This window comes from Leopardus geoffroyi, chromosome B1 (genome assembly GCF_018350155.1).
Source record: "Leopardus geoffroyi isolate Oge1 chromosome B1, O.geoffroyi_Oge1_pat1.0, whole genome shotgun sequence".
In the NCBI taxonomy this organism is placed as follows: Eukaryota; Metazoa; Chordata; class Mammalia; order Carnivora; family Felidae; genus Leopardus; species Leopardus geoffroyi.
In genome coordinates, this window is record NC_059327.1 from 20973415 (window position 1) to 21244152 (window position 270738).

The following is a 270738-nucleotide window of genomic DNA, read 5'->3' on the forward strand; positions in this document are numbered from 1 at the left end:
AGTAAATTTTTTAAAGAATTTTAAAACACATATGCATGTTACACTAAGATGAGTGTGTAATTAAATTTGATTTTTACTAATAATCGCCTTTCACAATAAATGTTTGGTTAAGTCATTTAAGATGCTTTTAATACGAGACCTTAGGGGGCTCTCCTTACTGACAGAAAAAGACAGGAACTCTACCTGTGACAACAGCCTCGCTTTCATAGTTGAATAAAAAACAGAAGAACTGAAACTTTCTGTGACAACAGTTTTAATTCAGCATCAACAGAATTCTTTGTAGCATTATTTTTTTTCTCATTTTAATGAAGCACCTTTATCTGTCAAACAAGAACTATTAAGTATTAACAAATTCAGGTCAGGAGAGCTCCTTACACTGGAAAACCTTCCCTGGAAGATGCAACATAAATGATAGTTTTTAATCATAAAATAGTCCCGTCCTTTCCGAGTACCGAGGAGCTCCTTCACACAGCACAAGCCAGAGCTTAAAATCACTTATCAAGAGGCCCCCTTATTTTCCCTGGTACTCAGAAATAAGTCCACTCAAAAGATGAATCATCTTAACAGACAGTTTCCCCCCACCTGTAAGCTGACAAATACGAAATACTGGTTGCAAACAAGAACATCAAAGATCTCTCTGGGCATGGTCCCCGGTTTTGTTTTCGCTGTCACGTTCCTGCCATGAGAAAAAGCTGCAAGCGATCTGCAGTTGTCTTTTGCCCAAATGGTCACATTTGAATTTTTTGTTGGTGTAAGAACAATCAAAGGATGAGCTCTTAGTGACCTGGAGTGTATTATGGTAAGACATCCTTGTATGTACATCATCTTTTTTTTGAGGATGGAAATACACTGAACATTACACCGGGGGACAGATGTATTTCAAAAGAGGGGAAATCTGCTGGTTTATAATAGAAGGGAGTAACAATTTTTTCACAGGTTGTTTCCTTGAAGCATGAATCACACGATGACTACCTTCATTTTTTAAGAACATGTTTTATAAATCCTGTGATTTCTCTAGAGAGGGTAGTTTTTGTCAAACATATGTCGTGTTTCCCGTACTTAACTGTTGAACGCACCGTACTCAAGTTTTACAGTCTGTTTCTAATTGTCCTCAGAATCATTTTACTAAGAGATCATGATCTCATCCTGTCATCCACCTCTCCTCAAAAAAAGAGCTTTGTTATGGCCAGGTTGTAGACCAATTTTGTCTGTAATAGCTCTGGTAGACCATTAGGAAAAGTGTATCTTGAAAGCAATTTCGATTGTCAATGCAAAGGCAATTTCATATAGACCGCTAATAATGGTGACCAACCAGACTTTATTATGGTAGAACAGGAGGGAATTCATGGATAAGCACTGCCTTGAATGGCTCATCGTTGTATTTAGATGCAACAAAGTTTTGTCTTTAAAAAACAAACCCTCTTCACTGCACAAAGGCAAATAGTTAACTAAAGTATATGAAGTATTTGCACAATATTTAAAAAAATTCTTAAAAATTTTCTCTCTATGGTAGAATTTCTAAAAACAGGAAAAAATCAAAATTATCAGTTAAGTGGACTATCAGGACAGTGGAAGTATAAGTGTCTTCAAGTTTCAGTTGAGCAATTAAATTTTTTAAAGCAAAATGTTTAAAATGTTTTTAAGATACATTTTATAAATATGTACAAAAATGCAGGTCTATCTGATGCTTTATTCACTCAGGTAAACTTTATACTGCATATCTAATGAGATATGCCATCATCTCTAAAAATTCTAACCACCTAGATTAAAAACAAAACCCTTGAAAGATTATTCACTGTATGAAAACAAAAAGGGAACCACTGCAACTTAATGGAAAAAAATTTATTCGTAAAAGTTTTTTTCGAATGATTCTACTGTGTATCAACTCATCATGTATATCAATAATTACACAAAAGACCTAAAGGGGGAAAATTTAACAGTACTCTCGCAAGGGAAAGAATAAAAACCCCACTTTTTTTCTTAGCTTCTATTTTGACAAGAAGGGACACCTCACAAAATCCTGTCCACAAAAATGGCTATAGTACTGTGCTTTGAAAAAACCTGGCTGCATATTTTTCGCAATACATCACATGATGCTGTTGCCCTTAAGACTCGTAGCAGTAGCTATAGGTTCCAACCTGGCACTTCAGGTAATAAAAGATGATGACCAAAAAATGCTTTAAAAGTAACAAGTGAAAATGCATTATATCTTTTGAGATTTCCTGAAACGGATTGTCAGATCAAAGCCTTCAGGTTTAAAAAAAAAAAAATCAGAAAGAGTATCCCTGTTGTTCAAAGAATTGCACTCAAATGATCTTTAAATGGACTTGGCTGACATTGGTTCTTTCATAAACTCATTAAAATGTAAGCTTTATATTTTTAGAAAGAACAAGTAATTGCAAGGATCTTTCTACTCCATTATCCTCCAGTCTCCTGGTCTCTTCAGTGTTGCATTTTTGTCTAACTCAGATTTTGAAAAGTGTAATACCATTGTCTCTTTGATTAAATACTGGTTCCTTAACTGTGCACGTTTTAAAAGATAATCTGCTTTAAATTCTCAAAATCAGTACCAAAAACTGTTTAAGCTTATTCTAATCTCTAACATTTACAAAACTTACACTCCACTCAAAAAAAGAATAAAACTTTTTCAAATAGTGCGTACAAGGCACAAGAGCTTCCTAGTATATTTACCGAAGCCGAACGTTTTGGCATTAACAAACACACCACATTAGTTTACCTTAAACTCAATTTCCAAACAGCACGCCATTTAGTTCAGGTTGAACTAAATTTCTGAAAGTATAGGATTTGTTTTAATGATTTGCATAATTTAGTCTTAAGTATTTGAAGAACTATAAAGTTAAGTGTCATACTTTTGATGAGAGGGGACACAGAAAAAATATAGATACCAATGGAGGATTAATCTATTGGCCCATTGGCGATGCTTAACAAATTCAATACGTTTGCTCTGTTCAGTAGAACAAATAACCTAAAAAACAGATTTTCAAAAAAGCCATACTGGCAAAAGAACATCATAAACCAATCATAATTGTTTTTATATAGATTTTCCCCCGGTTTAAGAAGATTGGGAGAGATGAAAAATATATCTTGGATGTAATAGAAATGTATTAGTTGTGACAAAAAATTTGCTAGCTAGTTGCTTATCAGTGAGCTCAGTCTTCAATCAATGATCACACTTCTTTTCCAGCAGGGAACAAAGGCTAGAATTAAAGTCTGGCAAAAAATGATGGCAGTTTTCAAGTGTGGGCCAATTAAAATCTGCAATGAATTCATAGTCATTGGAGTTCACTCAGTCTGGGGCCAGATTTACAGCAGAGGGAGGAAACAAGTCTGACAGGCTCCCTCCACCTCACAGGTAACTAACAGGTTTTATGAATAAAGCTCTCATTATACTGTAATTTGAAAGCTTGTAAACTTCAGTATCTTAATAGTCTCAATTTTCTGAATCAGAAAAATCAGATGATTAATGGGCTTTTTATGTGTATACATTGTACAACCCAAATATTTGGGTGAAAATAAGCCCATGAATTTATTCCAAGTTTTTATGATAGAAGATATTTTTGTCCTTGATTCATAAACCATAATTACTTTTAATATTTAACAGGAATTTGTGTTAGTTGAAACAATCTCTATACTGGTTTTTTTTAAAAATGTGTTATATTTTAAGCAACGGCTTGGAGAGAACTAACCAATTCATATTCTGCATATCCAGCCAAGAAGAAATGGGAACCACGGGCCCGTGGTGCCTTCCTGTGGGAAGCCTCTGCCATCCACCTGCAGCACTGATACCTTGAAATGAAACAGAAATCATGAAATTATTGTGTTAACTATAAAAAAAAAAGCAAAAACAAAAACAATTCATTCAATGTTTGTTGAGTAACATTCCTTGCTCAGAATTCCATGTTTTCTGTGCTGGAAAGCTCAGATGTGTTCTTGAATTCAGACCTCTACATCTGTCCTTCTCAAGCTATAACATGCATATACAAGGCCAGAGGATTTTGTTAAAATGCAGAAAATGCAGATTCTGATTCAGTAGGTCCAGGGTAAGGTTTGGGGCCCCAATGCCAGCGGCAGGACTGCTAGTTCTGCATTTGTCTGAAGCCAGGAGGAGTTTAGAAGTGCCAGCTAAGCTGGATGGGGATGTAGGAAAATCATTTTGAAACTTCATGTGCATCGAAGCACAGCATTTATTTTTTTAAGTTTATTTATATTTGAGGTAGAGAGCGAGCAAGCGAGTGGGGGAGGGGCAGAGAGAGAGAGGGAGAGAGAAAGGATCTCAAGCAGGCTCCACCCTGTCAGCAGGGTGCCCAATGCAGGGCTGGAAACCACAACATGTGAGATCATAACCTGAGCTGAGATCAAGAGTCAGATGCTTCACTGACTGAGACACCCAGGCACCCTGAAGCACAGCATTTTTTCTTTGTATAAGAGGGAAGGTTGAAAAGGCTAAATTTTACTTACACATCAGTGCTACTATGGGTCTAGGGACATAACGATCTGCAAAGTATGAACTAATAAATATTTTATAAAAAGCCCACAAATAATTTATTAATGTACTTCAAAAAGAGAAGAGATGAAAATATCATTCAGAATATAATTAAATTAAGCCTATCAATATCATGTGCGCTGAACAAATTGCAAGTCTGAGATGTAAAGCGGGAAAAACTATTTTTAAATATTTTAAAAACAATTTGGAATATTAGCTACTTTGGGAAAATGCAATTTCTAAAGACACATTTAAATGTCCCTGGTTATGTCAATATATAGAACATTTAACACATATGACCTCACAAATGGTAATTAGAACTAATGGTTCAAAATACTGAAAAAACATCCTGTGAAACTTTATATGCTGTACATAACTAGTATAATATTTTATTTGTAGTATTACTTAGTAATTCAATTCTTGTGTATTCAGTTACATTTTAAGAATTCCCTCTAGAGAGGCACCTGGGTGGCTCAGTTGGTTAAGCGTCTGACTTTGGCTCAGATCATGATCTCACAGCTCATGAGTTTAAGCCCTGTGTCGGGCTCTGTGCTGACAACTCAAAGCCTGGAGCCTGCTTTGGATGATGTGTCTCCCTCTTTCTGTGCCCGTTCCCCATTCACGCTCTGTCTCTATCTCTCTCAAAAATAAACATTAAAAAAATTCAAAAAGAATTACTTCTAGAAATTTAATATTGTCTTTTTGCCATTTAGCCAAGTTAAGATGAAATTTTCACTATCCTAATCATAGTTATGATGAATCTGATCTACTATAAGATCATCCACAGTCATCCAAAACCAAAACATTAGTCAACTGGCAAATTCCCAGATCAGTTTTTTGCTGTTAGTACATAGCTACTTATCAAAACCAAAACCAAAGAAAGAAAGAAACAGATTTTAAAAAAAAAGAAAGAAAGAAAACAGATTTAGAGGATTAAAATGGGTTAAAAACCAAAGAAAACCTAGATATCCATGAAATACTTTGACACAAATGATTTTGTGTTTTAGATTCCATTCTCTTGATTGTTTTTAGACTTCAGGATTCTAGATTGCAGTTTTTTAAATAGAGATTTGTCTTGATAACTTTACTGTTCAACTCTATACTGTGTTTATTATAACAGCACATACAATTTTTTATTTTGTTTAGATGATTATAGCTTTGTTCCAAAGCTGCTCTTTATTGTATTAATTGCAGGCTGGCTTATAAAGAAATTACCTTTTAAAGAAACTGATTTAGAACAACAGGTTTAAAAAAAATTATGGTTTAAAGAAAATGATTTGGAACACTTATTACTTTAAGGGTAACACATGCCATGGCGTGCTACTGTAACCCAAAATTAGGATGCTAGAGGTTTGCACTAACAAGATATAATTGTCTTGTACTAAGACCCAGTGGGATTCTACTGACAGATGGTCAAGGATATAACTGCTGTAATCTGGAAGGATAGAAGAAAATAAAAACTCCAGGATCCTATCATCTGACAAAATAAGTGTCAAGTAAAGTTCAATATTTTAGGAGTAATCCTTGCCATTTAGTGCATTGCTATAATAATCCTTGCCATTTAGTGCATTGCTATAAAAATGAATTTCATTCATCAACTTATTCCAATTATTTGTCAAGTTACCCTACATACAGGCTAATACCAAAGCTAGGTCCACCTGCACAGGTCTCCAACATGATACACGATGGGATCCTAAGGGTTAATTAAAACATCTTCAAATTTCAATCACTCAAAAATAAATAATAACATTTATGGGAACTATTTGCCCTAAGAGAACTGGAAAATTGTTAAAAATACAAAGCATAACAATTAAGAAAAAAACATATCTTACTTTCATAAAGTATGAATTTATTTTGTTTGAAGAGTTAAGTCTCATTCTCCATGGTTAATGCAGGATTGCTCATACCTTCAAGAAAGAACATAAATTAGCATTTTGTTTTGGGGGGGGGTTACTTTTGAATAAATAGAGACTAGTTTTTTCATCCCTGATTCCCTCCATATGCTTCCAAAGGTGCCTCGCATGCAGTACAGGTTTGTAAGACGATCATAGAGAAACACACACACACACACACACACACGATACAGTGTTGACCGCCCAGAGTGTCACAAAAATAGCACTTTAATGTTTATTTATTTTTGAGACAGAGACAGAGCATGAATGGGGGAGGGACAGAGAGAGAGGGAGACACAGAATCGGAAGCAGGCTCCAGGGTCCGAGCTGTCAGCACAGAGCCGATGCGGGGCTCGAACTCACAGACAGTGAGATCATGACCTGAGCCAAAGTCAGATGCTTAACTGACTGAGCCACTCAGAGGCCCCACAAAAATAGCAGTTTAAAAAGAGACATACACCTGAGGAAGTGGGCGGGGGGGTGGGGGTGGGCAGGAACAAAAACATCAAAGATAACATTGGATTGGGCACTTCTCACGTCATCTTAAAGCACTCTTCCTAATTCTACATATACCTGCTACATCCTGCTGAAACTCATCTTGGAGCCCTCCCTCACCTCATCCTTCTCACATTTCTTTTCCTTCTTTTACATCATCCTTTAGACTTTAAATATTCATCCATCCAAGTTACAGAAAATTAATCTAACATGCCAAATAAGTAACAGCATATAAAAAGGAAGAAATCCTTCTATGTTAATGCAGAACTGTATGAGGAAACATGAATTCCTTCTGAAAGAAAGGGAGCTCTTTGTCTTTCCACCCCCCAAAAATTGACCCCCGACTATACATCACTTCTTTGCCTCCAAGAAAACTGAGGGATTCACAGGGTTAACAGGTGTCATCAATTTTTGTTTAGGCAATATCTAGCCCTTCCCACAGACTGGAAAATGGAATGGCCGGTTTGAAGGTGGGAGAAAGGCAAAACCAGGAATACTCAAAGGATGGGGATCTTTATCTATTCCTTAAGCACAAAACTCTTTAAAGAAAGCCTATATTTTAGCAGAATATGACTGATTGTATATTAAATAATGACCTTAGAATTTTTAGTTAGAACTGTCATGTTTTACGATCACTAAATCCCAAAGAGATTTCAAATAAAACAACAAACACTTTAAAGTGAAGTGAGCCAGGGTGCCTGGATGGCTCAGTTGGTTAAGCATCCGACTTCAGGTCATGCATGATCTCACGGTTTGTGGGTTCGAGCCCCACGTCGGGCTGTGTTCTGACAGCTCAGAGCCTGGAGTCTGCTTTGGATTCTAGGTCTCCCTCTCTCTCTGCCCCTCCCCCACTTGTGCTCTGTCTCTGTCTCTCGAAAATGAATAAACGTTAAAAAAAAGTAAAAAATAAAATAAAGTGAAGTGAGCCAAAGTCTGGCAGCACTAGGAGAGAGTTTGAAGAAAGGACTAGAAATGAAGGAGAAGATTTTCTGGCTAATGGTCTTTTCATCATGCATGTATGATTTTATACTCAATTATAAGGGACACCACACACATCCATATATGCTGGCATGCATGATCACATGCTTTGATTAATCCTCACTAACCCTGAGAAATAAGTAGCATTTTAAGAAGAGAAAGCTAAGTCTAAAAGAGATTAGGTAACTACAAATCTCACACACCAATTAGGTGTCAAAATTGAGATCTGAAATCAGGTCTAACTTCAAACCCTTTGCTGATAAACTATACTAACTGATGCAGTCACAGATTAAAATCAACAGCAATACAAGAGAAATGTGAGTGGGATTTGAAGAAATAACAGCTGACGTTACGGCAATCACGCAATCACTTTACTCTGACATTCTGAAACTGGATAGAAATCTTAGAGTAAAAGAATCCCATTAAGATCTTTTTCACTGGATGTTTTTCAATCTGTTGCCTGAGTCAATTACTTTTTCCATTAAACATTTACATTTTGAGTATACTTACATCATTTTATTTAATAGGCAATAGTTAATATTTGGTTCTTACACTGGGATAAAAGCAATGTAGATCTTTCACAAAATGATCTTCTTCAGCTAACATTAGACATTAACCAAAGGCCTTTACAAAAAAAAGTTCCTGAAAATTAATTCTAAATTTACAATGGGAATCCAACTCCAAAATTTTGTAGGTTATATGGGATTGTTTTCACTACCTTCACCTTTTGTTAAAGGTGAATAAGCACCTTAATTAAATAAAACAGTCAAATCAGGACACCCTTACCAGCTTTGCCTTTTCCTGGGTTTGCGCTGTTCTCAGTCCAAGACTGGGAATCCGTGAGAAGGTGACTCTGGGACTCTCTCAAGGGCTTTGCAGGGAACTGATGGTTTTCAGGACTGAATAAGAATAATCATCATCATAATCATCATGTTAATTCTTGATCGCGTTATGTTCAGTGTTTCTCAAAGTACAGAATTCAAACAACTTCCCAAGGGAATTTGGGGAACAGGGAATAGGCATTAAATGGCACTGACTCCCAATGAGAAAACCGTTCTCCCTTCCATTGTCTCGTCATTCTTCCGAATATAACAAGATGACAATCCTTGACTTTGGCGTCTCCATCTTTGACAGAACAGGCCTCTGCCTCTGACTTTAGCAGGTGAGGGATTCTAGTTAGAATTTAATAGTGTTTAATTATCAATTTTATTTTTTAAAGTTGTATTCTATTTATGGCAATTTATCGCAGTTTTCATTTATGACAGTGAGGCACTGTTTGATTTAAAAATAAGCTTCAGTGCCAATTTAAATAAATATGTTAAATAAAAATATTAGTTTTATGTGGTATGTGATATGGAAAACATAGATATGAAGGTGATGGCAGAAATAAAAGTTTGAGAAAAATTGGCCTAGTGTTTCTAAAGTGGCCTAACTAGTCTTAAACAAAGAATTCTCTATCTTCCTCTCTTAAACTGAAACAACAAATTTAAGTGCTATCTTGCAAAAATGTTGGAAACATCTGACAACATCAGGTTTTACAAACGTTGTTTAATTTGGAGAATGAAGAGTCTTCAAAGAAGAATTTAAGTTTTAAGATTTAAGTACACATGCTACATATCAATCTATTGGGTGGCATGAAAAAATAAAAATTAAAAAATAACATTTCACTCAGAAAAAAATATTGGCATAGAAACTATATAAGTGTAGTTTTAGAACACCCTGAAATAGTAATTATAATCATGTTCAGAAAAAAAAGTTCAATTTCTTCCAAGAATAATTTCACATATGTGAGTTGACTATACTATATTTTTTAAAGGATATGCTTTTGCTCCTTAATAATTACCTCATATCTAAAATTGGAGAATATTTTAATTTTGTGCAGCTTTAACATCCCTTTATAAAATTCTGGAAATAAATCTTTAAAAATAAAGAGCATGTCTCCTATTTATATGAAAAAACCCCAAATAACTCTTGTATTCTAATTTTTATTATTCTTCAGGAAAGGGACCATACACCTGGTTTAGCATAGTAACCAGCTCCTGGTTTAGGGAATCCCTGCAGATTCATTACTGCCAACAAGACTAACAAATGGCAGGGAAGGATCCATTTATTCAACTGTATTCATTGAGTACCTATTACACCAAGGAATAAAGTCTTTGATCGCGCAGAAATTTCACTGTAACTGAGGAAGAATAATAATAAATAAGCAAATACGTAATAAGTCAGGTGACAGGAAGAGCTGACAACAGAAAAAGAGAGAGTAAGGGGAAGCGAGGGAGCAGGTCCCTATCTTACAAAGGGTTTTCAAAGATAGCCTGTATTGTGAAGTTACACCTGAGCTGGAAGTGAATTAAGAAAAGGTCGAAGAGCATTCAGATAGCTGGAAAAAAAAATGGGTAGGAAGAGGAATTGGCAAGTACAAAGACAATAAATAAGGGACTTGCCAGGTACATTTGGGGACCAGCAAGATCTGTGTGTCTGAGGACCGTGAGGGATGAGAAGGTGGTAAGGGATGACATTAGAGAGCTACCGGGGCCAGATTAGACAGGACAAGGTAAGGACACTAATTGGATTTATGCTGATTAAGATGGGAAGCCAAGGGAGGGTTTTGAGCACAGGAGTGACACAATCTGATTCTTAATGGAGAGTAGACTGAAGTAGGGCAAAAATGGAACCAGAAAGACCAGCAGGGAAGATGTGGAAGTAATCCATGTGAGAAATGATGCCTTGGACCGGAAAGCAGTCTGAGGGTGACAAAAAGTACTTGGATTATTGGCATATTTTGAAGGGGCATCTGACAGGATGTGCAAATGGAGTAAATACAAGGTAACGAAAGAGGAGTCTAGAATGGTGCATGGTTTCTGGCCTGAGCATCTGGGAGAATGGGGTCACGTATACTGACATCCAGAAGGATGGAGGAGAATCAGATTTAAGCCGAAGGGTGTTGATGGTTGGAAATCAAGATATCCGCTTTGCACCTGTTCAGTGGGAGATGACTTTTAGACATTTAAGTGGGAATGTTCAGTAGACAGTCAGACATAAAACTCTGCAGTAGAGAGGAGAGGCAGCCACTTGCCATAACAATTTTATATGGGCTCATCAAGGAGGAATTACAGAATTACGTAAAAGACAATTTAGCTGTCAAAATCCAATCCCAAAATTTAAAGGAAAAGGAAGTCGAGAGTGGTTACTTGACCCCTTCAAGATCACCTAGCAGGGCAAAAGTGCCAGAATTAGGATTTCTCCGAGGGCCTTTGGTACACTTAGTAGAAGGAGAGATACCATCTCTGAAAACCAAATCTTCTTGAACTACAAAAACCACTTAAAGGGTAAAAAACGTTACTGAAAACTACTAAACTTTATAAAAGCTTGAAAACATTCTAAATAATCTATTAAAGTGATATTTTTCTGCATGAAGATACAAGGAAAATCATTAAGATATAACTTTGTTAAATTTTCAAGCCCAAACTCAAAGGGGACATCCCACTAAGACTCCGGTGCCTTTGAATGTCCCTGGGAAACACATCAGAATGGCCTCCTCATTAACTTGTTCATTCTACTGTGTCCAAGGTCACGCTGGGGATGGGGTGGCAAACAGGTTTCATCTCGTGACAATTTAAAATGGCTTTGGAACGGCTACCAGGGTCACTGCCTCAAGAAGAATTGTGGGGTCATGACAGGCTCCACCAGAGGACGTGCTGTGATCAATAAGAAATGGAGACAGCAGGAGCGGAGGTACAGGTGTTATGTACGTGGCATTCCAGCAAAGAAGAAACTCTCTAAAATTTAAGAATATTACAGTTATGCTCTTGCTATTGGCTTCCCCTTAAAAATTAGAGGTATGGCCATATTCAAATAAATCTGTCTTAAAGATGTGAAAGTTAGTGTTTTAAACTTAAAAATTCATACATAGCATTTAAAAGGTTTAAGTAGTTTTGCCTTTTGCCAGTTAATTGCAAAGTTAGAATCAAATTGTAAGGTCTTCCTCAAATTCTTGACAAAGCAAGGGAAAAAGTCTCCAAACACTCAATTTCTAGGGCCCCTTGCCTTTCCCTTCCACTGAAATGGCCCAGATAATGTTTACTGGTCTTTAATAAGCATTAGGAAATGTGGTGCACTAGCAAGCAGGTGTCTGGGATTCCATTTGACCTCCAAAAACCTAATCCAAGGAAGTGCTTCTTATCTCTTTATAATGTTATAGGTACCACAGAAAGGACCTGGGGGGTCCGAGGGCACATCTCCTGTCTGCTCACCTGATCACTAGGGGAGCTAATTTGGACTTATATGCTCCTCTTTAAAGCACTACGTTTTAAAAATCGTAATATACTTCAGTCAAGCAGCATGTATGGAGAATTAACACCTGTTTATCCAGAGTAATAACAGAGTTTGACAAGTATAATTAAAGCTCCCTATGTACCCCTCCCCAGTCATACTTTCCTATCTCCCTCATTCCAAGCAGGAACCATTGTGGTCAAGTATCCTAGGTTTTTAATTTTTTTTCCCCAAGAAATATGTAGCCCAAGGACACAGGAGGAGAACATATATTATTTGAAAGTAAAATAGAAAAAAAATACGGGATTACGTTTTCGATGTTGAGTTCATTCCTGCAGGAGTAGATGGTTGTTCAGGATCCTGATTAACAAGGCAAGTTGGAAAGGAGCAGCCATCACCTAGACTAGAATCAAAACGAAAACTTACAACTGAGCGGTAAAAAAGGTCATAGTGTGAAACCATTACAATGTGATGTTTGCCAGTGGAACACAGTTATGCTACGGACAAAACGGGTCTATCAGATACTGGCTTCAATACAGCTTGTTAAGGGAGAGGCCGAGTTAACTGACTTCCACACTGATATAAGGGTGAACCACGAAATAATTCTTTTCACAAAAACAGGAATTCCCATGCAGAATTATAGTTCTTCTGTTGGGTTGCTTTCATTGGTTTAAAACCCGAATATTTTCACAACAAACTACCTTGAAAAAACGGGTAGCAACCAGTACTTCTTCTCATCACCAAAAACTTGTCGCATGTTTTTACTGAAACCCAAGCTGAATCCATTCTTATCTGTTCCGTGTCGAAATACAGGACTTCTAAACGCCTCTGCCAAAAAATGGGAGAACAATCACATGAGTAACACATCTAGCAACCCCCACATTTAGAAACCACTGGACTAAATGAGGGAACTCTAAAAATCAATGGCTAGCCCCCTGTGAATGCACAACTCGCGTACCTATCAAAAGCTCTGCCACATAGATTGCCTATTCTGTTTCAGAGGATGTGATTGCATTTATTTTCATTTTTAAAGAATCCTTCTATTATTATTAGCAGCACATGTGCATTGCAAAAGAAAATCAGAAAACACAAATAAGCAAATTAAAACTTTATAAATTCTGGATCTTTTTTAGATAGATGTGTGGATGGATAGATTTGAGGATCAGCTTTGCCATTTCTGCAAGAAAGGCCATTGAAATTGTAATAGGGATTACACTGACTCTGTAAGTCACTTTGGGTCATACTTAAAAATATTAAGTCTTCCAATATATGAACACGGGAAATCTTACCATCTATCTGAGTCTTTAATTTCTTTCAGGCAAGCTTGGTAGTTTTCAGTGTACCACTGCTGTACCTCCTTGGTTACACTTATTTCTAGTTATTTTATTATTCTCATGCTTCTGTAAATGGAATTGTTTAATTTCTTTTTGGATGGTTCTTTGCTCGTGTATAGAAATACAACCAATTTTTCTGCATCGTGATTTTGTGTCATGCAACTATTAGCTCTAATAGTTTTTATCATGGATTCTTTAAGTTTTTTTTTTTTTTTTTTTTTTTTTTTTTTTAATATAGAAGATCATGTCATCCACGAAGAAAGATGGTTTTACTTCTTCCTTTCCTATCTGGATGGCTTTATTTCTTTTTCTTGACTAATTTTTCTGGCTAGATTAAACACCACTAGGGAAAGTGGCCAATCTTGTTTTGTTTCTAGTCTTAGGGGAAAGGTTTTTATATTCGCCATTGAGTATATTAGCTACAGATTTCTCATTAATGCACTTTATCATTTGGGGCTTGAGGAAGCCCCTTGTGCTGAAGAAATTCTCATTTGCCTCTAATTTGTTAAGTGTTTTTACCTTGAAAGGGTGTTGGATTTTGCCAAATACTTTCTCTGCATTAGCTGAGTTGATCATGTGGTTTTTTTTTCCCTTCATTGTATTATTGTGGTATATTACCATTGATTGATTTTTGCATATTGAAACACCTTTGCATTCTTAGGATAAATCTTTCTTGGCCACCATACATAATCCTTTTAATAAGCTGCTGGATTTGGTTTATTTTATTGAGGATTTTTGTATCTATATTCATAAGGGATACTGGGCTGCAGTTTTCTTGGATGTCTTTGTCTGGCTTTGGTATTAGGATAATCCTGGCCTCACAGAATGAGTTACAAAGTGCTATACTGTCTTCTAATTTCTGGCAGAGTTTGAGAAAAATTGATGTTATTTTTATTTATTTATTTATTTTAATGTTTGGGAGAATTCACCAGTGAAGTGCATATGGTCCTGGGCTTTTCTTTGTTGGGAGGTTTTTGATTATCGATTCAATCCCTTTACTTGTTACAGGTCTGCTCAGGTTTTATATTTCTTCTTGAGTCAAATTAGTAGTTTGTATGTTTCTAGAAATTTGTCCATTTCATCTGGGCTACCTAATTTTTTGGTGTTCAGGGTATTCACTTATAACCCTTTTTATTTCCGTAAATTCAGTAGTAATATCCCCACTTTCATTACCGATTTTCATTAAGTCTTCTCTATTTTCTCTTTCTCGCTAATAACTTGTAAAATTTGTTCATATTTTCAAAGACCCAATTATTGATTTCACTGGACTTCTATGTTTTAAATTCTCGATTTCTGTTGTCTCCTTTCTAATCTTTATTATTTCCTACCATTTGCTGGCTTTGGGTTTCCTCTGCTCTTCTTTTTGTACTTCCTTAAGATTTAAAGTAACTGATTTGCGATATTTCTTCTTTTTTAATGGAATCATTTATAGCTAACTGTGGATTTCCCATTAAGTACTGTTTTAGCTGCATCCCACCTCTGTAGGGCTTTTGAACATACTGTTTCCTCTGCCTGAGATGTTACGGCTCTTACCATGACGGATTTCATAGGTTATATACTTGTTGCTTTGATAAGCCCTTCCCTGGCCATCTAAGTAGGTTCCCTTCCATCATCCCAGTCCTCGATTCATACCTCAGCATCCTGTTTGTTTCCTATATAACACTTGACATTTTGTAATCACTTTTATGTTTGGTTACAGATTTTCTGTGCCCCCCATAGACTATTTTGCCCTTGCTCACCACTGTATATACACAATGCTTTACACACAATGGACAGTCAATAAATATACAGAACAAGTGCATTTGTAGGTGGCTAAGTGACCCTCTCATACAACAGGGTAGGAAATAAAAATGATTTTTACCACGTCAGGACAGGTTGGCATTTAATCATATGGCAACTTTTGATGCGTTTAAAGTTCTGTTAACTACAATTGAATACTCACCTAATGTAGATTTATTTTTGCTGACTAGCCAACAATGATAGCCAAACAGAGAGGACAAGCTGACAGAAAACATAGCTGCGGCAAAGAATAAAAACATAATATGGAACTTGGCTTGAGTATCGGGTAGGCCATTCTATAAAGAAAGGAAGAAAATAAAATGTTTTGTCAAAGGGATATGTATTCCCCTACGTTTGTAAGTAAGATTTTTTTTCTGCTCTGTTTTTTTAAAATTTAGATATGGAGAAAGATACATGGCTTTCTGTTAAAATGTTGAGGAAAAATATGTCATAAGATTAAAAAATGTTTGCTATTAATTTATATAGATATTAAAAGATATTAAACTTGGGATATTTGTTTTTCATAACTGAATCATAGAAAAGTTGTGATACCATATGTGTAGACTATAACACTAGGAAGCACGATAAAAGGAACTATAAAATATAGTTTTTAATTTACTTCTCAAAAATGTTTTGTTAATATACTACAGCTTTACAAATGTTTAAATAGTTTTATTATAAAGCCTGAAAATGAAGGTTAACTGGCACAATTACTATTCTTATCGATGTTTTACATTACTACAAACAACAGCATCCACTACAAGAACACATACATTGACACGTCCACAGTAAGGCTTCGAGCTATTTTGAGGAACAGCATCACAGAAAAGATCAACACCAGTGCATAACACTGACCTAAAACAAGCCTTACGATATGCATGTGATTGAACATGCCATCTCAAAGCAAAACCAGTTTGTATCTCATTATATGTATCGTCCACTCTAGAAGGCCAGGCTTGGGCTATGGAAACTGAGTGAAACACCAGATCTGCTAGGAGATGTCCCCTTCTGATGGAAGGTCATACTGTCTCAATATCATATATTAGCACAGGTCACCGGATCTCACTGACAGCTTTGACAGCAGAGTCCTCAGAGTAAAAACTGTTCATTCCATACATATATATATATACGTATATGTATATATATGGAATGATATATATATATCCACATACACATATATATATATATATGGAATGACCAGTATACAGATGTATATATGTATATATATGTATGTATGTATATATGTGTGTGTATATATGTATACATATGTATATATACATATATGTGTATATATGTATGTATGTATGTATATGTGTGTGTGTGTGTGTGTGTGTGTGTATATATATATATATATATAGAATATGGTTTGCAACTAAAATCATCCATAGGAATGAGAAGCAGTGAGGTATTATCTCTCAGACATTCATTCGAGGCTATTCTTCAAGCTGGACATTGGAGTATTCTTGCATGCTAGGAGCATGTCCATATATATGCCTGTGCATTCCTAGTGCTTAGGGATGCAGCTGGCACATAGAGGCATTCAATAAATCTTTAGAAACAAATGAGCTACTTAAAGCCTAATCAAGCAATATCTAATAAAATTTCAGGATATTCTAGACAGAATACTTTTAAAAAATAATCTTTACATATGTAAAGAAAACATTTCAATTTTTTTAAATACCAAAAAAAAAAAAATCTTCTAACAGAGTCAATTCTCATTATTCACTGTGGTTATGTTCTATAATGGTGCCATGAACACTAAATTTGTGGCTATGGATCCAATGCCAAAGGCAAAATAAAGGGTTAGGTTCCTGCGAGCCTCTGGTCACCATATTCTCAGCAAGTGATCAATACACAACCTCGTTTGATGTGTGTTTCTGCTTAAAGACACCTTGCTGACATCTTATTTAGTACATATTGTTGATTCATAGCCAACAACAGCGTAAGTCATGCCTGAAGGAAACTTCTCTAACACATGTATTTTCTCCATAAGGCACATTCTAGTCTTCTTTTGCTTAGAAACACCAGACAGCAAGCACTTCGGCACTACATTTGAAATAGCAAAATCACCAACAAAAAGTACAAAGTGCAAAAAATGTGACACTAATCAGAATGAAAAGCATACTTGTTTACAGTAAGGGGGAACAAGAAGGCCAAACAAGAAGGCAGCATGTTGCCTTGTTTGATCTCAACTGGGAATGTGCACACGGGACGAGTCAAATTTTTCCCACTCTCAGCATGTCTGCAAATGACCACAAAAGCTCTGCGAGTACTGACTTTGGGATTACAGATAAATTTTAGCAAGCAGGAGAATTCACAAATACAGAATCTGTGAGCAATGAGGATTGACTATACAGAAATGAACTCTGTTTTATGAAATCTGTGTCTGAAATAACTTGATTACTGAAAATCTATTATGTACTTTTATATACCACAAAAAGACACCAAGGTATTGACTTACTGTCCAAAATTTGATAAAATACTGTAAATCTGTAGCAGCAATAAAAAGGCAGTACAGCAGAGAATAAGCCAAGAAAAGGAGGAAAAATTTATAATTTGAAAATCCAACACAATTGTTCACCCTGTTAAGAAAACAAAAACAACAGTTTCAATGAGTTGTGCACGTTCAACCTAGGTATACATATGCTCATCCTGAACACAGTATTTGGTTTCCTGTCATTTAAAATTCATTGGCATTTCTTTAAGCATGACTCGTAAGATTTCTTTCCACATACAACCATTAAAAAATCCATTTCACAAAAGAATTTGTTTAGATTTTTTGCTTTAATCAATCATGGACCGATAGCTGTGTATCGTGTCCATTTATGCAAATAAGCACATGCCTAAAAACACAGAGCTGGGGAGAAACCGAATGAAGTCAGGCAGATAAGAGGAACATGCTATGTTCTTTTTCTTTCTTACCTTTGGATTTAATTTCTAACTATGATTAAGTAACTTCAAATCTTTCAGGTTTTCCCGAATTAGATGAAATATCTTCACAAACTGCTTGCATGCCATCAGCACACCACTGAAGTAAACAGATTATCAAGGGGAGGTTTAAGAAAAGAAATAGGATTGAGAACCAAACTGCGGGGATCATAACATAAAACTGCCACTTGACAATTACGTGGCCCTGGCCAAGTGGAATAGTCTGAGAGACTTTCATTTTCCTTATCTGCAAAATAAACATTCCGGAGGTGGGCTTTATAGCCTTTGATTCCAAACATGGAGATTGATAATTCTCAGTTCTCACACTAAAGTATATTTGGGAGGAGGGGTAAGAATTCAAACTATTATATATCAATAAACATAAATACAAATACAACTCATACTTCATAGCCACACTCTTCTATCAATTTTTCTTATTTTTTTATTTTTTTTAATTTTCAGGCGCCTGGGTGGCTCAGTCAGTTAAGCGTCTGATTCTTGGTTTCGGCTCAGGCCGTGATCTCACAGTTTCTTGACTTGAAGCCCTGCGTCAGGCTCTGTGCTGATAGGGCAGGGCCAGTTTAGGATGCTCTCTCTCCCTCCCTCTCTCTCTGCCCCTCCCCTACTGGTGCTGTCTCTGTTTCTCTCAAAATAAACAAATAAACTTAAAAAATTTGTTTAATTTTCTTTTTGATAAAGACAGGGAACTACAGGATGATCTCATTGTAAATGTGACACAACACCTAAGTGGAAATGGCTGGCATCTTCAATGGGTGAGTTAACTTTGTTAACTGGTACAATAAACCCAGTGCAAAGAACATATTGTTTCCTGGCCTCAAATGTCTTTTGCTTACTCTAATGTTAGCAAAGTGACCTCATTCTCTATTGACTTTGCTAACAAACTAAGGCATTTTTCTTTCTAGATTTTTAAAGTAGAAGTGTACATATGAAAAATGTTTACCCAATTATACAAGATAAATAAGCCCCAGAGGTCTGTGAACACTGTACCTATAGCTAACAACACTGTAGTGTGAACTTAAGAATTTGTTAAAAGAGGGGCGCCTGGGTGGCTCGGTCGGTTGGGCGTCCGACTTCAGCTCAGGTCATGATCTCACAGTTCGTGAGTTTGAGCCCCGCGTCGGGCTCTGTGCTGACAGCTCAGAGCCTGGAGCCTGTTTCAGATTCTGTGTCTCCCTCTCTCTCTGCCCCTCCCCTGTTCATGCTCTGTCTCTCTCTGTCTCAAAAATAAATAAACATTAAAAAAAAATTAAAAAAAAAAAGGATTTGTTAAAAGGGTAAGTGTTGTGTAAGTGTTCTTACAATTAAAAAAAACTTTAATTAAAAAAAAGTAAAAAGGTAAGCCTTTATCTGGTTTATGAATAAATGGAAAATTTGGGGGGGGGGGAAGAAAAATGTTTATATCGTCTACCTCAAAAACCATAAGGTAAAGGGAAAGGCATTAGATTTAGTAATTCTGGAACATAAAGGTATTGTATATTGCAAATAAGTAATAAAGAAGGCAAAACTTGTGGGTGCACATTGTATGAAAACAGTTATGATTCTAGTGTGGGTGTAAACCCATTGCTGAGATTGCCTTTTGTGACATCTGAATGACACAATGGCAAGAAATAATATTGCAGAGAGTTCCAAACAAGCCTCCTGTAATTGCATTCTGTCTCCAAAGGATGCAGGATAATCCCTTAGCTTCCTTGTGTTGGTTTCTAGAGGAGAGAATGGTTACATGGAAGCTGGGGTGCCTTAATACTCTGGACAATGGGGGCAAAGACAATGGCTCTTTTGTGGACCAGGGGAAGATAAGAAGGGATAGGAAAGATTGTTTCTCTTCCTAGGGAATGTAAGAAGCAGGTTTGGTATTAAATGATACATAGCATTTTTATGAAAAGTAGAAGATTTTATAACATCGAATTTAACTTACTTTGACTTCTACTTAGGAGCATGATGTAATGTAACCTTAACTGTCACTTAGGAAACAGAAGAGAAAGTCAGTAAATAAAGACCAAGTATTTTAGAGTTTGATATGTACTTTACACTTGAAGAAATATAGTAATAAAATGTCTCTTCATAACAGACAGCTTTGATGAAATGTTTTAACTCTCTACTCCTTTGTAGACTCAATTTGAAAAGGAAGAGAATATAACTGGACAGCAACATGCAGAAGAGTGAAACTAAACCACTTTCTCACACCATTCACAAAAATAAACTCAAAATGGATGAAGGACCTGAATGTGAGAAGGAAACTATCAAAACCCTAGAGGAAAAAGCAGGAAAAAACCTCTCTGACCTCAGCCGTAGCAATTTCTTACTCGACACATCTCCAAAGGCAAGGGAATTAAAAGCAAAAATGAACTATTGGGCCCTCATCAAGATAAAAAGCTTCTGCACAGCAAAGCAAACAATCAAGAAAACTAAAAGGCAACCGACTGAATGGGAAAAGATATTTGCAAATGACATAGTGTGTAAAGGGCTAGTATCCAAAATCTACAAAGAACTCACCAAACTCTACACCCGAAAAACAAACAATCCAGTGAGGAAATGGGCAGAAGACATGAATAGACACTTCCCTAAAGAAGACATCCAGGTGGCCAACAGACACATGAAAAGATGCTCAACATCACTTCTCATCAGGGAAATACAAATCACAACCACACTGAGATACGACCTCACACCGGTCAGAGTGGCCAAAATGAACAAATCAGGAGACTATAGATGCTGGAGAGGATGTGGAAAAACGGGAAGCCTCTTGCACTGTTGGTGGGAATGTAAACTGGTGCAGTTGCTCTGGAAAACGGTGTGGAGGTTCCTCAAAAAATTAAACATAGATCTACCCTATGAGCCAGCAGTACCACTGCTAGGAATTTACCCAAGGGATACAGGAGTGCTGATGCATAGGGGCATTTGTGCCCCAATGTTTATAACAGCTCTTTCAACAATAGCCAAATTATGGAAACAGCCTAAGTGTCCAACAACTGGTGAATGGATAAAGAAATTGTGGGCTATATACACAATGGAATACTACTTGGCAATGAGAAAGAATGAAATATGGCCTTTTGTAGCAATGTGGAGGGAAATGGAGGGTATTATGCTAAGTGAAATAAGTCAGGCAGAGAAAGACAGATACCATATGTTTTCACTCATACGTGGATCCTGAGAAACTTAACGGAAGACCATGGGGGAGGGGAAGGGGGAAAAAAGTTACAGAGAGGGAGGGAGCCAAACCATAAGAGACTCTTGGATACTGAGAACAAACTGAGGGTTGATGGGCGGTGGGAGGGAGGGGAGGGTGGGTGATGGGCATTGAGGAGGGCACCTGTTGGGATGAGCACTGGGTTTGTAAGGAAGCCAATTTGACAATAAATTATATTTAATAAAAAAAATTAAAAGGAAGAGAATGTATTCTGTGTCTGAATGATTTTATATAAAGAAATAAAACATGATTGTGGTAAATATCCCTTGTGTGTTGTTTAAAATTCAGTGCAAACAGCTGTTGGCTCTGATTCAGAAAAAAGGCCTTCTGATTCTAAATTGGAAAAAGAACATAATATAGAAAAAAGAAAAAGGAAAGAAGGTGGCCTTTGGAGTCCAACAATCTTGCCATGGGACTTTAAGCCCACTCTTTAACTTTTCTGAGCCCCACTTACCTCTCCTCTTTAAAATGGGATAAATGATTTCTTTACAAAAAATTTTTTTAAAGAAAGAGAGAGAGCAAGCAACTGGGGGAGACGAGTGGCAGCGGGGGGGCAGGGTGGGAGGGAGAATCTTAAGCAGGCTCCACACTCAGCACAAAGCCTGATATGGGGCTTGATCCCATGACCCTGGGATTAAGACCTGAACTGAAATTAAGAGTTGGACACTCAGCCAACTAAGCCACCCAGGTGCCCAGGGACAAATAATTTCTGTAATTTCTGTCATTGTTACAAGAATTACAGATTATGTGTGTGTGTGTGTGTGTGTGTGTGTGTGTGTATACAGTCTCTAGCACATTATAGGTGCTCAACAAAATGAAGCTAAAATTACCGAATTTAATTAGCGTTACCTAATCTTTGGCAAGCATGTCAAAACAGATCATTAAGAAAATTAACACTAATGAAAATTTTATATTAAAAGAAAAAACAGTTCTGGGGTGCCTGGGTGGCTCATTCGGTTGGGCATCCGACTTTGGCCCAGGTCATGATTTCGCAGTTTGTGGGTTCGAGCCCCGTGTCAGGCTCTGTGCTAACAGCTCAGAGCCTGGAGCCTGCTTCTGATTCTGCGTCTCCCTCTCTCTGTGTCCCCTCCCACACTCATGCTCTGTCTCTCTCTCAAAAATAAGTAAACATTGGGGCGCCTGGGTGGCTCAGTCGGTTAAGCGTCCGACTTCAGCCAGGTCACGATCTCGCGGTCCGTGAGTTCGAGCCCCGCGTCGGGCTCTGGGCTGATGGCTCGGAGCCTGGAGCCTGTTTCCGATTCTGTGTCTCCCTCTCTCTCTGCCCCTCCCCCGTTCATGCTCTGTCTCTCTCTGTCCCAAAAATAAATAAACGTTGAAAAAAAAATTTTTTTTTAAAAAAATTAGTAAACATTAAAAAAAAAAATTTATTTATTTATTTTTTTTTTTAATTTTTTTTTTCAACGTTTATTTATTTTTGGGACAGAGAGAGACAGAGCATGAACGGGGGAGGGGCAGAGAGAGAGGGAGACACAGAATCGGAAACAGGCTCCAGGCTCCGAGCCATCAGCCCAGAGCCCGACGCGGGGCTCGAACTCACGGACCGCGAGATCGTGACCTGGCTGAAGTCGGACGCTTAACCGACTGAGCCACCCAGGCGCCCCTAAAAAAATTTTTTTAAAGAAAAAACACTTCTGACTACAAGATCCATCACTGTTTTAGTTAAAACAGAAGTGTGATGTTGAACTCCAGCACCCTTATGGGTAATCTCAACTGGCCACAGCAGAGAAGCTGAAATCATTGACGACAAACAAGCATAGTTTTCTGATTTTTCAGATGCTCAAAGTTGACAGTTACTGCACTTCAAAATTATATACAAGACCCGCCTAATAAGAGTTTGGAACATCCTGAAGATCTTTTAATGAATGACTGTTGTATTCCCAAAATGACTACAAAAAAAGGTTATTTATATACGGATAGGGAAAATTTTCCAGGATATATTAAGTGGAGAGAGAAAAAAAAAAAAGGCACAAACCCAGTCCTTAATGGAACCACCTGTGTGAAAACAATGTGTTTTTGCGTGTGTACAAAAACACGTAACACACCCACATCCACATTTATGTCAGAAATGTGCACGCGACGTTTAGCAACACGTTCTTGTAAGCAGGAGCAGAAAGGGGGAGAGGGCACTGAGAAGAACACTTGTACTTTTTTTAAATTTTTAAATTGAGTACCATGAGTATGTATGTATCACCTATAAATTTTTTAATTTAATCTTTTTAAACGTTTTTCTTTATTTTTGAGACAGAGAGAGACAGACCATGAGCAGGATAGAGGCAGAGAGAGACAGGGAGACACAGACTTGGAAGCAGGCTCCAGGCTCTGAGCTGTCAGCACAGAGCCTGACACAGGGCTCGAACTCACAGACCGTGAGATCATGACCTGAGCCCAAGTAGGATGCTCAACTGACTGAGCCACCCAAGCCCACCCCCCCCATTCTCCACCGCCCACCCCCCCCCTGCCCGAGGGAATCTTAAGCAGCTGCAGGGTCCCTCCTCAATGTGGAAGCCTGACATGGGGCTCGATTCCACAACCCTGGGATCATAACCTAAGCCTAAATCTCAACTCAAATGGTTGTTTAAGCTTGGTTAAATAAAAACAGCTTACATAATGGAATATCATACAACCAGTAAAAAAAAGAACCAGACAGCTCCATATATATCAGTAGGTCTAGAGAATATTTTTTTTGTTTATTTATTTTTGAGAGAGAGAGAGAGAGAGAGAGAGAGAGAGAGAGAGAGAATGAGTAGGGGAGGGACAGAGAGAGAGGGAGACACAGAATCGGAAGCAGGCTCCAGGCTCTGAGCTGTCAGCACAGAGCCTGACGCGGGGCTCAAACTCACAAACTGGGAGATCCTGACCTGAGCCCAAGTAGGACGCTCAACCGACTGAGCCACCCGGGCACCCCTAAATTTTTTAATTTAAAATTTTAATTTGAAATTTAAAATACGTAAATGAAATGACTGCTCCATGCAGCTGGCACCAGACAAATATTAGGCCGCTGGCACTCATCCCTTCACAAACCGACCTGGCTACTGCTTGCTGCAAGGGTGGGCCCAGAGCTGAGGCAGTGGCTGTGACAACGGTGGCTATGACAGGAGACACAACAGCCCAGAGAAGCAACGACACAGAAGTTGACGGGTACTGCGGCCGGTTCATTCAACAGCTTCCACGTGGCCATGAAGAGTGAGCATGATAACGCGGAGGTATAGCTACACAATCCGAGCCCGCTTTTAAACCCTCCAGAGTCCTTTGCACTGACGGCTCAGAGCCTGCTTGTGATTCTCTCTCTCTCTCTCTCTCTCTCTCTCTCTCTCTCTCTCTCTCTCGCCCCTCCACTGCTCGTTCTCTCTCTCTCTCTCAAAATAAATAAACATTTTAAAAAAGATAGTTTAAAACCTCCAGAGCTTTAGATCTGTTCCCCTTCACTTATTTAACAAGATCTGTCAAAATGTGGAAGATTGTCAGATTGTGCTAGAAGCCTCTTACAAAGCCAAATTAATTGCAGGTTTAGAAAAAGTTGCTATCGTTGCAAATTATTATTTCCTATTTTTGTGCTGTAGTGAGGATAGCAAGAGCGCAGTAAGATTTATAGGTGTGCAAAGCTTGGGATTAATACAGATTGTTTCCACCTTTCCATCCCTTATCATCACGATCTCCTATTACTTTAGGTCAGAAAAATCAAAGTCAATTCTAGGTCCCTAAGTTCTTGCCCACCCTGCTAAGTTTTCCCTAGAACACATAGCTATTCAGAAAAGAGGGGTGTTTCAGTACGGGCTCCCCCGAGAGCAGCCCCTGGTCAAGAACCTGGATACAGTGTATTTGAAACAAGGAAGGGAGAAAAGCCAAGACAGCATGTGTTGATGGCCAGGCCCGTGCTGGTTGAGGGTGGCCTCTGGGTGCATGAAAGGCCTGGCGCTTGGGGACTGTCCAGCTTAGCAGCCAAATCAACCCCCTCAGGTGGAAAAGAGCCCTCAGGCGGAGAAGAAAAGAAATTGTGGTGCTTGAGGCAGGGAGCTGCCACGGGCAGGGGAACTATTCAGGTGCAGTGAACCCACAGACAGGTTGTGAGGATGTGGTGAGGAACTACTAGAGGGATCAACAGAGGAATGTAAGGAAGATTAAGAAAACTTACAATTGAAGATATGCGGGGGGCGGGGGGGGGGGCTACTTGCTGAGAAAGAGAATACAATGAATGAAAGAATAAGGAAAGCAAAAGAATGGCTACAAATGAACATTAATATCAGGGGAGGCTATTTATTGAGATCTTTCCTTGAGAAGAACATTATTCTCACAGGCATTAACTTGCCTTAACATTTGAAAGAAGAAACCCTAGGTGGAGAAAAGGAAGAGGTATCTAGAGAGAGAAAGTACCGTGAACCTGACATTTCCCTGTGATTTCCCGCAGCTGAGAGAATCATTCCTGGTATGTTTCTACCAACACCTGACAAACACTGGTGAGCATGTCTACCCTTCTCTGGGGGTCACCCCTGAAAGAAGACAAGGCTTGTACAGTAATCATGCCTCGTGTCCAAATCCAAGCCACTGGTAACCTCAGTGTAGCTGTCACAGGTATGTGTACCTTGAGAAGAAAAATTACAGAGAGGAGTAGAAAAAAATCAACCCTCATTACTTAATTAGACCTTTCAAATAACCCTTTGTTCAGCTGCCTGATCTAAAATTATTTTTTAAAATATTAATGCATTCTAAGTAGAAACACTTGTTTATTTAAAAAAATTTTTAACGTTTATTTCTGAGAAGGGGAGAGAGAGAGAGAGAGAGAACGAGAGAAAGCAACTGGGGGACAGAGGATCTGAAGTGAGCTGTGCCCTGACAGCAGAATCCGATGTCAGGCTCAAACGCATGGACCGTGGGCTGAAGACCTGAGCCGAAGTCAGACATTTAACCGACTGAGCCACACAGGTGTCCCTGGAAACCCATATGTGTATATTTGTGTATTTGCTATTCTACTCCTCAATGTCAAGTTCTATTTAAAATAAATTGTTAAAGTTTTAGATGAATTAATTTATTATTCAAAACTTCCAGTGAAGTATTGTGTATAATTTATGAATACATTTTGGTGTAATTTCTGGGAAGTGTTTCAGGATCTCTGTATTTAGGCATGTGCATACAAAGAAAACCATTTGTTCTAAGCAAATATGACTAACTTTTATACTGTTTACCTACTAGTTTTGAAGTTATTTCATGGAAATTCTTCCAAATAAAAAAAGCTCCCTTGAGCTAATTTAACAAATACTAGAAACTAAATCTGAAAGTACCTCCTGGGTCAGCTAAGGCAAGATTTATAAGAAGATTTAAACAGATAAATGATTCAATTTATTAAGTTGTAAGGGACAGAAACCTGTTTGAATACAGATCTATACTCACCAAGGGCAATGATGATCCATCTTCAAAATACATCTAAAAAAACACACACACAAAACTTAACACCATAAAATTTTAGCCCCATTAAAGTATAAAAAGCAAATATAAAAGTCATAGAAAAAAGAGTTGTGGCAAGTAAAATATCGCAAAATTGCTTACTTATCTAAAAGTTGAATAATAGAGAAAGTCTTCAGCTCAAATAAACATGACAGCCAATTTTAATTATGATATAATTATAGAACTTTAAAAATATACACGCTTTAAAATACAAATAAAATACCTCATTTTTTGCAAACAATGCAATATGTTAACACACAAGTATCTTAGGTTAAAGAAAGTGCAAAATGTCAACAGGTTTACAGAAAGTCTGGATGAACCTTTTCCTTTAATATCAATCTTTAAGATAAGGAGCACTGTCCCTGTGGTGTAATAAGAATCTGACAATATCTAATTGTCATGAAGTCAAATGAGCTATCTCTATAAAGATGAAAAAGAGTCACAGAAGCATTTGTTAAACAGAACTAACCAAGTCTGAGCTGTCAAAACTCGTGTACTTGACTCCCATCCATGTGAATCTGGGGGGGTGGGGGGGGTGGGACAATTAAGTGAGTGTGGCCCTCGCCACACTCACATTAATGCAAGTGATTATACTGGTTCTATTTCCTAAATAAAGCTCTCAGAAGCACAATTAAAGAAATGATCTGGAAAACAGTGAGGAAAGAAACAGTATTAATTAAGAGGAACACCACATGTAGACATTTCAGAAGTAAAAGGTTTTCTTACTTGTCACAGACAGAACAGTGATGGCAGCGGTCTGGTTTTATGAGTTGGCATCTATCACAATATCGGATTGCTAGGGACAAAAAGTTCCACTTAGTCTTAGATTTAACACTGAATTGAATATACAATTAAACAGCTCTTATCATCTATCCAAATTTAACTTCTAAAAAGCATAGTGAATTTGAATTTGGTAAAAATGAGATGTTCTCTTGTGTAAATACAAAAATAGGATGACTTGCTTATAGCCCCAGTTTTCTTTCTTTCTTTTATTCTTTCCTTATTCCTTGCTCCTTCCCTTCCTTCCTCCCTGCCTCTCTTCCTACCTTTCTTTTAAAAGTAATTTCTACACCCAATGTGGGGCATGAACTCACGACCCCGAGATCAAGAATTGCACTGTCCACCAGTGACTAAGCCAGTCAGCTGCCCCGGCCTCAGTTTTCAAAAGAGATTTCTCAAGAATACAGAATCTTTGGGGGGAATTTTTCTAAGACTTTCACAAGTGCTAGTAATGATAGGAAAGCTCACAAAGGGTGCAAAAATATGTCCATTTCTATCAAAGTAAACAGAGTGCATACCACAGGTAAATCAACTTATTTCCTGTTCCCCACCAGGATAAGTACGAGAAGATACAACCACATTTTAGTTTTATGAGAAACACATTTTAGAAGTATGTGAATAAACTCTATTAGTTGTTCAAATTGTTCACTGTTGTGAGATACAAGATTAGAAGTGAGTACTAGAAGAAGTACTTCCAGTTCAGAATTTTAATTCTTGTAATAGAAGTCCTGATCCTTTCTTCTCTAATATACACATATCAAAGACAATGATGGATGTCTGATCTGGATATGCTATTTCAGTACACAGACATCTTACAAGATGCAAGCAGTCTACCTAAATTACAGGAAGACAGTTATTAAGTGGGCCACAGGATCAGTAAAGCCAAATTAATGCATTTAAAATTTGGAAAAAGTCCTTGCAACAAATAATTACCACTGTTATATTAGTTAATGTGATCTCTGAAACAGGAAACAGTTGCTATAAACTAAGATTAAGATGAGGTTTTTTTTCTTCTTTATTATTATTATTTTTCAATGTTTATTTATTTTTTGAGAGAGAGAGAGAGAGAGAGAGAGAGAGAGAGCGCTCAAGCGGGGAGGGGAAGAGAGAGAGGGAGACACAGAATCTGAAGAAGGCTCCAGGCTCCGAGCTGTCAGCACAGAGCCTGATGCGGGGCTCGAACCCACCATCTGTGAGATCATGACCTGAGCTGAAGTTGAATGCTTAACTGACTAAGCCACCCAGGCGCCCCAGATGAGGTTTTTTCAACAAGGCCTATTTGGAATTGTTTTCTATACTGAAATAAGTTCTCAGTCATCCCCTTACAACTCTCTTTTTTTCAGACACCACAGAGATTAATGGCATGGCAGCCTCATCTCCTAAATGAAGAAGTCTCACAGCAACATACTAGGGAAAGCTACACAGTATCACTGGCTCATGCAAAGCATTACAGTGGAAGGCAGTATTATCCAGCAGAAATATAATGTGAGCCACATGTATATTTTTAGATTCTCTGGGAGCTATGTTAAAAGACATAAAAATATGGGGCTCCTGGGTGGCTCAGCTGGGTGAGCGTCCAACTCTTGATTTCAGCTCAGGTCATGATCCCAGTGTTGTGGGATCAAGCCCCGCATTGGGCTCCATGCTGAGTATGGAGCCTGCTTGAGATTCTCTCTTTCTCTCTCTATGCGCCTCTGCCTGGCTCTCACTATCTCTCTAATCTCTCTAAAATTTTACAAAGACATAAAAAGAAACAGGGAAATTAATTCTAATAAAATATATTATTTTACCTAACATATCAAAAATATTATTTCAACATATAATTAATACACAAATTTAACCACATATTTTACATTTTTTAATGCCAAGTTTATATTTTTTACACTTATAGTTGAATTTTAAGTGGTAAGTTTGGGGGACAATGCTAGGTTCTCTCCAGATGGTGATTATCTCTATTTTAAAGTATGCTGGGCAGGGGTGGGGGGGGGGCTCTCAAGTCAAAGTGGGTAAATAATTCATAGGAAATCAAAACAATATAGAAATAAGATTTTTGTTTATAGTCTTTCATAAACATAAATTTAGTCTTTAAATTAAAAAAAAAACCCACAATCCCATTTAAAATTGCACCAAAAATAATAAGATACCTAGGAACAAACCTAACCAAAGAGGTGAAAGACCAATATTCTGAAAACTATGAAACACTGATTAAAGAAACTGAAGATGACACAAAGAAATGGAAAGACATTCCAGGCTCATGGATTAGAACAAATACTACAAATACTATTAAAATACCTATACTACCCCATGCAATCTACACACTCAATGCAATCCCTATCAAAATACCAAGAGCATTTTTCACAGAACTAGAACAAACAATCCTAAAATGTGTATGGAACCACAAATAGCCAAAACAAAGCTGGAGGCACCACAATTTCGGACTTCACATTACATTACAAAGATGTGGTGATCAAAACAGTATGGTATCAGCACAAAAATACACACACAGATCAATAGAATAGAATGGAAAACCCACAATTATTTGGTCAATTAATTTATGACAAAGGATGCAAAAAATATGCAAGGGGAAAAAGACAGTCTCTTTAACAAATGGTGTTGGGAAAAGTGGACAGCTACGTGCAAAAGAATGCAAATGGACCACTTTCTTACACCATACACAAAAATAAATTCAAAATGTATTAAAGATCTAAATGTGAGAACTGAAACCATTAAAATCCTAGAAGAGAGCATAGGCAGTGATTTCTCTGACATCAGCCATGGCATTTTTTTTCTAGATAGGTCCTCTGAGGCAAGAGAAACAAAGGCAAAAATAAACTATTGGGATGACATCAAAATAAAAAGTTTCTGCACAGCAAAGGAAACAATCAGCAAAACTAAGAAGCAATCTATGGAATGGGAGAAGATATTTGCAAATGACATATCTGGTAAAGGGTTAGTATTCAAATTATACAAATCAACACCCAAAAAACAAATAATCCAAATTAAAAATGGGCAAAAGACATGAACAGACATTTTTCCAAAGAAGACATCCTGACGGTCAACAGACACATAAAAAGATGCTCATCATCACTTACCATCAGGGAAATGCAAATCAAATTACAATGAGATATCACCTCACACCTGTCAGAATGACTAAAATCAACAACACAAGAAACAAGAGGAGTTGGTGAGGATGTGGAGAAAAAGGAACCCTCTTGCACTGCTGGTGGGAATGCAAACTGGTGCAGCTACTGTGGAAAACAGTATGGAGGTTCCTCAAAAAGTCAAAAATAGAACTACCCCTACCATCCAGCAATCGCACTACTATTTACCCAAAGAATACAAAAACACTAATTCAAAGGGATACATGCACCCCTATGTTTACAGCAGCGTTATTTACAATAGCCAAGATCTGCAAGCAGCCCAAGTGTCCGTCACTGATGAATGGAGAAAGAAGATGTGGTACATATATGCAATGGGATATTATTCAGCCATAAAAAAGAATGAAATATTGCCCTTTGCAATGACATGGATGGAGCTAGAGAGTATAATGCTAAGTGAAATAAATCAGTCAGAGAAAGACAAATACCATACAATTTCACTCACATGCGGAATTCAAGAAACAAAACAAATGAGCAAAGGGGAAAAAAGAGACAAAGACAAACCAAGAAACAGACTCTACTATAGGAAACAAACTAATGTTTACCAGAGTGGGGGGGGGGGGGAAAGGGGGGTGTTAACCGGCAATGGGGATTAAGGAAGGCACTTGCCATGATGAGCACCAGGTGATTCTTAAAATAAAAACTTAAAAAAAAAATTCCATGTGCTACATTACATTCAACTAAAATTATCCTGCTATAATTTAAAATGAACTATCTGATTATCATTTAAAAACTGTTAACAGTCAGGAAGAATTTTAACTGTCTTGTTTGAATTTTTTGAGTTTATTCTTATATTACTTTACTTATGTAATTTAAAACCTTTTTGGGTAATGTTGAAAAACAATGTTATCAACATCTGTGTGCAAAAAGATAAACTCCATCACCTCTGGGTGTTACCTTCTTACGTCAAAATCTACAAAAAAAAATGTTTGTAGGAAAAGATCAAGGGCAAGAGAGAGCTGAAAAAGCAAAGAGTCCTCACTTAATAAGCATAGAAAAATATCTACAACAAAGTTTGGTGATCCCTGTAAGAAAACAGAAGATGGTGGGATCAGAAGAAAGCACAGAACAAACAGGTGACATGAACAGTCCTGTTAATACCCTGCTTTACTACGCCCCACAAAATTTCTGTATGTAGGTGAATTTTTCTCTGTGTAGGGCAGCTTAATCTAGGCAGCTGGCCTTTTTCTCTCTGGGGTTTGGAGGAAGTACTATGGATTTAGAAGGGATACTAAAATCCTTAATTATATTACTATCACTTTCTTCAATTCTCTCTGAAAGACAAAGTGCATGAACACTGCACCTTTCAGGTGCTTTAGTCAATTTCTCAGGGGGAAGACGGAAGTTATCCAAAGAAACCAAGGGTCTTTGCTGGGGTGAGGAAGGAAGGACCCCCCCCCCCCCCCCCACATCCTGCCTTGGTGGTAGTGTGGTGGCTCCTCTGAACATCCATTCCACATTGTGTTTTCCTTTACATTCTGTACATTCCAGAGGGGGATCAATCACACTGACATAATCTATTTATTATACTTAGCATAATTTAACTTAGTCAGTGACTCTAGTCAGTTAATATTGATTTTAGCAGGCATCCCAAATTTTTGCACTGAAAATATAAACAAAGATTACATGAGGAGATCCAGATTGTATTCTGCACTGTCACAAATATTAAGAACCGTAAGTTCATCTCAGGATAAAGGTATCTAATACTTCAGAGGGATAAGAGCCTTAACATTATATAAACAACACAAGGAGATAACTTATAAATCCAAAGTGTAGTTATTACTAATGGAAATTAATACTTTGTTAAAGTAGGACCTACGCTTCCTCCCTTTCTCTTGACCCAGTGTTTCAAGGGGTACCGTAGAAAGCGCTGACCTAGGAATGTGGAGACTAGATTTTTGCACCCTAAACTGTCACTGTCATTAACCAGTTTTGGAAACTGGTGCAGTAATCTATTTTTAGAGTGCTTAAATTGAGTATTTGCTTAGGCTTATGTCGTGTCAATATACATAAACATACATAAGCACATCTCTGTGGAACAGAACCAGTGGCATTAATATTAAACCAAAGAATTACCACTTGCCCAGGGAAAACAAACAGAAAAAAATTGCAAGACTTTGACTTAGTTATGATTCTCAGGTGAGTTAGAAACAAACATAAATAATATAAAAATATTGATGAGATGGTTTACATTCTCGTTTTCATACTAAGCCTCTGAAACCAGTTGTGTATTTTATACCTAAAGGACAACTCAGTTTGGAGGGGTCACATTTTTTGTAAAGTTTATTTATTTATTTTGAGAAGGAGAGAGAGCATAAGTGGGGGAGGAACAGAGAGAGAGAGGGAGAGAGAGAATCCCAAGCTGCTCCGTGCTCTCAGTGCAGAGCCTGACTTGGGGCTCCATCTCATGACCCTGAGATCATGACCTGACCTGAAATTAAGAGTCAGAAGCTTACCCGATTGAGCCACCCAGATGCCCCAGGAGTTGCCACATTTTAAGTGCTCAACAGCCATATGGGGCTAGTGGCTACCAAAGTGGGTGGCACAGGCCTAAAGTCACAAAATTTCTAGGTGAGTCTTGGTGGGCAAGTATCAATAGTCATGTATGTCCATTTTTAAGACAATTCTTTAATCAGATTGCTACTAAACTACCTAAAAGATCTGACCCAGGTAAATGAGATTTATTAAGTGAAACGCATTTGTTATAGCAGCACTATCAACAATCACCAAAGTATGGAAAGAGCCCAAATGTCCATCGATGGATGAATGGATAAAGATGTGGTATATATAAATGGAGTTATTACTCGGCAATCAAAAAGAATGAAATCTTGCAACTACGAAAGAAATTTGCAACTACGTGGATGGAACTGGAGGGTATTATGCTAAGTGAAATTAGAGAAAGGCAAAAATCATATGACTGCACTCATATGAGGACTTTAAGAGAAAAAACAGATGAATACAAGGGAAGGGAAACAAAAATAATATAAAAACAGGGAGGGGGACAAAACAGAAGAGACTCCTAAGTATGGAAAACAAACTGAGGGTTACTAGAGGGGTTGTGGGAGGGGGGATGGAGGGGCACCAAGGAATCTACTCCTGAAATCATTGTTGCACTATATGCTAACTAATTTGGATGCAAATTTAAAAAAATAAAAAAGAAAATTTTAAAAAAGGAAAGAAAATTACCATACATTTTAAATATAAAGAAATTGCATCAATCCCTTAAGTTTTATACACTTTGTACAATTACTTCTTTACATTTATGTAAAATTGTCAATGTTATGTTCATTATAGATATTGCTCCCTTAAATTAAATAATAGGAAAAGTCTATAATTAAAACTTTAAAAAAATTAGGGGTGCCTGGGTGGCTCAGTTAAGTATCCGACACTTTACAGCAGCTCAGGTCATGATCTCGTGGTTTGTGAGTTCAAACTCTGGGTCAGGCTCTGAGCTAACAACACAGAGCCTGCTTGGGATTCTCTCCCTCCCTCTCTCTCTGCACCTTTCCCACTCATGTGCATCAAAATTAAAAAACATTAAAAAAAATCTTTAGTCCATTAAGCGTCTGACTTCAGCTCAGGTCATGACCTTGGGCTCTGTGCTGACAGCTCGGAGCCTGGAGCCTGCTTCAGATTCTGTGTCTCCCTCTCTCTCTGCCTCCCTCCCACTCACACTCTCTCTTTCTCTCTCTCAAAAATAAGCATTAAAATTTTTTTTTAATTTAAAAAATAAATCCAACTACAAATTAATACTTCAGCAGTTCTAACATCTCCACTGAGTCCCAACTAAGTGACTAGAGAAGTCACAAGGGAAGTGAGGTCTGTGCCAATGTGTTTGAGATCTTTGTGCCACACACCGTTACTCAAGTGTCTGTTTTATAGAATCATATAGGAAAGACTGAATAACCACCCAAGACATAACACAATCTATTTCAATGAGTGTTTGACAGTTTCAAGTATATAAATATGCTGAGGGTCACCACAAGAATCGTGCCAAAGCACTCATTATCGTGTACCTCCAGACATGGTCCTGGTATAGATGGGGAGATCTTTGGCTGCTCGCCGAAGAACTTCCTGATGGGCTTCTCCTCTTGGCTCTCTCTCCAACAATTCTTTCTCCGCATAAGAGAGATGGAACTGTGGAAACAATTTACATTTCAGTCAATGTTCTCAAGAAATTCCATATTGGTCCGAAAAGTTATTTATAAAATATTAATCAGATCTATTATATATACTGAGAGTGATAACAGAGTTTGAATCTGGGCATGTCTGTTAATCTAGTGGATCATTAGTTGACGCATCTAGAAAAAGGGAATAATAATACCTACTTCCTCAGATGTTCATGAAACTCAAGAGGAATAAAGTATGTAAAATTGTCTTATAGAGTTCCACTCCACCATTAGTTATACTAATAAATGAAGTGACAAAATAAACAAATTTGGCTCATTGGGTAAGTTTTTCAAGCGGATATTATTAGGAATAAAAATAGAAACAAAACTATCAAGCATTTTTTCTTATCTAAGTGAATTTTAACTTGAGGATAATCATGACATGAATTTCCTAGCACTCAAAAGAACTAATCATTAATTTTACTTCTTACCCTGCCAATTTGGTCCACCCAATTAAAAAAATCCTTATTTGAGAAAAATCAAATTTGTTTGGGCTATACACACACAAAGAAAACCCCAATCACACACACACACGCACACAAAACCAGTTGTAGAAGTCTATAAAGGTTTAAATGTGTTCCAGGAGACATGTACAAGGATATTCATAGCATCGTGGTATGAAATGTAAAAAATTAAACCCAACCCAAATGTCCATCAAAAGGATAATGGATAAATAAGTTGGAGTATGATATATCCACATAACTGAATCCTATGATGCACTGCATAATTAATGAACTTGAGCTGTGTTCAGCTCTGTGTTCAGCTCAACAAAGAATCTCAACATACTGTTGGACAACAAATCATTTTATAGCACGTAGTATGATTCCATTCATACAAAGTTTTTAAAACCAGAAAGCTATACACTATCCACATATACATACACATATATATGAATTATAAAGAAAAACAAGAGAATAACTAACACAAAACTTCAAGATAGTAGCTACTTCTTGAGGAATGCAGGGAAATACAATGCGGAAGAGTACACAAGACATGCTGAAAATATAAATGTTTTCTCTGATACTTGGGTGACTGTTTAGGTCTTTTCATTTTTCTATGCTTTATTTTGTTATTATTATTATTATTATTATTATTATTAGAGAGAATGTGCAAGTGTGAGCAGGGAAGGGGAAGAGGGAGGGAGAGAATCTTCAGCAGGCTCCACGCTCAGTGCACAACCTGATGTGGGGTTCAGTCCCATTAGCCTGGGATCATGACCTGAGCTGAAATCAAGAGTCAGATGCTCAACCAAATGAGCCACCCAGGCGCCCCTTATTATTCTTTAAACTATGCATTACAAATGCTTTTTCTGTATGGGGGCCATGTTTTTCAATTTTTTTTCTAAGTTTTAAAAGTAATCTAAGTAGGTCAATGAAGGAAAGAAAAACAATTTGTTGAAAATGAGGTGATGATATTTGAGCCTAATTCTTTGTCTTTGGAGAAGTAAAAGTATTTGTTTAGAGGTTGACAATTCTAACGAGGTTATTTTAAAAAGAAAAATAAATCTCCAGCTTCCAAATGTAAATAAGTTTTGGGGCACCTGGATGGCTCATTCGGTTCAGTGCCAGACTTCAGCTCAGGTCATGATCTCATGGTTTGTGAGTTTGAACCCCGCATCAGGCTCTGTGCTGATGGCTCAGAGCCTGGAGCCTGCTTTAGATTCTCTGCCCCTCTCCTGCTCGTTCTCTGTCTTCCTCTCTCTCAAAAAATGAATACACATTAAAAGAAAAAATGTAAATAAGTTTTAAGGTACCATAAGATTCCCATATGCATGACACATAGTTAAATATAACTGTAAACTTTCAGACCCATTAAGGTAAAGAAATTAAAAAGTTTTCCATAAGTAGAAATTTACATAATACAAATTATTCTAAATTAGCATATTAAATTTACTGGCATTAAATTAGTAGATAGGTTATAGTTAGGTCTTTAAGAGTTTCTAAGGTAATTTAAAAAAGTATTCTCTACGTTACATATTCCTCCTGTTATAAATTCACAGCATTTACTTACCTCTCAATTCATTTCATAGTTTTTCAAATTACACTTCAACCAGTCCTTTCTCAAATGAATACAAATAACAAATAAATGAAGGTCACATTTGTGAAGGCATAGTGTGTTCTTTCTATCAGTTGCTCTCCACTTGCTTGCTACCTTAAATCTTAGTTTAAAAATCTGAAACATATTCACACCAAGTATTCTGATTGGTTGAATATATAAATGAGGGTGGTGAGTGGCCATGAGGAGTGTCATTTCCAGCCTGGCAAAGAGGGATGCTGCAGACTGATCCCAGAGGCTGGGGCAGGAGAAACAGCAGATTAAATATCTTGGAATCAAAAAAAGTCCGGGAACCACATTTCCAGGAGGTAGACGACTATCTCCCAATTGGATAATAGATTCCTAGAATTCATTCCATTGTTTCAAAGTTACTCTAAAAAAGAACTTTGATGGAAGGCTGATACAATGAGAATACTGTAACTCTTCAGGTCGTATTTAAATCTAAGAGCTGACAAAGAAAAATTCAAATTGTTTACTGATCCATCATATGCGGTTGTATTGGTTTATCAGGGGATTTGCCAGATTTTCTGACTTATTTAATAATTCCAATATTTTTATTTAATGGTTCAACAGTGTGCATCATGCACCCGTTGATATTCTCTTAACATTTAAAATGTTCTGTTCATTGTTTTGAAAGAAAAGAAAAATGGTCTCAATAGAACTACGTATCTTGTTTGGAAACATTTAATTGGTATAAAGGGTATAACATCCAATGAGGTCATAATGCTGTAACAGTCAAGAAAAAGAAAGGGTCATTGTAAAAGTGTCTATTAACTTTGCACATGCAGATTCCTCTCTCTAGAATGCTAGTCCTCGCACTGTATAGATGGCTCCTTCTCACTTTGCAGATTTTTAGCTTAAATGCCATCTTCTCAAAGAACTTCCAAGATTCCTTTACTAGGGTAGGTACCCTGAAAATTCTGTCCCTTCCCCCTGTCATACTCTTCCCTAGGTCCATACAGTCCTTCTTTGTATTATGCACCACAATTTAAAATTATTTTGTTTGTTCATTGGTCCTTTGTCTAACTCTCCCACAAACATGTAATCCCACACGGGCAGGGATCAAGTCCTAGCACACATTCAGCATTCTCTTAGGATTGTGAAATGGACAAAGGAACACATATCAGTAGGCCTGGGTCAGATCACTGACTATCAAGGAAAAACTTGTTTTATTTGTTTTTAATTTTTAAAAATTGTTTTTATTTATTTTTGAGAGAGAAAGGGACAGAGCATGAGTGGGGGAGGGGCAGGGAGAGAGAGAGAGGGAGACACCGAATCTGAAACAGGCTCCAGGTTCTGAGCTGTCAGCACAGAGCCCAACACAGGGCTTGAACTCAGGAATGGCGAGATCATGACCTGAGCCGAAGTCGGATGCTTAACTGACTGAGCCACCCAGGTGCTCCAGGAAAAACTTATTTTATATCTCAGTCCCCAACATTCCATTCTCAGAATCCCACCATTTAGGCAGATAAATCTCTCCTCTGTGTTTCTAAAATTAATTTAAAACCTAGCACTGAAAATCAGTTTAGTAAAGACTTAATAATAGTCAAAAGGATTAAACCATCAACATTTTATGTTCTGGATCCTTTTTACCTTAGAGGAAAATTCCAGTCAGTGACAGAACTGAAAGACTCTTTAGTATGTTTAATGCTTTTATTTTTTTATTTATTTTTTTTTTTTTAATTTTTTTTTTTTTCAACGTTTATTTATTTTTGGGACAGAGAGAGACAGAGCGTGAACGGGGGAGGGGCAGCGAGAGAGGGAGACACAGAATCGGAAACAGGCTCCAGGCTCTGAGCCAGCAGCCCAGAGCCCGATGCGGGGCTCGAACTCACGGACCGCGAGATCGTGACCTGGCTGAAGTCGGACGCTCAACCGACTGCGCCACCCAGGCGCCCCATGTTTAATGCTTTTATTAATAAGTAAACAACACATTGCATCAGGTCCAGAGAACCAAATGCAGGTTGGCAGAATTCTTACCCGTGTCACATGGAGTCAAAATATCTAATTCTACTTTGGAATGCACCAAATACACAGTCCTTTCCCCTAGAACACTTTTTATTTTTTAGATTTTATTTTTAAGTAATCTCTATACCCAACGTGGGGCTCAAACTCACAACCCAGGGATCAAGAGTCACATGCTGTTCCCACTGAGCCAGCCAGGTGCCCCTCCCCCAGAACACTTGTATGTGCACCAGTATGTCACAGATTTGAAGAAAGATGACGTTTGGTGAGAGCTGGTGGAATGAAGATCTCCCGAGGTGGAACAGATAACATCGCTGACCTGCCACCAGCCTGAAGGGTATGGCAGTCCTCTGACCAGTTAATGCATGCTGTTTTGTTTGGTTTAAATAGTTTTATCCATTTTAAAACATTTTAGATTTATAGAAAATTTGAGAAAAATATGATACAGTTTCCATAATAGCTTCTCACCCAATTGTCCACGTCATTAACATCATATATTAGTACATCAATGAATCGATACTGATACATTATTAACTTAAGCCTATAGTTTATTCAGATTTCCTTAGGTTTTACTGAATATCTTTTTCTGTTTCAGGATCCCATCCAGAATACCACAGTCCAGGTTAAAGAAGAGTATGATTTTTAAAGGATATACAAATTAAGAAAAAACGTGAAATCTAATAACCAACAGAAAACTCATGGAATGCATTTCCTTTCTTGCTAGCTATTTTTCACTTAGGACAAAAATGAACATGTAATCTCACCAGTATCTAAAATGTACAAATTGAAACATAGAATTTAATTGACGACCAATAGCTTTCTCAATGACAACAGGCAATGCTAAAGGTCTGATTGAACTGGTGGCACTTTATGTTGCTACGATTCTTTTTTCAAACAATGTGGCAAGTAACTTAAATTTCCTTGGTCTAGGCATGTGACTTTTGAGAATTTATATTAAGGAAATAATCCAAAATATAGGTAAAACGTGTATACACAATATGGACAACCATATTAACAAAATTATTTATAATATGAAAAGTTGGGATCAGCCTAAAATTCCAAGCTGGGACGTGACAGAGTAAACTTTTACGCATTTCAGTGAGAATATTACGCCATGATTAAAAATCACAATAAACCAATGATGGACAATTATGTGGGGGGAAAAAACTGGAATCTGTGCACGCTGAATGCAAGTAGGAAAAATAACTCGAAGGAAATTCAGCCTGTAAATTGGGTAGATTAGCATGATTTTTTTCCCTTCTCTTTTTGTCCAGTCTCCATTTTCACAATGTATGGTTTTCTTACTTTTATGGGAGAAAATCTTATAAATTGAAAAATGATTGGCAATTTAACAATCCTGTTATATAAAAAGGTAAATTTTAGTTCCAGGTTTCTCCTGATTCTCTCAAAAGTAACAAGAAAATATTAACATGATTTTCTTATTATCTCTTCCCCTGCTATTTTAGTTCCATTTTTTCAAAGATTTTTAGCAGCTGAGAGCACTCTATTGTCAATTTAAGCCGAGGACCCCTCATTTTACAAGTGGGAGGGTCTCTGGCTGCTGATCAATTAAAAGATTAGGGCGAGATCTTCCACCTTATTAATGGAATAACTCAATATTCTTTGCCAGCAAGCGAGGGCTCTTTCTTTCATAAAACAGTGGTCTCCAAACCCTTCTGATCATGGACCCATCAGTAAAACAATAATTTGTGACTGACATGCATTTTTATTTGTATTAGCTAATAAATATATTATATATGAAACCTTATATGTGAAACTTTATATGCATTTATATATATTTTATACTTTATATATATTTCTATGCCTTCTATTGTAACTTTAAAAAAAGGAAACATTAAAAGAATAATATGTAAATGGAAGTGCTGTTATTTTTTCTCCATGTGCCAAGCGATACCCTGGCTACACCCACCCACTATGGTGTCCACTCTCCATGCTAGAGCGTGGTATACTGCCAAGAGTGTGGGCTTGATGGTCAGAAGAACTTGGCTTTAGGGGCGCCTGGGTGGCTCAGTGGGTTGAGCAGTTGAGCCTCCGACTTCAGCTCAGGTCCTGATCTCAAGCCGCCCTGTGTCAGGCTCTCTGATGGCAGCTCAGAGCCTGGAGCCTGCTTCGGATTCTGGGTCTCCCTCTCTCTCTGCCCCTCCCTTGCTCACACTCTGTCTCTGTCACTCTCTCTCAAAAATAAACAGACGTTAAAAATATTTTAAAAAAAAGAAAGAAAGAAAGAAAAAGGGGAACTTTGCTTTGAATGTTAGCTCTGTCTCATGCTAGTTCTTGATGCCCTGGAGTAATTAGCTAATGTTCAGAACCTACTGCTCCATTTGTAAAATGGTAATAAATAGTATCTATGTCACACAGTTGTAGGACTCGAATAAAGTGTATGTTTTTTTTGTGGAAAAATCATCCAACAAATCGTGGGACAGCTGTAAATTCACTGTCCTCAATCTCGACTGCTCCCTCAATACTGTGACATTTCTTTTCTTTTTTTTATAAATTTTTTTACCTTTATTTATTTTTGACAGACAGAGAAAGAGCACTAGTCAGGGAGGGATAGAGAGAGAGAGAGACAGAATCCGAAGCAGGCTCCAGGCTCTGAGCTGTCAGCGCAGAGCCCGACGTGGGGCTCGAACTCACAAACCGTGAGATCATGACCTGAGCTGAAATCAGATGCTTAAGTGACTGAGCCACTCAGCCACCCCTTATTTTATTTTATTTTATTTTATTTTATTTTATTTTATTTTATTTTTTTATTTTTTTTTAACGTTTTTATTTATTTTTGAGGTAGAGAGAGACAGGGCATGAACGGAGGAGGGTCAGAGAGAGAGGGAGACACAGAATCCGAAGCAGGCTCCAGGCTCTGAGCCATCAGCCCAGAGCCCGACGCGGGGCTCGAACTCACGGACCGCGAGATCGTGACTTGGCTGAAGTCGGACGCTTAACCGACTGCGCCACCCAGGCGCCCCTTTATTTATTTTTTTTAATACTGTGACATTTCTTCCGTGTTTCATCATTTTATTTTCCTCACTCTCTCCAACCACTATTTCAAACCTCTGCTTTCCCACACCTCAATTAACCTACCTCCCTCTCATTCTTAGCTGATGATCTCACATATAATTTTTTTTACTGTTTATTCCTTTTTGAGACAGAGCATGAGGGGCAGAGCATGAGACAGGGGAGGGGCAGAGAGAGAGGGAGACACAGAATCTGAAACAGGCTCCAGGCTCTGAGCTGTCAGCAGAGAGCCCGACACGGAGCTCGAACCCACAAACTGTGAGATCATGACCTGAGCTGAAGTCAGATGCTTAACTGACTAAGCCACCCAGGTGCCCCAATCTCACATATAATTTTAGGGAGAATTTAGAAGGTACTTCAACTTCCACCAAGGCTATAAACACAACCTGCATCTCTACACACAACTACTTGTCTATATCAAATCATTTAGCAAATATTTATTGAATACCTTTAATGGGTCAGACAGTGCTCTAGGTATTGGTGATGGGTCAATGAACAAAACAGATAAAGTTCATGCCGTTGCAGAGCTTACATTCTAGGAATGATATAAAATGAATATGGAACGAGTTACAGAATGATATGCTATGGAGAAAAATATAGCAAGGTTAAGGGTTATAGGGCACTCCAGGAATAGTTTACCCATTTTATACAGAGTGATCATGGAAAGCCTCAAAGATAAGGTATCACTGGAGCAGAGACGAACTAAGTAAGGGACTTGGTCACACAGTTATCTGTGGGAAGAATGTTCCAGGTCAAGAGAAAATAATCAGGTTTTGAGACCCCTGAGGGAAAAAACATGCTTAGCATATTGATGGAACAATATGCAAGGAAACTAATGTGACTAAGGCAGCACTGAAGAAGGTCAGAGAGGTGGTGTGGGGCCAGACCTTGCGCAGCCTTTTAAACTACAGTAGAGAATTATGTTTTTACTGTGAGTGAGCTCGGGTATCAAAGGGATGTGCTAAGCAGAAGAACGATATGATCTGCTTTCTATTTTGAAAGGATCACTGTGGATACTTGATGAAAATATACAGAAAAAGGAAACTGGTTGAAGGGTTACTGCAACATACAGGCATGGGATATTGGTGGTGGGGACCAGGGGTGAAAGTAGCAGTTGGGGGGGGGGCCGGGAATGAGCTCCGCGGTGCGTGCTTTGAGGGTATGCTTACAGACTGACTCTGCTCAACGGGACGGGATGTGGGGTCTGAGAGCAGAGGAGTTGCCACGGATGCCTCCCAGGGGTTTAAATGGAATTGCCATTACTGAGCTGGGAAAACTTTAAGAACAGGAAGATTCAGAGAGTGGGTGGGAAATCAGAAGTTTGATTCCAGGTACTTTGAATTTAAAATTTCTATTAGATGTCAAATACATAGCTGGAAATGAGTCTGGAATCCAGAAGAAAGGACCAGGCTAAGGATATTGTTTTTTTTTTTTTTTTCTTTTTTAGTATTTATTTATTCTTGAGAGAGAGAGGGAGAGACAGAAAATATTAATTTGAAAGCTGTTGCAATGAGATGATACATAAAGTCATAATGTAGATAAATAAGAGAAGTCCAGGGATTGATCTCTGGAACAATTCAATGCTTTAAAGTTCAGGAGATAATGAGAAATCAGCAATGGAGACCAAGATGGAAATGCCACCATGAATAAAAATGGAATGATTTGGATGAGAAAGTAAGTAAAAATATTCTGGAAAGAAAATAATGGCATGATATATACAGGAAAATACATGTAATTAAAAACCACTAGAATATAAAGTGGGAAGCCAGAAATTTAGACAAGACTCATGTGTTGCCAAACGAGGGAGACTGGCCTCTGGCCTGTGGGACACGTAGAATAACTGAATACATAGAAGACATAGAATCGAAGAGTTAAAGTTGATTTTAGACCTCCAGCTTCAGGGTGAAGGATGGATTTTTACAGCGCTCTGGGAAGGGAGTGTAGGCAAGAATGTAAACAGTAAAACCTATAGAAGACTGCAATGTCTCAAACAAAAGAGATGATTGAGATCCTGAATTAGGGTAATGATAGAAAGAAAGAAAGAAAGAAAGAAAGAAAGAAAGAAAGAAGGAAGGAAGGAAGGAAGGAAGGAAGGAAGGAAGGAAGGAAGGAAAGAAAGAAAGAAAGAAAGAAAGAACATAAGAGAAACAAAGAAAAGAAAAAGGGGTTGGAACCAAAAAAGAAAAATTAGGAAGTAAAAACATCAGCAGGATTTAGATATTGAGGGAGGGCCAAGGAAGCCAGAGAACTCTGGCAAGGCTGCCAAGCTTCCAGAAAGGTGGAGAGTTGGAAGGCTGAGCTGGACGGCAGTGGCATTAACCAGTAAAAGAAACAGATGAGTCATGGTCTGGGAAGGGAGAAGGGGGTGACTTCAGCTTTTGATGTGCTGCATTTGAAGTGTCAGTGGATTAAGGAGCCATGTTTGGCAGGGAGATATGTAAGTTTGCAACAGGAGAGGTCAGAGCTGGAAAGAGATTTGGGAATTGTCAATACAGAGGTTATAGATAAAGAACCAGAAAGGATAAGATCATCCAGGACAGGAGTCAGCATTCTCCTTCAAACCTACAACTAAGGCCAGGATGGCAGTAAGAGAGATAATAGGAAAGAAGCAAATATGGCAGGGGGAAGGAAAAAGGGGTAGGAAACAAAAATAGGTAGAGAGTAGAAGAAAAAAAAGGCTGTATGTACAGCATTTTAGGCCAACCATACCATGAATTCTGTGCAAATACCTGTGGTTTTATTTTTAATATCCTTTCCCAGGTCATACAGCATTTTTACCAGCCTTCTGACCACAGTTGCATTTCAAACAGATTACTTCCGGGAACAATTTGCAACAATGCCTAGACCTATCTTTTTTTTTTTTTAAACTGGCCAACTAAAACCACAACATTATTGCCGGAACAAAGTTTATTTCAGTTCAACAAACATGTACTGACTAAGTGCCAACGGTATAGAAATAAGTAAGGCATAGTCCTCTGCGCCCAACTTTTAACCAGGGTGAAAGACTTAGACACAAATAGTCAGAATGACCTTTTCACAATATAAATTTGACCCTATCACTCTACTTAAAATCTTCTGTAGCTGAGACTGCTATTTTTCCCCCAATGTCCACAATTTCCTTCTTCTGACATGGTTAATATGGTTAACATGGCCACTGAGAATAAAGACTAGATTCCTAACCTTCTGTGCAAGTAAATGTGGCCATATAAGTTCTAAACTAAGTGGAAATGGCATCGCAACTTCCAGAAAACATCCTTAAAGGGAAGGACACTTACTTCTACCCCTCTATCCTACTTTCTTTGACCTGCTGTCTGGAAGGTAGACATGATGGCTGGAACTGGAGCACCCATCTTAGGCCAAGAGGTGATGTTGGAAACGGAGGATACACAATAAGCTGTGGACTGGCTACAGACTTTGAATATAGAGAGGATTAGTTACATTGTTATTTTGTTATTATTGTTTCTGGCGGCGAACAGCCAATTAATATACTGTTAGTATGATAATTATAATATAGCTATGTCCACCTTCAGCTCTAGCCATCCATTCATCCACCCTGCTGTCTGACTCTTAAGTAGAAATGGAACACACCACAGAATTAGGATCAGAAATATAATACTAACCCAGTACAAAAATAATATTTACAAAGTGAAAATTCAAGTATTTACCAACAGACACATTAATGTGAACAAAGCAATATGCTCACTAAATGCAACATTAACAAAAAGACGTAAAGTTCATTCTTCAGACATCAGTATTATTGATTTCCAACTTCAAGATAACTTTACTAATATTTTAACTTACTTCTTTTGAAGGATTCATTGGTAATGTAAAGATAGTTTTCCAATATGACCAGACGAACATTGCAAAAAGTAGATGATAAGCAATCAGGCACACAACTAAAATGAGAAAAACATAATTATCATTATAATATGCAAATACACATTAAAATCATAGTATTCACAAAAGATCTGCTTGTTCTAAATGAACCAAATTCTTCAATAACTTAATTATTTCATATCCCATGATTAGAAAGCTCTCATCTGTAGACACCCCCAATCTATTAGCCAAATGGCTAGAGAGACCTTTCTTATATTATAAAAAAGTCAGGCAGCTGTGCCTTCAACTTTAAATAATAAACACAGCATTAAAAAAATGTTAAAACTTCAGGCTTAAAGAACTTCACTGACGAAGAATAGCAAAACCAGTTCCTATTTGAGGAAGTATTTGCTAATTTGGCTTAGATGTAGTCAAATCTGTTGGCACTGATTGTTTTAATAACTATATATTTAAACAGAGACATTCTGGACAAAGAGAGATTTCCTCCAACAGCGGTTCAAGTGTCTTGTTTATCACATGGGACAACTTTTAAGAAAAGTACACTTTGTTCAAGCAATGTATATAAACACACTTTGTATGGTGTTTTAGTTGTGAAATACTGTATTAGGCAAGCACAAAATATTCTGTATGTGGTGATAATGAACAATTCTGGAAAATACACTAATATATAAATAAATTCTATAAGATACAGCTGAATAAAATGTTAGTTTAAAATACAGCATGCTTGGTATTTTAAACTGTATGACAATTTCTTAAAGCATGATGATACGCATAGAATCATTTAAAAATTCAGTAATCCAATGAGGCACTTAAATCAGTGTGAAATGGCTGCAGCTAATGATATTTTCCATGAACTATATGGATGACTCAGGAATGGGGTAATACTCTGAGTTGAAACAGGAGATTGTTGATATTCCTGTATTTTGAAGCCACCAAGAATCTTTGGCACAATGGCTACCATTTCAAGGGAGAGGTCTTTGCCAAATGTCTAACAGAGTTCAGTCTGGGGACTGAGAGAAGTCTTTAACCCCACCATGACTCCACATTCTCAAAGTATAATTTATTAATTCCAACCAACTCTACAGGAATACTATTTTTAAAAAACTACTTTTACAATTTCACATCTAAAACAATAACAAAACGTATCTTACCTTGTTCTCCAACGTTTTCCATGGACACTATAGAAATAAGCAGAAAACAGAGATTAGTAGTAGATTATGACATTTACGGCAAACAACAGAGCCTGACGGAGACATAGGTCACTTGAGTAGGTTGATAATTTGGCTCCCCTTCAAACCAACATCGTTAAATATTTGTTCAATTTTACTTAGAGGAGAGGTGACTACTGCTAGGGGACAGGGTGGAGAAGGAAGGCTGGTATTGTTGGTATTTCAGCCCTGACGCCACACAGAAAACAACCCATCAGGCGTCTCCTTGCGGGTCTTATTCCTGTATCAATTACTTTCTTAGCCTTCCTCCCGAATCAGGGTTCAGATAAAAGCAGTGTTCTCCATGTGAGGACATTTTCAGAGGCATGTATTGTTCTTTACAAGTTGGCAACTGCCTTCAGATAACTCTCCAGGAAGACTAAAATGTTGGATCCATGGCACACGCTCTGGTCATATTTCTAGAAGTGTAAATTCTTATGCCCAATGGCTAATAGCTCCCTAGTGTACAATGAGAGATGCAGGTAATGTGCCTGAGAGACTGTCATCTTTGAGGGGCTTATAAATACCCCAAGGTAGATGAGGTCACTAGATTAGGGACCGTTCAGCTGAAATGAGCTGGGACAAGAAACAGTATCTAGAAATAACCCGGGCACTTGTCCTACCTCCTATATTGTGTGCTTGTTTTGTTTCCCATTTGGTCTTCCTCCATTTGTACTAAAGTCCATTTTGGAGGTTTTGGCCTATCTCAAAGTTGGAAGTTGTAGCCAGCAAAGATTTGATATTTCCTGGAATTTAATTTCGTTGCCTTAAGCACTGGAACCAGAGTGTAATGTTGTGAAAGATTTTTAAGATTATCTGATCCAACAAACATCCTTCCCAAGAGAGCTACTGAATGTTAGTATAGGGTTTCTAGAGGCAACAGGAGCCCATGGTTTTGGAGTAAGTCCATTCCATTATTGGACTGCTCTAAAGAATGATTACAGCATTATAGTGTGCTGAAATTAGTCTCTTTGTGGCTTCTTCCTATGGTATCCAGGCTTCTAACATGTAGCATGAAACAGAAAATCTAAATGACAGACCTTCACGTATTTAAAGTTATTGAGTCTCCATGAAATTTTCTCTTTTAGTCCAAATATTACATGACTTCCAGATCTCTCTCCAACCTTGATGTGGCTCCTTTAAATACAGTACTTCTTTGATTCTCAATTTCCTTTAACATTTTTTTAATGTTTTTTTAAATTTATTTTGAGAGACAGAGAGAAAGAACACACACATGTGAGCAGGGGAGGGGCAGAGAGACAGGGAGAGAGAGAATCCCAAGCAGGATGTGTGGTGACAGCACAGAGCCAATGCAAGGCTTGATCTCACCAAGTGTGAGATCATGACTTGGGCCGAAATCAAGAGTCAGATGCTTAATCACTTGAGCCACTGAGGTGCCCCTCCTTTAACATTTCTAATGCCCAGAATGGGACAGGCAGACAAGATGGTGACCATGTGAACACCTTCAATATTATCACTATGGGTCACAATTTTAATTTTCACTTCAAAAGTTTATTTGCCTAATTTCATCTTGCATTAGCCTAATTACTTTCTGGTCTGTACCCTACAGTGGTAATATTTTGCTTTAGAGATTTCTAACTTTCCAATATCCCTGGGAATTTAAACCTCTTCGCCAACTAACTGCGGTACAACTAGGCAACGAGGACTCTGACTTGTTGAAAAAGCCTAAGGAATCCCCACACTTTCTTGGCACTGATGGTGTACAGGAAGAGAGCAAGTGAGGATGGTAAATCATCATCCGAGTTATCAAAGATGTTCCTGTTTGCCGCGAGCACAATGGTGGCCTTCAAGGATTCCATCTTGGAGTCTGGAACCAGCCTAGACACCGCAAGGCTGGCGGACTGGGGCACCAGTTCTGGTTTCCAGATGCCCTGTCCTCCTAGCGCTCCCCTCCCTCATTACTCATTCCTCTAAGAAATGGAATGAGGCATCCGAGAAAAGGCTGAGTGGTCAGTTATCAGTTCAGAATTACTAAGAGTGAGACTTTCTGTTGCAGTATTATCTTTAAAAAAAAACTCTTGGGTAAAAATAAAACGTAAAATCCAGGTTGAAGATTGAGACTATGGGCCAAAGCAATAACCCCTAATACACAAAAGGGTAACAAACTGCTTCTTGATTCAAACCTGGCTTGACTAAACATTCTTAAAAATGTATGCTAAAAAAAAAAATGCATACCCTCCCTTACCTCTTTTGCATGCATTATCAAGCAATCATTTAATACAGGGGTGAGTAAACTACAGTCCTGTTCCAAATACAGCCAGCCCCCTATTTCTGCAGACGAGTTTTTACTGGAACACAGACATACCCATTTGCTTACGCGGCTATTTTTGTGTTATAATGGCAGAGTTGGGTAGGTGTGACAGGGACAGTATGGCTGTATTTCCTAAAATATTTACTGTCCAATCCTCTATAGAAAGAGTTTTCCAACCCCTGTATATTAGAATTCTTCAGAGAAACAGAACCAACCCCCCCCCCCCCCACCACCACCACCACACACACACAGTGAGAGGAAGAAAAGGGACTGACTGAATTTAAGGAACTGGCTCACATGATTATAGGTACTGACAAGTCTGAAATCTGAAGAGCAGGACGGCAAGCAGAAAACCCAGGAAAAAGTTAATGCTGCAGTCTTGGGTCCAAGGCAACCTCAAGGCAGAATCTTTCTTCGGGGAACCTCAATCTTTTCTTTTAAGGTCTTCAACTGATTAGATAAAGTCCACCCACATTATGGAGGGTAATGTGCTTTACTTAAAGTCTATTGATTTAAATGTTAATCACATCTAAAAAATACCTTCATAGAAACATCTAGACTGCTGTTGAACTAAACAACTGGCCATCATAGCCTACCCAGGTTGACACAAAATTCATCATCACACCCCGATGTTATAATTGAGTCTTATTCCAGAAATCTACTAAGAATATATGTGTTGATCTTTTATATCATTTCTCAAGTGGTTACTATTTATTATATGATTATTATTTATTATAAAGCAATAAGTCAGAACTACATATAGCAACATAACTATGTACCTCCTAGAGAGAAACTAATAATAAAATCCCTTTTCATACTCTAAAAACCCAACTACAAATAATCTCATCCAAATTAAATTTACTTATACATCCTTATGATTGTTTAGGATGCTATCAAATCCTATTCTCTAAACAGCTCTAAAAATATTAGAGCAGATTTAGTCTCAATTGATTTAAATTCAATCTTGATTTAAGCAGGGAATCATGTCAAAGATCATTCTAGTCCTATATTGTCACCAAGTAATTTTTTTTTAAATTGGCTTTGGTGATTATACATTAAGAGTTGGTTATTGGGGTGCCTGGGTGGCGCAGTCGGTTAAGCATCCGACTTCAGCCAGGTCACGATCTCGCGGTCCGTGAGTTCGAGCCCCGCGTCAGGCTCTGGGCTGATGGCTCAGAGCCTGGAGCCTGTTTCCGATTCTGTGTCTCCCTCTCTCTCTGCCCCTCCCCCGTTCATGCTCTGTCTCTCTCTGTCCCAAAAATAAATAAACGTTGAAGAAAAAAAAATTAAAAAAAAAAAAAAAAAGAGTTGGTTATCAAGAAGTATATCTATTGATAAGAAGCAGCCCAGTAAGCTGCTGTTAACTTAAATCTAGTTCGACTTTCAGTCATAAGTTCCTCCAAAATCCAAAACTTCAGATACTAAAATACGCCTTCATAGTAGGAAAAAAAAAGTACTTTCCCCCTTAAATTAGCAAAGAACAGTTATGTAATTGTTGCTAGAACAATTTGGTTTTTAGGTACTTTCACTGCAGATGTATGCTGCTGTGATCTTTCTATTTCTTAGTCTGAAGTTTATTTGTCTTGCCTTCAAATTCAAACTCTCTTTTATGGAGGAATAACTTACCTACACTGCATATACACAGTAACTTTTCTATGTAAATCCACAGCACTATTTCCAAATTCAGTTCGACACAGATACATCTCAGACCCATATATGCAGTCTAATAATGAAGGATGCCAACCAAAACTAAAAATTTGGTTCTAATGAATGAAGTGTAAGAACAACTTTATAGCCAAGCTCTATTTTTTTTTTTTTTTTTTTTTTTTGGCGGGGGGCAGGGGCGGAGGGAGCTTATCTTTAACTCATTTATTGAAAAACATCCACTAACTACTCTATGCTTATACTATTGGGGATAAAATAGAAAATGTGATTCCATCCCTGTGCTCAAAGAACTTAAAGTTTATGAGATCATTTTAATTGAAAGTTAAAACTAACTGAAAAAACAAGGAAAGTTTTTAAGGCATTGTGAATTAAGTCATCGAAGCAGTTGAAATCAAAAATAGTAGTAGCAATACAAATATGCTTTACTATCTCCTGTCTGAACCAAGTCTCTCCTTTGACCTCATATCTCGGGCTGCTATCCCATTTTTCTGGACTTTTCACAAGAAAACTTATTAAAAAATTTTTTTTTTAATGTTATTTATTTTTGAGAGAGAGAGAGAGAGAGAGAATGGGAGAGGGGCAGAGAGAGACGGACACACAATCAGAAGCAGGCCCAGGCTTTGCACTGACAGCAGAGAGATCGACGCGGGGCTTGAACTCACAGACCACAAGATCAGAACCTGAGCTAAAGTCGGACGCTTAACTGACTGAGCCACCCAGGTGCCCCACAAGAAAACTTATGTTAGCGATCATCCCAATGCACTGTCTCTACCCCCTCTAACTTCCTGTTAGTTCCTGAACCAACTCCAGCTGGCTTTTCAGCCCCGTATTCTACTGCTATCACTCCTGTTCAGGTCACCATAGCCCTCCCTTGCTGCTAATTCTCAATACTCAAGTTACTCTAACAGAACTAATTATGCTCTTTTTGTTTGCCAAATTGACAGTGAATTCTCCGACTAAACTGGCCGGTGGGAACCCCTTGACGTGGGATCCTTTGTTCCTTCAGCTACTTTCCAAGAAGATCTAGCTCATTGTTCAGGTTATTACAGATCAGAATGTGGGTGGTAGGAGGTACATGACAGATCATTCCTGTGAATACTAGCGACACTGCTACCAGACCAGCTTAATGACAGACCTAAGAAAATACAGTATTCCGATCAATACTTCCAGCTGAATTCCAACTGCATTCCTTTCTTCCTAACAAATGTGTTCTAATTAATTTCTTTACACCACATCTACTTACATTTTACGTCTTTATTAAACTGTGTCTTTCCTTTGTTATCCTCAGATGTCACTGAGATTTTATTGACAGCCGCAGTCCATGCCTTCCTCGCTGACCTCATCTCATGCCCCCTCCCCTTCATGGGCAGAAGGCTTCAGCCACTCCAGGCTGTCTTGCTTCTTTTTTTTTTTTTTTTTTTTTTCAACATTTATTTATTTTTGAGACAGAGAGAGACAGAGCATGAACGGGGCAGGGGCAGAGAGAGACGGAGACACAGAATCGGAAGCAGGCTCCAGGCTCTGAGCCATCAGCCCAGAGCCCGACGCGGGGCTCGAACTCACGGACCGCGAGATCGTGACCTGGCTGAAGTCGGACGCTCAACCAACTGCGCCACCCAGGCGCCCCAAGGCTGTCTTGCTTCTTGAAAGTGCTAACATCGTCCCCTCTCTAGATCCTCTGCACTTGCATTTAACTGGTTGGTAGGAGACCCGGACTCCGGTCCAATCTTCCTAATATGTGTGACTTTGATCACGATATTCAGCTGATCTGTGCTTTGATTTTGTTGTTTAAACAAAAACTTGTACTTTACCTGGACAGTTCCTCTGGCTCTAAAATTATCCTCAGTCCTACACTGTCTGATGTATTCTGACTTTTAAAAGACAAGGAGAAAAGTCACTCTTCAAATAAATTTATCAGTGGGTTTATAGGAACTGTTTTGTCAAGGACAGAGTGGTAGCTTCAGAACAGAAACGAAGAGAAAGGATAAGGCCTCATAAGGCAGAACTTCCCAACACATGGCTTCCAACTGGGCTCCAGACTAACATCCTAACAGCCCTAACCACAAACATCATGCCAGGCAGTCTACAGTCCTCCCTGGATCCCCACACAATTCCTTAAAAACTCATTTTATAATAGGAAAGCCATCATCTCTTTTAAAATGGAAACTGATAACGTCATCTCACTAAAAACCCTCCCATGGCTTTGCATTGAATTTACAATAAAGTCCAATCTCCTTTACATAGGCCTCCATGGTCGACCATGATCTATCTGGCTCCTACTTACGTCCCCAAGACCACTTCTCATCACTCATCCTGCTGCGCACTAAGCTGCAAACAGGCTGGCCTTCTCTTCCTAGAACATACTAAACCTTAGTGTCTTTACCCTGTCTGCAAAGCTCTTCCCCAGCTCCATTGTTGGCTAGCTCTTTATCATCCTTCAAATTACGATTTCCGTGTCAGTTTCTCACAGAGGCCCTCCTGTCCAGTTCACCCCTGCGATCATCACAATATACTGTTTCTTCCTTAGCACTTAGTGCAATCTGCTAGAGGTTTCTTTCCCATGTCTCTCACTGAGGTTTGAGTCCTGGCTCTGCCCCCTGTTTGAGGTTTTATCTTGGCCAAGTTACTTAGCCACTCTGAGCTTTATCTCAATATTTATCCCACTGGGCTGTTTTATGAATTAAACTACATGAGGTACATAAAAGCACCCAGAATAGAACCTGGCGTTAAATAGCAGGGCTCGATAAATGTTAGCTGAATATGGAGCATAAGTATCACAAAAGAGGGAAGTGTCAGGAGTATGCGTTCCCCAAAGTTTGGTGTTAACTGCCTTATAAACAACCTGGAGTAACAAGTATACACTGCATTCTTAGCTGCAGGAATGCCACAGATTTCTGGAGGATGCAATGAGAAGTTGAGGGAAAGAAGTTGCTGGAAGAGCTTTTCAGTGCGAACAAGCAGAAGAATGCAGGTGAATTACAGTGGGGGCAAATTAATATGAGAAAAACTAAATCGACTGTTTGTTAATTTTTGCGTGTGAGAGAGAAAGAGTGCAAGTGGGGGGTGGGAGAAGGGGCGGAGAGAGAGAGAGGGAGACATGGGATCTGAAGCAGGCTCCAGGCTCTGAGCTGTCAGCACAGAGCCCGACAAGGGGCTCGAACCCAAGAACCATGAGATCATGACCTGAGCAGAAGTCAGACGCCCAACTGACTGAGCCACCCAGTGGCCCCTAAACAAGTGATTCTTTAAACTATATTTTCTTTTCCTGCCCCTTCCAGAGCTCCTTTCTTGCCAATCTCTCCCCACCTGCACCCCGCCCCCACGCCCACCATGCCCTGACCAGGTTCTGAGAGAGCCTGACACACATCAGAATCTCTGTATCAGGACCGGAGCTGCATCACTGTGGGGAAAGTCAGCCTTCCCAGGTGGTTTAATGCATTCCTCCTGCCTCTAACCCAGAATTTATTTCTAACAAACTATACTGAGCTAAACCATGTGCTAGAAATTACCAAAACAACCACGCAAGACTGGAAAACCTTTCCCAGAAAATGGCACAATGCAACCTCAAAGACAAAAGATGAACCAGAGTCAGCCAGACAATATAAACCACGAGACAGGAAGTCTCTACTTTAAAAATAGGATACAGTCCAAAAGGTTATGCAAGGCATTTGTCATCTGGGTGGTTAGGCTTCCATATTAGCCATCAAAAGCTTTTCTAATGCATAACCCACCTGCAACTATATTGCAAAATTATAAATGAACAATGTTACAAAAAATTAGAAATTCTGTGGAGAGAAGCCTTTTGAACTGCAACAATCACACTCACTTCCTTTCCACAACTAGAGACAACAGCCAGGAGTCCTGGATTAGCTGGTTTGGGAAAGTACCACACACTGAGAGGCTTCAACACCAGAGAACTGTTTTCTCAGTTCTGGAGACTAAAAGTCCAAGATCAAGGTGTTAGAAGGATTGGTTTCTTCATAGGCCTCTTTCCTTGGCTTGTAGATGACCATCTTCTCTCTGTATTTCACATCATGTTACCTCTGTACATCTCTATAACCAAATTTCCTCCTCCTAGGACACCAGTCGGATTAGGACCCACCCCAGTTAACTTAATTATTTTAACCTAATTATTTCTTTAAAGGCTCCATCTCCAAATACTGTCATATTCTGAAATCTTGCAGGTTAGAATGTTAAGCTATGGGTTGTGGGGAGACACAATACAGCCCCTAACACTCTCCAAATAAGACTGAAGTTCAAGTAGGGCGAGGTCTGGTGAGAGTGAGAGGGCATCGGTGGGCTGGTGAGGGGCAGGAGTCCAATGTCAAGGGGTGAGAAGAAACTAAAGGAAGGGATAGTATGCTGAATGCTTACTATATGCTGGGGATTGTACTAATATTTTTTAAATGTTTCTCTCATTTAAGCCTTATAGCATCTGTCAGGGAGGTATTATTATAATTTTAAAAGTCAGGAAGATAGTCTTACAGAGGTAAAATAACTTTTCTAATGTTATTCAAGTCATAACATACGGAGCTAGGATCTAAATATAAGTCTGCCTGACTCCAAAATTCTTTCAAGGATTCCACGTGGCCTCCTGGGCTCTGATTACAAACCCCCTTGGCTTCTCTGTCCAGGACAGCCGTTCCTCCTTCGTTGCTCTCACATCCTACTGGCCTGCTTAATACCATGTGGCTCCCTATCACTTCTGATTCGGGACACACTGGAGAGCAAGGTTTAAAATGTCCTCTTTGTCACCCTTCTTCCAGCAACTAACTTAAACACAACCTAGAACCAGATCGTTTTACAAACTTTGGACACAAATAACTTAAATATTTGGTCATATTTCAGGGTAGTAGTTGGACCTTGGCTTTCCTGAGTTCTCATTTCAGGAACTGGGGAGGACACTGAACCTCGGGCCCCTAGGACAGGAGTGAGACAGCAATGCAGGAAAGATTAGGAGATGGGACGGGGGTTTGCTGATCCCTCATCAGCAGTAGCGGGAAAGAAAGATCATTTTTGAGGTCAGCACTCCCCAGCGCACACACCCCTATGGTACGTCTCCCACTTGTAGAAACTGGCCATGAAGACAGACACAACTTTCATCTCTCCTGAAATGGTAATTTGTATTTCTTATACATCAAAATCCTCCCAGTTAGAAGTATTTTTCTCTCTCTCAAGAATCTATTTTAGCAACTTGACCATATCACTGCTCCAGATAGCTAAGAAGCTCTAATCTACAGAAACAGTATAAAATGCAACTTACCCAACTGAAAGCTGGGAACACGCACTTGCATCATTAAGAATGTATAGGTCTTTCAGTACATCAATTTTTAAAGGGAAGTCCCATGATTTTAACTTTGTCCCATGATTATGGCCCTGAAAAACTTACTGCAACTTTCCCCTTGGCGAAGAGGAGGGCAACTCCTAAATCACGGACTGTACTAAGCAGTGCAGTTAAATAAGGAAATCTGATCTCAGGGTTGGTCCCTTGATCTTTGTGTCCTCCTTTCAAGGCTTACTCAATGGAATCCTATAATCCCCAGTCTCAAATTAAAATAGAAGAGATTCCCCGTGCCAGCAAGTTGTGCAGATCTCAGTGCACACAGAGTTACTCATCCTGTTAGAGAGAATCGTATGGGCTCTTCCTCCTCCACACATGGCCATAATCACCTCAAATACCTACACTGCCTGGGTCTTTTCAAGACCAACTGCCTCTCTTTCCAATTCCAGATGGCCTTGTTTGGGTTGGGCCTGGCAGGCATGGCTGATTCCTGTGAACCATGCAAGGCTCTAGGAGACACCACACCCCTGCAAAGTCCCACCTGGTTCCCGCATAATGGTCCACTATGAGGAAGACAGTCAAATAGGGATTTCAGATCCTGAAAACGTTTCCTACACTGGTCAGAAACAAGGTTGCCAAGTTGGAGGGGCGTTCATGATTACACTGTCCAACGTAAACTATCATCTTTCCTACACGTTTATATACATATTTATTTATGGGTAGCAAGCAAAAATGCCACTTGCGGTGTGGTTATTTCAGCACTTAAAAATGTGTATGATAATACAGAAATAATTTTTGTAGTATATCTTTAATGTCATTAGATCAATCTCATGATCTGGTAGAATCATCACAGAGGACAATACTGAGAGTGTTTTGTCTTCACTACCAAACATTAGCTGTCTTGATTAAGTAGAAAAATTAATGCTTATTTGCTTCTACAAGGAAACGGGCAACCTTCTAAATACTCCTACAGTTAGCAACTACATGTCGAGTACTAAATGACCAGGGTAACTATTACACAGTGCATTAATACGTTTAAAAATTAAACAAATATTTCTACGCTTGTGTAAATTCTTCGGCATTTATGCAGAACTCCAGAGGAAGGAACTGTAGAAAGCTGTGATTCCAACCTTTGTGTCTACGAGGCTCATCAGAATAGAATTCACAGCAGCACCCCTGAAGGGAGAAATCAAAAGATCTAAAACAACATCAGCACCAGCAATAATTCCTGCAGTATTGCACTGGGTCACAATGTCTATTCGCACACGCAAGGGTATCAAAGGGGGACTCATCCTTCAGTACTGAGTCACTGGGAAGCACTATTTTCTCTTGTAACTTCACGGCTACATATTCACATAGTAAACCCACACACACAATCTTTCTTTGATCTCAGCTTGAATTAGTACTTCCCTTCTTACTTGCAAGCAGCCATCCCCTTGCCCTAGACTGCAATTACTAACATGGCACCAGCAGTCTACACCTGACAGTAACTGCAGCAATGTATATTCAGTTGCAGCAAACTTGATACAATTTGACATAATCATAAACTGGCAGTCCGCAGATGAAAAATCTTCACTGCCTCTGCTGTATGATCCATTATATTACAATAGTGCAATAGTATACAAATACCGCCAATCATATGGCAGACATATTCATTCATTCATGTACGTAGGAAGTTCTAAAATTTGTGTACAGAATTGAGTAAGACAGTCATCAATATTTGGAATGAGTCTCTTCCTTGCTCATTGTGTGAGCTGCCTCCTGTTTCCTGCCTGGATCTCTCCCCAGTTGTACGTACTGATTTTTGCTTCTGTTTGTAAACCATTTTCACTTACCCTAGACCTGCAGGCAATACAGATTCGTGAATTGTGTAGTCCCTGTATGGTGGGTAAGGATCTAGTTCATGATTAATACCGTAGGTTACTGAAGCATCCATAGAAACAGGTATGTTTCCCCCACTTCTCCCCGCCAACTCATGTTACCAAGTGTATATACCATTTACACTTGTGAACGTGTTGCTTTTTAAAAAGATAAAATTTCTACCAGTTAGCATTAATGCTCTGGCTACTCAAAAACTGTTGGCGAATTTTAGACTATGTACAGTGGGCCAGCAGCTCTCAACATCTCTGCCTTGGGCGGACCTGATGGCCAGCATTTCATGAGGGACACACTCTCCAGGAATGAAGGCTGCCTCATGGGCCAAACGGGATTATTCACAATTCCCAGACCACCAACTTTCCTGCTGGCCATAAAAGGACAAGGCAGTTAAAAACTGTTACAGTGACATTGGTATGGACCTCACAGATACCTCTGGAGACTTTCAAATCTGGATGTTTACAAGGGCATACATATACAGGCTTCTCTGGAATCACACTTTCATAAGAAATCACCTGCTAGGAAAACTGTATGCTGATCCTCAAAAAACAAACAAACAAACAAAAATTAAACTACCATATAATCCAACATTACGTTTCTGGGTGTATACCCAGAAGAATTGATCTCAGGGATTTGAACAGGTATTCATTTGCACACCCATGTTCAAAGCAGCATTGTTCAGAATAGCCGCAAGGTGGAAACAACCTAAATATTCATCAACCAATGAATGGATAAATAAAACGTGGTCTATACATACAATGCAATATTACTGATCCTTAAAGAAGAATGAAATCCTGACACACTCTGCGACACGGATGAACCTTGAAGACATTATGCTTAAGTGAAATAAACAGACACGAAAGAACAACTACACGATCCCATTTATGTAAGTTACCTAGGAGAGTCAAATTCATAGAGACAAAAAGTAGAATGATGGTTGCCAGGAGCCAAGGGGAGAATGGGGACTTATTGCTTCATGGAGACAGAGTTTCAGTTGGAGAAGATGAAAAAAATGCTGGAGATGGATGGTGATGGCGGCCCAGCCATGTACACGCACTTAATGCCACTGAACAGCACACTTAAAACTGTTAAAATGGCAGATGGCGGGGCACCTGGGTGGCTCAGTCGGTTAAGCATCCGACTTCGGCTCAGGTCATGATCTCACGGCTCGTGAGTTCAAGCCCCACGTCGGGCTCTGTGCTGACAGCTCAGAGCCTGTAGTCTGCTTCGGATTCTGTGTCTCGTTCTCTCTCTGCCCCTCTCCTGCTCATGCTCTCTCTCTTTCAAAAATAAACAAACATTTAAAAAACAAATAAAATAAAATGGCAGATGGCTACAATAGTACATTTATTATGTTATAAATATTTAGTTAACATATATATATTTAAAAAAAAATTTTAAGCTTATTTATTTGTAAGAACAGGGGAGGGGCTGAGAGAGAGAGAGAGAGAGAGAGAGAGAGAGAGAGAGAGAATCCCAAGCAGACGAGGGGTTCAATCTCACAAATTGTGAGATCATGACCTGAGCCAAGATCAAACTGGACTCAACCTACTAGCCACCCAGGAGCTCCTGAGTTATATATATTTTACCACAATAAAAACTTTCAAAGAATCACTTGCTCTAGAGCCTATACTCAAACTGAGAAATTAAGGTAATATCCAACTCAAGCTAAAGTTTTCTTTCTCACATCTGGCTGTTTCCACAGTTAAGGGTTTTTGTTCTTTAATCTTTTCAGAAAAAGGAACCTCAGAAGTGGTAAATAGAGAACAAACTCTGCTGAGACGTAGATGTCTGGCTAGGCATTTCCAGTGAAATGCTTCATTCATGAGCCTTCCCAGATTCTCAGTGCTTGGGATTCAAAAGAATGTCTGGGCAAAATTACAAATTCCACTCCTTCTTGACCTTCTCAGTCAATAGGAAGTGGATGAAACTGTGAATGAAAATCCAAGGACCTCAAGGGTCTCGGACATCCACTTCATACACATATCGGTCTTAGACTGTTAGCCTTAACTCAAAGTTAAATTACGTGCAGCATACTCTGTTCAACAAGGGCGAGCGCAGGGGAAGGGGGAGTTGAAACATTTAGAAGATCTTCCTTTTTTTAATCTAAAAGGGATAAAAAAAAATGTCAGCACGTCACGGGGAGATTTCAGTCATCTGAAAACTATTAAAACAGAGTCTGAGCGCTTCGAGCAAAATGCATTTCACTTTTCAGTGATTATTTTAACTAGTGCTAATATTTTATATGTTTGAAATTATTTCTAATTGCTCCTTTAAATTTTCAAATGGATTCTACAATTAGTTTTATCAAAATCCTTATTACAGATGATTATACTTCAATATCCAGAAAGGGGGGAAAAAAAAGGCATTTGATTGTTGAATTTGTGTCTTAGTTTGCTAGGGATGCTGTAGCAAAGTGCTGCTGACTGGGTGGCTTAAACAATAAAACATTTATTTTCTCACAGTGCTGGAAGCCAGAAATCTGAGATCAAGACGTCAGCAGGCTGGGTCTCCTCCGAAGCCTGGCTCCTTGGCTTGTAGACAGCCACCTTCCCCCTGCATCTTCACATGGTCTTTCCTGTGTACCTGTGTCCAAACTTCCTCCAAGGAGTATTAGAACTCATCCTAATGACCTAATTTTAACTTAACTACGTCTTTAAAGGCTCTCTCTCCAAACAAAGTCAGATTCTGAGTTACAGAGGGTTAGGGTTTCAACATGAATTTGAGGGGAGTGAGGGCAGGAATTCAGCCCATAACTTGAAACTATAAAAATATTACAAAGTTGTTTATGAACATCTGAGTGGTCAAATAATAAAAAGGTAAAAGAGATAATACTCTCATAAAGGATTCACGTTCTTTGATGCCTAAAATGTCTACTGGGCTCACAAAAGGCTCAAATAAACACGTTTAATTTGTCTCCTTTCATTTGAGCAAAAGTAAGTGTCGAATACTACTGTCTACAATCCTCTGTGTCAGGGAGACATTGTTAGGGCACTCATTAAATTTTCTGTGGATTATCTACATATAATAAGAAAGTTAAGCTTGCCTAATAGAGTAAAGCCTTCTTAAAATTTGGATTGAATAATTTCAGATTTCCCAGCAATCCACACCCTGGTATGTAGGTTTCTTTTTGATAAACTTTTAAAATTGGGGGTGTTCAGAGTAGAGACAGTAATACATTCAAAATAAAAATTCAACATCCACATTATTAAATTCTCAGTTCTTATTTTATGTGACATGTATTTGTTGATTCCTACCTCCTCTCTAAGACCCCTTTCCCCCTCCCTCTCCTCCCTTCTCCCCTCCCCCAAGCTTCTCCTTCTCAGTCAGTCTTCTTTGCTGGGTCCTACTCATCTCCTGAACTCTCAATGTTTTGTCTCTACTCACTTTCCATTTATTACCCCGGGTGGGACAAATGTATCCAGTGTTAACTCTTCAAATCCATTTATATGCTGAAGATTCCCAAATGTATTCCTCCAGTCCAGACTTTCTCCTAAATGCCGAAGTCACAAATCCAAATGCCCACTCCACATCTCTATTTCAATGTCAACATACCCACCACTGGTCTAAGATCACCTCCTTCTACCTGCAACTTTTCCATCTCAGCTGACTGCCATCCTTGAGGGTGTTTAGCCCCAAAACACTGGAATCCTATTTACTCTTTTTTTTTTCCACAACTCAGGTAAATAGGTCTGGAAATTCTGTGGTTACTACTTTGAAAATACATCCACTACCCCCATCATGGTCTGATATACTATTTTTTCTCACCTGGACTGATGAAGTAGTCTACTTGTTACACAGCAGTAGGAACGATCTTTAAACATAAGTCAGAGTACGTCACTGGAGTACTCAACATCCTGCAATGGATCACCTCTCTCACCCCAAAATCTTCCCAGTGGTCTACGGGGCCCTATATAATCTCTGCCTTTTCCACACCCCTTCGACCTTGTCACCTACGTCCCTTGCCCCGTTCCCTCCACTCCAGCCAAAATGATCTCCTTATTCCTCCTCTAACTGCTTGCAGACCGCTGTCTTAGGGCTTTCAGCTGGACTGTTCCATCTCCCTGAGATGCATTTCTTCTTCACACCAGCATGGTTCAATCCCTCAGCATCTCTAGGTTATTGCTCAAATTTCATGAGCACCCTTTCCCCCACTGCTACCATATTTAAAACGTGAATCTTCCACTGGCATTCCTAATCCTCTTTGCCTTGCTTTTTCTCGTGACACTTAGGTCATAGAAGCTACTTACTTAGGTTTCTTATTTGTTCTCCCTACCCCTGCAACTAGAATGTTAACTTTAAGAGCAGCAAATATTTTTGAATGAATGAATAAATTAAAAGGGCATTCTTTAAATCATGGATGGTTGAAATGTACTCAATTCTTGGATTTGGTAATTATTTGCTAAATGCACGTTTGGGGGGGGGGGCTGTAATGAATCCCTACTCCCTACCCCCTTCCGACTGACATCCTGCTCTCAGTTCTTAGCTCTTAGTATGTCCTAGTCCTGGAATCGGCGACATTTCATTAAAAATATGCTATGATCCAAGCCTGATTAAGGCAAACCGGTCTCTCTCCTTCACCCCCTCACATTCACTGACCTCCCTAGAGATGCCCTCGATAATCACTGGTCATAGTTAAGTACATAAATCTCTTACTGTCTTTCTTCCTAAAACATGTCATATGGACTTGCCTACTTAGAAATAAATTTGATCACAGATTGGCCCCTGAAGTTTGGAGCAGGCTTATGACTTCCAGTTTGCAGCTCATAATAGAAATCTCTTACCTTGTCTGTAAGTGGTATCAGGTGTCTCTCATGACACCTTGACATCAGCTGTTTTGCGGCAGGCTGCTTTTCCCATTTGTACCCCCAAAGTGAATAACATGTGCAGTAGAGAGACTACATTTTAAGGCACACCATCTTTCATATCCCTACAAATTTGGTGAGAAGCCACACTTCAGATTCATCTACCTACAACTTTGAGATGACTCTTGGGCCCCCAAAAAGATCAGGGACAGACTCCTGTCTGAATTTTAAGACACCTCATTTGAAACACACCCTTCAAATACGGTGAAAATCCAATGTTTCCATAATGCAACTAACACAGAGGCAGAAACTTGATTTTTTTCTCTCTATAAGAAAATACATAACCATGACAAAGCATTTCAGTTTTCCAAATTTCACTGAATTATAATCCAATAAGCCTATAAAGTTCTTGGAAATACATGAACTGCTTTTTACAAGGATTATATCTATCATAAGATGATCATGAAGACAAAGTGCCTTAAAACTGCTGCATTCTTTGGATATTGGTTTTAAAGGACATTTAAAGAACAAGTTTTTTTTTTTTTTTTTTTGTTTACTGGTGTTTATTTTGCTGATGCACTCCTCTGGAGCACTCCTCTGCTCCTGTAGGGTGGCAATGCTCATGGATAAATCCAGAGAGGTCAAATTAAGTATAACAGGAATGCTTAATTTACACTTCACAGGAGGGGAAATTTCGGGATGCCGCGGAGAAATACTGACAAAGAAATAAAACTCAATCATCTATAAAAGCCCTTCTCTGTCATTTGCATTTTTAAAATGTAATCACCAACATGTCTAAAATGAACTGCCATCAAATACGCATTTCAGAGTGCAGAGAAGCGCTAAATGATAAATGCAGCATGTAGTTTTCGCTGAAGAGGGCCTCCAAATAAAAATGGATTTTGTAACATTTCTGGCACTAATATTGATAATTGAATTTAAAAGTCGCAGCCAGATGAAAAGTCAAGCGAGGGAAAATGCTACACAAACGTTTCACAATGTGACATAATTCTGAAAGGAAAAATTTCAAGCAATCGTGGTTTGTTACTTTACTGCTGCCATATGCTTCTTAAGAAATCAGGTCACCTACCTCCTCCCTGCTGCCCTCGCCCCACCCCCTGCCCTGCCAATTCCACCTTTTTGCACTCTCAGCTTTGACTGAGATAAAAATTAAGATCTTACGATAAATTACCCTTAAGGGAATTGAAAGATATTTCAACGATTTTCTAACGAACTATGAAAGAAATTAATTCAATTATGTCCTACTTTTATTATTAGTTCTCTGTGGTACCTCTAAGTGGTAATATAAAATCATCGGGTTCCACATCACATTGAGACTGTCTTTCCAAACGATCTTTCTTTGGAAAACTGTTTTCCCAACAGAGAACATTAAGGATCTCTGCCATGTTCTAATATATCATTCTGCAAGTTAGTATTTCTACAGTCATGACAAACAGTGCTGGGGTCTCAGGGGACTCATGAACTCACCACTTCCTAGAGAAAAGGAGGCTGAGGGATGTGATACAGCCATCAAAATACATGAAAGCAGCACTATAAATTATAAAATGTAAGTCCTGCTTCCATCACGAAAAAGCACAAATTTCCCATCAAGACAAAAAGTAAAAGCAAACAAAAACATTCATGAGAATTTTCTCACTGAGAACTCATCCACGTTCATTTCTGGGATATGTGACTTTTTTTTTTTTTTTTTTTTTTGGTCTTCCTGGCACGTCTTCCTACCATGGAAGCCAGAAAGATCAAACACCTGCTCTTGCTGAACCCTGCTGCCCGGGACACGGGCACAACGACCTCAGCTCGGCCAGCCGATGCTCCTGGAATCATCTTTTACAGAGTCCTAGGGAGCGGTGGTGGTAGTTCCTGCACTCCTTGAGGGCCGGCCACCAGGACGGCGGCTCCCACAAAAGGCCATTCCTCTGGTACGATGTCAGCTTCGCTTCACCCACCTGTTCTTGGGTTTTGCCTATTTTCTAAGCTAGTTTCCACAGTCTTTCCATCAATGGAAAGGAGTTGTTTTCAGGAAGTTCTCTGCTTCCTCAGGTTCATCCACCACATCACAGGCCCTGAGCTGGGAGCACAGTAAAAGCTGCCCAGGCATCAGGTAGGAAAGGACGGAGCTGAAATAGCCACATAGTTCATAGCAGGAGCAGGAACTGCAGGTCCTAATTCTACTCTGAGATATTTACATGTGGTCAGATTCATAATGTAATTAGAAATTCATTACTACCGAATGCTCTCCATCAGCTCTTTTTTGTACCTACTTTATTGATTATTCGTTCATGCTGGCCCAGCAACCAATTCGTAGGCTCATAGGAGCAGGGAATTTTGTTTTCCATTTCTGCTTTCCTACCTCTTGGCTAGGGGGGTGGCATTCTGAAAGGGAATAACCCTTCTCCTTCTGCCCAAGCCAGACAGAAGGGTTCAGGGTTCCCCACCCCTGCCACGAGGTACTTTTTTTCCTAGCTATTAGGAAAAGATCTCCATTAAGTTTTCCTCTAAATCACCTCCGTAGGGGAAAGGGCCTGGCACATAACACGATTCAATAATGCTTTTGAATGAACCCTACTCAAACCCCTCTGACGCTGACTTCTTTCTAATGTTGCGGAAATGTTCCATCTCTAGAGACGATTAATTGCCGTGATTTAAGAAAGCATCCCTTTAGCTTTTGTTTAATTACTGGAAACACTGGAGCACGTATTTAATTTAACGGCATGGGTGACATTCTCAGTAAGCACTCAACAGTAAACTTTCTATAACAAGCCTTAGTTTAAATTGACTTTTTACTGCTGAATCCTATTCTTTGACTCATTTACATTATGCAATTGTGTGTTTATACGTTAAAAATGGATAGAATAAGACTTATTAAAAATCACAAAGAGATCAATTCATCCAACAATTATGGAGCACCTCTACATGCTAATCACCGCGATGACTGTTGTCTCTATCATACGAAACATGTTCTCTCTAACAAGATTTAATAGCAAGCAGTAATGCTGCATCACTGAATACATCAAAAGAAAAAGAATTTTCTGACACACTAAGTGGAACCAAGAAGGCATTAAGCAGTCTTCTTTTCTCCTACCTTCCCAGGGACCATTTATATGAAAGTCAAATGGTAGCACCGATCAAGAATTTGGAACATACATATTTGATTTTAGATTTGAAGAAATGTTGAGTTTTTAATCCCTCTTTCCTATAATTTAAAATCTTCAAATGATTTGAGACGCCCAAGAAGTCACACACCTGATATTACTGCGTCATTATTGTCAATGAGAAATAGTTTCTGAGTGATTTATGCATTAAATATTTACATCAGTTTTCTACAGATGTACCCTCTGTGTCCTTTAAAGCTATTTTAGTAATTATAGATGGTAACACTTGTATTCACAAGATCATCTACCTGTAGTTTTTAAAAAAAAAAAAAAAAAGCTTTAGTGTCCTGTAATTTTTTTTAAAATGATAGTTTACCAAAAACAAGACCACACTTCTATCTCTGTGTGGCTCAAATTCAACTCATGATGGAAGGTAATTTAGAGCCCCGTTCAGTCTCCATCCTTGAGCTTGCAATGACCTTGAATTAATGGTCGACCATAGCTTAAGAGTATCCAAGTATTAGATTTTATATATTCTCTCCTTAAGGATGTTTGTTTAAAAGAAGGAAAACATGATTGTGTATCTCTCACACTGATCTCTAAGTATGCAGACTATTTCGTCTGATTCTTGTACATCTTCAATAATCACTGTGGAATATAAGAGAAGGCAATCATTTCTGAGGATTGCTTATTAATCAAGACTTGCAAAACAGTGAGTAAGCCCCCAATATTCTAATGGGCTCACTTCTTAACAAACTCCAGACTAAGCAATCTCCTGCCTAAGGGCCAAGTCTAGCCAGCCAACTATTTTTGTAAACAAACTTTCATTGGAACAGTCATACCCACTTGTGAAGGTATTGTCTGAGGCTGCCTTTTTGCTGCAACAGCAGAGTTGAGCAGTTGTAACTATCTGGCCCAAACTATACATCATTCTAAAAATCTGAAACCATTTTGTAAAGGCTGTTGGCTCACTTTCAGCTGTGTTAACTCTTACGAAACGACAACAAAGTTTAACAGAGTTGCTAAATAACTCTAGAGAGATCTGGTGGGGGGTTTGAAGGGAAAGCGAGACATTTTAACATTTGTACCAGGGCGGCTGAAGTCACGGCTGACACCTTCATTGGTTAATTCGGAGAAAGGACACAGAGCTCAAACATTTACCTTCACCTACAGATGCCGGAGGGAGGGGGTTGGCCTAGATAATCTCTAAGCTATTCAAGCTTCATGATTGCTTCAAATGACTTAAGTAAAGCCATAAGCAAACTCAGAACCATGAGTACACAACTGAATAATAAATGTTTCATGGCACCTGCCTGAAGTGACAGCAGGGAAGTAATACATTGTAGAAAAATGGAAACCAGGATGGCTAAAAGAGGGTATGTGGAAGTTTCTCGTAAACTTCCTGAAGCTTTTCTGTAAGTTTGCAATTGTAACAAAAAGGTATAAAGATAGTTAAAACCAATTTTGCATGTTTGCACTTAAAAGGGAAAATTTCTGTTACCCTCCTCAACAAGCGAAGTTAACACAATAACTGCCATAATGGTTTTGTAAAACATACAAAGCATGTCCGGTACGTCCATGGAACCACGCAGGACTGAGGCTGAGGACCACCCTTATTCCAATTCTGCATCCTACATTTTACCCTTGGTACCTGTCTTACTTTATGGAAGATGAGCTAACTAAAACCAAAGGGATCAAAATACAGAATAGACACAAAAGAAGCCGAGGTGGAGAGAACAGCAGGAAAGAGAGCGAAGGAAAGGGGAAGCAATACTGTGAATAAAAGATCCTAGTTAATCAACAAACTATATCAACACGTTCCGACTGTTCACAAGTATTAGCAGACCTCTTTGATGTTTTCTTTGCCAGAATAGGAAGGAAACTTACTGAGAACCCTTGACTCATACAATATAAATACATCCTACGTACTTTATATGTGCATATTCCAAGAAGAGATAGGACTTTAATTTTATAAAATACAAACATCACGCTAACTGAACAAGTGCCTAGAGAGCCACACACATTCACATTGTTAAATATAGAAACTAACTGTAATGAGAATCATTATCTCCGGTTTCCAAGGATACCAAGATAAGCACTACTCCTAAATTGCAGTTCATTCAGCAAAGGGCACAGAGTAATTTATATTCAGGGTCATCCTCAGCTGACAGCAGATGTAAAAGGGGGACTAGGGTAAATCACCCGGTTTATATTATTCTATTCTGTTGCCTACTCCGGTTTCCAGTTACCACCACCCTCTGGTCCCAACCCTGGCCAATGTTTTCTAGGTGAAATTTGGAAAATCTGATTGTAAATATCAACTTCCCACAGGAGAAGAACCCACAAAGGGCAGGGCAGTCTGAGATGTGATTAATGCCGGGGGGTGGGGGTGAGGAGGGCTGGAATTCCCACTTGCTTTGTTTATGGAAAGGAGAGGAGGCTGGTTTTGTGTGTCTGTCTCACCAGTCGCCACCCCTCCCAGTGCCTATAAAGGAACTGTACAGTTAATTTCAACTTCCCACTCAACCAAGGCTGTCTATCCAAGCTATTAGAGCTTACCACTCCTAAGCTGCCATAGTTTCTAGAAGGAAATTCACCTTCAATTTGGTCTGCCTTCTAGACTCCACAATGTAGACTTTCCTATGATTACTATTTTTGTTTCTATAGTAACAAAAATATAAAAACTACTTTCTGACAACCTCAGAGATATGGCCTCGGCATCATTTCCTTGTTTATTCAAGACCATTTATTGATTGCTTTCAACATGACAGGCATCGTACTCGGGAAGACAGGCAGTGATGAGAGATGATAGGAAACTTCACTTTGGATCACCTGGGAAATAATCACAGGCCATGTCATGTAGGCAGTTTAAAAAGAGGGATTCTCCCTCTTAGTCAAATTTTCACTTACTACCATGGTGATATAGATTTCATGGACATTTTAGATTTATCTTCAACTATCAGAAAGTACATATAAAAATCTGATCCCAATGTAACTATGATTTTTTCATCTATTCTTCCCCTATTACCTATCTATCCAATACGGTAAGACTTCCCATGTAGCACTTGAGCCAGGACGGAGGTGGCTGCGAGGGGAGAAAAGGTCTGCCTGCCTTCATAGGCTTCCTGCTGATGGATAGGACACAGTGGATCAGGCTAAGCTTCTTAGCTTAATGTGATGATGGAGGGAAATAAGCCCTGTTTTTTGTTGCTGTTGTTTCTTACATGTTTATTTATTTTTGAAGGGGAGGGAGACAGAGCATGAGCAGGGGAGGGGCAGAGAGAGAGGGAGACACAGAATTCGAAGCAGGCTCCAGGCTCTGAGCTGTCAGCACAGAGCCCGACGCGGGGCTCCAACCCACAAACTGGGAGATCATGATCTGAGTCAAAGTTAGACACTAAACCAACTGAGCCACCCTGGACCCTCCTTTAAAAAAAAAAACAAAACAACTTTTTTTTTACTACTCAGCCCTTTTAAAAAATAGATTCACTGCTTTTGTACTGAAATCGTTTTCACACTCAATACATAATAGTACCACATTTAAAAACTATACGAAATGGGCAGTTAGTCTCAATTCTCTTAAAAGTTGTGTCAGTCAGTATTTTGGTATACTATCGTGACACCTATTTCTTACAAGGAGCAACATTTTGAGGTAAGATGGCTTCAGACAAGATTCTATGAGTCTTGAAAGTTCTGAAATGCTTTAAGTTGATAAGGTCGAATTAAACAGGCCACTGTTTAACCTTTCTCCTTGTCCCACCAGAAGCTAGAGCTCTGTATGACAAAAACGTAGGCACTTTCTCTGGTGAAACGACAAACACAAAAAAGCATTCACAAGTCCCGGGCAGAAAGGTCATCCTCTTTCAATACCTTTTCTGATAGCACAGACCAGCTTTCACAAACCTCTGAAGGCAGCAGCCCGCTCACGGCTATGACTGTAACGTCTAAACTACGGTCTTGCGTATTGCACACGTCTTGGAGAATACTTTCTGATGGCTCGCCCGCCTTCAGCTTCCTGAGGACTAGAAAGTGTACAACTGGCAATCCCCAAATCATAAAAGCAAAAACAAACGACAAAAACAAACACCCAAAAGCCCCTGAGAGCTGTCACAAATTTTTTTTTTTTTTAAGTGGATTAAGGACAACCAGGAAAGGACAGCTCCGACACCCGAGGCCGAGGCCACCATCCCCCGCGCGGGTCTGGCGCAGCCCGAATCCTGGGCCCAGCCTGGAGCCCTCCAGCCTCCAGCGCAGCCTCCGCGGGCCTCACCTCTCGGCGGAGGCTGCTGGCAGCGGGCACCGCGGTGCTCCCCGGTGCGGTCCCGCCGAGGTAGGGGGGTGTGGCTGGGGTGGCCGCGGCTAGCGGAAGGCGGAGGGGCGGCTCGGCTGCGGAGTAGAGGTGACACCGTAACCGGAGTTGTAAGGGGGAGGCGAGGGGAGCGGGAGCGGAGCGAGGCTGCCCGGAGGCTGGCTTCGGCCGCCGTGGCAGCGCCGGGGTGGGGGGCGCGGGGGCGCACGGGGGTCTCGGGGTGCGGAGAGTGTCAGCGCCGCTGGGTGCGTCGGGGTCCCGGCGTCCCGGGACGGTCGAGGTGGCCGCGTTGCGGGCGGAGGGCGCGCGGGGAGGCCGCCCACAGGTCGGCGCCCTCCCTCCGGGGACGCGCGGGGTGGGCCGGGGGCGGCGGGGGTCCGTGCCGGCGCGGCGCGCACTCACCTATGCACAGCTGGATGGCGTAGGCGTAGTAGGACCAGCCGAGCAGCAGGCTGATGAACACCACCGGGATCCAGTAGAGCACCCGCCGGCACCGCCGCCTGACGCTGCCCGGGCCCGAGGGCGCCATCTTCCAGCCGCATCCACCTGCCCAGCTCCGCCGCCGCCGCCGCCCGCGGGCCTGGCTCCGGGGCGGGCTGGCCGCGCCCCGCGCTCCCGGCGGGACGGGCCCGGGGGCGGCGGCCGGTTGCGCTGCGGCCACTGCCGCCGCCGTGGCGCTAAGTCCCCATCCCGCAGCCCCGAGCCAGCGCCGCGGACTCCCGGCTCCTCAGCCCGGGTGGAGGCGGAGGCAGCGAGAGGAGGGCGAGGAGGAGGAGGCGGAGGTGGAGGAGGAGGAGGAGGGGCGGGGGGAGGGCGAGGAAGGGGAGGATCGGAAGGAGGCGGCGGGAGTCTCCGCCCCGCCCCCGCCCGTCCCCGCCCCTCCGTCCCCCGGCTGCCTTCTCCCGCCGGGCCCGCTGCGCCCTCGGGCGGCCACCCATGCGCCCCGGGGCCCCTCGCGGCCCCGCGCCCCCTCGCCGCTGCCCCAGCCCCCCCCCCACCAGGGGCGCCCGCGGAGGGAGTGAAGGAGCCCATCTCGGCCCTCCCGCCTCCCCCTTGGAGCCTGGCTTCGGGGTAGAGAGGAGGAGGCGGGCGCCACGGCTCGGGTCGGCGGCACTGGCTGCGGGCGTCGGGCGAGGGGCGAGGGAGCCCCCCCCCAGCCCCCGCTGGCGCCCGCAACTCGGGGCCCCGTCCGGGAGCTGCAGCGGCCACACTTCGCGCAGACACGCGCGCGGGGGAGGGGAGGGTGACAGAACCGACCCGGGAAGCTGGCCTTGGGCGCACGGGACCCCTCACCTGCCGAGGCAGGTAGGGAGCCAGTGGCCCACCCGGATAGACGCGCCACTAGAAAGCCTTCAGGCGCTGAGGCAAGGGTCCCTCCCGGGCGTGGAAAATTCTCGCTTCAACTTGTGGGTCCAGGTAAACAGGCAGAGGGCAGCAAGGGCGGGGCCGATTGTCCAGACCTGCTGAATTGTCGTTTTGGGGGGCGACGAAGCGTACTTTGCCACACGGTTTTGGGGGGACGAAGGGGGACCGCGGTGCACCCCTCGGAAGGGTTGCGGGGCTGTCTGCTGGCGTGCAAGGGGACCGTGGAATGAGGAAGAAGCCCTGTGGTTGTGCATCCAGAGATCACCGGAGTTAGAATCACAGATGACTTGCTCTGGGAATCTGAACTCTTTTGTCACGTTACTTAGTGATTATGCATCACCATGCCCACCGCCGCCTGACACCGGAGTCCCGGGGTTCTTCCGTGGACTCTTTTCACCCCCAGCCCATTCTTCACTAGCATGCCTTCTTTTGTGGCGGCAATTCTAAATTTAGCATGTAGCTGGGTCTGGAGTGGTTGCTGAAAATCGTGGAGGGAATTCTAAAGGCAGTGAGACCAAAGCCCTAAAACACGAATGCTTTTGAGATTGTTTGCTTTTTAGCCTTCCTCTGATTCTGAACGCACCGATTCCAAAGGGAGACACCTCAATAAATGTACTGTATCTGAATTATATACATAATGACCATGCCTAGTATGCACAATTTTACTTAACATTAAAGAATGTATGTATTTAGGCCACACAGCAACCATATGGAATGAAAAAAAAAAAAAGGTTCTGAATGGCATAAATTCAGTCAAAGAAATTTAAGCTGTTCTGCCTTTGCGATTATTTTTCTGTTGATTAAAAAAGCAAGCTACTCTCTCCTGAAATAGCTACTATATCACACACACACACACACACACACACACACACACACACACACATCTCTTCACACTTCTATTCAAAAATGCAGAGAAAACGCCAGTCAAGTTTCTGTGGGATTTTAAATAATTGAAATGAGAACATTTCTGTTCCAGTGAATCATTTTATTTTGGTGCAACACCTAATACCCTTTATTCGGTACCCTGTAGGGTAGATTAGTATGAAAACATAACTTCCATGGAATCTTTAACTTTTCCCATGAATAGCAACCCTATGCTGCCACCAGAAGAATCTAAAGACAAAAAATAAAAGTCCCTACCAGTGAAGTGAGTGAGTAGCCGCATTTGGGCAGCAAGACGGTAAAAACGGACTCAACAGCCGCCGCCCCCGCCTGCCGTCCTCCCTGATTGCCTGCGTGTGTGGCATTAGCAGCAGTGTGCTGAGGGCGAATTTTAATGCCGTTTGCCTCATTATTAATGTCAAAGGCTCCTTCGTGGACTCCACCCCACCAAGACTAGCAAATCTGTGATGGAAGAAGGTCACCGATGATTCCTAAGGAATGAAATGCAAAGTCACACTTCCCATATGGGAGCAGTAGAATAAAGTACAAATTGAACCTGATTAGGTAGCAGATGCTGTTCCTCTCCTAATCGTTTTACCAGGGTCTGGAGGTCCAAAATGGAATAGGATCACACAGTTGACATATCTTTTATCCCTTTGGAGGAATGTGTAGGTGTAACATCTTTGAAGGAGTCTACGTTGTTATTACGTATCTAAAATGTTAAGTGTTCTCATTTGTAATAAATATTTGCGGAATAATCTCAACCTACTTTTAGCCATTTTAAGAATACTACTATTACTGGGTTCTTCAAGGATATCATTCTTATCTTAAAAAAAAAAAAAAAAAAAAAAAGAATGTAGCCCAGGAATAATCATCTCCAAAGTCACACAATGACAAGACTTATCTCTGCCTAGGCTCTAATTAGGCAGGCATAAGCATGCATTCACAAACGTAAGCTTTTGGGTTGAGTACCCAATCTCTAGATGTTAGGATCTAGTAAGAGTGGAGGTAAAGCTTTAATTTCAGAATAGAGAGGCTTTGATTTTTTTTTTTTTTTGCCTTATTTAAGGCTGTGCATCAACAGGAAGACAATTTGAAGGTCATAGACAATTAAGAAACTTCACTAGAGACTCTTTCACTAGAAGTACAGAAGGTTCAACTCACAAATTTTAGATATTCAATCATTACATCAAATTGTGAATTTCATGTGATAATTTTGATAAAACTGCTATGGCCATTTATGAAAAAGAGAGTCAGCTACAGCTAAAGAAGGAGAGGGCAACACTAACGGAAAGGGAATGGCCAGGCAAGCAGGGAGCCAAAGGGGGCCTACAAGAAGAGGAGAAAGGCTTCCTTACCAGGCCCAGCCAGACCCTAAGAAGATAATTCCATCCTTACCAGGCCTCTGCCTAGATGCTCTACCCACTCAGTAGTTTATCAAAGTCATTCACCTCCAAAATTTCAAAATCTCTATTATCAGACCCTGTTCCCACAGAGGAAACTTGATTTTCCTCTTCTGTCTCCAGTCAGGTACTTTGAACCACTCCCCCCTGATTCTGTGGTCCCCAGTCTCAAATCTATTTTACTATCATTGTTAAGACTCCAGATCTTCCTCCTTCTTCCAGAGCCAGATTAAAATGTTCACTTACTTCCTTTCAGAGTGTGAATCAAGAATAACATGGCAACCAAGCCTGGGGAGCCATGGACCCATCCTGAGTCTTGGACCACCATTCATGCTGTCTATCCCCTACCATCCTTAGGTCATGGTTTGAGCAAAACCACGCACCAGCAACGTTATTAGGTCACTGGCTCGATAGTTTCTCTTTGCTTCCAGAAGTGTTCTCGGAGGGAAACATTGCGTCTTTGAAGTGTAAAGTCGATTTGATTACTCTCAGGTATGTGAGAAGTGGATTGTATTGACATTGCTATTAGGATATGGTACGTGATAAATACCGCCTCCGAAATTTACAAGGACAGAAAGGAATGAAGTTGAGATCTGGATGCATTCCTTTACTTAGGATTCTCCCATCCTTCTTAGAGCGGTCAGCAAAAATATTGATGATCCTCTTTCATTACTTTCTTAAACTAAACTTAAATCCTTTTGTAAGTTATCAGTCCGTGACATCAGTGACGCTAGTGTTCATTAGCACTTTTATAACAGTGGCCAAGATACTCCCTGTGGGAGAATGGTAGCCTGCCCAAACCACATGTTGTTTCCGGACACAGGTAAAATAAAAGCCATTTCAGAGAGGGAATCTGGCTCAGGAAATGCGGTTACAAAGTAGTGCCAAGAGACACTTTGGCTCCCAGAGATCGACAGTTTGCAGTTAGCACAAAATGGAATGGAATATGATGAAAGATAACTGCAAAGGCTTAAGAAATAGGTGGTTGATTGGGTCAACACATTGGGGAAACTGTGAAGCGGGAAAAACTGGCAAACTTGGCCTTTCAAGCGCTCTAGGATCTCTATGGTGGTATTCACCTGTCTCACCACTAGATGGCAGGTGCATACCAAGGTGGTATTCACCTGTCTCACCACTAGATGGCAGGCGCACACCAAGCCGTGCGGCTCGGAATTTTTCAGAGATTTCAATAGCAGCGACCCTTAGCTTCACCGAGGCAAGTATCAATTACGAATTTAACTTCAATGCACAATTGTAACTAATTATAATTATATTTTAATTCCACAATGTATGTGATACTTTGGTGGCTAATGATTAATTACTAAAAAAGCAATATTTGGAAAATTGAAAAGAAATAAGAGAACATTTTTCTGTATAGCGAAGTCATTTTGATCATGCTTACTTACACTTCTTTACAGTTTGTGCTAGGGTTAATTTTTTTTTAGAAATAAATCAAAAGTTTTCACTTAAGTGAATGCTGTAGCCTACACTAACCTCCCTCCCTTGCCCCCAAATGGGAAGAAGGCAGTGTCTGTGAATCTAAAAGGTAGGCAGACTTTTACACCTCATGGGCTGGCAGCATCTTTAAGGAGTGACACAAAGACAAAGCTTCAATTAGACATTACTTGATGTGGCCATTGTGGAGTTGAAAGGTCAGTGGCTAGCAGACCAAGGGCCACAGAGTCCCGCATTGTGCTGGCAAGTGTCCAGTGCCATCAGGGCAAGTAATGGCATCCTCCGCAGACTGTTCTTGATGGCAGGATCTTGGCCACGCATCAGATTCTTCTCTGCTAACTCAAGCTTCATTCTTCTGGCTTCCTGTTGATTCTGTGGGGGGTGGGGGGTGGGGTCCGTAGACACGCAAAAACATTTTCGTGTGTGTGAGTCAACTGGCACTGACTTGTGTTTGCAACCAGGAGTGTTGACGGGATCATAGTTTTAATTTTATTCTGTATCCTGTTTCTTAAAGGATCAGTTTCAGTTCACGGACACTGAGGCACTATGAGAAATTAGGGATACAGGAAGTGGGGACAGAGGAACCTCCTTGGTGCCTTTCAAGTCATAGTGGCTAGACCTGCACTGTCCAATAAGTAGCTGCTAGCCATATGTAGCTCTTCAAACTTAAATTAATTTAAATAAAGTAAAAATTAAAAATTCTATTTTCTCAGTCATAGTAGCCACGTTTCAAGTGCCCGTAGTCATATGTATCTAGCAGCAACTGTACTGGACAGTGAAGGTCTAGAACATTTCCTTCATCAAAGGAAGTTCCACTGGATAGAACTGACTAGACATTTTATCTTGTCTGAATATTCATGAGTCGGGCTTTAGATTTATAAATGCAGCAAACAAAAAAGTTCCTTCTCTAATTAAAGAAACAAAAAAATGAAGGGTAGCAAAAAATTGAAAACATTTTTAGGCTCACAATATTAGGAGCTTTCTTTCTTTTTTTAAAAAAATTCTTTTAGTATTTATTTTTAGAGAGAGAGAGAGAGAGACCATGCACAAGTGGGGGAAGGGCAGAGAGAGAGGGAGACACAGAATCCGAAGCAGGCTCCAGGCTCTGAGCTGTCAACACAGAGCCCGAGGTGGGGCTGGAACCCAGGAGCTGGGAGATCATGACCTGAGCTGAAGTCGGATGCTTAATTAACCAACTGAGCCATCCAGGCACCCCTAGGAGCTTTCTTTCTTTGAAGATGTAAATTTAAAGACAAGGAGCCAGAAGGATCATAGCAGAGGGGGAAGAGGTAACACTAGATATTCTTCAATCTGAAGCTTGTATACAAATGATTGCTTTCAAAAGATATGCAGGGAGAAACTTATCAGAATACTGTACTCAAATTCCTATACAAAAAACTGAATCTTGGATTTAGCTTTTCAGCCAAGGGTGCTTGAAGATATAGCTTCCACACTAAGGAAAACTCCAACCTGTCTGTCTTCATCCACTGGGCATCAGGACCCTTTGTCTTTTGTTGGTTGAGCAGGTAATCATTGGGTTGCTCAAAGAATTGCCTATATTCAGCTCTGTCTTTGTCAAGCTGTAGGGTAGATTTAATGTGTCTTGCCCAGTGGTCTGTACAAACCCACATTAGCTCTGGTTCAAGACACCCTCTTCTCCATAAATAAATAAGTAAATAAATAAATATTAATTTTAAAAATATTTAATGTTTACTATTGAGAAGCATTTTTAGGTGTTGTGCAAAGACTTTCAATGTAACTTGAAGATCAAGCTCGGAGTGTGGTTTATAATGTGGAAAGGAAAAAAATTAACCAGGTTTTTTTTGGGCTATGAAAAGAACAGAGAAAATGACTAATAAATATTTAATGATGACATTTAACAAAAAAAGGCATGTTGGCTCAGATTTGTAGTAGAAAAATTTTGATCATCAGGGGTTCTTCCAACAGCTAGAATTTATCCAGTGTAAATTATGCCTTATGCCTCAGGATCTTTGAGTCTACAATTATTTTCAAGGATACTTAGACACTCCATATTCTGAATTTCTTTGGATTATTTCACTGGTTGATAACACTTTTCTCTGTTTGCTCACATGTCAGTCTCTTTGATAATGGATCATGCTATGAAATGCTAGCTTCATAGTGGAATATCAATGACCTTTATATCTGGAACATGAAGTGATGTAAGTTTTTGTTTCTCAAACACTCAAAATAGTGGTTGAGGGTTCAAAGTCCAAATGATCAGAGATCTTGGATTTTATGCTTTGAGCCAAATAATAAGCTTGAATAACAAATGTTCATTCTTTTAAGCATTCTCTTGAATATTTTTAATGGATAGAAATATTTTTAATAGATAAGTTAAATTGGACTTTATTTATATATGATGTGATAATGAAACTTTTCCAGTGGTAAAGATAGTGACCTATAGGAATTTATAATTATTCTTTAATTAGAAGCATCTCAGATACAATAAACTACACATATTTGAATACAGATTCCAGTGACTTAAACTAATGTTATAAACATCAATTTTCCATTATTTTGTTAAATATAGCAAGCACTTTCTCCAACACTGGAATAAAATATCTCGTTTGGCTGAAAGTACTAATTAATTTTCTTTATAAAAAGGTCAGTTATAACTACAACCCTTAGAAAATAGCTGGAATTTCCGATATGTTTACAAAATGTAAATATCATGAAACTGTTGAAGCTGCTTAAATATCAGCCGTGAACTTTTCAAAATTCATGTAGTGTATTATTTAACAAATGTTTATTGATTGCCTACTGTATGCTCAGGTACTGGGGATATTTAAACTAAATAACATGGTCTCTAGCTTCAAGGAGCTTATGGGTTAATGTTTATTTTTGAGAGAGAGAGAGAGAGAGAGAGAGAGAGCATGAGTGGGGGAGGGGCAGAGAAAGAGGGAGACACAGAATCTGAAGCACGTTCCAGGCTCTGAGCTGTCAGCACAGAGCCTGATGCAGGGCTTGAACTCAAGGACCGCAAGATTATGACCTGAGCCAAAGTCGGACGCTCAACCAACTGAGCCACCCAGGTGCCCCTTGGAGCTTATGGACCAATGTGAGACCAATGTACAAATACTTTCAGTAATGATCTAACTGTACATTTAGTACTGTGCCAAGCACATCGTGCCTGGAATGTGCCTAGAAGAGTAACAAAAACGGAATTTGTGCTAAAGTGGAAAGGATAAGGAAGAGTTTGCATCACAGAGAAATGGAAGGGATGGTTTTCTCGCACAGGGAATGCCTTCTTCTCTTGAGAGGCCTATTTTGGGAACTAGAAAGGAAGGGAATAGATTAGTCATGATCCAGCCAGAAAAGCAAAACCCACACCAGGTAGTTCAGTGGGAGGAACTTAATATGGGAAATTAAATTTAAAAAACGTTAGAAGATTGAAAGACCAACCATGGTGAAGTGAGACAAACACAAGATTGGCAACCGCAGGAGGTCACTTGCTCCTCAGAACAAGGGGAAGGTGGTGGTGCTACGGCCCACGATGATGGGTCGCCTGGTAAATACTGGGGGCCACTGAGGTGATGTAGCCACTGCTGGAGGCACAGTGGAGGGAGGGAGAAGAGAGAGAGAGAATGAGGGGGAGAGAGAAACACGAAATTTAGTTACAAGCCAGATGGCAAGGGAGCCTGGAGAACCTTGGTTTGCAGAACAGTGCCCTGAGCATAAAGCAAAACAGAAGAAGGATGAGGAATAATCTAAGACCAGACAGGCCACTGACCAACAGAAGGGAGCTTAGAGTAGAGGAACAGTCAAAGATGAAGTAGGTGTCAGCTCATTAAGACAAAAGAAAAAGAGGGCATCCGGGGGGGGGGGGGGCTAAACTGCTTGAGCGTCCGACTTGGGTTCAATCGTGATCCCATGGTGTGTGAGTTTGAGTCCTGCACCAGGCTCACTGCTGTCACCCTGTCACCTTCAGATCCTCTGTCCCCCTCTGTTTCTTCCCCTCCCTAGCTTGTGCGCTCTCTCTCTCTCTCTCTCAAAAAATAAATAAAACATTAAAAAAAAGAAAAGAAAAAGATATTGGGATGCTTGGATGGCTCAGCCAGTTGAGTGTCCAACTCTTGATTTCGCCTCAGGTCAGGATCCCAGGGTCATGGGATTGAGCCCCGTGTTGGGCTCCATTCTGAGTGAGGAGCCTGCTTAAGATTTTCTCTTTGTCTCTCCTTCTGCCCCCTCTCCTGCTAACACACACACACACACACAACTTTCTCTGTCAAATTAAAAAAAAAAAACGTCTTGTATGCTATTCAGAATTTGAATTTTTCCTAATAGCCACTAGAGAGCTTTTGAATAATTTAAAACAAGAGAACAAACTCTGGATATGAATTCCAGTTCTGCCACTTACTAGCTCTTTGATAGGAGAACAAGATGCTAAATTTACATTAGGGACATAATTCTGAAAGCACTATAGTGGATAAAGTGGAAAGACAGAAAAGAAAAGATTAGAAACCTTTGTTCTTGACCCCTTGCAAGAAAATGAAATCCTGACCTGGGACCATGGCAAAGGGGATGAAGAGGAGGGGGAAGATTCTAGGAAAAGCCAGAGGGATCTGAATAGGAAAGAGCAGATTTCCTAGATTTTGGAGTCTGCAGAAAGGGAAGCTGGGAGAAGGCCCAAGGGATGGACAGGTTCATAACCCCCACTAGGCTCATCATACACCATAGCAGGGCCCGAGTCCATTTTTGAACTTCCGAGATCTTGAGTTTCAGAATCCCTCTTCATGACCTCCAGTCTCCACTCGACTGCAGTCACCGAGGAAGAAAATGGCTCTGGCTGCCTCCGCTGCCATTAACCGTGACTTCTGAGAAGATGTTGTTTCTAAGTAACGTGCATAAAAGATCACAGAGTTAGAAAGGTGGAAATGGTTACTTCTTTCTCCTTTGGAGCTGCCTACACATCACCATTCCACGTAGGTAACTTAGGGCATCTGTGAGGTTTTCTTTGGAGATTTTATCTGAGTTACACCTTCATGTATACCGCCTCACACTCCGGTCCGGTTTGGTGTCGTTTAGGTTTGCTGCTCACTCAGTGTTAGGGGTGCAGCTTTGAAAAGTCACTTCCTTGTCCTCTGTGTTTTCGATGAAAAAGCAGAAGCAGTAAAGAGATCAGACAACTTGCCCAAGGTCATGCTGTGCTATCCGAGAACCTGAGTCAAGAACCCAGGCCGCCTGACTCCCAGCCTGCTGTTGTTTGCTGTCCGCTGCGAGTATAGAGTATAAAGGAACCGCCTTGGTGTCTTTAAAACTCCACATGTCGCTAGTTTCATTTAAGAAGCGAAGCCCCGGAAGTTAAAGGTCACAGGGGAACCAGTAAAATGCCATTGCTAGATTCTATTTAAAGAATATTAAATATGCCTGGGATAGGAAATATAGTCAGGTAGAAGATCTAATCTAGCAAAAGTGGAAGAATCACTTAGGGGCTGAGATGCTGTTGGCATTTGGGGCAAGACAGTTTATTCATTGCGCGGGACTGTCCTGAGCACCGGCTCATTCAGCATCCCTGGTCCCATTGCTCCCTAAATGCCAGGACCAACACTCCTAGACATTCTGACGAAACCATCCTCTCCCTGGAGACACTACCACCTTCAACACAACCACCATTAGACTAAAGAATAGTACAGAAGCTTCTATCTTTATCTTTTATGTTTATTATTTATTTTTTGAGAGAGGGAGAGACAGAGACAGAGTGTGAGCAGAGGAGGGGCAGAGAGAGAGGGAGACACAGCATCTGAAGCAGGCTCCAGGCTCTGAGCTGTCAGCACAGAGCCTGACGTGGGGCTCGAACTCACGGCCCGTGAGATCATGACGTGAGCCGCCGTCTGATGCTTAACCGACTGAGCCACCCAGGCACCCCCAGAAGTTTCTATCTTAAACAGATAGTGGAATGTAGGATTATTTTACCATAATGTCCATTTGCATAGAAAAAGAGTACATTTATGTTAAACTATATAATGAAATATCCTCATTTGGAAGAACGTTAAGTTTATTTCCAGAGACATCGAAGAAAAGATGAAGTTTTATCATGTCTGCATTGCACGCGTGTGGTCATATCTCAGGCCAGATATTAGAAATATAACGGAAGTACCTGGGTTAAAGAGTTCCGTTAACTTCAGGCGGTTGCACCAAAAAATCCGGGTGCGAATTCCAGTTTTGCCACTTACTAGCTCTTTGATCTTAAGCAAGTTACTGAAATTCTTCGACCTTTCTTAAGGATATTTGTTGTTTTCTCAACAAAAAAGATGGAAAAGCAACACGTGCAAGTCCTTTAATAAATCTAGTCATTCATCCACTCATTAAAGTTTGATGAGTTCCTGAGTTTGAGGTATTGTGATAGGTGATGATACATGGTGAGCCAAAAAACCACACCAAACACAACAAAGAACCTGCCTTAATGAAGTTTACAATACAGCTAAAGAAAATGTCCACGTTTGCAGCTGTTTTTTGAATGGGGATAACTTTATTAGGAGGTTCACTGGTGTGTACATCATCAAAAATATCCCGCTGGTTTGTATACTGTGTAAACGCACATAAAACCTGTTCAAGACATGTACTTCCAGATTCAAGAATTAATTTGGATGCCATGACCTACGATGTGGGCCCTCTGTTTGTGTCCAGAAGTGAAACTATTCATAACCCGTGTGGTATCTGGACATGTTCATTTGAACAATTGGATGTCCTAATGTATATTCCTCAAACTTCAAAGTCCATTTTTAGTATAAAAGCATAAATTTTACGCAAGATCTTTGGGATCTTCTCACCAAAGCAGGGCATCGTCCAGCTACTTTAAATAATCTCCCATGCTGGGTATTTCCATTTGCCCTTTCAGTTCCATTCTCTACCCTTCTTTGTGTTATGGGTGGCTCACCTTTTAAGATTTATAATCAAGGGACTCCTTCAAACTCTGGATTCTTGTTGGCTCAATCAGTCAGAGGCAGGCAGGTGATGGAGAGGGCCAGAGATAAAGCGGGGGGGGGGGGGCGGTTAGTGTTTGCTTCATTTCCCAGATGTATGAAGATCACAGCTTCTGTGACTAAAGCTACCCCCACTCTTTGTCTCATCAGACCTGGGCCAGGGCTAGTACCCAACTCCCTGGGGTGCTTGACTCTACTCTGTTGGTTTCCTTTTAGTAGATTCTTCTCAGTTACCACTCTTGAGTATGTTCTCTTCCCTACCTCTTCCACCATTGATATGACACTTTGCAAGACTGTCTATCAATCTGAGTGGTCTATTTTTTGCTGCATAAAAAAAGGACACAATGCCTACTGAATTCTCACTTAGAAAGTCAGTATTATGTTTAATTGCCTCTTGCAAAATAAAAAATCATAGACTTATACATTACCGAAAAATACATAACAGAAAATTTGGAGACAGAGAAAGACAGAAATCTCCCATGATATCACCAACTACCACAACCATTATTGTTATTTTAGTATGTTCTCATCTGGTCTCTCTTTGGTGCATATTTTTCCAACATACAATTTTGTGTTCTTTCATAAATTTATCACAAGTATTTCTCATATTACTCCATGGGCCTCAGAATGATTTTAAACAGTTCCGCAGTATTCTATTCTGTAGAAATACTATAATTCATCAAAGCATTCCTCTGTTGCTGAATATTTAGGTATGTTTTCTAAGTTCTCACTGGTATAACATAACATAAATAGCTTACCCAGCTCACATACTATTTCCCTTATATTTTGTTATTTTCTTTGGGTAGATTCCCAGAGATGAAATGAAATGAAAAAGTCAACTTTGAAAAATTATGCAGCTGTAGTAACGTTAAATATGTCCACAAATTCTTTGATATTCCTCCCTTCAGGAAGTGGAAGCTAATTCTCTTCTTGAGTATAGACTGGACTCACTTATAACAAATAGAATAAAGGAGAATTGATGGTAGAAAACTTCAAAACCTAGGTAAAAAAGTCACCATGACGTTCTCCTCTCTCTCAGATCAGCCCTATGGAGAGACCCATGTAGCAGGGGACAAAGCCTCCAGTGAACAGCCATGAGAGCGAGCCTTCTTGGAAGTGGCTACTCTGGCTTCAGCCATGCCCACAGTGTCTCAGCAGATGTCCAAGGTAGAGAAGGTCTTATCTCTAAGACATTCATGCGTGTGGCATTTGGATAGAGAGAAGCCAATAAGATACATAGGAGAGCCATAACGCTTTAAAGAGAAATCTATTCATAGAAACACTACTGGAGACAGAGATAGTAGTAGTGAAGAGGGTCCTTTGGACTTCCAAACTGCTTTAAGTTGGACACCTTGGAGGAAATCACACAGCTGCACATGTATATTACATTCCGTGAAAAAGGAGGGATGACTAAGATGGCAGAACCAAGAGCCCAGAGAGCAGCCCAGAGCCGTAGAGAAATTATTCCTGGGCAGGAAGAAGACTGAATCTTAACGAAGGACCTTCCAGCCTTTCAGCAAGGCTACAAACCACTGACTCCTTTATTCTTCCCAGCTTCCCCCCTTTTAAACAAGAATGTCTTGTTTAAATGGTTATCCTGTCTCTGTTCCACCATTGTATACTGGGTGTGTGTGTGTGTGTGTGTGTGTGTGTGTGTGTGTGGCAGGGGCAGGTAACTTGTCTCTGTTCTTCACACATCTTCAGGTTGAGAGAAGCTCTACTGAAGGACTGTACCCAAGGAGCCTCATCCATGCCAGAAACTAATTTAGATGATGAGATTCTGGAGTTTGAGCTGATGCATTAGATTTTGTGGACCTTATGAAGAGTGAGTATATTTTACATGTATGAAGAATGTAAGTAATTTGTGGACAGAGGATGGACTATGGTATTTTTAAATGTATCCCCTCAAGAGGTAGAGTCCAATCCCCCCCCTTCATGCGAGTGTCCGTGGACTTAATGACTCATTTCTAATGACTAGAATAAAGTAGAAGTGAGAGAGGGAAACTTGTACAACTGGGTTGTACAAGCCACTGTGCCTCTGTTCTCTTTCTCGGTTATTCTGGGAGAAGTTAGCTGCCATGGCATGAGCAGCTGAATGGAGTGGTCCACGTGGCAAGAAACAAGAGTCCTCCAAGAGAGCCATGTGCGTGAGCTTTCCTGGAAGTCAATCTTCCAGTTGTAGCCATGCCTTCAGATGACTAGTCCTAGCTCACAGCTTGATGGCAACCTCGTGAGAGACCCTGGGGCTGGATCACCCGGCTAAGCTGCTCCCGAATTCCCCACTCTCAGGAACTGGTGAGATATTAAATGTTTTCTTAGGATTCTGCACTTTGGGTACTTTGCCTGGTAGCAATAGATAACTAATATAGCACAAGGGGAAATATTCTTTTGTAGCATTTGTCAAATAAGTTCAAATATGAGGCACTTAGCGAACTTCCCAATCTCAGATAATCATGGCAAATTATTGCCCCTTGAGGTACAGGGAAAAAGCCAGTGAGACACAGAGGGGAAGTAAAGAGGAAGATAAAAGAAGAGAGGACTAAAAGAAGGAATAAAAGAAAAAATAGCAAGAGAAGGACACAGGAATGGTGTCCGTATTTCCTAGTTTACTCAGGACAGTCCCAGTTTGTAGTGTTGTCCTACTACAATTATAACTAGAATTCCCTTTCACTTTCGAGGGTCTTGGTTTGAAGGATAAATTATATGACTCTAGCTAGAGGCCAATATTTCAGTCTTCCATTCTCACTGTTTTTTGCCTTAATATTTTATCTTTTTCCCATGGCTTGTTGCCCCAGCCTCTTTCCAGTCTGTTCTGATACTAGCCCAGAGTCCTAACTTTCCCACCAAACCACAGCCTGTCACTGGCACCAGCTCCAGGAGTTAGAGGTCACCTCTGTCCACTCCCTCGTGTTCTTTCATCACAGTAAGCAGTTTGTCACAGCAGCAAAGAGATCAGTGTAGGAACTAGACAAGGGTCTGGATCTTGGTTGTATACCTGCTGGGGGAATTACTTAACTTCTTTAAGCCTCAGATATAAGCTTCAGAATAGAATATTATCTACTATCTTATAGGGATGTGGAAGATGTTAATGGGATTGTGTACATAATGTGCTTAGCACAGTGCCTGACATATATATGCTGGGCACTGTACCTTTGAGCATTTTATATGCATAACATATTTGACGAATATATGTTAGTTATAATCTTAACTTACTGTCACAGAAAACAAAGTCATCTCATTGAGGCTGAAGCACCTTAGGTGTCGGGACATGTATTTTACTGGGGAACCCTCAAGTACATGAGTACTTGTATTTATTAGTTTTAATGTTAGAAGGCAGAGACATGGTTAGGAAATGTGTTTAGGAGTAAGGTAAAAGTCAGGCAAAGACTATATTTGCTTTTCAGGCTTGATATGTTTTATTTTGCTCATTCATTCATTCATTCATTCATACATTTATCCACTTGTTCTTTCAACAAAGATATATTAGTTATCTACCAGATCACACGCACGATGCTAACCACAGGATTGAGCAATGCTTTGCAACAAGAATAAAGCTGTATTCCCACTTCTTCCAGGAAAACATTACATTTAAAAAAGGTGTTATGTGGGAATATGAGTGACTAGTGATCTGAAGCCAAATTAAAAAATATACACACACACACACACACACACACACACATGTATGTTTTTCAGGGTGACTAGATTTTATTTTAAATTAGTTTTGAGCAATAGAAGCAATTTGCTGCTATAAAAAGGAACAGGTTTTAGCTTTTGACTTGATTTTTTTTTAAACTAAGAGTGGGAAAATGCAAATTATGTGAATATATAATTCGGAATCCTGGTGATGGGAGCAGAAGGAGCTGACAGGAAGACAGAATTCTTTTTTTTTTTTTTTTGCCATAGGCAATCCTTTTCTCTGTTTTTAGGAAAAAAGAAAACTAGTAGACAGAAATAGTCCTAAGCACATGGATTATATATTTCATATGCATAGCATAAAATATTCAGTAAAGTTAAGTAGGTGTCTGAAAACCAAGAAACTCCAATACATGAAGGTGACGACAACAATTAAAGTAGGATGCCTTCAACCTATATGGTAGGTTTAAGGCATTTGGCAATATCTTTTTTTTTTTCATTTTTAAAAAAATATATATTTTCACTATTTTTAATTCCCTTTGATAATGAGCACCACTTTATACTTTTCAATAGCCCATGGATTTTTACCTCTGTGTTCATCTTCAAGGTCAAGTTTATGAACATGCTACAAATAAGCTAACTGTAAACTGTTAGGGATGTTTTTTAGGAGTAATAATAACCAACATTTATTAAGTGTTTGTTAAATTCAAAGCCGTACAGGCGATTTCCCCTCTAATTCTCACAACAGCCATGGGACTCCGCCGCTGTCATTGTCTTACCCCACATGTGAAAAAGGCATGGAAGGTGGAAGAACCTTGCTTGACTACAAAGGTAGGTGGTGACAGAGTCAGGATTTGAACCTGGGAGTCTGGCTCGAGACCCATGCTTAACCACACTATTTTGAATGGATGGGCTAAATGTTTTTCACCTGTTTATGGATATTTCCCAATTAGTCTCTTTTGAAAAAGTTATATCTTCTTGGGTTCTCTTTTAAGTCCTTGCCCTTGTCTCTGTTCTATCCAAGGATCATTTAACCTGATAAATATGCAAGTCGACACCTGTCTGCATGATGCACTGACTCATTCATTTAGCTGAAAGGTAGAAACCAAATTGGTTTTTTAAAATACATAGGAATCTAATTGAAAAATTTCATGAATCACCTTAATGAGAAACTAGTAACAGAATCTCAAGTACAGAGAGCCTCAGACAATTGCTTTTTAAAAGCCCTGGTCAACTATACATATTCATCTTGAATGAAAATGCCTCTCTAGCAAGACATTGCATGACAGTAGTAATCACTGAAGTTTAGGATGTGAAAACCATCTCAAGTGACTTAAATGATTGTTCCTTATTCTTCTGTGTTTGAGCATCATGATGTGTCTCCTTAGTATTGAATAGTGAGGTGGCCAGTATTCTTTCCAGCACTGGGTAAATTAAAGACAAACAAAATTGATAACATCTCGCTCTTATTTGTTCTTTATAAATTTACATTCTGCCGGATTTATAAGCTTCACTTTGTACCTTTTTCTTAAAGTTTATGTATTTATTTTGAGGTGGGGGGGGGGGGCGGAAGAGGCAGAGAGAGAGGGAGAGAGAATCCCCAGCGGGCTCCCATGAACCGTGAGATCATGACCTGAGCCGAAATCAAGAGTCGGTCACTTGACCGACTGAGCCACCCAGGCGCTCCGACTTTGTACCTTTTGAGAGTGCAGCCATTTGGAATTTGGTTGTTAAGGAGAGTCCCTAAGTTGTGTTGCTGAAATGTGAGGAATCCCTTCGGACGGTTCGCCGCAGCTCGCTGGGTGTCACTTCTCCCAGAGCGTAACACCCCGTGTTGCCCAACGCTGTGAGGGCATGAGCAGGCCGCTTACCATCCTGATGGCTTTTCTCCTGCCCTTTTTTCCTAATGGAAAATCATTTTTCCCATTGGAATTTTGAGACAATCAATATCCACTTGCAAATAGCATAAACTATTGCTTTTTCTTCATTTGTTTCTTACCACCCTATATCCCACCCAACCCACAGATGCCTTTGCACACTGGCCCAAATTTCCACAAACCAGGGCAAGAATGGCTGCATAAATTTTGGACCCTTCTGCAAAATGAAAATGCAGAGCTTTTTGTTCAAAAAAAAAAAAAAAAAAAAGCCAGGAAAAAACTAAGATAAAGCCTAAGTTTTTTTTTTTTTTTCCATGCTCTCTCTCGCTCAACTTGTCATGATGTTTTCTGTGTGCTATTTCTGTCACGTTCAGTAAATAAAAATTAATAATGTTAAATTATTAACGTGGCTTTCACCGTTCTTCATATTCTGCAATGCCAGTTGTGAATGCAGCTATCAGAGCATTTAATGACCATGTGGAATCATCAAAATTACATAATTCCTATTTCATGGGACCCCTTCCACTTGACCAGAAGAGGCATATCCAAGTTACTCAGGAAGGTTCTGGAGGAAGAGAGAGTTCATCCAGCAAAAAGCAGGCTGAGGTAGACTCCTTCAGGCATCGAGACACTTGCAAGGTGAGCGTGGGCCTTCACGGGTGCCCTGAGACCTTCTCCCATGACTCCGGATGCACCTGCATTTGTCCAGGCCTGACGGCTGCCGGTCCCCTCTCGTGCCAGCTGCTGGACTGATGCGTCTCCACGCTTAGGTGGAGAGCACCCTGGTGAAGTCCAGTCAGACGTCTCCACTTTCCACAGGCCTGATACTTCAACCCGCGTGGATAGGCAACCCCCCAGGGGACTGCAGGCTCTGAGTTAGAAAACTGTAAGTACTTAGATGAGGATTGGGTCAAAGGCTCATCTCCACTGAGCTGTGGCCTCTGGCTGCCTGCCGGCTCCTGATGTCTCGTGGCACTGCCAGTTAGGGCAGGATGTCCCCCACCATCCTATGCCCCAAAGTTTCGCTGGATGCGGATGCCCCTCCCCATTTCTACCCATACCTTCACCCTTGTCCCTGCCAGGGGGCTGGAGGTAGGGCAAACACTTGGGCAACGGTGGGGAGGGTGCGTCTGGGCAAGGCGGAAGATAGCCAAGAACCCATCGTGGGGAGGCGGGGAGGAGGTGGGAAGGAGAACTGTGAGAGCGGAAGCTCCAAGCCCCCTGGGCAATCTCCATTGTCTCAATAATTTCACCTATAAATAAAAAATTCAAAGATAACATTATTAAGAATTCGAAGGTGGTGACCACAGAGCATTAGACCTCAAATGTCCTGGGCTTCGTGCGGGGACACTGATCACATGACCATGAAATCAGTCCTGCTCAGGAATGTTATGAGGGAGTTAATTGACCCACAGGAGGTAGGAGTCAACAAACAACATAGTTTTAAAATAGAATAAAGAGAAAATAGCTTTCTATTGTTCCTTCTCATGATTTGTACATGAAAATTTTTAAATACCTATTTTATGTTCTTTAAGAAAATTTGACAAACCTCCCACTGATGCATATAAAAAAATCGACAGGAGGGGCGCCTGGGTGGCGCAGTCGGTTAAGCGTCCGGCTTCAGCCAAGTCACGATCTCGTGGTCCGTGAGTTCGAGCCCCGCATCAGGCTCTGGGCTGATGGCTCAGAGCCTGGAGCCTGTTTCCGATTCTGTGTCTCCCTCTCTCTCTGCCCCTCCCCCGTTCATGCTCTGTCTCTCTCTGTCCCAAAAATAAAATAAACGTTGAAAAAAAAATTAAAAAAAAAATCGACAGGAAATACAACTTTCCCCATTCAAACCATAGTCAGTGTTCTTGGTTAATAACAATAATAATGGTACTACTAGCTGAACATATCTAGGAGACATTGTGCTAATTAAGCACTATATAGTTCTTAATTTTTAGTTCTATAAATTTACTTTATCGAAATTATCTCATCTAATCCCTATAACATGGGGCAGATACAATTTTTAGCCCCAATTTGGAGATGAAGATCTTGATGTAGGAAAGTCAGCCTAAGGCCAGGATCCAAAAAGAATGCTCTACCCTGATCAGACTTTATTACAGTAATGTAGAATAATTCAATACTTAGAAGCCTATAAAGCAGATATAGCTCATATGGAGGTCAAATTCAAAAACTGTGTAATCATTGCTGGAAGCTGAAAAGGGATTTGAGATGCTTCAATGCTCATTCCTTTTTCCAGGCTCTTTTAAATCCAGGAAATAAAGGATACTTTGTTAACAAGATGAAGTATTTGTGTCCAATCAACAGGAAAATATTATGCTTCATTGAAAACATTAGAGATAACCTTATTAAACAAGAACTCAAGATTTCTGCTGTCACAATTAGTATTTTACATCATTCTGGAAGCTATAATCGGTGCAGTAATACAGGAAATAGATATAAGAGCAATAATACAGGAATGGACAAAGACACATTTACCATCATTTGCATATGATATGATTTACCACCAGAAAACTCAAAACGGTCAACAGAAAAAGATGTCAGAACTCCTAAGAGTTTAGTTAAGTAGCTGAAGAAATACCGACAATAATCAGACAGAAAAGCCAATGGGAAAAATTCCCATTTTTGACAGCAACAAGTATGGAATATCTAGAAAAGACCTTCTTAGATGTAGTATGACTTAGATAATGAAAGCCATACATTTTGAGGATAAACTACTGAGATAATTGTTCCTGGATAGGATAAAAATACTATAAAGGTGGTGTGGTGGTTATTTCGTGTCAACTTGACTGAGCCATGGAGTACCCAGATATTTTGTTAAACATCACTCTGGGTGTTTCTGTGAGGGTGTTTTGGATGAGATTAACATTTAAGCTGGTGGACTAAGTAAAGCAGATTGCCCTCTCTAATGTGGTGGGCCTCATCCAGTCCATTGAAGGCTTGACTAGAACAAAGGAATGCCTTCCTAGAGTAAGAGAGGATTCTTCCTGCCTTACTGCCTTTGAACTGAAACATTGGATCTCGAGCCTGTCAGCCTCAGGACTGGAACTAAACCATCAGCATCCTTAGTTCTCAGGACTCAAGATTCAGATTGGGAGCAGACCGTCAGCTGTCCTGGGTCTCAGCTTGCTGACTCACCCTGCAGATCTTGGGACTTGTCAGTCTCTATAATCTTGTAGGCCAGTTCCTTCTAGTAAATCTCTCTCTGTATATGTGTACATCCTATTGGTTCTGTTTCTGTGGAGAATGTGACTAATACAGTGTCCATTCTTTTGAAATTAATTTATCATTTTAAAGTGATTCCAGTAATCACTTGGGAGGAGATATGGTAAGATGATTATAAAGTTCATCTGAAAGTATAAACACGTAAGAATAATTAAGAGGGGTGCCTGAGTGCTCAGTCGGTTAAGTGTCTAACTTCAGCTCAGGTCATGATCTCACCTCCGTGGGTTCGGGCCCCCAGCATCAGACTCTGTGCTGACAGCTCAGAGCCTAGAGCCTGCTTCACATTTTGTGTCTTCCTCTCTCTCTGCCCCTCCCCTGCTCACGCTCTCCCTCTCTCTCTCTCTCGCTCTCTCTCTCTCAAAAATAAAAATAAACATTAAAAAAAAAAGAATAGTTAAGAAAGTTTATGAAAAGAAGAATTTAAGTGTTGTTGTTGTAGGGGGATGTAGACTAGTCTTATGGAATATGAAAACATAAAGCTACAATAATTTAAAAAATGTGGTTACAAGGATAGACCATCCAAAGGAAGAGAATAGTATCTTAAAACTGATTCAGGTATATAAAAATAGTTAAAATATAATTTGCTTTATATTATGTGGCAAAAAGAATTATTCTGTAAATAGTGCTGGATAAATTGGCTAGATATTTGCAGGGAAATATAGGGTTAGGTCCTCACTTTTTTTTTTTTTTTAACCATTTCACAAAATTAATCCTGGTGAATTTTTTTAGTTAAATGCAAAGAAAATACAAACTATAAAAATATATGACAGAGTAGTTACCAAATTGGAAGAAGAATTTCTAAGCTTAAAAGCAATGGAAGAAATGGGATATTAAAAAAAATCACATTCAAATACATAAAAATGAGAACCTTTGAGATTATATATATGTATATCCCCAACAATACACTGGAAGGTTATTCACAACTTATATGAAAAAGGGCTATATTTTTATACACAAAGAAATCAAATGAAGAGAGATTTAAGGAACTAAGACCTGGGGGCACCTGCCCAGCTCAGTCAGTTGAGTGTTGACTTCAGCTCAGGTCATGATCTCGCTGTTTGTGAGTTCCAGCCCGTGTAGGGCTCGCTGCTGTCGGTGCAGACCCTTCTTCATGGCCTCTGTTCCCCCCCTCTCTCTCTGCCCCTCCCCTGCTTGTGCCCTCTATCAAAAAAGTAAATAAACATTAAAAAAATATTTAAAAAACCCTAAGCCCTCAATATTTGTGACAAAGAACATGAGCCGACAATGTGTAAATGATAACAACGTCAATGGTAAGCAAACGGTGCCAAAACAAAGGGATTTCTCGCTTCTGGTAATGGTGGGACAACGTGATCAGACTAACTCTCCCAGAGAGAATAATTCCATGGTACTCTCTCCTGCCACAGCTAGAGCATTTGGGTTCAGGAATCCAGGGGTAGAAGTGAGAATGGCTCCTGTCATTATTACACCTACTACCCACTTAGAGAGTATTTTGCTTCTCATTCCGGCATCTTTGAGCTCTGCTGGTCTGGAGACCTTAGTCCTTAGAAGGAACATGGTTCCACCAGGGGACATAAAAATGCTTCCATTATTGGAGAAAGAAGAGATTGCCATCTGGCTACTGTGGACTCCTATGCCACTGAACCAGCAGGCAGAAAGATGGGTTGTTCTTCTAGGTGGAGTGATTAGTCCCTATTACCAAGAAGAAACTGGGTTCTGCTACCCAGTAGAGGCAAGAAGGACTGTGTATGGAACCCAGGATATATTGTGGGTTTCTTAGGACTCCATACCCAGTAGGAAGGAAGGGTTAACAGAAAACTAAAGGGACACACACACAAAAAAATAGACCTACCCTATGACCCAGCAACAGCACTGCTAGGAATTTACCCAAGGGATACAGGAGTGCTGATGCATAGGGGCACTTGTACCCCAATGTTTATAGCGGCACTTTCAACAAAAGCCAAATTATGGAAAGAGCCTAAATGTCCATCAACCGACGAATGGATAAAGAAGATGTAGTTTATATATACAATGGAATACTACTTGGCAATGAGAAGGAATGAAATCCTGCCATTTGCAGCAATGTGGATGGGACTGGAAGGTATTATGCTAAGTGAAATAAGTCAGAGAAAGACAGCATGTTTTCACTCATATGTGGATCCTGAGAAACTTAACGGAAGACCATGGGGAAGGGGAAGGGGAAAAAAAGACAAAGCGTAAGAGACTCTTAAAAACTGAGAATAAACTGAGGGTTGATGGGAGGTGGGGGGGGGGGAAGTGGGTGATGGGCATTGAGGAGGGCACCTGTTGGGATGAACACTGGGTGTTGTTTGGAAACCAACTTGACAGTAAATTTCATGTTAAAAAAAAAAAAAGAGAGGATAGTGGAAGAAGTCATCGATAACAATTAGGACCTTGTGACCAGTTACAGAAATGACTGTAGTTGCTTTTCATATTTTCTTTTTGCTTCTTATAGGTATGTGCTTATGGGTACATGTCAACAATATTCGTCTTCTCTTTCCTTTCCATTAAAACTGTTTCCATACAGATTGTTAGAGCTTAATTTTATAGTTTAGTCATTAGGCCACAGAATACTCAGGGGAACTGGCATGGATTTTGACGGGTAATTGATAACAGCCACAGTGGTGTATCCAGGGATTGTTGGGCTCATCATTGAGTTGTTTCACTTGCGTATGGCGTTCCAGAGTGTGTAGAGGTTACACATGAAAGCTGAGTGTCAAAGGGGTGGATTGTGCTTTTATCAATTAATTTCCTTTTAGCTCCCAATTCCCCCCTTTTGCCTGCTCTGTAATAAAGATGGGCTTTGTAAATGTTTCTGATTTGCCAGCCAGCTTGGTGTTAAACCTTGTCAGTTACAGGGTTCTGGAAGGACACCGGAGGAGGAAGGGGTTTTCTCCCCCTGGCGTGGCCCAGTCTCTAGGCTCCCAGGCTCCACCTGTTCCCTGTGTGGTCTTTCCAGGGCTAAGTTCCTGCAGGATACGACTTCCTCTAGGATTTGGTGACCGCCTGCCTCCCCCACTGCTCAATTCAGTGGTATATCTGGGATCCCGATAGCGTGGACCGCGCCCCGACCCCGATCACTGCTCCCACATCCTGTCTTCGGCCGGGGGATCCCAGGGCAACCTTGGAAGTGCGCCAGACTTGGGCAGAAGGCTCCTGCTTCTGGCTGTGCCCAGCCACCCGCAGCCCTGGCCGGCACCTGATGAGCCCCAGGGCTCGCCGCGGACGCTGTGATGACCGAGGGCTCGACTGCTCTGTGGACCGTCCTCTCCGGTACCCCAGACTTCCAGCAAGTCTCACTTAGGAGGCACCTCAGCATCTTCACCATCTGGTGAGTCAAAGCTGTGCCCTTTTCAAAGTCTGTTTCTTCTTTTTTTTTTTTTTTAATTTTTTTTTTTCAACGTTTATTTATTTTTGTGACAGAGAGAGACAGAGCATGAACGGGGGAGGGGCAGAGAGAGAGGGAGACACAGAATCGGAAACAGGCTCCAGGCTCTGAGCCATCAGCCCAGAGCCCGACGCGGGGCTCGAACTCACGGACCGCGAGATCGTGACCTGGCTGAAGTCCGATGCTTAACCGACTGCGCCACCCAGGCGCTCCTCAAAGTCTGTTTCTTTAAACCCTTTAGCATATTTATAAGCGCTCTTAAGCTTTCTATCTGCTGATTGAAACATCTGGGCCACCACTGGGTCCGTTTCTAGGGTCCATTTTACCTCTGGCCAAGGGTCACATTTTCCTGCCTAGGGTATAGAATACTTTTGTTTGGGCAGGTGGTCACTATACTGGCAGATCAGCTTGTGCCTATTATGGATTAATTTTCGGTTTTATTAGGATGGGTTTAGAATTGCTTTTAGAGTAGAGTTACTCTCTCTTCTCAAGTTTATTTATTTTGAGAGAGAGAGAGAGGGTATAAGCCAGGTGGGGGGGGGGGGGGGAGACAGGGAGAGAGAATCCCAAGCAGGCTCCACGCTGTCAGCACAGAGTCTGATGTGGGGCTGGAACTCACAGACCGTGAGATCGTCACCCGAGCTGAGGTTGGACGCTTCATGGACTGAGCCACTCAGGCGCCCCCAGAGAAGTCTTACTCTTAAGGCATGTCTTTCATCGAATTGTTGGGTTGCTCCCTAAGGTCTTCACATCCTGCTGGTTTGAACTCTGATGCCCCTGGCGCAGCGTGACCCCTAGTAGTGGCCTTCTGCCATGCAGCCTCGTGGAGTCTAGCCCTGCGTATGTGCGGCACGATAGAAGGATAGGTCTACTCAGCCACGGCTGGACCCCAAACTCTAAATTGAGGTTTTGAGTCCAGCAATTAAATATTTTATTTCTAGAAATTCTATCTGGCAAGTATATCTGTTTAATCCCAATGTTCTGTGTTGTTGTGAAACTCATTTTGGTGACTTCAGCTTGTTTCCTAGGGAGCCCTGGTGCATTCTGGGTTCAGTTCCAACGTCTGATTTGTTGGGGTCTAATTTGCGGTCTCTGTCGCTTCTCACAGTGGCTGGCCGTGTCTGGGTTTGCCTGCCTTTAAGAGGTTCTGACTGTAATCCAGGAGAGTCCTGTTGGTTTCTTCTTTCAGCCGGTGTGTGTCCCTGGGTGGGTACAGGGGTCTCAGGACCCTTCAGGGCCTGCCTGAAGGTGTTAGCCCAGAGGAGGGGGCCTTGGATTCAGGTTCGCCTCCTGCCTGCTGTTCCAAGGTTCCATATGCTCACCTGCTGCCAGTACAGAACTCTGGCCTCAGGCCAACCCTGCCCCTTCACAAAGCCTGCAGGCTCCCTCCTCTTCAGGTTCCAGGCACCTGCGAAGTCTGCTGCCCTGGCTGGTTGTTCCTGGTTGTCACCTATGTTCTGGGTTATTTCTAATTCATCACTCTGGCTACTTGAGGGGCAGGTCTTGGTGTTCTAAAAATTTATGTTTACCTTTTTTTTTTTTTTTGAAGGGAAAAACCCCTGGAGATGAGAAATGCTTGTGCGTGTTGTATCTGGTGGTCTAGTATTGTGGAAGAGACATTTACCTCTGACCTTTTGGGGAACAAAAATACACGTATTAATTTTATAATCGGGAGAAGAACAAAGAAGTCAACAGCTATCTGTATCTGAATTAGTAATGTACATATTTATGCGGTAAATAATCACTATGAGAAATTATTGGTATAATCTGTTTTGCATTCTCAGGTTGCCTAATTTATTTCTCGAGTCCAAACACTGGCTAAAGGATACTTTCGGCAGACTGAATCTTTGTAAGTTTTGGAAAAACACATTTAAGTTGACAAATGAAGACTGACATTTTGCTGTGCTTTAATAGGCTGAACACCAAGCAAACCTTTTTCCTTTATTTGTTCATTTTGCAATAAGTCTTGACATCACCTTCTCCTCTTTCTTAAATTTGCTTACTTAGCAGGGCACAATGCAGTTTTGATGTACAATCTGATTTCAAAAGAATCTTTGAGACAGCTAATCTGTACACTCACTGTAATAAAATATTACAGCACAAACGGTATATAAGATACTCACTTTCTTGAGAACCTCTTAGCACCAACGAGCAATGACATTAAAAAAGTATAGATTTTCAGAGTGTTGTGTATGGGTCTTTTTTTTTTTTTTTTTTTTTTTTTTTGTAGATTTTCCAGCTTGAATCTTTAACTCTTATAGCACCCAGAGCTTGCAGAGTAAAGCCTTCTATGCCACAGACTGGAAGTATCTTTATTCATTGCCTTCTATTCCTAAACTCATTTTATCTCCGTTTAAAATCTGCTAGTAGACTGATCTTACTTTCAAGCTGCTCGCTTCATCCTTGAAAATACACGATAGAAAATGTCATACTGAATGAGACTAAGAGCCAAGTTCAGTTCTTGGTCTCTTATGGCAAACATCACTAAAATATGTTTTGTGAGAGAGCATGGCTGCGATCTTCGACTTTTTAGGTCTACTGACTGATTTCCATGGTCGGCCCTTATCAATGAGTCCCTTTCCCATTCCCACCATTCAAGCTGAAATCATGCGATGTTCCATAAATTCACAATCATCATTATACTCTCATTTTTCTTACAACCATCTCTGTCTACTTCAAGAAGTAACTTACCTAACTCTGGATTTGGTGAATAAATCCCCCCAAATCCTGACCTTCATGGTTTATTCCGACTTTTTCTGGACTGAGAACCTAAGTTTTAAAAAATGTGCTTTTCTTGACAAAATAAACAAAAACATGGTAGAAACACCAAAACAGTCCAATAACAACTCATTAAATATATGAGCGTATGGTCCCCTTCATTTAATAGACCTGTGGCCCCATCCTCACAGGTGACCATTGTTCAGTTCTGTATGGGGACTTCCCGATATATTCTAAGTATGGAGGTTAAATATATTCTTTTGGACACACCTTTCCCCCACTCCTTCTTGAAACTCTATAAAATGGCACAGAAGCATAGCTTTCTTTCTCAAGGACAAGAGAGTACAGGCACACAATTTTCAAATCTCGGAAACAGATGGTAATTAACTTCTGGACCAAACAGAACTTAAAAGATTGCAACATAGAGACCCCTGAAAGAGTCAGGTTGGCACTGCAGAGTTCCAGAAAGGCTTCAGAATGGAAGGATCCAGAAACCTCTGAAGCTGGCACTGTAAATGGGATTGACTGCAATTCTGTTTATAAAGCATTTTGATCTCAAGCTCCCTCCTGTACCAATCCCCTCTCCCCTCACACACCAGGAGAAACCTCTCCGGAGGTCAAACCATGGGTATTCCATGTACAGAGAGACTAGTACATTTGAAGGAAAGGGTATTAAATAAAGCACTCCTTCCTTTACACAACTCAGAACAAAAGAGCAGCTAGGCTTTGCACCGACAGGCAGAAGAAATTGGACCAGAGAGAAAGAACCATCAATACTGAAAAGTCAAGGTCATACTAAGTGACTCAGCCAGAAAAGCAATAAGTGAGACTCACCAGTCAAAAGTTAATTCCATATACACAGAGCTTGTAATTTGTTTTAAAATATGAACATATAGCAAAAGATGACCAGATTTTTGAGAAAAGCCCCACATATGAGACACCCCAAACACAAACAGAAAAAAAAAAGAGTCAATGAAGAGAAGAAAATTTAAAAGAAACGAAAATAATCAGAGAGCATAAATGCTACTAAATAAACAAAGTAGAACAGGAGGTAAATTTGAAGAACAAGTTTAAAAAATAGGACGGAATAAGTAAAAAGCTCAAGAGAATGGACAGTAAGGAGGTTCTCAAAAAATCTCAAGAAATCTTTTAAAAGGTGACAATAGAAAGATAAAAAGATTAACAGTAAGAAGGAGTAAAGGAAAATTACAGACAGAATGTAGGGGACTGAGTATCAAATAACAGAAATTCCAGAGAGACTGGACAGAGAAAATAAGGAGGGGACAAAGTTCTCGAAGAAATTATTGCTTTGTTATTATTTTTGCAGAACTGAATTAAGATTTTAGATTGAAGGAACTGCGGAGTGCCCAGCACATCAGTGAGCAATGATCTTTACCAAGTTAGATAAGTGTGAAATTTCAGAACAGTAGGGACAAAAAGATTCTATTAACTTTGAGAGGGGGGAGGGGGAAGAGAGAGAGAAAAGACCAAACAGGTCAGGAATCAGAATGCTATGTGATTTCCTGAGAAAATTATTGAAAGCTGGAGGACAATAGGGCAATGCTTTCAATGTTCTCAGGGAAAAGATGTGCCACCCTAGATTCCTATCCCTGGACGACTTGTCACCACGCAGGAGGTAGAGTAAACGCATTTTTAGGCATACGAGATCTCAAACATTTATCGTGCAGCCTTTCTCAGGAAGTAATGGAGGATTGTGTTCCACTCCAAAATATGAAGATTAAAGGAAGACCAGGAATATGGAGGAGGTAAAATAGAATCTTCGAGACAGAGAAGGGAAATCCCAAAATGTTCTGCATCAGGACTGGAAACAACCACTGTGGAAGGAACAATAAGATGGGGAGTCCCAGGAGGCATTTCTAACATTATAATTAAGAACTTACATATTACCTGATGTGTTGCAATGTATTAACAATATATGTTTATTCTGGAGAGGAGTATGGGCATGATTAATGATGGGTTGGCACATGAGAAGTATATAAAAAATGAAGGAAACTGAAAAGGAGAAAATTTTAACTCTATGGAAAGTAAGAAGATGTAGAAGAAAGGAAATATAATAATTGATGCTGTAATAATTGACTTAACTAAAGTTATGCTTTACATATACTAAAAGGATGGGGGAAGGGAAATGTGTGTCTTAGAGGGGTTTATGAGACAGCCAAATCCCTACCTTCCTTTGTAGGAAGTCAACAGTTAGTAATCTAAAAAATGAAATCAATCAAGAAATATCAGTATAACATATTAACCTGAAATAGGAAGGGAGACACCAAAAGAAACTGCTACAAGATTGGAAAGTGACAGCCTCTGAGAAGCAGAAATGAGGGTTGATGGGGAGAGAGATGCTGGTTGTTATTCAACCCTCGAGAGTTGAGTTTTAGAAATATGTATATATATTATATCGTCCATCTGTATTATATATATATAATATATATTATCCATATTTTATTTATATATATATATATATATATATATATATATATATGGAAAAAGTTTATCCTTTCCAGACAACTTTTATAACAAGGTTTTTATTTCCTCTAAGCATTGTATCTGTATCTATAGATACATTAAAATGTAATTCTATGCAATGAAATTATGCTGTGAAGAGAAACAGTATATTGTAGACTCCTCCGTACTTTGCTGTGCTCTTATAAAATACCTTGCAGATCATCTCTGTCAGTATCAGCATGAGCAGCGGACTTCATTCTTTTTCACAGCTACATGCAATTTCATTGTAAAGATGTATTTGGTGACATGCAAACTTGTGAATGTGTGTGTTGGGACAGTACAATCCCAGAAGTAAAATTCTAGGTCAGAACTCGGAGGCATGACTCTATATTGCCCTCTGAAGATGCTGCACTCAAATTTCTAGCCTCACCAGCAACTGCTACACACGCTTAACCAACACTGCGTATTCCAAACCATTCCATCTCCTCAATCTGGTATGGGAAAGGGTGTATTGCCATTATTGATTTAACTTGAATTTCTTTAAATTTATTTTCCTAAAAACTGTCTATTCAATCCCAATTGAAAAATCTGTCCTCATTCCAATCCCTTCTCCAGTCTCTTCTTACTTCTCTATTCCATTTCTCATAATTGTTTGTCCTTCTCTTCCTTTATGACACTGGAAAAAGTTTATTCCAGAAAACTTTTATAGTAAGGTTTAAAAAATTTTAATGTTTATTTATATTTGAGAGAGAGAGACAGAGACAGAGACAGAGTGTGAGCTGGGGAAGGGCGGGGGGGGGGGGGGGGAGACACAGAACCCGAAGCAGGTCCACGGAGCCCTATGCGGGGCTTGAACTCACGAACTGGAAGATCATGACCTGAGCTGAAGTCGGATGCCTAACCGACTGAGCCACCCAGGCACCCCTAAAATAAGGTTTTCATTTCCTCTAAGCATTGTACATTTATGTGCTGACAGTCACAATTATAGATATAATCCTTGGTTTTCAAGATGAGTGCCAAAAATACTGGTCGCGACCTAATGATAATCACAAAGATATAAAGAGAATTCTTTGTGCTGATGTTCATCATATGGTATTTCACGGAATATAAGATGTGACTGATTGCAGGACACACAATTACTTCATGAACTACTAAAAAGTAACAATGCTGTCAATTAAGAGAAAAAAAAACTCACAATGCTTTCTTAACACAATTTTTATTTTATACTTTGTGAATATTATACAATTGATATTTTTACATCTATGGAAGTAGAAGCACTATGTAAAACTGTTAACATATTATAGGCTATAAAACATCAGGTAGAGTGTATTCTGAAAACTAGTAAATATCTAGGAGCTGTCTTCATAAAACAACGCCTACAAAATGCCAACATCGGTAAAACAGGGGCTGCTGTAGTGTTGGCTTAAGGATTTTAAGCCATTTAAACAATCAGTTCTGTAAAGCAAAATTCATACTCCATTAAGTCACCATGAAAACCTTTCTGAAAAGCTTTTTAGTACCCATGACTATAATTCTATAATGTATGAATTCCTATTTTACACTTTGAGAAGCTTTATGGCTCTGTGATTTATTTACACCTATTAAACTGCTGATAAGATTAATCTCACTGGCATGTATTACCATACCAGAGGGACTAAGATCAATGTCGGTTTGGTAACCAACAAAAATTTTCAAAGTTTGAAGAAAGACATTAATCCACAGATATATGTACAAACAAAAAACTAAGTTTCTTGATTCCAAGGCAGGTACATTTATTTTAAGATACTATAAGAATGTACAACAGGTTGCTTTACAATTATATTTTATCATAAGAACAATGAACTGGATAAATTAAATGAACTTCTTAATATGAAAGGATACTGAGAAAATAGCATAAACTTTTTACCATGTAGGCTTTCTGTAGAGTACGATACTAAAATTTATGTATAGTTTCATGTTTCTAAAGAATAATTTGTAGAAGGAAATACTGAGAATAACAGCATACATGTATTTCATATGTTACTATTAAAGCATTAAAAATTTTTAACGGATGTAAACAACAATCCAGTGAGATATTTTTACCTCCCAATTTATAGATGATAAAGTTCAAGGGTAATAATATATAATCACTGTAATTTATTACTTTTTCATTTTAATTTATCAGAATATTTTATTTATTCCCTTTTTAATATTATGTTGCAGCCTTATAAATAAATATTCATTTATACTGATAAAAAATAAAGCCTGCATATGTAGTGTGCCTTGGGAGAGTGACAGAATTATAAAGAATTTTAATGAGCTAATTCATTTTTAAATCTATACTGACAGAAGTGTCCTAAATAGCAATTTCTCCATGTGTGCAAGATAATATAACTTTTAGTCAAAGATGAAAGTAAATTGCATGTCTTTAATTATTTTGGATAGCAAATAATTACTATTGAGAATGTTCAGTGTAAGGCAGAATAGACCTTGGACATGTTAAATGAGTGGGTTGGCATTTTCATTTAGTCAATCAACTGAGTCAACCTTCAAAGCAGGTGAAATTAAATGATTATACTGCATGGAATCTTCAAATCCATGAATCATATATATTTCTATATCAATGTAATAAATAATGCCAGATAAAGAATGTACAAAGTTTAACAAATACATAGTCAATGCTAATCGTAACATTTTCTTGGAAATAACAGTACTTTTATAAATAGGCGGATGCAGAACTACCAATTTCACATTTATAACTTATAAAAACAAAGTCCGTATTTCCTATTTTCATATGCAAAAGCAAGGTGATAGTTGGAGTGTGTGCAATTGACATTAAATACATCTTAGAAAAGAAGATAAATGAACTTACCTTCCACATACAATATATAAATATATTAACTTCGTTGTTCTATTTTTGTACAGTATCCTTTTATAAACTATACGTTCTAACTGAACAAACTTCCATTAAATGCTATCAAATTATTTTCTCCATGTGAAAACCTAATTTTGTTTCTCTCTAGAAAGTTTTTCTTTTCTCTTTGTCTTTTGACTTAATGAATTTGAAATATCATTTTGAAAGAATTAATTTACTTAAGTTATTCATTATGACCAGCTGTTTGGCATCACTTTTGCACGTGGTCCTTTTGCAAGAAACAAAATCTTAACTTCTACCAAATACAGACATCACTCGTGTACATCTTACATCCGCACCGTGCAACACTCCCGTACAGCACGTCACACGGCTGCAAGACATCACTGCGACTGGCGTTACGACACATGCCATCTGCTGTCAGGAGCAGCGGCGTGTTAAAGGCGGTCACGACAAGGACAGTAGTTGCTGTAGCCACCACGGTTTCTACCATGAAGATGTGACTTTTTTGGAGAAAAAAAAACCTGCATTTGAAATTGCTTTACCGCACACATAAAAAAGAGTATCAGACATTCTGATGACTTTGGCCAATAAACGAAAACTTTTAAAAACTTTTACATGATTCACACAGTATATGTAAAGTACTTTTAAAAGTTAAAAGTACAATGTAAACCATCATATTATATTTATATAATAGCTTAATTTCTATGTTTTTCAAAATTATTTTAATGTAATTAAAAACCTGGCAATAATGGGGATTCGTCAACAATTCTAAGGGCCTAAGATAAATCTCAAGTAATACTCATTTTTCTGAAAATAAGTTCACAGTCTAAAACCAAAGAAAATATGTTGTTGCTATTAATTTTTAAGTGATCTAGATTCCAGGAGTCATATATTATTTTGAAATCAGGTAAATTTCTAATAAATAAAAAGTATTTAAAATACATTCTTACATAGTCATTGGAAGTATCTATATACTTCTGAAAGGAATGAAAAAGTACAGAGTTCAGTAAATCAATGCAAAAGCTCAACTTGATAACACATAACATTTACAGTTAGTGAGAAGATGCATATTATCTGTCTTATGTTCAAGAATTCAATCAAGAAAAACTATATTTAGTGTTTCTTCTTTTCCTTCATTTCTACATGCTGTGATCTGAGACGTGCTTTTACTCTGAAATTTTTGCTTCTTGGATCATCATATAGATAATAATCCTTTAAACTTTGCTTTAGAAGTACCTAATGAGAAAAAATATTAGCAATATTTATTTACGATGAAACCAAAAGGTGATGACATTAATCAACTATTATTATGATAATAATGTGAAACAGTAAGGTACATAATAAAAACACTCGACAATATAAGATTCAAAGACTTAACATAAGACATTTCCTTTAACTTAAAATTTCAGTATTTTGCTAAGTAACTTGGCTAACCGAAAGGTCTAGAATAAAGGTAGTCGTTTTTATCTAGGGTTCCATGTCCTACTTACTACACAGGATTAGTAGTGTCAGCGTGACACTATTTTGGGTCGGTGGGGAACACTACCTACATGAACAAAGGGTACGGTCCTACTTGTTTTTTGTTTTAATGTTAGTGAAGTTTCTAAGGCAGTGGAAACTTTCTTAAAATAGAGAGGAGGGAGACCTGACTTCTTTTGCTAGCTCAACAGTTACCACCGTAAATAAATAAGCCTAGTTGCCACTGAACATGTTAGAGCCAAAATGAGTTTCCCAAATGAGTTCCATAAAAAAAAAAAAAAAAAAAAAGAAAGAAAGAAAGAAAGAAAGCTTTGTAAAATGGTGAACACTTGGTTTTCTCTTGGAAAGACACATAAATAGTGCATATTAAGATCTGATAAGTTCTAAGGGGGAAGAAACCTACTGTATCATGTTAATTAGGATACTTCTCAAACTTAATTGACTAAGTAGATTTTTGTTGTTGTTGTTTTTTTAGAGTAATACGCATTGATATCCTATGGAACCACTTTGGGAAATATTGCTATAGACAAATACAAATGTTTCAGGCTTGAGGGAAACAGCGAGAATGTATATTGACAAGCATGTATAAACGAACAAAACTGTTACCGATGAGACCTAACTAATAAGAAATCACAATAAACCAAAATTTTGTAGCTACAATAGCACACTTTTAAAAGAAAAAAAGAAAAAGTAAACCTCTCATTCTGGAGATCAGCAACAAATAGGAGTTACTTCTTTGGGTCGACACAAACAGAACGAATCTCGGGCATCTTCCTCAACTACGGCACTCGATGGTGATGGTTAGTTAACAGTAAGTAATACGGCTATGCCATGAGACAGAATGAGGCTCAAATCCTAGCTGGCCACTTACCAGCAAGGTATCCTGGGCAAATTACTCACTATGTCTTTATTTTCTCTGCTGTCACATGGAGTATCTAGCCGTGAAGATTAAATGAGATACTACATGTATAAGAACACCTATTAGAGGGCCAGACACCTAAAATAATTCTAAAAAAGTCAGCTGCTATTATTACAGCAGATGTTTGGACATGGTCCTATAAAATAGTTAACTAATATTCCCTTAGACGCTAATGGTCCCAGATTATAAAAATCCTATTTGGATTCATATTGTATCTGCTCACAGACAAAATTGCAGGCTTAACAGAAAATTTTTCATTCAAGACATCCAAGAGAATTCCAGTCAGATGAGTATTTATTCTAGTTCCTTTTTGGATCACAGTGTAATAGTTGCAAATTCATGCTTTGTCATAATGATTAATTCTTAAATTAAATTACTGGTCTAAAATGAAATCATTAGAAGTGTAATTCTTCAACTGAAATAATGGGCTAAAATACAAAAATAAGTTCTAAGTCTATTTCTTTCAGCTATTTCCTAAGTGTCATAATAGAAAAATAAATTATGATTCTTTGTTTCTGAACAAATTTAGACAAACAAGGAAGCTACATACTTATCTGCTGTGAAGTTCCTTCTTTAGACAGGATTTGAAAGTGGGATACTTCTGAACTGTTTTATAACCCTGCGGAACAGAGGATTACCAGTATGTAAATGTACATAAAATATTATGGGGCCACAGGTATGCAATAAATAAATAAAGCAAAAATAAAAACATATAACATTTAAGAGATAAACACAGTATTAGAGATTTGTAGCATAGTTTATATTTTAATCTGCTTCTGCTACTCTAAAATTTTTGAGGAAAAATAAATGATTTTCAGTGTATGTCCTTTCAGGTATTTGTGACCTCAGTTGGAAGTGTTAACAGCTCACCACTAGGTGGCAGTTAAGTACACAGTATCTTTACCAATTTTAAAAAATCATTAAAAATCTTTAAAACCATTGTATAACATGAATCTCGTTTTTTTTATATATAACTTTTTCTCTTTTTAGATGTACAACATTTAGAGGTATTCTTACCAAAGACATAAGATTGAACATTCTGGCTGTTAATAGAACATTTTTCTTTTTTTTTTTACCTTCCGTTTGTGGCACATCCACAAACATGTTAAATGTGCAAACATTTGTTGATTCATGCTATATTTCATTACTTAAACCATGTTTCTGAGAAAAAAAATCACTACATTTCTAGTAATTTTCAGTAGAAGATGTTAACAGGAAAAAATTTTTCAACAGACAAAACAAAGGTGTTTAGTGTATTTTCCATTTAAAAAGTACTGAATATGCAGTGACCGAAGAGCCTCAAATTGCCTAGTGGAAATCTGCATCGTACAAAATGCTATGTCTTTGTCTAGTACCAAGTCTGAACTGCCTGTGTGCAGACTGAATTAATCAAAAAATATTTGACATTTCTCCCCACAAACGGAGAGGAACATATTAACTGGATATGAAAGTAAGTTACTGAAATTCAAACTGATTTATATTTTCAAAAAGCATTAACTTTAATCATCTCAAAGTGTTTTTGAAAATAGGTATGACCTTATGTGTTTTCTTTTCAAATATGACATTTCATGTTTCTATCCTTAAAAATCTGTATAAATTGTTTCTGAAACGGAGATGAGTTTTTTCTTTCAGTTTTTAAAAAGGATATCAATAGGCTTCAAATTTATTTTACCCGGAATCCTCTATGGAGTCTGTCTTTCATAATTCCAATAAATTCTTTATAACTTAATTGATCATCTTTGTCAACGTCAAAAATCTTGAAGACTGTGTTCACTAAATGTGGTGAAAGTTTGAGGCCAGTAGCTACATAGACGGCACGCTTAAATTCATCTGGATAAATGTTACAGAAAAGGAGGAAATAGTTAATATTATTTTTATAATATGTGTTAACTACTAGAAAGGTTATAAAAGAAGTTTTTCTGACCATGGGTCATGACTTTATGTAACACACGACTTTTCATTAATCATGCTATCTTTTAGGGAACAGAGAATTTATGTGGTTTGAATTAAAAAGGCCAAGCAGTAGCTGTATCTTAGGTTAATAATGCATTCATATTTGATGACGTTTAATGAACACCTACTATAAGTGATAGACGTACTAGAAATTAAGCTGAATAAGTTACCAAGAAACCTACAGTTCAGACAAATGACGAGACACCTGTCCAAATAACCACTACACAGGACCACACAAATATTAACGAAGTGTATGAGAACTTGGACATGAGTGACTACTTCTGTCTGTAGTGTGGAGTCGTAAGGAAAGGAAAGAGCAGAGCAGTGATTAGGAAAGGCTGCAATTTGCATGTGAGCTGAACCCTGAGGGATGGATGAATTCTGCTTGTGGAGATGAGGGAAATGGCAGAGGAGGGGACAAGAATGAACACAGGCGTGGGGGGAAAGAGCAGAGTCTCGGGCACGCTGGGACGGCAACAAGTGGTCTGGTCCGGACAGAGCCCAGGGGACACGCAGAAGCTGGAGAAGCTCTGCACAGGGACTCTGAGCTGAGGAGCCTGGACAGTCTTCAACAGGCAAGTGTGGAACGGAGGAGTTTACACAGCAGGCGTGTCGTAGAAGGAATCACGTCTTAGAGAGACCACTCTGTGAGCTGTCTGGGAAACATCAGAGAGGAAGGTGGATAATGGCAGGAATACCACGGGGTTGGCTACCGCAATGGTCCTTCTGAGAGGTAAACACCTGAAAGTAAGTGCTAGCAGCAACAGCAAACAAAGAGAGACGGATTCCGAGCACCTGCCAGGGCACACATTTGATTGCTTTCATTCCTAGTTCCATACAGTAAAAGAGCAACTTTCCATTCTGAACCAGGTAAGCAGATGCTGACTTTTTTTTCCTCTCAAGGTTGACTAGTGGGTTCATCATGGCAGTAACTGCCGGTCTGTGAAAGCAGGGCTCCCAAAGTTTTGGTTTTCAAACACAAAAGTAGTTGAGCTGAGATGTCTTTTTTGAACATCTGCACTAGACAAGGGTGAAATAGGACAAATTTTCAGGTTTCTCTAACTCAGCGAGTACATGAATGAAGCTAGGTGAGGGATTCAGTATCTATGCTTTGGGGGGAGAGAGAATTTATGAGCATTTAGGGACTACAGTTTGGCTTCTCCCCAGAACTTGGTAATAGAAAAACAAGACTGTCCTCTGAGATTTAAACTTGGGAATTAGCACTTATTAGATTATGGCAGACACAGGTAGAATTACCTCGAAGACGTAAGTGGCAAGTCCTCATATGGCAAGAATAGTAAACAAAAGACACATTAGGGAAGGGAAATTGGTCCCAGCTACAGAATCTTAGAAAACGGACTAGACTCGTTAGTTTGTCTATAAGGAAAGAATGAAGCTGATCCCGAGGATGACAGCATTCTGAATTCTATGACAGTGTATTTCTTTGTAAATTAAGCAAAATCAACATACAATTTTATATGTGATTCTTAAAACTTGATTAACATAAGTCCACAGCAAAGGGGGGGGGCTCTGTTGGCAAAATTCAGGCTTCTCGATCAGCAGGGACTGAGCAAAAGATTAGAAATACAAACATCACCCTGTGATGAGGTTTGAGCGTGGCCAGTTGGCTCTTCCATAGGTGCACACGCACTCCTCAATGCTACCAGCGGCCATGAGGTTTCTTCCTCTTTGAATCTTTACAAGCATCATTAAGTCTTCTCTATAAGATGAAATGAAGGCCAATAATAAATTTAATGGAAAAATTTAGCATATTTCCCTAAACTCTGCTGGAAAACAGATTTCCCATCAAAGTATATATCACACTTTCAGTGACTTGATGGCTAATATGAAATACTTTATTAATTTGTTATCAAAGCTCCTAGAAACAAGATAGGATCATTATTTTTTGCCTCTAAGTACTGAAAGACGATTACTTACCTTGCCCTATAGAGCGACTTGCAAAGTTATACATATTCAAGGCTATTGCAAAGTCTTCTAAGTTGTTCAGAAACTGGAAAAATGACCTGAATTCATCAAATGTGATGCCCTATATTGGGAGAATACATGGAAATATATTTAGTATTGCCAAATTTATTAAAATAAGCATCTGTACTTACTAGACATAAATAGATTAGGCACTTGCCATATCTCATGTAGGTAAACATTTCCAGGGCACATTCTGAAGCCTCCTTCCTCAAATGGAATGTAAAATTCACTCAGATTTATTTCCACTGCATAGGGTTGCTACCATTAGCATGACAGGTGAAAATATTTTTAAAACACTGTCATATCTGCACAAAGTTTCAAAAATGACACAATAAAAATGAATAAAACTTTTACAACCACTTTGGAGACCTCTTTGGTTGTTTCTTATAAAGGTAAACAAACAGCTACTATATAATCTAGCCATTCCATCCCTAGGTGTTTGCCTAGGAGAAATGAAAACACACGTCTCCACAAAGAGTTGCAATGCACACAAATATTCACAGCAGCCTTATTCATAATGTCCTAAAGCTGGAAATACCCCAGATGACAGGTGAATGCATACACAAGTAGTGGTCTACCAATACCAAAGGGCCCAGCTATGGCTTAGGAACATGGATGAAGCTCAAGTGAAAGAAGCCAGACACGAGACACCACATGCGATATAATTTCAATATACGAAATTCTAGAACAGACGAGATTTATGTAAAGTGACGGCAAGTAGATCAGTGGCTGCTGAGGGGCTGCGGAAGGGCAGGTGGACAGGGAAGGGGCACGACGCAACATTGCACTTTTTTCAGGTGACAGAAGTGTCCTAGGACTCTGGTTTCTAGTCTAGCATGAAAGAAACTTGGAAGCAGCCACTCTGTCCTAACAAGTAAAAAGCTGAATAAACAGAGGGAAAAAAACCTAAAAAGCTTCAATTTTGAAAACTGTACTTTAGGCCTAAGTTTTTTAAACCCTAAGAGTAAGTATGATGATTAAGAAGAAAAACACGAGAGGAAAACCACCCCTAAAACACCAGTTTCTCCTGTACACGTATTCCTTAAATATAACTCAGCATTTGGCCATTAACATCTGTAACAATGACGATGCAAAAATCAAAATGTTGAACAGGCCAGAGGCAGGGTACTTTCACTTGTTTCTGCCACGAAAGCTCTGCCAGGACAGCACGAGGAGGCCCCGTGAGTGCACACTTACAGTTCTGGGCCCACGGAGAGGACTCCGGAACGTCATTTCCATAAACTGCAATGACCACCACTGCTACCAGCTCAACGCACCATGTGTCTCAGATAATGTACATTTGGCCATGAAGAGCTACATTTAAATTATTATGTTCTCAGCAAAACTAATATAATTGACAAAGTAAACAGAAAAAGGGCATAGGGCTAAGAGCTTAGGCTTAACAATTTCTCACCTTAACATACGTGAAAAGGGAAAGGGAAACTAACAAGGCAGCATTGGAAAGGCAGGGAAAGAACCAGAAAAGTCTACTTTCATATAAGCCAATTACTGATTAAACGATTATCAGAATCATATTCATTATCTATTTTATTATCAAAATAATAATACCAATTTTTGGTATACATTATTTCCACTTCACCTGCAATGCTTTTTACCCGCAAGGAGAATTCTCACTGTCTTTCTCTTCACTATTTTCTCTTCCTCTTTCCTTATATTCATTTATGGCCACTCCAACCCTGGATTTTGTTTTGTGACCTGATCCCAACTGCCATGTTTTCCAGGAACGGCTGTTTGAATCAATTAGGGTGAGTGAGCCAGAAGGGGTTTGTCTTGATGTGGAGAGCTTGTTGCCAGGGAAACCGGTCACTGTTCTGGTTCTGTATCAGTTTATGCTGTGGCCAGCTGCCACAGCAATTTTTAAGCAAAGTGTAAACAAAAATGTCAATTCTTTTAGGGAGCATAAGATTAAAAAGCAAATCGAGGTATGACAGAATACAATGTTCACCATCTGAATCTTTAGATTTTTCAGAATAGTGATGTCATGTTTCAGAAAGATAGGTCAGATTCAACACCATACAATTATTCTTCTGTGTAGATTAAATTCTTTGTGTTTGGAAATAGAGAATCATAAACTTGAAGAACAGGGAATTCATTTTGATAATTTAAAGCACTCCATTTAAAAAAAATTTTTTTTTTCAACGTTTTATTTATTTTTGGGACAGAGAGAGACAGAGCATGAATGGGGGAGGGGCAGAGAGAGAGGGAGACACAGAATCGGAAACAGGCTCCAGGCTCTGAGCCATCAGCCCAGAGCCTGACACGGGGCTCGAACTCACGGACCGCGAGATCGTGACCTGGCTGAAGTCGGATGCTTAACCGACTGCGCCACCCAGGCGCCCCTAAAGCACTCCATTTTTAACAGCAGTGAGGGAACGATAGAGTCAGGAGGTAGAGTCATTTCTTCTTCCTCTCACCACCAGAATCACTTTTATAATGAACCATTTGGACTTGAAAGGAAAACGTCCTAACTGTGAGAAGTGGAATGAAAAGAAGTATCTTACATTGTAGCAAAAATAACATGATGATAATAATGGAAAAATTTAAAGCATCAAAAGGACATGAGCTGAGAATCAAGAAATAAACCCAAATACCTACGATAGAATGATTTTCAATATGAGTGCCAAGGCCATTTATTGTAGAAAGAACCTCTTTTTTTTTAACATCTTTTTAACAAATGGGGCTGGGACAATTGTTTATTTACACTAAAGGAAAGAAGTTGAACTCTTATTTCACTTCATAGACAAAAGTGAACTCAAAATGGGTCAAAGACCTAAATTTAATAGCTAAAATTATAAAAATCTTACAAAAAAACAGAAACAAAAACTTCATAACTTTGGAACTGACAATGGTTTCTTCCTCTTGTTTTTGTTTTTGTTTTTTTTTTTACATCAATATATTCTTTATTTTCAAAGAGGAAGAGCTGTTGTATTTTCTTCCTGGTAATAGTTTCTTACTATTGTAAGAAACTTACGTTTCTTACAAACTTACGTTGTGACAAACTTACGTTGTCAAAAGTAAACATTTTTTGTGCATTTTAAAGGATATTATCAAGGAAAGTAAAAAGACAACACACAAAATGGGAGAAAAAACTGGCAAATCACGTATCTGACAGGATTCTAGTATCCAGAACATACAAAGAACTCTTAAAAATCAATAGGGTGCAGTCACTCTGGAAAACAGTATGGAGGTTCCTCAAAAAACTAAAAATAGAACTACCCTATGATCCAGAAATTACACTACTAGGTATTTATCCAAGGGATACAGGTATGCTGTTTCAAAGGGACACATGTACCCTCATGTTTATAGCAGCACTATCAACAATAGCTAACGTATGGAAAGAGCCCAAATGTCTATTGATGGATGAATGGACAAAGAAGATGTGGTATATATACACAATGGAGTATTACTCAGCAATCATATAGAATGAAATCTTGCCATCTGCAACTACGTGGATGGAACTGGAGGGTATTATGCTAAGTGAAATTAGTCACTCAGAGAAAGACAAATATCAAATGACTTCACTCATATGAGGACTTTAAGCGACAAAACAGATGAACACAAGGGAAGGGAAACAAAAATAATATAAAAACAGGGAGGGGGACAAAACAGAAGAGATTCATAAATATGGAGAACAAACTGAGGATTACTGGAGGGGGTGTGGGAGGGGGATTGGGCTAAATGGGTAAGGGGCGTTAAGGGATCTACTCCTGAAATCATTGTTGCACGAGATGCTAACTGATTTGGATGTAAATTTAAAAAATGAAGAAAATAAAAAATAAAAGTAAAAAAAATCAGTAACATAAAGACAACACGATTAAAAAATAGGCAAAAGACTTGAATAGATATTTTTCCAAAGAAGATAGACAAATGGCCAACAAGCACAGGAAAAGATGCTCAACATCATTATTCACTGGGGAAATGCATATTGAAACACAACGATACCGCTGCACATCCACTAGGATAGCTAAAATTAAAAAGGCAAGCAATAACAAGCGTTACTGTGGAGAAAAATGTAGAAACATTAGAAACTTCAGACATTGTTAATGAGATTATAAGATGCTGTGGCTACTGTGGAAAACAGTTTGGTAGTTCCTTAAAATGTTAAAAATTAAGGATGCCATGTGACCCAGCTATTTACCCTGAAGTATATATCTAATTCTCTGACAGTTCAAAACACATGTCCACATGAAAAAATTGTATACGAATATTCATAACAGCATTATTTGAATAGTCAAACTGGAAACAATTCACCAACTGACAAACAGAGGAAATGTGATATATCTATATAATAAAGTAGCATTTGGCAATAAAAAGGAATGAAGCGCCATTATTTGCTAAAATATGGATGAACTTTGAAAAAGTTATGCTAAGTTAAAGAAGCCAGACATAATGGATTACAAATTATATGACTGCACTTTTATGAATATCCATTATAGATAAATTCATAGAAACAAAGCAGATTAGTGGTTGCCATGCGCTAGGGGGAGGTGAACTGAGGAGTGACTGCTTAATGGGTTATGGGGTTTCTGTTTAAGATGATGAAAAAGTTCTGGAACTAGTACTAATGATGATTGTATAACATTGTGAACAGAATGCCTCCAAATTTTACTCTTTAAAATAGTTAAAAGGGAGGGGCGCCTGGGTGGTGCAGTCGGTTAAGCGTCCGACTTCAGCCAGGTCACGATCTCGCGGTCCGTGAGTTCGAGCCCCGCGTCAGGCTCTGGGCTGATGGCTCAGAGCCTGGAGCCTGTTTCCGATTCTGTGTCTCCCTCTCTCTCTGCCCCTCCCCCGTTCATGCTCTGTCTCTCTCTCTGTCCCAAAAATAAATAAAACGTTGAAAAAAAAAAATCTTTAAAATAGTTAAAAGGGAGAAATGGTAAATTTTATGTTATGTGTCTTTTATAATAAAAATTTACATATACTATTGAAATGTGTCATTCAGGATGTGAACAAGCATGTGTTAAGTCCATTTGGATGGAACTGTGGCAAGGCCTCAGTGAACAAAACCGAGAGAGTTGGTAAGACATAATTCAATCAGGAGACAAACTAGAAAATGCTGTAGATCTCAAGCTGCAGTGTGATTATACACTGGTTGTACCGGCAGATACCATGCTCTATCTGCAGCCATGATGGAGCTCCCAGTGTGTGCACCTGTTTATCTTTGGTTGAGGTACATAAGCGTGAAATAATTATTAGAAGACTAGGACGAGACTGGGGGGAGTCATGCCATGGAAAATGGCAGGGTAGGGTTGCTTAAAGAATTGGTCCTTCCATTGAAACAGCCATTAGCTGGGAAAGCCTGACAGGATTAACTTTTTTCAAACTCTGGAATCTAATCCATAGTTTATAGCAAGGAGGGGACTGGTTAATGAAGAGAAGGGTAGCTGGAATTCAGGGAGAGAGCACTGTGGTGTTTCTGTCCACTGAACTACCATTTTTATCTTTCGGTGCTGTGGGATAGTGCTGATGTTCCCGGCGTGGCTTCCTGGTGCCAGAGGGCTACTATGGTATGCGATTATTAAATGTTGTGTTATTTAATATAAAATGTATTGGTAATTAAAATGTTGTTATTAAAATGCTACCACATGCAATTTGACCTGTATGGTGGTTCTCTGAGGGACTAGTGAAGAGGCTGACTTTTGTTTTGCCCCTCCCTTCTGGGCTTTCCTGGGGACAGTGACATCTATCAAAAGATTTAAAGACATGCACACTCTGTGCCTGCCTGACACAAGGGGTGACAGATGGGACAGGTGGCAGACAGAATCCAAAAACTTGACAAGGGGAAGGCTGAGGAGAATGGCATTAGAATAGGGGCTAACAGGGACACTGTAGATACCTGGGAAATTAAACGTAACCAGGAACTGCCACATGCTTTGAAGATACCTACGGATGTTAGGTTACCACCTCTTGCAGATCTGTGGGCTTTGTGGAGGCAGGAGATGAAGGCAAAGGAAGAGGCTTCGGTAGCCTGGGTCAGTGCAGGAGGAATGCTCCAGCTCAGAGCTGAGTTGCAAAGAGAACACTCTAGGTTTTTCTTCCTGGCTCTGGGATGTAAGGATCTCTGTCAGTTCTCTGGCTAATCACTTAGATAACAGAACAGAGTCTTCAGTGACTATACATGACAAGAAATGCACTTTCCCCCATTTATTTAGTGACTTCGCCAAGCTGTTTTGCGTACACAGCTGTAGGGAAGAGTTTGCTTTTTCAGAGTTAACACAGTATAATATTCAAAATGGTTAGGTTTTAGCAAAAAATTACAATGCATATAAAGAATTAGGAAAATATGGCCTATTCATCAGGAAAATACATCAACAGAAACCATCCCTGAAGAAGTCCAATCATTGGACTAAATAGACAAAGACTCTGAATCAACTAAAATACACTCAAAAGAGCTAAAGGAAACTATGGATAAAGAACTAAAGGAAATCAGGAAAACTACCTATGAACAAATTGAGAATATCAAGATAGAAATTGTAAAAAGGAACCAAATAAAAATTCTGGAGCTGAAAAGCACTATAACTGAAACACAAAGTTGAGTAGGTATTCAGCAATAGATTTAAATAGGCAAAATAGAGAATCTGCAAACTTGAAGATAGAATAGTTAAAAGTATTCAGTCTGAGGAGCAGAAAGAAAAAAAAATGAGGAAAATTAACAGAACCTAAGGAACCTGGGGACACCATCAAGTGTACCAATACACAAATTATGGGACTTCCAGAAATAAAAGGGGAGAAGACAGCAGAAAGAATAGTTTTACAAATAATGATTGAAAACCTCAAAAATTTGATGTAAGACCTAAGTCTACATGTTCAAGAAGTTTTATGAACTTGAAGCAGGAAGAACTGAAAAGATCCATACCAAGACACAAACTCAAACTGTCAAAAGACAAAGGCCATCTTGAAAGCAGCAGGAGAGAAGTGATTCTTCATAGAGAAGGGATCCTCAATAAAACTAACAGCTGATTTCTCATCAGAAACCATGAGGCCAAAAGTAAGTAGGACAGTTCAAGTGCTAAAAGAAAAACATCCGACCATTCTGTATGTGGTACAGCTATCCTTCAGAAATGATTAAGATGTTCTCAGGTAAACAACATGTGGCAAAACTATCCTTGAAAAATGAAGAAAGTAAGACATTCTCAGATAAACAAAACTCAAGGGGGTTCGTTACTAGCAGATCTATCCTACAAGAAATGCAAAAGGGAGTCACTGAGGCTGAAAAGAAAGGAAACCAGAATCTAACTCAAAGCTATATAAAGAAATAAAGAATTCTATTTAGGGTGAAGGTAATGGTAATTACATAGATACTGCTTCATACTCAGTGGGATGGCTATAACAAAAAATTTATTTATATATATATATATATATATATATATACACACATATATATACGTGTATATATATATATGTGTGTATATATATATATACACACACATATATATACGTGTACATATATATATGTGTGTATATATATATATATATAAATAAATTTTTATATATATATAAATGTCTATGGACAGATGAATGGATAAACAAACAGTATACATACAATGGAGCATAATTCAGCCATAACAAGGAATGGAGTACTGATACAAGTTACTACATGCGTGAACCTCAAAAATATGATGAAAGAAGCCAAACATGTAAGGTCACATATTGCATGATTCTATTTATATGAAATAGTCACAATAAGTAAATCCACTGAGACAGGAAATTGACAATGATTACTAAAGGCTGGAGAGGAATGACATAATTTGGAGGTCTATACACTAATGACTACACCCCTAAATGCTAGAGTCACATATCCAATTGCCTACATAACTTCTTCATTGAGATATCTCATAGGAATCTCAAACTTAAATTGTCCAAAATGAAACCATTAATTCTTTTCTAAAACCCCAAACTTGAAGTCTTGCTTAGCTCAGTAAATGGTACCGCTGTTTCACAATGTGTTTCAGGCCAAAACCCTAGGAATTCTTGATTCTTCTTTTTCCTTCACATTGAAATCTAATCCAGCAGCAAGTTCTATCAGCTCTCCTCTTTAAATGATCCAATTTCTCACCACCTTTCCCTACATTCACCCTGGTCCATGCCATGCTCATCTCTTACCTGCACTCCTATAACAATATCCTAACTTGCCTCTTCCTTTCAAAGCTGGGCCAGCTGAAGTGTACTCTGAATATGATCTTTTGAAGGAGGAATCAGATCATATGTGGCCCATGAGTCACATCATATTTAGGTGTCACAGCAGACAGTGAATGCATGCTGAATAAATACTTGACGGATGAATGCACACAGGCCTATGTTCTAAAGCAAGGCTACCAAACTTTTCCTAGAGTAGACCAGAGGGGAAGTATTTTTATTTGTTTAGGAATATAGTCTTTGCTGCAACTACTCAACTCTACTATTAGGGCGCAAAAGCATTCACAGATGATACATTCAAAGAATGAGTGTGGCTATGTTCCAATAAAATATTATTTCTGAAAACAGAGGAGGTAGGTAGTTTGCTGACTCCTGTTTCAAATTTTAATAATGTAGTAGTGTCCCATCACTCTTACAATCACAATTAGAATAAAATCTAAATTCCTCGAAGACCTAACCCATCTCAGTCTCTCCATCTCCTACTACTTTCCTATGCCCTTACTTTACCCTATTTTGCAATTTCTCAAATAAACTCAGCTTTTTCTGTGCCCACGCCTTTGGTATTTGCTGTTTCCTCTGCCTCTTTGCATAGGTCATTCCTCACAGTCTTTCCTCAAAAGCTACCTCTTCAAAAAAACCTTTCCCCAACAGTCCATCTCCTTTTCCAGTCCTCATGACTTTTGTTTAACATCTATCATTATCTGGAAATAAATCATTTATTTATTTTTTGTTTACTTGTTTATTGTGTCTCTCCACTAAGAGGTATTTCCATGAGAAGGATTTTGCTGATCTTGTCACTTTATCTACAGTAGCTAGAATAAGGTCTCATAAATGGTTGATGCCCAACATCTGCTAGATACATGGATGAAAATTAAAGTATTTTAGAAATGTCAAGTGCTATCCAAGTAGCAGTACCTGTTATTCTTTTGGAAGGAAATGGATGAGAAATGAGAGGAAGGGAAAGATATAAGTAGGGCGTGGTAGGAGTATCATTGGCTTACAGTCTTGGGTTTGATTCCCTGAACAAGTGTCTAAGTATCTGAGAAGACTCAGCTTCACTTTTTCTAAAAGAAAAATGTCAGTATCTGGAAGTCTGTTCTAAGGATTGATGACGTAATATCAAACCAAACAAACATCAGCAGAATTGATGCTGGTTCATTTGCCAAATTTTCTTTCTTTTTTTTTTTTAACTGTAATGATTTGTAAAACTAAGATACTTCTATCAATTATAAGTTTTCAGAAACTGAATTTAGCCTAAAGGAAAACTTTTTATTTTCAGATAATTTTTTGATGTATAAGTTGCAAAAACAGAATAAGCATTCCCATACACTCTTTACCCTGGAACCGAACTTTTTGAGCTATAGATTGCTGTTTCCATTTGGTAAAAGACAAAGAAAAGCAGATTCATTAAAGCTCTAAATATTCTAGCAGCTTGACAAAGTAGTACAATTTCCGATATTTATTTTTAGGGATCTGGGTATCAATTGGAAAAAATTCAGTCTATCATACAAAACAGATAAAAGTCCTCTAAGAGATTATGTAAACTAATGGCCAAATGCATCAAGCCTTTTTTTCTCATTCCATAGGAGACCTGGAGAATTGTTAGCACTGTCACAGTGTAGCCACTTTAAACAAAGTCAAACTATTTGCAAGTTTTTCTTGGATAGATTAACTTGATCCTTCTATAAACACAAATAGAAGGCAATATATCCAAAACATCTCATGCTTGAAGGGGTACTTGTAACACCAGTTCCATTTGGTTGCAATGATGCATTCAAATACCACTAGATAATGCGACTGCTCAGAATTGCTGACAACACATTTGCTGCTAAACAAATAGACAATCAGTTGTCCCAGGTTCTTAACCATTCGTGCCATCCAAACTCTTTGAAAACCTCACTTCACTTCCTGATAAGATCCCTCACTCATCAAAGGCTGTCTTCAAATGACCTTTTTTTAAGGATATTATGGAATAAAGTGTTACTGAAATGATGTCGATATAAACTGTTTTATATGAGGTGATGTTGATGTGGTAGTCAAAGCATATAGCTCAGTAGAATTCTCTTCAAAAATGATATTCATAATTTGAATTACACAACTGCTAATAATCTTAAAGGTTTTCAGCATTTCTAAGAAAGACATGGATATTGACCCAGAATTTTACATTAATCAAATTTCGAAAATTAGCCAGAGCACTTAGGACACTGAGGAAAAAAGAATGAAATATATCCGAAATATCTATTAATCCATAGCAGAGAAAAAGAATTAAGAAAAGGACAATATATTTTATAGACCTATATAATTACAAGATAGTATCATATGTAACAAAATAGATATGGGTGATTAGATACCTTTTCTTCAGGTATACTGTAACGCACATTTTCCAAAAATACTGATGTATTTTCCACATTTGTATATCGTAAAAGAATATGAGCAAAATCTTCTTCACTGATAGTGTTCATCCCATTAGAGTAGGAAAGGAATTCTATTTCTAGAACTTCTGTTTGTAGGTTATCCATGAATCTATGACAAAATATATAAAGAATGAATACGATAAATGAAGAGTGATGGTGGGGGCTTTGGCTTCCCCATCTGAAATGGGGATAACACAAAGACCTTGCAGGGGAGCAATGAGACTTTCGAGAGTTACTGTGCAGTGCCAGGCGATTACTACATTGACACTATATCCATGGTTACTAATGTGGTTCACTGAGACTAAGGAGTTGGGGAGATACCTTCTCAGGAATATACAGGACATAATCAATCCAGATATCCAGGCATTTCTTATCATTCAGCAACTTCCTATTACACTTACCAAGATAACCACTAGTATGCTGGTACTGATGGAAGTGCGTATTTGTTATAGAGATATATTCAGTTAAGATGAAAGCAGCCAAGAGGTGAGTATTTCTGCACCAGATCGTTCCTAGAGACCTTTCTGACTTCAGCATGTTAACAGTTTTCAATACAAATATAAAGATAAGCTCACCTATAAAAATCTTCAAAGTTGAGCTCAGCTTTTCCTTTCTTTCCAAAAAAGTGCACAAGTAGTGTAGTATCTGTTACCAAACTTGTAATGTCATCAGCACGCTTAAAAAAATCACAATTTAAAGGTTAGCTGCAATAAACAGAGTAGGGATATCCAACATCCCTCAAAGAATTTTATCACCATATAAATATCAAGAACATACAAACATTAACATTAGAATGAAAAGCATAAGGGTGCATTAATAAATGCCATTATAGGCAAAATGAAGTTCAATATTTGAAAACAGAAAAATATGACTGAAATTGATCTTTATCCTCAAAAAATTTTAAAGATTAGTATTATATTTTAAGGAGTTTTCAAACTCAAAGTATACATATAGGTTATCTGTATTTTAAATTATCTAAGATAGCTGAAATCCTTTACTAATCACCTAAATGTTTTCTCACTATATAAGTCATTTAGTTTGGATTTTCCTAATCGACCCAAAAAATCAATGTTTTTTAAGGATGTCAAAGGAGGTAAATTCTTCAGATGTACGAAACATGGGGCTGACAAAAGAACTGTCAGAAGCTTCGCAAAATAGATTCCTTTAAGCATCACATTTTCCTTTTGTATTCCACATTTATGATACTTTAAATTGAAGATACTATATTTTGAAACTATTACTTTGGAAATTACATCATCTATAATTTTGTTTAAAAGTCTTACATTATTTTTTGAATGGATAAGAAATTAATTCCAGAGGATTTTTTCCTGCAATTTCCAACAAGCGTGTTCTTAAAATCACATAATTCTAGTCCTTATAAAGTTTACTGGCCTATGAAAACAGTCCTTTCCTTTAATGTAGCGATATCAATTTTCCTTTTTTTCCCCCTCTCTCCCCTTTGATTCTTTTCTCTTCCTTCTCTTCTCTCCTTCCTTCCTCACTTGGCCAATAACTCATACCTATCTTATAAACTCAGGTATAAAAATTAAAATTCAAATGACCCTAACTCTCCCATATATTATCTTGGAGAATGTAAGAAAAATAAGAGGTCAAATAAGAACTACTATTTTCTGTATTAAAAAAAACACAGTCATAAATATCCATCTAAAAGTACATATCTGAAATATTACTTCTTGGTGAGAATTCTGTCGGCATTTTATAGAAAACAGAAGAAATAGCATATACTTCTCTACAAAGGAGTAAGTTGTGATCTGTGTTCCCTGACAAAATGTCTCATCTTACCCATCTTCCACACATTAACTTTTGGTAATCCTTTGATTCTTTATAGTTCTCTTCCCAATCTTTCATGAAGACAGCAATTTTATCCTTCATAATATTTGTTGGATCTTTATTTCCCTTCTCCTTAGACCAACTATTATTAACTACTAATGACTAGTTCAATGTTATAGAGACTACATCTCGTGATTTGTCTTTTCCCTCCCACACGCCTTCTTTTAATCCCTGTTTTTCTAAAGTGGTCTCTTTGCTATGGTGATTACTCAGGTCTTTCTTAAAAACTCCAACATGTAAGGTATCTTCCACTTTAAATGATCTCAGATTGGTGAAATTCTTTAGTAAGACTATAGGTCTTATTTATATTTATTTAGCTTGGATTTTCCTAGGTAATCCCCAGCATATAACCTCCTTTAACTGGTTTGAAAGAGCTCTACTGCTTCTTAGTTTGCTGACAGCTCCCAGGATTTTCAGGAGTTGGAATAACTTAGAAGTTTCCTGTAATATATCCAACTTGTTTGAAGATCTGATCGCCAGGGAGAAAACACCACAGCCTGGAAGCCAGGTGTCCCATACTATCTTTTAAATATACCTTATTGAACAAGCAGATGATGGATGTTGAGGAATATGAGTGGTGCCAGCCTTTAAGAACTCCCTACTGATAGCAGACAGGTATAATTTTCAAAAGGCACTCAAAAGGCACTATTACTTCCACCAGTGGCTTTAGGTGGAGGAGGCAGACTGCCATAAGGACAGGATTTAAAATCAGAAGATCTGAGTTTATGGATCTTTTGACCTTTAGCTTCCTTATCTATACAAGAGGCACAAACCTACCTATGACAATGAATGTGAGGATAAAATTAGGGTATGAATGTAAGTCAAGTATACAAGTGTTATTATTGGCAGTCATAAGCTGCTCTGGTGTAAAGCATTAAGACCGTTGGGAAAAAAGAGATTTCTCATGTTAATTATAAACATTCTTTTGTGATTGTGTATCATCAAGTCTAATCCATCATTATCCATGGAACAGCTTAAGGAAGCAGGGGGAGGAAATATTTGAGAAGGCATGACTAAATGGAGCATCAAGTGGAAGCTCTATCCAATCAGAAGTCAGCATGAAAAACGGGGTGGGGGGGGTATCCATCTAGAAGCTAGAGGAAGGGAATGTGGGGGAGGTATAAAGTGGGTAAAAAGAGGGGCCATGGTGTTCTAGAAAAAGCTGCTTACTTCACAAATAAGCAGTGGTGTGGTGATCACATAAGACGGTGAGCTCAAGTGTCAGATTTCTGGCTTCGGATCCTGAATTTTAACCGCTTAGTTAGGTGACCTTGGGAAGTTAACCTCTCTGAGGACATTATTACCCTCAGGAATAATAACAGTACCTACCTTGAAGTGTTGTGAGGCTCAGGTAACACATGTAAATCATTTAGCACTATAACTGGCATACTGTAAATGCTCAACAAATGTTGGCTATTGTTTATTTTTGCCAAATCAATATATTTCAAGAAGTTGAAAAAGGACTAGACGAGACAGAAAAGATGATAATATTGAAGCTTAATGCAAAAAAAGTTTTACATGGTGCACTCTTACTTCTTTTGTTAACTGAAACTGCCCATATATGTTATATAGACCTGAAAAAAAAAGCCTTCAAATGAGAACACCAAAAGTTAGTGAACTCCGATAACACCCTCATGAAATGTTTTCCTTTAGTGCTGTGATGTCCTCTACCTCAAGACCTGACACAGTGAAATGAGATGGCTTTGTTTTACACAGGTTTTAAATAATGACCTCATTCTTCCAGCTTTTCTCATGCCCACTGAACAGAGCAGATCTTCGTTTACAGTCTTTCATCATCAAAATCTTATTAGACTTAGGTTGCACTTATCCAGATAATCCAGACCCACAGAGGCATAAGTAACAGTTTGACATTAGAGAAAAAAAATTAGAAAATGGAAATGGTGAAAACTTTTCTCCCCCCATTCAATGAAACAGAGCACTGTTGGGAGTCATTGAAAACTATACCAGTGCCCTTAGTATCCTGGCAGTGTTATGTAACTTAAATCACAGGGGAGTTGGGACAAAATAGAGACTTTATCCCTTTGATTCTTGTGCTCATTGTTAAAATAAAATGAATTCAGGTGTTTTCATAACAAAGCAAGAAAAAGCCACAAAAGAATCCTATGGCCATTTATGAAAGACCCTTATCTTTTGGGGCTTAAAAATTACTTTAAAAGATTTCATCAAAAATAAAATAAATTAATACATTTGCATGGAATTAAAAATGTCAAATATTACAAATTTTTAAAATATCTTTCAACGTATTTTTATTGATTACAGTGGTATAATAATCTTATCAAACTCTATCCAAGGGTGGCGTTATCAAACAGATTTCTAAGCTTTCTTTCAAACTAATGTGAATTCTGAAATACTGATACTATAAACAATTCGATGTACACTGGCATCAGTAGGAACTGATAAGGAATTACGATGAGCTGTAACTTAACTACAGTTAATTCTCAATTATCCTCTCTCATGTGGGACGGTAGTAACAGAGATAATCCCCAAATAATTATTTTACTTTAGAAGACAATATAAGTTTTGTTTTCTTCTTTCTTCTATCCGATCTACTTTCATGATGTTTGAATCAATTCATTAAATAATCTAGCATCTTATGAGTGAAGTGTAGGTTGATCATAGCCAATAGTGTGCTAGTACACAAGCTCTTTAGGTAAAAAACCCCCAACAACCCCGATTTGTAGTGTTGGCCAATTTCTATGGTATTAATTCCTCTATCATGGCTACTTTCAAGGACCAACAGGATGTCATGGAATGTTGAATTGGGAAGAGATGTGCAGAATTAGCTCTAGGAAGCCATAAAATCTAGCTCCAGCACACCTCTGATGAGTGAAAAACATCTTCAAAAGGTCTTATGCATACATATAATCTTTGAGTATATGTAAGAGCTGACTGGTCTTCTGATATTAAACCTCCCCAGATCTGGATTAAATTCAACATCGAATTAGCAGATTGTGTCCAACTGTGGGAATTTCTTAGATTAAAGACAGGCTGGAGGCTGAGAGGTGGATAGTCTCCGATGGAAAGAGAGCAGGGACACGACTGTTAGTTTGAAGCTAGGTCCCAGTTGGGCTGTAGGACTCCAGGGCTCATGTCCCCAGTTGCTCTTATTTCAGGCATTTACTACCACGTGCCTGCACAAATGATTACAGAAGTAAGTACTTCTAACATACCTGTAAATGGAACATCAATGACCACTTTATGCCTTAAAAATGGTTCAAATTAAAAGGTAATTTTAAAGGGTTAATTACTGGTCATAATTACATCATATTTACATATCAGAGGTAAACTGGAGAAAGGGAAAAATGCTTTATTTATGTTTTTGTATTTTAAAATTGAGCACAATTGACAAAACTAACATTGCCAAGTGTTTGCCTAGCCTAGGGGTGCCAACAGAGTACACTCTATATGGGTAACAGAAGTCACACCTGGATTCCTGTTCGCGCCTTCAGATTTTTAGGTGTAATTTTTAAGTCAAAGTTTAGGGCTGCCTGGGTGGCTCAGTCGGTTGGGCGTCCGACTTTGGCTCAGGTCATGATCTCGCAGTCCGTGAGTTCAAGCCCCACGTTGGGCTCTGTGCTGACAACTCAGAGTGTGGAACCTGCTTCAGATTCTGTGTCTCCCTCCCTCTCTGTCCCTCCCCAACTCACACTCTGTCTCGCGCTCTCTCTCTGTTTAATAAATAAACATTAAAAAAATGTAAAAAAAAAAAAAAAGTCAAAGTTAGAAAAAGAAATGAGAAGCTAACTTTAAAGACAAAAATAATGAAAAATACATCTCAGTATTTACTGAAAAGTTCTTTGTGGTAAGACTGACAGCCATTTCTAATAGTTTTTAAATATTAATAGAAAATATAAAATAGTGTTTAATGCAAAAGACATAGCCCATCTTTAAAAATGACAAATCACTAACAAAACAAAACAAATGAAAAATCCCTAATAACAGCAGCATAATGAGTCGGTGGTGGGAGCACCCCCCTGGGTGCAGTAATAAGGTGCATGTCTCTAGGGAATTCAAGAACAATAATGAATAATCGTCAGTCCGCTTTTTAATTTTCCATGCACTGGCAATCCTAAACAGTGTCAAGTTAAAATATCCCTCCCTTCCTTGACTGACTTCTCCTAGCATACCTCCCCTATCCCCCTTGGTAAGCTACACGCTAATATTAGGAAATTTAATATTGAAATCTACCATACACTAAAGCATTAGCTATCTTTTACCAAGTTAAAAGTTTCAGCCTTCATGTAACATTGCAAATTATAAGGTTAAAAGATTCAGTGAAACAATAAAATAGTACTTTCAAATTTTCTGAAAGTGAGCCTTAAGTTAAAAATAGCAATATTTCTTTTTAATTAAGTTGGAAAGTCACAAGTTGATTTAATATAGACCACTATAGGTGGCTTTGCAGCCACTGCCAGCACAGAGGACATATTCGAACATACCGTTCGGACACGGGAATTACTGCTTTACTGGAGAAAAGGGAAAATATAAAATTATTGCTGGTTTCATCATTGTAACTTTGAAATGAAATGAAGACCAGATTTACAAAACGGCAAATAGTACAACGTCCTGCTTGAGGTTTAATTGTACCTCTGCGAGGTCTGAAAAGAGTGCTTGGCTTGTATTACGTCTCAGTGTATCCCAATAGCTTCTGGAGACCAGTTCCTCAGCATCTGTCTTAAGTACCTGTAGAAGTTTTAAGAAGTACATCTGAAATCTAAAGAACAGTCACAAAGAATGATAATTTATACACTTTAAGTCTCTTCTAGCCAACCTTGAAAAGAAAACACATTAACTTACCTGTTTTGTTTTCTGCTGCGCACAACAGTATTATATTACATTGCTGGTAAACCCGGGGTATTTTTTCAAAGGTGTAATGGTATATAACCACTATTTCCACGTACAATGTGGCTTTGTCAAAAAGAATCGCATTCCTCGGCCCTCCCCCATGCTGCCTACTGAAACATGCGTAACTTCTAAGAAAGTGTGAAATAAGCATTTTATTCACACCTTATGTGAATTCATTTGGAGAATATTTTGGTAATTTTGTAGCAACCTATAAAAATGATACTTAATTTAAAAATCAGTTATTGTTGCCTAGTGTACATTGTGTCGGTGCATCAAAGAGTCAAAATGACCACATTCATATTTAGAGGAACAAAGCTGAAACTAATCTAAAACATATACAAAATAAATATGCCAGTTTAGGTTAAACCACCTAAAGTTACTCAGGGATTTGGTAGCTGTGTCTATTGTGAATAGATGAGGGACTTCCTAATCTTCTATCTCAGTACTGGCTAGTCTGAAGAAGGCGATGGATACCAACAGTAAGAAATGCAGTCTAGTCTTCATATGAAAATGCAGAACTACAAGCTTAACTTGGGTCTCTGCAAACAAACAAAATTACACGCAGTTTCTGGCACGGTTTATCAGGGAAGATTTCACAGGTGCTCAGGCTTGGTATTCTGGTTATTGTGAGAAGAAAATGCTGCTCAGTGTACTTAGGAGCGGCTGATGATTTTTATTTTTGTGTGTGTTAATTTTTAAAAGTCTGGTGCCATTAATAAAATCGTAATGCATTTGGGAATTATTTCAACACACTAAACTTTACTTCATTATTATTAACTAGAAAAAAAAACACTGCTTACTGCTCATATTTTAATAGAATCTTAGATGTTAATAATAACGTATAATTTAGCAGAAATCACTTATATAAACATAGAGGTACTTATTACCATCTGTGTAAATGCAGCAATATACCAGAGGATCTGCTCATCACCCCCTCTAGTAACAAAATAAAATGTAACTAAGCAATTATAAGCCAAGCGAGTAAAATCAGCTGAATTTAGAACAAAGTCCATGTCTTTATATAAGTATGGTAGAAGCTCAGTAAATGTTAGCTAGATTAGGTACTCTGCAAAGATTATCTTAATATTTTCAACATGGATACATTTTTTTATTGTAACTGAGAAGGTTATGGTAAAGAAAGGGATTGTTAAACCTACCAAACTAGAAAATAAGGCTTACTACCCTGTTATTTGGAGGGTAACAGGAACGATTCACTTTGTGAAGCCATGCCTCTCTCCTTCCAACACTGGTCACCATCACCGCTCAAGCACAGGCACACACACATGCACACACACCAACACTGATGACATCAGAAGGATGTTCATAACATATTAAGGGATACAATTAGTTTGATAGACTATACTGATGTGGATCTTTACATTTTCTGAGCATAGAAAAGACGTAAATGTATTCAAACATACTGATTATCTCTGAATGATGAGATTGCGATATATTTTATTTTCCTCTTTTTGCTACCCATATTTTAAAATATTTTAAGAATGTATATTTATCTATCAGGATAATATATTTTTCAATAAAAATATCTTACTTAGAACATAACAGCTTAATGGTCCCTCCTGTAGAAAGCTTTCACACTCAACATTTAGCTCCAAAGATTAAATTATGATAGAATATATAACTGAATTGCTATAACTGCCAATATATGTTGTTTTATCCATAGGCTTTTAGATTATAGAGTTTCTGGGGAAAGGGACAATATTCTTACAGCAATTATTGTCATTCCTCATATTAATATGTCATTCCTTGTACTGAGGGGGAAAAAGCTAATACATCAGTGATTTTCTTGGCACAGTCACAGGTGTGTTTGTTCAGGAGACAGGATTTAATTTTCGATAATGACTCAGGGATTAATTTGGGGGATGAAATCGAGGGTAGATTTTCAGAACATGCAAAACTAGTAGAAAACTTTAATACCAGAAAAATATAACACAATATTTAAAACAAGCTTAAAGTAGCAATGAAAATCAGCCTAGATTTTAATAGCAAGAAAGGCAAAGCAAATACAAAACCAGAATATATGCAATGCAGGCTAAGAAAAGACTGAGAGGGGAAATGCCCAAATATAACTCACTAAGCATTGTGATGGTTCTTAAATAGATATCATGATGCTTTGATATGTAAATGTGGGAAAATTTGCAAAGACTTCTTGAAGTCTTCTCAGTGCCTGATTACTATATGAGCTTTAGGCCTCCTTACTAGAATGTTGTTAGGTGTAGAAATTATTAAAAGAGGTAACAGAAGACATAGTTCAGAAGAACTTCAAAAATGAATGGCAAAGACAAAATGATATCCCACATGTACTATACTTTTTAAGACTGATATATTTTTTTTGCTTAATTTAGAGCCTGTTATTAGAACTTCCTTAAACTTTGAAGTTTGGTCAAGAATTTCCTCTGTCTTTTTGGATGAGCCAAAGTAGCATCCTACTGAAGGCATTCCATGACATTAATGATACAAAGGATAAAAGGAAGGAAGGAGCAAAGGTCTGAAAATTCCTATGTTGAAATACTAACTCCCAAGGTGATAGTATTAGGAGGAAGTGGGGCCTCTGGGAGGTGATTAGGTCACTAGGGCAGAGCCTTCATGAATGGGATTAGTGCTCTTATAAAAGAGGTCTGAGAGAGTTCATTAGCCTCCTTCCACCACTTGAGGATCCAGTGAGAAAGTGCTATTTATGAACCATGAAGTAGGCCCTCATCAGCTACCACACTGAATCTGTCAGCAACATCATCTTAAACTTCCCAGCTTCCAGAATTGTGAGAAATGTTTGTTCTTTATAAGCCACTCAGTTTAAGGTATTTTGTTATAGCAACACGAATTGGCTAAGACAGAAGGAAAAAAAGGAAGGATGGAAGGAAGGGCAGAAGGAAATAAATAAATAAAATAAGGGAGAAAGGAAAGACAGAAGGAAGAGAAAACAATTTAGTAAAAAAGACGACTGATTTCAAGAAGGGAACATACCATTGTGGTAAGCAGAATAATGGCTCCCTAAAGTTGTCCACATGCAGATAGGCAAATACCTATATACAGTTAGGATCTGAGAAAGGTTATACTTAGAGATTAGGCACACTGGAAAAACAAAAACAAAGCAGCAGCCCATGGAATCAGACAGTAAATTGTCTTTACTGTTAGTGATACTCAAAAACATACATAGAAAAATAAAAGCAAACAAATAAAAAATAATCTGGGCCACTATGACAACTATGGCCTGAAAAACTATAATCCAAGAATTGTAATTTAAAGTTACATAGGACTGGGGCACCTGGGTGGCTCAGTCAGTTAAGCAGCCGACTCTTGATTTCAGGTCAGGTCATGATCCCACGGTTTAGGAGTTTGAGGCCCGCATAGGGCTCTACACTGACAGTGTGCAACCTGCTTGGGATTCTCTCTCCCTCTCTCTCTGCCCTCCTGTGCTCTCTCACTCTCTCTCAAAAATAAATAAACTTAAAAAAATAAAGTTACATAGGACTGCAGTTCTTTCCAGTGTATCACAGAATAACTCACAGCCGCACCCACACACATACACATACACACACACCCCCTCCTGGAAAAAACACACCCTTAACCCAGTCCTTAAAGAATCTCCACAGACACATTCCAACAAATCTATACTCAAAATACAAAATTACTAAACACAAAAGAACATAAACCACCGTGAGTGAGACCCAGCAGAAACAACAAACCATAGAACAAAACCTGCAGACTTCAGATATTGAAATTATTAGGTATGGAATACAAAATAAGTTTAGTAAGTTTAAAGAATATAAAGCTGTATTTGAAAGGACTTTCCAGTAAGAACAGACTACTGAAAATGAATTGGCTGATCAGAAAAAAGAACCAAATAAAACCTCTGGACATTAAAGATGGAACCACTGAAACTTAGTATCATATTATACATACCTAAGGAGAAAATTAGTGAACTGGAATATAATGTGAATAAGTTATACAGAACGCAACATGAAAAGAAAAAAAATATGGCAACTTATTAAGGAGAAGTTAAGAGACATAGAAGAGAACATTAGTATCTACGAAAGTTCCAGAAACCAGTAATAGAGAAAATGGGAAAGAGACCATATCCAGAGAGATACTGGCGGTGAATATTCAAGAATTGATGAAAAAATACAATCCCTGTATTTGAGAAGCCGAATACATTTCATGCTAAATAAAGGCAAAAAGGTATACTGTAGTCAAATTGTAGAATACAAAAGGCAAACAGAATTTTAAAAGTAGCTAGAAAGGAAAACAAGATTAACTACAAAATAATAATTAGACTTGGAACTGACCTTTCAATTTCAATAAAAGAAGCCAGAAAACTGGAATGATACCGTAATTTGCTGAGAATAAATGTCAACCTATACGATAGATCTAGTAAGGTTATTTTCCAAATAAGGGCACAGATATACGTGTGTGTGTGTGTGTGTGTGTGTGTGTGTGTGTGTGTGTGTTTAGATGGTTAAAAGGTATAAACTTCTAGTTATAAAGATAAAGAAGTCCTGGGGATGTAAGGTACAACATGGTGACTATAGTTAATAACACTGTACTGTATAATGGAAGCTGCTGAGAGAGTAGTTCTCAGCACAAGGAAAACAATTTGTAACAATCTGAAGTGACAGAGGTCAACTAAACTTATTGTGGTAATCACTTTGCAATGTATACATATATCAAATTATGTCATACACATTAAACTGATACAGTGTTATATGTCAATTATATCTCAACAAAATTAGGAAAAAATAAGAGCAAAACAAAAACATTTCCAGGGAGACCCTCACTTGAAGATAAACTTTCTGAGATTAAGACTGTGAGATTTAGGAGGGGATGAGATTAAAAAGGGGATTAATAAATGGCAGATATATAAGTAATTCTAAGCTAACACTGAGAGTATATATTTAAGAAGCCTAATTTGAAGGATTTAAAAAAATGACAAAAAAACAAACTTTGTACAAGTTCAAGTGTCCAGGCCAGGAGGGGAATGGGAGATATCCAAGCACTTTAAGACTATTTTTTAGGGAAGAGGTGAAGATATGGCATATCTAAGACTTCATTACCGTAAGTATACTTATGGATATTTATGGAAATATAGTGAATGTCTTCTCAACTAATATAGGAAAATAAAGAGGAAAAATTGTGAAAATAGAGGAAATATAGTGAATGTCTTTTAAACTAATATAGAGGAGAATAAAGAGGAACAATTAACCTTAGTTAATTCAAAAGAAAGGTAAGGAGAAGAGTATATGGAATGGCTAAAATAAATCTAAATAAATAATCCCAGTAATGTAAATTGACTGAAATTTTCAAAAGCACAAATTATCACCCCACATAAAAAAGAACCAATAAAATACATAAAATATATGCTTTTAAAAAAGACATATCAGGGGCGCCTGGGTGGGTCAGTCAGTTAAGCATCTGACTCTTGACTTGGGCTCAGACAATGACCTTACGGTTTCTGAGTTTGAGGCCCACATTGGGCTCCACGCTTACAGCGCACAGCCTGCTTGGGATGCTCTCTCTCTCTCTCTCTCTCTCTCTCTCTCCCTCTCTCTCTCTGCCCCTCCCTCCCTCCCTCTCTCTCTCTCTCTCTCTCTCTCAAAAATAAACTTAAAATAAAAAAGACACATCAAAATGTAAGGAGAGAGACTGAAAAAGATGTACTAGGCTTCCATTAATGACAGCCAACCTTCTCATTAATAACTGAAAAAGCTGGACAAAACACAAAGTAGATACGTCTTCTCACAAGCATCGTAGAGACATTATTTGTCTCCGCTGCTGTGTAGACTGATGGTGCCAAAGCAATGGTGGGGAGACCTGCTTGCTCGCTGCCTTAGTACAAGAACAGCACTGGCACCAAAGACCAAAATCATGACATTCTTCGGTTCCATACACTCACATGAAAAAAACTTCACTTCAGAATGTATTTGCTGTGAATGTATCCGCTGCACTTGCATGTTAATAGTTATAAAATACAATTTTTTAAATTCACCTGTGAGCACACGTCTCTTTAATATTCACTGGGATGAAACTAGGAGCATAAAACACTTCTGTGTTCTCCAGCACAGCGGTTGTCTTGAGAAAAAGCATGTGTGCAAGGGCTTGTGTTGCAAGGTGAACTGGTCAATTTTTTTAGGAACTGTCATTTTTGCTTGGAAGAACAGTGGGTAGAAAAACTACAGTTATTCAGACTCTGGTATCTGGCAGACATTTTTTTGAACCAAGCACGCCTGTCACTTCAAGGGAAACGAATGATAGCATTTGTTGCCAAAATAATGTGACTGCAGCAGACTGAACGCAGAAGCAGCCACGAGAAACCAGCTGTCTTCTCTTAGACCAGACACTACACAGGTTTGCGAAGAATGTGAAATACCACTCTCCTCACTACGTTTTTAAAGTTACTTTAGAAAAATGTTTATGTTTATTATTTTTAAATGGATTAATAAATACTTTTAAATTTCTTGGTGTTAATTTCTAATATGGCAAGTACGGACACAACCAACATAAACCAAAGCTCTTTTGGGTCCTCTATAATTTTCAACAACGTAAAGGGGTCCCGAGAACAAAAATGTTCGAGGAGTGCTGCTTACAGCAACAAGAGGGAGTGAACTAGGACTGGATGCAACAGTGCAGATGACACCAACAATCTGTCGTGTCAAAGAAGCAGAAACAGAAAAACTCCTGTAATATGATCCCATTCACACGAGGCACAAAAATGGGTCAGACTAAACCACGTTGCTGAGGGTGCATTAAGTAGGTGGTAAACCCACACGGCAAAGCAGTGATTTACATAAAAGTCATGACTATGGTTATCTTACGGAGGAAGGGGAGGGACTGTGACTGGAAAGACCTATGAAGGGGTGTTTGGGGGCACGGCAATGTTTTATTTACTGATCTGTGGGTTATATTTTTATTATTATTATTTATTTTATATTTACATTTTATTTGCCATAAGTTTCTGAACTAAAAAATATATTGTATCTTTTAAATTATTTTTTTAAGTTTGTTTTTATTTATTTTGAGGGAGAGTTAGAGCAAGTGGGGGAGGGGCAGAGAGAGAGGGAGACAGAATCACACACAGGTTTCTTGCTGTCAGCACAGAGCCCGCTGCGGGGCTTGAACTCACAAACCGTGACACCATGACCTGAGCCGAAATCAGGAGCCAGATGCTTAAATGACTGAGGCATCCCTGAACTAAAAAATATATTTTAAAACTAAGGGAAAGCTTCATCATTACTACAGGAAAAAACAGAAAACAAAACAAAATATGGGGCGCCAGGGTGGCTCAGTCAGTTAAGCGTCTGACTTTGACTCAGGTCATGATCTCACAGTTTGTGAATTCGAACCCTACGTTGGGCTCTGTGCTGACAGCTGAGTCTGGAGCCTGCTTCAGATTCAGATTTTGTGTCTCCCTCTCTCTCTCTCTCTGCCCCTCCCCAGCTTGTGCTCTCTCTCTCTCTCTCAAAAATACAAATAAACTCAAAAAAATAGAAAATAATGCAAAATATTAATAAGACTAGAGGTGATATATTTATTTTGACAACTATATTGATTTTTAGGCAAAAAAACCCACCATTTCTAGAGATCTGGGGATAGTATATAAAGAGACAATTCAATTAACTAAAAAGTTGTAAGAAATCTATATTCTTGTGAGAGGCAGTAACAATGCTTCAAAATATATAAAATTTAAAAATAACAGAATTACAAGCAGAAATTAAGTCTATCGTTGTAATGTATAATTTAAAATACTAATTGAAGAGCAAGCTGACAAAAACATTAATAATGATAGAGGTTTAAAACACATATTAACATGTTTGATCTTACACAGAATACAACCCTGCACCCCATATTGGAGAATACAGAGACATTGTTTTAATCATGTCAAAAACTGTATAAAAACTGGTGCATTTTCTGACTACAATGGGATCAGAGTAATTAAAACAATCTTTAAAAAAGTTTTTAAAAATCAAATAGGGTATTTCAAAGTAAAATATACTTGATTTTGCACTATTTATTCTTCTGCATTTTTTACATTTATTTTCATTGCTGTGGCCAGATAATCAAGAGCTGAATATATGAGAAACACGGAAAGAATCACAGATGTTTGCAACAGAAAAGGCAACAAGGTAACTATCTTCTTGGATACAAAGGAGTATGCTCAACCTTATAGGATGGCAAGAAATAATCTGACATAACACAGGCAGAATCTACTGTGAGGGTGACTGAATTTTGTAAGAGGCTCTTACAGAGGCCACAGAATCTCTCTACAGTCAAAGTTAGGAGGGTCCCTGCACCTTTCCTGAAGGAACTTCTTCCTAAGGTAGGATCTCCGGCGGTATTCAGCTCCATGAACTATACTCACACTGTGCACTTTAGCATTCCAGCTGATGTACAATTTTGAAAACTAGCACATAACTGCCAGTAAATTTATAACATCGTACTAATACATTTGTGCACTACATGCATTAATGATATTCGATATAAATTTTCAGGCCAACTGACCTTTTTTTCTAATTGTAAACACATTTTCCTTGTTTGCTTGCATTGTTTCGAAAATAATCATACCTTTCTGAGCAAAAACTGCTCTATCAGATGGAAAAAAAAGTCAGTTTATATAACCAACTAAGACCTAAGGGAGTTAAAAAGTCATGTAATCCATTTAATAAGACTGGATAAAAATGACACCAAGTTACACCACTTTAAAATATGTATTTTATATTCTTAGATGGAAAAAATATTTTCAGCTAAAATATGTGATAAAAATTTTAAAATATTACAATAAGATGAAAATCATATATTTGCTTTCTTATTAAATACACACGCATAATAAAAATGAAATAGACAATTTAAATCTACTTCTCAATATTATTCAACTAATGTCTGAGTGATTGCAATTTGTATGTGTAGTTTAAACTAGAGCTATGTTAGTATCTATTTCCTTTTGACAAGAGTACTCTGAAAATCATCTATATGAAAATCATTTGAGTTTAAAGGAAAAATATAAAATGCCACAGTTGGAAAAATGGCTCATTCAATGACACATGAGATTAGAAAAATAAGTAATAAAGTCACAAGTATTAACATTTATTAAGTTTCACAGTACATACAATCTGTGAGATTTTCCTCTCTCTTTACCTGTCTGCACCCCCCCCCCCCCACTCGTTCTCTTTAAATAAATAAACTTAAAAAAAAAATGGAGGCACCTAGGTAGCTCAGTTGTTTAAGTGTCTGGTTCTTGGTTTTGGCTCACGTCATGTTCCCACAGTTCATGAGTTCTAGCCCCACACAGGGCTCTGCGCTGACAGTGTGGAGCCTGCTTGGGATTCTCTCTCTCTCCCTCTCTCTGGGCCCTTCCTCGCTCTCTCACTCGCTCTCTTTCAAAATAAATAAACAAACTTAAAAAAAAATAACCTGTGAGATTTTCATTTTATATATTCTTACAAAGCTTTGAAATGATTAACAGAGGAACATTAAAATTTTCAAGAAAATGGAAAACTGTATTTAATGGAAAAAGTAGTGAACTTTGTAGTAAAAATTTAAAACACTTGTAAGGTGTCAAAACAAGTAGTCAGAAGGGTCCCATGGACTTGGGTTGTTCTCCAACCCATTCTAGGTCCATTGCTTGTGACTGAAGCAAGATACCGTGGGTTTATTTTATGTTGAATCATCCTCCAGTGTATGTTCAAAGCTAGAACAGAGTTAATTTTTATAGTTTGGAATTCTGGCTAAGTCTTCGACACAGGAGACCGCACGCCTGCTTTGCACACTGTAACTCTAACACTTTCAGCAGGAGACGGAGTCAGTAACCCTGAACTCAGGGGCTTCTCTCAGGGGGACTTTGTTTACTGAAGGATCCTTCTAAATGACTTAAGGATCCTTGGGGAAACTAAATGAACTGTGCATGTTTACATTCAAAAGGGGCCATGGCCTATATGCTCCGTTGTTAGTAGCTGGGCTAACCAACAAGCTCGGAGTTTCCAGGAGGAAGGAAAGGAGAAGAAAACTGAGCATAAGCATATCTGGAAGATCCTTTGCAGAACTGTCAACTTTTTCAAGAAAAGAAGAGTCTGAAAGTGGTAATCCTCTTCGAGAAATAACATGATATATTAAACATGTCAAGTATCATAGCAGACTTTTGTACAGACCACAGGCCGTAGGCAGGCATTCAAGATTTTAGAAAAATTTTAGAGAAATAGTGATGACCAAGAAAAGTCTATCTATTAATATTCCTCTTTATCAGAACTGAGAAAAGACTGTTATCAGACGGAGAGATCTAGTACTTAAAATACCTGTGTTCTGCAGGAGCATAGCCTGAGAATCTGCTCCATAATTTGTATTTAACTCTTCAAATACTGCTGAAAAATATAAAATTTTGATTATTCTATCAGAGCTTTTGGTAGTTGTTCACTCACCTTTCCCTTATTTTAATCTAAAGTTAAAGATATACACCTGCTTTGTAAATTTTAGTCTTCTTATAAATCTAGGAAGGAAATAAAAAAAAATTGGCTTGGCCGCACCTTATTATATTCAATAAATTCCTCAACATTTTCAATAGTAGATATAGCTGGATACAAAGAAATAACATCATCAAGTACAACAGGTGAGGGATATTTACATAAAGAACATTTAAAGTATTGTACATACACTATTAGTAGGAGAATGGAATCCATAAAGTTGAAGACGCTGACATAGAGCACAAAGGGCCAAATGAAGTGTCACATTTCAGAATGAACCCAAGTATAGCAAAAGAAAAAAAGAAAAAGACGACAAAATAATCAATTAGGAAGGGCAAATCATTATGCTACATTCTATATAGAGCACACACACAATACAAGTGGGATAAATGTTAAAGATGAGTAGCAAAGTTTTTCAAATGTCATACAATTAAATATTAAGTGAATCTGTGCTCATTTCAACCATCTTCATTTTAACTTTCTGACAGAACTATGGCTTTGAGTAAAACACTCCTCTGAAGTACACGGTTTTACTGAGACGCTTCAGCAATTCCATATGGATTAGGGGAAAACTCTAGATGTGGCAGCATGGTAGTGGATATGGTATGAGACACCTGCGGTGGAATCTTGTTCTGCTCTTTTTAGTGCCATGACCTGAGGCAAGTCGATGAAGCTCTCTAAGATGGCTTCCTCCTCTGGAAAACAGTATGAAACTTACCTGCAGAAATGTAATGAGGACTAAATGGGAGCAACACTTATAATGGACAGAGCACAGAGTGTCTCAAGATATGTTGTTTCCCTCTTGACTTCCGAAGCACAGTTTTATTTCATGAGGATTTAGTATATTTCATATACTGTTAAGTGGAGACATGTTTTAGCTCATTTGATCCCCATAACAATCACATGTGGCCATTACTCCTATTATCCCCATGGCACAAATGAAGAAACTGAGGCACACAGAGGCTAAGGACCTGTTCAAGGTCAGGCAGATAATGAATGGCAGAGCTGATACTCAAACTCTGAAAATCTGGCTCCTGAGCCTGTGCTCTACTGTCTCTCTAATGTAATCAATGTTATTTTCACTATAAGCTAAATTTCAATTGCTTAAAGATTCAAAAATCTTACCAGTTCAGATTTGCATTATTTAAAATGTGGCATCTATTAACAATAGATTACCATAGAGAGCTGTATTGTCTTAGAGTGCTGTTTATTTAGTTCAGAGGCTGTCTAAAGATTATTTCTGAATTGCTTTAAGAAATAGTTCTGATGGCTAAATTATACAAATAAATTTCAAGAGCACTAATTAAACTCTGTAAGGTAAATACCTATGAAGTACCTGTGGAGATCAATGGCTTTAGTGTTTCCTTATATATAAACAAGCTATACAGTATATTACTTATAAGTCACTTTTTTCTGTTCTTTAAAACAAGTCTCCTCCCTGTATTTCCTAGAGGAAGCTTCAGTGACCTATATGCATATAAAATTATACAATTTAGGGTATGTTGATATAACTTAAGTTTCAAATTCGGATAGACTTTCCCTAATTAATCAAAGTTAATAAGGTTTTACTATATCACTATTATGAACTATTTTCATTAAACCAGCATTAAATTTACTATTCCTGGGCTGCAAGAAAGCTCAGAGCCAAGCTTTGTGCTGACAATGTAGCTTTTCCCAGTGTGGTTTGTCTGCTGTCATTGCTCCCTTTTCTCTCTCCCTTTGTTACTTGACTTACGTATTTTAGTAAATGTTAATGATTAGAACAGCACTGTGTTTTCCTTGCAAGATTCACAAGCCCTTTCTGAAAGCAGTATAGATAAATAAATAAACAAAACTGTTAAATTTTTGAAACTAATGTAAACATTGTGTTTCAACTATACTGAAAAAAAAGCCAGTTAAATTTCTGTCCATTGAAATATGATCTATTCTGTTCCCGAGGTATAGCAAAAGATTAATCAACATAATTCAGCCTCCTAAATGATATTTTATTAACAATTTGCTTATGCAGTTAAATATAGTTAATCTGTCAAAATTAAAATAACTTCTTACACTTTCCATATATTATCCACAGAAAATAAAATTTACGAAGGTATTTAGTTCTCTCTTGTTATTGCTAATACTCTAAAAAAATGGCATTATAGAGCTAATTCATGTGGGATTTATGAATTATAATTTGAAAATCACGAGACCTGAATTAGAGAACTCATAATGCCCCTTTTAATACCTGACTAACATTATAACCAGCTCTTTGATTTTGTAAGAGTGTCTTCCATAAGCTTTGTCAATTAGAATACTGAGGGTGACTCAACAAAAACTGATAATTATATCACAGTCAAATAGCTTATGAAATAATAAGTATTCCATAATCCTGATAATCTGCTTTTATTAATGTAAATATAAATACACAATCTACTGGGATTAAATATGGCACCATCTGCTACAGATAATACACGTTTTTTTAAAAAAAAAAAACGTGATATATATCCTTATAACAATGAGAATAATAAAAAATGTTGCAGCTCTCTAGGTAGACCAACTAAGCTGCTGCACAGGGCCACTAATTTAAAATGAAACAATCATCACTTACATCTCAACAAAACTGTGTTTCTGCTATCTAAGGACCAGACGAAGAAATAGGCTATAATGGTTAAAGTACAGATCTGGAGCTGCGCAACCATGGGCTCAAATCTTAGCTTGCCATAATTACAAATAAGATAACTAATTTAACTGGTGGGCCGACAAGCATCCAGCACAGTCCCTGAGAGTAAGATCTCAGCACCTGTTTGTTATTTGTATTATGTGAGCCTGGGATTCTGTCGGGCGGAAATACTTGGGACAAACAGAAAGAAAACTGGTAGGGAAATGGAGGCAAAGGCTGCTTAACTCTACCTTCAGAGTAAGTTGAAAACATTACTCACCCCAGAAGAATCTCTTATTTCTAAGAACTCAAAAAAATATATTATTTCCTTGGTTTTGCTTCAACATCCATATTGTTACAGTGCCACTAAAGCCACTCACATGTAGAATTAAATCTTTGCAATTCACCTTTAAATTTTTTCATGCATAATGATCTGTATTCATCTATTATATGATATACCCTTCAAATCTCATGGAAAACAACAATATGGATGAAAATGAAAAAATGCATGTGATTATGGACACAGATGTTTAATATCAATATTTAAGATAATATTGATACAGATGCGTAGAAATCTGAAGCAGTTTTCCTACGTAAGAACTTTAGGAAGCTTTCCTGCAAGGGATAGCTGTAAGGTTACCCACTGTAGTTCTTGTTTCTCAGCACGAATAAAACGACTCTCAGCTAGAAGGCCCACTTGAAACTACCATAAATTATTCTTACCAGCATTGCACGCTTTTCTTCATCTCCTTTAGTTTCTCTCTTTTCATTTTTTTTCCTGAATATCTCTTGAAGCTGACAAAGAAAGTGACCAAGAATCAAATGTCCAGTGAGTTTCCGGGGCCCCACTTACCACCCTGTGCTAGGTATATTCTAAAAACATCTACCGAGAACATTCATACTGCTACAGATATATTTTCTGGTACCAATTTTTTTTTTCCTGAGAAAAAGAAAACACACCCTTAGCTACTGGCAACCTATGGTTAAGTTAAATGTACAAGATTATAGCTTTACTTTATCTCTAAGACATACAGACAGGGAGTCTGTGACCCACAAATAAAAAAGCCTACTGGGGTATAAAGAAAACTGGAACAGAATTCAGGATTGTTGGTTGCAGCCCATCTTCTGTCACTAACTTCATGATGGTGAACAGGTCACTCATCCCTCACGAGGCCCCAGTTTGCTCACGTGGAATGAGATGGCCTCGGAAGTCCTTTTCAGGTAACCGAATGCTGGTGGGAGCAAGGGCTCTGCCTATAACCCCTTGAGTAACTTAGTCTAATCATTCACGGAATGTTTTCCACATCCAGAACAAGGAGGTAACTCCTTCCCTTACAGGAATATTTTTTTTTCTCCAGCTTTATTGAGGTGTAATCGCCAGGTCTTGTAAGAATGTTGTGCAGAGTAAATATTACACAGTTACTCAGCACATTGCCTGTCACAGAGTAACTTCTCAAGAGATGTCATTTATTATTATTAATGCTGTTATTTCCTCTTTAAAATTCTATTTTACAAAGGGAAGCCTAATCCTACCTCTATCACAGCTTTCTGGTGAGGTCAGTATTCTTGTCTGTGTAACCTGAACAGCGATCTCAACTCTTCATTTCATAAGGCAATAGTTGAAAGTCAAATGAAATGTATTACCTCCCAACATAGGTAATAACACAAATACAGTACATAATATAAATGATTTTGTGAACAAGTACATTTATCTCCACACTTTTTCTTTGTGAAAAGAGTTTTCAGCAAAGGTTATTAATAATCATTTCATAAATAGGCAGGATAATCCTAGATTTTAGACTCTAACAACTAAGTTAGCTCAACTCTACCTCCTTCTTTCAGGAATTCTTTGCTGTTGACAAACAAACTAAAACAACAAACAAAAGCCATCACACCTGAGGCAGCAGTACAGCCACCACAAAGGCAAGGAGCACACCGTGGCTTTCACAAGAGTAAAGAGCAGAAGCCGTAGTCCTGCATGAATGTTTTTACCTCCCGTCTCCACAGACAGCTTTCCAAAGGACATCTCTATACAGGCAACTTTCAATGGACTGAGTTCCCAAAGTTAATCTTTTAATCAATGGGGTAGAACTTGGAAGTTTCTACAGAAAGTTTATTAAAAATTATTTAGAGTACTAGGCCCATTCTGAAAGTCCTAAAATGGAGTTTTATGCTATCATAACAAAACCATATTAAACTAAATCTGTTGACTTTAGGATGGTAGGAACATATCTCTATCTTTGCACTGAACCTGAAAACTCTTACCCCCCTCCCCCCCATCACCCTGGAAAACACTGGAATGAGGGGTCTGTTGTGGTTCCCGGTCCAATGGCCTGGTTCAGGGACTGTCCGAGCGAGGGCTGCATGGGTGTTAGAGGAAGCCATGGGACAGATCCCAGCAAGTAGTGGCTTGCTTCTTTTTGAATGGCTACTAATTAGCTTTCGACAAGGAATTTTATCTCTTCTCTTTCCTACCACAGAAAAGAATGATTTCATAGTTTCTCTTCCATGTTCCAGCCTCTGAGGAAAATACTAAGCTGTTTAAGAGGTTTTTTGAGGGATTTTTAATGGCTGGTTACAAAGGAAAATATAAAACAAAATGGCTATTTATATGCCATCTTTCTCTTTTCTTTTTACTAGGGGCTAGGGTATATATCTTGTGACTGGAAGGATCTCTACTTTGAGGGGAAAAAAACAGACATTTTTGACATAGAAGTAGATGCAGAATCCCTGGGTGAAAAGAAATAGAAGATTCTAGAAGTGGGAGGTGGTAAGATGAGTGAGCAGCTGTGATGTTGCCACACCAGCACCAGTCCTGTGTCGGTCGGGTGAGAAAGACTGAAGGTGAATACCTAAGAACAATCTTACTCTCCCCACTTTACATCAGACCTCATTCAAAGACAGGAGAAGGGAATAGGAAAATGGGGACCAGACCGGAACATAAGGCAGTGATAAATGGAAGAGAAAAGCAGAAAGAAAAACCACAGATCCGATCATGAGAAGGAAGGGAAGTTCCTGTGGCAAAAAACTGTGGTTGGGGGCACTGAGAAGATGGGATCTGAGAATAACTGAGCACAGACAACATCCCCAGACTGCTCGTTACCCACCCACTGGGAAATATCAGGCTCATTTCAAATGCTCAGAAAGCGTGTAACAACTATAATCACCTTTATATAATGAATATAATTTATATATTTTTTAATATGAAAATTATTTAAAGTACGTAAGAATATACTTCTTTATTAAATTAAGGTGAAAGCATAATTTTTTCACTCTTCCTTCTACATTATTTCAAATAATGCAAAAACATAAGAATATAAATATTCAATACTTAACTACTGATAAAATGCAGCATATAGTATACATACCACCAAAAATTCCTTTTTGTCCACCATCTCATTACCATCGGTGTCAAACATATTGAAAGCTATTCTAAATCCTGCATGTGGCTCTGCCAGAAAAAACAGAAAAGTACTTGTGAAATGGAAAAATGTTTATAAAGTACAGTTGTAAGCAGTTATGTATATACTGTACAAAAATACTTTCTTTAACCAAGGATTTAAAAGCAGCATGTTGCTATTAGTTAAATATAATAAAAGCTATCTATGTATACATATTTCTGCTTCCTGTATTAGCACACTTAGTAACAAAATTGATAATACACTCTAGAAGTATTTGTGTGGTAACTGTTGCATAGCACAGACAGTAAAATTTAACTACCTTACTTGCAAAAATAAATACTTCTTTTTGTTATCCAAAGTCTGTCAGTTTTTTTAAAAGGGAAATATCAAATCATTGCATATGTTCAACTACTTAGAGTGAAAGAAAAAAGTTAAAACATGACACAATGGACCAGTTCTAATTCTTAGGGAAATTATTGTGCAAATGACCTATGAAAATAAATGTCAAGCACAAGATATTACATATCTGAGTTTAAACCTCTAGAAGCCTCAAAAACAGAAATATAAAATAAAAGAGGCTTGAATAATTCTCAATTCCTCCCAAATACAAGGAACAATTGCTTTTCTGAGAAAGACATACTTTTACACACTAAGAGCTGCTTTAATGTTATGAATCTTATAAGGAGGTTCAATATCTTTTCCCTTCTAAAGCATAAAGAAGAAAACTTGAACGTGTCCTTCAAAGAGAAGCTCAGTACACATGCCTTTTAGAAACATCTGACCCTTTCTTTTGAGATGACGTGCAAAAAGTTTGGAAGAGAGGCCTCCCACAGATACATTTGGTATTTACCTGTTGTAAAACCTTGAAGCTAGCAAAAGAGAAGCACATTACCCTACTTTCTTAACTGGTAATAGCTGTCTCTAATGGAAACAGAAGCCAGTCTTATATGCAAGCTCATTTCTTGCTTATAGCTTAGGAATGTAAACTTACTTTCATTAGCATTCAGTTGAGAAAGAAATAAAAAATTTCATCATCCCTAATAACCAAGTCTTAAGCTTTGAGATGATCCTGAAAACACACAGACAGGAAGTCCTTACACATACTGTTTGGAAGGGAAAATAAAGTTAAAGCAATAACAAGCAAAGAGGAGAAAACTACAGACAGGTAACACAGATTCCGTAGCCCACTTTGTGTCAGCTCTGTTTTCACATTTGGTCTTCGTTCTGATCTAAAAAACATCCATAATTTTTCAATGAAATTCCTGCAAGTTTCTAAAATGGGTCCTGAACTCCAAAGGAAGATTCACTGTGTCCCAGGATCCTGACCCCTCCATGTAAGCACAACCACCAGGTGTTTTCCTTACACATTTAACCACACCCTGTCCCATCTCAGTAAGCGGCTTCCCTAGCCAGTTCTGTTATATTCTTGCCTATCATTCTGCTGTGTTAGGTATTCCAAATGACTAGTTTTGCAACCAAAGTTGTTCTAGCTGACAATACAGCTTTTTAACAAGTCTCTGAGATACTGGTTGGCACTCCTTTGATTTTCACGGAGTATTCATCATTGACTGGGCTTGAATTGTAATGGCTTTCCAGTCTGAAACAACCTCAGACAGTTGTATTACCACTAACCACCATACAACACTTCTCGTGCTTCAGCACCAACATTTTAATTTTGAGTTCTGAAGAAAAAATGCAAAAAAGAATAAAGGATAATTTCTGAAACACACGTACTCCCCCCCAAACTTCCTACGATAGAACTCCAACATAACACCATTCATTAGTAAATTTAGAGTAACAAAGTGGCTCTGAATTTTCTGATCATAGAGGTACAAGGAATTTTATGACTTGTTTCTAATGACAGAGTTTCACTGATACTCTTGTTCCCATACATCTCCACATATCCCCACAAACAGAAATCCCTCTAGCGATATTCTTTCATTTACTCTTTTTCACTCATTCACCAACTAGTTTTTTGAGAGGTGACCATGTGCTAGACACTGTTCTTGATACAGAAATGGACAAAAAAGAGAAAACCTTTGCCATCATGGACCTTGCATTCAAGTATGGGGACAAAGACAAGAACGCATAAACCAATAAACGAATTCTTTCAAATAGTTTTAAGTGCTATGAAGAAAATAAAGCACGGTAAAGGGAGAAAAAGGGAGCGGTAGGAGAGGGAGGATGGTCGGGAAAGGTTCACATTTCACGTTTCAAAAGAAATGTGGATAATGTTTGTTATCATGAGGATCTTGAGGAGAGAAGCACTGATGGCAGGAAGAGCAGAGAGCACAAATTCCTGAGGTGAGAATTCAAGGAACACAAAAGCCAGGTGGCTGGAGCACAGTGAACTAGAGCAGGTAAGATGCTGCAATAAATGCAATGAAATTTGACTAAAAACACGAGTAAGGCCTCTGAAGATTTCATAAAAACTGCTGCATACGAGAGCAAGAGAGTCACAAAGCTGTTCTAGGATGATGATGGGTATTCTGACACACTCACTAGTTAAAAGACTCATTCTTTCATGCTAGTCTTAAAAAATACGTGATTTCTGTGAGGGTGGCAGGAAATTTACAAATTGCCATCTGACCTGATCTTTAGGCTTTCATGTAGATTAAACCACAAGGATTGATATATGATGTAAAATTTATAACTTATGAGCACTTTATTACTATTCCAGAACCCATAAAAATAGTTACGTTTTTGCCTCTTGATAGTGCTATGCTTAGCATTTGCTGATTTTTGCAAAATAACCATGGATAAACCTAAACTGATTTTCAGTAGTAGGAGAATCTAAGATTTGTTTTCCAAGATTCTAATTAAAAAAGAAAAATGGATCCAAAAATAGACTTATGAATACACTTACTTGTCAAAATACACAAGAGAAAAAGATATTCTGTGTAAGAAATCACACCTAGAAGAAAAATAGTATTAGTAATGCTATATAAAAAATATTACTTTATATTTAGCAAGTAAAATATTATTATAATATGCAATATTGATATGGAACTTACCGCTTTAAAGAACATGCTAAGTATTGTTTTAAGCAAGACTAAACTATTCTAAAATCACGGCAAAAAACCCCCAAATTTTAATTTGTTTCACAATGCCTCTGTAGAACCCATGTAAAATTCCCATTAATGCTCCTAGATATTTTGACAAGGAAAGCAAAATTACAATGTTTACTTATAGCTAGCTGTAAACTTGCTGCTAGTTTTCAATGGATAAATCTAGCATAAAATAAAAAAGCTAAACTGTAAAGTGCTTAAACTTTCAGAAAAAACATTTAGATATTCTTGCTTACAAATCTAATTTCTGTATTGCTTAAAAAATGAAACTTGTCTGCTTTCAAGTTATCATTTATTATTCTTGACAAACTTAATGCTTCTATTAAATGTACTCTTAAGAAATTTTTGTTTTAATTAAATGGCTTACACTTTCTGAATACTGCATCCCGAGTTCTCTATAATCCCAGAATTACAAAGTTCAAAAGGTGTTCAGAGTAAATAAAGATATATATTCTGTTACTCAAATTCTTACTTTTGGGCATAGCACCCCAAACTAGAATTCATGCTTCATTGAATTTCCAAGAGGATCCTGAGAAAATCACAGTCAGGAATAAGTCAATTAACACTTCTCCAGATATCATCAGATAGTCCTAAAGTTTGGTAAAAGGGTATACAAAAATCCTTAAATAATCAGATCGTGAACCCTGAAACTCCATTTTCCCTGATGCTCTTTGAGCCTCCCCTCTTTGTTACAGAACAAAGAGGACAGGAGTCACTGTCAGGCAGTTTGTCAGAAGACTTGAAGGGAACTAGCTAGAAGCCCTGTGAAAGCATTCCCTTCTTTTGTTTATACTACAATATTGTGACCTATAGACAGATAGTTCTGGTTGACTGCCATGAATGTTATGGGAGAAAGATTCTGGAATGGCCAACGTATATAAAGATACAATACTTAGATTCCATAGGGATCCCTCATAAAAAAAAAAAAAAAAGAGAGAGAGAGAGAGAAAGAAAAGAAAAAAGAAGAAAGAGAAAAAGAGAGAAAGGGAGAAAGGAGGAAAGGAAGAGAAACAGAAAGGAAAATGGGATGGGAAAGGAAGCTCTATGTCTTCACAATCCCATCTCACTGACTGTCGTTCTGACTGACCTGGTGGAATACAGAGATGCTGGTTGGGATAAAGAAGTCTAATAACTACTACACATCTTTTATTTGATAATTAACTCAAGGTTTCCCTCAGGGAATGATTACTTCTTAACAGTGAGAGCACTGATCACAATTATCATGGTAGGTACCCGTCTGTAGGACCAAATGGTTTCTGAGGTGGTGTAATCCACAGGCAAGGAGAACAAAGTGAAGCTCATGATATAATTTAATAAAAATGATCAAGGAAAAGAGAAAATACTACTAAACATGAACTGTAACTTCTTAATGCTAATGTTTTCCAATTACAAAAATGGAAAACTATTAAACTGGCCCTTCAATTTATTTTAAGGCCACCCAAGATCAAAAAGTAAAATAAAATAAATACATATGCTAAGCATATAGTAATGCTGTGATCTTTAAAAAAGAGGGTAAGAAAGATGCCAACTAGGTTTCTTTTGAAAATTCAACAAAAAAACTTCTAAGGGAAGTTCCTTAAAAACATTATACTATTTAGTTCCTCTATTATGATGCACTACAGTTGGCTGTTATGACTAAGTCTGGATAATGCTTTCATAAATGTTGCATTTCAATTAACTTTTTGTAAAACTGCATTTTCTTGCTGGGAAATATTTTAAGCAGATATAATTCACTTGTAAACTAATCTTTAATAGCTCTAAAGATTTAGCTTTAAAATTCCTTTGCCACTTAAACCTATTTATAAAAAAAGCAAGGCTGCCTGTAACATTCTACTTCGCCTAACCTAAAGGTTCTAAAACTTTTCGGGTATAAGGATTGCTTCAATAATCCAATCACTGTGACACAGCTCTGCACTGTCCTACAGGGTAGCCACTGGCCAGATGTGGCTACCTAAACTTAAAACAATTAAAATTAAACACAATAAAACATTTACTTCCTCAGTTACAGTAGCCACATTTTCAGATCCTTAAAAGCCACATGGGGCTAAGGGCAGTATACTATGGGAGACAAGACAGAAATACAACATTTCCATCACTATACAGATAATTCTGTGGGATAGCACTGAATAGCTCATGTCCCCCGAAAAACATGCTAATATGCACACAACATAAAGAAGATTAGGACAGGCCTAAACCTAGGGCTTCCAGATTTAACGCTCTCCTTAACTACAAAGAGTTTCCTTCTTCCATGCATTTATTTTTCTTAGATTATACTTGGTCCAATTTGTATTTTCCCACTAGAAGTATTAAGTAAATATTTTTAAATTTGCTAACTTCTCTTTCTGAGCTTTGAATTTTCCTGATTCTATCATCCCACCCTAAGATTTGAATGACCTTTAAGACAACTTCTAGGAAAAAATTTCTAAGAACTTTAAAGATACCATGGCCCTAATTTTAAAACCCTAGTTATGAAAAATCCTACAATAAAAGGTAAAGTGTCTACTCCTTTCAGATTCCATGTCAACTAGGTGAAAGCAATTTGAATTTCTAATTCTACTCAGATAAAATATATAGACTATAACTATTCCTTTAAAATACTGGTCTTCATGCTAGAGTATACTATAATTATTTTCAAACCAATAATTGTTCATATAATTTCTTTAACATTTTTATTTTATATACTCTTATACTTGAGCATGTTAATAAGTGTATTTTTAAGAAAAATTACTTTGTAAGATTAAAGAGATTTTGTTAATTAGTGTTTTCTACAAATATGAACAAAAAGTACAGTGTCAAAGAAAACAGCAATAAAATCAGTATAATTTGATTGCAAGGAAGTGTATGAATCCATGACTTAGACAAATAGATATAGCTAAGATAGTATGATGAAACAGGTGGATTTTGCAGTGAGTGTTGTTTTTAAAAGAAACCTGTTCAAACTGGGTGGCCAAAAGACATCCAGTAAGTTTTTCATACTGATTAAATTTTTAAATATCTATAGTTGCCTGGAAGTAAAATGGAAGGAAGAAAAATAGTTGGAGATCAGTATTTTTAAGAAATGCTTTCTGTAAGTAAATATAACCTACATTTCTCTTTTTTTTTTTTTAACGTTTATTTATTTTTGAGATAGGGAGAGACAGCATGAACGGGGGAGGGTCAGAGAGAGAGGGAAACACAGAATCTGAAGCAGGCTCCAGGCTCTGAGCTGTCAGCACAGAGCCTGACGCGGGGCTCGAACTCACGGACTGGGAGATCATGACCTGAGCCGAAGTTGGATGCTTAACCGACTGAGCCACCCAGGCACCCCTAACCTACACTTCTCAATATGGTTAAAAAATAATTTTTTGTACTATGAAGGTTCACTTTGTTGTAAAAAATTTGAAAGACATGAATAATATATATAAAAATAAGAACCACCTTTAATCCCACTACCCAGAAACAATCAGTATTAATATTTTACTATTTTTCTTTTCAGTTTTTTCTCTATGCGCACACACACACACACACACACACACACATGAATAAAATTACTTTAAGTATGAGGAAAAAATATATAAATAGTATAAATAATATAGTGTCCATTTAAAAATGCATAAGTATTAAAGTTAATTTACCTCTTTCTTTAAGATTGCGAAAAAGCTTTGAGGATCCTTTCCAAACTGGTGGTGTTTCTGAGAGCATTTGATTTAATTCCTATGACATAAGGTATCATAATATTAATGGTAAACCACTTACTTATAAAATAAATAAAAAGTATTTAAACGCCTATGCAAAAAAATTCTTCACTTAAAGGACCTGAGACATGGCTGTATTTATTCTATTCTATACCTGTGGTTCATTCAACCACAAAACTTAGTATTTGCCCACAGTCTAACCATAAAATAAATAATAAAGAAGCTAAATTAAATTAAATTAGAGCTATCAAAAATTTAAGATAAGTTTAGCAACTGGAGGAATATATATAAAAAAATCAATTTAAGATAAAACACTGAGTTTCATGAAAGCCATAATTAAGGTGGATTTCCTTATCAAGGTCAGAGATGATGACCTGGCTTCACATACTGTCTCTTCTCTGTAGCTGTCTTGGATTTAAGGAGCTGGAAGAAGTAAATGGACAGAGGGTCATACTGGGAAAGAATGAGTAATATTTTAGTAGTGACTCAAAGAATGGTGACATCAGATGAAGCAGGAGTTCAAGGGTACTGAGTTATGGTGGCCACTTTCAATTTTTTTTTCTAATTTTAACTTAAATATTCAGTAAAAAACACAGACTGCAATTGCTTAGTCTGCCTTTTTAAAATCAAACTATCACAGCAGGTTGGGGAACTATTTTGAAAATTTTAAACATTTGAATCATTGCTCAGACACCAAAGGAATTCTGAATTTATTGTTAATACTTAGTTAAAAATAATTAAATGAAAATTATATTTTGGTTAATTGTGAAGAAAAATTATTAAGGGATTTGGTAAGATAAATTGAAATAATTTGAAATAAAAAAGGTAGTTTGCTAAGTAACACACTGAAGAACACTAGAAACCACTTCTATATTCCAGACTCGATTCTTGCTACACAACGATGGCTCCCCAATACCCCAGGCATAACCTGGGAGCTTGTAAGAAAAGGAGGTCTCAGTTCCCAGACCTACTGAAACAGAATCTGTATTGTTAGTAAGAACTCCAGGTGATTTTTTTTTTTTTTTTTTTACACATTACTGAGAAACACTTTAGACAAATCCTTCCTGATGCGGTTGTATCTAAAAATATTCTGTGACATTATAAACTTTTTTTTTTCATTACAAAGCTGAGTTAGCAGGCAAATAAAGAATCCCTGGGAGAGTTATTTTTAGGGGTTTTCCCTGAAGTCCATCTGTGAACCCTGCTTTCATTTCCGTTGTAGTGTTATCTCTGCATTGCAAGTAACAGATGCCAGCGGACAATCAGTAGTGTCTGATTAGGGCAGCAACAGCACAGAGGTAAGAATTCAGGTATGAACAACAATGAGAAGCCAGATATTTAGTGCTTAAACAACAGTAAACTCATGAATATTTTTGTTAGAGCAAGAGATGAAAAATAACACTCTGCATATATTATATACACTTTAATGTATACCGTATCTATTAAACAAATATTCACTCCTCCATTTTAACTATTTCCATGTATTCAATTCCATCTCTTCTAGTTTAAACTCCACTTGAGTTTACAATCAAAACAATCATAGCTACCTTTTTCTGAGTGCCCTCCATGTGCCTAACAATGGGCTAATACAATCATTTAATTTTAAAAAACAAACCTCATTCTGCATATTTTACTGAGACTTAAAAAGAATAAGAAATTCACCCAAGGTCACACAACTTCTAAATGATGGGCCAGATCCTTACTGACCAAGCAGTTTACTTTAGTAATAATTCATATTCTTCTGGTCTAGATTATCCAATTAACACATTGATCTTTGTCTCCTGTTGACTTTAAGAAGTTTTAAAATGTATTAAAATCTGTATTTCCACTCGGAATGTGAAGCTCCCTCCCCATTCAGTGCCTATCTTGGTCTCTTATAGGTAGTGGTGCTGTGTAATAAATGCTTTGCTTGGCCTTTGCCCCTGGCTCCTAGGAGACTCTGAATCCTTGAGTCACACCCAGGGTGGGCTGCTGACTGCCAGAAGGAATCACCGTGGGATCAGAGAGGTGGAGCTTTGAGCTCTCCTGACTTCTGGGGTGGGGTAGGAAAAGGGACTAGAGATGGAGCTCAATCACTTGGCCAATGAACCAATTATACCTGGATAATGAAACCCTCAATAAAAACTCAACGCGCAAGCTCAGTGGAGATTTCAGGTTGGTGAACACGCCGATGTGCGAGGTGGGGAGAGGGCACGGAAGGTGTGTGTTTGGGATCCTCCTATACCTGTCCGAGGAGTCTCTTCATATGGCTAGTCCTGACTTGTGTCACTTAGAATAAACTGTTAATAAATACGGAATGTTTGTCAGTTTTGTGTCAGTCTAGAAAATTATTGAACTTGAGGAGAATTACAGGAACCTCTTGGATTTGTAGCCAGTTGGTCAGAAGTGTGGGTGGCCTTGGGACCCTTGAACTTGCATGTGGCATCTGAAATGAGAGCAGTCTTGTTGGGGACTGTGTCCTTAAATCTATGGAGTCTGAAACTAACTTTGGATGGGTAGCATCAGAATTATATTGCAGGGGCGCCTGTGTGGTTCAGTCAGTAAAGCGTCCAACTCTTGATCTTGGCTCACGTTGATACCTATAGCTCTAATGTATTTATTCACCATAGTTCTGTATTATACATTGAATTTGTCCTTGATATGCCTCAGTGACAATTCTTTTATTCATTTCTCAACTAACTAACATTTATATTGTTTTTTTGTGTGTTTTGGCTGTTATTACAATTGATGCTGCAGAAAGAAGAAAACAGAAAACATGTACAGGACTGCTGGTGTAACTATTTCTCTAGTATACATCTCTAGAAGTAGAGCTTTTGATTATATATTTTCAACTTTATTAGATATTGACAAATTTCTCTCAAAAGTGAACATACAAATTTGCATTCTACCTTGGTTCTTTCTTCTTCTTGTCGGTGCTAATTACTGGTATTGTGAGATTTCTGGCAGCTGATAATCTGACGGGTGTGAAATAGCAACATATTATTGGCTTAATTTGCATATCCCTGATCAGTAGCGAGGCTGAGCTCCTTTACATATATTATTGGCCATTCTATGTTTACTCATTTTTTTCTTATTGAGCTGGCTATCTTTCGTCTATTGATTTACAGGAGTTCTATATGAGTACAAGACACTCAATGTTTTCTGTTAATACACTGTAAGCATATTCTCCCATCTATCATACATCTTTTAGCATTGTTGACACTCTTTTGGTATGCCAAAGCTTTTCATATTTAATTTAATAAAATTTGCCTAAATATCTTTTGAGCTTTGCTTTGTGTCTTATCTAAAGAATCCTCTTGTATCCCTTATTTTACTTCTAATATTTCAGAATTTTTGTTTGTCAAAAATAAGAACTTAATCCATCTGAAATTTGGTTTTGTATATGGTGATCAGTTTAGTATTTAATTTGTTTGCCTCCATGTTGGAAAGACTATTGTTTCAGTATCTAAAGGTCAATTCATTCTCTAGTGATTTACAGATCTTTCCATATATGCATGGGTCTGTTTATGAACTCTATATTCTATTATTTTCATCTAATTAAAAAACTCTTGCAATAATACAATACTATTTTAATTATAACTCTATTATAATCTTAATATGACACAGGCCCATTTATTCTCATCCTGATGTTTTCCCCTCCTTCCTTTTCAGAATTGTTCTGAAAATTCTGGATCCTTACTCTTCCAAATGAATCATCCATGAACATGATCTATTTCTCGGTTTATTCATGTCTTTTAAAAAATATAACAATGTCTTGCACATCTTCTGTTAGGTACACAAAGTAATAGTTTTTGTTGCTATTGTGAAAAGTATCTTATTTGACAGTACAGCTTCTAATTGCTATCACTGGTGCAGAAACATTTTATTAACTTTGGTTAATTGATCTTATACTCAGCAGCAACCTTGCTAAACTTTTACTAAATTTGAATACATTTGAAAATCTATGTATTTTTACATTTTTCTCTAAATCATATGGCTTCCTACTGTGCTAATCCTTAGAACTTCTTTCTTTCTTCTTGTCATACTACATGTGATAGCCTGGATTATGTCCACCTCAAATTTACATTTGAAGTCATAATTCTCAGTATACCAGAATGTGACTGTATTGAGAAAGGGCCTTTAAAAAGGTAATTACGATTGTTAAGTGAGGTCATTATGGTGGGTCTTAATCCAATATGACTGGTGTCCTTAAAAAAAGACATCAGGACACAGACATGCACAGAACAACAACATGTGAGGATAACAGAGGGAGAAGATGGCCACCTACAGGCCAAGGAGAGAGGCCTCAGAAGAAACCCATGCTGCCAACACCTTGATCTTGAACTTCCAGCTTTCAGAAATGTGAGAAAATAAATTTCTGTCATTTAAGCCACCCAAACTTTGGTATTTGCTACAGCAGCCCTAGCAAATTAATACACAGCATTAGCTTCGATCTGTAGTAAAACAGGGAGTTAGCAGTTGTGATAGGAGACATATTTATATCATATCTAATTTTATTTATATTATTATTACTATAATGTTAATTTAATTTTGAGAGAGAAGGAGAGCACAAGTGGATTAGAGGCAGAGAGAGAGAGTGAAGGAGAAAGAATCTGAAGCAGGCTTCAGGCTCTGAGCTTTCGGCCCAGAGCCTGACGCAGGGCTTGAACTCATGGACCATGAGATCATGACCTGAGCCAAAGTCGGATGCTTAACCGACTGAGCCACTCAGGCACCCCTATATCATACATAATTTTAAAGAGAATGTCTAAAGTTTCACATGTAAACATTGCATTTGCTACAGGCTTTGGGAGGGTTCTCTTTAACTGTTTAAAGAAGCTCCCTAGAATGCTATACTAATACTGATTTTTTTAATATTGAAGTTTATCATACATTTAAAAGTACAAAAAGAATATATTAAAATTTAAAGTAGAAACTGTTGGGGCACCTGGGTGGCTCAGTCAGTTAAGCGTCCGACTTTTGGCTCAGGTCATGATCTCACAGTTCGTGGCTTTGAGCCCTGCGTCAGGCTCTGTGCTGACAGCTCAGAGCCTGGAGCCTGTTTCAGATTCTGTGTCTCTCTCTCTCTCTCTCTCTCTCTCTGCCCCTCCCCTGTTCACGCTCTGTCTCTGTCTCAAGAGTAAATAAACATTAAAAAAAAATTAAAAAAAATAAAGTAGAAACTGTTAAGAAACAGAAAATTACCAGTACTTTATAAGCCTCTTTGTAGCTCTTACTTATGATATTTCCCTCCATCTTTCCCAAAGGTAAATAATGTCTTAAATTTATCATTCTTTGGTTTTCCCACCAATGACTGCATTCTTAAACACTATGATTTCCCCCCCTAGTTTTGTAATTTATATATTTGTCAATTGCTTACTTTGTCATTACATTTCCAAGATTCATCTAGTTTAAGCACTGGTATAATTCATTTGTTTTCACTTGGTATAGCAACTGCTGTATGAATATGTAACAGCCTATTCATCACTTCTACTATTGATATATTGTAGTCTTTCTGGTCAATTATGAATAATCTAAGAGTATTCCTGTGAACCTCTCCTGAAAGCATAAGCTTCTCTATGTACACACATTAGTGTAAAATTACTAGAACATAGAGTATATTCAAGCTTAACATTACTAGTACACATATGTATGTTGTTGTAGAACTGCTAGGTATAGTGTATGTGTATCTTTAGTGTTAGAAGATAATGCCAAACAATTTTGCAAAGTGGGTATGCATATACATAGTGTGCATGTATATGACACCAAGAGCTTTAACCTACCTGTTTGGTAAGTGATTTCCACGTCTTAGCAACTGTAATAAATATAAAAGAATTAGATAATAAATATTTCATGCAATGTATATCCAAATTCAGTAACCAATCTACAGCCATAACTCATAACACCAGACTTTATATCTAACAGGCAATGTTTTTTTAACTTCAAGATGTAGATCCAAGATATGATTTATTTATGTTATGTATTTGTTTCATGTACTATAAACTAGGTATAATAAATAATGTCAGTGGGGTAGTAAACATTTTCCATAATCATTATCTTACTTTGGGGGTTTCTGGATTTATAAAGTTAACTTAATCCATGTTAAAAATCTTTTAGGCTTACAACACAAATACTGATATTTGTTAAATATTCATACTAGAATAAAAATATTAACACAGAGATTTTATAATTTCACTACCCATGATCTCTGCTGTGCTAGTATCTCTGGGTATGATTCAAATGCCTGGTCTCTCTAGGGTGGAGTGGAAGAATGGGGGCAATGAGAAAAAGAGAGGAAGGAGAGAGCAGGTAATGTGAGAGGGAGACCCTCATCCTGTTTTCCATTTTTTCCCTGTATTTAAGATTCATTTCTGGAACAAGAGTGTTATAGCCGAATAAAATACCCAGAATCACTACTGATTCCTACTAAAGTAGGAACTAAAGTAGGTACTACTACCTACTGATTCCTCCTCACACCCTTGAAGATATAAAACACTATTGGAATAAATGGACAGTCAACATTATTATTTCCTTTACTCAGATTTGAAAACTGTGAATGCCTGCCTAAGAATTATCTCCAGGTTTCTATGTGATTAAGTCCTATAACACAGCTGCATTAGGAACTGGTAAATATTAATTATTTCAGCTACATTACAATAATGACAACCAATAATTATTCTACATGGCAATGTGGCTATTTCTTTATAATTAACCACAATTATTATAAACAGTATATCAAAGTGAAGATTATGAGATAGGCAGTTTTTGCCATGTACCTTTGTCTTCTTTTAAGTCATTTTAAGATTGGAAGGATAGAAATATATTCTAAAATTTAGCAAGCTGATTTTTATGGAGATAGATTTCTTCTCTATGTAGCAACAACATCCTTTCTTTACCTAAGATAGTTTATACAAACATGTAATCAAAAGATTAAAATCACAATTTACAAAGAAGAATTCAGCATTTAACCTTAACTATAATACACCTATTTCATAAAGATATCTTCCTTTCCATAATGAACAGAACATTGTAAATAATACTTATTATTCTGTTGCTATTGAAATATGGCAATGAGAACAGAAGAAAAATAAATGGTACAAAAGTACATGCACACGCTCTTATGCAATGTTCAGAAGCTATTTATCAGAAGAGGAAGTGACACACTCGAGCTCTGTAGGGTTTATGAGATTTCCAGGGTACATTATTCACAAAAGACATATTCATTCTGCCGGATGTGTTACCATGCTCAGTATTATTAGCTTTTTTTTTTTTATAAAGACTAAAGAGCCATTAAGATTGTTCTTCAAAGGATTTTCTGATTTTCGGAATTCCTTATTTCGTATTAAGTTACTACATATATAAACATAACTTGGGTGAAGAGCGACTTCAACTCTAAAAGATGTAGTTTATTTCTTCAGCTATAGGTTGATGTTCATTATATTTTTAATACTTTTATGTATATTTGAAATTTTTTAACAATATATTTTCTAAAACTAAAATTAAAATAATACTATGTGAAAGTAATCAATTACCTACTTTAGTTCCAGAAGGGAAATTTACGTTTTAGGTTCTATTTAGGTAGGTAAAATAAGAAAATTTCTAGATTTCAAACACAAAGCTATGATCAGCAATCAAATGTATATCTCAATTAACATTTATTTAAACTATAACTATTAAGCAAATGTTCACACAGCATACCCCTTTTATTCGTGTTGGTGTCACCATAAAATTGTATCAAAGATTTGTTTTTAATTATGATTATAGATTCAAACAATGACAGTGATGGTGACAATGACAATAACAGCTACCAACATTTATTAAGTGCTTACTGTGTCTGGTACTATACTGAACACAACCAATATCACTCAATCCCCAAAAACCTTGTGAAGTTGCTATTATTTTTATTTTTATAATTGATGAGACTAAAGATTGAATAACAAAGTTTTCAAAGCTAGAAACTGAATGCTAAGGTTTAAATACAAGTCTGTCAGGGGCGCCTGGGTGGCTCAGTCGGTTAAGCATCTGACTTCAGCTGAGGTCATGACCTCTGGTTCTTGAGTTGGAGCCCCACTTCAGGCTCTGTGCTGACAGCTCAGAGCCTGGAGCCTGCTTCGGATTCTGTGTCTCCCCCTCTCTCTACCCCTTGCCCGCTCACACTGTCTCTCTCAAAAATAAATAAACGTTTAAAAAAATTTTAATACAAGTCTGTCTAATAAATAAATAAACATTTAAATACAAGTCTGTCTCATCTCAGTATGCCCATATATATATATATATATATATATATATATATATATATATATATAAATCGTATATATATGATCTAATAATATTCAGTCTGTGAAACCTATTTTCTCTTCTGAGGCAAATATTTCTTTTTATAACCCTACACTTTAAAAAAAGTTTTTACAAATATCTTGATCTTTAGTGATTGTTCTTAACTATATTTTAATTTTTTTTTTTTTTCAACGTTTATTTATTTTGGGGACAGAGAGAGACAGAGCATGAACGGGGGAGGGGCAGAGAGAGAGGGAGACACAGAATCGGAAACAGGCTCCAGGCTCTGAGCCATCAGCCCAGAGCCCGACGCAGGGCTCGAACTCACGGACCGCGAGATCGTGACCTGGCTGAAGTCGGACGCTTAACCGACTGCGCCACCCAGGCGCCCCTCTTAACTATATTTTAAAAGTTCCAGTTTGAGGGGCACCTGGCGGCTCAGTTGGTTAAGTGTCTGACTTTGGCTCAGGTCCTGATCTTGTAGTTGGTGGGTTCGAGCCCCGTGTTGGGCTCTGTGCTGACAGCTCAGAGCCTGGAGCCTGTTTCAGATTCTGTGTCTCCCCCTCTCTCTCTGTTCCTCCTCAACTTGTGCTCTCAATCTCTCTGTCTCTCTCTCTCAAAATAAATAAACTTAAAAAAATATGTGTTTGACAAAAACTATAGAATTTGATGCAAAAATGTCATTTGATATTTAAAAAATACATTAATAGTTTTATCAAATATATGCTAACTTAAAAAAATCCACATTGTATGACATCAATTAAACAAAAAAGTACAGAACACATATATATTTTTGTATAAGGGTCTTTTCTATGTACAGTCTCTACATTTATGAAGCTTGAAATATTTTAAGAGGACAAAAGTATCAACCAATTCCAAGGCAAAATATGGTATCTGGCATATGGTAAGTTCTCGATAAATATTTCCAGAAGGGAGGGAAGAAAGAGTGGCTAAAGGAACACAGAGAGTTCTAATCCCTACCACAGCCTTCAAATTCCTCAAAAAGAGTCCTACTTAATTTATAGCCTTCTCTCTGGCTACTACCTTACATATTCCCAAAGTGGACTACCGCTGACTCTCTTCATCTCAGATGTTTGTTCCTCTCCTGTAGTGCTATCCTCAGCGTCTCCTGGCAAAATATTGCAGGATAAAAGTCTCTACTTCAACTATGATCTTTCCTTTCCTTTCTACTTCACAGCCAAACATCTTGAAAGAGTCCTTTATACTGCCTGTCTTCATCTCTTCATCTTCTACTCTTGCTATCTGGTCTTTGTATGTTTCATTACACTGAAACATCATTTTAAAAATCATCAATCACCTTCAAATTACTAAATCTGGTGGACATTTTTCTGCCCTCATCTAACTTGACGTCTCATTTGACCATTCTGTTCGTGTTTCTGGGCCTTTATGCCTCCATACTCCTGACTTTCTTCCCATGTCTCTGGATACTCCTAGGTGTCCTTTTGAGACTCTTCTTCCAAGCCTTTGTACCTTCACCATTTAAAGTCTAGGAATTCCTCAAGAATTAGTCCTTGGTCCTCTGTATTCTCCTACTACACTGCCTCTTAGGCAATCTCATCCATACATACTGCATTAATAACCACGTACAGGTGAACCCTAAATATATACTCTACCCAGCCCTCTCCCCTCATCTCCAATGGAAATGATATAAAGTATCAAAAATTAATTGATTAAAAGCTAATTTGCAAAGTAGCCAATTTGCCACATTATTTAGGATTTAATTTTTTTGAACTTTTACAATTTTTTTTTCACCTCACAGAGTTACTTTTTTGGTTACTGTTGAGAATGCTTAAGATTTACTTTCTTAGAAATTTTTATGATTACACAATATGGTATTAATCAATTATGTTTACCATGCTGTATATTAGAACTTGAGGATTTCATGTTAAGGTTTTGTCACATCCCTGTCTTTGAAGAAAAAACAAATGACTATAACTTGTTCTAATATAACTTCAGGCATTTGTTTGGCAGTTTCAAGTAGATTATCAAACAACTGATTCTTTAGTACACTGCTTTTCAAAGAATTGAAATGAATGATCAAAAGCCAGACACAACTGTGTCTTCGATATCTCCTCTTTAGATGCCTAAGGCATCTTAAATCCATCATGTCCACAGTTGAAGTTTAATTTTTCCCTTCAAACCTGGTCCCTACTGTCATCCATACAGTTAAACCAGCCAGAAATTTTTAGTACTCATTAGTCCATCATCACCATTGCTACCATCATTAGAAGCTTTTCAAGCCTGGACAAGAGTCTCCTCTCTGATCTGCTCACGCTCACCCTGGCCCTCTCCAATCTATCTCCACTCTGAAAAATCTTTTCAAAACACAATCTAATTATGGTATGTACCTGTTAAAAACAAGGCAATAGGTCCAACAGAGTTGCTTATGCTAAGACCCATGTCACCAAGCCAAAACTTAACTTAATTACAGTCTGCTCTGCCAGAAATGGAATCTTAAATCAGTCAATCAGCACTAGTTAGGTAATCTGCTTGACAGACCCCTGCCATCCTCTAAAGGGGAGTAACCTTGCGATAATCAACCCACATTTTTGCCTGGTATGACATCCCTATTCCTGTTCCTTTCTGCCTATATGTCTTTTGTACAGCTCCTTGGAGCTCCGTTCTGTCTGCTAGATGGGATGCTGCCTGACTCATGAATCACTGAATAAAGACAAAAAGGTCTTTAAAATGTAGTCAGTTGAATTCTTTTTTAACATACCAAATTCTTCTGCAGCTTAAACTACTGCCATGATTTTCCATTACTTTTGGGATAAAAACAGAAATTTAATATAAGTTTCCAGGCTCAAAGCTTTGGCACCACCCCACACCCCCAGCTGCACCTCGTACCATATCCTTCCCTGCTCCTTGACCTACAGCCGCCCAGATCAGTTTCCCCTCCCGTGTATCACCTTCCCTCTTGTCATGGCGTCTTGATCCATGCTGTTTCTTCGGCTGAAACTGTCTACTCTCAGCATCCTACTTGCCTAGTTAACTCTTACTCACAATTCGTATTTCACGTTAATATTTATTTGCCCAGGGAAGATTTCCCTGAGCTACTCGACTACATTACTTCTCAAAAATATACTCTCACAGCCTCGAGTATCTTTCTTTCATGGCACTGAACACAGATACAATTTGCTGTTGATTTGTCTATTTCACTGATCAGCATTGATTCCTTCTACCAGACTGTAAGCATCATGAGGGTGGAGGGCATTTATTTATTTTTTTGTTTCCCTCACCATTTTATCTCCAGTGCCTAGTGCAATACCTGGCATTTGATAGCTGTCTTTAACATACATGTGATAACATGCTGTGAGATGAAATGGGAAGTGTGCATAAAGCACTTCTGTTGTATTCCAAAGTACTGTGGTTGTCTTGAGAACAAGCACTGTGACTCTGTGAGTTGCGAACTGAACCTTTTTTCATGGAACACATTTTTACTTGAAAGAACAAATGACAGATAAATTACGGTTATTTGGACTTCGGTATTTGGCAGGCTTTCTCTTACAAATGAACAGTCAGCTATCACTTCAGGATAACCACCAACAATATTTGTTGCCAATCAAAACATTTGAGCTTTCTTTTTTTTTTTTTTAATTTTTTTTTTCAACGTTTATTTATTTATTTTTTGGGACAGAGAGAGACAGAGCATGAACGGGGGAGGGGCAGAGAGAGGGGGAGACACAGAATCGGAAACAGGGTCCAGGCTCCCAGCCATCAGCCCAGAGCCCGACGTGGGGCTCGAACTCACGGACCGCGAGATCGTGACCTGGCTGAAGTCGGACGCTTAACCGACTGCGCCACCCAGGCGCCCCAAAACATTTGAGCTTTCAAGTGAAAATCAGAATTTGGGAAAACGTGTATATACCACCATGAGCTTTCCAATATGTAAAGATTTTTATGATAATATCCATGAATGTGATTTTTTCAAAAATTGTATAATAAATATGTCAACATTTAGAAGATCTGCATAACTTAGTGAACCAGTATCTTCCATTTGATGTTACAAGATTATAAGGGTAAAAGATCCATTCAAAGCACAATATAAACCACTGGATTTTAACATAACAGATGTCAAAAGTTTCAAATTCCACATTGCAACAAAACTTTAACAAACTACCACTAGCCAAGTGTTGATAGAATAACCAAGAAGAATATTTACAAATATCTGAAAAAGCTATTAAAATGCTCTTCCCTTTGCCTACTTATCTGTGAGGCAGATTTTCTTAATATATTTTGTGAAAAACAACACACTGCAATGTACCAAATAAAAAAAAGGAGGTGAGAATACAGCTGTCTTCTATTAATCAGACACTGATCAGATTTGCAAGAATGTACATAATGCCAAAGAGGTTGAGAACCATTGCTCTTCACATATGGAAAGATGAGTAACAATTAGTCTATATTTACAGTGTAGGAGCCATGACAAATACAGAAGAGGTACAGGTAGAATTCTTGGCCTAGGTCTAGCTTCAAATCCAGTCCTCCGAATTACTCTGTTCATGCTAGATATAAGAACTGAATAGGGAGAATATAAACCTATTATATGCGGCTCCTGGGTGGCTTGGTCAGTGAAGTGTCCAACTCTCTGGCTCAGGTCATGATCTCACGGTTCCTGAGTTTGGGCCCCAAGTCAGGCTCTGCGCTGACAGTGCAGAGCCTGCTTGGGATTCTCTTTCTCCCCCTCTCTCTGCCTCTGTACCGCTGGAACTCTCTCTTTCTCTCTCTCTCTCTCAAAATAAATAAATAAACTTAAAAAATATGAAGAGTAAGGTGTTTTTAAGTTTGATGAACTGAGAAAAAGAAAATAAAAGTTTGTGAAAAGGAAAGAGATGCCAGTAGGAGTTTATAAGAAATATTAGTCTAGTAAGATTGCACAGCATCACGTCTTTTGAAATACCACATTACTTGGCTTAGTTGTTCTGAAAACTTATACTGTTCTACCCTTTTGCAAACTAGAGATAAGAAAAAAATCTTATAAAATGATTAAGAGAATTCAGAAAATATACTTACATTTGGGCTCATCTGTTGTAACAGCCAAAATAAAGTCATATGGAGTCATGAATAACTGCCCTTCACATTCTATAGAAGCAAACAAACGAAATCTTCTTTCCCGAGATGTAGCATAGAGGTCTAAGTCTTCAATGTCTGTTCTGCTGATAGCAACCTAAAGAAAGCAGATAAATTTGGACTGTGGGAAATAACATCTTTTAGAAGCTAAATGCTTTTAATTATGTTGAAAGTGAATCAACAGAGTAAATGAAAAAGTGTGAAAATACTGTCTTCTGGAGAACTAAATCATTTTATAAATAAGTTACCCATACAAATAAAATGAATTAATGTGTGAAAGATCCTACAATAAATATCATTAAGGCCCTGAAAATTCTGAACTGACACTTTGAAGGACCTGTGATTTATTTAAGTTTTACTTTCAGAGAACATTAGATCTCTGAGCTAGTAGTTTCTTTAGAAGAACACTAACTCTTTCTGAACGCCTGCTATATGTTCTCTATGTAGCATTATTTATCTAATTAGAAGTCTATTTGCTAGAGTCTATTGATTTTCTAAAAAAAAAAAAAAAAAAAGTTAGGGGCACCTAGGTGCCTCAATAAGTTGAACATCCGCTCTTGATTTGGGCTCAGGTCATGATCTCAGAGTTTGTGAGACTGAGCCCCACGTGGTGTTCTGGGCTGACAGCATGGAGCCTGCTTGGGATTCTCTCTCTCCCTCTCTCAGCCCCTTCCCTGCTCTCATGCACATACTTTCTCTTTCTCTCAAAATGAATTAACGTTAAAAAATATTTTAAAAAATAAAATAAAATGAGAAAGTGAAACCCGGAAGGCTATTCAGGGCTACCCCTAAGGAAAGTACTTAGTGGCAGTGCTTAGATTAGATCTGAAGTTGGTAACTCTAGATCACTACAGTACAATTACCACCAATGATCATTCTGAATTCTACCTAAGGTTAAGATTTTACAGAAATAGAAGGGGGGGGGGGGAAGGAAGTCTCTTTTGTTTTCCTTAATTGCAAGACCAGTCCTCATAGATAAATAATTTTATCTTTATCACTGTTATTTATTTTTTCTCTGAATTACAGCAAATTTATTTTTAATAGGTTTTTTTCCTGATTACAAAAGTGATGCATAGTTATTGTATACAATTTAGAAGACAGAATTTTAAACATTTACAGATACATAGATTTTTTTCTTTTTTGGCAAAAAATGGGATTACACTATACTGTTCAGTTATCTGTTATTTTTAACTTACTAATATATCAAGACTGTTTTCCCATGTCACTACTCTACTAGACTATTTTTTAGTAGTTGTATAATATTTCATAGTGAATGTAGCATAGCACAATTAATGCATTGCACATGGTTGAATATTTAAGTGATTCACAGTATTTTACTATTATAAAACAATGTTATAATGACCAGCCTAGAATATATATATTTAAATACATCTACAAAGAGTTGAGGTAAATTCCTATGAGTGGATTTGGTTGGTCAAACAAAACCTTTTCATACATATTTTCACTCTGCCTCTATGGAGTTAACAGCAATTTACATGATTATCAAAAATACAAAAATAACATTTTTACACATTTCATAAGAAATTCTTATTTAAGAGGGCAAGCTTATTCTCTTTATTGTCTCTTCTATGTCTACTAAGTCATAATGCCTATCGTGTATAGACTATTAAAGTTATTTAAGTATCTAATATCTTGAGAAGTCACATCAAAACAATTCATAAAAACTTTCAACAAGGAGACTACATTTTATATTTCTAAGTCATGCTTTATTAAATGAAAAGCCAGGCAAATGACTAATCTTTTCCCACTATTCTGAACACTAAGATTTTTAAAAACATTGTACAAGTAGTCAAATAAAAACTAAAAGAAAGGTTCACTCCCTACTTTTTAATGGTATGTATAAAAGATAAGACTATATAGTCTCTGCCTTTAAGAAATATATAACCTATACGGAGGGGAAAAATACTAGTTGGAGAGACAAAAGGTACAAACATGGAAGCAAGGAGTGAATCCAGTTAGAGTAAACAGAAATAAAGCATTGTAAAGGTTGAGGTTAATAAGAGGGCTTCAGGAAGAAAAAAATATGAATTTTAATGTCAGGAAGAGATATGAACACTCTAGGTCTACACAGCATATTTGAAAATGGTAATAACCTCCTTGGAGCAGAGGATTTCCATTCATGGAAAAATGATTTCTGAATGCCAGACTAAAGCACTGGAATTTAAAATGACAGACAACATGGCTTTAGAAGATTCTTACATAGAATCTTCTTACATAGAGCAATGACATAAAAATGATGCTTTAGAAGAATAAAGCAACTCAGTACCAGAGACAAGTTGGCTCAGCGATGTATTAATAACACTCAGGTGATCCACAGGTATTGTGAAATTGTTTTGGCACTGCCATGGGTGAGAAGTGAGACACTGAACAACTTAATGTCAATAATGGCCAATAATCTCCTTCAATACTCCTCAGCGATCAGTTTAACATCTTAGGTCCTTTTCTACACATATATCCCAGGGGTTCTTCTTCCTCTTAGCACAGGGAAATCAATCTTGTCTGTGACCACAGTTTACTCTCCTGCTTTCTTCTTGATAGGCTATTTCTTGGACCTAATTGGCCATAATCAACCAAGACCCATTTCCAATGAACTTCCTGAAGGTCCCCTCTGTGTGGAGCTCTCATGGTTTCCGCACCACAATCTGAAGTCATGCTTCAGTCTAACACTCTGAACCACAATTTTTGCCTCTAGCATCTTTATTCGTTATGACCTAATATGGACTTGATCTGTGACTTCTGCCCTTACCTGCTGTTGCCATTACTGCTCATGACGTACCTGTGTTTTCTCATCAAACTTTCCTCCCTAAGCGGCTGTGACTGGTCCCAGGACACCAAACCTGCTGGACCATTGCAGCTGGGAATGGGATCCACCTTCCATGCCCTAATGCTAAGAACTCCTCCCTCTCCTCAATTTCTACTAACAATCAATCAACAAAACCTATTGTTCTCCCTCTAATTTCTCACATCCACCCCTGCCACCATTTTTGTTTAAGCACTCACTACTTCTCTAAAATTTTACAGTAATGCCCTACCTGTGATTTTTGCCTCTAATCCATCCTTTACTGATAGAAAGAGAAAACACAGTTTGAATCCTTTAACCACCGGAGTAATGGTATCAAAAGAAATCTGACCAAGAAGAGTTTAAGGTTTTCATTCAAACTCCACTGTATGAAACAAATTGAAGATGACACAAACAAAAGGAAAAACATTGCATGCTCATGAATTGGAAGAACAAGTATTATTAAAATGTCTATGCTTTCCAAACCAATTTACATACTTAATGAAATTCCTATCAAAATACCAGCAACATTTCTCACAGAGCTAAAACAAACAATCCTAAAATTTGTACAGAACCACAAAAGACTCTGAATAGTCAAAGCAATCTTGAAAAAGAAAAGCAAAGCTGGAGGTATCACAATTCCAGACTTCAAGTTATATTACAAAGCTGTAGTAATCAAAACAGTATGGTACTGGAACAAAAACAGACACATAGATCAATGAAATAGAACAGAAAACCCAGAAATGGACCCAAAACTATATGGTCATCTAATCTACAACAAAGCAGGAAAGAATATCCAATGGGAAAGACAGTCTCTTTAACAAATGGTGTTGGGAAAACTGGACCGCAACATGCAAAAAAGAATTAAACTGGACCACCTTCTTACACCATACACAAAAATCAATTCAAAATGGATGAAAAGACCTAAATGTGACATCAGCTGGAGCAATTTCTTACTAGATCCAGAGGCAAGGGAAACAAAAGCAAAAATGAACTACTTGGATTTTATCAGGATAAAAAGCTTCTGAACAACAAAGGAAACAAAACTAAAAGGCAACCTTTGTAATGGAAGAAGATATTTGCAAATGACATATCTGTTAAAGGGTTAGTATCCAAGTTCTATAAAGAACTTAGCAAACTCAACACTCAATAAACAAATAATCCAGTTAAGAAATGGACAGAAGACACGAATAGACATTTTTCTAAAGAAGACATCCAGGTGACTTACAGACACATGAAAAGATACTCAACATCACTCATCATCAGAGAAATACAAATCAAAACCACAATGAGATACCACCTCACACCTGTCAAAATGACTAAATTAACAACACAGGAAACAACAGATGTTGGTGAGGATGCAGAGAAAGGGGAACCCTCTTACAATGTTGGTGAGAATGCAAACTGGTTGCTTCCACTCTGGAAAACAGTATGGCAGTTCCTCAAAAAATTAAAAAAAAAAAACGGTACTACCTTATGATCCAGCAATTGTACTACTAGGTTTTTGCCTGAAGGATACAAAAATACTGGTTCAAAAGGATACCTGTCCCCTGATATTTACAACAGCATTATCAACAATAGCCAAATTATGGAAAGAGTTCAAATGTCCATTGACTAATGAATGGATAAAGAAGTTGTGGTGTGTACACACACACACACACACACACACACACACACACACACACACACTGGAATCTTACTCAGCCATCAAGAAGAATAAAATCTTGCCATTTGCAATGACATGGATGGAACTGGAGTGTGTTATGCTAAGCAAAATAAGTCAGCCAAAGAAAAACAAATGTCATGATTTCACTCATATATGGAAATAAAACAGATGAACAGGGGGAAAAAAGAGAGGCAGACCATAAGACAGACTTTATCTTTTTTTCTTTTTTTGTTTTGAGACAGTGAGCGAGAGAGTGAGAATGCACACATGGGAGGGGAAGGGGCAGAGAGAGAGGGAGGGGGAGAATCTTAAGCAGGCTCCATGCCTAGGGCAGAGCCCAACACAGGGCTCGATCCCACAACCCTGGGATCATGACCTGAGCTGAAATCAAGAGTTGGGCACTCAACCCACTGAGCCACCCAAGTGCCCTCTAACACTCTAAACTATAGAGAATAAATTGAGGGTTATTGTAGGGGAGATGGGCGGGAGGATGGGTTTAAGGGGTGATGGGCATTAAGGAGGACACTTGTTGTGATGAGCACTGGGTGTTATATGCAAGTTATGAGTCACTAAATTCTACTCCTGAAACTAATATCACACTATATGTTAACTAACCAGAATTTAAATAAATTTTTGAAACAACAAAAACTCCACTGTATGAATTCTACCCACTGTTGCCTTAGCAATAATAGTACCCATCGTTTTGATAATGGCATAAGGTGGTGACTTCAGGTTTATTTACCACCACCTTAAAAGAAGAACTGGGAAGGCGTTTGGAATGGCTTGTGTCCCAAACAAAAAAAAAATATACCCTAAAAGGGAAGAACATGATTTATGTATAAGAGATAACTGGAGGGGCGCCTAGGTGGCTCAGTTGGTTAAGCGACCCACTTCGGCCCAGGTCATGATCTCATGGTTGGTGGGTTGGAACCCCGCATCGGGCTCTGTGCTGACAACTCAGTGCCCGGAGTCTGCTTCTGATTCTGTGTCTTCCTCTCTCTCTGCCCCTCCCTCTGCTTGCAGTCTGCCTCTCTCTCTCTCTCAAAAATAAATAAACATTAAAAAAATTAATAATAAAATAAAAAAAAAAGAGATAACTGGAGCCTGGGTGCTTAAAATGGCTTCCTACTACTGTAGACTTGTTACTTCCTCCATTGCCTCTTCTCAATTTAGTGTGATAAATGATATAGTGTAGTAATATATACTGGCACTACTCAAATGTAACATAAACTGGTAAAAAGTAAAAACCAATTTTCCCATGTTAACCCAGTATACTAGAATGATCCTAGAACAGTTTGGTTACCATCGACTGTAAGGAATGGGTTCATCTGGCTGAAGAATGCGATGAGATGAAGAACAAAACAGGAAATCAATGCTTTCATTGGCTTTTTAAAAAGCGTATTATTATTTATTTATTTTGAAAGAGAGAGAGAAAGTGGAGCAGTGGCAGAGAGAGAGGGACACTGAAACCCAAGCAGGTTTCATGTTACTAGCCCAGAGCCCAAGGCGGGACTTGAACCCACAAACTGTGAGATCATGACCTGAGCTGAGATCAAGAGTTGGACGCTTAACCAACTGAGCCACCCAGGCACCCCCTTTCCTTGGCTTTATATTCTCTATTCATTTCCACTGACTTACTTGTCTCTTCGTACTCAGATGCCACACTGTTTTAATTAGCATGTAGTTTTAATAGTATGTTTTAATAGCATGTAGTTATGCTTTGATATTAGGTAAAGTGAGATTTCATCTTATTATCAATATTTTAAAAATATTCATGGTGATTGATACTCAATTTTCTCCTCTAACTGAACTTTGAAATCAATGTGTCAAGTTCTATTTAAATAATACCTCCAGCATTTTGTTGGGGATGACATTCAATTTTGGTATAACTTAGGAGACTTGATTTTTCCCATCTGGGAAGACGGAGATCTATTTATTTAGGTCTTCAACTATGTCTCTCAGTAAAGTTTCGCAGTTTTCTTCATATAAGTTTTAAATACCTTTGGTGGATTTTTGGTACACTTTATAGTTTCTATGTAATTGTGAATTGTGAATGGAACATTTTATTCCTGTTACATTTTCAACTGGCTATTTCTAATGAATGGGAAAGCTACTGACTTTGGTATATTTTCCCTGTATCCAATTACCTTTTTAAATTCCTTCATTTTAATTATTTTTTCCTTGGATTTTCTAAGTAAAGAATCATAAATTCTTTCATAATAATGACAGTTGGTAGTTTTTCCTTTTTAATATTTATAGTCATTTTCATTGCCTTAATTATGAGAGGTCCACATCTCTAAATAAGATGTGTAACAGTTATCAGTAATAGTAAGCATTCTTATCTTGTGCCATGTTTTGAAGAGAATGCTTCTAATGAATTGCCACTAAATGCAATGTCTGCTGTTGATGTTGATCATTATCGTCTACCTGAAATCAGCAGTGGGTGTTTACCTGTTTTCCTATGCTCCCTGGAAATGTATTTGGATTAGAATCGTCATCATGACCAGAGATCATCTGGTCTTCTTGCTTCTTTACCTTTTTTCTTAAACCAAAACAGAAGCATAAATATGAGTCCCCAAACAAAAATTTTAAATGTGCTAGACAAGTACAAGCATGAACAGAAATCCTCAAACAAAAACTCAAAAGTTATTGGACAAAACTCTATTATTTATATAATCTTTTAACAATTTTGTTTCCAAGATGAGTATTTAAAATCAACTAATGAGCTAATGTAAATTCATTCATTCAATAGATACTTCTTGTGTGCCTACTATATGCAAATGAGTTCATTATAAAATAATCAGCTGGAAGATCACTTAATCTAAAACTGTTTTGGAGTCAAATACGAATAATCTCAGTTTGATCATGTTTTACATACATAGATGCCTAATCACTTTCAAACCTTCAACTGTCCATGTGCTTCTTTCTCCAGAGTTTATGAACAGACTATTTTCTTAATGAATGACCTAACGGCACAGATGAAGAATTTAGTAAATTTTTTCTTTTTTTTAATGTGGTACAGTTCTAACCACACTAAATTTTATAGTGTTTAGGAGGTTGATAAGGAGCAGCGGTCCATGAATTACTAGAATCTCAGAGGAAAGGGACAGATTCAGATTAGCAGATTCCCAAAATATGAGATAGAACTCTCAGACCTTTAAAAGATACAGCTTTGCTTTTGAATTTTCTAAAGTTTAGAAAATCTAAACCTTTTTAAGTTCTAACATCACTATTATAAACATTCAAAAATAAGAACCAATAAATAAAGGGAAAAATGATATTCAAACCAGTTTACTAATCCTCTTGGAAGCCTTATTAGCTTACAAATGACGATGACCTTGTACCATGTTAATGTTCTGAGCATTTAAAAAAACAAATACAGCCATTTCCCTGTAGCAATTGGTGTGAATCTATGGATAATCCTGATATTACAAGGAACAGGCTAAGTACATGTGTATTCACTGGCTGATCTACTTTAATACCTTTTTTTGCTTATCTCAATCCAATATATCTTTTTATTTTATTTTTATTTTTTTTTCAACGTTTATTTATTTTTGGGACAGAGAGAGACAGAGCATGAACGGGGGAGGGGCAGAGAGAGAGGGAGACACAGAATCGGAAACAGGCTCCAGGCTCCGAGCCATCAGCCCAGAGCCGACGCGGGGCTCGAACCCACGGACCGCGAGATCGTGACCTGGCTGAAGTCGGACGCTTAACCGACTGCGCCACCCAGGCGCCCCCCAATATATCTTTTTAAAGTTAATTCCTAAAGCTTAAAATTAACCTAAACATTTTTCATTAACATGTACTGTTTCAGTAAATAATACTTTTGCATCACAAATTCCCAGTACAGAAAAACTCATTCATAAGTATAATGTACCTAAGGCGATTGGAAAAACTAACCTGAAAACCAAAAAACCTGAATTATATAACATTAGGTGTAAAAACATTACCAAAATGAAAATCTTTATTATCAATCCAATATTATGTACTTAAAAAATAAGCTTTCAAAAGTGGTAAAGTATAACTAGACCATCAGTGAACTGCAGGGAAAACATTGACAGGAGTTATAGAAGTCATGGTCATTTAAGAAAAATTCTTCATTTCCATAGGTTGATGGTCAAACTAAAAAACACACATTTGGGAAATTGAGGAAGTGATAGCCTTTACATTGCTAAGGAGTATTATAGAGAAAACCCTCAAGTTTATAATGGCTATAAGGGAAATGGCCTCTCCAAGAAGCTGGAGGGTAGCAGAAGCATACACAAAGCTGAAGACTGGTATGCTTCTAGGAAATAATTTCTTCAAAGTAGACACAATATAAAGTTTAACACAATGTTTCCATGTTCCATCTTTCCTGGAGATGCCTCTTTTAAATGGCTTATTATAAGGTGGAATACATCAGGTGAAAGATAGCTGCTGTTATCAGCAAACCCAATGAAGAAGCTCTTAAATCCAGGGAGACTGAAACATAATTTTTGTTAGGTAGTAAGGAGCACATCAACCTGTGAAGTATATAGCTCATTAATTATCGATTTCAAAAATTTGTTCTAATAAAAAATTCTTGGATATTAAATATAATATTATTTGTACCTTGAAGATTTGGATGGTGGTGTCTCTTCTGACCTAGAACCAAGAACTGAGCTTCCGATTTCCTTCCTATTATCAGAACGCATCCCTTATTTCCCACTTTCAGTAATTGCGTTCCTGCCAACCTGTGCCTGAGACCTTTTCCTGAATACTTCAGTAGTTCCCCTGGGATTACAACGCATGCTTATCCCCACCTCAGTACTTGGTGTTAAACTGCTACTTTATCAGGTCTCCTTGATGCTTTATTTTCGTGTCTGCTATAGAGATCTGCTAGTTAGCAACATGGCTGTCTACTGCCACCACCTCATGGAACCAACTAAGCTAATAAGTAACCAACATCTGGTCCTAACCTGTTCACAGAAACAAGAATGAGTCTAATTTCACTCTGTACCTGGGAACTATAATAGTCTCTGAGCTATAGTCAGCTCCAATAGTATTTTCAATTAGCTTCAGCTTCCTTTTCAGCTTTTCAACTTCTCTGGAAGTGAGTCCTGATACTTTTGCAGCTATTACCAAGAAGATGAATCTTTGCTCCATATCAAATGGTCTACGTGATTCTTCAGCTCAGACTCTCAGAAAGGATACCTGCCAGAAAACTTCTGCTGCCATGCCCTCTCTCCTAAAATACTGCACCAAATCAGTCCTAATTAATCACATCCCTTATAATAACATGTCTGAAATTCTGACAACAGTGAGAGTGTTGAGAGTTCCCTGAGAGTCAATACTATACTTTCAAGAAACCCTAGTTATTTTCTTTATACATCCCTGGTCTGGTACTTGCACTCCTTTCCCCCATTCCTACTGAGTTGCAATGATCTGTTTACGTATCTATCTCTGCCATTTAACCACGAATTCCTTGAGAGGAAGAGTAGTTCTTATGTTTATAAGGACTTAACCAGTGTTTAACATAACGCCTGGCACATCTAAGAGGCTTGGTAAATGATGATTGTGGAAATAAATATATGCTTGTGGATGAAAACGTGATTCCTTAGCAAAGGAATACTGACTGAGTCTGCCTCAGGTGGTAAACAAGGACACAATCAAAAGAGAAGCTTCTGATTCCAAACTAGGAATCCAGACAGAGATGATAAAAGATACTCTAGGGGCGCCTGGGTGGCTCAATCAGATGAACGTTCCACCTCAGCTCAGGTCATGATCTCGCGGTTTGTGGGTTTGAGCCCCACGTCGGGCTCTGTGCTGACAGCTCAGAGCCTGGAGCTTGCTTCAGATTCTGTGTCTCTCTCTCTGCCCCTCCCCTGCTCATGCTGTCTCTCTCTAAAAAATAAACATTAAAAAAAAAAGATACTCTAAAGTTTTAGTGAGAAAGGTATGGCATAATTTATGGGTATCTGGTTTGTTTGTTTTTTATGTTTTTATTTATTTTTGAGAGAGAGAGAGACAGAGCACAAGCAGGGGAGGGGCAGAGAGAGAGGGAGACATGGAATCCGAAAAAGGGTGCAGGCTCCAAGCTATTAGCGTACAGCCGGACGTGTGGCTCAAACTCAGGACCCATGAGATCATGACCTGAGCCAAGCCGGATGCTAAACCGAATGAGCCACCCAGGTGCCCCTATGGGTGTCTGTTTTTTAAAAGTTGTTCAAACATATCTTTAAAACTAATGCTGGTAAATGCTTAAGTTTAGCTGTTGTAATAAGAAGACATATGAGATTTTTCATTTTATTATTTTAATAGAGTAAAAATTCTGGTTCAATGAATATCTTCTTAAGTAGGGATGCAGGCAAAAATAATTTGTGGCTTGAGTCTTAAAATGTAGAACACTCAATTTTCAGGCACCCCTCCCAAGTGACTACAACATATAAAAAACTGCATATTTGGATTTTAAAACGGTTCCACATACTTAAAATTTTAAAGTACACTTGACTCTTGAACAATACAGGTTTGAACCGCACACATCCACTTACACAATTTTTAAAAATAAATACAGTACAGCTCTGTAAGTGTACATTCTCTTCTTTATGATTTTAACATTTTCTCTAGCTCACTTTATTGCAAGAATACAGTATGTAATACATATAATACACAAAATGTGCGTTAATCCCCTGCTTATGTTATTGGCAAGGTCTTCCAATCAACAGTAGGTTATTAGTAGTTAAGTTTTTGGAGGAGTCAAAAGTTACATAGGGACTTTCAGCTGGGGGTGGCAGTGGTGCCCCTAACCTCTGTGTTATTTAAGGGCCAACTCTAATTGCAATGTTACCAGCTGCCTATTACTTCACTTAGCGTTTTTCAGTACATATTACCAATTCTTTTCTACAATAAAGAATAACTTTTGCTTCTATAATATCTTTCCAAAAAGGGTTAATGAAACTCACAAATTATTCTAACTTTTGATTATAGGAATAAAAACAAATGGACAGTACATCTGGTGAAATTTTAAACAGTATATGGATTAGGGAAGGCCAGAGAGATGAGAATATAGCTTTTCCAATTTGAATGAATACTGGTAGTTATAACATAGAAGTATGTGGTAATTGTTGGAGAAAAACACAAATACAAATATGATTTACAAGATGCTCAAATTTGGTAGGTTACCCTTTTTGCTACATGAAGGACTAAAACGAGGGTACAGCAGTGGAGGGAAGAGAAGCCAGAACAGAAAAGGTAAGGGAAATAGAGCATATGATTTATTTGGCATAATCCTGAACCAAGTACAAGACCCAGACTGGGGTATCAGCCAGGAATACAGGTGACACAGGCAGATTCAAGCAGCAGGCAAATTGGCCTAAGGCCATTATTTACAGAAGAGATGAGTAGACCAAGTTAAGAGAAACCTGGATTCAGAAAGAAGAAATTTAGTCCCCAGAAAATTGGCATAAGGCCACTGGGGTATAAGACAGGAATCCATAAGACTAGAATTAAATCATAGAGATCACTTCCATTAATAAAGTCAAAAGTGGCCAATTAGCCATTAAGCTCCTTTGTCTTAGCGTCTGTGGTCAGGGTAAGCCTAATAGGTGTCTAGTTAGGTGAGCTTTCATATGAGAAGAATATAGGAGACCAGTCCAGCTGACAAAATTAATTCACTTTCATCAAACAATAATCATTTCCTCCCTTCTCAGTGATCAAAGCCTTCACCAATCAATCCTTTCTCTTCTGTGTAAGATAGGATAGGCTACATTCCTCAAATGTAATGGCTCAAACACAACAGAAGTGTGTTCATTACTCTCATAAGAGTTCAGGACCAGGGTTGGGGATGGGATCAGGGAACTCTGATTCAGAGACCAAAGATGACGTCATTATCACCTGAGGTGCGGAAGGGGTGGGGGGTGGTATGCAAGAAGTTCATGTGAGAAACTTTTCTTGGCCAAGCCTAGAAGTGGTATAAATCACTTCTGCTCACATGCAGTTGAAGAGAACTTAGTCACATGGCCACACTTAAGTGTTAAGAGATAAAGGAAAATGAAGAAGAAACAAAACAAAACAAAACAAAACAAAAGAACTGGGCATCCACAACCCTAACTATTTGGGGGAAGAAAAGAGATTATGGTCAACAGCTTGCAGTCTGTCATACCAACTTGGGGTAACAACAACAACAACTCATGGGATATACAGGACAAGGGAGAAAAATATTAGAATTATATGTACGTTTAACAAAGACTTGGAGAGATTCACTTCTAGAACAAGCCACTTCTGTAGGACTGGAAGCCTCAGGGGAGGGAACACTTCCAAATCACCTTTATCAATTTTGCAGGACACTAAACTGCTGTGATTGACTTAGGTTGACGGTTCCACACATTTCATCTCCTGCATTCTGTATCTCTTCCCAAAGTCTTAGACACAGCCACTACTGGCTTGAAGTTTAATGTCTGCATGTGCACTCTCCCTAGCTCTGTATTTCCAAATTTAGCAAAATTTTTATGTATCTCTGACCTTTTCACAAAACACTGAAGTGAGGTTAAGAAAACACCGGGTCTGATCCTCCATGCTCGATGGTGGGAGCTGCTGAGTGTAAACAGATGCTTTGTGCTCCCCCTCAACACATCTCCCCGCATCATCTATGGGAGGCCAAAATGTAATTACTGTCCTACAGTTTACTTTACAAAATCTGAACTGAATGATCTACAGGGAAAAATATAAAGGTCTTCAAATTTTTGCTCTGCAATTCTAAAACTGAGTTATTCCTAAACTAAATTTGGTAACAGATCGCTATACTCAAAATATCAAAATAAAAAACCTAAATATAAAATATACTCAAAATATCAAAGTATCAAAATAAAAAACTCTAAATCGAAAGTCTAAGCAACAGAAAAAAAAATGCCTGAAAACCCCCCCACACACATACACGTTTTAAATTCTAACAACTTTCTTTCATTAATATAGTAAAATTCACTCTGAAAATAAAGTATCATCAAACTTCAAAATAATGAAACTACAGCATATGTGACTTTGACAAATATTAACTGTATTAAACCTAATACAATTACGATTTCTTGGCTTCATGCGGGACAAGGAAAATATAGATATTTTAAGTTTAAGGGAAGGCATCACTGCACAAGTTTTAGATATGGCAAATTTTGTGAAGATAATTGAATTTTTTGTGTCAAAAAGATCTTGTAAAACTGCTACTGAAAACTACCCAAGCACGGACCTCAGAGTTGGCCACACAAGCTACCTTATTTGTAAGTGCAAAGCCACAGAGCAGAAAAATGAAATCAGAGATACCTGAAGGTAAAAGAATTTAAATTCGCCTTTTCATTTTATTCCTCCTAGGAAATTATATTTTATACCTCCTAGGAAATTATTTTATGGGAATTGCTAAATATTCTTTTCAAGTTTGCTAAAAACATTCAGGGAATTATTTTTCTAGCTCTAGAAAGCTTTGTCTTTTTGGTCTTACTGAAAAATTGTGAGCTACATTTTAATCTCAGTTTTCCTACTTATAAAAATGGGAGAGTCTACACGGAAATAAAAATTTCAAACACACCTATAAAATGAAATACATAATGTATTCATAAAACCAAATAATGATCACTTTTAGGTAACTTTGTGGAATGTCTGAGTCATGTTGACATGGGCAAGATGAGTGGATTAAGAAGTGGTAGAAATGATAAAAGTTACATTTTTTAATTACCTCATCTTTCCAAAAGAAATAAAAATATTGTGTCAATGCAATTATCTTCTTTGGAATTTCCAAACTCAGACCTCTGCAACTAGTACTTAGATGTTACTTCTTAAGGTAGTGAAACAAGGGCCTGCAGGCAACAGAGTACATCATTATCCTTCCAATGAATAACAGAAAGGGAAGGTTCACTGCCAAGGCACAGTCTCATGTTACTTCAGGTCAGCAATTTGAAAATTTACCCTGTGGTAACGTCTGATTTTCCCAGGGAGGCAAGATTAAATGCCAGATAAAGGATTCACTACTTGACAATTAGAGAAACTGATGCCTACAAGCTGATAATATCCTAAAGAGGTAACTTGAAACAATTATATCAATTATCTAAACACTGTATAATGTATTACCTTTTAGCAGTGAGAAACAGAGCCATGAGAATGAAAAATGGAAGGAAAAATAAAAACCATTTGTATTAACCAAAATTATTTTGATTACTCATCCTTATTAGTTTCTTTAAAAAAACTGTTTGATGTTAAATCAAATCAATACTAATTTTTAAAAATAAAGAATGATTAAGCATTTATTTGATTTCATGTAGAAGGCTGAGTATTTGTTATTAGGTCGCACCTGATACTGGCAATTGTACTAACATTTTCATAAAACATCAAACAGCAAAGCTCTTTTAAATTTAGACTTTTATTTTATATTTTTTAGGATAAGAATCATGAAATTTTATTCACATCTATTTTTATTCTGGCTAAAAAGATGTTCATGGAAGTACTACACTTGGCTTTCTCAAATGGCTTGAGGCTCATTTAAAAGCTTCTAAGAAGATAAAAGGGGTAATATTTTCTTTGCTTGTTGGGTGGTCGAAAGGTTAAGTATCAAATTCCCAGTGTGGGAAAATCCCAAAATACTCTAGGTGAAATGTTTTGATGCTAGGTACGTGTGTCCATGTGGAAGTACACACAGCTGAAGACCAGCCAATAGTATTTCCTGGGCCGAGATCAAACAAACAAAGTTATAAAATTAAAAAAAAAAAAAAAAAAGCAACTGACCACTTACTCTAAAGTCTCTACGTGTAGTTATAGTAGCGTACATTTTAAGGTTCTTCACAAGTTTACAAAGCACTTTCACAAATATTGTCTCAGTATTTTGAGGACGATTGATAGGAGGATGATGTAAGTAAGGCACGTCTCTAACGAGGCCATATGCGTCGTGGTTTACTGCGTACATCGCGTCTCTTTTGGTCTATTCCAGGCCTTTGCTCCAGCAATACCTCCCTTGCCCTGCCTACCTAACTCACTATTTTTCTACTACTGGGTACTTCCCTCCAGCATACACATGTTGGTATTCCTCTGTCTTAGCAGGCTTCCTGTCCCACTTCTCCATTTAGCTACCCTTCCCTTCTTCCCCACCTTCTCTCCTGCATTCATTTCCTGTCTCTGACTTCTCTCCTTCAGCAGGTCCTCCCCTCTACCACTCCACTAAAACTGTTTACCAAGGGCATCAATGACCTCTTTGTTGCTAAATCCAAAGGCCAATTCTCAGTTCTCATCTTACAGCATCTGACACAGTTGATATCTCTTTTTTCCTTGAAATAATTGTCTCAGTTTCCAAGATACCACTCTCCTGATTTTCCTTTTACTCCTCTGGCAGTTCCTTCTTGGAGCTTCTCTGCAAAGTCCTTGGACCTCATCTCTTTTTAAAATCTGTGATTACCCCCTTGATGACCTCATCTAGTTTTTACATATTATAAATACACTAACAAATCCAAAATTTTTACGTGTACCCTTCCACATTAATATAAATTCCACAAAGGCAGGAATTTGTTTACAGTGGTAAACTCCTGCCTCTCCAAAGCCTACAAGAGTCTCTGGCCTGTAGCAGGTTTTCCAATATTTGCTAAATAAATGAATGGATGAATGTGGTTATAAAACTTATTATAATTGTTAAATAATTATTCCTTTAAAAATTAAAACATAATATTAAAAACTCAATAATCAGCTGGTATTAACAATGTAATTGACTTCAAAACTGTGCTGTTGGGAAGGCAATACAGTAAAATATGTTCAATAATTTGTCTTTTGTGGAATGGGAAATTTTCTGATATGGATTTATCCTCAAATTTCAGATATATAAATTAAAAATTTCTGTTAAATGTATCTGTAACCAGGGCACCTGGATGGCTTAGTCAGTTAAGCATCTGATTCTTGATTTTGACTCCTGTCATGATCTCACAGTTTGTGAGTTCGAGCCCCACATCGGGCTCTGTGCTGAAAATGTGAAGCCTGTTTGGTATTCTCTTTCTCTCCCTCTCTCTCTGCCCCTTTCCTGTTACCTCTGTCTCTCTCTCTCAAAAATGAATAAACAAAACAAAAAGCATGTGTAACCACTTGAAGACTAGAATTAGGATGTATAATTTTCAAGTCACTAGAGTGAGAGAAAAGAATAAAAAAAAAAAAGGACTAATAGAATGTCAGGGCATAAGAGAAAAAAATTATACATGCTCATGTAATACAGCAAAAACAGATGCAAATATGTCAATGAATATAGGTGAGTTAAACTCTCATTAAAAAAGAGCAACTCTTGGGGCACCTGGGTGTCTTAGTCAGTTAAGCATCCAACTTCAGCTCAGGTCACCATCTCATGGTTCATGAGTTCAAGGCCCACGTCGGGTTCTGCGCTGACAGCTCAGAGCCTGGAGCCTGCTTCAGATTCTGTGTCTCCCTCTCTCTCCGTCCCACCCCTGCTCATACTCTGTCTCTGTCTCTCTCAAAAATAAATAAACAGTAAAAAAAAAAAAAAAAAAAAAAAAAAGAGCAACTCTCACATTGTATTTTTTTTTTTTCAACGTTTATTCATTTTTGGGACAGAGAGAGACAGAGCATGAACGGGGGAGGGGCAGAGAGAGAGGGAGACACAGAATCGGAAACAGGCTCCAGGCTCTGAGCCATCAGCCCAGAGCCCGTCGCGGGGCTCAAACTCACGGACCGCGAGATCGTGACCTGGCTGAAGTCGGACGCCCAACCGACTGCGCCACCCAGGCGCCCCTCACATTGTATTTTTAAGAAGTCATATAAATGTTCCTTACAAGAGCCAGAATTAAACATTGCCAAGAATTCTTGAAAATGCACAAAATTAAGGGCCAAAAGCATTAAATGGGGCAAAGAAAAATTCACCAAGAAGCTATTACACGCATAAGGCAAAATAGTTTAAAATTCTATAATGGAAAACCGGTTAGAAAAATGCAATTTGACCAATTCACAATCATGGCTGAGATGTCAACAAATCTCTACTAGAAATGGATAGGTCAAATGGCGAAACCATGTAAGAAAAAAATTTGTGTAACAAAACAAATAAGATGTTTATTTGTTTTTAATAAACAAAATATATAAACTGACCATATATTATTCTTCATAAAAATATCAATAAGATAAAAATGTGGAAGTTATATAGGCTCAATGAAATATTCATAGAGTATTAGAGAATAGGAAAAATAAATTTACCAGGAATACCTGTATCAATACAGATAAGGTTTTTAAAGATAATATTAAGTAAAAATACAAACTAGAAAGAGATACTATAAAATCAGTATATATTATTCAAGGGTACATTCACTTATAATAATATTATGAAAACTTGCACAAGAATGATAAAAATCAAGTTTAGAACAGTGGTTATCTCTTTGGGGAAGAGAGAATTATGACAGAGGTATACATGCTAACAGTTTATTTTTTAAGCTGTCAGTGCATCTATAGCTATGCATTATATTATCTATGTACTGTATTTTTGAAAGTTGGATATATGTTATTTTAAAAATCATTCAAGTTTTATTCCTTCCCTCATATGGAAAAATGCTAAAAGTTATTAGCAAAAAAACCAACATAAAAAAGACCACTTTGGGAAATTTAAGATATACTATTACACAATTGGGCAATTCTTCGGTTAAAAAAGAAATTAAAACTGAGATTACAAGCTTTTTGAAAATAAATGACACTTAGGGATTTACAATTAACAATCTGTGTAATTTGGTCAAAGCCATTACTGACAGGGGAAAATTAATAACCTTAAATGTATTTAAAATAAGAATTTAAAATAAGAATTTAAAGTAAATAAGCTATGTACTCAATACAATAAGCCAAAAAATAAATTAAGATAAATTTGAAGAAAACAGAAGGGAATAATTACTAAAGATAAAAGCAGAAGTAAAACAATAAAACAGTAAATAAATTTAATTTTAAAAAGTATTATTTGAAAAGACCAATAAAATAAACCCCTGTCAAATCTGATTTTTAAAAAGCACTGAAAATGAAATAAACAATATTAAACATAAATTACATTATATCCATAGTTTGGAATAGCACCTAAATATAAGAATCAGAGATCTATGATTTATTGATATAATAATAATCTCTTAATATAATATCGGTCTAAAAGGCAAGAACAATAGGGACAGTATGGTCACATATGTGTTACGAAGAAAATGATATATGTGTTTAAGTTTATAGGTCTGTAAATATATTTTAAAGGCCTGAGATGAGAGAAAACATTTATGACCTATAAAGTAGGAACAGGATTTAAATTTTGCCATGTCCTAGAAGTCTATAAAAAATATAAATTGGTGAAGATATTAGAAGGCAATTCCCAGGAAACTATAAACAAAAAAATTCTCTATGTCACCAGTAATCACAGAAATGGAACTTTTTTTTTAGAAATGTAATTTGTAACAATCATGACAAATCATTTTTCACACTCGAATTAGAAACAATCAAATTTGATAATATTAAGTAAAGGGGACACTAGAAGTTCATGACGATCGGGATGAAGTATATTTGGATGCAACCATTTTGAAGAACAATTCAATAGTTGCTATTCAAATTTAGTAGCGATGGACCTAGCAATTTAACATGTGTGTCTACGTAGAAACCTGATATTCACTGTAGCAATGTTTCTGATATTGAAAAAATAGAAACAATCAAAATTTCCATGAGTGAGATAACAGTTAAATAATGGAGTAGTCTATAGCTATTAAAAAAGGATATGGTAGATTAAGAGGTGATAGTACACTGGGGTGCCTGGATGGCTCAGTCAGTTGAGTGACCAACTTTTGATTTTGGCTCAGGTCATGATTCCTGGGTTGTGGGGACAGAGCCCCACGTTAGGGTCCGCGATGAGCATGGAGCCTGCTTAAAATTCTCTCTCTCTCAGGGCACCTGGCTGGCTCAGTCGGTTAAGCATCCCACTTCAGCTCAGGTCATGTTCTTGAGGTTCGTGAGTTCAAGCTCTGTACTGGGCTCTGTGCTGATAGCTCAGAGCCTGGATCCTTCTTCAGATTCTGTGTCTGTCTTTCTGTCTCTCTCTCTCCCCTTCCCCTGCTCATGCTCCCTCTCTCTTTCAAAATTAAACACTTAAAAAAATTAAAAAAAAAAAAAGATTCTCTCACTTCCCCTCTGCCCTTCTCCCGTTTCTGCTCTCCCTCCATCCCTCCCTCCCTCTCTCTCTCAAAAAAGGGGAAAAAAAGAGGTGGCACTATAGTAAGATTCAGAGGACACATAAGTGGGTGAAATAAACCAAGTTAAGAAAGAACGGGTAAAAAAAGAGAAACAAAATTCACGCTTTAAAGAAATACACATACACACAGACTTTAGAAAAAGTTGTGGAATGGAGTATTGTTTTTTAAAAAGCAAACAGCACATATATTATTAGCCCAATTTTAGACAAGAGTTACTAGCTTTGTTTAGAGAAACCTTCCTCAAGCATAGAGATAGCAACCGAGTCTAGGACCAAATCCAGTGTTCTTCTTTCTACTCTAGACAGCTTGGCACACTGGAATAAAAGTGCATTGTTTTGTACTCCTTCAGGCCTATGTTCACCACTTCCCAGTTAGGTAATCTTGGGAAAAATAAGCTCTCTGAACCTTAGCATTTTCAACTGTCAAATGGACAAATAAACGCTAGCTCCACAAATTACAAAGACAAATGAAAACTACATGAGAACAATTCCTTCTCCCCTGGCCAACAGAAACAGTTCATCGAGAATCCTCTGTTAATCAGCAGGGTCCAGAAATAGTCTTAGGGCAGCTCAGCTCCATGAGTAAAGTTTGCCGTGTCAAGTGCCTCTGTGGCACTGTAAGTTGGAAGTTTCTAAATATGTTCAAGATGATAAAACTATTCCGATGGCCTGGTATTTCCTTGAGGCTCCCATCTGCCTCATACTCTAGCACCTTTCTCTCTGTTTTTCTGGCTCAGTTCCAAACATCTAGATTATACGGTATGTGGTAGGTATTTCATTTATTTCCTAAGAGCGATGGCTGACCCTTAATGACAAAATCTCTAGCTGTGCACTAAGCCACTGTCTTCTAGGCCTGGCTACATGACTCTAAGACAGTTTTTCTAGGTTGCAAGTCAAAGAAATGAACATAACACACCATTAATAGTCTGTACTATTTTACCCTAAATGAATCACCTTGAACTTACCCAGTTGTATTAGTTAGCTCAGGCTGCCATAACAAAATACCACAGACTGGATGGCTTAAACAGAAATTCATTTTCCCGTAGTTTTGGAAGCTAGAAGTCCAAGATTGAGGTGCCAGCACAGAAAGTTTCTGGCGAGAAGTCTTTCTGGATGGCAGATGGTCACCTTCTTCCGGTATCCTCACGTGGTCTGTCCTCGGTGTGTGGGCACACTCAGAAAGTGTGAGTGAGCTCCCTCTCTTTGTGTCTCTTCTTATAAGGACACTTATCCTATCAGACCAGGAGCCTACCCTTATGACCTCATTTAACCTTATGACTTTCTTAGAGATGCTATTTCCAAATACAGCCACACGAGGGGCTAGAGTTTTAACATATACATTTCAGGGGGACACAAACATTCAGTCCAGAACACCAACCACAGAGTGACTCATCGGCCGTTTTTCTCTACTCACTTATACAGGTCTTAAAAATGTTCTGGCAGGTCATTTCCCTCAAGCTGGCATTTTATTCTGGAGGAACTCGAATACTGAGAGATCTGAGTTGGGAGGAACCCTCTCTGTCAAACAAACAAGCGAACATTAAGTAAGATCAGTCCTAGAGTCTTTGGCCTACCTAGATCCCTGTGGAGGGGTTCCGCGCTTACCAGTCACAATTTCAAGTTCCCTGCCCACCAACCAGCTTTGGCCTACTTGCATCCCAGTGGGAGATCTCCTGCAAGCACATTCCACCACATGGTTCCCTGTCTGCCAACACTGGCCCGAGGGCACACCAGCAGGTGACTTCCAGGTTGCCAGTTCTAGCTGGTATTTCCCTGTCTGCCAGCCTCAGCCCAGCCACTGCGGAAAAGCTCTTGCTGTGAACACACTTTTTCTCACGAGGCCTAAATCCCAACCTGGGGAGGCAGCTGCCCTTCCAAGTTTGTTTTTTCCTTAGGTTCTCTCTCTTGGCCCTAGAATATTCTTTTGAATTTTGATTCCTTCTCAGTAGATTTCCTATCGTAAATAGTTAATAATTCTTCATATTGAACATTATGCATTCAAATTACCATGTGGTTTCCATCTTCTGACTGGCCCCTGGCACAGAACAGCTTGAAGATGAGTGTCACTGGGTGTTTCACGGTGGTGCCCCAGGAACAAGAAGAAGAGAGGTACGCCAGTGTCCGAGAAAGAAACCACTTCTCCTACAGTTCCCTGCTGCAAGCTCTACTGGCAAAAAAGAAATGTTGGCAAGTTCCAACACCAGCATTACAAGCAGGGCAATGAAGGGTAGATTTGAAGGTTACCTGACGTAGTAACCGTGCTGCTATCCACACACAAAATCCCTATCTAATTACATTAAAAAAAAAAAAAGAAAGAAAAAGAAAAAGTTAACACATAGCAAGATCTTCCTATGTGCCTGACCATTTTAAGCTCTCTTAATAATTCTGTAATGTAGGTACTATTACTATCCCTACTTTACAGATGAGGAAAGTGAGGCATACGCATGTGAATTTAATTAGCTTTGGCAAGGTTCTGCAGTGAAAGACTTGAGATTCAAATCTAGGTATTCTGACTCCTAAGACTACATCTCAACCATCATGTTGTATTGACCTTTGTTTCTATTGCTAAGACAAAAACAAGCTTTAAAAAGTGAAGAGATTTGTTTCTTTTCTGGAGGCCACTTTCCCCACCGGCCTGACACACCACCAGTGTGGCAAAGGTTCCTCTCATGCTCTTGGGCACAGCTCTGAGCAGCATCACCCTTTAGACCAGAAAGCTGGCGGGCACTGTGGGGAAGAAACCAATTAAGAAGAAAGTGGAGGAGGTGCTAGAAGAGGGGGAAGAATTCGTGGGTGTAAAAGGTTCCCAAACACGGAGTGGAAAAGGCAAAGGGGATACTCCTGAAGTGCAAGGGGTCCTGAGAGGAGGACAACACATGGGAGCCAGAAGACAACCCGGACTGCCCTGACCTCAATGCCCAGTTTCTAGTCACAGAAAACAGTACATGGGACAGATAAATCAGAGGAAGGCAAGCACAAAATTGACTCTGGCTCTGAAAATAAGGGAGAGAACAAACCAAAGAAGAAGAAAGAAGAGTCAGAAAAGCCATGGGACTTTGCCAGTGGTTTGGAGCTGGATGGAGCAGATTACTGGAGCTACAGACTCCAGCGGAGAACTCACGTTCCTGATGAAATGGAAAAAATCTGACGAGGACGACCTGGTCCCCACCAAGGAAGCCAATGTCAAGTGCCCACAGCAGGGGGGAGGGGGTCATACCCTTCTCTGAGGAAAGGCTGATGTGGCATTCCTGCCTTTCAGAGGATGGTGACAAAGAGGTGACAAGAATGCACTCTCCCGAGTACCGGCCCCTGTCATACCTGACTGCAGGCTTCAAGCGGGGAGGAGGGAGTTCTACTTGCCTTGACAACACAGGAGTGGCTTGAGAGGATGTCCTTTGAAGAGTCAGCACAGTGTGCTGTGCTCTACAGCAGCCCAAGTAAAGCCCGTCCACGCCATGTAGTTTGCACACCCATCCCAGTGGAGGGGAAGGGGGAGAAGTAGTGGAAGGCAGCTCATTCTGGGTTTTGCTGAGAAAAGCAGAAGGCCTTCCAGGAAGGACAAAACCTGCAGAATGGGTGTGTGGGACAGCAAAAGATACTGCAGATCTTCAAAGACCATCTCCACACCCCACAGCCTGCTTCCCCAAAGTGCTAACGCTGCATTTTTACAGTGTAGCGTGTGTGTAGTGTAGTTTTTGGTAAACACTGGTATGTAATTTGTGGGTACAAGGGATGGAGTATGAAGGGAGATAGGTAGGATCATTTTCATTACAATTTGGGGCCTGACTGGGAAAATGCTGTAACAACGGAAAGAACAACTTAATGATGATTTTGTTCTACGTCCAGAATATTTTAGCTTAAAAAAAAAAATGTCACCAGTGATCTAAATGAGGACTATAAGAAACTATTTAAAATGCCTGAAACTTATCACCCAAGGTGCTCCTTGCCTGAGCTTAATGCTATTCCCAGGAAAGAACTAAGTGAGTTAATAAATCACCAGCTGCCACTTGTGGGATGGAAACGGGTTGAGGAGGGAAAGTCTTCTATCGGAGCACATACAGGCCCACTGTTCTGTCTTAGCAGTGCTAACTCTTGATGTTGACAACACGCTTCTTTTTCAATTATAAAGTTATAAATAGCAGCTTGTACATCTGAGCCACTGGCCAAGGCACTTGGGGAGGGAAAGAAGTGGTATAGAAAGTGGGAAAGTAGAGAAAGAAAGGCCCATGCTCTCAGAATGGAAGAGTCTTGGAGCCTCTCTGTTACTTGAATTTTGAACCCTAAAGCAACTGGTCGCAGCACTGACAGCACAAGTTCACAGAAGCACTTTAAAAGTTGAATGATTTCAAAAGCCCTGGTCTCAGGACATTAAACATTCACAATGGCACAGTGGTTCACTTTAGAACACAAAACAAGACTTTTTCTAATCCTAAGAATTACCTGATACCTGAAAAGCTGTCTTCAATCATGAGATCCATTAGTTCTTGACACAGTCTAGTCCTGCATCTAAAAATCCATTATAAAATCTTTCTAGGCATGTGTTAGGCTTCCTTGAAAACTTTGTTTAAATGTAAACTTCCTACCACATTGTCAGTTTTTGTCTTAAAACTATAGGTTTATTTAAAAAAAAAAGTGAAGAGAAACTCTATTAGAGGCCAATGTTCCTCAATATTGCTATTAAAAAAGATAGCACACATAGACGGTAGTTATCTCTGAAAGAAAACTAGAAAAAAAATATCAAAATGTTAACAATTATTAATTCTGAGTGGGGGGATATACAGTTCACACCTGAACACAGGATCATCAATACACAGATTTTTTTTTTTTCTGAAATAGCGCTGTAAATGTATTTTCTCTGCCTTATGATCTTCTTTTTTTTAGTATGAAGTTTATTGTCAAATTGGTCTCCATACAACACCCACTGCTCATCCCAACAGGTGCCTTCCTCAATGCCCATCACCCACCTTCCCTTCTCTCCCACCGCCCATCAACCCTCAGTTTATTCTCAGTTTTTAAGAGTCTCTTATGGTTTGCCTCCCTCCCTAACTTTTTTTTCTTCCCTTCCCCTCCCCCATGGTCTTCTGTTAAGTTTCTCAGGATCCAGATAAGAGAGAAAACATATGGTATCTGTCTTTCTCTGTATGACTTATTTCACTTAGTGTAACAATCTCTAGTTCCATCCATGTTGCTACGAAAGGCCATATTTCATTCTTTCTCATTGCCAAGTAGTATTCCATTGTGTACATAAACCACAATTTCTCTATCCATTCATCAGTTGATGGACATTTAGGCTCTTTTCATAATCTGGCTATTGTTGAAAGTGCTGCCATAAACATTTGGGTACAAGTGCCCCTATGCATCAGCACTCCTGTATCCCTTGGGTAAATTCCTAGCAGTGCAATTGCTGGGTCATAGGGTAGGTCTATTTTTAATTTTCTGAGGAACCTCCACACTGTTTTGCAGAGTGGCTGCAGCAGTTTGCATTCCCACCAGCAGTGCAAGAGGGTTCCCGTTTCTCCAAATCCTCTCCAGCATCTATAGTCTCCTGATTTGTTCATTTTAGCCACTCTGACCTGCATGAGGTGGTATCTCAGTGTGGTTTTGATTTCTATTTCCCTAATGAGGGGTGACGTTGAGCACCTTTTCATGAATCTGTTGGCCACCTGGATGTCTATTCATGTTTTCTGCCCATTTCTTCACTGGATTATTTGTTTTTCGGGTGTGGAGTTTTTGGTGAGTTCTTTATAGATTTTGGATACTAGCCCTTTGTCTGATACGTCATTGGCAAATATCTTTTCCCATTCCATTGGGTGCCTTTTAGTTTTGTTGTTTCCTTTGTAGTGCAGAAGCTTTTTATCTTGATGAGGTCCCAATAGTTCATTTTTGCTTTTAATTCCCTTGCCTTTGGAGATGTGTCAAGTAAGAAACTGCTGTGGCTGAGGTCAGAGAGGTTTTTTCCTGCTTCTCCTCTAGGGTTTTGATGGTTTCCTGTCTCATATTCAGGTTCTTTGTCCATTTTGAGTTTATTTTTGTGAATGGTGTAAGAAAGTGGTCTAGTTTCAAATTCTTCTGCATGTTGCTGTCTAGTTCTCCCAGTACCACTTGTTAATGAGACTTTTTTCCATTGGATATTCTTTCCTGCTTTGTCAAAGATTAGTTGGCCATACTTTTGTGGGTCGAATTCTGGAGTCTCTATTCTATTCCATTGGTCTATGTGTCTGTTTTTGTGCCAATACCATGCTATCTTGACGATTACAGCTTTGTAGTTGAGGCTAAAATCTGGGATTGTGATGCCTCCTGCTTTGGTCTTCTTCTTCAAAATTCCTTTGGCTATTCGGGGTCTTTTGTGGTTCCATACAAATTTTAGGATTACTTGCTCTAGCTTCAAGAACAATGCTGGTGCAATTTTGATTGGGATTGCATTGAATGTGTAGATTGCTTTGGGTAGTATTGACATTTTGACAATATTTATTCTTCCAATCCATGAGCAGGGAATGTCTTTCCATTTCTTTACATCTTCTTCAATTACCTTCATAAGCTTTCTATAGTTTTCGGGATACAGATCTTTTACGTCTTTGGTTAGATTTATTCCTAGGTATTTTATGCTTCTTGGTGCAATTGTGAATGGGATCAGTTTCTTTATTTGTCTTTCTGTTGCTTCATTGTTAGTGTATAAGAATGCAACTGATTTCCATACATTGATTTTCTACCCTACAACTTTGTTGAATTCATGTATCAGTTCTAGCAGACTTTTGGTGGAGTCTATCGGATTTTCCATGTATAGTATCATGTCACCTGCAAAAAGTGAAAGCTTGACTTCATCTTTGCCAATTTGGATGCCTTTGATTTCCTTTTGTTGCCTGATTGCTGATGCTAGAACTTCCAACACTATGTTAAACCACAGCGGTGAGAGTGGACATCCCTGTCGTGTCCCTGATCTCAGGGGGAAAGCTCTCAGTTTTTCCCAACTGAGGATGATATTAGCTGTTGGCTTTTCATAAATGGCTTTTATGATGTTTAAGTATGTTCCTTTTATCCCGACTTTCTCAAGCGTTTTTATTAAGAAAGTATGCTGAATTTTGTGAAATGCTTTTTCTGCATCAATTGACAGGATCATACGGTTCTTTTCTTTTATTAATGTGATGTATCACATTGATTGATTTGTGAATGTTGAACCAGCCCTGCAGCCCAGGAATGAATTCCACTTCATCATGGTGAATAATTCATTTTATATGCTGTTGAATTCGATTTGCTAGTATTTTACTGAGAATTTTTGCATCCATATTCATCAGGGATATTGACCTGTAGTTCTGTTTTTTTTTTTTTTTTTTTTTTTTTTTTGCTGGGTCTCTGTCTGGTTTGGGAATCAAAGTAATGCTGGCTTCACAGAATGAGTCTGGAAGTTTTCCTTCCCTTTCTGTTTTTTGGAATAGCTTGAGAAGGATAGGTATTATCTCTGCTTTAAATGTTGGTAGAATTCACCTGGGAAGCCATCTGGTCCTGGACTCTTATTTGTTGGGAGATTTTTGATAACTTATTCAATTTCTTTGCCGGTTATGGGTCTGTTCAAGTTTTCTATTTCTTCCTGTTTGAGTTTTGGAAGTGTGTGGGTGCTTGGAATTTGTCTGTTTCTTCCAGGTTGTCCAGTTTGTTGGCATATAGTTTTTCATAGTATTCCAATTACTGCTTGTATTTCTGAGGGATTGGTTGTAATAATTCCATTTTCATTCATGATTTTATCTATTTGGGTCATCTCCCTTTTCTTTTTGAGAAGCCTGGCTAGAGGTTTATCAATTATGTTCATTTTTTTCAAAAAACCAACTCTTGGTTTCATTGATCTGCTCTACAGTTTTTTTAGATTCTATATTGTTTATTTCTGCTCTGATCTTTATTATTTCTTTTCTTCTGCTGGGTTTGGGGTATCTGCTGTTCTCCTTCTATTTCCTTTAGGTGTGCTGTTAGATTTTTGATTTGGGATTTTTGTTTCTTGAGATAGGCCTGGATTGCAATGTATTTTCCTCTCAGGTCTGCCTTTGCTGCATCCCAAAGCGTTTGGATTGTTAGATTTACATTTTCATTTGTTTTCATATATTTTTACATTTCTTCTCTAATTGCCTGGTTGACCCATTCATTCTTTAGTAGGGTGTTCTTTAATCTCCATGCTTTTGGAGGTTTTTCAGACTTTCTCCTGTGGTTGATTTCAAGTTTCATAGAGTTGTGGTCTGAAAGTGTGCATGGTATGATCTCTTTTATACTTATTAAGGGCTGTTGTGTGACGCAGTATGTGATCTATCTTGGAGAATACTGAACGTGCACTCGAGAAGAAAGTATATTCTGTTGCTATGGGATGCAGAGTTCTATATATATGTCAAATCCATCTGATCCAATGTTATCATTCAGGGCCCTTGTTTCTTTATTGATCCTGTGTCTAGATGATCTATCCATTGTTGTAAGAGGGGTATTAAAGTCCCCTGCAATTACCAGATTCTTATCAATAAGGTTGCCTATGTTTGTGATTGTTTTATATATTTGGGGACTCCTGTATTCGGTGCATAGACATTTATAATTGTTAGCTCTTCCAGATGGATAGACCCTTAATTATTATATAATGCCCATGTAAAGTCTAGTTTGTCTGATACAAGTATGGCTACTCCAGCTTTCTTTTGACTTCCAATAGCATGATAGATAGTTCTCCATCCCCTCACTTTCAATCTGAAGGTGTCCTCAGGTCTAAAATGAGTCTCTTGTAGACAGCAAATAGATGGGTCTTGTTTTTTATCCATTCTGATACCCTATGTCTTTTGGTTGGAGCATTTAGTCCATTTATATTCAGTGTTATTATGGAAAGATATGGGTTTAGAGTCATTGTGATGTCTGTAGGTTTCATTCTTGTAGTGATGTCTCTGGTATTTTGTGGTCCTTGCAACATTTCACTCACAGAATCCCCCTTAGGATCTCTTGTAGGGCTGGTTTAGTGGTGATGAATTCCTTCAGTTTTTGTTTGTTTGGGAAAAACTTTATTTCTGCTTCTATTCTGAATGACAGACTTGCTGGATAAAGGATTCTCGGCTGCATATTTTTTTCTGTTCATCACATTGAAGATTTCCTGCAGTTCCTTTCTGGCTTGCCAAGTTTCAGTAGATAGGTCTGCCACTACTCTTATGTGTCTCCCTTTGTAAGTTAGAGCCTGTTTATCCCTAGCTGCTTTCAGAATTCTCTCTTTATCCTTGTATTTTGCCAGTTTCACTATGATATGTCGTGCAGAAGATCGACTCAAGTTACCTCTGAAGGGAGTTCTGTGTGCCTCCTGGATTTCAATGCTTGTTTCCTCCTCCAGATCAGGGAACTTCTCAGCTATGATTTGTTCAAGTACACCTTCAGCCCCTTTCTCTCACTTCTTCTTCCTCTGTAATTCCTATGATACGGATATTGTTCCATTTGATTGCATCACTTAGTTCTCTAATTCTCCCCTAATACTCCTGGATTTTTTTATCTCTCTTTCTCTCACCTTCCTCTTTTTCCATAATTTTATCATCTAATTCACCTATTCTCTCCTGTTTCTTCAACCTGTGCTATGGCTGCCTCCATTTTATTTTGCACCTCATTTATAGCATTTTTTAGCTCCTCATGACTATTTCTTAGTCCCTTGATCTCTGTAGCAATAGATTCTCTGCTGTCCTCTATGCTTTTTTCAAGCCCAGCGATTAACTTTATGACTATTATTCTAAATTCTTGTTCCATTATATTGCTTAAATTGTTTTTGATCGATTTATTAGTTGTTGCTACTTCCTGGAGTTTCTTTTGAGGAGAGTTCTTCCGTTTCCTCATTTTGGGTAGTCCCTGGGGTGGCTCCAAAGTGCAGGGCACTTCCCCTGTGCTGTCTGGAGTAACTTGTGTTGGTGGGCAGGGCCGCAGTCAGACTGGATGTCTGCCCCCAGCCCACTGCTGGGGCCACAGTCAGACTGGTGTGTACCTTATCTTCCCTTTTCCCAGGGGCAGGACTCACTGTGCAGTGGTGTGGCCCATGCCTGGGCTACTTGTACACTGCCAGACTTGTGGTGTTGTTTCGATGGGATTTGGCATATCAGCCAGGGTAGATTCGCAAGGTGCACAGGGGCGGGAGGGGCAGGCTTAGCTCCCTTTGCCCCTGGTGGTCCCCTGTGGGAGGGGCCCTGAAGCACCGGGAAAGAGGTAGGCCCATTGGAGGGATGGATCCACAGAAGCACAGCATTGGGTGTTTGCACGGTGCAAGCAAGTTTGGTGATGGGAACTGGTTCCCTTTGGGATTTCGGCTGGGGTATGGGAGAGGGAAATGGTGCTTACCAGCCCCCTTATTCCCCTGCCGAGCTGAGCTCTGTCTTCCGGGGCTCAACAACTCTCTCTCCCGGTGTCCTCTCGCCCTCCCCGCTATCTGAGAGCAGAGCTGTTGACTTTTAACATTCCAGATGTTAAGTCCCGCTGGCTGTCAGAACTCACAGAGTCCAGCCCCTCTGTTTTTGCAAGCCAGACTTCGGGGGCTCTATCTTGCCGGGTAAGCTGCCCCTCCACCGCCCTGGCTCCCTCCTGCCATTCCTTGCAGCATGCACTATCTCTCTGCCCTTTCTACCGTCTTCCATGGGCCTCTTGTCTACGCTTTCTCCAGTGAGTCCATTCTGCTAGTCTTCTGGTAGTTTTCTGGGTTATTTAGGCTGATGTGGGTGGAATCTAAGCGATCAGCAGGACACAGAGAGCCCAGTGTCCTCCTACGCCACCATCTTCCCCAGGTCCTTATGATGTTGTTAGTAACATTTTTTCTCTAGCTTACCTTGTTGTCAGAATAAAGTGTATGCATATTATAATATTTGCACATAATACATATCACATACAAAATATGTGTTAATCAACTATTTATATTATCAGTAAGGCTTCTGGTAAACAGTAGGCTATTAAGTTTGGAAGGAGTCAAAAGTTATATGTGGAATTGTAACTGCACAGGAGGTTGGTACCCATACCCCTGAATTGTTCAGGGGTCAACTGTACAATATTTACATACCTTTTAAATTTAGCAAAAACAACTTCAAAAAGAGAATAAGAAAAAAGCACTAAATGTATAAAATCTTAAAAACAATTCAATTTTTCAATTGTGGAAATTATTATTGAAAAGGATTAACAAGTTTATATAATATTACTTAGTTTTGGCAGTTTATTCCCAACACACTGGCATTTTATTTTCGGAGAGAACTTAAATGTCCCTTGAATAAATAAGAATAAAAGCTTAAAAAGCGTTATCTGGGACAAAGTTTATAAACTAATGTTTTAATTTATAAAACGGATTTAAAACATATATACAATGGAATATTGTTCAGCCAAATGAAATCTTGCCATTTGCAATGATATGGACAGAGCTAGAGGGTATAATGCTAAGCGAAGTAAGTCAGAGAAAGAAAAATACCACATGATTTCACCTATATGTGTTATTTAATAAACAAAACAAACAAGCAAAGGGAAAAAATAGAAAGAGAGAGATAAATCAAGAAACAGACTCTTAATTTTGGAGAACAAACTGCTGGTTCCCAGAGGGGAGGTAGGCAGGGGTGCGGGTGAAATTGGTGATAGGGATTAAGGAGTGCTTTTGCTGTGATGAGCACCAGGTAATGTATGGAATGTTGAATTGCTATGTACACCTGAAACATTAATATAGCATGTTAATTAACGGAATAAAAATAAAAACTTCAAAAAGTGAAGTTTAGAGAGGATTAAAAGATGGGAACAAGATTAAAGCAACTACTAGTAATAATCAAAATATTAAGAAGAATGGAGTGATGTTAAGATTAAAGAACTATATAGCTGAAATGGGCCTTACAAATTCAAATCAATCATTCTATCTATGACATTTCATAGAAGTCATAGATTCCTATGACATTCAAGAAGAGTGATAACCCTGAAAGGTTAAATGACTCAGTTACTGTTACAAAGACTGACTGTGGCAGAACACTAAAACTGAACCCAATTTTTAAAAATGTTTATTTATTTTTGAGTGTGAGCAGTAGAGAGGCAGAGACAGGGGAGACAAAGAATCTGAAGCAGGTTCCAGGCTCTGAGCTGTCAGCACAAAGCCTGATATGGGGCTTGAACTCACAAACCATGAGATCATGACCTGAGCTGAAGTCGGATGTTTAACCAACAGCAACCCAGGTGCCCGGAGATATAAACATTTTTAAAGGCATAATTAATACATAGTTTCTAACTTCATTCTCAAGGTTTTATACTTAGAGAGTATTATATGAGATTCAGTTTCATAATCTAGGAGAAAGTTTAAATATTCCCATCTAGAAAGTTGCCTATGAAGAAAGAGTAAAAGGCTGATGCTCAAGGGAACACAATAAGTTCTTCGCTATCCCCAAATTGAGAACTATGCAGTGTTTCTTTGCAGGAACCATAGCAGGCTCATAAATTTCTAGCACATTATGAAGTATACACCTGGAAAGTGGCTCCAGATCAGGTTCAAAGAGGTGGTGGATGTAGATATTAAGCCAATGAATTTCTCCTACCACAAGGAAACTTGTAAGGCTTGAGGTAGGGAGGCAGATTCTCCTTTACTCTTTAGGTTTTATCAATGCAGTGACATTTATTTTTGCAGACTGCAATTTACTCAGATTACCTGAGGACAACATAAAATCTACACATAACATTGTGATATTTAATATACATACTTTCAATTAAAATTCCATTTAAACTTGAGGAGTTATCAGTTCCTATAATGAGAATTAAAAAGTCTGAAGTAATTGGTCGTGCAAATATATATTAATTATATTAATGAAGTCATTAATCCTCCTTCCTAGGCATCCAGCTAGAGTACATTTCCCAGGATCTCTGGCACTTAGATATGACCCATCTGACTCAGTTTAGAAGTGACCCGTGCCACTTCCAGGCCTGGCCCGTGAAACTGTCTCTGCGTATTCTCTATGCTCCACCACCACCACCAACAGCCACTACCACCACCTTTTTGGTTAACTCGTTTGTTGACACTCCGGGGAACCTTAGAAGCCACTTGTTGAAGATGGTAGAGTCCCTATCAATCTACATCTCGGAATGACTGCATGAAGGTGAGCCACATACAGGAGACTTCTATCAACCTACACACAACCCTAGAAATATTACATAAACAATAAATAAGCTTTTATTTGGGTTAATCCACTGAAACCTGGAAGTCTACTTGTTAGTATAAACTAGCTTACTCTAATAAGATCATATTTGAATACAATTCTGTCTATTAAATTGATCCTAAATCTTGGAGACGATGTGAATGTCTTGACAAGAAACAGAAAATGAAAGTTTATAATTAGATATTCTAGTATTTCTTTTTGGAGAAGGGTACATTACAAATGTGATATATTCTACAAATTAAGGAGAAGCTATCCAAGGTTTTTATGTGGCCAAGGGTGGAATATTTTCATTTTCAAGAATCTTCCTTAATCAGTAAAACTTTGCCTTAAACATACTCCCACGAGTTTAACATTCTTATGGAACTAAATGAATCTGGTCGCCTGTCTTCTATCAATTTTGTTTTTTTGTTTGTTTGTTTATGTATTTTGTCATTGAGAGGACAAAGGCCCTCTGCTCTTCTCTGCCACCAACTTCACTTAGGCACTAATATCTGGCAAATAAGTTCTGAGTCACTAATACTGATGGAGGCAGATATGCCCTGGTTCTATCATTTACCACCTTGTCAATGGCAGCCTGTAGGCATTCCTACTCACTTATTAAAGAGGACTCTAAAACCTAACTCATGATTTTCCCCATCACTCCAAATCATGTCAGAGAGAACTTCAACATTCAAGGAGATGGCCCCCTCTAATAACTTAGCCTCAAAGCTGTCTGACTCCCAACTTCAAAACTCAAGGACAGAATTATACATTATCATTCCACCTCTTGGGCTACTGGGTATGGCTGGAGAAAAATCATGGACTGTAAACTCCTTTCTTTAGTTTCGCAAGAAGTTTCCTTCATTCCTGTTGAACTAGAAGTGAGGGACAGATAAAGGCATATTTAGTTGTGAAGAAGTGATAAATGAGCAAATTTACTTCTGATAGATCATTTCCTCTGTGAAAAATGGAGGTCATTCACTTGAGACAGGGCAAAGTGAGGTGTGCTGCAGGTAGAGAGAAACACATTTTCAAGTAGCTGTTGTGGCATTAAAAACTGAGGTGTTGGGGACATGTAAAAAACTGTTAAACATGTCTCCTTGTGCACAGGTTTCCGTTTCTCAAGAGTTTATACCTAAATAGAATTTCTGAGTTATTAGACATGTGAATCTCCAATTTACTATATAATGTTAACCTATTTTCCAAAGATTGGTATTCCTACCAAGAGAGTATGAGAATTTTTGTTGCCAAAAGTTACTGTCAGTGTTTTTATCAGTCTAATTAATAAGAAATGGTACTTCAGGGGCACCTGGGTGGCTCAGTCGGTTAAGCATCCAACTTTTGATTTTGGCTCAGGTCATGATCTCACAGTTCATGAATTCAAGCCCCTCTTTGGGCTCTGTACTAACAGTATGGAGCCTGCTTGGGATTTGCTCTCTCCCTCTCTCTCTGCCTCTCCCCTGCTCACGTGCTCGCTTTCTCTCTCAAGAAGAAATACACTTGAAAAAACTTTTAAATACTTCATAATGGTTATAATTGTATTTCCCTATTATTAGTGATGTTGAACGTTTTCTCATGTGTTTGGTCTTCTGAGTATTTTTCTCTTGAATGGCCTGTTCAGACTCCCTGTTCATTTTTCTATTGTGTTGTCTTTTTTCAAATTTGCTCTGCAGATCATTGCTATTTATTCTGGATACTTATTCTTTGAAAGTCCTATGTATTATAAATATCTTCTGCCATTCCAAGACTTCTTTCTATATTATTAGGTATTTTTGTTTTAATGAAGTGAAATGTAGCAGTATTTTCCATTCTAGATTGTGCTGTTTGTCTTGTTTTGAAAATCCTCCCCACCTAGGGTCAAAATTTTATCTTCATATATATTCCTCTCAATATCTTGGAAGTTTTTTTTTTTTTTAATCACATTTAGGACTCTGGATTTAAATCACATTTAGGACACCTGGATTATTATGACATGAAGTAGACATCCAAGTTTATTTTTGTTTCCCACATAGAACACTTTACCTTTAATCAAGTCTTATCATCACTGTTCAATATTTAAGAGCTACCTTGTTTTAACTACTTTCAATATAATATTATTATTTTTGATGTAGTATGCAATGTTTAAGAATTACCTCATTTTTTAACCAATTTTTTTTTGGTCAAATCTTTACTTAAATTCTAGTTAGCATACAGTGCAATATTGGTTTCAGAATTCAGTGATTCATGACCTACATACAACACCCATTGCTCATCAAAACAAGTGCCTCTTCAGTACCCATCACCCATCTAGCCCATCTCCCCACCCACCTCCCTCCATCAACCCTCAGTTTGTTCTCTACCATTAAGAGTCTCTTGTGGTTTCCCTCTCTTCTCTCTGCCCCCCTTCTCATATGCTCTGTTTTGTTTCTTAAATTCCACATGAGTGAAATCATATGGTATTTGTCTTTCTGTGACTTATTTCGCTTAGCATAATACACTCTAGTTCTATCCATGTCATGGCAAAACTCAAGATTTCATTCTTTTTAAAAAAAATTTTTAATGTTTATTTATTTTTGAGACAGAGATATGGTATAGGTAGGGGTGGGACAGAGACAGAGGTAACAGAATCTGAAGCAGGCTCCAGGCTCCAAGCTGTCAGCAAAGGGCCTGAAACTGGCCTCAAACTCACAGACTGTGAGATCATGACCTGAGCTGAAGTCAGACGCTTAATCGACTGAGCCACCCAGGCACCCCTTTAATGTTTATTTTTGAGAGAGAGAGAGAGAGAGAGAGTGCAAGTGGGGGAATGGCAGAGAGAGAGGGAGACACAGAATCCAAAGTAGGCTCCAGGCTCCAAGCTGTGAGTTCGAGCTGCACATCGGGCTCTGTGCTGACAAAGTCCAAGATCATGATCTGACCCTGAAGTTGGGCGCTTAATGGACTGAGCCACCCAGGCAGCCCAGGATTTCATTCTTTTTAATGGCTGAGTAATATTCATTGTATATATACACCACATCTCGTTTATCCATTCATCATTAGTTGACGGACATTTGGTATTTGGGTCTCTCCATAGTCTGGGTATTGTTGATAATGCTGCTACAAACACCAGGGTGTGTGTATCCCTTCGAATCTGTATTTTTGTATCCTTTGGGTACATACCTAATAATGCAATTACTGGATTATAGAGTAGTTCTATTTATTTATTTATTCACTATTCCTTCTTGAATTTCACCCTTTATGTTAATTTCTTCCTCATATCCACTCTTTAATAGGTCTTTCAAAGATGATCTGAAACTGGTAAACTGTTTCAATCCTTAAAAATGAATTTATTTTATACTCATTCCTAAATGACAATTTAGTTAGGTATAGAAACCTAAGATGGCAGTTACTTTCTCTCAGCATTTTGAAGACATATTATACTGTCTTCGGGCTTCTATCCATTGCCACAAATTAGCCTTCCTTCAATCAGGCCAACTACTATCCCTAGTATAAACCTGTCCTGTTTCTCTTATCTTTGATTTTACAGGTTTCCTACATTCTGACTAAATACAGATGTATCTTTGTTTATGCTTTCTAAATCTGGGAATTAACATTTTTGTTCTTTTCTGAGAACTGTTTAACTATTTCTCTTAGGACATTGCTTCTCTCTCTCAGTCTGTAACCCCTTAAGAGACAAATTTTAGACCCAGTTTATTTTTCATGTCTCTCAAATTTTCCTTACTATTTACCAATTCTTTAAAAGTGTGTTATATTCTGTGTAGTTTCTTCAAAATTATCTTCCAGATTACTAATTGCCTCTTCAATTATGTCCTATATGCTGCCTTACCTACCTAACCTTCAATGTCTATATTTCACATTTCTAGAAATTCTATTTGATTCTTTATCGTAATCTACCTATTCTTTTCCATACTGAGTTTTCACTATCTTTAATCATTCTCAAATACTTAAATTACAGATTCAACCAAATTATCCTATTCTTTGCTAGGAATCCATTCAGTTTAACTTTTTTTTTTTAATAAAACTTCATACAATTGTACCTTTGGATTATGAGTTCATCCTCTTCCAGACCTTCTCTGTAGGAATTACATATAGTTAATGTTCAAGGTATTTCCCTTCAAAAAAGTTTTGTATTTCTTTCTGTCAGCGACATCAGCTTTTTTTCTGTTTGGGTAACATAAGTTCTAACTCTGAACCCATATGAGGTAGTAAGGGACTATGTTTATACATTCTCAGATTTTTTTTTTCCATGTGGAGTTCAGGCAGACATCTACAGGTCTCCTTGTCATCAAAATGAGAGGAATGATATTTTTCTAGTCCATTCTTCTGATGAGGGCTCTAGGTGTCTCAGCTTCAACTTTTCAAGGTCTTGTTTCTGTCCTTAAGTTGGCATTAAAATCCAAGTCCCTATAATTCTATGAATAATAACCCATCGCTCACCCACGTAAGCCACAGCTCATGCTGTTCTAGTTAGTTTCCTCCTTATTTCTGCCCCTGGCAATTTCCCTTAATTTCCTGAGTACAGTAAGGTATTTAAAAGAATGCCTGAAATATTTTTATGACAGATTTATAGTATGCTGTATTACAAGAACCAGAAGTCTAAACCATTTATTTTATTAAATGGGCATTTCATTATTTATGAGCATTTTCATTTCATTTAGAAGTCAGTTTCAAAAAAAAAAGTCATTTTCCTAATATAATATACTTCACACCTAAGAAAGACTGATAGATACCTATTACTCATTCTCTTTTTTCCCTACAAAGAGAACTCTGATTTTTAGCTAGGCACAATAGCACATAAAATAAAGGTAACATTCATCAGGCTTTGTTGCAGTTACATAAGCTAAAAAAAAATGACTATTTTGACTATATTCTGGCCAATAAAATGTAAATAAAAGTGCTTTTTTGAGACCTGTGAAAGGCAATTAAAAGCTGCTGACCCTGCTATACAGGGGGTCAAGGTAAGTAAAGGCAAAGTCATTATCTTGACTCATTTCTCTTGATCCCAAGCCATCTGCTCTTTACTGTACCTTGTTTTCTCTTATTTCAGCCTATGTTATTTCCATATCTGTTTAATCCCTGAGTTTAAAGCTGTTGGAAAGGGCACTCAGAAGTAGAAATGAGTAAGCAGATCATTGTGGAGGGAGGAAGTGAGGGAAAAGAAAGGGAGGAAGCTCTATATCGTCCCAAGCTAGACAATTACATGAGGATCACAATCGCTTTTGGATTAGGATGTGGTGCTATGAGTGAATCAGCAGGATACCACAGTGCCCTCCTTCACCAATTTTTCTAGGTTAGGTACCTCTGACCCCTCTGTCTCATCATACCTTGAGTCCTAGTACTAGTACCACAGGAATTAAACTAACTCCCTAGGGAGCCACTCTGCGCTCCTATAATTAAGAAGGCACAGCTGCAGATACTTGAATTTTACAGTACATTTAAGAATGCCTATTTCTTTTTTTTTTTTTATTTTTTTTTTTTTTTTTTTTTTTTTTTTTTTTTTTTTAAATTTTTTTTTTTTTTTTTTCAACGTTTATTTATTTTTGGGACAGAGAGAGACAGAGCATGAACAGGGGAGGGGCAGAGAGAGAGGGAGACACAGAATCGGAAACAGGCTCCGGGCTCTGAGCCATCAGCCCAGAGCCCGACGCGGGGCTCGAACTCACGGACCGCGAGATCGTGACCTGGCTGAAGTCGGACGCTTAACCGACTGCGCCACCCAGGCGCCCCTAAGAATGCCTATTTCTAAAAAAAAAAAAAAAAAAAAAGCCACTATCTTTGTAGATTCTAAGAGAACTTCCTTAATAAAACACACCACCAAAAGTATGAAAGGGACACATTTTGAGAACTTCTCTATCAGCCTAAAATCAAATAATACACTCCTGGGTACCTGAGTAACTTCTGCTCTTATTTATCTGACATTCAGATAATCCATCTCTGGTTCACTTCTTCATAACCTTCCAATTTTCAATTTTCACCATTCTACTAAAGACCAGTGTGCAACCCAATCTCTGGCTTAAGCCATGTTCTGAATTCTGCTGGGCGAGGGATGCGGGTAAAACACCAAAGACACAAAGCGCTACTCTCCTAGAATTTGCCAGTAAATGGCAGGAACCTTGATAAATTTGCCCGCTTGCCTGCAGTTTTATTAAAATTTGACAATAACTACTATAATAATTCAGGATAAATTCTATGTTTTAAATATTTGGTGATATATATGTATTATTTTTTGATAATTAAATATTTAGTTCATAATAACATCCAGTATTTGTATTTCTAATAAAACTTAGAATATCAGATCAAAGTACGAATTAGAGATTTTAATCTTACTCCCCAAATAGGATGTATTCACTTTGATTAAGTCTGTGTTATAAGATACTTGAATCAAAACTCTTATCTGGCTTTCATGAGGATCAAGTAATCACCAGGGCTGGCAGATCAGAGAACATATGTGACAGTACATGTGCACAGCACTGAACCGGTACAGTCACCAGGACTGTATTCTTTACGAGGAGGACATAAAATCCTAATGTGACCCATTTATTTGGATATTTGGATAGGAATCAGTATGGAGAAAGCCATGTGACAAAGAAAGTTTGAGTCACACTGATCTCCTTTCACCACAAACCCTGGTCCAAAAGCCGCCTACCACTGCCTTTAGGGCTCCATCATTAAGGTTGACATAGTAATAGCTTCAAAACCTTTCTTAATCTCTTGGGGACGAAAAATGAATGTTGTTTGTATATAGAGAGAGAATCATAAATCTCATCCCATCTTTAGAGTAGTAAAGTTTTAGAATAAAATTACAGTTGACCCTTGAACAACGCAGGACTTAGGGGCGCCAAACCCTGTGCAGTTGAAAACCCATGTATAACCTTTGATTCCCCCCAAACTTAACTACCAATAGCCTCCTGTTAACAGGAAGCCCTACCTATAACATGAAAAGTCGACTAACAAATATTTTGTGTTATATTATATGCTGTATTCTTTTGATAAAATAAAGTAAGCTAGAGAAAAGATAATGTTTTAAGAAAATCATAAGGAAAATACATTTATGGTACCGTATTTACGGGGGGAAAAACCTGCATATAAGTGGACCTGCACAATACAAACCCCTGTTGTTCAAGGGTCAGCTGTAGTTGGAAGAAGTTTAGACGATCCTATTTGAATATAACTCATTTTAACAGGCTGGAGCTAGCTTAAACTGGACCTTAAACCCATGGGAACCTTTCTGACCTGATGTGAAGCTGGTTAGGAAAATTCATTTTGAATTGTTCCAAGCTGTTTGAATAATCCCTTATATCCCTTCCAGAGAAAGGGATAATCTAAATATCTCAACTACGGAATATTTATATTATCAACTTGATAGATATCATCCTTATCAAAGAGCAGAAAAAATGGAATTATTTGAAATTCTTTTATACACACTTGCTATATTCTAAATTCTGGAGATGGAGTTGAGTATTAAAATGAGTAAAATGTAATTTAGTGAATGGGGAATAAAGCAGAAAACATGAATTCTACTTTCCCAAATTGGAAAAATAATTCTTCAATGAACACTTACTATGATAATCAAGTAATGATACAGCAGTGAATTTCCACATTTTACTTAGCTTACATAATCTATCAATACGTCAGAGAATAAAGAGGTAAAGGGTTACTCAAAGAGGAAGATAAAAAGCATATCTAGAAAATCCTGTTTAGTACACAAATGACTAAGTGTTTTTTTTTAACGCTAGGTAATATCACAAATAAAACTTGTTTGATTTTTTTAAACACATTTTTCTTCAACACAAGAGTGTTTACACCAAACAAAGCAAAGTTACTCAAATTCGCAGTGTTTGCTACAACAATTACAGGAGATCAGTGAGAATTAATAATCTCCGGTTTAAACTTGCCCATCAAGTTTAAACAGAAGAATAAAATCTCTACTGTATTATAAGTTTGCTGCATTTCCTATGTGAGTTAAATATTACATCATGGGAAAAAAAATACTAATTAGATCATACTACTAAGGTTTATATATCTTAAAAAGTGGAATAACATAAAGAAGAATTAAAACAGCAAAAGCTGTGATCATGTAAAAATATTCATTGAAAAACTACATTTCATGAGCAAGTTAAAAACTCATTTTGTCATTTAAAAACTCGTATTTAACCTTGCAAATAGAAAACATGAGGAAATTAAAAGATTTCATGGTTTTCTAGTTAGTTTCTTGTTTGTTTGTTTGTTTTTTTAATGGCCATTTCAATATGCCACTCTCCCCCAAATCTCTATCATGGTTTCTCTACAAATTTCTATTATCTTGTTCTCAGAAGATGACATCATCTTCTATTTCAGAGCAAACAGAAGCCATCAGGCCAGATCTCCTTCAGGTAGTTGCCAGTGAACAAGTATAATCTCTGTGTCTTCCCATCCCTTCCTCCTACACACTGAAAATGGCATTGTTCCTATTATCTAAGATTACATTTTTTCTTTTGGGCTTTAACTTTCATTTCTCATCTGTACCTTGGTCCCTGGCAAATCAATTATCCCCTCTTCTTCCTTGGGGTTTAGTGTTCCTCTTCTTTCCTTCAGCTTTTAAACATATTTAAGGATCTTTCATCCAAAAGCAAAAAAATCAATTCCACGTTTCTTTTTTTTTTTTTCAACGTTTATTTATTTTTGGGACAGAGAGAGACAGAGCATGAACGGGGGAGGGGCAGAGAGAGAAGGAGACACAGAATCGGAAACAGGCTCCAGGCTCTGAGCCATGAGCCCAGAGCCCGACGCGGGGCTCGAACTCACGGACCGCGAGATCGTGACCTGGCTGAAGTCGGACGCTTAACCGACTGCGCCACCCAGGCGCCCCTCCACGTTTCTTAATCTACTACTGTCTCTCCTTCCTCCCCTTCAAGGCCAAATTTATAAACGGATTGCCAACACATACCTTATCTTGCCCACATCCTCTTTTCTTTATCTCAACTTCTCCAACTATCATCTGATTTTCACCTCTAAGACCTCACCAAGATCACCCATGATCGCATTGCTGAATCCAGTGAACACTTTCACTTTCTCATCTAAGACGACCTCCTCTGGCTGAGCTCACTGAAACTGACTGGAGCACTTATCTGAAGTACTATCTTTTGTTGGCTTCCACGACTCTCCTGGCTTTACCCGTCTAGACCTTACTTCTCAGCTTTTTGCATAGTTCTATTTTCTGACAGTCTTTTAAATCACTGATGCTCACCAGGACTCTTTCCTTACGTGCTTTTCTCTTCATGTTCTACATATTCTGAACAATGTCATCCATTCTTAGGACTTTCAACACTTGATGATTTCCAAATCTATTGCTATAGTACAGATTCCTCTCCTGAGCTTCTGACCTATGTGTATCCAACTGGAGATTTCTCTTCCGCTGTCCAAAAGACACCTTGATCCACTGTACAAATTAAAAACATAATCCTTGCACACTCCCCCCGACTTTTTCCTCCTGAGGACCCGGTCTCTGTGAACTTGCTGCACAGTCCACCTAGAGCCCAAGACAAACACGTGAGGATCACCCCAGACTCTTCCAACTCTCTCATCCCTAAAATCCAATCCTGTTGATCCTACCTCCTTAATCTCTCTCCAATGCGGCAAATTCTCATTGCTTCATTGCTATTCTTCTAGTAAAGTCATAACCATTTATTGTCTAAAGAAATATTATGGATAAAAACTGTCCAACACGTATTTCTTTTAATTAAAGAATATAGAGAATCATACCCTCTGACGTTCTCATCAGAGAAGCAACAGTGTCTTACCTGGCCTCCTCCTTTTTAGCATTCCATCCCTCCCTCTAATTCCCCATCCAGTCAAGTAATAGTCCAAAAAAGCAAATTTGATTATATCATCCTCATGCCTCATGCTAAAAATCCATCAGTGTATCCTTATGACTCTTTCTTTTTTAATGTTTATTTATTTATTTTTGAGAGAGGGTGAGAGCAGGGGATAGGCAGAGAGAGAGGGAAACAGAATCCCAAGAAGGCTCCGTGCTGGCCAGCACGGAGCCCCATGTGAGGCTCGAACTCACGACCTTGGAGATCATGACCTGAGCCAAAATCAAGAGTATAAGCAACCATCTCAAAATAAGATAAACAAAGTATTTAATACTGAAAGACTAAGGACTCGAAAGAGAATAAATCTTCTGGCTTTTCATATGCTTAGAGCGAGAGAAGGAAACAAAAATGTATGTACTCTGCATTTACTACTTCATGAAACTGAAATTAGTTATTAATTCACATCTACTACAAATGCTATGACTCCGTGTCCAATCATTAATCCTCACAGATAACACAATGAGGTAATACATCCATTATTTTATCTTGCACTAATTTTCTTTTTTTTTTTTTAATTTTTTTTTTCAACGTTTATTTATTTTTGGGACAGAGAGAGACAGAGCATGAACGGGGGAGGGGCAGAGAGAGAGGGAGACACAGAATCGGAAACAGGCTCCAGGCTCTGAGATGGCTCAGAGCCAGACGCGGGGCTCGAACTCACGGACCGCGAGATCGTGACCTGGCTGAAGTCGGATGCTTAACCGACTGCGCCACCCAGGCGCCCCAATCTTGCACTAATTTTCTAATCTCTAAAGTCAAATGCAAATTTGCATGGATGAGATGATTTTGTAAAAGCAAGCTTTCTAAAGAACTGTAATCATAAGATATTATAACTTATTTCGGGATTTAGAATTCAGTCATTCAGTTATTAAATAAGAATTTATTAAAACCTTATGACCTACAAAGCTTATGTCCTGTATGGAGAATGAATGAAACCTCCCTCAATGGCACTTCAAAAATTTAGGACTAATATAATTGTTTTAATAATCTCAAGTGTCTTTAATAATTAGGTAGAAAATGGCATCCATTTTTCAAAAATTATTAAAGATAAATTATTTATTCAATCAATGAGAGGGAAGCTACATTTTACTTAGTACTCATAAACAGTCCAGCCTCAAATTACATAAACAGAATTACATGTGAGAATGTTAGAATCAATTAGGAAGTCACATTAAGCCCAAATACTATTTACCTGCATTCCAATTCAAAATAGAATTAAATGTTTTTCTTTTTTTTTTTTTAAGGGAGATTATATAGATCAAAGGAAAATACCTGTATACACCTTCATTCAAACTGACCGCTGTGCATTATTTGACAATTTCCAAGTCTTAGAAGAGAATTAGAGATGAGATTTTTTTTTTTAATTTAAGTGGAAAGTCATGACAGTTTCAATTCCTAATTCCCAGCGTGAATCTGAATAAAAAGATACCTATAAAATGTTGTAACTATCTTTCATTGCAACCCAGACAAAAGAGGCACATGGTTTTATAACTCTTAGTTTGATGTAACCAGAAAGAGGATATATTTTTTTTCAAATTCATCCAAATTTTATTCTGTGATTTACTTAGAAAAAAGATATATACATACACCTAAATCATAGCATGTGAATCTGTAACACAGGCCACTAAAAGGAAAGAGGGTAGAATTTGGTGGATTTGTCACAGAGTGACCAAAGAGGGGATCAGGCACTTAATTTAGCCTTCTCTACAACAATGTTCTTCTACACAGAATTAGCCTATCTTCAGTTTTACATCTTTGTGGCTTCTCTCAGTCTATAAAAAGTTGGGAATCTTCTACATTTATACATCTAGCAAATTCTTCAATATTCTGGGAAAGAATAAGCATAACCTCATGTCTCAAAATGTGCTACCTTAAAAAGAAGTTGGGAAAGATATACAGTGAAAGAAATTAAAAATGCATGATTATTGGCAATTATTATAGAACTCTACCAAAGAGATACAAATATTGTTGTCTTCTCCATTTGAGAGTAAAACTAAATTAAGTTGCTTAAAACTTTTTAAGAGATGCAAGTCAAAAATAGATGTGTTCTGTACAATAAGTAAAATATGGATGAAAGTGTATTAAGCAATCTAAATTTTTTTACTCTGGACCTTAAACAAAAAGGCAGTTCTAAACAAAATTTTTTCCCCTAATAAAAATAAAGCTTTTGTAAGGTTCTAAGCAGAATCTTGTCAACATCTTTTTATAATATTTATAAAGGCCATGTCTACTGAGAAATTTTGGCAAGCCAAACGTGCACAATTAAAATAAATAGTGTCACGTGATTGGTCTCCCAAAGCCTGGAATTTTGACCTTGACTAAAGTCTTCCCAATTCTAATGCTATAAATAACCAGCATTTAGTGGGACAAAATACTAAAACTATTAGTTCTCACAGAATGTGGTTGTGCTTTTCAGTGTGTATGTCCCATGTAAATGTTTAGCATGGGCTTATTCACTTGACAAATATTTATTGTGTGTCTACCAGGGTTAGGCCCCGTACCAAGCAATGAAGATATAAAGGTAACCAAGACCAACACAATGCCTCGTAAAGGGCTAAAAAAAAGCAGAGAAGACAACTAACATAGAATTGCAAAAGTCATCATCTGCGGGTATAGGATAAGCCAGGGTATTAATAGAGTCAGGAAAAGCCTTCTGCAGGAAGTTGAGAGGCAATGTTTTAAAAACAAAAATCTTCAAGGTTACAGTAATAGAACTGTGGATCTGTAAGTTACTGCTGTTCAGGCCTATCAGTTAAATTATACACTCTCATCACATGTACAGGTTAATTTATTGCTAGGCTTATATTTAGTGTAACATGATGAGTAAAAGAGGCTTTAAGCATCAACTTTCTTAGTACAGTTTTAAACCTCAAAAGGAATTTCTACTACCTCAAGAAATTTGTAATAAACTCATAATAAAAAAAGGGGGGGAGAAAAGCATAATAAATGAAGTGGCAACACAGGTTTAAAATATTTCTGACAAAATGGCAGACAGACCTCATGAGTTTCTTTCAACCCCTTCCTCTCTTAAACACATTAATATCACAGTAAAGGAATTTTTTTTTTTTAAGGTAGAAGCAGGGGCGCTCGGATGGCTCATTCGGTGAAGCGTCCAACTTCAGCTCAAGTCATCATCTCGTGATTCGTGAGTTCAAGCCCCATGTCAGGCTCTCTGCTGTCAGGATGGAGCTTGCTTTGGATCCTCTGTCCCCCTCTCTCTCCGCCCCTCCCCCACTGTCTCTCTCGAAAATAAATAAACATTAAAAAAAATTAAAAAAATAACGGTAGAAGCATACATGAACTAAGCCAGAGAAAAGGAGAGGAGACCAAAACGATTAAGAGAATTTAGGAAAGTTTTATAAAATGGAGGAGACGCAGCAGTGATAAGTGAGTTAGAGGAACAAAGGCAATACAGGAGTATCATGGAGGAAGAGACCAAATGGAAGTAAGCTGATTTGAGTTACAGACCCCAGAAAGGGAAGGTCTTGGGAATCCAAGGAGCTGTGAAAGTAGAGGAAGTGATGGGGCTACAAACAGAGCATTAGATAACGATAGGTAAGAACATCATTGGAGACTTCTCCAACACATGGGCTCTCACATACAGGTGCACGTACACCTGCATCTAGACTACAGCTCCTCCAACCTTTCCTATTCTTTGGAGTAACTCAATGACACCAGAGAAAAGGACTTACAAAACACTGACATTTGGATACCACTCTATTAAAAAGTCTAGGTCACCAAATTAAAAGCCACCCTCATGTACAAATAGCTTCTGAGTACCAGTAACTCCACTACTAGGCATTTACCCAAAGAAAAAAGGTATAAGAGTAAAGGTATATGCTAACTCAAAAAGATACATGACTCGTATGTTTATCACAGTGTTATTTACAATAGCCAAGATATGAAAACAACCTAGTGTCTACTAATAAATAAATACATAAAGAAGATGGGGCATGCACATATACATAATGGAATATTACTCAGTCATAAAAAGGAACGAGATCCTTACCATTTGTGACAACATGGTTGGACCTAGATGGTATTATGCTAAGTGAAATAAGTCCAACAGTGAAAGACAAATTGATATGATTTCATGATTATGTGGGATCTAAAAAACAAAAGAAACAAATGAATAAACAGACTTTAAATACAAAGAAAAAACTGGTGGCTTCCAGAAGGGAGGTGGGTGGGAGCATAAGCAACATAGTTAAGAGGATTAAGAGGTATAAACTTCTAGTTATAAAATAAATAAGTCATGGAGATATAAAGTACAGCATAGGGACTACAGTCAGTAAGACTGTAATAATGTATGGTGACAGATGGTGATTACATACACACTTACACCCAAAAAACATAACTCAATATACCTGGCTTTAAAAACAAATCATAACAATCTAGAAGGGTTCTGAGATTACATTAGTTTACAAATGTACTTGTATAAATGAATCTGGAAATTACAGGTGATAAATTATAGAAGCAACTTATGCAAAGATAAGGAGAACACCAATCATTTGACTCCTCCTCAAAGAAAATAACCTGATTTCACATCCAAATTAACAGAGGCATTTACACTTAAATGTTTTAAATTGATAAAATAAAATCTATATTATATATGTACTATTTCATAGCTCCCTGCTTTCACCAAAATTTTAAGTGGACCAATTAAGTGAACATCTACAGTCCAAATGTGGTAAAGATGGCTGCAGTTGATGCTATACAAATTTATCTTGTGAGTATATGTCTTTTTCTAGAAGAAGTTGTCCTTTTCTGCCATTCCAAGAGAAAAATCAACAGTGTGGAGTTCAAACATAAGTGGGGTTTGGAAGATTGATTTTGTTCAATATAAAGGCATCAGGCCTAGAAGTCCAGCCTCAGCATTTTTGGGCCCCAGGAGAATCTCATGACCTTGTGAAGTAAGGAACACTTTCTTCTGTATGAAGAACATACAAGTATTAAAAACTATCTGCAGGATAAGGCAAAATTTAAATTCTGCACATTACTTAGTTTTGCATGTAAATGCATTTAATTGTGCTTGCTGCATACTCTATTCCTACCCAAACTCTCTTGAAATGATCAGCCAATGCTGCTGAATCCATTCTGAATAGTTCAGAGAAGAAAATATACTGACAGAAAGGAAGGTAAATTGTAAGTATATATATCAGCAAATAGACATCGTGAAACAGCATTATAGACAAGCATATTAAGTTTTATATTCAATAATTTCTATGATTACCCCAATTTTGCTTTAGACCACAGGTTGACAGCATAAACATTTTAATACACACACACACACACAAAACAAATAGTTCTGAGTAGCTCTCATATATAGATAGGCAACAACCCCAGATACGTGAGGAAAACCTCCAAATTGAAAGTGAGGGCTTAAAAAATAAAACAAGAATAAAATCGAACCTAGAAGAAACAATACAATGCATAAAGGGTAAGAGAATTTAAAAACAAAACTATAATTAATATCCTTAATATAGATTATTAGCAGCGATAAATTTAGCAGCCAAAAAATAAAACAAAATGCTATACCATAAGAACATTAGAGAACAAAAAATAGTTTTGAATTTTAAACCAGCCTAGCTGAAATAAAACTCTCAACAGGACAGATGGGAGATAAAGTCAAAGATATTTCCCACACAAACAAGCAAGCAAACAAAAAGATTAAAAAGTCAGAATAGAAAATTAGATTAGGATCTGTTGGGAGGTGTAACTTCAAGCTAACAGAGGTTCCAGAAAAAGAAAACAGAGAAAATGGATAAGGTGAAATTGTCAAAGAAATAATACAAGAAAAGTATACAGAACTTTTAACATGAATTTCCATATTCTATTCCTCAAGTTCCAATACAATAAATGGGAAAAAAATGCCCACACAAAGCTCATTATTGTGAAAGTTTCAAATACCAGGGGTAAAAAGAAATTATAAAAGTTTTCAGAGCAGGGAAAAAAGTTGATTACAAAAGGAGTAACAATCAAATAGTATGATTGGAGACTCGGGAAGAGTAAGACAAAAGGGCTTTGGTATTATTTTTACAGGAATTTTTATAAACACTAATTATGTCATAATAAATATACATAAGTAAATACATGAATAAAATTACAAAAACAAATTTACTGAACCCTCACTACATGCTAGTGTAATGCTGACTACAATTTTAACTATTTAAAATGTATTAACTCATTTAACTCCCCTAATTCTATGAGGAAGACACTATTAACCGTGGTCTTTTAAAAACTACATGATACTGTCTCTTAACTTTAAAAGGAATATTAATTTTTAAAAAGAAGAAAATACTGTTGTAATGCTCCCTACCTGCCCAATCTGTTCCCAGATCAACCATGGTTGATTAAAAATTCTGTCTTGGTCAATCAGGAGGAAGGGAAAAGAAAAGCTGGAGATGACAGTTGAGGGTATCTGCTGCTAGTATTTTAAATATTCATCGTATGAAAGTACTTTATGCTATGTATTTGTGATTTGCAATTAGAAGGTCCATACAGTAGATTCCTGGGTTTAAATGCATTAACAACTTCCACCAAAAGAACTAATGCACTTACATCATATAACCAACATATATTTGGGCAAAGAATAAAGCATCTATACCTTTCATTAAAGTTAAAAACAGAATAGCTGTCTCTTTTCTAAATTACTGTCATCTAAGCCCTTCACACTCTTAAGTCTTAAAAAGGAAATTTTCCTAGATAACTCCTAGTCATTTACATGACTATTAAACATACTGATAGGACAAAAACAAAACACATCGTACCCCTTTACTCACTTGTCTTACTCTCATCTTTACCTTATATTATTAATGACATAATGATACTTGAACATTTCCATTTGAAGATCTTCTGTAGGAGTTAGCTTCATTCAGTTTCCTATTTGTGCTGTCCTATACTTAAAAGAATTTCTGTGTCGAGGACGGAATTGGGGGGCCGGAAGTAGAATACCCTTGGGACTACTAAACTGCTATACAACAATGTAGCCGCTCCTAAGACCTCAGACCACTGTTTCAAAGCTCCTCCTACGGCACTGGACCTCCTGGATCATTTGCTGTTGTCCGGCCCAGCCTGACAGTTCCTATCTCTCAAATACCCAGCTCCCCACTTTCTGCCTGTTGACTTCTTGGCGGCCGTTTTCTCGTTTTATTTTGTCTTGGTTTGAGGTTTTGGTTGGCAGGTGGTACCTGCAGCCACCTTTAAGGTCCTGGCCTCAATGGCAGCATCATCTGTATCTTCCCAACAGCTGGGTGACCAACCCCTGGGCTGCCCGCCTGGCCTAGGTCTCAGTCTCACTCACAGGAGGTCCCCGTCTGCGGCCGCAGAGCTCACGCTGCCACAACCTCCGATGTCCGGTGTCACAGGGGCCCACAGTCCCCAGCGCACCGAGCATGACTGTCACACTTCCCCTCCCCGAGCTCAGGTGGAACACCTGGGGGCCCTACCCTCCAGCGTCACCTTCGGGGCAGCCCCAGAGCGCGCACGCGCTCACGCACCTACCGTTTCCTTGGCAGCCGCCACGGGGATGGGAATCAGCCCCCGGCCGCGGGGCGGGTCCTCCGGCTCTGAGGCCGAGCTCTCCGAGGGGCGCTCGAGGGCGGGTGTCCAGGCGGAGTCGGCCCTAGGGTCCCCGTACAGCTGGTAGCACACGAGGCCGACCAGACCCCCGCCGGCTGCCGCCGCGATGCTCAGCTCCCCCCAGCGCCTCCGCCGCCTCCAAGCCGCCTCCGCCACAGCCCCCTCTTCTTCCTCCCGGCAGGAGAAGGGCCGGCCAGGCGGGCCCGGGGCTATCCCCGCCGGCCGCCCCCACGCCCCTGGGAAGGGATGGTGAGGGGAGGGCGGAGGCGGGAGCCGAGGCGGCGGCCACAGGAGCCTCCGCAGTGCAGCCATTGCGGGAGCTGCCCGCACCAGAACTAGGAGCGGGCGGGAGGGGGGGGGGGGGGGCGCCGAAACCTCGCGAGAAGTCGGTGTGCGGAGGCTCGAGGCTGCCCGAGAGCGACCCCTGCAAACGTGCGGCCTGGGGTACCCTGTAGGGGGCCTTCAGCTGGGGCGACCGGGGGTCTCCGGCCGCGAGATGCCGGCGAAGGGGGCGGATCCCGCCTACTCCTCCGCCCGGCACGCCGGTCTCCACCCCGCAGTCACAAATAACTGCGCCTGCCCCCCGGCAGCACCTGACTGCGCGAGAACCCAACACCGCAGGCTACGGCCAAGTCAGCAGAACTTAAAAGAGCCCTCGTGGGCGAGGGTGTCCAGGCGTCCTTCCGCTACCTTGGCCCTTTGCCTTGGCACGCCGGGGTGGGTCTTGGATCGTCGGTAGCACCCCTCGGAGAAAGTCAAGGCCCCTGACAGGTCACGAAGAATTTGCAGTTGCGCCTTCAGGTGTAAAATAAAAAAGAAGCGTGGCTCAAGTGGTCAAGATGGCAGATTAAGTCAAAGGCTGTTTTGACTACACGATGACAGATTCTGGACTTTTAATGGGGGGAATGCTAACGATTTTTAGTTAGGGTTAATAGGTGTTGTTGTTGTTTTTTAAACATTACCATACCTTAATCCAACAAATCAGAAGTGTCTTGAAAAATACCCTTTTGTGTGGAGGCTGTTGGTCTAAATATAAAAGAGTAAGTGTGATTGTGTCATCTATTTTTGTTAATTGCCATACAAGTTGGTTTGCTGCACTGGCAGTGTCACTATTGTGAGAAAGTGTATGTGACATTCTCATCACTTCCCCGCCCCTGAGCCCAATTTTGGCAGGCTGAGTAATGCTAGCTGTGGTCTCTAGACTCTGGAATGGTGCCAGGATCCCTTAAAATATTCTGGGTCTAAGGGTGTAAATGACAAAATCCAGTTGTCTCAATTGAACTGCAGTCCAAAGGGAATTAGATCAGTTGATTCAGGCAATTCTTATAAAGACTAAGGGCAAACAAAATGAGATTTTCTGACACAAAGCCTGCTATTTCCATTTCCCATGAACCCCTTGCCTATAAGTAATCCATAAGATACACCTCAGTTATATCTTCTTTTAATGAAGGCTAATGGAATTTTCTTAAAGTTACTAAACAGAAAAATCCTCTGTAGCAGATGAACAAAAACGTGCTTATGTTAGGATGCTATCACGTTATGTTTCTTTTACTTCTATCCTGTAGTTCTTAACTAATGCTGTGAGGAAGGCTCAGTGCCTCCTTGTATTATCACCAAGATTCCTTCAATTCCTGCCTTCTCTGAATTTTGGGAAATTTTAGTATTCCTAAAGAAACATTTACTCTGTGGATATATAACACAGTTCTTTTTCTGGCATTGTTTACTTTGAACTGAACACAATTTCCGGATTTCCTCATAAATTTCCAACAGGGCCTAATGGCAGAATTCTTGGACAGACTGATGAATTTTTATTGCCTGCATATTAAAAGCTGAAGAGCTCTAAGGGGAATTAAGGTGGTAACACAGCATCATATTACAGATCAGGAAAATGACAGAAAGTCTCCATCTACGCACTTCAAGTACGCATATATGTTCTTTCTAGCTCAAATAAATTTAATATAGCCCCTGCAAGTCATTTCTCTGGCTAGAAACCAAGTTCTGCTGTGAGAGGTGCTGGATTTAGGTTTGTCAAGTATCTGCGGGGCTTTGGATAGAGCTCTCTCTGTATGCAAAAATTATTCTGTTTATAACTGTCCACAATACTTTCCCTCGAAAAGCAAAATTTCTTTTTTTTAAGTTTATATATGTATTTTGAGAGAGAGAGAGAGCACGAGTGGAGTGGGGGCAGAGAGAGAAGGAGAGAGAATTCCAAATGGGCTCTGAACTATCAGTGCAGAGCCTGACACGGGATTCACACTCATGAACTGAGAGGTCATGACCTGAACCAAAATCCAGAGTCAGACGATGAACCAACTGAGCCACCCAGCTGCCCCTCTTCAAATTTTGTCAATTCTCCTGCACGTTAATGATATCCAAAAATGTCCCTACTCCACAGTGAGAGTCTACACATTCAAAAAAACATTCATTTATGTTCACTAGGGTCTAAGCAAAAAGAAATGTTCTGAAGCATTTTTAAATGTTTACAACAGCAGGGATCAAGCCAAAAGAAGGTTTTTCAAGGAAGCATATTTATCAATATAGAGTGATAAACTAGCCAGCAAAAAATTTGGACTCTTGATTTTGCTGTCTCAGTAACATAACCTTATAATGCTTTGGAAGACACCGTTTCCTGTACAATAATAGAATTGAATAGGTGATCACCTTCCAAGCCCACGGTCCTAATTAACCAAAATGCTCCAAGCATACCAGTAAAGCATATATAAATACTTCAGAGCATTTTTCACATGTCATTTCTCTTTTCAAAACCTACAACTGCCCTACAATTGCTTTAATACTTCCCAATTAAAATTCCATACTATCACCTAGTTATTTTAACTTTTCACTACTTTTTAAATTGCAAAAAAATGAGTGACTTTTACATTTTGGAAATGTGAACTTTAAGTGTAATATGGGTCATGCCTAGGCAGAAATGTCTTGCTTAACAAAACTCCTATTAAAATATTCCTCTCACCTTATGTTACTCACTCTGAACACTGAAATCTTGACTAGTTAAAAAAAGGAGCAGTTTTATCCAAGGTTCTACATTGGGGCATATGAGCCCCCTACCAGCAGGTGCACTCAATTGCGACAGAGGGAAGCTACCAACCAAAGAGCAAAGCTTCAGGAAGTCCCTTGTCTCTTGGGAAAGTTGTCATACATATTGTCCCCATCTTCAGGTACAATTAACAAATTTAAAGGAGAAAGTGGGGGGGGAGATGTGTTTTCTGGGGTTACAGTGTTTTCTTGGTCTTTGGTCTTCATGGGGCTAGCCACTAGGAGTCTGGAACTCCATTCTTCACCATCCAGTGGTATGAAAACAAATGACCCAAGTCACTGAGGGTCTGTTTTTTCTTTTGACTATCTTCTGCCCCCAAAGACAAACTGACAACGTTTTGTCCCCTGTTTCCCCGCTTAGTCTAAACTAAGCTGTGTCTAAGTTCTATTAGGCCAGAGCATGTATTTAGTCCAGCTGCTGGCACAGAGTAGGGCCTCCATAAATGTTTATTAAATGAAGAAGGAAATTTTTTATCGTTGTAGGGGGAAGAGGCCAAGATGGAAAGGCAATTCAGAAGACAAGGAAATAAAGTACTTCATCAGAGGCTAAAGGAGCTGATAAACCAAGTTGCATATCTGGGAATACAATTAATGCAAACAGAAGACCGAAAGGAGAAAGCAAGGGGTTGGCAGGGAAGGATCAAAGATAGAGTGTGGTTGTGGAGAAGGGTTGATTTGGGAATAATAAATTTTGTGATTTGAAGTCCTCCTTGTACATTTCATATTTTGGCATAATCCTGCTGGACTTCAAGCCTTAAAGCAACAGGGTTCCATCAGATTCTTTTGGTCTTCGGAGGAATCCCAGCATGATCCATGGCTGAAGGTCAGTGAATTGACCTTGATACTTCCTTCCCTTTTTGTTATTACAGATCTCACTGGTGACAACAACCAAGCTGTCAGTTGTACACATTTAAGTTCTTAACTTTAAGACAAGAAATAAACCCACTTTGACTATTATATCTGTCCAGTCTGATTTATATAGTTTCTGACTTTATATGATTTCCAGGGTCTTTGCCAAGTGTCTCACTGTTCAATTCTTGCTGTTTTTGTCCTCTATTGGGTGGCAAGAACTTGTTTTCTTATATATTTGGGAAACAAGGAACAGCCGCTCAGACCTGCTATTAGCAAAGCCTTCTCGTGCCTGAAAATAAGTGAGGCCTTTCTCAGTTGCCCCATAGTCATTTCCATGCCTTATAGTGACCGAAACTTCTCTGCCCATTAAAAGCTGTCTTCTGAAAGAGAATACCCTCAGAGCAATATAATGACCATCCATTACGCAATCATGACTAATGATACAATCTTTCTAAAACTGTTGGCAGTAACTACAAGAGTTGAACACATGTATACCCTATCACCCATTAATTTCACTCATAGGTGAAACACTCAACAGAAATAAATATTTATTTGTACCTAAAGACACATAGAGAGATAGTAGTAAGGGGCCAAAGACTAAAACGTCTCCACATGTTTTTTTTTTTTTCAACGTTTATTTATTTTTGGGACAGAGAGAGACAGAGCATGAACGGGGGAGGGGCAGAGAGAGAGGGAGACACAGAATCGGAAACAGGCTTCAGGCTCTGAGCCATCAGCCCAGAGCCCGATGCGGGGCTCGAACTCACGGACCGCGAGATCGTGACCTGGCTGAAGTCGGACGCTTAACCGACTGCGCCACCCAGGAGCCCCAAACGTCTCCACATGTTTATCAACAGTGGCCTAGATATGGTTTCTATCTTTATTTTTTATTTTTATTATTTTTTGGATTTGGTTTTTAAAAGTGTGGTGTTTTCAAACACAACTGAATGCTATATAGCAGTGGAAATTACTGAGCGGCCACTACATGCATTCACGTCAATGAGTTTCACAAACAGAAAGTTGAGTCAAAGAAGGTGAGCACAAAAGATTCAAGTATATTATTCCATTTATAATGTTCAAAAACAATACCAATATATACATATACATACACACACACACGTGGTATAGGAAATCATGATAGTGGTTTCCTCTGATGCAGAGTAGTAACTAGAAAATGGCTAAGTGGGATTCTGGAGTTCTGTTCATATTTTACTTCTTGATCTTGATGCGGAGTAGACAGTGTTTTCACCCTGAAAATTCATAAATCTGTCTACTTAAAATTTGTATATACTTTTAATGTGTCTTATATTTCAATAAAAAGTTTATATGAAATAAAAAGTAGATTTTCTTCCTAATGCTCTCACATGAACGTGTTATATACTAGAGGACTGGCTCAATTATGAAGAGTTGATTGAAGAGTTGGAAATTAATGGAAAAGGTAGATAATTTTGATATAGCCTGAAGAGATTTAACCAAGGAGTATCTTACTAAAAGGCTTTTAGTGCCTGAAAACCTTTAAGAAGATGCTCAGTAGATATTTTCCTTATTTGCTAAGAAAATACCAAAACAAGAACTTTAAGCCACAACTCAGTGTTTTACCTTCTTTGACTTATAACACTTTCTCCTGTACAATGTCCATATGGACAGACCCAGTAGGTATCTGGTGGTACAACCACTATATACCCTTGTCTCTGGCTCTGATCCCAAACTGTCAGGTGTTGGATGGGAAATTGCTGAAAGGGCAGATAACCAAACAGAAGGGCAGCCTTCAGAACAGATGGGAAGATCAACACCAAGAGGGGACCATCAGAGAAATCAAATATAGCATAAAGTAAGTCCATATACATACATACAGAAGCTTAGTGAGATGGCAAACCAGTTTCATTTCTTGCCAAAGCCAATCGATTGGTATTGCTTATGCAGAACACTGTGCTGAGCAAAATTTTCAGATCAGGGCCAGAATTCACAGGAAGAAGTACGTTGGTAAATGAATATGTCTGTGAAAAGCAGGCTATCAGATTGGGCTGAGCTGTGTTATGGGACCACCCTGGTTTCCTTGTAACTCTCTAATCAGAGAAGACAGTGTAAATAATAGAACAGAAAAAGTGGAAAATGTTTAAATGTTTCTGTAATATGCATGTGAACATTTTCTATTTGCCCTTGAAAGATTTAGCAGACTGAAAAGAATGTAGAGATAGATTGATCTGGAAAGTTTGTAAACTTATAAAGTTCTTAGAAGTAGGCTGGGGAGTACCGACTGGAAACCGTCAAAAGAAATCTGATATAGAAACCCCCCAATACAAAGTAAATAACAGCAGAATGTTTCTAGCTGAACATAGGAGGGTGTTCAGACGTTGTGAACTTAAAGCCTCCTTCTAAACTCCCATAGCCAGGCCTGAAACATTTCTGTAAAATCTTAAACCTTAAAAACCACTAAAATGTCTGCAGTTTTAGCTTTTTTCTGATGAAGAAATTGAGAGGCTGTCAGTTAAAGAATCTTCTCTGGGTCACACAATCAGGACTTGCACCTTGATATTCTGCCCTACATCTATATAGTTTCTATACTGGAATCAGAAACAGAATTTGAGACAGTTTATTTTTTTTAAGGCACATTAACTTGCAAGAAATACAAAGAAATGTCACTAGCTCAAATAAAGACATATTTTTAGGATAAAATCATATCGCCCCAGGGAAAAGTGGTACTGAGTCTCAGGAAGTATGGTAACTAGATCAGCTCTAGAGACCTTAATGTAGTGAGACCTACGTGGTCCACTGCTATGAACATGAGTAGTACATTGTCATAAAGAATTTCCGCTATACACATAGAAAGATATAATAGCTATAGAAAAATAATTGGGAAGTGATAAGTGTTTAGTACTTGTTACCTCTGATTTAATACAATGTATCTAATTGTAAGTTTATATATTTTAATTTTTAATAATGTCTCGACCTCTAACAACTGGCTCACTAAATTCCCGAAAATTCGATAATCAGTTCTATTGAGCTGGATAGTTCTATCAAGCTGGATTCGGCACACTAGTAGTGGGCACCTGGTGATGACCACATCCGTTAGAGTGTTTGGGAGTTTTGAAGACCGATGTTACACACAGAAGGAAACACCATGAATAGGACATAAGACTAAGCCAAAGAAAGAAAAAAAAAAAGGTTAGAATTAAAAATTTACCTTTAGCCACAAACAGCAAATTAATTGACCCATGTTTTAGCCAGTAGGGGTTAACAACTTTCCTTCCCTTCTTGGGGTTATTAATTGGTTTCAGTCAACCTATATAACGATATTACTATGGAATTATTTTTACTCTTTCCAATTAATTATATTTGCTGTTCCAAAGACTTGAAGTTGAAGAATCATCCCGGGTCTGGATGGCAACAACTGACTACCCAGAACCAGCTGGAGACTACTTTTCTTTTTTAAATTGAATATAATTGACACACAACGTTCCATTAGTTTCAGTATACAACATAGTGATTGGACAAGTCTGTACGCTATGCTGCGCCCATCACAAGTGTAGCAACCATCTGTCACATCCAATGCTATGCCATTGACTGTATTTTCTATGCTGTACCTCTTAGCTCCATGACTTATTTATTCCATAACTAGAAACCTGTCTCTCTGCCCCCATTTGCCAATTTTGCCCATCCCCCCTCCCTGCCCCTCTGGCAACCGTCAGATTATTTGGGTGGAGGTTACTCTTTGTTCTTTTTTGGAAGGGAGGAGGTGGAGACCACTCTTGAGCTGAGTCTGCAACTTTCCAGTTAAAAAGCTGTGCATTTAACAGCTGATACCCAATAAGAATCAGGTCTGATCTTACCAGCTAATTAGATCTTGCTTTATGTTAATGTTAATCTTCAGGTTTGATCAAAATATATTATTTCAAATTTACAATACAGTAATATAATACATCTAAAGAATACCTAATATTTATTGCACTTAAAATTTATATTTTGTCCACAGGAAGGTAGTGATACTTAAGCCAAAGTAATCAAGTGATTTAGGTCACCATGCAATATCTTTTTCTGTTAAAATAAATCAGTGTGCCTCAAACACTGGAGACTGATATAAAAACTAAAAGTCTGAAAATATGGGTGTTCATAAGTTCCTTGGCAACTGAAGCATATCAAAACTCTTGCCCTTTGGAAAGGATTGCAATTTTTTCAAGATTGTTGCAAACATTCTGTTCAGGAACCTGTAAACCTCAGACCACCACATCAAGGGAAATGAAATGAACCTTTCACTTGATGATAAGACTTTGTAGAAAACCACTCAATGAGCTGCTCTAACATCATCATGCAGGTGCATGGGTCTCCTTCAACAAATTATTCCAGATTAAGTAGGTCTGTTCCTCCATCCTTCCAGTGTCATGTAAGGAAACCATATTTGATTAGAATTTTATTGTGTGTGGTATTTGTTTCAGGGCATATGCTTTGATCAAAACCTATGTAATGGAGACCTGTGTTCTATGATATCTAGAATTAATCATTGACCTCTTGGCTATGGCTAACTATAATAATTACACAGATTTATTAAGCATCTATGTGCCTGTGAAGAGTTTGTCCCTAGAGTGAATTTTAAATAAAGAGAAATATCAAATGATGACAACAGTATGTGAAACTCAAGGTCATTATCCAACCCATGCACTTTTTCAAACTGAAAATGAACCATATGAAGAAGAAGGATGAACTAAAAGTCAGGGTAATAGAGCAACTCATCATTAAGACTTTTAAAAGTGAAAACAAATGAGAAATGAATTTCAGAACATTTTGTGAATGCTCCTTTCTTCTTATTTCCAAGTCTGCAGATGAAAATTAATTTTCTTCTAACCTTTCTCTGATAACTATGAAGGACTCCTATGACATCCATCTAGAAGAGGCCATGTTGAAACATGAAACTAGAGCTTTGGAAGAGAGGTCTTAAAGGCGGTAACTGACCATGACACAGCTTTGCATTGAAATTTAGTTGAGCTTTAAATGTGATATTAATTTTAAAAAATCATACTTTGAAAGACAGTTTACATATGCTGTAAGTGGATTATGTTAAAGACAAAAATAGTAAGTCACATATAATGGGAACTTGCAGATACATCTACAGAAATTATGTTTAAGGGAATTTCAGAAGTTGGAATCTCACGTATACAGAAAAATATCATTATCTACATATTTCTTTTGATAAAATGTCAGTGTTTGAGTTTCATCATTAGAACCTTTCTTATCTTCTTTGAAGTTCTGGTTTCAAGAAAAGGAGAATTAAAAAAATTTTTTTAATGTTTATTTATTTTTGACAGAGAGAGAGAGAGAGACAGAGCATGAGCAGGGAAGGGGCAGAGAGAGAGGGAGACACAGAATCTGAAGCAGGCTCCAGACTCTGAGCTGTCAGCACAGGGCCCAACGCAGGGCTCGAACCCACAGACCATGAGATCATGACCTGAGCTGGAGTGAGACGCTCAACTGACTGAGCCACCCAAGCGCCCCAAAAAGAGAATTTAAATGATTTAAAGAGAGGGGCATCTGGGTGACTCAGTCAGTTAAGCATCTGACTTTGGCTCAGGTCATGATCTCACGGTTCGGTTCGTGAGTTTGAGCCCTTGTTGGGCTCTGAGCCTGGATCTTGCTTCAGATTCTGTGTCTTCTCTCTCTTCTCATGCTCTGTCTCTATCTCTCAAAAAAAAGTAAACGTTAAAAAAATTTTTTTAATGATTTGAAGAGAGAGGTTTGTGAAAATTAATCTTTACAGCAAAGCTACTGAATTTTCTTTTTCAATTAAATTTTACCTTGAAATTTGGATAACAATCATAAAATGTTAGATTGAATGGGACCGTAGAGATAATTTAGTCTAAGGCCTGAGTGTTAGAGAGGAGGAAATTGTTTGGGTCGTCCCTTACTGGGACATATTTCCGGATCTGGCTTCTGTCCGCTTCTCCTCCTTTCTTTGGCATTTCCTAACAGGACTCTGCTTAGGTGTAACTTCTTCTAAATGCTTCCCAGTTCCAAGCCCAGTTTAGCCTAACCTGCTATGTGCTTTCAACGAAGTACTCTGAACTTCCTCCTCATAGTATCACTGTTATACTGTTCTCCTTTACTTGTTTACATCAGCCAGCTAGACCATAAGCAGCAGGAAGATAGAGATTGGGTTTTGCCTTTTACCAAACACAGACAGTACCTGTTGTGTAGTAAGAACTTATATATTTTTTGGGTGCCTAGGTGGCTCAGTTGGTTAAGCGTCCAACTCTTGACTTTGGCTCAGCTCATGATTCCGGGGTCGTGGGATCAAGCCTCAGGCTGCTTGGGATTCCCTCTCTCCCTTTCCCTCTGCCCCTTTCATGCTCATGCTCTATCTTAAAATAAACACACTTAGAAAAAGAACACATATTTTTTAATGAAAGACAAATACTTGTTTTTATAAAATTACAAAAATAATCCATGCAAATTTAACATGAATAGAGGTTCTTTCTTTAGGATAATAAAGAATAAAAGTGTGAATTAAATTATTGGTGCGGGCGCCTGGGTGGTTCAGTTGGTTAAGCGTCCGACTCTTGATTATGGTTCAGGTCATGGTCCCAGGGTCATGGGATCCCTCAGTGTGGAGGCTTCTCGGGATCCTCTCTCTTTCTCCTTCTGCCCTCTCCTCTGCTTGCATTCTCTCTCTCTCTCTCTCTCTCTCTCTCTCTCAAATTAAAAAAAAAAGTAAAAAAAAAATTTATCGGTCACATTCAGAAAAACAGGCCAATAAACTAGGTTCAATGATTGTCCTGAAAAAAACATTCCAATTGTTACAGCTCATTAGTATTTACACTGATAACTTTGAGGAAATAGTCGTGGATCTGAGTTTACTGAAGTCAATCATAAAAGGCTGCCGTCCAAATTTTTCATCTCTTATGTCCAAAACCCAGAGGGAGGCTATTTGCTGCTGTGATCGTGTGTTTTGGGTGTAGATTCTGACACACGCAGGTTTAAGGGTGTTAAAATTCTCAAAGAACTGCTGTTCTTACTTGTCTGGTATGACAGCAACCTACTCGAAACGTAGTCGTTCCTTGCCATTTACTCGACTCCGCTCCCTGTCCTTGAACTCCTTCTCAATTTCATCGCAGGCTAGAAACTTATAGCCTTGTTCGCAAGAATAGCCGGAGTCAAATAGTTTCAGCGTCAACACTTCACGGGTTCCTGACAGCTGTACAGTATGTGCTGAGCTGCATTTTATTCCTGCTAAGATTATTGACACCTTCACAGTTTTTCTGTGGTTTTTTTTTTTTATCTTCGCCAATGACACGCTCGTTATAATTGTGCCGTTTTCTGTTTTCATTTTTTGGAAGGGAGACTTGCAGGAGGAATTTACCAACAGTATGACTAGAGGCTGAAGTGAAACTTGGCAGCATTCATTCTTGTCTATCAAGGTCCCTGTTGGCCTTACCAAGGGTCTGGCAGCGTGTGTACCCACACCGTCCTCTAGTGGCTGACCCCATGGGAGACCAGCTGCCTCTCTGCCACTGTGGTGAGAACGGTCCTTTCCCTCAGGGCATGGGTTATGAGCAGAGATTATTATTTCTTAGGATAAAGAATATTTCTCCTAGCGTGCTCGTGTTTTCTAACAGCCAAATTAAATTTTACACCACTGAATGTACATTCTATGACTTAGAAGCTCTCAGGGGAAAATATAAAAATCAATTAAAACATCTAAGCAAGTCCTTCATGTTTTAGGGAGAAATCTTCGGGTGTATACATCCATCAACCAATAGATATTTATCAAGTCTAAAAAAATATGCCAGGTGCTTTTGTAGGGGCTTGATATACGTTAATGAACAAAAGAGACAAAGATCCCTGCCTGCAGGGACCATACATTCTAGGATGAGGACCACGGTTAGGAATGTGTTTCCCTTTGGATTGACATTCAAACCAGATTGCATGTAAATGTGACGTATTTCAATAACTGTACTACTGGGACCTGTATTCTTGGCATTCAATAATGTAATTGAGGTTTGCCTTGTCTTCTCTAACACGCCTTCAGGGCAGGGTGGAGGTACCTGGCAACATGTCACCTGCACAGCTGGTACCAGAAGCATCGCTAGCCTCCCGTGTGCTAACTAACGCTGTGCAGAGTGACCGTTCTAGAAAGCTATTTACGTCTTCCTAAATTGTGTGCCAAAATGTCAGAAGCGCCTTTGAGCCCTCACTCCTCTCCCCTTCTCCCCATTCTCCTCTCTACTCCAGCACTTACTTCGCTCCAGTCCTCTGAGCAGTTTTTGCTTGCGGCAAGTCTCCAGTTCCGCAAAAACAGGACTGGTTATCGGAGGCCTCTAATTAGAGGAGAAAAATGGGTAAATAAAGCTTCGGTTACTCTTATCATATTACTTTGCTGGAAAGATATGAAATTTCAAGTTAGTTTAATTAATCACTTTTCCATTTTCTGTTGTTTCAAAAAGAATGTAATTCATCCATATTATTGATGTTACCATAAATTAAACTCTTGTATCTCCATGCTTATAATGGTGTGTTTTATTTCTAACTCATTCTAAGGAGAGACAATGAACAAACTCATTAATTATTTAAATCTATCGACTTCCTGAATTTTATGAATAGATTCTTTATTTGGAAGAGTGTCATTTTTAAAAAAATCAGATTTTTGATGGTAACTTTATGCCCTCAAAAAATGCAATTCATTTGAATACTGATGATTTGATTTTTACTTATTATAATAATAATATTCTTTTGGTGTTCATGTGCATTATGTTTCAGTAGGACAAAACATGTTCTATTTAAAATATTGTTTCTTTACTTTGAAAATGGAGAAATCAAAAACAAAGAGGCTTAGTGGCATCTGTGGATACATTCATAGTTAGGAGGTAATAAGCAATGAAAAAAAAAAGCAACTATCATCATTTTTCTTAATCCACTCTGTAATTGCTGATTCTGGGAGGACCAAATAAAGTAACGTGTACGAGTGATGATGTCAACTTGTATCACATTTTTTTTTTTTTTTAAATCAGGTATATTTCAGTTGCTCCAGAGAATCGACTTCTTTTACATACTTGGGTATTTGCAGCAGGTTGGGTCGGAACAGCGTTGGAAATAGATGTGAACCATTTTAATTTTAATTAGGGTTTCTCCATTAACGAGGTGGCATTTTCCTGAAAGCAATCTTTCCTCATCTGCAAAATGAAGGTGTTTGGTTGAGGTGAGTTGGCAATTTCCTTCCATGACATGAAAAATATGAAATACTTTCACACTATAATTTTATGATATATTCAAATGATGACAGAAGATCACGTGACGTGAAAAAATTATGTATATTTCGCCAGATGCTGTGAAATAGGCTACTTCCAAAAGCACTTCCCAAAAGAAAGAAGTATATTTCTTTCAGACATACCTTGAAATGCTATTAGTTTAACCTTTCATTACAGGAACCAAAAAAAAATCATTTCTTCCATGCTTCAAATAAGGACTACTATTAGTTTTGATGATGCTATAAACTCCACAAACCATCTTTATCTTCTTGCAACCTAGAGCAAAACATGGAATTTTAAGTGGCCCCAAACCCAGGGAAAATTGGCGATGATTGTTGTCATTAAAACAATCACTTACTGGGATGCCTGAGTGGCGCAGTTTGTTAAGGATCCGATTGAGGCTCAGGCTGTGATCTCAGGACTTGTCAGTTCGAAACCCACAACCGGCTCTGTGCTGACAGCTTGGAGCCTGGAGCCTGCTTTGGATTCTGTCTCCCTCTCTCGCTGCCCCTTCCCCAGTTGTGCGCTCTCTCTCTCTCAAAGATAAAAAAAAATAAAAAAAATTAAAAAAATAATAATCACTTAGATGCTGTAGCACTAATGGATTTTCATGATTTTCATACACGTAGGATTCCGACAATACTTCTGCAAGTTGGATAGAACATATGTTATTAGTCCAATTTTATAGAGGAAAAAATTGAGCTCATGGGCTCCAGTGATGTAACTTTCTCAAGGTCTCATAACCATTCAGTGGCAATATCTTGCTTGTATCTAGAAAAGTGAGTAAGGAAAGAAAAAAATACAAGGTAAAAATCAAGCTGTGTTGTTAATTTCTCTTGTTACTCTCTGAGATGGGTAAAGTGGGAGGGGGGCTGGATTAGAGTAGTTGATGCTCCCGAAACAAGTAGGCAACAACAAAGATGTTCAATTTGTGTCAAAATTTTATTCTGCTTAAATTTGGTCCCCAAAATTATGTGATTTCATGGTCAGCTAATTTTCCTTTTTCCATGTGTGGTCAATATTGTTCACAGAAAATATCAAACTTGTTCTGATCCAGATTTAGGATTTTGTGCAGACTGAAACTCTTCTATGCAAATAGCCCAGGAATTCTGGTTTTATGTCAATTATCTTACATAATACCTGTTGAATTTACATTTTTCTTTCCTATAATTAAAGTGCTTCTAAGATCTGAGATGTGATCTTTCAAAATCTACATTAAAAATTTTTTGTTGATGTAATTTCATACTTACAGAAAAGTTACAAGTGGCCCTCTATTCACATTCTTTGTTGACATTTCACTCCACCTGATTTGTTATCTATTCTCTTTTTCTGCTTATGGTTGCATATACAATTTTTTCTGAACCCCTGGAGAATAATTTTGCAGATATCATGCCCCTTTATCCATAAAGTTCTATGGATAAAGAGTCTTGGATAAGAAAGAGTCTTGGATAAGACTTTTCCTTACATAACCACAGTACACTGGCAAAATCAGGAAATTTAATGTAGATACAAAACTATTATTTAACTCACAATGCATATTAAAATTTTGCCAGTTGTTTCAATAATGTCGCCTAGAGTTTTATTTTTTTCTGGTTCACACTCCATCCCAGGATCATACGACACATTTAGTTTTCACGTCTGTTTAGTTTCCTTTAGTATGGAGCAGTTCCTCAACCTTTCTTTGTGTTTCTTAATTTTGACATTTTAGAAGCATGTAGGCCAGTTGTTTCACAGAATGTACCTCAATTGGGGTTTATCTGATGTTTCCTCATGAGTAGATTATGCATTTTTGGCAGGAACACCAAATAAATGACATTGTATCCTTCCCTAAGATATTGAGAGGCACATAGCACTGGTTTGTCCCATTATTGTTATTTACTTTTATGATGTGGTTAAAATAGTATTCACTAGATTAATCCACTAGAAGTTACAGTTTTCTCTTTGTGATCGAGAAACAATTTTTGAGGGAGTACTTGAGATTATGTAAATAGTCTCTTCTTCATCTAACTTTTACCCCCTAGTTTTAGCATGCATTGATGATATCACTGGATTAGCAATGATCCTATGAAGGGCTGCAAAATGGCCATTTTGTAGTTCCATCATTCCTTCAGTATTTATTAGTTGATATTCTTCCATAAGGAAAAGTTCTCCACAATTCATGGCGGATACACTTGATAAGTTGGAATTCATTAAAATTAAAACCTTCTGCTCTGTGAAGGACAATGTTAAGAGAAGGAGAAGACAAGACACAGACTGAGAGAAGATATTTGCGGAAGACACATCTGATAAATGGCTATTATCCAAAATATGTAAAGAACTCTTAAAATTCAACAACAAGAAAACAAATTACCAGATTTAAAAATGTGCCACAGGCTTTCACAGATACCTCACATATGGCAAATAAGCATATAAAAAGATGCTTTGCATCATATGTCATTAGGGAATCACAAATTAAGATGAAATATTATTACATACCGATTAAAACAGTCAAATATAAAAACTCTGACAACATCTAATGCTGGTGAGAATGTGCAGCAAATAGGAACCCTCATTCACTACTGGAGGGAATCCGAAATTGTACACCTACTTTGGAAGACATTTGGCATTTTCTTGCAAAACTAAACATAGTCTAACATACAATCCAGAGGTCACACTCCTTGATATTTACCCAAAGGAGTTGAAAAGTCATGTCCACACAAAAGTATGCACACAGATGCTTATAGAGGCTTTACTCATAGTTGACAAAACTTGGAAGCAACCAGGAAAACCTTTAGTAGGTGAATGGATAAATAAACTGTGGTATATCCAGACAATGAAATAGCATTCAGTAGTAAGGGATAATAAGCTACAAAAGCCATAAAAAGACATAGAGGAATCAATCTTAAGTGTATATTACTAAGTGAAAGAAGGCAATCTGGAAAGGCTACATACTGTATGATACAAAGTACATGACACTCTGGAAAGGGCAAAACTATGAAGACAGTAAAAAGAGCAGTGGTGCCAGGAGTTGGAAGGGGAGGAAGGATGAGTGAGTGAACACAGAAGGTTTTTCGGGCAGTAGAACTACTCCGTATGATAGTATAGTGATGGGTACATATCGTTATACACTTGCCTAGGCCCATGAACACAATATACAACACACCAAAAGTGAACCCTAATGCAAACTATGACCTTTAGGTGATAATGACCTGTCAGTATAGGTCCATCAATTGTAATAAATATACCACTCTGGTGGAAGATGTGAAATCTCTAATCTCTACTCTTATTTGCTGCGAACCTAAAACTGCTCTAAAAAAATAGTCTTAAGAAAGAAAGAGAGCTGCCGCAGTCCTGGGACCAGACATTTTCCCTGGGTCATTTTAATGGAAGATTAAATCAAGAAACTAAGATCTAGACACGTGCTCATGTGAGACATGTGCTCATTTGCCTCCGGTGTATCTTTGCATCTAGGCCTCTTTAGTTGCCAGAATGGAGGTACACATTGACACACACACACACACACACACCCCACATGCTGATACTGATCACTGCAATTCCAATTCATTACTACAGGATTCATTCTAGTCTTGTCTGTTTTCATATTTGTATCTTCATTCTCTGTGAAATACTGAAGTCTCATCGTCAACATATTTACTCATTTGTTCGATCTTACAAAACAGTAATCTAACCTCTACAACTAAGAAAAACAGTCTTAGTAACTGAAATTTAATATTTGTTCATGTATTTTTCTTCTTTAGACCTTGGTTATTTGGTCAAAGAATTATATTTGAAAATTACTAAGTGTTTTTTAACTGATCATTACTCCTTTTTGTGTCACTTGAATTCACTTAGGTCATTTGTTGCTGGTTTTGTTCCCTGCCCCCACCTCTTGATTCTTTTTAATTTTATTTTACCTAAAAAAAATTGAAAACATATTTCTGCAAAAGTCAAAGCTCTATGAAAAGTTGCTCTCAAAGAAGTGTCACTCCCTCATGTCTTCTAATCCATTCACATCCATCCCAGATAATGAATGAACAAGGTAACCAATTTCATTAGTTTTTGGTTTGTCTATCCTATGTTTAACTTTGAAAAAAAAAAAAAAGAAAGGCATATACATGTTTTTACACTATATTTAAAGTGTGCAAAAGCTTTGCTCTTTTCATTAGTAATATCATCTTTCTCATTCTTTTCCCGGCTATACAATGCTCCATTGTATGAATGTACCGTAATTTATTCATTTAGTGTCCTGTGTATGGAAATTTATGCTGTTGCCAATATTTTGTAATTACAAATAATAAATAATGTTAGGCAAACGTACTTTTATTTTATTGAGGGTGTAAGTCAAGACTTTTAAATCCGTTTTTTTTTTCTTTCTCTCAAGTTAAACACATGTAGAAGTATCAAAAGCCATTGACTTCTTTTTCGTGTGTTAAAAACAAAGATTCATGACAATATGCTTGCTGAAAAGCTATATAGGAATTATATGGCCTGGAAAACTGTAACTACATTTTGTGGAAGTAGAAATTGTACCACATATTTGTATAACAGCAAGGCAAGTGTGGTCTCTAGGAAGTATAGGTGAAGTTGATTAGATTGCAGTGTATACTTAAAAGTTGAATAATGCACTCTTGTAAAACACTCTTCAAAATTATTTAACTTCCCATGATATCATCACAGCATGTGCAAAAAAAAAAACTTTAGTGTTATCTTTTCCTGTCACATGACTAGTACAAACAAAAGAAATCCTTATCTTTTTGTTTCTATTCTGGCCCTTTATAAAATGGCATTAAGCACCATTCAAAACTTACACATTAAAGGTTTGGTTTGGGGGAAAAAAGATTTATTATGTATTTCAAACAAATCACATTTGCTATATTATGAAGCAAACATTTTCCCAACAACTGAAAAGTCTAGCATCTTACATGCACAGAAAACTATAGTTTTAAAACCACATTCCCATAGCAACCCTAGGCATAGTGAATGAGGCAGGAGTTATATTGTACTTCCTTTACAAAGCTGAAACAGGGGCATTTAGAGAGTTTAAAGAAATTACCCTGAGATGTAGGACTCTGGACTAAATCCGGAGCTAGAGTCCAGGACATTTTTGTTTTTCTTTATAAAATGGGATGTGTTGATCTCATAGGGTTATTGTGGTGATCAGTTAAGGTAATGCACTTGAAAATGCTCAAGTTGTACAAAGAGAAGGTAACTCTATTATTAGAGTATTGGGGCTTTTGGTGACCATGTGTAAAATTTCCTGATATTAATATCTAGAAGTAATACAAGAGACTTAACCAGTCTAAGGGCTATAGATCATACAGCAGGGCTTAAAGTGTTCATGTGGGGAAATAGTTCAGAGACTGAACAGGTACCTCAAGGAGCAGGTGACGATGCTAGATATCCATTGCGGAATAATTAACAGTATTGGATGTTGTACAGAACTTAGACCTTGAAACAAACCTCATTAAAAGGCACCTGATCTTAGTTTTAAAACCTTTAAGTATCTCCTCTTTAAAAGTAATCAATGTATGCGCTGGCTACTTTAGTTATCCTGCTATGAGATTCACACAACTTTGATCTAACTTTCTTTGATTTAACACTGCAATTAAGAAGATTTGGTTCAAAGTAAAAGCTCATTGGTTGATGTTTTACACTGATGTGATAATGTTTACACAGATGTGCTTTGAAATCTTGCTTATGGTGGATTTGGGGGTCCTACTACAAGACAGACCGCTGTTATCTGAAAGGTGAAATAATACGACATTTACCTGGTACAACCTTTAAAACAGACTTAGAATATACATTTCTAGAGTGATTTTTCTGTTTATTGTTTTTAGCTAGTGTTTTTGTTTTATTTCATATCTATCAACAGCAAATCACTTGCTTTAAGGATTCTTTTATAACTTGGTTGCACAAGGGTAAGTACTTAGGGCTGCAGTGATGAAAAGGTGTAACTTTACCTACTTTAAAGCACCTGCCAGTTAATTAGCAAAAAACCCTTCCGAGCAAATAAAATAAAGCAGTCACATCCATTTGTGCTCCCAGGTTCAGGCTTTTGCTGAACAGACCGTGAAATAAGACTGAAAAATGAATCTTTAGTGATTCCCTAAAACTTTTTGCTTAGGGGGAACATAAATCTGCCAAATGATTCTCAACTCTTTTGCCACTGAAAAATTTTAATGGGAAGATCTTGAATTTCACTAGTGGTACAAAACCAAAGTTTTACGGTTTACATGGATAAGTATTCATCTCCTTCACTTCAATGACTTTTTAGTTTACAAATACACACAGGCACTCTTACATTTTTACCAGTAACTTCTCCTGTCTCAAAAGCACGTCGAGAATCAACACTATTGACTCATTTTTATAATTAAAATATGAACAACAACAACAACAACAACAAAATCTAACCTTAAAGAAAATGCAACTAAAAAGAACAGTGAAATGCTCTTAGATTGGATAAGGGCCCCAGAGGCCACACATCATTTATGGCACTACTCATTTTCTATTTGTGGCAAATATAAGAATGTAAACCATCTTTTTTCAACGTATTTGGGTTTACCCTTAATCCCTACATTCCTGTTTATACTATGTTATTTTATTGTGTTGATGAAAAGCCCATGACCTTAGCACACAATTTAAAACTTCCATGTAGATATAAGGCAATCTTGGTTAGATCATGTGCTATCTGAGAAAAGATAAACATTAAAGCGAACCTGGGAAGGGGGGGGGTGTATGTGTTCCTAACCTAACCTTGATTATGTAAAGAAAATCCCCCATCTAAATGATAAAAGAAAAAAGTAATGCTTGTACATTTTATTAGTGTTTTAAAATTAGTGAGTTAAACTGTCAAAGCTTTGATTTTCCTTTCATGTGTGTCTGGGCAGGCCTAAGCCTCAGGTAACGCCCTTTTTCCTTCTCTGTCTCTTACTTTTCTTTGCACCTGTCCACTGCAGGCTCCCAGCAGCTCCCAAGGAGTCCAATTCTCCTCCTCTTCTCCCCTTTTTCCTCCTCCTACCCATCCCCTCCTCCACCCCCTCCTCCCGCCTCCTCCACCTCCCTCCCCCTTCCCCTTCTTCTATATACCTGCCAAGCTGGGCTCCTTTTTAGCAGCCATCTATCACTGCAAAGGAGTTCACATCAAAGGCGGTTGCACAGCAGTAGCTGAACTGCATCACGGTTGTTCCAAAGACAACCCCAAAGAGGGGCCTTAGTTGCGCCTCCCCAAAGTTGCTGGCTAGCTTTGGCCCAGTGTGGGAATGGTTTTTGCGACAGCATGGATAGAGGACCGTCAAGGGCCCCTTTTGGTCACTTCCGAAGAGCAAAAACGTGTCGAGAGGAGGCCGGTTTAAGATTTCAAACAGCACCTCCCCAGCGCGCATGAAAGGACTTGATTAGCATATGTCAAGAGGACCCGCATATATACTCGGTGTGTATGTACACAGGACTCTGATCTGATCAGTTGGCGGAGTTGGAGCCTCAGCCCCCGGTCCCAGCCCCAGGCCCAGCCCGGTATTGGCAGCGGCAGCTATAGATGTTTCTGCAAAGCCAGCAGCCGGCTCCCACCCGCCCAAGGAGAGAAGATCGCTCCAAGACAGTGAAAACTCCCCTGCTATCACAGTGCAAAGTCCAGTCAGCGACCTCACAGGAGTAACCGGGTCTTTTTGCGCTTGCTTTGCTATATTTTTCCTCCAGTCACTCCCCCATCCCCGCTACATTTTTTTTCGGGGGGTCTTTTGTCTTCCGGATCGTCCGCCTCTCCCTCGGGCCCCTCCATGGCTCCCTTAGCCGAAGTCGGGGGCTTCCTCGGCGGCCTGGAGGGCTTGGGCCAGCAGGTGGGCTCGCACTTCCTGCTGCCTCCAGCAGGGGAGCGGCCGCCTCTGCTGGGCGAGCGCCGCGGCGCGGCGGAGAGGGGCGCCCGCGGCGGGCCCGGGGCCGCGGAGCTGGCGCACCTGCACGGCATCCTGCGCCGCCGGCAGCTCTACTGCCGCACGGGCTTCCACCTGCAGATCTTGCCCGACGGCAGCGTGCAGGGCACCCGGCAGGACCACAGCCTCTTCGGTACGTACCGGCTCCCCAGCACCCCCGAGCCAGCCCGTGCGGAGGGAGCCCGCGGACCCTAATCGGTGCGAGGTGCGGGCTGGGGCTGAAGGGCGGGCCAGCGCGGGGACAGGGAGGATTTTTCTCCCGCAGGGCTGCAGCTCCAGACGCCGGGGGCGGGAGGGGAAGGGGTGGGTGCTCCGCCCGCACCTTGCGGCCCTGCCCTTTTCTGCTGCCTGGGGCGAGGCCAGGACTCGCAATCACGTCTCCCTCGCACGTCTCACCTCGCAGGCAGTTTTTAGTTTTGTTTTTTAAATCTCTGTTTTGGTTTCTCCTGCTTCTTCTCACATTGCCTCCAGCACCATTTACTTAAGAAAAATTAACATCCGAAGCCGTCTCTTCTTTAAACATGCCCCCTAGGTTACGGGGTGGATAGTGACTTCATGGCTACTGCTCAGAGGGTCGCTCCTGTGCAGGGTGGGAGCATTTACCGTAAATGTTCACCCGAAGAGGTAGGTGACAGATTCACTTCCAGTGAGCGTCCCTGCTGTAAGGCTCACCTGCCTGCAATTCTTTGAGCTCTTGAAAGTTTTGTTTGGGCGAGAAAAGGGGGAGGTCGGGGGGCAGGGGCGGGGGGGGGGGAGCCTATCCGGCTACTGAGCATGCCCAGTCGCTCAGCCAAGCTCCTCTAGAAATTGTGAAACCCGAAAGCAAAGATCTTCGTATTGACTATATGGAAGAGGAAATGGGGAAGCGAAAGAGGATATGGGTGGGAACACACAGGGACGTGTTTCAGAATACCTCCGGCAATGCCTGGGAACAGAAAGGGTTAAAATAAACAGGCGAGGGATCCCTATGACACCAGATTGGGAAATCCTATGGTCTCTATTGTTAATTACCCCCTAACTAGCTGTAGAGCTAGCAAGTGCCTTCAAAAGCCTGAGCCTTAATTTTCTTTTTTTCTGTACAATGATGGCCTTAAATTAGGTGATGACTTTTAAGGTGCTTCCAGGTTCTAACATCTCAGGATCTTCCCCCCCCTTGCGGGGGTTTTCATTATATTAGAGTTAACCCGGTAGCATTCTCAAAGGATTCTTGGTCATCAAACTTGGGACATCACTGGAGAGATTTATTGTAGTTTTAACAGATAGGGTTTACTTGTCAGCAGCAATGTGAAAGGGCCCAACATCTGTCTTCCTTTCTCTTCCTTAGCGCACTGAGGGCTCTTTGAGAATCTCATTTCTGAATGGCCCTCTCTTGTCCTCTTCCCCTTGTTCTTATACTCTCATCCCTTTTTCGACTTGCAGTACTCATTAAAACTTTGGAGAAGTGTAAATCTCAGTTTCAGGGGCATTTGTAACTCTAGATGTAGAAATGAGCATGTGGTGGTCATTTGGTAGCACTTAAAGGCTTAGAAAATTAACTTTTTAAAACCCATATGTTTGCAGCTTCCACTGATCTCTTCCAAATTCCTATTGACTATGAGTCAAGAGTGTCATGACCTACTGGCCAACCTTGGGGTCACTTTTAGAAAGTGGTTTCTAAATGGAGGAGGCTGAGATTCTGATTCTAAAGAACTCTGCTGACATCAGGTGGCTCAGTTTCCTAAAAGAATTATGGCACTCCTTTTATTACAGAAAGATTTTCTGGCTACTAGAAAGATTTAGAAAGGGACACGAGGGTGGTAAGGACTAAGAGTAGAGGAGCTAGAAGTTAGGTTTAGACTTAACCCCTACCCCTTGTGATACACAGTATCCCCTTGTGATACACAGTACAGCCTTGGAAATTCAGCTTTTAAGACACTTGAGATCCTTTTTTTTTTTTTTTTTTTGAAATTTATTGTCAAATTGGTTTCCATTACAACACCCAGTGCTCATCCCAAAAGGTGCCCTCCTTAATACCCATCACCTCCCCTCCCCTCCCTCCCACCCCCCATCAACCCTCAGTTTGTTCTCAGTTTTTAAGAGTCTCTTATGCTTTGGCTCTCTCCCACTAAGACACTTGAGATTCAACTGTGGCCTCCAAAGAGACCACTTGCTTTTTTCATTTTGTGACTCTTAATAAGACTACAGGAAGATATACAATTCTATGGGAAGAGATTATAAATATTTCTAGGCTTGATGACATTCATCAAACTGGTGTTTAAATCTCTTCCTTAAGAAAAGAATATTGTATACCAGAATTCCCATCTTGCTGGAACGTTTTTCTTTTGCTAAATTTTTGCATAAGCATTTAGTAATTGCAAAAATAGGACTTGGACCGATTTTGTAATAGTTCAAGTCATTCTATGGTGGGAGGCTACGTATCGGAACAACATATTTACTGTTACACAAAGGGAAAAGAACGCAGATTAGTTTTCATAGCCTAAAGGAGGTGTGAACAGCCTCTACCATTCATTACAGTGCATCCTAGTGGCCTTGAATCGCTAACACATCATAATTTACTGCAAGGGGGAGTGTAGGTGAGAAGAAAGTTTATGTTTAGCCTGTATAACATCATATGCTTCTCTCTGTATTTGCCTTCTTTTACTAGTGCTTCAATGATTAATTATGAAATTATTTTGCTGTTTTTCTTTTAAACTCATTAATGTGTCATCAAAGTGAGAATTTTGAAGCAGCTTGAGAATGGCTATTGGTGATGCTAAATAACATGTTTGATAGTTTATACTAATTTGCCCGTGAATGATTAAATGAAAAACTCAGAATCCTGTATTTAAAATTTCAAAACCACATCAATAGAAGCTAAGCAAAAAGGTCTCAGTGAGGTTAATATAATTTCCTATCTGAGTTCTCTCTATATTTATAATACAGTTTTTCTGCACAGTAGTACAGTAGGAAGATTTTACCTAATATGTAAACATGAAATCATTGCTTAAAAAAAAAAGTTTAACCTGAGATCAAACATATTCCTTTAAAGGCTTTTCCTTTATTCTCCCCTCTTCTCCATAGATCTGTCTGATGTGGTTGCATTGTGGGTTGACTCACCTGTTTATTATGATTTTTAAAAAGGCTGGCTTTGAAAATGACACCAGAAAGACAAAGTACCTCCAAGTCTTTTTATGGGACACTGGGCATTAGAAAATCTATCTAAAATCTGTGATTACCTCTTAAGGAAGGTTTTTCATGTCTACTCTTTGTTAAGGAATTAGCTTAGTTGCCACCTCATATTATAAATAAGAAAGACTTGTCACATCTCATTTAAGAATCAAGTGATTACAAATTACTGTGTGGTATACTATTTCCTCAAGGAGAAAAAGGATCAGAATTTAAAAGTGTGGCTAAAATCTATAAGAGGAGCACAACAACCACATAACCTTGTTCCCATAAATCTCTGTGAACCATTGCAAAATTATTAATGCCTGGTTATGGATGGAGTTTTAGATGTTGTTTAATCAAGTTGAAACCACTGAATGCCATTGTTGTAAAGAGTTATGTGATTTCTTGTCTTTCTACAACTACATTGTTTTGGACAAGATAGCATTATCTTAAAACGAGAAATGGAGTCGAGGTGGTTTACCATTTGGTTTTGCAAGACAAACATGGATACTTTATAAGACCTGTTATATAATTGGTTTATATGGAAATGAAACTTATATTTTATTGTACTTGAAAACTGGTTCTGTTATACATCCTAATCGTTTAATCAGTTCCTGTTCTCTGAAAGACAAGAGCATCTTAATGTAAATGAGATACTTAAAGAGAATTAAGTTACACGTGAGGCATAGTACCCTTTTCCACTTGAATTTAAAATTCAATACAATTTCAAGTAATTATACATTTGTAAGTTTATCCTGGGTGAAATGCTGTTAATATATCTTCTTCTACTGATCATGTTTTGGGTTTGTATTTTTTTTCTAATAGAAATCACTCAATGGGGCGCCTGGGTGGCTCAGTCACTTAGTAGTGTATTTAGTAGTGTATTGCTGCTGTAAGATCCTTGATAGCTCTAGTGTTCTCCGTGATCTACTACTAGTTTGAGAGAGCTCATTTGAGCTCTTAGGAATCTGTGTTTAGAGCTTAAGAATCTATGTTTCTGCCAAAGAATGAATTAGGCTGTGAACAGCATAGAACCCTCTGTATAACCAAATAGCCAGATTTTGTACTTTCCCTTGGCCTTGGGAACATCAAGTGTCCAAACAGGAACTTGTTCAATAAATCAAGATATGACATAAGAGCAAGAATCGGGCTAACTAGTGCACATTTATGCTGTTTGTAGAGCTGAAGAGGGGGTAAAGGAGGGGGGGTAGAAAGCTATCTCGGAAGGCAGTTCCAAGCATAGAAAGTATGTCTGTATATCCTTTCAGCAAAGAGTCAAAAGAACAAGACAAAGCAATTAGTCCAAGGGTTAGTGTATACAGAGAAAAGGAGCAATGCATAGAGAAGCATTAATTTTTTTTACTATGGCATATCAGTGTATTAAGTGGAGAGTTTTTGATCCTAGTTTATTGATAAAGAAAAATAATTTTAGAAAGTTAGCAAAAATAGCAAAAAATCTACTTGCATGCTAAAATCTTGATATTTGGCTATCATGTTTAATGAACTATAAAGTCCCTTTACTTCTTTGAACTATCTATTTTTAAGAACGATGTAACAGGAGACAGCACACTACGTAATCTATAAAGTTTTGAAATCACTGTATCATCCTGGAGTAGAAACATTGGATTAGGGCTCAGAACGATGTGAGTTCATGTGTTTACTTCTACTAATTCCAAATGTCATATTCTAGGGCAAGTCAATAAACCTTTTTTGTGCCTCAGTTTCTTTATATGTAAAAATGGGGATAATATTATCTTACATACCTAGCTTAGTGAATTGTTTTTTTTGAAGACCAGGGAGAAAATATAAGTAGAAGTCCTTTATAAACTATAAAACACTAACATACCCATACAAGGTATACTGGTTGCTGCCATTAGAAAAAGATTGACTTGAGTCATGGTTAGCAAAACCAAAACAAAACAATTAATACAACATGGTTATAATTGACTAATGGAATCAGAAAGGGCTAAGAATACCTCCATTATGTACTAATTTATGATAATAATAGTTTCCACTTGTTAAATGCCTAAATGTGTTAGTCCATACGACTCTCCTGGAAAGATGCATTTCATCCATTTTGTATATGAGGAAACTGAAACATCAAAAAAGACGTACGACTTGCGTATTCAGACTAGCCAGTATGTTACCGTAAGATTTTGTTACTGTAAATTTTACAGTAAGCTCTGAAGGTCCATCTGGTTTAAGGTTTTATACCTTTAACATTATACCCTGATGGACAATTTTTCCTTTTTAGCTTTTTTTTCCATGTGTAAAATGGGAGGGTCATCATAATAAGACAGTTATATAGCACTTTTCAGCCTATAAAGGACTTTCACCTACATTACTATATTTAGCAATACCAATCTACTCTTTTCAGTAGTCATATGTTCATTAATAAATACAAGTCATTATTTTGTTTATAAATTCAGGTATCCTGGAATTCATCAGTGTGGCGGTGGGACTGGTCAGTATTAGAGGTGTGGACAGTGGTCTTTACCTTGGAATGAATGACAAAGGAGAACTCTATGGCTCAGTACGTATTTTAAAAACATTATTATAATTCTTAAAATTAAGGCTAATCATTTTTGTTCAGTAAAATACCTACCAACAATGCATGTCAGAAGAAATATATAAAATATACACTTGTAGAAATTAAACATCTGCATCCTGATTAATTTCCATGTGTCGGGACAGTAGTATCTAACTCAATTTCAGTTTGTAAACCCCAAACAATTATTGCTTTCAGTTTGCTAGTTCTTTCTGCCCATTATCTGGGTCTTTCTACTTCCCTCTGTATTTTGATTATTCCTGCTAGAGACAGAGAAAAATGTCATTTTCTTCTGGCCATGTTAAATTCTTTTCACCTTTATATTTCATTTAATGTAAATTTTCTCCACCCATGATCATCTTCCATAGCTAAATATATATCTTGCTGACCTTCACATATAGGAAATTAGTGAATGAAGTCTTAGGATAATGTAAGCAACAACAGAAAATGGCAGCCATACTTGACCATGTCTGCAGTCTTGATAATTACAAGAGCCACGATTCAAAAAGCGACTGTGGTCTCTCCCTTAGGATAATATATAGTCTGTTTTGAAAAGGCAAGAAATCACTGGACATTTACTACATTTACCTAATAGTAACATCTAGATCAAAGTTAATGATGGAGAATGTATTGTCAAACAATTAGTAAATACATAAAGGGAAGATCCATGCTTTGGAATGATGCTTTTGAATTAGGACTTTGGATGTTAACAAGATCTTGAAAGATTTCAGAATGATAGTGGAAACTTGCTATGTAGAACTTTGGCATCTAACAACAGAGCAAGATAAGCTACAGGCCTGTTTGGTGGGGATGGTGGTAGGAGGGAGATATAATGGAGCATGGGAAAGTTCTGGATATTGAGTGTCTGGAAATAAAATTGACAATTGATATTTAACTGGAAGTTCTTTGAACTAGGCTTCTGGGAGGCTTAGCAGACTGGGAGAAAGAATTCCAGACAACATAAGAACTAAAAATAAAGCAAAACCAGCTCCTCCGTTTTTCTTCTTCGACAAGGATGTCGTTAGAAGCAAAGCAGTGAAAATAGAGCGATGAGACTTTGCTAAGGAGATTCTCTCAAAGGTGTTTTTTTAATGGTAGTTACTTTCTCTCTTATAGGAGAAATTGACTTCTGAATGCATCTTTAGGGAGCAATTTGAAGAGAACTGGTATAATACCTACTCATCCAACATATATAAACACGGAGACACCGGCCGCAGGTACTTCGTAGCGCTTAACAAAGACGGAACCGCGAGAGACGGTGCCAGGTCCAAAAGACATCAGAAATTTACACACTTCCTGCCCAGACCAGTGGATCCGGAAAGAGTGCCTGAATTGTACAAGGACATACTGATGTACAGTTGAAGCGTGATAGTGTCTTTATCGAAGAACCGAACTACGACCATTCTTTCTTGTTACAGTTCGCACCGTGAAATAACCCAGGAAGACCCTCAGAATGTTTTCTGGCGAGAGACTGACTTTGGAAAGGATGTTGAGAACGGACAAAAAATAACCCCCACATTTTGACTTGAAGCAGATCAAGACCTCTCTTTATACGTGGATTAAGTTCCCTTAGGTACACTGGGTCAGTCCTTCCTGGAAAATTGAAGCTGAAAATCTGTTAAACTGTGGATAATGGGAACCCCACCTAGTTTGCTGCTGGTACCTCACCTCTCTGGATTATGTTTACTTTAAAAGTTACATGATAAAATAGACACTTCATGTTGAAGAAATAAATCAATGCAGTTGGCCAAAATTATTGCTACATAAATTCTGAGGACCTTGTAAGATTTTGCAGGTTGTGGAGTTACATGTAAAAAACCCGGATGAAACGTGGACTACGGAACATGCATGCCAAGATGGAACATTTTTTTTTAAGGATGGACCTATTTATACATTTTCACTTTGCAAATATTTATTATATATATTTATTTATTGAAGAGTTTATTTTTTACTGGTATATGAAGATAATGCAAAGGAAAAAACAACAACAAAAATTCCTCTATCGTGCCATTGTCATGATGTCCAGAGCTGTAAAGAAGACATCATTTTTGCAACATAGTAAACATAGAATAAAATCTTGAATTTCTTTTTAAGAATAACATACAGCATAGACTATATATATTTTTTTGCAGTCAATTACCTTCTAAGTGTAACAATGGTTCCTTTGCCTTAGAAAAATGCTTTATCAAACTGTATTGAATTCAACACACATTCAAAAGGGAATTAAACACTTTTTATTTTGTGTTTTGTTCTCATTGCTTTTTAGATTAAAGTTATTCTACTAATATAACCTACTTGTTAAATGACAAGATTCTAAGTTCCCTGGGAAAAACTTTGATATTTAGAGAACTTCTAATGTTGAAAAGTATCAAATATTATAGGCAACTTATGTTCACTTATTTTTGTTATATCTCCTGTTTAGTCATTTATTCAGGAAGTATTCATTAAAGCCTGCTATACAGAAGACACTGTTAGGCACAAAGGAAGTTGGTGGTCAAGACCCAAGTGGGCCCTTCATGGAACTTAATGTCCAGTAGGAGAAACAGATGGCAAATAAGTCACCTGACAAATAAATACCATTAACTGTGCATTGTGATGTGCTCTATGAGGAAGCAAGTTTCCGACACAGAAAACAGCAAATTTAGATAGGGTGAGTGAAGCAGAGAAGGCTTCTCTAAGGCGATGACATTTTGATGGGTCGTAAAGAAGGAGGAGGAGCTAGCCAGCCTAAGAGGAGAATTAAGAGCCTGATAGGAAGAGGAAACAAGGAGCCTGAACTCCCTGTGGTGAGAAAGAGCTTTGTGGCTAGAGTTTAGTGAGCAATGGGGAGAGGGAGCAACAGGTGAATTCAGAAATCTGTGCTGATACAAGTCTGGTAAGTTCTTAAAGGCCTTTCTTAGGTTTTGTTTGCTTCTGCCCTGAAATTGCCAGTGTCACCGCCCTTAGACATAGCATCATCGGTGAGGATGTGGTAATGATAATGGTTGCAGCTGCCATCAGGTCCCAGCCGGGAAGGCTTGTAAAACACAGATTGCTGGGCTCCCAGTGCCAGAGCTTCTGATGTGTAGGTGTGGGGTAGATTCTGAAAACTTGAATTTTTTAACAGCTTCCCAGGTAATACTGATGCGATTGGTCTGGAGATCACACTTTGAGAACCACTAGTCTAGAGCGGTGTTTCTCAAACTTCAGCATACTTACACAATCACCTGGTAGTCTTGGTAAAGGATGGGTTAAATTCTACATCTGTGTTGGGCGTGGATCTGGGATTTGGCATTTCTAACAGTGTCTCAGGTGATACGTGATACTGCTAGACCACAGATCGTACTTTGAAGGGCAAGGGTGACCGCCCTTGATGCTGTTTGGAGTTATGCCTATTAGCTCCACCTGTCATTACTTCAATAAATTAATGGTTATGTGTGGGGTGAGGATAGGGAGTTGAAGATATAACTTGAATAAAGCTACACGGGAATGTGTATGCGCCATGAGGGGAGTTGTGTGTGCACTTGAGTGTGTACCGGGTGAGACGGAAATGTTTCAGCTCAAAACCACTTGGTTTTATAAATGTGAAAAATAACAATAAATGGCTTAGCAGTAATACTTTAGTAATTTTCAAAATAAAATACTTATTTTTACTTTTATCGATAAATACAAGTAAAAAAACCAACACCTAGTTTGGTTCACAGTTTGATACGTATATTTAGAGTACCTGTCCCCAAGCAAGCATGATGAGGTAGTTCAAGTCTTTTGTAAAATGATGCTGGTGTCTAAATTTATAACTGTGGAAGAAGTTTTATAAATTTAAAGAGACCATACGCTGGTAAAACACGGTCCACAATACGTATCATTACCCGATAGAAAAATTTTTGGAGATATGATAAGAATACAGGTTAACTTTTTTTATTATTGTGATAGCTACTTGTAGTGATTTTCAGATAGGAAGTATGATTGAAGCAATGGCTTTATAAACTTTTAGAAAACTAAGAAGTCGCCGCATCTTTTGTTCTCATTGTATTCATATATCGGCAGCTCTTCCTAGGTCAGAAAAACAATTTGCACCTGCCGTATTAGTACCATCTGAAGAAATGATCTATTAAGTATCTGAATAGATTTCACCTGATACTCTTAAAGGGAAGTGTTGTGTGAGCATATTTAATTTATGTATGGAAGGATAAGAGTAATTTGATTTATTATCAAATCAGTAGTTTGAAAACAACTTGTTATATCTCAGGATGCCTGTGGAAAATGTCACCCATGAGTTATCCTTTCTGCTTATTTTGATTTTCTTTCCTTTTTAAATGTTCTATTCACAATCATATATTAACTTACATTTTTCATTCTTCTTTGCTTGAAATATTAACTGTCAATTGTCCAACTTCCTTTCATTTTCTGCAATGATAAAAGAAATCTAAAAACATGGGGGTTTGGTCAAGCTTTGGGGTGCAAATTCTGTAGAGTTTGGTTTTCAATTGAGTGAAATACCAAAACAATTCAGAAACCTAAAGCTATCAAATGTGTGAGATTGTAGGTCTATTGTAAACATGAGATATAAAAGTTAGAAAGCCACTCAGGCTATCACTTACATTTATAATGCAGTGTATGGAAATTGCCAGTTTTATGAATGAACTAATGATCAGAAATGCTGTATACACACACACTAAAACTCTGACTTCAGTAAACTGTTATGCCTATGAATAGGCTATTTCTAATTCTAATGATGAAATTTAAAAAGCTATTACATATTATTGGTAAGCGAGGAATTTGTACATTAAACAACTCCTATGTGTTCAGGGTATGCTGCTTCTACTAGCAAAAATAATTTTAGTACATCTGGGGGGCTTAGTCCCCATAAATCCTGGGCTTTCAAGTTTCTCACAATCAACACTATTATAAAATGTTTCCTTTTCAGTTTATTGTAGACAAAGATCTATAAACTGAAATTGGGCTTAATTAACCTCAGCCTGTTGGTTCCTAGGATGATATCTTGGTCCTCAAGATGTACGATATGTGAGACTAAAGGCACATCACTTTCCTCTAGCCAGCAATGTAGCGTGACTAATTATTTTGGTCAATAGTACAATGTTGGTTGGTGTGGTTAATTTCATTCATATAATTCCTTGACCCATTATTAGAATTGCTCAGTATCTTCCTACTGGCAGAGAAGGGGTTTAGTATGCCATGCCTAGTACTTTGGAACAAACCTAAATGTTTTCATAGAACCTACAACTAACATTAATCTAAGGTTCCCAAGATGAGCCTACTCACTAAACCTACTGTGGGCTGGTGGTATACACAGGGGCAGTAGTGAAGAATTTGAAGGGAAGGGTAGAGACATATGTCATTCCACTGGTTGAACAATTCATTTCTGGCTGCACAAAACAATTCTGCAGGTCACACTTGGACATTTAAGTTTCCTTAGAAATTACCCTTTTTTACCTGGTTGGTAATATGTAAATAACGACGTGGAAATGAAGGGACCATTTTAAACTGATAATGTTTATACCTAATGCCAATTTTTCTTCCAGTATGGACTTACAAATTATACAACGTGATTTTAAAACACTTCCTTCAACTTTTTTTCTAAGCCTGTTAGAGCAAGTTTCATTGTTTCTGTGATTATTTTCTGCCCAACATACCTTTAGTTCTTTGGACAGGGACAAGTTTTGCAGTCCGACTCATTAGAATGGCCATATGTTGACTGGTTAATTTTTTTCAACTGAGTTTTGCAAAAGAATGAAGCCTCATATATAGAAAACAGTGTGAGTATTTCTTAATTCTCCCAGGGAACGCGTCTGGTACCATTTTAGATGTATAGAAAACAAGTTAATGTACTACACATAATAGATCCCTTGGGGTTTAATTCTCTTAGGAATCCTGTTGAGGGCCTATTGTGAGGTTGGCTATGTTGTCGTCAGAGGGCTCCCTTCTCTCTGAACAATTAGCTGTTTCCCACAGGGACCAGACATGCTAATGTAATTCTATTAACCAAAATCCTATATACCATATGATTTTCAATCTTTGGATACTGTCGGAGTAATTTGAGCATGACCCCAAAGCCAATCAGATCTAAGGAGACTCTAAGTGGTTCACCCTATATCATACTCTTCATATTTCTACCCCAAAGGGCTCATGGAACTGTAATGGAATGTTCCAATTGCATGGTGTAGGTGCATTGCCTTGGATCTGTGACAACAAATATTGAGTAGTCTACCCAGTAAATACAAATATTTAATTTACATTGTTTTGCTGCTGGAAGTGTTCTAGTTTTTTTTTTTTTTTTTAAGTTTATTTTGAGAGAGAGGGAGAGAGAGTGCGAGTGGGATGGGCAGAGAGAGAGGGGCAGAGAGAGAATCCCAAGCAGACTCCATACTGTCTGTACAGAATTTGACATGGGGCTCCACCTCACAAACCGTGAGATCATGACCTGAGCCAAAATCAAGAGTCAGATGCTTACCCGACTGAGCCACCCAGGTGCCCTTCTTATGTTCTTTTTAATCATGTTGATACACATCAATCACCCAGAGACAATTTTAGAGTGTATTTAAATCAACTTTCATTAGCATGAATCAGTTTTTCTAGTTGTTAAAATAGGATAGATTGATCTTTTTTTTCTGGTTGAGTGTTCTCTCACATGTCCCAGGTATTGCCCTGTTCAATGTATGATTGGATGTAATTAATACTTTGAGACCAAGAGTCTTCTCTGTATAGACACCCCTCTGGAATGGGAGGCGGAAATTCATCAAATGGCTCATGACAGCTGGTTAAATGTTTTCACATATGCTGAAAGTAGCTTTGCCTCTCATCAGAGTCAGCAACCTCATACTTAGGTCTTCAAAGTGCAGTTGATTAGGACAATTTGGGTTGTATGCTACCCTTGCCTAATAGTATCTATCAACAGAGTAGAAGGATCAGAGAACTACACTGGAAAAGAAAAATATGGGGGAAAAAAAAAGATAACCAAAGGCCCCTTAGTTTTTTGTTTGTTTGTTTGTTTTGTTTTTTATTTGAGAGAGAGAGAGCTCATGAGCTGGGGAGGGGCAGAGAGAATCCCAAGTGGGTTCCACAGTCAGTGTGAGCCCAGTGTGAGATTTGAGCCCAAGAACTGTGAGATCATGACCTGAGCAGAAACCAAAAGTCAAACACTCAAATGAGTTAGCCAGCCACCTAGGTGCCCTTAAAGTCCTCTTAAGTTTTTTTTTTTTAAGTTTATTTATTTTGAGAGAGAGACAGAAAGTGAGCAGGGAAAGGGTAGAGAGAGAGAGAGAGAGAGAGAGAGAGAGAGAGAGAGAGAGAGAATCCTAAGCAGGCTCTGTGCTGTCAGCGTAGAGCCCAAGGCTGGGCTTGAACTGGCAAACTGAGATCATGATCTGAGTGGAGATCAAGAGTCAGCTGTTTAACCGACTGAGTCACCCAGGTGCCCCAAAGGGCTCCTAGTTTTAAAAGGTTTCTGAGAGCAACTGGGTGGCTCAGTTGGTTAAGCAGTCTGTGAGTTCGAGCCCTGCTTGAGGCTCTGTGCTGACAGCTCAGAGCCTGGAGCCTGCTTCAGATTCTGTGTCTCCCTCTCTCTCTGTGCTCCTTCCCCACTCATGTTCTCTCTCTCAAAAATAAATAAACATAAATAAATAAATAAACAGTTTCTGGACTTTAAATTAAAATTCGCCTGGCTCCATTTGCAAACTATTCAGTATTTCCTGGTTTCTCAGCCACTAGAGCTCTGTGTATGACTTGGCTTCTGAGTGGTTCACATCTATGTTGTCACCTATTTGGTCAAAGGGAGTTTTAATATTTATTTTAACATTTCTGGCTTTCGGGAATGAATACCTGTTCTGTTCCATCAATAAGTTTTCCCACCAACATAACTAAAATATAAAAAAATATAAGTTCAGGGGTACCTGGGTGGCTCAGTCAGTTAAGCGTCTGACTTTTGGTTTTGGCTCAGGTCATGATCTCAGACCACTTTGGGCTCTGCACTGACAGCGTGGAGCCTGGTTGGGATTCTCTCTCTCTCTCTCTCTCTCTCTCTCTCTCTCCCTCCCTCCCTCCCTCTTTCTGTGCCCCTCTCCTGCTCTCTCTCTCTCTCTCTCTCAAAATAAATAAACTTTAAAAATTAAAAAATAATAATTTTAAACACAGGTATTTACTTTTATTTTTTTTAAACCCATTTTCGCCCCAGTGAATCATGTACTCTTTTCCCAATTCAGTAAATAAGTCAGCTTTCCTTCTATTTTCTCTCTCGTATTTTAGTAAAGAAGAGGCAGGACTTAACACCTGAATTGCACCAGATCCCTTTATGGCGGGGGGTATGGCTGGGGTGTCTAAAGTTCTCCCCTATTCATTGGACAGACCTCATTTGTTTTGCCATGGGGCATGAGTAATGGGAGGTGGTACTCTGAAAGGAGCAATTATTGAGAATATCTTAAAGAAGACTCTACCCCTAATCATGTTGTTACCAAACTCGTTGGGCTGGCTAAGTGACAGAAATTGACAAGAGGCCAAGCAGGACTTCCAGGCAAGGCTTTTTAGGGACGTATGCTAGGGCACCAGGGTGACAGCACAGAGGAAAGGGTCCTCAGGCTGGCTACCTGAGGAGAAGTCAGGGAAAGTTTTAAAGAGACTTGGGGGGGGGGCGGGGCAGGGGAGGTGGGGGAAGGGTGATGTTTAAACATGTAGAGGTGGGGATTTATCAGAGCCTGCACATGAAGAGGTCATGCTTTATCATACATTGCATGTCTAATTAGCATGTTAAGTCTCCATCCCTGGATGTGATTTTTAGCATTATAATGAGGGAAAAAGTCAGTGAAAGGTCAGCACTGGGGTTCACTGTGACTCAGACTGGCTTAGTCTGGTTCTCATAGGAGCAAACTGTTTGGAAGCTGGCCCATGGGACTTGTTCGGAGCTTGTGGCTTTTGGCTTCCTGATGGCAAGCAGCACCCCAAAGCTGGGCTAGAGAGCTGGGTTATTGGTTTTTTTTTTCTCTGCATGTTCCTGGGTGAGGAGACTTGAATCTGGTCCCTGCTCTGTCTCAATTTTGTTTGCCCCCAGGCTGGAATTTGGGTAGCTATCATATTTTGTAGTATTTGGAAGTAATGGTCTTGGAGATCTTGGGAAACAGTGCAGAGGTTCAAGAACAGTGTTTCTTAGAAGAAGCAGTGTATCTTGGGAATCAGTAAGGGTGCCCTTGCCAAGGGCTGGTCTCTAGTAGTGCAGTGCACTTCTGTGAAGGTCATTACCATCTCCTGATTCTTCTGCTTCCATTTAACAATGGAGATCTCATTTGCCCATGTTTTCCTGCAACTACTTGGACGTCAGATATGATGAAATTCATAGTGGTGGCAAAAGGACTTGATGTTCTCTCTTCGAGTTGCTCTGTTTTAACTATGCTCAATGAGTGGCTGACTCATTTCAAAATGAGGACACCATTTGACGGAGCTGACAACTTTGCCATCTTCTTAGGGACATGCCAATGATTCTACATCAAGAGATCACTGGAGAGTCATTTCTTGGCTATCTGGGCTGAGATGTTAGAAAGTTGAAAGTTAGAAAGTTGACGTTAGAAAGTAGGGGTGTTTGGGTGGCTCAGTCGGTTGCGTGTCGGACTTCAGCTCAGGTCACGATCTCACGCCCATGAGTTCAAGCCCCGCATCGGGCTCTGTGCTGACACCTCAGAGCCTGGAGCCTGGTTTGGGTCCTGTGTCTCCCTCTATCTCTGCCCCTCCCCTGCTTGCATTCTGTCCCTCTCCCAAAAAAGAAAATAAAACATAAAAAAAATTTAAAAGAAAAAAGTTGCCCTTGTAAATGTCAAGGAAACTGGTGTTAAGGAGGCCATGTAATCTGATGATGAGTCTGAGGCATAACACCCTGATGTGTCTGTAGCCATACATGGCACCTACTTTCTTTGCATCCTGTTTAGGAATATGGATTGTAAGCAAAAAATTTTTGTGCATAACTTATTCCAAATAACAGTACTTCCAGAAAGGTATTGTTTACTGAAGGGCTCTTGAATTTCTTTTTTTGTTAAATTATTCTATCATATTTATCAGTTTTCCCTAGGAAGGGAAGGCAGAGCAGATACAATTGTTTCTGACTTCTACTCAATGTGCCATCTATGAAACGAATACATGTTCTATTTGAATTAGGTCAAGGACACCTGTTTATATTTCACCTTATTAGATTATAACATGATGCTAGAGAGTTTATCTCTACAGTAAGAAAGTAAATGGCCAAATGAAGGCAAACTACACTGGTGACCACAATTAACTGGGATCTAATAGACTACATTTGCTGTATCACTAACCACAGATTACTCTAAGGTTGATTCAATGTCCATCCCTATTTTGGACTAGTCAAACCAGGGACTTAATGGGGTAAATAATGCATAAGGTTATTTCTAGTTTCTTTAGCACTCCTGTATGTAATATGGTATAGTCCTATGGCACCTTGGTACTTCCATATTTGCAATTGTGGTGATACAGGGTAGTTTTAGAGACTTCCTTTTGGCATGCTCAATTGTTGGGGTGCTACTCTTCAACATTTTGAAGGCTCTTTCTGTCCCTAGACTTGCAATAAATCCCTTGCAATTACACACTCAGGGAGAGGAGATTCCATCCCAGGAAATCTTCTTTGGTCCTCTGTGTCAAGCAATTATCACAACTCAGCAACCTCAGCTACTTTCTCCTTCATATATTGTCAAAATAATTTCTCTTCTTATATACACATTTCCCAGAATTAATGTTATCTTTGATCCTGTACCTGAAAGCCCCCGAGGTTCTTGAATATTATCCTATGTTCAAAACAGGTTACAGGGCTTAGAGTCTCTCCAAGCAGATCTAATGTTTTAATGGACCTGCGTGTTAAGGACTTTGGGGCAATTTGTCCTTCCCTTTGAGAGACTGGGTCGGATCTCGACTTTAGGGCCAGGCTTCTTAAATTAAAGAGAGATCAGAGGAAATCAAAGAAAATGCTTTGGAAGTTGTCCTTTGTTTTCATGAGCAGGGAGTTTATCCTTAAGATTTACGAATTCCTTGTCTCAGTGTTGCCTCTCTTGGCTCAGCTCCCAGTGATTTTGAAGTGGCTTGTTGCTCTCTGTGTGGAGGGCTTGCCAAGGTTGTTGCTATGGCTGCAGAGTCTGTGAGTATAGCCGGTTCTTGTGTCCTATTGATCTCTGAATCTAAGCAATTTGCCAGTGGTTCCTCTTAAGAATTACGGGATGTTACCCCTAATCTAATGACCCTTTGTCTTAACCCACAGGGAAAGTGTTGTGCAGACAGCAGACCCAATCCAAATCCAAAACTTTCCATTAGTTAATTCTCCAGCAATTTCCCATGAAATATATGCTTTGAGTTTTGGGGAGGTAGAGATATAGCCCTTTGGGAGAGACTTAAGATGCAATTTCCTTGCATTTCAGCATGAAGATAATCATCTGGGTCATTAGGTTCACCTATCCTGTTGGTCAGGATGGTAACTACTTGATGCTCTTCCTTCCCAACCTCGTTGATCCCTTGCTTATCAGTTTTCCATTGTCAGGGCTGCTCCAGTATTTGCAAAGCAGCTCATCTTGGTTTCCATGCTTTCCCCACCCAGAGAAGCAAAGTATTAATTTCAGTGGGAGTGTTTTCCCTCACATATTGTCTTTTCTATCTCTCCTTTTTTTTTATTGTGCTAAAATATACATACATAGATACAGTTTCCCTCGTTAGCTATTTTTAAGTGTAGTTTCATGACATTAAGTATATTCACACTGTTGGGAAGCCATCATCATTATCATCCACCTAAGGAACTTTTTTTATCTTCTCCAACTGAAACTCCATGCACACTGGACACTAACTTATTTCCCATTATTCCCATCTCTTCCTAGCCCGTGGCAATTGCCATTCTATTTTCTCTATGAATTTTTTTAAAAATACGTATTTATTGGGGCGCCTGGGTGGCGCAGTCGGTTGAGCGTCCGACTTCAGCCAGGTCACGATCTCGCGGTCCGTGAGTTCGAGCCCCGCGTCAGGCTCTGGGCTGACGGCTCAGAGCCTGGAGCCTGTTTCCGATTCTGTGTCTCCCTCTTTCTGCCCCTCCCCCATTCATGCTCTGTCTCTCTCTGTCCCAAAAATAAATAAAAACATTGAGAAAAAAAAAATAAAAAATAAATAAATAAATAAAAATACGTATTTATTTTTAAAAAAAAAATTTTTTTTTCAATGTTTATTTATTTTTGGGACAGAGAGAGACAGAGCATGAACAGGGGAGGGTCAGAGAGAGAGGGAGACACAGAATCGAAAACAGGCTCCAGGCTCTGAGCCATCAACCCAGAGCCCGACGCGGGGCTCGAACTCACGGACCGCGAGATCGTGACCTGGCTGAAGTCGGACGCTTAACCGACTGCGCCACCCAGGCGCCCCAATACGTATTTATTTTTAAGAGAGAGAGAGAGAGAGAGAGAGGAAGTGGGGAGGGGCAGATAGGAAGGAGAGAATCCCAGGCAGGATCAGCTCTGTTAGTGTAAAGCCCAATGTGAGGCTCCACCTCACGAACTGTGAGATCATGACCTGAGCTGAAATCAAGAGCCTGACGCTTCACTAAGTTGCCCAGGTGTCCCTTTCTATGAGTTTGACTGCTCTAAGAATCATACAATATTTGTCCTTTTGTAACAGGTTTATTTTACTTAGCATAATGTTTTCAAGGTCACTCATGTTGTAACGTGCTAGATGCTGTCAGAGTTTTAAGCTCGAATAATATTTCATTTTACATATATGACACATTTTGTTCGTACATTCATCCGTCGATGGACAGGTGGGTTGTTTCTGCCTTTTGGCCAGGAGTATAGCCAAAAACATAGTTTGATTTCAGCACAACTACTATGAACGTGGGTGCACAAACATTCTTTCAAGTCCCTGCTTTCATTCCTTTCGGTCACACTTCTTTAAAATGGTTTTTGAATGTTTTTTAACTTTATTGAGGTATAATTTATGTAGAATAATTCAAAGAATTTAAGTGTAGAGCTTTATCACTTTTGACAAATATATGTGCCTATGTAACCACCACTCACTCAGGATATAGAATATTTCCATCAGTCCAGAATGTTCCTCCTTATCTACTGAAGTCATTCCCTCCTCCACCCACAGCTTGGTGCAAAGACTGATCTGCCTAATGTCACTATAGATTAGCTTCTATTTTCTAGAATTTAGTCCAGATGGAATCATTCCCTATGAACTCTTAATTTTCTTGAGATTTATTCATAGTATTGCATGTATCAGAGGTATCTTTTTCTTTGCTAGTGAGTACTAGTCCATTGGAAGAATATGACACAGTTTGTTTATCTTTTCAACAGTAATGGACATTTGGTTGTTTCTAGGGCTATTTTGATTTTGTGTTTAATGTTTGTTTATTATTTTCCCCCTTAATATGCTGTATTTTATTTGTTTATTTAATATAATTTATTGTCAAATTGACTAACATACAGTGTGTAAAGTGTGTTCTTGGTTTCACGGGTAGACTCCCATGGTTCATTGCTTACGTACAACACCCAGTGCTCATCCCAACAGGTGGCCTCCTCAGTGCCCATCACCCATTTCCCCTCTCTCCCAACCCCCTGCCAACCCTCAGTTTGTTCTCTGTATTTAAGAGTCCCTTATGGTTTGTCTTCCTCCCTCTCTGTAACTATTTTTCCCCCTTCCCTTCCTCCATGGTCTTCTATTAAGTTTCTCAAGTTCCACATATGAGTGAATGCATGATATCAGTCTTTTCTCTGACTGATTTATTTCACGCAGTGTAATATCTTCTAGTTCCATCCACGTTGCTGCAAATGGCATGATTTCATTCTTTCTCATTGCCAAGTAGTATTCCATTGTATATATAAACCACATCTTCTTTATCCATTCATCAGTTGATGGACATTTAGGCTCTTTCCATAATTTGGCTATTGTTGAGAGTGCTGCTATAAACAGTGCCCCTCTGAATCAGCACTTCTGTATCCTTTGGATAAATTCCTAGTAGTGCTATTGCTGGGTCATAGGGTAGTTCTATTTTTAATTTTTTGAGGAAATTCCACACTATTTTCCAGAGCAGCTGCACGAGGTTGCATTCCCACCAACAGTGCATGAGGGTTCCCGTTTCTTCACATCCTCACCAGCATCTGTTGTTTCCTGACTTGTTAATTTTACCCACTCTGACTGGCATGAGGTGATATCTCAGTGTGGTTTGGATTTGTATTTCCCTGATGATGAGTGATGTTGAGCAACTTTTCATGTGTCTGTTGGCCATCTGGATGTCTTCTTTGGAAAAGCTTCTGCTATGTCTTCTGCTATTTCTAGGGCTATTTTGAATAAAACTGCAATGAATATATGTTCCTATTTTTCTTGGATAAGTATTTAGGAGTGGAATTGATGAGTTGTATTTATAATAAACTGCCAAATAGTTTTGCAAGTGGTTATGCCTTATGAATTTAAAGAACATTGCATTAGAGTTCTAGTTGTTGTACATCCTCATAAATGCTTGATAAGAATAGTCTTTTTAGTTTTAGAAATGCTAGTGATGTAGAAGTATCTCATATAGTTTTAATTTGCATATAGTGTGCACTTTTATTTAATTGAATTCCCTACAGACTAATAATGTTAAACATATTTTCATGAGCTTATTTGCTATCTGTATATATTTTTTGTAGAGCATCAGTTCAGATATTTTGCTTATATCTATTGGGTTATTTATCTTATTATTATTGATTTGTAAAAGTTCCTTACATATTCTAGGTATAAATCCTTTAAAAATTTTTTAATGCTTATTTATTTTTGAGAGAGAGAGACAGAGAGACAGAGGCAGACTGTGAGCAGGAGAGGGGCAGAGAGAGAGGGAGACACAGAATCTGAAGCAGGCTCCAGGCTCTGAGCTATCAGCACAGAGCCCGACGTGGGGCTTGCACTCACGACTGCGAGATCATGACCTGAGCTAAAATCAGATGCTCAACAGACTGAGCCATCCAGGTGCCCTGGTATAAATCCTTTTTAAATGTGTATTTTGCAAATATTTTCTCCCATTCTATGGTTTATTTTTTCTTTGATTAACAGGGTCTTTTGATGTACAAAACTTTTAAATTTCAATGAAGTCCGATTTATGAATTTTGTTTATGCTGTTTCTTCTGTATCTGAAAGATCTTTGCCAAATCCAAAGCTACTAAGAGTTACTCCTATGCTTATAATTTTAACTTACCTGTTTGCATCTCTGATCCATTTTGAGGTTACTCTTACCTGTGAAAGTTTCAGAATTTTAAAATATATATGAGGTAACTTTTCTGTACATATCAGCTAAAGATATTTGAGAATTTATTAACATGCCATTTAAATTATCAGAGAGCTACAAGTACAAGCCAAAGAGAAGTTAAAAATGTATACTTGTAAGTGTATACTTATAGATTCATAAGAATGTCTTGAAATACTAATATACTTTGGAGCCTCCTATGGCTCACTCTGTCCTGAGACTCATTTAGAAAACATAATCCAGGTTGGTTTTTCCAGACTCTGAGATGAAGCTTAGAGAATAAATGTCTCCAGGGCAGTGCCCATGGGATTAATAATTGTGGAAGAAGAGCAAGCCAATGGCATTAGGCAGAAGTTGAGCAGTGATGCAGAAGTGATGTTGGAGTTGGCCACCCTGTGCTTTGGAGCTACAATGTTCCTAACTCACTGGGACAAGTGGGCTCAAAGTTTTTCCTCAAGCTGGAATCAGTTGCCGATTGGGGGCCACTGCAGGAAGTGGGGATCTCTAAGCTGAGGCAATTCATAAAGGGCCTGACAGCACCTAGGCAATTGGGGCAATAAATGCTTCTTTGTAGAGACATGTGGACAATGAATCTCCATGTCTGTACAGTCTACCCGTTGTTGCTCAGATCCACATTTTCATGAATGTGCTATGACCAGTGTATCCCTTTGTCATGTGCTCACTCACTCTCATTCCTACTCTGATGTATGTGGGGTCATTCCTACTCTGCTGTATGTGGGGTCCCATGCAGGCAGAACAAACCCTTGTATAGTGCTTCTGGCCAAGACACTGTGGACAGAAAAGACAGTTTGCACCCAGAAGGTCTATTCCTATCTGACTCGATCAAAGGCCTTTTCAAGATAGAAGGGGTCAAGTACAGATAATTTGCGATCAAATGAAAGATGGTCTCCTTGAGGAATGGTGCCATAACACGAGCTCAGGATTGGTCTTTGTTGCTGGCAGGTACTGGACATCTAGAGGCAGCTGTAGCTAGATTCATTAAGGGAAGTAGGAGCCCATGCTGCTGGGTTGGTGCCTAACTTCTATCTATGTCACCATTGCCACTTTTTAATATGTCCATTGTTCCAGCATTGGGCTGGCCGGTAACAGCTGTCTGCCATCAACTGGTTGCGTCACTCTATCTACCTGGTTGTTTAGTGCCTCTTCCATGGAGGGAGCTCTTAGATTGGTGTTAACTCCGAATACAAAGATCGTCACGCTTTATACCCATTCTCATTTATTCATATACATTCCTTTCCGCCAGACCTCTTTGTCTCTGATCTTCCAATCTTTGTTCTTCTAGGATTTTCACCAGCTAGCCAGACTTTGTGTGAATCCTTACATGTCCTAATTTCAGGTCACTTCTTTTATCACACAAAGTAGATGATCAGATTTACTATCTCAAACACTGCCAACCGGGAGGATTTTCCATGGGTTAGCTTCTGCAGTGGCTGGCATCCACATACTGAGCTGATTCATCTACAAACCAGGCTTAGGCCTTTCTATCTTCCACCAGATAGTCCTTAGAGATGCCACCTCTAGTGAATGGAAGTGAACAGGTGCTGGTACAACTGTGGTGGATGATAAGAGTCTGGCTCTCTGAGTTGGTGGGTCAGGCAGGGTGTAGTTCTTAATGGGAAATTCTAACCATACAGTCACTTAGCATCCCATATTCAGGCTTTCAACTTGTACCCTAGTTTAGTATCATGCCGAGAGTTGCATTTTAAAACATGTATGTTCTCTGTTGCAAATTGTGTGACCCAGGACCTGTGTTGTGGTTTTCTCTTTGGCTTTCCCATACATTTCACATAGTATCTTTGCCCACACAAAGGCACAAAGGGGTCTGTTGGCTCAAGTGCCAGGGTACAGCTTGAACTTGACCATAGACAGTCCTGAAATCTCTTGCTTGCTTATGAGCATCTTTGATTAGATTTTATTTTTAACTCTAATACTTCTTAGCACTCTTTGCAAGGGCTGTGAACAAGGATCTGACCAAAATGCCCGCACAGTGCAGGAGCTCTAGCTGAACTGTCAGGGGAGATATCTAAAATGGATTCTAGGAAGGGTTGTTTTTATTCTGTGGTTCCTGAGGCTGCTGTGTATTGCCCTTGACAGATTAGAAATGGTTATATCCATAATGGACATCATGCTGTGTGTGTGTGTGTGTGTGTGTGTGTGTGTTCAATAGAATTGGGGCAGAGAGGGGAATATAGGAGAGAGTGGAGAGGTGGCAGAAAATCCTACAAGTAGCTGTTTGTTCAAGCTAGGTAGTGGTAATGAATTACTCTTTTGTATTTCCACTTCTCAGAGAGGCAACACTGAGCCCAAGTCTTCTAGTATACGAGTTCAATGTAGTATACATTATTAAATATGAAGTAAACATATAGACATGGTAAAACACAGATACTAGTACCTTTCTTCGTGAGAAGAAAATAAGCACTATTTATTTAGTCTAAGAGCTAAAGAACTAGAAATTTTAGGGCTTGAAGATATTTTTACTATTATCTAACTCAATCTCTCCATTTTACAAATGAGGAAAATCTTTTATCTTATTGACTCTGTTCAGTAAAATCGTGAAACATTTTGTTGTTTACAAGTTAGTAAACGTATCTTTACACTTTTATAAGTTTCTTTTATGATTTTGGCCAGCAATGATAAAATTAGTATGTTTTGATCTTTGAGCAAGTTGCTTAGAAGGAACTTAAAAGAAGTATTTAGGAAAATCCAAGTGCTGAAGCATTTAAGATATGCTTTGTGGTCTCAATTTTGTGTGATTGTCAGCCAGGAAGTTTTCTGATTAAGATGGCTTGCCAGTTCCCTGCCAAATACATTATTTATTACACTAATGGGGATTTCCTATTTGAGATGTTAAAGACAAAATGTTACTAATATTATTTCCTTTAAATTAATTGACATAGATCAATTAGTACATTCTAATGAGTTAACATCAAGAATAGAACAGAGATCCATAAAGACACATAGGTATTTTATTGGCATAGATTTATTGAAATAAGTTCAACTTCACCGGATTAGACATTTCTCATTGATTACTGATAGTGAAACTTGAAGCTGGATGTTACTGAATTTATATTTCCTTTTTTGGATTTAATGTTTTGTAAGAATGAAATAACTTTTAGCAAGAACTAAATTTTGTTGAGTTAAAGTGGCAGTTAAAATCCCATAGTTATGTGCCCAAATTTTAGAATTTAATAATCTCCTCAAAGTTGTAAAGAAACTTCTGCATACTTATGTGTGTGTATGTGTGTGTGTTTGTGTGTATATTTTCTTATAGTAGTAAGAAAAGAGAGATATGTCCCAAGCATATAATAAAGACTATATACATGTAGGTAAATAAATACTCTATATCTAATTTTAACCAAAGAAGAAAGTGTGAAACGAATTTTAATAATTTCACGTTTTTCATTTGTTTGTAAAATTAAAATAAAATTTAAAAGTACAGATAGTGCTAAGTACTATGGAGGAAAAGGACAAGGTGCTATAAGAAAGAGGCGTTATGATGAGACAATCATAAATAGGTGTTCTGGAGGGAAAATAATTAGGCAGACAAAGAATTTCTGCAGTTTGTGTATGGAAGGCAGGATGTGTATGGATGTCAATCCAGATGATCCAGGGAACAGGATGAAAAAAGCTTTGCAGTTGGGAAAGAGTGTAATATGTTCAAGAAACTAGGAAGGAAGGCCAAGATGGCCACAGTACATTTTGTGAGGGCAAGCGTAGCACAAGATGAGAATGAAGAGGCTAGCATACATTTGCCACAGGATGTAGGGCCTCAGAGAGCATACTGAGTTGTTGGAGTCCTATTTTAGTGAAATGAAAGGATTTCAAGTAGGAGAGTGACACCATTTCATCTTTATCTTTAAAAGAACACATTGGCTGCCATATGGACATCGGGTTGAATTGGGGTAAGAGTGGAAGAAGATGGACTTTTTTTAGGAGACAATGGCATTAGTCAAGGTGAGAGTTAAACTAGCTTGGACTGTGATGTTGCTGGTGAAAATGGAGACTAATGGATGGACTCAGAGTATTTTGAAGATATGTTCAGTGAGTCTTAGTAATATATTGAATGTGGGAGTTAAGGAGAGCTATGTCAAGATGTGCCCAGATTTTTCACTTGAGCAAATGGGTGGGTAAGGGTGTGTGTGATAGTATCATTTATTGAAATAATGTAAGTCTGGAGGAAAAACCATCTTGGTAGAAAATCAAAACTTCGGTTGTGGAAATGTTAATTTTGTAACGCCAGTAAGATGTTAAAGTGAATAGGCCAGCAAGCCATGGAACATATAGGTCTGGAAGTATATGCTAGAGATATAATTTAGGAGTTATTGGCATACAGTTGTAGGGAGAGAAAAATGAAATTTCTGAGTCACAGGCCAAGTAGAAGAAGAGGGTTGTCTAAGGACAGAGAGGGAGATGCTAGATAAGACAATCATGAAAATTTTGCATCACATAGAGCCAGTAAAGAACCTTTCTCGAAGGAGTGAGCAATCAACTGTGTTGTATGCTCCTGAGAGGTCAAACAAGATGAGAACTAAACAAATGTTGATTAAGTTGGGGAATATTGGAGTCAATGGCCATTTCAGGAGGTGATTTTCAGAATAAGAGGGACAGGTGTCAGATTAGAGTGGATTGAAGACTGAAAGGGAGATGAGGAAGTGGAGAAAAGTTGTGGAGATAACTGTGATAGCCACCATTGATTGGTTACCCAACAGCTGTTTCCCCAATGCTAATAGAATCCCAGGGCTTTCAGTGGTATCTGAGCAGTCAAGCCCTTAAGGCAGTGAATTAATATTGTTCAAATCAGTCATGGTGGTCTCATTCACCTTGCCTTATAGTTGGGTCAGCCATGAGCATTTTCCACTTTCCGGACAACCTCTACCTTCCAATCTTAACTTAGTGTAACACTAACATTTTATTTAAAAAAATTTTTTTTTACCTTTATTTATTTTTGAGAGACAGAGAGACAGAGTGTGAGCAGGGCAGAGAGAGAGGGAGACATGGAATTCGAAGCAGGCCCCAGGCTCTGAGCTGTGAGCACAGAGTCCAACATGGGGTTCGAACCCACGAACCGTGAGATCATGACCTTAGCCGAAGTCAGACACTTAACCGACTGAGCCACCCAACAATAATATTTTAAATAAAATATCACAGTTAACAGCATAACTTTGAGTCAGAAGTGTTATTTTGATACTCTCATAGTAATTATGAGCAATTGCTCTGTTTAGCCTAAAAATCTTTTACTATTTAACATAACAAGAATTATAATTATTACAGTTTATTGCTCACTTGCTATATGCCAGACGTCGTGCAATGTGGTCTTTGTATAATAGTTTATTTAAATTCCCAACAACATTGTGAGGCATATTTACTCTTGTTTTTCAGACAAGTTATTCAAGACTTAGAGAAATTGAGTAAAATGTCCAAGGACACAATCAGATAAGTGAGAAGAGCCATCAGTGACTTATTCAATCTATTGAAATTGTTCATTGCCTACAGAACAGAGTGCACTTTCTACTGCATCTGTGGAAAGGGTTTTCTACCCTTGTACTCGTCTACACTTGCCAGTTTTCTTCCTTGCTCAGACCTGCCCTTTTGATTCCATTGGCTTTTAGCCAACTATTACACATAAAGATTAAAGATGTTGATTTTACTAGGCCAACAATAGTGGAAAGATAAGCTTTCCTTAAATATATTGGGGAATGGAGACACAGTATTTAAGGGATGACCATAACAGAAAATTAATTAAAGATTATATTACCATACAACTCTACATTAGACTGAAGGACAGGAATTCACTGTATATTTATAACACGGAATCAAAGAAATATTACATAAAAGTATATAGCACTGACAGAGAGCCTGATCTTGGTAGATGTTTAAATTTTCATTTTCAAGGGGTGCCTGGGTGGCTCAGTCGTTTAAGCGTCCGACTTCAGCTCAGGTCACGATCTCGCGGTCCGTGAGTTCGAGCCCCGCGTTGGGCTCTGAGTTGACAACTCAGAGTCTGGAGCCTGCTTTTGATTCTGTGTCTCCCTCTCTCTCTGCTCCTCCCCCGTTCATGCTCTGTCTCTGTCTCAAAAATAAATAAACGTTAAAAAAAAATAAAAATAAAAATAAAAAAAATAAAATATATTAAATTTTCATTTTCAAAATACGCAAATATGTAGTGTTTTTGAAGAGAGGAGGAGTTAACGAGGGCATAGGGTAACTGGCTAGGAATCAGATAAAAACACTTTTAAAGGCTCATACTCTGTGACCCTAGCAGGGCTCATACCTTTTAAAAATCTGTTTCTTCATCGATAAAGTAGACATAAAGCTGCCTTGCTTTCGAGATTGAAATTCAAATGAAATAAAGTAAAACGAAGTTTTCCGATCATAGCAAAGCATTTATACAACACACAGTAATTTTGTGGCTGCTGTGTTTAGGGACTGTGGTCACCTATAGTTACCATAGGTAGTGGAACAAATGGTTAACTACGTCGATATACTGTAAATAGATGATAAACGCTGCACTAAAAACATGTGCAAAACCCTACAGGGGTATTGAAAGGTGGATGCAATGAGAAATGAGGTTGAAATAGAAAGTTAGGTAGAGAGCAGAAGGGCTGGAATCCAAAGATGTGCTAAATGGTTCGATTGTTACAGCAATGTGCTTACTGAGAGTTTCTAAGTATAGGAAAAATATGATAATATGTCAATGTAATAAAGATAATGGTTTTGGATAAATTGTAAGAAGAAATACAGGAGTTAGGGAGATGGGTTCAAATGCTGCTTCCAAAATCCAGTGAAGACTTCAGGTAGGGCCATCAGCACAGAGAGAAAGGGACGGTGTTTCAGTGAACTCTTGTCTCCTAACAGGATGCCTTAAGCTGAGTGGCTGCAGCAAAGGATGATTTCTTTCTCACCGGTATATGGATTAGCTAGGTGATTCCACTGTTGGTTTTGCTGGAGCACGCTCTTGTGGTTGCAATCATATTACTGCTGGAAATCCCGCACGGTTCAATATGATGGACTCACTAATACCGGTATCAGCGCTAACAGTGGGCTCAGCCGTCTCTCCATTCTTCCATGGGGCCTCTTATCCTTGAAACAAGGCCATTATTTAAAAATTTTAAAGTTGATTCATTTTTGAGAGACAGAGAGAGACAGAGTGTGAGTGGAGGAGGAGCAGAGAGAGAGAAGGAGACACAGAATCTGAAGCAGGCTCCAGGTTCTGAGTGTCAGCACAGAGCCCCACATGGGGCTCAGACTCATGGACCGCGAGATCATGACCTGAGCTGAAGTCAGACGCTTAACTGACTGAGCCACCCAGGCGCTCCTGGTCATTATTAATCTATCACAAATGTTTTGAAGGATTTTGGAGGCAAAGTTGATGGTATTTGGAGGAAAATGAGATGTGGGAAACAGGAAGAGGAAAGACCAAGGATAACTTAAGTGAGGAGTAGGTAAGGATGTGTTAATTGAAGAAATGAATGCAACAAGATTTGTTGGAAGGTGGCCATGGCGATTGGATTCGAGTATTTTGGGGAGAGGTTGAAAGGGGTGTCTATGGGATGAGTACAGCAGGAATGTGGAAATATATATCGGAACAGAGAAGAACTTTCTAGGAAAGGGAGAGAAATTTGGGAATCATTAGCTTATAAGTCTGTAATACTATAAAAAAGGATTAAATTTCCTAGTGATAAAATAAAAAAGAAAAGTGGACCAAAGTTGGAATTCAGAGAAATACTAATATTTAAGAGGTTAAGGGCAGAAACAGCTAGCAAAAGAAATTGAAGAAAAAAGGTCAGAGAATAAGAAAGATATTCAGTGAAAGAGAATCATGATGAGAAATAAATCTGTAGAAATATAAGGTAATTATATTAAAAAAAAAAAAAGTCCAGTGTATGCTATGCAATGCATTATACTTACCTATGAAGAGATTTACAGTTGCGGCTAAATCTGGTCCTCACGTTTTCCTTTGTGTAAAGGATTTGTATTAACTTGAAGACTTTTTCCTGTCTTTCTTTCTTTTTTCTTTCTTTCTCTCTTTCTCTCTTTCTCTCTTTCTTTCTTTCTTTCTTTCTTTCTTTCTACTAAAAGAAGAAATCTAAAGTGATGGATACATTTTCAGGTAGAAATTTATAACTGCGCATTTCATACAGACATGGAAAGTTAAAAGCGGCTGAGACACCAGGAAAGGTCACTTGGAAACTAACGGTGACCTGCCCGAGAAGGTGAGTGTGATCTCTCTGAACTGTATTCAGCCACAATATAGAACTGCTCCTGAATCTGACTGAACAGTATTGGTAGAAAATTCAAGAGTGGATGTCACTACATAGTTGTCTAGTGGAGAATGGAAAACTGCTTAAATTTAAAAAACAACGTGCATTGTTTAGAAATGTCTGTCATTTCAATCTTTAACCTTTAAAATGTATCCTTTGAAAAGTATGAATCGTAGTAACGTGAATGAGATGATGCTACCCACCATATACTTCCAAGGGTACACTGTGGACTGAAACATGGGGACCACCTCAGCACACAGGACTCAGGAAGCTGAGTTAAACCTCGCTTAAGACAACTCAGTTCTTTTTTTTTTTTTTCAACGTTTATTTATTTTTGGGACAGAGAGAGACAGAGCATGAACGGGGGAGGGGCAGAGAGAGAGGGAGACACAGAATCGGAAACAGGCTCCAGGCTCTGAGCCATCAGCCCAGAGCCTGACGCGGGGCTCGAACTCACGGACCGCGAGATCGTGACCTGGCTGAAGTCGGACGCTTAACCGACTGCGCCACCCAGGCGCCCCTAGACAACTCAGTTCTTAAGTCATATTATGTTGACTACGTGAGGGAGGGATTATGGGGTCTGGGGGTTGGTTTAAGTCTCCAATTATTATTGTTGAATGATCTATTTCTCCCTTCAATTCTGCCCATTTTGTGGCTTTGCTATTAGGTTAATGCTTACATGTTTATAATTATTATGTCTTCCTGATGGGTTGATACTTTTGTCAATATGAAATGTCCTTCTCTGTCTCAAATGATAGTTATTGCCTTAAAATCTATTATGTCTGATATTAATATAGTTACTACAGCTCTCTTAGTTACTTTTTGAGAGGTAAGCCTTCTTCCATCTTTTTACTTTCAACCTGTTTGTGTCTTTAAATCTAAGATGTGTCTATTGTAGACAGCTTGTAGTTGGGTCAATTTAAAAAATCCACTCTGCCAACATATGCGTTTTTATTGAAGTGTTTTATCCATTTAACTCCAATGAAATTACTCATAATATTCATTCTTGCTATTTTGCTCATTTTGATGTCTGATGTCTTTTTTGTTCCTCTGCGCCTTGATTATTGCTTTCTTCTGTTCTAAATCGATATTTTCTAGGGTACCATGCTGATTCCCTGTTTCTTCCTGTACTACATTTTCTGAGTTATATATCATATTTTAAACTAGCATTTACAAAGTATGATACTTCATAAAGATCATTTAAACTGCTTGCTATACATGAAAATTACTTGGCTTCGTACTAGATTTACTGCATCAAAATCAGGGACTTTTGCCTAGAAATTTGTCTTTTTCACAAACTCCCCATAACGCGTATGCACCTTAATTTGAGAAATTTAGGGGAAACTCTTCTCTCATCTCCAGTATTGGAAAAGAAAGAGGAAACGAAGGCTAATTAAAGTTTCAAGTTTGAATTCTGGTACTAATCCACATGAGAAAAATGAGAGGCAGCCTAAGCCTTAAAATTCAACTATGCTCTATAAGAATTAAAATACTTGAGGTTTCACTCCTATTTCTTTTAGTTATTTAGAAGTGATCTTTCATAGGCTCTCTCTCTATTTTTATTGATAATTTAATCTAACAAATATGTGAGTGCCTTTTCAATGGTACATGGTAACATTTGTGAGTGCTTACTACATGCCAAGCATTAGATTAGGTTAACTGCATGCACTTTTAGATATTTAATAATAATACTATCAAGGAGGCAGCCCATCTTACAAATGAGAAAACAGCGACACAGAAATATTAAGCAATATAACCATGGCTGTCTTCAGCGCTTCTGTTCTCAGGCACTAAGCTCTCTGTGCTTTGTTTCTACTCTAACCATCTCATGCTAAATAGTCTTTGATAACAAGAGCCTTTGAAACCTTTGCATGTTTCCTACTTTCTTTAAATGGGAACTCAAAACAGTCTCTAAAAATCTAGGCCTACTGTCTTCTCGAGGTCTCCAAACTAAGAAATCTGTGATTAAAATGGAGTTTTATTATTTTTTACAGTTTTTATTGATTTATTTATTTTGAGAGAGAGATTTATTTATTCTGAGAGAGATAAAAATTGTGTTTTATTTATTTGTTTGTTTATTTATTTATTTATTTATTTTTTACAGTTTTTATTATTTTGAAAAAGAGAGAGAGAGAGAACTTGACACAGGGCTCGATCCCATGAACTGTGAGGTCATGATCTGAACTGAAATCAAGAGTCAGACACTTAACTGACTGAGCCACCCAGGTAGCCCTAAAATTGAGTTTTAAAGGTATATTTCCCATGTAGTTAATAATACACTTTCTGTACCTCCCCAAACCAGACACTGGGTAAGGTGTTCTGTAATCTGTGTGCTCCTACAAATTATAGGAAGGAGGATATAAGAAAGGGTATAGATTTGGGGGTGAGAAAATGTGAGTCTAAGTACTGATTCTACCAGTTTTTAGCTGTATGATCTTTAGCAAATAAACTTAGCCTTATTTTTCTCATTGTAGAAGGGAGTTAGGAACAATCTCCCTCCCTTTTTTTTAAAAGACTTGAGGGGCGCCTGGGTGGCGCAGTCGGTTAAGCGTCCGACTTCAGCCAGGTCACCATCTCGCGGTCCGTGAGTTTGAGCCCCGCGTCGGGCTCTGGGCTGATGGCTCAGAGCCTGGAGCCTGTTTCTGATTCTGTGTCTCCCTCTCTCTCTGCCCCTCCCCCGTTCATGCTCTGTCTCTCTCTGTCCCAAAAATAAATAAACGTTGAAAAAAAAAAATTAAAAGACTTGATATGAGGATAAGGGGTGCCTGAATGGCTCAGTGGGTTAAGCCTCCGACTTCGGCTCAGAGCCGAACCGGCTCTCCCGGTTCATGAGCTCTAGCCCCATGTCAGGCTCTGTGCTGACAGCCCGGAGCCTGGAGCCTGCTTCAGATTCTGCGTCTCCCTCTCTCTCTGCTCCTCCCCCGCTTGAACTCTGTCTCTCTCAAAAATAAATAAACCTCAGAAAATAAAAAAAAAGGACTTGATATCAGGATCAAATGTAATAATAAACATGTGAAATTCTTTTCCATCTATGAATTGAGTGCTATCTATCACTTTTTAGGTATTTGAGCTTTATTCTTAGAATCACCTTTAACATAGGATTAATTATAATGGACTCTTCTGAAAGCGTAAAAGTCTGGAATTAATGACACTTAAAATTCATATAACTTACATACTTGCAAAGAGTAATTTCAATCTTGGTATTGACAGCATTCGTTATCAATAGCTGTGATGCATTTTCTGAAAATTATAAAAATGTTATGCCATGCTTTAGTTTGCTCATTTTCAAAATGGGTATAAATCTGCTTTGTTAATATATTGTGAATATTAAGTTAATAAAGCTTGAGAATGTATTTATGAACTGGAAAAACTATACAAGTGCTATTAGCTATATTACTCATGATTTTGAAAAATGCATTTTAACCTTTTGTATCCTCTTCCTTTTTATTTCATAATTTTTTTTAAACATCTGTTTTAGGTTCACAGCAAAATTGAGTGGAAGGCACACAGATTTACCATATATCCTGTGCCTCCACATATGTATAACCTCTCCCACTGTTGACATCCTACACCACAGAGGTTCATTTGTTACAGCCAATGAACCTATATTGAATAACATTATCATCCAAAGTCCGCAACTTACACGAGGGTCCGCTCTTGGTGGTGTATATTCTATGGAATTGTACAAGGCAACTGTGTGATGACATATGCCCAACATTGCAGTTTTATCCAGAATGATTTCATTGTCCTAAAAATCCTCTGTGTTCTGCCTGTTCTTCCTTTCTCTCCTCTGCCAACACTGTTTTCATAATTTTTCTTTTCCAGAATGTCAGGTAGTTGGAACCTATAGTAAATAGCCTTTTGGAATTGACTTCCTTCGGTTCGTAATAGGCATTTAAGTTTTCTCCATGTCTTTTCATGCCTTGATAGCTCATTTCTTTTTAGTGTTGAATAATATTCCATTGTCTGAATGTGCCAAGGTCCATCCATCCACCTTTTGAAGGACATGTTAGTTGCTTCCAAGTTTCGGCAATTAGGAATACAGCTGCTATAAACAACCACATGCAGATTTTTGCGTGTGTATGTTTTCAACTCCTTAGGGTAAATACCAAGGACCTGATTGTTGGCTCGAATGGTAAGAGTAAATTAGTTTGTAAGAAACTGCTCAACTGTCTTCCAAAGTGGCTGTACTTGTTTGCATTCCTACCAACAATGAACGAGAGTTCCTTTTGCCCCGCTTACTGCTAGCATTTGGTGTCGATGTATCAGATTGTCTCCATTCTAATAGGTGGGTAATGGCATGTCATTGTTTTGTTATTCCTTAATGACCTGAGATATGGAGCATCTGTTCATATGCTTATTTGCCTTCTGTATATCTTTAATGAGGAATTGTAGGAGTGTCTAGGATTGATGCCACCGGCACAAGCTAGAAAGAGGCTGGGAAGGATGATCTCTTTCAGGTTTCAAAGGGAACTCTTTGAATGTGGCTCTACTGACATTCTGATTTGGGACTTCTGGTCTCCAGATCTGTAAGACAATAAAGTTCTGTTGTCTATTTTTTTTTATTGTTTATTTATTTATTTTGGGAGAGACAGAGACAGCGTGAGCGGGGAGGGGTAGAGAGAGAGAGAATCCCAAGCGGACTCTACACTGTCAGTGCAGAGCCTGGTATGGGGTACAAACTCACAACCGTGATTTTATGACCTGAGCTGAAACCAAGAGTTGGACCCTTAACGGACGGAGTCACCCAGGCGCCCTGAATTTCTGTTGTTTAAAGCCACCTGCTTTGTGGTGTTTTGTTATGGCAGCCCTAAGAAACAGGTACATCACTCTGTGGCTTGTTTTGTTTTGAGGTCGTTTTATTTTATGTCTGTAAATTATCCAGACGTAATCTGAATCTGGTGCATGGTAAGCCTTAAATATAACAGTTTTAGTAATTTTAACTTGTCATCGCACTGAATCATGATCATCTTTATACTTGTTTGTCTACTATGAAAGAGACTTCAGTTTGTCTATCATACTATTAATAAGATCCTAGATTTTATCAGACATATTACTCGTATTCTAGACGACCAACATTGATACAGTTAACCAATCGATATAGTCTCCTTATCCTTCATTTTATTTTACTTTGTTACTCACATTTGCCTTAAGGAGTATGATTACTATAATCGTTTAAATGTTAAGTCACAAAAGAAAAGAAAAAGTCAAAGCTTCTTCAATAAAATAAATCTTGGAAGAGCTGGTAGACTGCTTTTTAGCTGTATTTTTAAGCATGTATCTACATTGGTGTTACCAATATACATGCTATTCCATTCTCATGGGCACATCAGTGATGCTCTTTAGGCATTCTGGTTCTCAAATCTAAAATTAATTTGGGCTGACATAAAAAAATTTCAGTGTTTCAAATCACAAAAGTTTTTGAAGATTCACTTTATGTGTAAAAATCCAACTTCCCCGTGTATCTTTCATTAGAAACCCAGGAAACAAAGGAATTCATTCTGAGAAAACTTGAAGCTTAAAACAACACTTTATATGCATACTGTTAGACCTCACAAGCTATTTTGCTATGTTAGATATCGTGTGAAGAAGAAATTAACCTGAATGCTGCTTTCACAAAATATCTTTGGCTAGTAATGCAATCAGATGATTACAGGTTGAATTATTGCCTTGTCAATTAGGAAACCATCAATGCACAGAAATGTACATCCTTCCATCACAACTTTCTAGTGGAGAAATCTGACTAGCAACTTGTTGGGTAGACCACCTTCGCTTTTTTCAAACACACACCTCTCACAAAGAAAACCTCTTGCAGGGAGGCTGAGGGGGTTCAGAGGGAAAACAAAATTGAAAGATGAGAACTTGAAACGAGGGTAGGGAAGGTAATCAAAAGGGGAGGAGTGTTCACCTTCTAAAGAAACTCTATTGTTCTAACCCCAGAAAATCATAAATTCAGAGACTCAGCCTGTCACAAACCCAAAGGGTCAAGGAAATCCAAGTCTTTCTTGGGATACGAGATCCTGTGGGGCAACCTAAAATTACCGAGAAATGCAGAAGTAACCGAAAAATTTGACCAGCCATCCTTCAACACTAATAGGATACTTAACATCTCCTGTTGCAACAAGGCAATTGAAAATGATGGTTCACTGCCTGGAAGTAACATGAAGATGGTGAGGAGGAGTCAACTGGGTACCAACAACATTCTCCTCAAAGGAACATTCTTGTTCTCATGTGTGCTCCAAATGATTCATGGCCTGGTCAGTCTTTAACAAATAATTTGTATTCATGGGATTGTTAACTTTCAAAAAGCCTTTGAAGCTTTCTTTTATGTATCAATCATAAGAAATTATATGTTGATTATTATATATTATATATTGCACATATAATATATATTGTATATATTAGTTGCCTTGTGCTGTTAACCAGGTGAAGTACTAAGTAAAAATCCCTGAGACCTCTAAAAAAAGGACTAATGTACAAAACAATAAGAATAAAGGAGCAAACATTTTCCTTTCTATGTATATATCTCAACACTGAGGCTGGAGATCACCAGTAGAGAGAACATATACATCAAATAACAGGCCTGAATATGGTTTAGATATGACTCAAGGTGGGGAACTTATTAAACAGTAAGTAGGCCTTTAGTTAGTGAGGGGACACATTTGGCCTGTAGGAGATGCGACATCGACGATTACATACATTTGCAAACATCATAGCATTCATTTGTGAGGAGGCTATTTAAAATCGTCACTAACGTGGGGCTCCTGCGTGGCTCAGTCAGTTAAGCGTTCAACTTGGGCTCAGGTCACGATCTCACAGTCTATGAGTTCGAGCCCCGCGTCGGGCTCGGTGCTGACAGCTCAGAGCTTGGAACCTGCTTCACATTCTGTGTGTCTCTCTCTCTCTGCCCCTCCCCCACCCACACTCTGTCTCTTTCTCTCTCAAAAATAAATAAACCTTAACAAAAATTTTTTAAACTGTCACTAATGATAAAGGATACAAATGCAAATAAATTGCGACTTCAGTGTTTCCTCTTTCAATGTAGACTCTTTCAACACAGGAGCAAGACACTCAGTGGTTATGATAGCTTTGCCTGACTACAGACATTAGCACATCCTCATGGTCATGGATATGGATGTTGTTCCATACTCTGGGAGGTTTTGTAGGTGATCCTGCAGGAGGATGGGCCCCAGTGCTGTGTGCAACAGGTGGGAATGGCTGCGGTAGGTGAAGTTTGTGTTCCGTGGTGGAGCCCTCTTCACTCATCAGCACCCCACTCTTGTGCTGACACTGTAGCTTTTTGATTTTTGTGTTTGCAGGCTTAGAAAATGAGGCAACTGGAAGGAATAAGAGTTGGTGCTCTACGCAGGCAAAAAAGCCACCAGAAAAATGACTTCTGACTCTAGCTAAATCTAAATCGTGTTGCCTTTGTCTCAGTACAGGACCTTCCATCTCTTACATATAGCAATTAATTCATTAGCCTTTTTACCTTCAATC

The 270738-nt window shown here is 38.3% G+C and overlaps 3 protein-coding genes, 1 long non-coding RNA gene and 1 pseudogene across 12 annotated transcripts; 3 read left to right on the top strand and 2 right to left on the bottom strand.

Moving 5' to 3' along the window:
* Positions 1–1298: 1298 nt before the first annotated feature.
* On the bottom strand, positions 1299–71126 carry ZDHHC2 (zinc finger DHHC-type palmitoyltransferase 2). 2 transcript variants are annotated; one of them, XM_045454934.1, is made up of 13 exons: positions 70772–71126; positions 46996–47022; positions 45809–45903; positions 34802–34922; positions 27574–27643; positions 26794–26826; positions 17716–17836; positions 15418–15550; positions 12843–12969; positions 12452–12544; positions 8656–8768; positions 6337–6411; positions 1299–3807 (listed from the first exon to the last, which is right to left on the bottom strand). In XM_045454934.1, the coding sequence occupies exons 1-12, from the start codon at positions 70896–70898 to the stop codon at positions 6371–6373; spliced, it is 1101 nt and encodes a 366-aa protein (XP_045310890.1). In that variant the 5' UTR covers positions 70899–71126; the 3' UTR covers positions 1299–3807; positions 6337–6370. The 2 variants fall into 2 exon arrangements, with proteins under 2 accessions (XP_045310890.1, XP_045310901.1); XM_045454945.1 differs by lacking the exon at positions 70772–71126 and adding an exon at positions 56253–56395.
* LOC123586110 lies at positions 70279–88175 on the top strand. 4 transcript variants are annotated; one of them, XR_006706604.1, is made up of 8 exons: positions 71317–71785; positions 74276–74376; positions 74451–74511; positions 77572–77654; positions 83458–83585; positions 84123–84271; positions 86800–86882; positions 88077–88175. It is a non-coding gene; the product is annotated as an uncharacterized LOC123586110 (long non-coding RNA). The 4 variants fall into 4 exon arrangements; XR_006706608.1 differs by lacking the exons at positions 71317–71785; positions 77572–77654 and adding an exon at positions 70279–70390; XR_006706602.1 differs by lacking the exon at positions 77572–77654.
* A 12747-nt stretch (positions 88176–100922) lies between these two features.
* On the bottom strand, positions 100923–213515 carry MICU3 (mitochondrial calcium uptake family member 3). Of its 5 annotated transcripts, XM_045455035.1 has the most exons (15): positions 212903–213504; positions 162739–162892; positions 155211–155242; positions 149389–149467; positions 145573–145620; positions 142674–142756; positions 140029–140100; positions 136858–136896; positions 125947–126042; positions 120063–120163; positions 119425–119596; positions 108869–108977; positions 106650–106807; positions 105528–105596; positions 100923–103815 (listed from the first exon to the last, which is right to left on the bottom strand). In XM_045455035.1, exons 1-14 carry the CDS (start codon positions 213290–213292, stop codon positions 105528–105530), a joined length of 1602 nt encoding a protein of 533 aa, XP_045310991.1. In that variant the 5' UTR covers positions 213293–213504; the 3' UTR covers positions 100923–103815. The 5 variants fall into 5 exon arrangements, 4 of the variants coding, with proteins under 4 accessions (XP_045310991.1, XP_045311008.1, XP_045310999.1 ...); XR_006706614.1 differs by lacking the exon at positions 106650–106807 and having other exon boundaries at positions 212903–213510; XM_045455052.1 differs by lacking the exon at positions 145573–145620 and having other exon boundaries at positions 212903–213505.
* LOC123583773 lies at positions 184451–185940 on the top strand (annotated as a pseudogene).
* A 19989-nt stretch (positions 213516–233504) lies between the features above and the next one.
* On the top strand, positions 233505–241965 carry FGF20 (fibroblast growth factor 20). Its single transcript, XM_045448983.1, has 3 exons — positions 233505–234159; positions 239603–239706; positions 240838–241965. Exons 1-3 carry the CDS (start codon positions 233874–233876, stop codon positions 241081–241083), a joined length of 636 nt encoding a protein of 211 aa, XP_045304939.1. The 5' UTR covers positions 233505–233873; the 3' UTR covers positions 241084–241965.
* Positions 241966–270738: the final 28773 nt, after the last annotated feature.

Excerpts from the sequence above, each read along its gene's own strand:
- ZDHHC2 (XM_045454934.1), bottom strand. The coding sequence starts at position 70,898 with ATGGCGCCCTCGGGCCCGGGCAGCGTCAGGCGGCGGTGCCGGCGGGTG. Across the intron at positions 27,644-34,801 it reads TACCAGGACCATGTCTGGAG|CAATCCGATATTGTGATAGA; the intron begins GTACACGATAAT and ends TTTTGTCCCTAG. Across the intron at positions 6,412-8,655 it reads CCCAGGAAAAGGCAAAGCTG|GTATGAGCAATCCTGCATTA; the intron begins GTAAGGGTGTCC and ends TCTTTCTTGAAG.
- MICU3 (XM_045455035.1), bottom strand. The coding sequence starts at position 213,292 with ATGGCTGCACTGCGGAGGCTCCTGTGGCCGCCGCCTCGGCTCCCGCCT. Across the intron at positions 149,468-155,210 it reads GGAAATCACTTACCAAACAG|GAATTAAATCAAATGCTCTC; the intron begins GTAGGTTAAAGC and ends CTTATGTCATAG. Across the intron at positions 120,164-125,946 it reads TCTTTTCAGACCTCGCAGAG|CGTGCTGATGACATTACAAG; the intron begins GTACAATTAAAC and ends GATTTTTTTAAG.
- FGF20 (XM_045448983.1), top strand. The coding sequence starts at position 233,874 with ATGGCTCCCTTAGCCGAAGTCGGGGGCTTCCTCGGCGGCCTGGAGGGC. Across the intron at positions 234,160-239,602 it reads GCAGGACCACAGCCTCTTCG|GTATCCTGGAATTCATCAGT; the intron begins GTACGTACCGGC and ends TTATAAATTCAG. Across the intron at positions 239,707-240,837 it reads AAGGAGAACTCTATGGCTCA|GAGAAATTGACTTCTGAATG; the intron begins GTACGTATTTTA and ends TCTCTCTTATAG.